General features: G+C 42.0%; 1 protein-coding gene and 1 long non-coding RNA gene across 4 annotated transcripts; one reads left to right on the forward strand and one right to left on the reverse strand.

The window, feature by feature from the left end:
- Nucleotides 1–24,153: 24,153 nt before the first annotated feature.
- On the reverse strand, nt 24,154–35,373 carry LOC132693243 (uncharacterized). 2 transcript variants are annotated; one of them, XR_009616673.2, is made up of 4 exons: nt 35,125–35,373; nt 33,328–34,066; nt 31,555–31,715; nt 24,154–24,373 (listed from the first exon to the last, which is right to left on the reverse strand). It is a non-coding gene; the product is annotated as an uncharacterized LOC132693243 (long non-coding RNA). The 2 variants fall into 2 exon arrangements; XR_009616674.2 differs by lacking the exons at nt 24,154–24,373; nt 31,555–31,715 and adding an exon at nt 33,177–33,244.
- A 117-nt stretch (nt 35,374–35,490) lies between these two features.
- Nucleotides 35,491–204,924, forward strand: TMEM131L (transmembrane 131 like). 2 transcript variants are annotated; one of them, XM_078445675.2, is made up of 35 exons: nt 35,491–35,694; nt 36,396–36,466; nt 44,878–44,921; nt 115,010–115,078; nt 119,824–119,947; nt 120,990–121,106; nt 122,451–122,561; nt 143,003–143,080; nt 143,285–143,438; nt 145,053–145,111; nt 145,424–145,532; nt 147,595–147,688; nt 148,200–148,353; nt 149,065–149,235; nt 150,561–150,630; nt 151,700–151,817; nt 153,155–153,296; nt 155,619–155,728; nt 156,743–156,815; nt 159,577–159,704; nt 161,758–161,900; nt 164,143–164,329; nt 164,540–164,725; nt 165,513–165,662; nt 166,017–166,642; nt 172,880–173,028; nt 181,448–181,572; nt 184,802–184,968; nt 186,146–186,334; nt 190,292–190,370; nt 191,271–191,353; nt 199,272–199,392; nt 200,406–200,497; nt 202,429–202,568; nt 203,768–204,924. In XM_078445675.2, the coding sequence occupies exons 1-35, from the start codon at nt 35,571–35,573 to the stop codon at nt 204,041–204,043; spliced, it is 4,833 nt and encodes a 1,610-aa protein (XP_078301801.2). In that variant the 5' UTR covers nt 35,491–35,570; the 3' UTR covers nt 204,044–204,924. The 2 variants fall into 2 exon arrangements, with proteins under 2 accessions (XP_078301801.2, XP_078301802.2); XM_078445676.2 differs by having other exon boundaries at nt 200,409–200,497.
- The last annotated feature ends 282 nt before the right edge of the window (nt 204,925–205,206 follow it).

Genomic DNA, 205,206 nt, shown 5'->3' on the forward strand with positions numbered 1-205,206 from the left:
AAGAATTGCAACGTCACAATCTCCTGCCCCCAGTGGACTCTGAGCATTGCTTATCAATGCTTTTACTTGCAGTTATAATTGGCCTTATTCCAGGAGGCAGCTGTTACTTTTAGTCAGCCTTTCCAATCAGTCCCTACAAGTATTTCTCACATTTGCCACCCAGGCCCTCTGCTCAGCCTTACGTTCATTCCTCAATTTTCTCTATTAAAAAAAATTTTTTTTTTTTTAAATTTGAGCCCTTCAGGCATAATTTCAACTCTCTAACCATCCTACCTCCAGTTATTTTCACACCCATACTTCCTGTTTAGGCCAACCTCTCTGCTGTTCCCCATGATCCAACTTCTTTCTGGTTGTTCAGAGACCTTCCTTTATGTTTCCTCTTCCCCTCCTCCTTAATCTCTTCCCTCTTTTTCTCCACTGCCTGATCTTTCCTAACACATCTCCCAGTGTTTCATCACATGGTATTACCAGAGGGAATAAAGTACCATTCTGTCTCCTTACATTCTGATACCCTAGGGGTTAGCTAAGGTGTTTAAGCCATTCCTTGAACATGTTTTTCGCATTCATTCAACGTATCTATTCTCCACTCGTTAACTCATTTGAGCACTTATTTTAAAAATCTCTTATTTGCCCGGTATTATACTACATATTGATGCTATAAGGATAAATGAGTTCTATAGTCTTTGCCTCAGAGAATTCTAATCAAGTGAGTGAAGTAAACACATAAACAGGTAATTAGAAAACTGTGAAGAAAGCCAAGGAGAGGAGCGTACGGGGTGTTATGGTAACCCTAAAGAGGAGCACCCACCTCACCAGCCTAAAGCCACACTTTTGGGGTTTAGATCCATACATATAAAGTTGACTCTGGGTTAGTCCACCTCTGGATATCACTGTCCCTTTTCTGGATCCCAATTCTTGGTATTTGTTTAATAAATCCACCCCAGGAAATACCATTATACTTTAATAAGTAAACATAATCATTTTAAATAGTAAGAATACATCTGTGTATGTAAATCTATGTAATTGCTATTCAAAGTTTACAGGTCATATGCTACTTTTTAACATAGGGGAAACAATATATATTTATAATTGCTTGTATATGCACGAAAATATTTGAAAGGATTCATAGGAAATTTATGGTTACTTCTGTGAGAAGTAGAGATTTTTCCTCTGTTCCTTTTTATGAAATTTACTTATGAACTATATACTACTTGTTCAAAAAGTTAAATTGTAATAAGTGTTATGCTAAGTGAAATAAGCCATACAGAGAAAGACAGATACCATATGTTTTCACTCTTATGTGGATCCTGAGGAACTTAACAGAAGTCCATGGGGGAGGGGAAGAAAAAAAAAAAAGAGGTTAGAGAGGGAGGGAGCCAAAGCATAAGAGACGCTTAAAAACTGAGAACAAACTGAGGGTTGATGGGGGGTGGGAGGGAGGGGGAGTGGGTGATGGGTATTGAGGAGGGCACCTTTTGGGATGAGCACTGGGTGTTGTATGGAAACCAATTTGACAATAAATTTCATATATTGAAAAAAAAAGAAAATGATAATGAAAGGAGAAATATTAAATACATTGCAAAGGAAAAAAAAAACTGAGAACAAACTGAGGGTTGATGGGGGTGGGAGGGAGGGGAGGGGAGGTGATGGGTATTGAAGAGGGCACCTGTTGGGATGAGCACTGGGTGTTGTACGGAAACCAATTTGACAATAAATTTCATATTTAAAAAAAAAAGAAATCCTAGAAGTCTCTGCACCGACTGACACCAGCTTTTCTAATCTTATTTTCCACTTCTCTGTAACAGAAAGCAAATTGAGTTCGTTTTGTCTCGATCATCAGTATGCAAACTTGGCTCATCTGAGCCCTTCATCAGGCATGCCCTCTGTCTAAACCCATTGCTTCAAGGTCCAGCATCCTTCAGGAGCCTTCTGAGACTTCCCGCTCACAGTGACCTCTCAAAAGTCTCTTTATAATGAGTTAAAGTATGTCAGTTCCTGTGGCACTGGCCTTCTTTTGCTCTGGAAAGCTACCTAAATGTTCATATTTGGATGTCTGCTTGTAGCCCCTAGATTTCCAGCACACGCCTCCTTACATTATCCACACAGGAAATGCTTCATATTTTTTTAGTCCATTAGTTGGGTCCATTCATTGAGGGGGATAGTTACTGCCTTCATTAAACTAAACTGTTCAATGAAAAACTAATAAGCTGTTAGAAGTATTCCTTAGGTCTTTGGACCACAGTATGGAATAGGGGATTTAGAGTCAGAGAAGCTTGGGTTCAAGTACTGGCTCTAACTGGATGAATTTAGGAAGTTGCTTAATATCCCCAAGACTCTGAGCCCTCTTTCTTAAATGCAGATAAAATAATTGACCTCACAGATACTGAGTTTGTAGAATTACGCAAAATAATGTAGACACAGAAATCAACACTGTGCTGTAGCACAGAGTATGTGCTTAATAGAAGGTAGCTGTATCATCTTGAACATTTGGGACGTTCTTGCTAGGATAAAATAACATAACTCCTCCATTCAAATATAATGACAGAGGTCACTGTCACAGGTGCACTGCCTTCCCAGGCCCAGACTGCATCAGACCTCACTCCATCCTTGAAGTCCTGGCTGTTGCTGCTGGAGAAGCCTGCTTTGCCCTGCATTCCCTCTCAGCCCTCCCCCTCCATGCCACCACCACCTCCCAACCAGCCTGTACATTTAGGGCATCCTCCACTCTTTCCAGGACGAGGGAACATGAGTTACAGGAATCCCAAGTAGGAAGTCAGGAAACAATTTCTTATAAAAAAGCATTGTTATACATGGCAATGAGGGTCTTTAGTGGAACTACTTATGGGCAGATGGGCTTCTTTGGCCATATCTGGAAATCTAAACCACACCATCTAAAATTGTTTCTATGGGAAACTATGTTCCAAGGATCTAACAGCTGACTTAGAAACGGGCTATTGGAATGCAACTTGTTTGGGGACTGTCTGTAGGTCAACATTCCTAACTCCTTGTCAATGAAAAAGGAAATGACATTTATTCTGCTATTACTGAAACACACTGCACATGTTTTTATGATCGTTTCTTGAGGACACCAAGTGTCTTAAGTTATTTGAAATAGCAGCTACGTAAACCCATCAAATTGAATTGATATTCTGGGTCTTCATTGCATTTAAGTCACTAACTCCAGCAACTCAAATATGCGTGTTGGGTGTCTTTTACACATTTTTAGGATTTAATATTTTTAAGGAAGGTAGAAAGAGCCTTTCCCTTTGCAGCACTCCCCTTGTGGTTATATAACTGCTGTGCTGAAGCAAGTGCCCCTCCCCCTTTCCCTCTGGTGGCTTCTCTGCCCAAGTATGGTAACTGTTCCACAGCAGTCCTTCGTACCGAAGTGAGCAAGTCGAACCCTTATTAGGATCCAAGCTTAAAAGTTAAACAGCCCAGGGACTAAGATTAAGAATCTCCTGTGTGTAGAATCTGGTAGATAGTATATGGATCAACTAAACTGAATTTGGGATAAAGTCGTTCAGGGAGGAAGAGATAGGAGCATAAATGATCTGTGTGAGGTTGCTGTTCTGACAAAAAACCAGTTACTTGCCCCGTTTTAAATTCATCTTGTCCTAAGTCCCAATGAAAGCATTTTCTCTCTCTTACGTTTCCATTTTTGTGTAATTACCACTAAGAGCATTAGGTGTGTCTTTTCTTGCCTTTTTCTTCTCTTTCTTCAATCCTTGTGTATGTAACTTTCAGGTACTCTTTGCTGTTATCCCAGGCTTACACTCAGTCCCTGAGTTACTCACCATCTCTTTTATTTTTGTGTCTCTAAGAGGGAGAAGAAAAAAAGCAGAACTAGGCAGAGTGTTAACTCTCTTTCCACCCCTGTAAGCAAGCCAGTTCTCCAGAAGGGTAAGCTATTGGCACTTAATATATCTCAAAAATTGTTATGAAGATACCCAGAGTGTTTGCCTTGTTCTAAGGGGTAGTTGTAACTTTTTGAGAATTGTGAAATTAAGCAAGCTGATTCTTTTTTTCTACAAAATACATCCGTTGAACACCAGAGATCTCCAGTCACTTACGAAATGCCTCCTTTATACCATTCACTAAAATGAACGACAAGGTCCAAGTCCTGAAGATAATTAGTCTTGGTACAGAAATGGAAATAGGTGGAAATAGGTACATACCGGGTGCTATACTAAAGCTTTTCAGAGGGTGCTGGGGAGTCCAGGTGAAACAATAATTGTCCATGCGCATCTCAAAAGTCCTCAAAGAAAAACAGATGGTTGACTGGGACCTGGTCTTAAAGATAAGGTGTTGTGGAGCAAGGCAGATGAACACAGGAAAGGCCAGAGATTCTGTGAGGTGATGCTTATTATCACAAAATGTTATATATATTATAAAATACAGAAAAACAGTCACTTTAAAGGATGAGATAAATAGAAGTCCTAAGATTTTCTTCCCACAGTCCATCAGCCTGTCCAGTGCACTCTGTAGGTGCAGGACCCATTTGGGAAATATCGTCATGACGTGTAGAGGGACCCGCAAGACTGGGAGAGGGGAGATGGGTGTGTTTCTTGTAATAATCTGGGTAAGAAGCGGTAGGGGCTTGGATTAGGGCAAGGAAGGTGAGAAGTGGACAGATTTTGAACATATTTTACAGGTTGAATAGAGAAGACTTGATGACTGGTTGGATGGCATGGAGGGGGCGGTGGGGGTGAGGAACAAGACAATTTTGACAGTGACTCACAGTTTCTGCTTTGAGTAACTTCTCAAATGATAGCGTCAATTTACCCTTCAAATGCAGCCAAATGAAAAACGCTACCATTTAAATTTTGGAGGGAAAAAAGACAGGAAGAACTTTTACAGTCATTTTGGCAGTGTGTGTGCGTGTGCGTGTGCGTGTGTGTTGTTTATTTTTGTGACAGGAACTGCCTCTAGCCTTCATGTTTTGTGTCCTCATCTTTCCTCTAAGGCAGGAAATTCCCATAGAAAGCCAAGGTTTCTAAGGCCTCACTTTTCTCTTGCTTGTTCTCTCAGATACTGAATACCTTCTAAGTTGTCAACATTACAGGAATACCTTTATTACTCGCAATTTGGATTATGATATATATTAAAATTATATATAAAATGCATATAAACTATATGTGTATATATATATATATATATATATATATATATATATATAAATTATGACTCTTTTTCACACTAATCCATTTTATGACCCTTTTCTTAGTACATTTTCGGAACCACTTGAATCTATTTCTCGGCATATAGTACACTGAAAATAAAGCAATTCACAGATTTCCACAAAATAAAAAAGTTTGAGGAGTTATGGTTATTCCAATACGTAGGTGGCGGGCATCATTTGCACATCTCCAGAGAACTAGCTGGGAATCCCCTCATTAAGTAAGCCCTTGGGTTCCATACTTATCTGTAGGCAAATGTCAGCTGCAGCTACCATTAAGTGGCACAGCCACTTACAGTGATTATGAGGATCCAAAAAGATAATGGGTATAGAGTGTTAAGTAAACTGCAAGTTCATAGATGAATATGCATTACTATCTTTAAAGCAAAATTATTTTTAAATGCTCCCGGAGTAGCAACCTATAGAGAAGTTGAAAACACCAATAAATGAAATGTGAGAGGCTGTCATACCCATAGCCCTGCTCCATCATTAAAAGTCTGCTTGATTTTGAGTTTGGAACGAAATTGAGTGATTTTGAGTTAGAATAGGATAGAAGCAGCATGTTTCTCCTAGATGCATACTGAGTAAAAATGGTCTTTTAATACGCTGTTAGATGTTTGTAATTACTTTTGTTTCACTTTCTTAGTTAGAAAAATTAGTAAGCAAGACACAGGTTTGAGCCTGTTCAGTGACCCTAAAGTCTAGGGGGAAATATTATTTACAAACTTAGAAATAAATGTCTTGCTAATTTTCTCCAGAAGAGAGAATTTGCATAACTCTTCAACTAATTTTAGAGACATGCAGCTTTTTACTCTACATATACAAGGTTATATAAAGATCGGACAACTACTTTGGGGAGACAAGGGTTTCATTTAATCAGTCAGATATCTAATAAAAGTCATTTGTAACGATCCCATTCATTGTTTGTGTTCAAAAACTGCTGCCTAGAATGTGACCAAAGGTTATAGTTGGGGTCCTCTTTATCTTTTCAGGTGGGACTTGTGCTCGCTGTTTTGGTGGCAGCCCTGGAAAGCAGAAATCTTGGCTTTTGTTCAAAGGCCTGAGCCCTGGAGAGGCTACTGGGTTCCTGGTAGTAGGTAGACTGTTGGTTTAAAGGCAAGCGGGGGTGGGGATTAGTAGGCATGGTCAAAATATCTCGGTCAAAGACACAAAGGGAAGATTTCCCTGCTATTAGAAAGAAATTCCTCCAGGCTGGGTGGGAGAAGAAAGAGAGGGAACATTGAGGGTCCTAAGAATGAAAGGGATGTACACACTGCTTGTTGGTTGCACCGTTGAGGAGAAGACAAGTCCTGGAGAGGTACGGCTCTGACGTGTGTAGATAGACAAGGATTCCCATGTCCCAAATATGGCACTGAAGCTGCCAGGAGCCCTTGGACCTGGGTGGACATCTTTGCAGCAGGTGACATCTATGAACAGAAGGTCTAGACGCACAAGCCCTTGTTACTGCGTACGACGCCAGGGCTGTGGCATAATCTTGGGAAACAGGAAGGAGAGAGCCTCAAAAAGAGCTGAGGTTAAATCTCTCATCCCGCAGAATGGGGCCTTAAAATGAGAAACAAGTTGATATAGTAAACAAAATACACTGAAGTATATTTCTTACAAAAATGAGTTTGTGGGCTGAGATTTATAACCACTACAAAGGGCAAACTTCTTTTTCTTGGACAAAGTGCAGAAATACACTTCGGTTTAGCATGTCCAGGCAATTGTACTCATTCCGCAATAGTAGGATATGAATGAAAGAGGGTGAGCCACGCCAGCACTCTAAAATGGAAAGATACAGAAAGGACTCTCACTGCCAAGTCAGAGTCCTTTAAACAGGGTCAGCTGACATGGGGCTTAGACATTTACATAGGGTTGGAACTTCTGACAGGTAGCAAAAGGCCTGATGACATTTTAGTTTGCAGAGGAGGCTTACCCAATAAAAACTCATTTCTATTTTTCGAGAAGACACCATCGAGGTGAAATGGGGACTCGTGGCTCTAAGAAACAGTGGGAGGTAAAGCCTTCCCTGTGAAACTCTTTGACTAGCCCGAGAGCGGCAGACAATTTCACATGTGCAGGGCGGGTTATGTCCCTTTCCAGCCCAGACGTCTGGCACAAGCTAGCAAATGGGAGATGCAGAAGGCAGACATGACTCCCTGACCCACTGTCTGCGCTGGAAGAAGCACCAGGAACAGCTGGCCAGGGTTGCAAGTATGAAGGGTGCTCTTGAAAGCAGGGAGGTGTGTTTGTATAGGTGTGGACTGCCAGTGGTCCACTTTGGGGGAAGTGGACCCCAAGACATGAAGACAGACAAAGTATCAGTGACAGGGAGATGGGGACAAGCCCAGGAGAGGTGTCAGGGGATAAATGAAAGGGAAATGACAAGGAAGGGAGAGGAGAAAGCACCACCATGTGGGGATTTCTGATAGGAGGGGAAGTGAAAATTATAGAAACAGAAAGAGGAACTTGGGGACCAGAAGCCTTTATTTCCCAGAACGCTCCCTGACTCCTCTCCCCCTAAAGAAGCAACCATATTAGGGGGAAGATGTACAGGAAATGTCCCTTTACACCTTAGCCCCTGATTCTGTGGCTGGATAAGATACCAGCTCCTTAATAGGGTGCTGCCCAGCTTGGAACAATGGATGTTCCCAGAGTGGAACGTGTCCTGTTTGCATTCAGAGAATGAAGTTCCCATCCAATTTGAATGCTAACACTTAAAAAAAGAAGAAGAAGAAAAGATTACGAACTGTCACTTTTTATGTGGTGCTCATGAGGGATGGAAGAGGGTAGGAAAGTAGGAGGAAAGCAACATCTTCCAAGAAGTTATGTTATCCAAGCATTTAATCAACTCTTGCTCAAGGCCAATTGTAAAAATAAACCGTGCACCTCTGCCTGCAGGAGGTGGCTTGCAAACTGCAGGTGTGATTGAGAAAGTCACCGTCATGTTCCCAGTAGTGATTCAAAAGGCATTTGCTATGAGCGAAACCATCTTTATGAATCTCACACTGTTGTGGGAACCAGACATAGATCACACCATGAGAGAACATCTAGAAAAGAGCCAGCATGCAGGACTGTCACCATATGAGGACCTATCCTTTTTTTTAATGTTTTATATTATATTGTGGTAAAATAATATATAACATCAAAGTTGTCATTTGAGGGGCTCCTGGGTGGCTCACACCATTAAGCGTCCAACTCTTGGTTTTAGCTCAGGTCATCGCTGACAGCATGCAGAGCCTGCTTGGGATTCTCTCCGTCTCTCTCTTCTCTCTGCTCCTCCCCTGCTCTCGCTTGCTCACTGGCTCTCTCTCAAAATAAATAAATAGACTTTTAAAAAATTTATCATTTGGACCATTTTTAAGTGTACATCCTGTGGCACCCACATTGTTGTGCCATCCTGCCCACCACCCATTCCCAGAACTTTTTTTTCATCTTCCCAAACTGAGACTCTGTACATTAGTTATTAAACAATAACTCCCATCCCCTCTCCCGTAGCCTCTGGCAATCTCACCGTTTTACTCTCTGTGTCTATGAATTGGTTATTCTAGGTACTACATGTAAGTACAATCACACAGTGTCCTTTTGTGACTGATTTATTCAATATAGTATAATGTTCATCCATGTCATAGCCTGTGTCAGAATTTCCTTCCTTTATAAACCTCAATGGGACTATACTTTTTAAGTGGGAGGCATGATCACAAAGGATCTCCTTTTTCTAAAGGAAAAAAAAAGCATATGTATCCATATTTCTTTTTTATTTATTTAAAAAAATTTTTTTAACGTTTATTTATTTTTGAAACAGAGAGAGACAGAGCATGAATGGGTGGAGGGTCAGAGAGAGAGAGGGAGACACAGAATCTCAAACAGGCTCCAGGCTCTGCTCGGTCAGCCCAGAGGGGCCCAACGTGGGGCTCGAACTCACAGACCGCGAGATCACGACCTGAGCTGAAGTCGGACGCCCAACCGACTGAGCCACCCAGTCGCCCCCATATTTTAAACCTGCCATCACTGTAAGATATTTTTAGTATTTATTCATTTGCAAAAGGAGGCTGGAGCTAGATTTCAAGGTATCATTGGTCAAGGCCCTCTTAGTTTCTGGGATGGGTTCTTTTTAGTCTCACAGACAAGAGACCAAAGGCAGACATTTTTTTCCATTAGTGGAGGAAACTGAGCACTTAGCTAGTCCTTAGTCTCTTTGAGTTTTATTTTCCCTCAACCTCTGCTTGGCTGTCTATCCTCATAATGAGTTTCTGGGTGGAACATAAATGGGGGCAAAAATAGGAAGAGGCATGCTTCTGCCCTTTCAAGTAGAATGCCTTATATAGGAATGCCATACCTGGATGCAAAATTTGGACACTTTTATCTAGAGTTGAGCTGGGTTCTGGTCTTTAGGTAAGGTGGGTTAAAGAAATTAATGACTTTCCCCTTTCAGCTCCAACCTTAATTTAAAAAGTCTATGCTTTTTACTGAAATAAGATTCTCATTATCAGCTCTAAAGTTACCATAGGGGTAACTTTTGATCTTATTCCCCCAAGGCACAAAGGTCTTTTTCTCTAATTCACTGCAGGGTGTCTGCTCTAATGGCGGATGACAGGGCATGACCAGCCTCACCATGCGTTTTGAAATGACCAGCTAGCCCTGAAAATAATCTCCAAAACAGATCAGGCTCTGAAATTTCTGCTGTGAAATACAGCATCCAGGCAGCACTGGGAATGGTCAACAACTCATTGCCCAGCTAGCCATGCCGAGCGGGAGCCTAAGAAAATACGAACATTTACTTAGAGCAAATACACAGATATGATTCCTGTGATAATCATGCAAGGGAACTACTAAAAGGAAATGGTAGCCACTACAGTTTTTAGACCTTTAAAAATGTTTAAAGATTTTTAGATGTATTTCCTTTTGAGAGAACTCTTTCATGTTTCTTAGACATCATCATGAGTTGCTTTAATCTAATTTTTTTCCCCAGAAGATTGAAACTAGTAAAGATGTTTATTTTCAAGCAGGGCAATCAAGTCAGTGTTTCTTCTACCCTTTCAGGATCGTCAAGGAAAGGAACTGTTTAGCTCCCTGCCATTTCGGTTCATTAGTTAGTTACCCACTGATGCTTCCATGAATAGAGCTGGAAGGAAGATCTTACTTTGGGAGTAGAGGAAAGAGGACCTCGAAGGGGAAGAACTGGCGATGAAGAAGCCCCAATAATTCATATTTCTGGACTCAGTTCTTTGGGACGTTTTTGCCTCATGTAAAGAAACATTGTCCCAGCCAACCAGCTTTACTGGTGTGCTGCTCCCCAGCCTTAACTTGAATTCTACACAGAAGTAGCTGAGAAGGCAGTGACTGTCCATTACATCCTATCTCTCTGCATCTGGATTCAAGTCCCAGGCCTATCTTCTAACAGCGTCCATTTCTCCTTTTAAGAGTCCTTTCCTTTTGCAGGAAAACTAAGGATTTACCTCAGTCTTAGAAAAGCAGGAAAGTTAGTGTATTTGGGGGCTGTGATATATGAATTTTCCTAAAAAGTTACATTATTTAGCAATTGGAAATATGTTGACTCTAGCTTTCTCCCATGGACTTTGTGTGTGTTGTTCAAATATAATAATATAAATATATTACCATTTTGACCATTTTTAGGTGTACAGTTCAGTGGCATTAAGTACACTTTATGTTATTTTAAAAATCCTCCACTGCTCTTCATGCAGAGGCTCCTACCTACTTTTTGTGTCTAAGCCACATCCTACAGACAGTATTTAGGAATCCTTCATTTCTCAACTTCACTTTAACAACATTATAAGAAATTTATCATGCCTTTAAAAGTAGAGATTCTAGGGTGCCTGGGTGGCTCAGTCAATTAAGCATCTGACTCTTGATTTAGGCTCAGGTCATGATCTCATGGTTCATGAGTTTGAACCCCGCATCAGGATCTGTGCTCACAGCGCTGGGCCTGCTTGGGACACTCTCTCTCTCTCTCTCTCTGTCTCTCTCTCTGCTCTTCCCCCGCTCACATTCTCTCTCAGTCTCAAAATAAATAAACAAACTTAAAAAAATTAAAAATAGAGATTCTAAAATGGAGCAACTCAAAGAGTATGTTTCTTTTCTTACTGGTCTATTCCTCTTCTGAACTTTTATCCACTAAAGATAGCATTTAGGTTGATCTTAAGCTTGCTCTCCCTCAGTAAGTGATTTCAATGTCTTTGTCTATTAATAGGTATTTTTGCCCACACGTTAGTCATGGTGGTTCTCACAGTGTTTCTTCTCTGAGCCCCCTCCAAGGTTATTTATATCTCTTTAGTTTTGAAAGTAATGTCTATAAACTCAACTTAAAATAAAACCAAACTCACCGAGGGTTTACCAGAATAGGTTTCTGGATTGGGGTCACTAGTGTGAGAAGGAGTTTCTGTCAAGTTTCACCCTTTCTCTTCCTGTGATTTCTCATTCTCAGTGCCTCTGTCCCTCTGCCACCTCATATTCAGTCTTAAAACTCCATCCAGTCTAAGAAAAACACTTCATTCCTTCATTCCTTACAGTTGAAACATTATGGCAGTAGGGTATAAGAAATGGGAATGTTAAACTACATTTTCCAGAGTGATTGGGTTTAAAATATCCTGAGCTGTTGGTTGATTTCCTTTTTTGTTCAGAAAGTGTTGACCAGACTATTAATGACATCTTAATGGAGGAAATGGCACCCAAACAGGAGCAAGGTCGATGTCAAGCCCATCTTGGTGTTCACTGGTGCTTGTGCCCCCTTCCAGCATGGTTCCATGAATGTGGGTCCAGAGTGGATATTTGTTGGCTGAATAAGTGAATGGAGGATAGATAGGTTTTAGAGAAGTGAAACTTTACCCCCTAGTAAGCTAAGTAACCCAGAAGTGGAAGCAGAGGCAGGTATGGTAAATTAGAGTGAGGGTAACGTTTGATCTAAGGTGAGGATGTGGGCCAAGTGAAGAAGATGACAGCCTGAATGAATTTGAGTTTGATCATATCATCCAGGCTGTGACAACCCCAAATGATTTACAAATGACTTGTAAAGAAGGTATATCATCATAATCCTAAACAGAAATCAATGAAGTAATTAATTGAAAGGAAAGTGAGGAAGGAAGGGAGCTCTTTTGCCTGCTCCTACCTGCATTTTTTGCAGGCCTATCACCCCTCCTGGGCACGATCCTAATTGTTCAGTGTCTTCCAAATACACTATTACATGGGTATAGCCATACCCAGAACAAGGCTGTTTCCTTAAAACTACACTTTGTCCTAAAATTATTCCTTTTAAAAATGCACTTCATGTGAAGTTTCCAATTTCTCAGAATTGGAAAACCTTCAGCTTACCTTGTCATATGCATATTTAAGCCACAGTCACCAAGGACTTAGTAGTCTATACGTGCTTCAAATTACTTGGATAAAATACTATACCCCAAGTCTAAGGGGCTTATAGGCTTCATTCCCCAAGGGAACATTTGTATTTCAAAAGAGGGTCTCATTAACTAAGGGAATCAACTGATGGAATGAATTCGGACCCTTCTGTGCCAATTCCGAGCAACCTTCTCTCCCCACCATCAAGCTGGAAACAGAGGAGTCAACAACTTGGTATCTTATCTGTTGTCATCCACAGGAAGCCAAGATAGCTTCTTTATGGAGAAGAGTCATGATAAAACTGTTGTAGAAAGTTTACTAGAGAAGTGATGTTTATTCTAGATTTATATGAGGGCTCTGAGTGGTGATTTCTACTGCTGCTGGTCCCGGACCTTATCGCCATTTAGATTGAGTTCAATGGAGAAACACAGGTAGGCTCTGAGCTCAGTATCCCTGAGGAGTACCACCTGGTTCTGAAACATGTGCCAGGCATACAGGATACAACAGGTGCAAGGGATATAAGGACCAGTAATGTCAAAAAAAAGGGTGATCAAGTCTACTTGAGAGAAACACCGATGAGAGGGTGACCAACTTTCCATGGGGGAATATAGACAAGAAGGTCACCAACTCAGGGTGCCTGGGTGGCTCAGTCGGTTAAGCATCAAACTTTGGTTCAGATCATGATCTCTGGGTCTGTGGGTTCAAGCCCCACGTTGGGCTCTTTTGCTGACAGCTCGGAGCCTGGAGCCTGCTTCGGATTCTGTGTCTCCCTCTCTGCCACCCCCCCCCCCCCCCACTCACAGTCTGTCTGTCTGTCTGTCTCTCTCAAAATTAAACAAACATTAAGAAAAAAAAAAGAGGTCACCAACTCTATCTGAGAGAGCTGGAGAAGGTTCATGCAGTAAGAGAGACTGGGCCTCATAGCATTTATCATCTTGTGTGATTATAAAATCTACTATTTATCAATCTGGCTTTACCACTCTGCCACTCCTTGAGGGCAGGGGTTTCCTGTTACATATTTAAGAGTAGCTTTGTGCCCTGCTTGGCATAGAGTGACCATTGATATAATTACTTTTGAAAGAACAAACTGAAATATGTAGAAGAAATGTAGAAATGCAAAAGAAAAGGGTTAGGTGTTACATGTGGAGAGAGAACAGCATCGCAAAAATGTGGGATTGGGAAATTCAGTGGGATTTTCAGGAAACACAATTAGTTCATTCCTGGAGCTTGGGGTGACTTGGGGAGAGGAATTGGAGAAGGAATGCCAGGAGTGTGGCCAAGAATCAGAGTGTGGGGAGACCTGTAGTCCCCGCTAAGAATTCAGGATGTATTCTGAAGGCAGCGGGAGCCCATTCAGTGTTTTTAAACAGGGAAATAACTAGGTCAAATCTGTGTTTTAGAGGAATCACCGGCAGCAACATCGAGATGAACTGGAGTAAAGGGAGGCTAGACATACGAACCATTGGCACTTCTGTGACTGGGGAGAGGAGGGATGGACCTTGAAGAAGGCATTCAGAGTAGCAATATTACCATGGAGAAAATGAAAGAGTTGAAGCCAACATCAAGTTCCTGGTTTGGTTTGAGCATTGTGCAAGAAAACAGACAGGTGACCTAAGACAAGAAGCAGGTAGGAGGAAGGAGGGATTATTAACTTCATCTTGAATATCTGGGGTCTGAGGAACCAACACATTTCCAAGGAGAGTCACTCTGTGCAGCCAGTAATATGAAGCAAGGAAGAGAATTGGGGCCAGAGATAGAGTTTGGGGTGTGGTAGGTGGAGCCATTTGATTGGATGAGAAACCCAGAGTGATCACATGGAGAGAGAAGAGAAACGATGAGGCCCATGGGGAAATTGAGCTTTTCTTCCCTCCTTCCCCGCCCCCCCCCCCCCCACTTTTAAAGTTCAGTGCCTTTCTCCCTGTTATAAAAGTATCTGAAAACCAACAACAGGCCCAAGTAAGTGGAAATGACACTAAGTTTTGTTTTGTTTTGTTTTGTTTTGTCTTTTCCAGAAATTCTCTAACTTCTGGCACTGGGAGAGGTGGGCCGGCACTCCCAGCCACAGGACTGCTTCTCTGAGAGTTGACTGCTATGTAGTTTGAGGTAATGCAAGCACTTTTGTGGAGTCAGCTCATTCAGGAGTTTACTGACAGCCCTTGAGATGTCTGCACACGAAACCCGGGTGTAGGAGCCAGCCCAGCACAAGGGGAAAGCTTGAGTCAGAGCATCAAAACAATGGAGCTTTCAAAATGCCTTTCGTTGTTAACTGTCTTGAAATGTCTGAAGGTTCTGTGACGCTGAGCAGTCTAAGCACTTTCTCGTAGTGACCAAAGGAGGGATCCACAGGCACAACACAGGCCTGGGACATGGCGGTGATGAAATCTATGGGAATTCAGGCCGGGTAGCTATTTTTGAGTGAGTTCTTGGTGAAGGAGAGGAGTAAAAGAACTAGAAGTTGAAGAATGTCTGGAGAACAGATGAGTAGTTGCCAGAGGTAAGGGTGAGAGGTGGGTGAAGGTGGTCAAAAGGTACAAACTTCCAGTTATAAGATGAGTAAGTCCTGGAGGTATAACGTATAGCATGGTGACTCTAGTTAACATTGTACCATATATTTGAAAGTTGCCGAGAGAGTAGATCTTAAAAGTTCTTATCACAAGAAAAAAAAATCTGTGACTAAGTGTGGTGATAGATATTAACTAAATGTACTGTTGTGATCATTTCACAGTATCCACATAAGTCATTATGCTGTACACGTGAAACTAAAATGTCATGTCAATTATGTCTCAATAAAACTGGGGGAAAATGAAGGGGGGAAGCACCTGGCTGGCTTAGTCTATAGAGCATGTGGCTCTTGATTTTGGGGTCATGGGTTCGAGCCCCACATTAGGTATAGAGATTACTTAAGGAAATTTTTAAAAAACCTGGAAAAAAAGAAATTGAAGAATGTAAGAACTTGAGGGAAAATAGTTACTGAGGGATTCAACTCAACAGTGATCCCATGAATAATATCATTTGACTAAAATAAGTCATTACAGATAGCACGGTAAAGACAATAGCAGAAGTACTTGGCTTGGGAATATGGTCGGGCTGGGCTTTCTGGAGGATGTGGAGCTAGAAGTGGCCCTTTAGTGACAGGCAAGATTCAAATGGGAAGAAGGAGGCTGGATTATTACAGGGAGGAAGAATGACGTGAGTACAAAAGAACAAGCTTGTGTGTAAACTGAAATGGTAATTAGGCATGGTGGCTATTTTATTTTAATTTTTTTTTTTTCTGTGTATAGTAAATGGTAACAGCCAATACAGGGATCAAGAAGACCCAAGGATGAAGATTTTCACTGATTGAAAGTGAGCTGGAATGGACATCTGCAGGAAGTACTGCACTAGAAGTCTCGGCGGGGTGCTCTGCCTATTTATGGGGGCAAATAAAAGGTTTTCAGAAGATGATCATAGCAAGCGCCTTCCAGTTTTTTCCTGGTAATCACCAAAGAAGTTTTACTGACTGCCATGATTGTATTATACTACCAAGCAATAATAATAATATTAACAATATGTGTTAATATTTCAGTGCCTCTGATACACGGGTCACTGTTCTAAACTGATAAATGAATGATCTCATTTGATCTTTCTACAACACAATGATATAGACACTCTTATTTTCCCCATTTATGGATGAAGATACTGAGGCACAACGAGGTTGAAAAACTTGCCCAGAGCCATGCAGAGCAGAAGAACCAGGATGGAACCCAGATGGGCTGCAGAGCCCGAGTCCTACTGTGTCTGAGAGTATGAAGGGGGCTCCATAATGTCTTCAGACTCTGAATAAATCTTCTTAGTGTGAAGCTGGTATTGCTGCTGTGAAAAGGTCAACACGACAGCTATGCCTGTGTTAGCCTTTCCCTTCTCTGAATCAGCATTTTCTGAGAAATGTAGCCTCTGGAAGTGGGGCTAACATTTCCTCCATTGGAAATAAATCAGAGAAAAAGACCCCTCTCCCTTCCTTACCCTTGCCTCTCTTGACATTATTCAAATATACTTCTTATTGCTCAGAGATATGAATCTACAGAATTCATTAAAAACTCCAGTGCTTTCCCTTGAATCCCAAGAAATTCTGTTCATTGTGTCTTTCTCACCACCTTTCGCTTGGGGCACATGTTGCTCATTTTTCTCCCATACCTGCCACCTGTAAGTCCAGGGTAGTCTTCCTGATGATTGGTTTACTTGGGATATTTGCTTATTCAGTTCTTCCTATTTGGGTGAGGTACCTCTGGGAAAAAGCTATTGGATGACCTACTTTTCAGTTCATTTCATAATTGCTGGGTGTCTACAAATGTACAATGTGACATATGAGGAGCTCACTGTCATCTTACCCCAAGGGAGTCCTGAAAGCCCTTTCTAGACCAGTGGTCCAGCAGTACACACTGCCTCTACCCAGACAAACTCCCTTTCACGGGGAACCATAGTCTTGTGGAGATCAGGATTTCACACCACGTATCTCCTTTACACTGGCCTGAAGGTCAATATCCACCTTATCTTGACATTGAGGGTTGATGACGCTGACTCAAATGTGCACATATATTTAGATGTAGTTGATGGCCTATATTCCCTTTTTTTTTTTTAATTTTTAAATGTTTTTATTTATTTTTCAGACAGAGAGAGACAGAGCATGAGCAGGGGAGGGGCAGAGAGAGAGGGAGACACGGAATCTGAAGCAGGCTCTGGGCTCTGAGCTGTCAGCATAGAGCCCAACACGGGGCTCAAACTCACAGACCGTGAGATCATGGCCTGAGCTGAAGTTGGACGCTTAACCGACTGAGCCACCCAGGTGCCCCTATATTCCTTTTTTTAAATCGAGGTATAATTGACATTTCACGTTATATTGCTTTCAGGTGTACAACATAATGATTTGGTATTTGCATACATTGCAAAATGATCAGCACAGAAAGTCTAGTTGCCATCCATTACCATTCACAGTTATGAAAAATTTTTCCTTGCAATGAAGACTTTTAATATTTATTCTCTTAGCAACTTTCAAAGATGCGATACAGTATTATTAACTATAGTCTTCATGCTGTATACTACATCCCTGTGACTTATTTATTTTATAAGTGGAAGTCTATCTCTTGACCTCCTTCACCCATTTTGTGCTCTTCCTCAGCCCCCGGCAACCAACAATCTGTTCTAGCTATGAGGTGAGGTTTGTTTTGTTATTTAGAATCTAGGTATAAGTGAAATCATACAGTGTTTGTCTTTCTCTGTTTGACTTATTTCACTTAGCATAATGCCGTCAAGGTCCATCCATGTTGTCTCAAATAGTAAGATTTCATTTTTTTTTATGGCTGAATATTATTCCAGTGTGTGTGTGTGTGTGTGTGTGTGTGTGCACGCGCGCGCAAAATCACATCTTCTTTATCCATTCATCCATCAGTGGATGCTCAGGGGGCGTGTGGCTGTCTCAGTCAATGGAGCATGCAATCAACTCTCTGGGCTGTGAGTTCAAGTCCCATCTTAGGTGTAGAAATTACTTAAAAAAATAAAATCTTTTTAAAAAATGGATGCTTAGGCTGTTTCCATATCTTGGCTATTGTCAATAATGCTGCTATGAATATGTGGGTGCAGATATCTTTTCAAATTAGTGTTTTCAATTTCTTGAGATAAATACTGGATCAGAAGTGGAGTTACTGGATTAATTGGTAGTTCTGTTTTTTAATAATTTCCTTAAAAAATTATTTTTTAATTGCACCAAGAATCATAAAATATCTAGGAATAAACCTAACCAAAGATGTAAGAGATCTGTATGCTGAAAGCTATAGAAAGCTTATGAAGGAAATTGAAGAAGATACAAAGAAATGGAAAAACATTCTGTGCCCATGGATTGGAAGAATATATATTGTTAAAATGTCAATACTACCCAAAGCTATCTACACATTCAACACAATCCCAGTCAAAGTTGCACCAGCATTCTTCTCGAAGCTAGGACAAGCAATCCTAAAATTTGTATGGAACCACAAAAGACCCCGAATAGCCAAAGTAATATTGAAGAAGAAGACCAAAGCGGGAGGCATCACAATCCCAGACTTTAGCCTCTACTACAGAGCTGTAATCATCAAGACAGCATGGTATTGGCACAAAAACAGACACATAGACCAATGGAATAGAATAGAGACTCCAGAATCGGACCCACACAAAAGTATGGCCAACTAATCTTTGACAAAGCAGGAAAGAATATCCAATGAAAAAAAGTCTCTTTAACAAATGGTGCTGGGAGAACTGGACAGCAACGTGCAGAAGGTTGAAACTAGACCACTTTCTCACACCATTCACAAAAATAAACTCAAAATGGATGCAGGACCTGAATGTGAGACAGGAAACCATCAAAACCCTAGAGGAGAAAGCAGGAAAAAACCTCTCTGACCTGAGCCACAGCCATTTCTTACTTGAAACATCTCCAAAGGCAAGGGAATTAAAAGCAAAAATGAACTGTTGGGATCTCATCAAGATAAAAAGCTTCTTTACTGCAAAGGAAACAATCAACAAAACTAAAAGGCGACACTTGTTATTTCTTGTCTTTTTGACATTGGCCATTCTGACAGGTGTGAGGTGACCTCTCATTGTGATTTTTGATTTACATTTCTCTGATGTAGGTACTCTTGCTACTAGCTGAGATAAGTCCTGGGCTTGATTTTCCACAAACTGAGGACTTGTTCTAAATCGTACACAGTGTCATACCCAGATAATCATGACGAATTCCTGCACTTTAGAAGTCAAGAGGACTCAGTTGAGAGAGGAAAGTAAATAGAATATTACCTGACCAGGTAGAGTGGTGGTATTAGATACTGAGAAGAGTGGGGACTCCTTCTACGTTCAAATTTTAGCCCTCCACCCACTAACTGTATGACTGCGGGCAACTAAATCTTTCTAAGCCTCAGATTCTCCATCTGTGAATGGTAGTTACTAGTACGTAGCTTGCAGCATCATTATTATGTTTAAATAAAATGCTTAGCACAGTGCCTGGCAAATAGTAAGAGCTAAGTAAATATTGTTTTTAAGTAGGAAAAATACAGATTTGTGGGTTCCTTGGGTATTTCATTTTATTGCCGTTTCAGTTGATGACAACTCTACTTTCTTGGTTGCTCAGGACAAAAAGTTTGGAGTCATTCTTGGCTTCCTTTTTCCCTTTCATCTCCCATATCTAATCTATGTTAGGAAATCTTAATTCTACTGAAAAAATTTTTACTAATGTTTATTTATTTTTAAGAGAGAGAGACAGAATGTGAGTGGGAGAGGCAGAGAGAGAGGGAGACACAGAATCCAAAGCAGGCTCCAGGCTCCGAGCCGTCAGCACAGAGCCCAACACAGGGCTCAAACTCATGAACCGTGAGATTGTGACCTAGCAGAAGTCAGACGCTTAACTGACTGAGCCACCCAGGCGCCTCTGTTAACTCTACTTATAAAACATATCTAGAATCTGACTACTTCTCAGCCCATCCACTGCCAACACCTGTTCCAAGCCACTATAAATTTTAGACTAGATTACCACATTAGCCTCCAACCCGGTTTGTTTCATCCTTACCCTCATGTCAGGTCAGGTCACTGTGCTTAAAAGCCTTTATGACTCCCCATGTTTCTGTGAAGTAAAAGTATAATTCACAGCATTGACGGCAGCCTTGTGAGGTGCTGTCTGATATGCCCGACGCTCACTCTGCTCTTTGCTCTCTGGTCTCTTGCACACTCTCCCTCTCCAGCCACACTGGCCTCTTGCAGGCATTCTCCTGCCACAAGGTCTTGGCTGCACTCTGCCTGGAATGCTCTTCCCCAGATACCTGCAAATTTGACTCCTGCTCAACTTGTTATCTTTTTTTTATGTTTATTTTTGAGAGAGAGAGAGAGAGAGAGAGAGAGAGCGAGAGAGAGAACGGGGGAGGGGCAGAGAGAAGGGGAGACACAGAATCCAAAGCAGGTTCCAGGCTCCGAGCTGTCAGCACACAGCCTGACGTGGGGCTCGAACTCATGAACCATGAGATCATGACCTGAGCCGAAGTTGAATGCTTAACTGACTGAGCCACCCAGGTGCCCCTCAAATTGTTATCTTCTTAAATGAGGCCCACCTTGACCTCCCTATTTCAAATCATGTCTTTCACTACCGCTGCCCATCCCCTCCTCGAGTTATGCAGGAGAAATGTATCCAGCCCTGCTACAAATGGTTCTCAACTACTCTCATCTTACGACTGATTAGAGCAGACCTCCTTCCTTCTGGAGAGTTCCAACATTCTGGCTTTGGACTCAGGTCAATGAATCCAAGTGCTTATAGTCAGTGGCTTTTACAGCAAAATGCTGGCCATGATATATATGTTGTACTCAGATAAGTAGAAATAAACATAGGAGAACATTTCTCAAGAGGGACTTTTAATACATAGATATGTCTTGACATTTGAGAAGAATCCACTTTTATTGTTACATAATTTAAATCTAGTTAAAAAAATTTTTTTTAATGTTTGTTTATTTTTGAGAGAGAGAGAGAGACAGAGCACGAGCGGGGGAGGGGCAGAGAAAGAAGGAGACACAGAATCCGAAGCAGGGTCCAGGCTCCGAGCTTGTCAGCGCAGAGCCCGACGTGGGGCTCGAACCCATGAATCGCAAGATCATGACCTGAGCCGAAGTCGGACACTTAATCGACTGAGCCACCCAGGTGCCCGGAATTTAAATCTAGTTTTATACCCATTGTTCATAATTTGGCTTTTCAGGAAATGAAAACACCTATTATATACTTATATAGATGAATTAGTCTTTCCTATTATAATCTTATGTATTGTCTCTCCCAAGTAGACATAATTTTATCTTTTAAAAATCATATAATAAGGTTAAAGTTCCTTTATTCTGATAATGTACACTCCTACTTCAAACATTATTGTTTCCGTTCCCTAAAGGTTTTGAATGAGCAATATCAAACAAATAGGCCTAGAAGTGAGCAAGAAAATCCTTAATCTCAGAGAAGAAGGGACCAATAAGAAAAGAGTCTCTGGATTTGAGACCATGCACCGCCCGCGCAACTCCTCCATTTTGTTGTTGAAGAACTACAGACCTAAAAAGTGTAAGTGGGTTGCACGATCTCACTCGGTTGACCATAAGCTGATCCTGGAGGCCAGGCCCCTTGAAGGCTAGTGGAGTTATGTCTTCGTTGTCCCAGACCAATTTGAAAACAATTTGGGGTAATTATGCAGCTATCCAGATTTTTTTTTCTTAGCACGAGCTAATACATTGAGGGAAAACCAGGCCAGGCCACCATTACACCAGGACTCTGCCATGTATAATGAGATTTGATTTGAAAATATGCAGCATCCTCTTCTGTGAGGTTTGAGTACTTGCCCTGGCAATTCACCCTCTGGCATTAACTCGCTTGTCACAAAGTATTAACTGCCTGTTCTTATGTGTGCATATGTGGTTGTTTCTTACGATCTAATGAGGAAGAGCAGGGTCAGAGAAGAGTGGGATGGGCTAATGTTCAAGAGTGAAGAGATAACAGAGACCTTGTCAGGTGAAATTACTGGAATGGAATGGTATCACCATAGTAACCAAGTTGGGGCTCTTTGGACATTTTGGGGCTGAGGACTTCTGAGGGGTCCAACTTTCCTGCTTATCCCCAAGATGTTCCCGATGCCAGGTTGCCAGTGACACTTGGTCTCTCTTCTCCCTGCCCCCACTCTCCAGTCCTCAATAATCACAAAAATAAAGTTTTAGCCATGTTTGTTCACTGCACTTATTTTGAATTGTTTTATACACTTATTTTAAATAAGGAATAAATCAATGGTAACTCAGGTCATCAATACAGGATAGCACAGAACTGAAAATATGTTTATTCCTGACATTGCCATGTGTGCTAGGAGTCCATTTGTAGAGTAATTGCAGAGATTTGCAACTGTTTATATAGCATTTGAAATCTTAGCCTTCTACTCCCGTGGGACCATCATAGTCAGACTGTTTATGTCTCTCATCAGTTGAATGAGAGTCACTTTATTATCCTAAATGTGAGCTCCCTTCCATCTTGCCCTATTTCCTGTTAACCAACCTTTACCAAGAGATTGGAAGTGACACGGAGGAGACTGGGGATCTTCAAAATAAGTCTATTGCCACTAAGGTACAGAGATTTTGTAGGCTGTTCTATGTTTTCAGGGGGGAAAAAAAAAGCAAATGTATTCTAAGAATCAAAAATGTTCAGCCAACTTAGTCATGTGTACACCAAATTAAAGGAGAAAGCATAGCATATTTCTATTTTATAATTCACTGTCCCAGGGCCTTAGATATTTGGAATGCAGACTGTGCCCTGTTGGCAGGGATTTGGAATCAATTGACAGTGTGTGATATGATAACACATGTTCTGGATCAGTGGCAGGGGAATGTTTGGAGCTGTAATTCTGTCTCCCCATTAGCAGGAAGCCTTGCTAAACTCACAGCTGGAGAAGCGCCTAAAAAGAACTAGGCTGTGTGTGTGTGTGTGTGTGTGTGTGTGTGTGTGTGTTTATAAAGGCAACACAAAACCCAGCCCCAGCGATAAATGCTAAGTGAAGGCCATCAAAAATGAAAAGGTACTTTCATCGCATGGATAAACTGGTATCTAGTCAAGATGACTACCTTTCTCAGCTAGAAGTGTTGCTCTATACCTTTGTACATCTGGGCTTAATGATACAGGTGATGTTTAACAACAGTAGAGAAAGAAAACAACCCTGGACCCAGTAGTCACAAGAAGAAAAGTAAATGGAAAGTGTTCCTTTTAATGAGGCACGAGGGGAGGTATACAATATGCAGACGATATGAGTTGAAACCTGATATCCCTGAGGCATGAGGTAGAAGCTGACTCTTGGCCCTGGCGGACCAAACATTGAGGAAACATGTAAGTGCGTGTAAGTGCAAGCATTTAGCCAGCACAACTCAGCAGGCTTCACAAAGCCAAATGCTAAGATTAGGCAAGAACGATCAAATGGTGTTCTTTGAAAAGATTTAAGTTATTTATTTACTCACTGAGATCAGCAGAAAGAACAATTTATGTAACGTAACCCTACTTTCATATTTTTATTTTTTTAAAGTCTTTAGTGTTCTGTACCTTTCTATTGCCTTACTACCTAGACACATCGTCTCTCTTGCAATTTTCCTGAATGAATGCATGCATGAATGAGTGATTAAGTGGTCATTTGATTTAAAATATTAAGACTACAAAAATCATGGAGGCAATCATGGCCAATTTTGGTGTTTTTAGACTATTTCACTAATTCACAACATGATCAATTTAATTAGGGCTGGCTTATAGATTACCAAAAATCTGGAAAGAGCCAAAATGGTTAAATGATCAAGATAAAATCATAGCTTCAAATAGAAAAAAGATTATGATTTTACCAACTCTTCTTCAAAATTAGAACTATAAGAATTTATGAAATAATCGATTTAGAATTATAGTTTAAAAACACACTGGCTAATTTTGCAATCTTTTTGTTTGTTTTTTTGTTGTTGTTTTGCTTTGTTTTGTCTTTTAGAGTGAAGCCCTTATCTCCAGGGCAAGTATTTATAAAGCATTTCTCAGTTGGCAAAGCACTTGTGCACATATTTTATCTAATCCTCTCAGCCTCTTACCTTTTTGTTCTGAGATAACATCTGGGCTTCTTCAGAGGTGATCTGAAGTATTTGGTCTTAATAATTGAGCAACATTTTCCCGTAGTCTTGCCTTCATTACATCAACTTCCTCTGACAACTGGAGAGTGTCTTAGCCATTTCCTGCTCAGAACCCTGCTCCCTTTGAGACACTGGCCTGTGTACCAGCTTCTTGTTTCAGGGACCTCTTTAGTTATCTGCTCACTGAAAAAGCAGAGGACAATCCAGTCATTGATCCCCTTTCCCATTGAGGTAACCAACACCGACTGCCCCGTGCCCACCTTCTCTTTGATGACCTGCTCTATGGTCTTCCTGTTAAACCACGTACCAGTTTTTCTCCTCACAACTGAAAATTTAAAATCATTCGATAGAAAAATGCGTAAACAAATTGCTTATGATCATGGCTTCCCATGGGCCTTTTAGTTTGTGTTTAAACTGACAAAGCTCATCCCTGACCCTGGCACTTACACCCCTTCCAAGTGGAGCTGCACTCTTTCATGAACCCCCATTCTGCCCACGTGAGACACTATCTTCTACGCCTTCCTGCTTTCATTGCCTAGAAATCCCTTCTTTTTCAACCTTATGTGTGTGTGCTTTTTTCTTTTTACAGTGTTTAAAAAAACCCATTTATATGCTTTTTATTGTACCGATTCTATCATAAGTATCTTTGCCATTTCCACATTTGTGGATTTCCACATTTGTGGATTTCCACATTTGGGCTGTTTCCATTTTGGAACCATTAAATAACATTGCCGTATCTTACAAAATTATCTTTTATTTAAAATTATTTTCTCAAAATACATTTCAAAGGTTATGGTCATTTTTATGGCTCTTATTCTGTATTTGGGCTGCCTTTAAGAAAAAGTATCAACTCATCCCATCCCTGACAATGTAAAATGTTGGTTTCTTTGAATCTTGCCCAAACTGGGTTTTATAATGATTTGTTTTTTTGTGGGGTGCTTTGTTGTTATTGTTGTTAATTTAATCATTATAAAATGACACTGCACAGTTATCTTAATCTGTGCTTCTAAGTGAGGCTGATCTATTAATATAAAATATGACCAAGGTAATTTTTTATATATAGCAAAAATAATTTCCAAGGGGAGTGGGATTGGTCCTTCCTTCACATCTGTTGGGCTGACTCAAAAGAATTTGCCTACATGTTTGGTAGGGGAAAAACTCTTGATTGCTATTTAGCAAAATAACTGCCACTGCTATAGTGTAGATACTTCTTCCTCCACACACAGATGATTGCCAAAGTCTCTTATCCAATGTAGTAACCTCGGACACTCCAAGTAATTGACCTACAACTTCCAGTTTGATGTGCTGCTTGTGGAGGAAACTGCATATGTGTTCTGTACCTTTCTGTAAGTATGTAAATATATATTGCAGAAGGGCACGGAGCCAGCTAGGACCAGAACCTCTCAGTCTCATGAGTCCTGGACAGTGCTCTCGCACCTCTCACTACTCTCACACCTCTCACTACTTTCCAGATCTCTAGAAGAGCTGCTGGCTGACGTTGGAGGTTTTCTGCACAGCCTTCTGGCTGCAGTTGTGGAAACCACGGCTTGAGGTTCGCGCACCCGCTGTTTGTGATTCTGCCCCTTTGCCTCCTGCCGGTCGGAGTCCTCGGGCTTCATAGCTGCACTCCAGTTGAAGATGTTTCTGCTGTTACCTCCAAGCTATTGCTGGCGGCTGACTTGCCTCAGGTTGTGTCCCGAGCTGTGCCTTCTGTTTGCCTCCCCCTTGGTTTCTCTTTCTGAGCCACAGGGCCTGCTGTCCTATAAGGGCTGCTGTGACCAGCCAGGGGCCTGGGAGGGGTGTGAGTTGCACTACACGAGTGGAGGGCCCCCCCGATCATGTGTCTGCAGCTTCTTTGCTGAGCAAGGTGCACAGGGTACCTCCGTTTAGCATGATGCAGAGTCAGATGTCATGTTTGGTACTCTGTGTGAGTGTATTTTTCAATGATGCAGCAGTGTTCCTTTCAAGTCCTTTAGAGTGTACTTTATTCTCTTCTTCCAACCTTCCAACACACACACACACACACACACACACACTGAATGTAGTCTGTGATGCAGCAAAATGTCATGGTTACTAGCATACAAGTACACATTCTGGAGCCAGACAGCCCCGGTTTGAATTCTGACTCCGCCACTTAGCGCTGTGACCTTGGGAAGTTACTTCACCTCTGCCTGTGTAAGTAAGTGTTTGCTCCTATTATTATTATTTCTCGAAAGGGGAGGGAGATCATACAAAAGTAAACAGATCAGAACTTACTCAAGATGTTCCCTTTTCAATTAGTGGTCAGCTTTACTTTGCAGCTGAAGGAAGAGTAAGAAAGCCCTGTATTGGCTCAGGAGCCTGGAATTTAAACATGTGTCTAAATGGAAGAACTGATGGGGCGCCTGGGTGACTCATTTGGTTAAGTGTCCGACTTCGGCTTAGGTCATGATCTCACAGTTGGTGAGTTCGAGCCCCACATCAGGCTCTGTGCTGACAGCTCAGAGCCTGGAGCCTGCTTCAGATTCTTTGTCTCCCTCGCTCTCTGCCCCTCCCGCACTCAGGCACATGCACTCTCTCTCTCTCTTTCAAAAAAGAATAAATGTAAGAAAAAAAAAATTAAAAATAAATAAATAAATAGACGAACTGAAATGGGGGTATTTTCACAATATGAGGGCTTTTGTTTCACATTGGCCTGGCATGTTTTGTTTCACATTGGCAGAAGCCTTCTATGAGCCATTGCCTGAGATTCTCTCTTGAGTGCCCATCCAGACTCTTAGGCTTTACCTTCTTCCGGTTCTTATTTTGTTTCTCTTAATATAGGAAACAAGAGCAATAACAAAACATTATGTGGCATTTACTATGTGCCAGACACTCTTCTCCAGGCTCACATAGACTCATTTCTCTGCCACAACTTGTGAGGTAGATGATTATCATCTCTGTTTTACAAATGACAGACTAAGGCACAGAGAGGTTAAATAACTTACTCCAGACCCCATAGATAGGACATTAGATTTTACCGACTATATGCTTTGCTAAGTGGTCCCACACTGGCAAATCAGGTGTGTACCTAAGGAAAGAGCAGATCTCCCCTTACTACTTCTTCTCCATAATATCTGGTTCCCTGCTGCTGACTGGGCAACTTTTGATTTGAACTTTAAATGCCAAACTTAACATGATTGTAATCTGAAAGCATGCAAGTTCAGGAAGCTGTGAAGTTGCTGTACTCAGTGGATTTTGAAATAGTAAGAAATGACAACCAAAAAAGTTCAGGCTTCTTGCTTCCAAGCTATCAGGTCGGGACAGAAAATCATATAATGTTAGGCATGGAAAGGGTCTTAAAGATCATATTGTTTAATGGCTTCATTTTACAGGTAAGAAAACAGGTGCAGGGAGGTGAAGTGCTTTGTTCAAGGTCGTGAAGCATATTTTCCAAAATTGCAGTTAGAATGCTCAGGTGAGTGAATCATATAAGTATTGTTGAAAAAGCACTACTATTAAGATTATATCTAGCTGTGGAAAGTGGTATATGGTATTAGTTTGGGGAGCTTCCTCAGCCAACATGGGTTCATATAACTTAATTCATATAATATATCAAGGTTACTTTACCTAGATAGACTCATTTCCATGACTGAGAATGCCATTATTTCTGGAACTATGACACATTCAATGACTAGACGTTGGCTATTCCGTATTGACATCCTTTTAACAATTTGTTAGATTTTTGATGCCATGATGGCCTTCATTTTCAGCGTCTCTAATTTCAGTGCATTTTGCATACATTTCTAATGCTCACCAATGGTACAAAAGTGATCATAACTACCCTCCCAATCACTTGAAGGTATAAAGATAGTATTGCTCTGGTGGTCAAGGACATGGATTCCAGAGACAGACGCCTGGGCTTAGATTTCAGCTCTGTACCTTTACTGATTTGTGGCCTTGGGCAACTAAGTTGTACCTTACCTAACTGTGCCTCAATTTCTCCATCTGTAAAATAGGGATAATAATAATACCCACCTCATTGGGTTGTTGGAAGGATTAAATGACTTAATATATGCAAAGGACTTAGGATAGGGCTTGGCAGGTCATAAGCACTATATGAGGGTTATCTTTCATTATTTCTAAGAAAGGAAGTTGAGTTACAAGGAATCACTTCAGACTGTGAAATACAGCTGAAAAAGTACTTACTATTTCTGCTTCTCAGATTAAGGGGGTGTCCTGGCTTTATAGTTTAAGTCCTTAAAAAATATTTTTCCAAGATCATCAAGAAATTGACTCGACTTACAGAAGTGCAATTCTTGCCAACCTTCTGAAGTCCAGTCATATCTTTTCAAAAACAACAAGGAAGGAAAAAAACTCGGCAAGGAAGAGAAAAATAAATCCTACTCATTGGTCTGCATTTTGACTTCCCAAGTAGAAGATTTTAATAAGTATAAACAATTAAATAAGTTAATGCAGCCACTATTTTAGAAGTTTATACAAATAACTTTCCCAAATACACTATAAGCAAGCAAGTACAAAAGTCAGAAGGATAAGAACTGTATCTCCAAAAGTGTGGAGACTCAAAAGTAAAATGACAGGTTTTACTGGGTTTCATATTGATCTTAATTTATTACCTGGAGGGTGTGTAGGTGGGGTATGTTTTGTATCTATATGTAGCAACAGTAATTTATTTTTAATGACTATAGTTGGGCTTTTGTAGATTGTTCTAACTTCCTACAACAATCTGAAAATAAGAAGTAGAATTAAAACATGAAAAAAGTGGAAGCTTCCAAGTGAGTTCTTGCTCCTTCATCTTTAGAGACACTATGGTACATGGAATTAGAGTCCAATTTTAACTCTGCATTAACAATTTACTTCTCTCAATCTTACTGTTTAACATGTAAAATGGGGACAATAAGACTAATCCTGTTGTGTTTTTAAATAAGACATGCATGTAAAATTGGTGCCCAGTGACTGTTCATTCTACCTTCTTCTTAGACATAAGAAATAATATTTTGATTGGAAAAAGGTCCTCCGTCCAGGAGGACACAAAATAGGCACGGGGTTTGGCCATCCGTCCGTGCCTTTGTGGAATCAGAATAAGACTCTTCTCAGTGTGGGCATCCTCGAGCCAGAGCGTGGCTTGGTGAATCAGAGAGCTGATGTCAGTCCCTATTCCTTGGCTCTTTATACACAACCTTGTGTAGCAGCCCTATGTAAATGATGAGAAGGAGCCAGATGTGGGACAATGAGACAAAGAGCTTCCCACATGGAAGAAACAGCAAGTGTGAAGGCCCTGAGATGGGGGTCAAGTCTGGTAGGCTTGGGGAACACAAAAGCCCCTGGGCTGAAGAACAGTTATCAAGGGGAAGACTGGTAGAAGATGTGGTTAGAAAGGCGAGGAGGAGCCAGATCTCACTTCCTGCAGGACAAGGAAAGGAGTTTGGATTTTATTCTAAGCTTCTAGGAAACCACTGCAGGGTTTTGTACATAATCTGCTTTTTTTTTTTTTTAATTTTTATAACTCCTCAGAGTGATCCTCCATTTGTTAGATGGAATGCTGCCAGATAAATTCTGTTTTTAAAAGATCATTTTGGCTGTTGGAAAACCAGATGTAAGGGGAGAGAGTAGAAGCAGAGAAACCAGTAGAAGGCAATGGTAGGAGTCTATGTGAGGGATGAGGACTCCTACATCAGGGTAGTGGTTCAGAAAGGATAAGTGTGAGGAATGTTCTGGAGGTGGTATGACTTGTTGCTAGATTTAAGGGTATAAAGAAAATATGGATTAAGGGTGACACTTTGGCTTTTGGCTTGAGCAACTGGGTAGATGCTACTGCAACGTACTTGAAGTTAGGAAGACTGGGGATGTGCAGCTTTGGATGGGTAGAAGCAAGTAGGACATGTTAGGTTTGAGATGCTTATTCAACATTCAGGTGGAGATGACAAGTAGGCAGCTGGGAATATGAATGTGGACTTCAGGTTAAGCCTAAAATTCTAACTTGGGACTCATTAGCTTATAGATATTTAAAGACTTGGGGCTGGATGAGTTTATCCAGAAAGAGAGAGTATAAAGAGCATCCAGGACCAAGCCCTACAGTACTCTTACTTTTAGAGGTTGAACAGAGAGGCAAGAGGCTGCAAAGCAGACTGAGGAGGTATGGGAAGATCTCACAGTACTTAGAGCTGTATGTCACACGTGTCACGAGTGCCATCCACATAGACCTAATGTGATGTATCTGGTGATGGCACTGTCCTTTGGAGAATAAACTAGTATGCTAAGTGATAAGCATCATTTCTTGGGGCCATCAAAAAGAAAGGTAGCTTTCTTCCTCAGGCTTGCCTGCTGGCTGCAAATCTCTGGGCATTACGTTTATAGTCCAGGAGGAAAAAGGACACAGAGTAAAAGGACTGTACTAGCTGAGTCTATTCCTTTTCATCATGAAAGCAATAGCTTTCTTTGGAGCCATGTTAGTAGAGGTCTGCTTGTATCTCATTGACCAGAACTAAGCGGAATAACCATGCCAAGTCACAATGTAGACTACTGGGAAGGTAACTACTTTTTTGTTTTGTTTACTTTTTTTGTTTTTCACTCATGTATCATATTTAATATCATTTAATCATATTTAAACCTTTAGCATGACCACATCCAAGGCATCCTGTATAAATCACAGTCTAACCTATCTTTAAAAATTTTGTCTTTAATTTCTTAAAAATTTATTAATTAAAAACTTTATCATTTTTACTTTAATTTATATACAGTGAAATGTATCCTTTTCATTGTACAATCTTATGAGTTTTGAAAAAAAAACGGAGAGAAAGATGACTATTTTTAACTATGAATACTGATGCTTGGTATTTTCATAATGGTAAAGGACCATTGTTTAACACAACAGAGTCGTTTGAGAAAGGAGAGAAACTTTATCCAGTGCACCTAATAGAGGCTTCTTGAGATGAATGGAATAAATGGATAAATGGAATAAAGTTAGCATATGCTGGGTCCCCTTAAGGGGACAATTTGCATCTTAAAGGTACCTGACCAAAACCATTAGGTTTCTGCTTTCAAGAGCCATCCCTCTGGGCATTTCTTCCCAGGGAGGATGAGGCTCTGATCCTAGCAATGATGGTAGTGGTTGTTTCATGAAACCCTTGGTTTTATTGTTGTGATTGGGGTGAAGCCCAAAATAGATAGATAGCAAACAGCTGTTACATGTACATTTTCATTAAACATTCCCATTTCCAGCATGTCTGAGTTATAAAGGATCAGGGATAATGAATAGGTAATTAAAATAATTGAATATCAGTATCAAATTTACCATATTCAAGAAAGGTCTGGCATGTCCCCACAATGTGCATGCAAGGTAATATCATTACTAGCATTTATTAACACGTATACTAGATGCTTACCATATAGTATCTCTTTCAGTCTTTACAACCCACCATGTGACCTGGTGTGTTGAATCTTCTCTAGACTAGAGACAGGTGATTTGGACTTGATGCTTCACTGTCAATTTTATGTAGAATGTGTTGAGATGTAACTCACATTTATAGACTTGCTTGGTTTTCATCTATACTCATTAAGAAAAAAAACAAGAGTGCAGTTAAGTCCAAAGCATGGTCAACATCTTGTATATCTTAAAATGAGTGTAGATTTAGTCAATTTTAGGTGTGTGTGTGGGGGGGGGGGGGAGGGGTTCTTAAGTTTATTTATTTAATGTTTTTGTAATTTCTATACCCAAGATGGGGCTTGAACTCACAACCTCAAGATCAAGAGTTGCATGCTCTTTGGACTGAATTAGCCAGGTGTTCTTAGGTGTGTGTGTATGTGTTTTATTTTTTAATTTTTTTAAGTTTATTTATTTATTTTGAGGGAGACAGAGTGCAAGTGGGGGAGGGGTAGAGAGAGAAGGAGAATCTCAAGCAGGCTTTATGCAGTCAGTGCACAGAGCCCAAAGTGGGGTGTGAATTCACGAAACCATGCAATCATGACCTGAGTGGAAATCAAGAGTCAGGTGCTCAACCGACTGAGCCATCCAGCTACCCGCTAGGTAGATGTGTGTGTGTATGTGCACATGTGTTTAAATTAACTTATATGGATCTAACTTAAAATTGATAAACTCCCCCAATGTTTATAGCAGCACTATCAACAATAGCCAAATTATGGAAAGAGCCCAAATATCCATATATCCATCTACTGATGAATGGATAAATAAGATTTGGTATATATATATATATATATATATATATATATATATATATATATACGTGTGTATATATATATATATATATATATATACACATATATAATGGAATATTACTTGATCAAAAGGAATGAAATCTTGCCATTTTCCACAATGTGGATGGAACTAGAATAATTATGCTAAGTGAAATAAATCAGTCAGAGAAATACAAATATATGATTTCACTCATGTGGAATTTAAGAAATAAAATATATGAACATAGGGAAAGGGAAGGAAAAATAAGATAAAAACAAAGAGGGAGGCAAACCATAAGAGACGTTTAAATACAGAGAACAAACTGAGGGTTGCTCAAGGGGGTGTACGGTGGGGGGATGGGGATAGCGGGGCACTTGTGATGAGCACTGGGTATTATATGTAAGTGGAGGATCACTAAATTCTATTCCTGAAGCCATTATTATACTATATGTCAACTAACTTGGATTTAAATAAAAGAAAAATTTTTTTTTAAGTTTTGGGGATCTAATATTCAACATGGAGACCAGAGTTAATAATATTCTACTGTATATTTGAAATTTGTTAGGAGAGTAGATTTTCACACACACAAAGGTAGCTATGGGAGGTGATAGATGTATTCATGTACTTGATAGTGGTAATCACTTCACAATGTATAATTAAATCATCACATTTTACACTTAAAAAAAATGATAAACTCTAGTAAGGTATCTCCTCAGTGCCTCTTCCATGCTTAGTTTTGTGTTTATAATTTGCATATTGAGTTAATTCATGTTTCCATTAATTTTTTTTTCTTTAGTTAACATTATTTATACACACTTCTCCATAACTTTGCTACTATAACTTGGATATTTCTCATCCTTTCTGGGCTTCAGTTTCTCCTTCTGTAAAATGATGCAGTTGTGCTATTATTTAATAGCCAAATTTTTCCAACTCTAATATACTGTGACAAAAGAATATTTATTACCTGCAGGCAAATAATGGCATCAATGACACAGGAGTCTTCTTTGGAGAAGAAGTTTACTTCAAAACATGGATGCTACTTAATGGGCCATAACTTTCCTGTTGTTCATGAGTCAGCATGAAAAATACCTCCAGAGAAGGCTAAGTAGGTCAGATTTATCTAAGAAGACAGCTGTGTAATCCTGTATCCCTCTCCAACCCCATGGCACTGCAGATACATGCTTCTGGCTTTTTGAACAACAGTCAAATAGCATTACCCACTTTGTAAAGTCCACAAGATCACAACTTGAAAATCAAGCTGGCCTTCAAAAAGTTTCAGTACTTGAACAAAATAGAGCTGTTTTTTTAATAATGGTCCACAGCAATTTTCCTCTTTTAAGTCATTTTCATTGATTGTGTGATACTGGTTATTGTGGGAAAGACTTTTAGTAAAAAAGTAAGAGAGTTTAAAAATTAGCAATAAGAAAAAAAAATAGTAAAAAAGTTTGTACCATGACTTTTTATTAAACTTGTTTCATGAAACCTGTTTCATGTTCATCAATGTTTGCTTGTTTTCCATTCTAAGTCATGAGAGGACTTAAAAATACATATTGTAAATAAATAGGCCAATGACAGAATATTCATTTAAAAACAAACTTTGAAGGTGCAGTTACTGTCTCCTTGGGCTCTGGCAAGTATTTTTTGACAGAAGGCAGCCCCTTAACACAGAGGAGAATCTTCAGAGCTCAAGGGGAAATACAAACCTAGAGAAATAAAACGAAGAAAAAAAAAAACTCATTAGGACGGGACTGGCGATCCTTGCTACAGAAAGGGAGATGCTGGCAGGGAACACAGGAAAAAGACAAGGAACTGAGAAAATACTGGGGGTCTTGAAGTTGGATAAGGCAAAGTGACTTTTTCCTTGGGAGAAAAGGATCCATGATTGATTTAGTTCTTCTTTGGCATCCCTCCTGCTATTTTGACCACTGCTTTTCCATTGTCTAGACTGTAAGGCACCAGAAACAATTAAATAGAGGATCAATGTAAACAGACAGGTGTGCCCCAGTCACTTCTCCTTATTCTACACTGCTCAAATTCTCTGAATTTCACACAAACTACTCTGGAAGCAGCAAACTAGTTAAAAAAACCCTTAAGACTGCCAATACTTCCAGCTTATGCAAAGCGATTCCTGAATAAAACCTTTGTTTGTGGTACCGTTGGCAAAGGCATGATATTAAAACTTAAACGGGATCTCAAATATTAGACGTACTTTTTGGTTATAGGCGTCAAATGGGGCTAGAAAATACATTTTCAGGTATTATGTATATTACCCAGCTAATGTTAGAAACAGGCAACCGACCTCGACCTCAACCATGTTTCCGAAGAGGCTGGCTGAATTTTGCAGTATGAATCCTAAGGGAGTATTTGCAGGGTCTTTGCAGCTATAAATGCCCTAGGAAGAGGCTTCCCCACCTGTCACAACCTGGGCCATCTCCTCGGAGGCTGCCAGGCGCACCACCGCCACGCCTCGCTGAGGTCAGTCTCTCGGGTCTTGGGAGAGCTCTTTTTATTTTAAATTACAGACTTTGCAGCCACCGGATATCCTCGCTGCATAACTGGCAGTAGCCATGTGGCTGCACTAGCGTTTCCTGACAACCACTGCATTATTTCCACTAATATCCTGTCTGAGGCCTCTGGCCCGGCGACTCCTCACTCCCACCCCCGCCCCCCAACACCGCCCTCCTCCCTCGTGGGTAATAACCCGACTGTGCCAGCGTGCCCAAACAAAGAGGAAACCACCCGAAAGTTCCTCAAATCGCACTTGGCGACAGTGGCCTGGTAGTCTCTCCCGACAGCTCTAAGAGACCCCGTCACAGCCGCAGACAGTGCCTGGGGACCGCAGATTTGGGAAGGACGCCGCGGGGCGCTGTGGGGCGGGCCCGCAGCCGTGTGGTCCGCGCCCGGGCGGGGCGCCCAGGGCCGCAGCGTTTGCATTGTCCACGTTCCCCCGCGCCCCGCCGCGTTCCGTCCCTCCCTATCTGTGGCGCACACGCGCGCAGAGCGAGCGGCGCGCCCGGGGCCGGAGCTGCAGCAGCTGCGGCGGCAGCGGCAGCGGCGGCGGCTGCGGCGGGGGCGGGGCGGGGGCGGGGGCGGCGCGGGGCGGGGCGGGGCGGGGCGGCGCGGGGGCGGGCCCGGGGCGAGGCAGCCCCGGCGCCAGCGAGCGAACAGCGAGCGCGGCGAGCACCCGAGAGGAGCGCGAGCACCAGCATGGCGGGGCTCCGACGCCCGCAGCCGGGCTGCTACTGCCGCACCGCCGCGGCCGTGAACCTCCTGCTGGGCGTCTTCCAGGTCCTCCTGCCCTGCTGTCGCCCGGGAGGGGCTCAGGGACAAGGTCAGCCTTGCGCCGCTGTGCTCGCTCTCCTTCTCCACCCCGCCCCCCCCTTCTCTTTCTTTTAGGGAACTGCTGAAATCTATAAGAGGGCGAGGGGAGGAAGGGGAAAGGGGCAGGAGGAGGAAGGAAAGCGGTTGCAATTCTCGGTTGATAACATTTTCTAACCACAGCGTCCCCTCCCGCGCCCCCCGCCCTCAGACAAACGGAAAGCTGGGCAGTCGCGGAGCTTGGGGACAGCGGCGCGGACCGCTAGCCGCACGCGCCCCGGAGCCTTTGTGCGCGGGCCCCGGGCGCCCCGGGCGCAGCCCCCGCTTTGTGTGGCGCGCGCTGGGGCCCCGCCGCGGCCCGGCTTCCTGCAGCTTTGTTCCTCGAGCTTGGCCGCCCAGGACCCATCCTGCAGACGCCAGCCCCAGATGCTGCGGGATGCGGAGCGCCGAGCGGCCCGCCGGGTGGCTATCCCCCTGCGTCCCCCCTACCCCTACCAGCACAAGAACCCCGACCTTGCACGCTCCCTACTCTCTGTCAGAGGGGCCGCCCGCTTGCACCCCGTCCATTGTGTTCTTGTCCTCGGGTGGCCTCCGCTTAGAGAAGGAAAGGGTGACTTGTTTTGGTGAGGCGAGTGCACGGGGGCATGATAGGGAAACAGGAAGCGTTTCTTTTCCGTGCATTAAAATGCGGTGTATTTTTTGGTGTTCGTGCAGCGATTGAGCCCTTGCAGAACGTGGTGGAGCTGTGGCAGGCAGAAGAAGGGGAACTCCTGCTGCCCACTCAGGTGAGGACGACCAGGTGACAGGGCTGGTGTGGGTGTGCGAGGGAGGACAGGCCGTCGGCCCCCCAGCGGCACAGGCGCTCGGGCCACTTTGCAAGGCAAATAAACGGTCGGGCCGAGCCTGAACACCTGGCAGCGGTGGCCTTCCCAGCCTCCTCCCGCGCCATGTGACAGGGCGTGAGTCACGCCCGCCCCAAGTTCAGGAGGTGGGAGCCCAGGCCACCTCAGCAGGGCCGAGGCCAGCCAGCGGCAGCCTTGTGGAGGGGAAGGGCGGGCCCCTCGGCGGGCTGTAGACCTGGGTGCGCGAGGGACGTGTGCCCTGTTCCCTAAGTGAGCTGGAGCTGTGTGTGCCTGAAGACAACAGGAATATTGATTTCACAAGTGTTAGTGAGTGGCACTTGCCATTAGCGTTAAGTAGCTTTGCGATGAAGATGTGCCTTTAAAAGATTGTAGTCTTGGATTTTTTCCAAGGGCCTTTAATTCGTGTTAGATACACCCTCTTAACAACTTGAATTTCAGGTTTTGGGGGTTTCTCCCCCATATGATACAATGATTGCATGTGGAAAAATAATTACTAGCATTTCATTGAGAATATGTGGCATCATACGTAGATACGGTCCTGCAAAGCATTGTGTGAAGGTTTAACTTTAACATTTGAGTGCAGATGTACACATTTTAATATGTTGTTGACTGCTTTACAGCAGCAACAGTAGTGACCCCAAATACTGTTTTTTGGGGGGTGTTGAATTGTAAGGGAATATTCAGCTTGCGTGTGGTAGTTTTTAAGATGTTCATTAATTCCCACATTGGTGACAGCACTTAATTCTATGTTGTCTCTGGTGGCTGTTTGGAAAAACAGGATGTCTAGCTATAAGTTCCCTGAAGAACTGTGCTGTTTTACATTTAAGTTTCTCCCTCCTATGTGAAGCATTAGAGTGCTGGTTTTGAGATATTCAGAATATTCCCCTTTACCAGGGCTAATGAATAACAGCTACAAGGCGGAGAGGTGATTTTTAGAGGAAAATTTTCTTGGACCTTCCCTGAAGGCCTGCAAGCTGAATGAGACCAGTCCTTTGAGAAGAAGCCTTATCGGGATGGGGAGCAAATAGTCTGTCCTTCTCTTAAAAGTCTATTCCCAAATGGATTTTTTTTTCTGATTATAAATAACAGATGTGTATTGTGAGGGTTTGGAAAATACATAAAGATGAAAAGAACTAAATAGAAATTGTTCATGATTCTACTGAAAGATCCACATTTAAAATTTGACGTTTTTACTTTTTAAAAATAGTTATATTTGTGTATCTCAGTGGTGTTCAAAAGCAGCATTAACGACACTGTGGGGTGGAGAATTCTGTGTTGTGGGGGCTATAGGATGTCAAGCAGTGAGAGCATCTCTGTCTTTACCCACTAGATGCCAGTGGCACTTTCTCCTCCCTCTTCCCCCCCAGTTGTGAGAGCTAAAAATGTCCCCAGACATTGCAAAATGTCCCTGGGGAGCAAAATTGCCCGGGTTGAGAAGCACTGGTGTATATCCATATGCATTTGCATTTTTACTCAATTGTAGCCTGTACCCTCTTACTGGTTAGTGTTGGAAGCCAACCCAGACAGAAAGGAAAGTAAATTATAGACTCTGATTTGTTGGAGCATTAGTTGAAGATTTAGTCACTGTGCTCAGAGATGGAAATGTCAAGGCCTGTGATAGGATTAATGATATTATTTATAGCCATGAAAGTTATTTTATAAAAGTCTTAATTTTTGGTTTTGTTTTGTTTATATGGATAATACAGTTTGCTTTGGTAAAAAAAAAAAAGTCACAATTTAGAAGCTGTCTTTCTGGACTACTCAGTATAGAAGCATTTATAACTAAACTATTTTAATCAAAGCTATAATGAAAGTGAAACTGGTGTTCAAAATAATTTTCTAAATACTTCGTTTCTGTCTATATGTGTATCTTTTAGAGACTATTTTACCCTGCACATACCTGGGTGGGGGTGAGGATATATATGCATCTATATTATTTATCTAAACTGCATCTTTGTATGCATATCTCTCTAAACTGCATATATATAATATATACACATATAAACCACAGTGAGTTCTGAAGACAGTTATTTTTAGAGAATTCTCTTCAAAGTATTTTGACTCCCCCCCCCCCCAAAAAAAAAAAGCTCCCTCGTGTGTCACGGAGTCAGCTGAAAAGGGAGTATTTATAGGTGTTTTTTAAGTTTGAGGGTTTCTCCTTAATTAATTTCTAGGTTGGGTTCCTTTCACTCAGAAGACTCCGAGGCAGCTTCAGAAGCTAAGATTTGTCAGTGATAGGTGAAATGGGAGCCCCAGAAGATGTGGCATTACAGAATTGAATATTAACATTTACCACCACTAATTATTTATAGTTATTTATTTTGGAAATGTTTTCTGGTGATTGGGTCATCTTTTTTTTTTTTTTTTCCTTTTTCTAATGGGTCTTTAAGTGATCAAGAACTAGAAGAGTGCATCATTAATAAAAACAAATATAACAATTGAATTGGTATCATCTTCCAAATTCTGTCCAGGGTTCCAGGATTTGACTCCCGGTTCCATCCCTTTTCACCCCTCATCCTCAGTTTCTTCACCTGCAAAATGGGGGTAATAGCAGTGTTGATCTCAGAGGATTTTGCGAGGATTAAAAGTATCTTGAACTTAGTAAGCTCTTCATGTATGTTACCTATTATTTTGTCAGTATCTCAGCTGACTCCTAGATTTGGTCCCTGGAGAGCATGGGACAGCTTTCCTACTTTGAAGGGCTTGAACCGGTGCAGATAACTCAGTCCTGTATGTTCTCTGCAGTTGTATAGATACATAATATTATTCATGTCTTTTTGTTAGATGCTGTTTTATGTGGTAGGATATTTTGGTGTAGGAACATAAAAAGCTCTATCCCTGGTGATGATGAGAAGGAAGAAAAAAATGCGATTTTATTCTTACATTTACAGAATTTTCCCCCTCTTCTGGCTTTACCCCTCCTTCAACACACTGAATCCAAAGTGGTGATGGTTAGGAACCAAAAAATGTTTTCATTAGCTTATTATCAAGAAGAAATTGCGAGTGTGCCAAGATACTGCTTTGTGCACCTTCCTACTTCGCCTTCAAGTAAAAATCCCGCTGATCCCCTTGACCTGCTCTGGCCCTCGGGGCCTTCCGCAATCTGACCTGGTGTGTTGCTCCAGTCAGTCATCTAGGATGCTCCCTACAGCCTGACCCTTGGCAGAGGAGGCCCCACAGGTATCTGTTGAATGGAAGGACGAATGCTATTGCCCTGCTGTTCCCAAAGAGCCAGTCCTTCTAGACTTCTAACTAGGCAGCAGCACTGTCATTTCTCTCCTTTTGAGTTTCTTAGGTGTCTGCAGTTTTTCCTTTGCCTTGGGGGTGTCTTCTTGCCCTAACTGGATTTCCCGTAAGAGGGTTTGGGCTTTTGAGCTTGGTGGGCCCATTGTGGCCCCATGGTTCTGCATACAGAAGGCATTCAGTGGTTAGCCCATGAGTTCTTCCTAGGGGAGGAGAGGCAGTTACCAGTGTGTTGTCCTGTTTATGAGGTTAGTTTCGAAGACGGCAGGTGTAATGCCTTAAGCTTTGATTTCCTATTATTGTGTCGTTGTCGTTGTTTTGTATCAGTTCTAGTAGAAAGAAGGGAATCTAGAATTTGTTCTAATGCATTCAGCCTTTGCTGAGAAGAGAAGTCTCGCTCCTAACCCCCCCCCCCCACCCCCCAGCTAGGTTTGGGACACAGACATTGGTGCTGAGTGAGAACAGCTGTTACCTGATACAGAATCATGTTGGTCTGTTTGTGGGGGGTTGGGGGGGGTGGGCTCAGTGCTTTTCTGGCCTTGTTTGTTCATCTAGCAGACGCTTAGCATGGGCCTGACCCAGTTAGGCCCCTGGGATACAGTGATGAATAAGAAAGAGTCTCTGCCTTTAAAAAACTCATGTCTTACCCCTTTAGTCTGAGGGTATAGATAACGGAAACTAGTAGAAAGTGAAACGGGAAATGGTACATTGAATATCTGAATTCTTTATTATCTCAGGTACTGTGTTATGTAATAGCATCTTGCTCCAGTCAGTGAATCATTGACTGGTATTTAGAAATCTTTTTGTCATAGAGATTTATTTTGGGCTTAATCTACTTCCACTATCAACATAAAAAAAATAATAGCTGACATGGGTTGAATATCACTGGCATTGTTTAAGCACTTTATGAGTTATTAATACTCATGGTAATACATGAAAAACTGTGAAGTGTTATGACTTGATTTTTACAGATGAGGAAATTGAGGCCCAGAGTCATTAAATAATTTGCCCAAGGCTATATGAAAGCAGGAGTGGTGTGATTTGAACCCAGGTGGTGTTCAGGGTTAAAGCCTGTGCTCTGTGTGAGTTTTAGCAGTCTGACCAGGAAAAGTGTTGTGATAAAGTTCCTGTGTCTGAGAGAGATACTTTCATGTTCTGTTTTGAGTTAGAAAAATTTGCTTAATGAAGTCTTTAAAAATAATCAATAGTCATATCCGCTAGTATTTTCTACATTTTTGCTTAAAAATTTTTTTTATTGGGGCACCTGGGTGGCTCAGTCATTTAAGCTTCTGACTTTGGCCTAGGTCATGATCTAACTGTTCTGGAGTTCAAGCCCTCCATCGGGCTCTGTGCTGACAGCTCAGAGCCTCGAGCCTGTTTCAGATTCTGTGTCTCCCTTTCTCTCTCTCTCTGCCCCTCACCCGCTCACACTCTGTCTCTCTCTCTGTCTCACAAAAATAAATAAACATTAAAAACATTTTTTTAAAAAGCATTAAAACTTTTTATTGGGGTATAATTGACATACATTATATTAGTTTCAGGTGTACAACATAACAGTAAGTCTAGTTACCATCTGTCACCATACACAATTATAAAAACATTTTTTTTTGTCTTGTGATAAGAACTTTTTTAAGGTTTACTCTGAATCACTTTCAAATATGCAGTGCAGTATTATTAACTTGCCATCATGCTGTACCTTACATCCCCAGAGACTCACTTATTTTATTACTGGAAGTTTGTACCTTTTGACCTTCTTCACCCGTTTTGCACCCCACCCCCTGCCAGCAATTACCAGTCTATTGTCTGTATCTATGAATTTGGTATTTGTTTTTGTTTTTTAAATTCTGTATTTGAGAATGACCATAAAGTATTTGTCTTTCTCTGTTTGACTTATTTCACTTAGCATAATGCCGTAACAGTCCATCCATGTTGTCACAAGTGGTGCAATTTTGTGTGTGCGTTTTTTTAATGGCTGAATAGTATTTCATTATGTATACATATATATATATATATATATATATATATTTATATGCATGTACACATATATCTGCATACACACACAAACCACCACATCATTATCCATTCATCTATCAATGGATAGATGTTTACATGTCTTGGCTATTGTAAATAATGCTGGTGGGTATAGATACTTTTTCAAATTAGTGTTTCCGTTTTCTTCAGATCAATACCCAGAAGGGCAATTGTTAGATCAATTTTTAATTTTTTGAGGCATTTCCATCCGGTTCTCCACAGTGGCTGCACCAGTTGGCATTCCCACCAACAGAGCAGGAGGGTTCTCTTTTCTCCACATCCTCACCAACAGGTTTTATTTCTTGTCTTTTTGATAATGGCCATTCTAGCAGGTGTAAGGTATATATCCATTAGCATTTAAGAACCAGCTAGACGGTGCTTAGCTCTGCAGACGTTTGTTGAGTGCGTACTGTGGGCCAAGCACTGGTCTATGTGCTGTGGGTGTCACGTTGAACAAAAACTACCGCCCTTGTGGAGCTTCCAGTCTACAGGAGGCATATAGATAGTAAATAAGGAGTAGAATAAATTGTCACTTATTTAGTCTGTTAGGAAGGCATCAGTGCTTTGTGGTGGCAGACTGGAGAAGATTCAGGTGATGGGAACTGGAGTTTTAATTTAAGTCAAGGCAGATCCCTTTGAGAAGGGATATATTTGACATTTGAACCAACCCTTGAAAGCAGTGGGAGATTTAGAATAGCTAGTGCAAGGGCCCTGAGGCACTGCTAAAGGATGGGGTGGGGGAATTACAGGATTTGGTTCCTGCCCTTTGAGAGCCTGGTGGTGTTGGGGAGATAAGGCTGGTAATACCCTGAGATAACATTCAAGTGCTGAAATGTAGGAACTGAGAGGAGAGAGGAAGAACAGTGTGTATTAGAGGGGTCTGTTAAAGCTTAAGGGTGGGAGGGCACTTGGAGAGCTGCATTAGCAAAGGTGTGAATGGGGCCTTGTCTAGACCCTTACATGGGTGACAGTTCAGTGTTTTTAAAGTTGATGCTTTGAATTGGAGCCCAGAGCGCTTGATGAAGTGTGGCTATAGAGATTGAGATGGCTATGGCGAAGTCAATTGACAGTTGCTCAGTTACAGGTTAAGGAGCTTGGAGTACATCTGACTAGCAGTTAGGGAGTCGTGGAAGGCTCTCGAGCAGAGATTAACGCAATGACATTGGATGCTGGGTCCATACCATGCGGGTGGTAAGTCATGATTGATGGTGAAGAAAATTGGTCTTGCAGTGGCACACGGGATGGGTTGGAGACAGCAGTCTGTTTTTTGTTTTTTGTTCTTTTTTTGGTAATGTTTTTATTATTTTGAGAGGGAGGGAGGGAGAGAGAGAGAGAGGGAGAGAATGAGTGGGGAGGGGCAGAGAGAGGGAGACACAGAATCTGAAGCAGGCTCCAGGATCCAAACTGTCAGCACAGAGCCTGACGCAGGGCTCAAACCCATGGACTGTGAGATCATGACCTGAGCTGAAATCGGACGCTTCACTGACTGAGCCACCCAGGTGCCCCTGGAGGCAGCAGTCTTAAACAGAGGAAGAAGCCCTGTGTGTGGTAGTAATGGAGGCCTGGGGTGCTGAAAGTATGGGCTGATTTGCTGGCAGAAGGGATGGAGAAGAAAGGACAGGTCTGTACCCTATTTCAGATGAGTGGGTAGGTCTTTATGCCTGGAGGCGAAGGAAGGAGAGCAGTTTAAGATGACCTTAAGGTTTGCCATGAGTCAAGGAGGATGTTGGTATCCTTGACAGAAAGAGGCGCGTTAGAACAGAAACCACTTGGCAGGGGCCCCTGATGTTGATAAGTAAGTGTTGGTTGTAACTATTTCTGGGGAGACAAAATGCATATGTCCTGGAGGCATTTGCCAGTAGGGCTGAAGCTGTAAATGAATCCATCCTCCAAGTATTGTGGAGTATTTGCCATCTGTTGGCCATGGCTTGGTGCAGTGCTCACCAGAATCTCAGGAGTCTTGCTCTCGGGGAAGATAGGCATTCCCTGAGTATCCACACGTGTGATTGAATGAGGCATGGGGGCTGGCACTGGGGATTTGGGCCCTATGGTTCGAATTGGTGTAGGGAGTCTGGGCCCAGGAGGACTGGCAGTGACAGGGAGGAAGAGGGCAATGAGGCAGTAAGTGCTGAGAGCCAAGGGTTAGAGAGAAGCTGGAGGACCAGGAAGGCTTGGTATTCCTGAAGCCAGCAATGGTGAGCTTCGGGAAAGAATGGTCAAGATAGAGTCCGTCAGGCAGATTACATGTAGTATCTAATCCGATCTGCCCTTGTGTTTTGGTTTCACGTGCCTTTTCTTTTTACCCTCTTGTTATATGACATGTAGTTAGATTTTAGCCTGGTAAGTCTGGGAGAGGATTTTGGAAGTGCTTTTGAGTGTGATGTTTATACTATTTATAAAATTGATCAGCCTTTTTTATGTTGATGTCAAGATACGTCGGATATCCATTTGGGGGATTGCGAGCTAACCGATCCATTTCCTATATTGTTAAACTTTATTTTGTGTGACTTTTGTGTAACTTAAATGTTTTTTTGTTTTAAATGTTTATTTATTTTTGAGAGAGAGAGAGAGAGACAGAGCATGAGCGGGGGAGGGGCAGAGAGAGAGAGGGAGACAGAATCTGAAGCAGGCTCCAGGCTCTGAGCTGTCAGGACAGAGCCTGATGTGGGGCTCGAACTCACAAACTGTGAGATCATGACCTGAGCCGAAGTCAGACGCTTAACCGACTGAGCCACCCAGGTGTCCCTGTGTAACTTAAATGTTAAAAGGCTCTTGGAGAGAAGAGATGTCAAACTAATTTTGAGATTATGTAGGTTGTGGTTTTAAATGAGGATCTTTACATAAAATATCTAAGGGATCACTTGGCTGTTTATGGCTTTTAGTGGTGTCATTACTAGTGTTATTCTTTCAGTAGATACTGAATGCCTGCTGTGTATCAGGCACTGTTTTTAGATATTCGTTACAAGGTTATTACCTGTGTTTAATTTGAAGAACTGTTTCTTTTGGAGATTTTTGTGTTATTTTGAAATAACTGTTAAACCATGTTCTTTTATCAATAGGGTGATTCTGAAGAGGATATGGAGGAACATTCTCAAGAGCAGAGGTAAGAAAAACAACAGGAGCAAATACCTGCATGCTGAATATTGCTGCTCACTTTGGATGCTGTCAAAGTCTTGGTATATGTACAGCTATGTTTATGTGTTTGACATATCTGTAATATACCTTTCTCTTTGGCATTTGGGGTATCTATACTCTCTGATAATTCATATGACTTTGTTTTAAAATAAGGTTGTATAGAAAGCTGTTAGAAATACCCCCCTGCCCCCCCACCCCACACATACTCTCACATGCACTCTCAACTTCACATTTTTCGTGGCATGCTTATGCTGTCCTCTTGCTCACAAATATCTGTTGAGCATCAGGCACAGTGCTGAGTGGTGGGCATAAAACAGTGAACAAAACCTGTGTTGCATATAGCGGTGTAGTCAGACATTACTGTAAATAAAACAAAATATTGCAGTTATAACTACCAAGAATTAGATTGCTATAGTATAATGAAGAAGAAGGGGTGGTCAGGTGAGGCCCCTCTTAGGAGGTTACATTTAAGCTGAAGTCTGGAGGATGTGGAGGAATGGCCGTGCAGCAAACAGAGGGAACGTACCATAGGCAGTGGGAATGGCAGGTGCAAAGGCCCTGAGGTAGGAAGCACTGGCAGCATTCCAGGAACTTGGAGAAGGCCTGGGTGGTTTGTGGGATAGTGAGGTGAGGTAGGACCCTAGAAAACACATTACGGAGGTTGGGTTTTGTTTTTTTAAGGGTGGTATGGTTTGTTGAAGGATTTAAAGCAGGGGCTAGCAAATTGAAAGGTGTAAATTACATTTTTAAGAGAATACTTTGGTCGTGGTACAGTCTCGGTCACTTGTCAAACTGAGATGTCTGGTCCCTTGGAGGTGCATGGAGACTCTAAGTGGTACCTGGGCACAGGGATAACTTCCAGGGAATCAGCTTTTAGATCCCACTGTCCTATAGTCTCCTGAAATTGATCTGAGGTTGTGAGTTATCCTTTTTCACCTCTTCTTTTGTAATCTCTCTTCTCCACTTTACAAAAGAAAGGCATACTTCTTACCCAGCCCCAGTCTTACGAGTACTTCATCTTGGGCAATCAGAGGTGTGGCTTTGAAATGCTGATATTGGTTAGGAGAAGCAGTTAACTCTGATTAGATGACAAATTCTTTTGTAACTCTGGTGGCTTTTGAATCTTTCAACAAAATTTAAGGACATAATCAAATTGGCAGTTGATAGATGATCAAAATTAGTTTTTTTAATGTTTATTTTTGAGAGAGAGAGACAGAAAGAGTATGAGTGGGGGAGGGCAGAGAGAGAAGGAGACACAGAATCTGAAGCAGGCCCCAGGCTCCGAGCTGTCAGCACAGAGCCCAAGGTGGGGCTCGAACCCACAAGCCGCAAGATCATGACCTGAGCCGAAGTCGGACACTTAACCAACTGAGCCCCCCAGGTGCCCCAAAAGTTATTTTTAATCATAGATCACTGTGATTTTTGGATAAACACTGAGGGTGTTTAGAGAATATAGGGACAGTGCTATAACAATGCTCCTTCCATTCACATCTGTTTATGTAAACAAGCTTTTTTAGTGCTTATATTAAATATAATATTTACATGAACCAATGATAGGGGGTAAGACACTCATCCATTTCATTAAAGGATGCATTTTCAGTAAATTTGTTTCTTTATGTTTAATTTCCTATCAAAATTTATAAAATTTGTTGATCAGTTTTGTACTAGTAAAAATTGTAATGGTAATTCAGAAGAAAAAAATATTTAACATTTGAACCCTGTGGTCACAGGAATGTTTTTTAAAAAGCCTATTTCAATGTATACCCATAGTTTTGTTGCACAAGTATTTGAACATAAAGATGTATGTATTAGGTTAAAATCCTTGGAGGGAATATCCAGCTATTCAGGAATGCTTATAGATGTGTTTTTAAAAAATGGGCGATGATAGGGCTCCTGGCTGGCTCAGTTGGTAGAGCGTGCGACTCTTGATCTTGGGGTCATGAGTTTGAGGCCCACGTTGGGTGTAGGGATTACTTAAAAAAATGGATGATGATGGATTTCATTGCAGTGGTATTTAGATTCCGTTGAATATATTTTAAGAAGTGATTGTGAGTTTATTAAAGATGCCATCATTTATAATATACCAGAGATTTACATTCTTTGTGACCATTTAAATTCATTGTATAAAATTAAAAAAAATTTTTTTTCAACGTTTTTTATTTATTTTTGGGACAGAGAGAGACAGAGCATGAACGGGGGAGGGGCAGAGAGAGAGGGAGACACAGAATCGGAAACAGGCTCCAGGCTCCGAGCCATCAGCCCAGAGCCTGATGCGGGGCTCGAACTCACGGACCGCGAGATCGTGACCTGGCTGAAGTCGGACGCTTAACCGACTGCGCCACCCAGGCGCCCCCATTGTATAAAATTTTAAATGGAGGATAAATATATGGGGCAGAGTTCAGAGTTTGTCACAATCCTCTGTTAGAGTGTGTGGAATTAAGAAAAGGTGCAGGATGCTGGCAGTTGTTCAGACGAGGCTGGTGGGAGTGGCAATGAAGGGACGTGGAAAGTTCTGAGATGAATTTTGGGAGTGGAACAGATTCATTGCTCTGTCAGTGGTGGAGAGTGAGGGAAAGAGAAGTATGTCATGGAGGGCTTCTAAAATTTGGCTTGAGCATCTGGAGGGATGGGAAAGGAATTAGGGGGAGGGAAATCAGGAACTCTGGTTGGTTGTCTCATCGGAATGTCAGACTTGGTATGACAAGTCTGGAGATGGCAGGGAGGCAGTTGATGCTGTGAGTCCGGAGCATGGAAGGCCTGGGCAGCATCTCCGGGGGTGGGTGCATCCAGCCTGTTACTCGGGCCTTAGCCTTTGTTCTCCTGTTTTGTAGATTGCTTCGGTTCTCTCCTTTCCTCTCAGTGGGAGCTGGTTTTTTTTCGTCAGTTTTCTGTCAGACCTTAAGGTATTAGTAGATTTTATCCCTGTTGGTCTTTTGACATAGTGTCAGGTTGCTGTGAAGGTGTGTGGGGAGAGAGAATTGTAGCAGTGATTTAGAACAGTGGCTTTCGGGCTTTTTGACAGTGACTCCTGGTAAGAGATGCATTTTACATCAAGATTACCTACCTGCCCATAGGCATATATGTGGATGTATGAATGTGTATGCACATGGTTTATTTATCAAATAGTGCTTGCCTTTACCACCTAGGACATACTCTTTTCTATTTTAAATTTTTTTACTGTGATAAAATATACATTACACTTACCATTTTAACCATTTTTTAAAATTTATTTTTGAGAGACAGAGAAAGAGAGAATGAGCAGGGGAGGGGCAGAGAGAGAGAGAGGGGGGACAGAGGATCCAAAACAGGCTTTGCACTGACAGCAGTGAGCTGGACGTGGGGCTCGAACTTGAAAACCATGAGACCGTGACCTGAGCCAAAGTCGGACGCTCAACCAACCGAGCCATCCAGGCATCCCCCGTTTTAACCATTTTTATTTTTATTAAAAAAAATTTTTTTTTTAACGTTTATTTATTTTTGAGACAGAGAAAGACAGAGCATGAACGGGGGAGGGGCAGAGAGAGAGGGAGACACAGAATCGGAAGCAGGCTCCAGGCTCTGAGCCATCAGCCCAGAGCCCGACGCGGGGCTCGAACTCACGGACCACGAGATCGTGACCCGGGCTGAAGTCGGACACTTAACCGACTAAACCACCCAGGCGCCCCACCGTTTTAACCATTTTTAAATGTCAGTTCTGTGGCATTCAGTACTTTCACATTGTTGTGCAACCAATCACTACCACCCATCCATAGAATTTTTTTAGTCCATCTTATTTCATGGAAAAAAAAAAATGCTGTTTGCCACGACTGGATTGATTAAAAAATTTCTTAATCATGATTCACATTTCGATCAGCCCTGATTTATATATTTTAATCTTCTCGATATAAAATATTCTAGTATTTTGCTGTCATGTTATCCATAGTTGCCTTCCTTTTAACTTGACTTCCAAACTTCCAAGCCTCTTCCTCTTTGTTTCTTCTGGCCTTTTTTTTTTTTTTTTTTTTTGCTTAGAATTTGTTCCTTATGTGTAAAGATAACATCATGACATGGGTTGGATGGTGCTATTAGAAAACTTTCTTTGTGTCCATTTTCTGAAAATGTAGGTTCTCGAGTCCTTGGCAAGAATTCCCTCTGTAAGTGTGATGTCATGTGGTATGTAAATGAGTCACCTAAGTACTTAGTATTCACTTACCTTTACTGCACAGTTGGAGATTTTTTTTTAAGTTTATTTACTTCGAGAGGGAGAGAGCGCAGGAGGGGCAGAGAGATGGGGAGAGAATTCCAAGCAGGCTCTGTGCTGCCAGCGCAAAGCCTGACGTGGGGCTCGATCTCCTGAACTGTGAGATCATGACCTGAGCCGAGATTAAGAGTTGGACGCTTAACTGAGCCAGCCAGGTGCCCCTGGGAATTTTTTTTAATGAAAAATTTAATACCTCCAAAGCTCATATAATGTCTTGCTACAGTTGAAACAGACCTTTGGCTTTAGGATAGATGTAGATTTACAGAAAAGCTGTGAAGATGGCAGAGTATTCCTGTATACCCCTCATGCAGTTTATCCTACAGTTAACATCTTCCATTACTGTGGCACGTTTGTCACAACTAAGAAACCAGCATTGCTACATTACCATGCACTAAACTCCACACTATTTGAACGTCACAAATTTTTCCCTGGTGTCATTTCTCTGTCCAGGATCCCACATTACTTTTAGTTGTCATGTCTCCTTAGGACCTCTTGATTGTGACAGTTTGTCAGACCTCCCTTGTTTTTGAAATCTTAACAGTTTGGAGGAGTACTGCTCAGGTATTTTGTAAAATATCCCTCGGTTTGGGGTTGCCTGATGTTTTTCCTCTTTGTTAGACTGGGGTTATTATGCGTTTTGGGGAGGAAGGCCACAGCTATACATTGGTATTCTCATCACATATTGAGGATATCTGCTATCAGCATGGCTTATCACTTTGATGTTGACCTTAATCACCTGGCTAACTCTTTTCTTTCCATCTTTCCATGCTACACTCTTTGGAGATAAGTCATTAAATGGAATTAAGCTCCACCTGCATAAATTATTTGGACTTCTTCTTTATGGGAAATTTGCTTATTTTCTCTCATTCATTCAGTCATTTATATCAGTATATGGACTTATGGATATTAATTTATACTTTGGGTTGTAATCTAATATTTGATTTGCTCTGCTAGGTTAATGTCCTTTATCCTAAATCTTATTTATGAAGTTATTACTACCTCTTTACACATTTTTCAAACATTTTTGAGATTTTTGTTTTAATTACTACCCCACAAGGCCAATTCTCAATGATATTAAGTTGGACTTGAAGTCAGTAGAGTCAGTACTTACGAATTCTACAACATGAATGCCTCGTCTCTGAGAGCACTCACATAGAGGAGTCTTTCTTGGGACTCAAGAGAGAAGAGAGTTTCAAGAGAGATTTGACCATAAAATAGAATCTCCAGATGTCCCAAGAAAAGTGTAGGTGGCACTGACATCTGTCCCCGGTGAGAATCTAGATAGAGGAGGAGGGCTCTGTGTTTCACTCTCCAGATGGCCCAGGGCAGGGCCCGAAGCAGACCACCATTAATCCTGGGGCGGAGGGTTCTGGAGTAGCCAGCCTGTGATCTCAAACAGAGTTTGGGAAAGCTTTCAGGGAAATTGGCCTCACTGAAGATTTTGTTTGTATTAACTTGACTTAATCTTCTATGAATGCTATGTAATTATATTTGGTTGAATGCCAGAAAAGCAATATTTGAAAGACTTTCTTGCCTCTTGCCTCTGCGTCCCCATTTTTCTCCGGGGTGTTCTCAAATATCAGCAGTAATCAGTTTCTTTGCTGAGAGAGAGAGGTTGCGGTTGGGACTGAAGCAATGAGAGCAAGTGAGACTGGACTTCAGCTCTTGCTGGAATTGAATGCTCTCTGGGAAGGTTGTCTGGCTCTGTACACAGCTCCCATAAGCCCTGTTGGGGTATAATTTGTTAGAATGTGAAAAGTGTGAGCATCGCCGAGGTGAACAGTATAGTACGTCAGCTTCTAAAAATTGTTATATAAAAATCATCAGTACCGACTGGTCAGGTACAGCGTCTGTGGAAGTTGTCATTGTGTTGTGTGTTTTTAATGTGTTTTTATATGATCAGTAACAGCAGCAAAATGTGTTCTCCTGAAGTAGTTTAACATCAGTTAAAGGCAGATCCTTGAAGTCAGAACGTGCAGAAAGTCTTGTTAACCTTTCAGCAACATACTGAAAGATATAATTGCAGACAAAAACGACTTAATCATTAGGGAAACTTCTTTTGGCAGTCAAGGGGATTTCAGAGCCCCCACAGGGAATGGAACTGCTTTTCACTTTTCTTTGTTCTCCTTTAGAAGTTGAAAGCTGTGTTTCCAGCGCAACCTCAAAGTTCCTCACCTGTTGACAGGATCATAGCTTTTTAACCTTTGTGTGCCTCCTCAGGGTTCCCTTGTGGGCCTGCTTCTCTCTCCCTCTGCCGTTTCCCCAGGTGATCTCACCTGTTCTCTTGGGTCTTATGTAGAAAGAACTTGCACTTAGATTGTACCTTCGAGCCAGGGGTCTCACCTGCCCAGTTGCCCACAGAGAGCTCCCTTTAGCTTTCAGGTGCTGCTAACCTAGTGTGTCTGGAACTGAGCTCTTGGGCTCGGGTCCTTCTCAGCCCTTCCCCCGCTGCTGCACCGTGCATTCATTTGCATAAGCCAGAAACCAGGATGGCCCCCCACCCCCCCCGAATCCTTCATACTCCCCACCTAGTAGATGATCATCAGGTATGGCTGCATCTTCTTCAGATGGTCTGCTGCCTCCATTTTATAGCTACCCAGGTTTGTTCTTCGTCTTCCTCCCTGCATAATGTATCCAAGTCATACATCCTTTCCTACCATTCCTCTTGCAAACAACCTTACCTTCATGATGAAGTGCAGAAGACCTGAGCATGGTGTAGAAGGCCTTGGGTGATCTAGGCCCTGCTCACCTCTTCAGCCTTCCTGCCCCTGCTTCTCACTTCCCCTCTTGCACTTGGGCTCATGCTCTCTCTCTTTTCTCTGGCTAACCTGCCCACGTGACCAACTCCACATGGCACACGATGACACTTCTCCTAGCACAGGGCTCATCCCTGTTTTAAAATTGCCTGTCCCAGGATTGTCCTGAGTCTCATTTGACTGATTCCTCAGCACCTAACCTAGTACCTAACTAACACTTGGGTGAAGACCTGCCAAATGAAGGGATGTAAGCTCCTATTTTTAAATTTAAGTCTTTTAGATTGATTGCTTATAATGTTCCACATGTTCTTCATATCCAAGCCCACAAGTTATATTTGCCATTGAAGTCCAAGGACTGGTATTAGTATTAGAGGTTGTGGTTTTTAAATTAGGTTATTGCAGTTGGTGTGTTTTTTAAAAGAGAATGGGTGATTAGCTCTATCTCTGTGTGCCCTGTTGAGACCTTCTACACGGTCATGTGGGCCCTGGGAGGGCTGTGGAATGAATGCATTTAGTGATCATCTTCATGGCCGTAACAGTGTAAAGTGAATTTTCTTTGACTGTAATAGATCTCATAATTTAGATATCCTTAGAATACAAGGTTTTAAACAGGGTTCTTGGCATATATTAAAATTGTTTTCAAGTCACAAAAACCTTGTTTGTTTTTTTTTAGGTTGTGAAACTTTTAGCAAAACTTTTGAAACTTATTTATATAATTATTTAGCTCTCAAGTGGAATTAGAAAAATAGTCTAATAGGATCAGTATCCAAATTCAGATTTTCATTGAAATTATTACTTCCTCTAAAAAAATTATTATTTTCCCTAGATTTATCTTACAGACTCCAGAGTGATCAGGCTTGTGCTAATTTATATCTTTATATCAAAAAAGATATTTGAACCAATTTTAATAATTCCAGGTGTATTTTGAAGAGTTAGTCTAGAATAAAAATAAGCAAAACATTTCATTAATGTTCACATTCCTGAAACAATAAAGTGGAATTGAAGTCTGGAGAGCCTGGGTATGGCCCGTAAACATGGCATATCCAGTGCCGGAAACTTGGTGTTCGTTCGTTACTTTAGGAAGGATTGCTTTAGGACAAGTGCCTTAATTCAACATTCAAAGGCTGACTCTTGGCTGGCCTCATTCCATATGCCACTGGGTGGCTTGTCTGATTATTGCTACCTGTCACAAACATTTAACAGTAACCTAACTCTGTGGAGTCTGTTCAGTCAGGTGTGCATCCTGCAGTAAGAGCTAGGCAGATTCAACAGCCTAGCTGTTGGAATGACAATGTGGTTACTTAAAAGTACATAGAAGATTTATAAGGGGCTTATTTCAGGCCAGAGCGAAGGTACCACCATGAGGAAGAGAGAGACTTGAGTGTTTTGCCATTGGGAACTCAGCTTCTTTCTTCAAGAAAGCTTATAGCGACAGAGTTAGAGATGAGCTGACATTGTGATTGTCTTGGGCTTCTTTTATGTAGTGAGAATTGTGCTTTGGGTTGCTCTTTAACCCATTCATCTTGATGGGGTGATGAAAAATAAAAGTCCTTTTTAGACGGATCCCAATACATTGGCAGCAGTAGTGATTAATTCTACGAAGGCATTCTGGATGTGTTGTGACGCCAAACTTCTTACTGCTTAAGAGGGCGGCAAAGCTTGGGGTTTCAAGGTTCAGAACAGAAATATAATTTCCCAAGGCAGTATTCTCTGTCTAGGAACACAAGTGTTAAGATAATGGGGTCTCCCAGGAGCTTGTTACTCTAATTTCAAATGAATTGTCATCAAATTATTCGTTTGTTGTTACAGTCTTCCACATGTGAAATATGACTCTAGAGTAATAGTGATTCCCACCCCTCCTCCAATAAATGTAACAAAAGAATGTTGCCGCTTTACAAATAATTAACTGCGGAAATCTGGATGGTATTTCACAGATGTTGTGCTCAATAAAGATGTTTTTCAGAACCGTTGTTTTTGAATTGTCTTTGCAACTAATTTATAAATGATATAAGGGAAGTCTTACTTGTTTATTATAGTCTTTCCCCATGTTTTCCCCCAAGTAGTGGGGATATAGTTTTTAAAAATTTGCTATGAACATGAAAATTCTTCGGAAAAAAATTTTAATTTATTGAGAATTTGAAGTTATTTAATTTTTTTTGAAGTTATTTAAAAATTACTCACTGATTGTTCCTTTGTTCCCTCCAAAAATTTTTTAGTAAAATGTTTGTTTCAGGAAGATAGCCATATTTACCTCATGGCATTATTTTCTCTACTACACACATACATATCCCAGTTTGAGAAACATGGTTTTAGCATCATACTTGCTTTTTCCCTCACACCAATTCCTTTTATTTTTAACCAGTTTGTTCATATATTTCAATCAGAAGACGTGGCTCTGGATGGTATGTGGTTGTTGGGCTAAAACTAAACTCATCTATTAATAAACTATAGGGACTATACCAAATTAAAAAGCTTCTGTGCAGCAAAGAAGAACCGTGACCAAAACAAAAAGGCATGGAATGGGAGAAGATATTTGCAAATGATAGATCTAATAAAGGGTTAGTATCCAAAATATATAAAGAACTTATACAACCCACACCTCCAAAATGAATAATCCAATAAAAAATGGGCAGAAGACATGAACAGACATTTTTCCAAAGATACACAGATGACCAACAGACACATGAAAAGATGCTCGACATCACTCATCATCAGGAAAATGGAAAACAAAACCATAATAGGATCCACCTTACACCTGTCCCAATGGTTAAAAAAACATAAGAAACAACAAGTGTTGGTAAGGATGTGGAGAAAAAGGAATCCTCATGCACTGTTGATGGGAATGTAAACTGGTGCAGCCACTGTGGAAAACAATATGAAGGTTCCTCAAAAAATTAAAATGAAATACTATATGATCCAGTAATTCCAGTACTGGATATTTACCCAAGAAAATGGAAAACACTAGTTTGAAAAGATATATACATCCCTATGTTTGTTGCAGTGTTATTTATAATAGCCAGGATATAGAAGCAATCCAAGTGTCCATTGATAAATGAGTAGATAAAGAAGAGGTGATGTATACATACGATGGAATATTATCTAGCCATAAAAAAGAGTGGAATCTTCCCATATGTGACATGGAAGAATCTAGAAGGTATTATACTAAGTGAAAGAAATCAAACAGAGAAAGACAAATACCATGTGATTTCTCTTACACGTGGAATCAAAAAAAACAAATGAACAAATGAGAAAACCAGACTCTTAATTACAGGGAACAAACAGGTGTTTGCCAGAGGGGAGGTGGGTGGGGAGATGGATGAAATAGGTGAGAGGGATTAAGAGGTACAAACTTCGAGTTATAAAATAAGTCATGGAGATGAAAACTATAGCATAGGGAATAAAGTCAATAATATTGTGATAATACTGTATGATGACAGGTGGTGACTGTACTTATGGTGATGAGTACTGAGTAATGTATAGAATTGTCAAGTCACTGTGTTGTACATCTGACACTAATATAACATATGCCAACTATATTTCAGTAATTTTTTAAACTTCAAAAAATATTAATCCCCCATCCCCCCCAAAACTAAACTTCTATAGGAAAGATGAATTGCCACCTGTGAAATATCCAAAGAAACCCACTGCTGCATTTGAGGTCGTTCCTGGAGAACAGCGTCAGTAAAAGCAAAGACATTGTGTGTGCCTCTTACATTAAGCATTGTGAAAATGTACATAGTAAATAATTCATATTGATGTTATGCCTTGTACATTGTTGACTTTTAGGGTTGTACTACTTTGTGGATGTTGGGCTCCTTTAGCTGCCACTAAATTATTGATAATAGGTGAAGTCCAGTTTGAATAACAATCCCTTGTCCCAGTTGATTGCTATGACAGATGTATGTCGTATGAAGTTTTGGTGAGGTAATTCCTCTGGGATCACGATTGGTCTATATCTCTTAAAATCAGGCCGTGCTAATCCAGTCAATCCATTAAAAATTAGACTGAAGTAGTTGCCCTTGTATTATACTTCATAGTTTACAAAGTATTTTTATATGCATCGTCCTTAGGTAATCAGGGATTCCCATTTTGTAGATGAGGAAACAGGTTCAAAAAGGTAAAACAGTTTAAGATTACAGGGCTATGAAGGGGCAGAACAGGCACACAGTCCGAGGTGTCCTCTCTCTAGATCTACTTGTTGTCTACCTTTTATCTAAAGTGATACGGAAAATAGAAAACCATTTTCCCAGTTAGCCTGCTCTGTGTAGAAAGAGACCAAATCTAAGATTGGTATGTGGAAGCAACTGAATTCTTCAGTAAGAATTCTGAATTCTTTGGTATTCTATGGTTCCTAGCAATCCCCTGAAGTAAATGAGCATGGCTTTGTAAGAAAGACCGAGAGTTGGGACTTCAGTGTAGTAACACTTCACTGTGTCCTAGAGAGCTTCTTGCGTTTTCTAAGTGTTGCTCATCCCCTGATACTGGGTTGCATAGCTTTTGATGAAATAACTGGAAAATCTAAATCCAGAATTTTAGGGTTACTTTGTGGAACACATACCACTGTAACGTGTCCTCAGAGGTTGTCTTTAGTTCTTGGATGGACATATTACCCTGTTTGCTTTGCTTTGCGATTAGATATTTTCAGCTTCAAGTAACAGAAAACCCTGACTCAACCAGTTCAAACAATGAAGGACGTGTTATATCACAAGAAGCCCGGAGGCTGGGTGGTTCTGGGCTGGTTTACTCATCAGGTGAGCGTCAGCACCAGGCACCCGGGTCCTTCCAACTCTCTGTTCAGCAGGTTCAGTGTGCTGCCCAGCTCCCTTCAAGGTTGCAGGAGGACTGAGGCTTCGCTGCCTGGTGTCCTCCCACCGGAACAACCAAAGGCAGGTTAAAAGAACCTTCATCCTGTGTCTCTTTCTCAGGAGAGCCCCTCAGCGCACCTCCCCTTATATCTCCCAGGTCAAAAATGGTCCAGAGTCACCTGGAACTACTCCTGGCTTAGGGACCGATGGGACTACCTGGTTTGCTTTGCAGGGGAGTTCACCCAGCTGCCAGGGAGTGGCGCTTACTGACCACTCGGGGGCTGTACCTGTGTGGGAGAAGGGGATGGACAGTGGGAAGGCCAGCAGCAGTGCCTGTTGAGCCCGGCTCAGGGCTTGTTCTGAGTGAGGAAGGACAAGTCTAGGGCAGTGTTTCTCCAAAGAATAGTCCCGGGACCAGCAGAATCAGCACCGCCTGGGAACCTGTTAGACCGGTTCTCAGAGCCCACCCTGGGCCTACTGAATCGGAAGCTCCAGGGGAGGGGACTGTGATCTGTTTTAACAAGCCCTCCAGGTGATTCTGATGCATGTTCAAGTTTGAGAACCATCGGTCCAGGGTAAGGCATCTGAGGAAGAACATGTCAAAATTCACTTTGGTTGAAGATTAAATAATTAACAGCAGAAATGGTCTTGTTGGTAAAACATTGGGTTGGAAGTTGGGAGACAGTTGCTTTTTTTTTTTTTTTTTTTCCCCAGCGCTGCTCACTGTCACTGGCCCAAGAGTTTAGCAAACTTAGGGTATATACATATTCTTTTCAGATGCTATCAAGTTTCAGCCAGTTGCTCTAATTTTTCTACAAGAGTTCTGTCATGGTTTTGGGGCTAAGGGTGGAGTTGCAGGTTGAGCTTTAGTGCCTACCTGTTGGGGGTCTGCCGTGGCCTGGCATGCCTGGTAAACAGGTGGGTTAGGCCACTGCAGGTCAGCTTCCAGGGGAGAACTGAGGAACTTTCTCGGGGATAATTCATTCATTATAAGGGAAGTGAGTCTGGCAGAAAACCTTGGCCCAGTAACAAAAAGTCTCAGTTATTGGATGGGAGAGGCCAGTCACAGTACAGGGTGGTGTGTGTATTCAGATCTGCCTCCTGGCCCAGCTCCCTCTGGGCACGTGGCTGTGTGTGTGAGAGAGTGAGAGTGTGTGAGTCTGTAGTGGGGGGCGGGGGTGTTGGGGCGTGAGGAAGGATATTACTTAAGTAAAAACTGAAAGAAGTGTTCTAAAAATTCTGTGAGAAACTGGGGTGGGCGGAAGCAGAACAGGCACCGCCCACAGGGAAGGGAACTTCCCCATCCTGCCTGGACGCCCCCCACCCCCACCTGGGTCACGGATGCTTGGACAGGAGCAGGATGGTGCTCAGGGTGGGAGCTGGAAAGAAGGAAGAAAGTCGGGACAAGGGCCCAGATAGCTTAGCCTGTCATGTGACACTTTAAGAGAGAGAGAGCTTCCCCAACCAAACCACAGACTGGGGATTCCCTGCAGTTCTTTGATGGTGCAGTGGGAGTATTTGCCAGCTGAGGGGGCAGGATGGAGAAATGCAAGAGGAAGAAACCCAAGTTCAAGTGCAGTGTATTCCCTTTTCCTAGGGCTGCCACAACAAAGTACTCCAAACTGGGTGGCTTAAAACAACAAATTTATTCTCTCTCAGCTCGGGAGGGTAGAAGTCTGAAAGCAAGGTGTCAGAAGGACCACCTTCCCTCTGAAACCTGTTGGAGAATCTTCCTTGCCTCTTTGCTTCTGCTGGCTTGCTGGTAACCTTTGGGGTTCCTTGGCTTGTAGCTATGTCATTCTAGTCTCTGCCTTTGTCATCACACAACATTCTCCCTGTGTCTCTCCGTGTCTTCACGTGGCCGTCTTCTTAGAGGGACACCAGTTGAGTTATACGAGAAGCCCACTCTGTTGTAGCCTGATCTTAACTGTGTCTGCAAGGCCCTTTTTCTAAAGAAGGTCACATTCTTTATGTGGTACATAAAGAAGGTACATAAAGAAGGTACAGTGGGTTAGGGTTTCAGTATATCATTTTCTACCTTTAATGACTCTATGTTATTTACACATGATCATTGGGAACAAGTATTTTCTCTTACGGATTTTTTTTTTTCTTGTGGGAAATGAGTGGGAAGATGGACAAGTATTTCAGTATATACTAAAGCTTAACAGACAGACAAAGCCTTGAAATTGAACCACACTCCTTTGATTAGAATTCAGAAAAATGTAGTTACTAAGACTGTAGCCATGTTCGCAGTGTTGTGTTTGTGGGTGTAAGTGCCTTAAACTTGTTTCCTTACCAGTTAAACTTTGCAGATGAGTACTTGTGGGTTTTCTCACAAGCTGAAGCAGATCCCTGTGAGTCGTTTATTGGTTTGGTGCTGTTTCCTGGAAATGCTCGGGTCAAGATTAGCCCCTTTGTGCTTCCATGTATTTTAATTGCAATTAGCCAGGTGTATAATATTGTTCACTGTAAGGAGTAGCTCTGTTATTGTGAGCTTTTTTAATACTTCGCCCATCAGTCTGCTTTCAGGTGGATGAATGTCACATCCAAATTGCCTGTTAGTTTGACTTTCATGTAACTTAATTAGCAGATTCATGTTTTGGGAAAGCCTGATCTGTGATCTTGAAATTGGTTACGGTTGGTGTAATTCGTGGGTAATTGGGCGCCTTCACGGTGACTCCTCTAGTCCTTAGAGGGCTGGGGTGGTTTGTGGTTGAAATGGGAGAGAGGGAGAAAGAAAGCACTGGCTCCCGATGCCTTAATCTTTTAATCCATTTAACCTGGGTAGTCAGTTCAGGCTTTATTTTAATTTGAAAGTATGCTTAGGTAGTTGGGAAGGGGTTTCATTAACTCACCACATTTAGACCATAATTAAGGGAGGAAGGTTATCCCTAATTGCCTAAATTTCTTAAAGGCCCATTAAAGTTATGTTGCTCCTTATTGGAAACTGAGATTCTAGATTGAAAAAAAAAAAAAATGAGGCCAAATCCAAACCAAACAGGCACGACAAAACCATGTCCCAGTTCAGAGATGTTTCATGGGCATGGTCCTCGTGAGTTCTGAAATGTATTTGTGGCACATGGAAGAGGGTTTATGGACACACAGATACCAGGTAACCTGGTTTCTTGCTGAGTTCAAAATCTGTCACTTGAGTGCACGATATATATGTTTTCTTATTTCTGCTTTTGAATTGGGGATAAATGGGGAAACTGGAGAAGGAGATGCTCCAGGAGACCTGCACACCTGTAATATTGACTAATAAAAGAGAAGGAGGAGTAGACAGGAAGTAAGTAGAACAGGAAACCGGTGAAGAAAGGGAGAATTTAGAGTCTGGATGGCAGGCATTTCTTGTCTACACACCCATCTTTAGGGATTTTGATCAGGTAGATAATCCTATGAAATTAAGTCACCGGCGTTTTGTATTATTTTCTCAATGGTCCATGTCCGTTTTCTGTCACTCTGTAATCATTCAGGTGGTTAGTAAAAATCATTTTTACTCCTGTAAGTCTGTTTAGAGACAACTTGAAGTATTTTTTCCCATTAGTCATTTTATTCCAATTTGTATGGTTTGTGCATTTATTTTTTTAGCATAATACTTTTTAAAAAAGTTTATTTAAGTAGTCTCTACACCTGGCCTGGGGCTCAAACTCAAGACCCTGAGATCAAGAGTAACATGCTGTTCCGACTGAGCCAGCCAGGCGCCCCAACGTAGTACTTTTTTTTAAGGTTTCTTTTGGTTTTCCAAGTAAAGACTTTTAGTATCCAAAGGTATTTAAGCTATTACAATATTAGTTTTCTACATTTATATAACTTTTGGAGTATTTTTCTTGTAATGTCTAGTTTTGGATGTATTTGGCAGCACTCGGCACATGTGATTTCTGCCATAAAATAGAAACCTGATTAAGAGACTTACTGTACTTGCGTACTTATTATAGGAAATAAATCTTTAGTTTTTAATTAAAAAAAATTTTTTTTAGTTTATTTATTTTTTGAGAGAGAGGGAGCAAGGGAGGGAGGGAGAGAGAGAATCTCAAGCAGGTTCTGCACTGTCAGCACAGAGCCCAACGAGGGGCTTGATCTCACGAATCCGGATATCATGACCTGAGCCAAAATCAAGTCAGCCATTTAACCGATTGAGCCACACCCAGGCGCCCCTAGCTTTTAATTTTTATATACATTGAAACCTAAAATTTTCATAGAAATTGAAGCCCTGAAATGTTAAGTCTGTTCTGGCCTTCATGGAGGGGGGCTGAGAGGGACAGGCTGACTTGAGCATTTTACCTCATGCCACTGCACATGGAGTTGCCAGGCTGCCCCTGGAGTCACATCCTTCCCAGAGGGGGGCGTCTTACTCACATTTGTACAAAAGCACCATATGGGAAAGTCCTGAACTGAACTCTTCTTGCTATGGTTTTATTATACTGAGCATGTATTCCTTTTGTAGCCTAAAAACTTCATTTAGAAATTAAAATGCTGATTGTTAAAACCAAGTATGCTTTCACAGACTGGGTTTTCTACGCAGTTGCTAACACACCACACTCTTTAGTTTAAAGCACATGGCTGTGTGTTCTCATTTGCTGCGAATAAGGTCGTAGAACAGATCTCATCTGGAAAACGGGGGTAATGAAACCAAGATTCTGGGTGTAGAAACATTTATTGAACATTGAACATTTCCAGTTATTTTTAGAAGTTCTAGCTTGCTTAATTCGTCGGAACCACCAGAGAGAAAATAGGCTTATCTCTATTTTATCTTGACTCTTGAGAACCATGCCTCTTAAAGCGTCAGTTCTTGCTGCAACTGAGAGGTGTCGGAGCTGAGACCGGAGTCCAGAGATCAAGCCACCAGACTTTGAATTTCTCACATTCACAGGTGTTATGTCAGTTGAAATGATTAGAAAATTCTTACTTGCTTTCATTTCTTCCTTTATTTTCTTTCTATTCTGAGTAGAACAAGAAAAGATAGAATAGTACCATGTAGTTACCTATATTGAAATGTTAATTCATGTAAGCTGGGAAAAGGCAGTATGGAGTTCTGGAAACTTTGACCTAAAAGATGATTAAAACGACTGGCTTTGGGGGTACCTGGGTGGCTCAGTCGGTTAAGCGTCCGACTTCAACTCAGGTCACGATCTCTCGGTCCGTGAGTTCGAGCCCCGCATCGGGCTCTGGGCTGATGGCTCAGAGCCTGGAGCCTGCTTCAGATTCTGTGTCTCCCTCTCTCTCTGCCCCTCCTCCGTTCATGCTCTCTCTCTGTCTCAAAAATAAATAAGTGTTAAAAAAAAAAAAATTTAAAACAACTGGCTTTTATAAAAATAAATAATTTAGCTCAAGGAGGCTGGTGAAAACATCCATGATGATGGTAACTTATAATTAACACGTTGGTTTGATTGTAGAGAATTCTTAATAATTAAATGCCTAGTACTAAAATATTTTTCTCTTGAGTTCACCTGGATTAAAAATAGAGGGAGCTTGTTGAAAATTTGAATTTTTGCTCACTCTTGTCTGAATCATTACATTTTCCAAATTAATGATGCTTCAACTGGAGAGCTCTTCAACAACTATTGTGAATCTATATTACATAATAAATATGCGTAAAACTTTGCCTAAATCATTGTCAGAGTCTCAAGGTTATGCATAAAATATCTCAAACTTACCATAGTGGACCCGGGGAAGATGAATATTCTGCTGTAATTAGTGATTAAAAGGCAATATACTGGTAATAGGAAACTGGCATTGCCTAGTTACTAGAAAGCCCCTGAAGCATACTGGTTAACTACTAGGTTATAAATATGGGCTCTACTCACAAGGAATATATAGTTTTAAGAGAATACATGACTTTGGCGACACATGAAGTAATATGTGTTTATGAGCCAAGTTTTTAGTTGAGCTCTTTTTACTTGCATCTTTTCTGGCTTCATCTGATGTTGGGTTAAGGATGGGGGTAGAGTGGAAAGAACAGAAGAGAAAGTGGGTCAATGGTGGGTAACTGGAAGAGTGGGGGGGGGGGGTGGGCAGCAGGCCGAGGTTAGGAGGAGACAGACACCCGGACAGAAGTAGGGACAGGAAGTTAAAGAAATGGGCCAAGGTCAGGAACCTGAAGTGGTTGTGGGCAGGGCTGTGAAATAAGATGGTGGGACACAGGCGGATATGGTAATGTTTACCTGGGGTAGGGTATTTTTTTCCAGCCTCAAGGTAGTATAGTCAGTGGCTAAATGATGTGCTTGGAGCCAGACCACCATGGTTTGAATCTGACTTCCTACTTATTAGCTGGCCACTTTTGGCAATTTGCCAAAACTCTCTGTGTCTTGGTTTCCCTTCTTTAAAACATGGGTATTATTAACAGTACCTCCTATGGAGTTTGTTATAAGAAGTGTATAAATGCGTGGAAGGTGTTCGGACAGCGCCACACCTGTAGGTGCTTCCACATGACCTGCTGTGAGATTGAGAAGGCTGTCATCCTTTTAGCGGTGGCTGCCACGCAGCATCAGGAAACGCCTATCTGGCCGACACCCTTCCCTGGCTTCCAGGGGAGAATACTTTTTTCAGGTATTGTTGCATTTGAGAATCTGGAACTAGTGGGAATAAGGCCCTGGGCTCGGGGTGTGAACCCTGTCTCTGTAGCTTACTAGCAGTGTGAATTGAGCCTCTGTTCTCTCATCTGCAAAATTGGGACGATAGTAGCACCTACCTCACAAGATTGTGTGAGGATTAATTAAAGAGGTTACATGTAAAAGATACTCTGAAGAGTGGAAAATGCAGTTGGCAGTGCATATCAAAATGTGGGTGTGCTTTAAAGATACTATACTCTTTAAAAAGAGTTTCCTGGGGCACCTGGATGGCTCAGTTGGTTAAGTGTGCAACTTGGGCTCAGGTCATGATCTCGTGGTTCGTGAATTCGAGCCCCACATCAGGCTCTCGTTGTCAGCTCAGAGCCTGCTTTGGATGTTACGGTCCGCACCCACCCCCCACCCCTCCCCTGCTCTCTCTTTCTCTCTCTCAAAAATAAACAAACATTAAAAAAAAAGTTTTCTAAGGAAACAGTAGAATAAGTTCACAAAAATGTACTTAAAACAATGTCCATCTAATTTATATTGGGAAAAAAATTGTAACCAACCCAATTTATATTGGGAGGGAATTAGAAACAACTTATATGTCCAACAGTATATCCATGTACATAATGGTATAGTAAAGTATTTGAGAAAGATGTTTATGATACTGAATTTTTTGATAGAAAAAAATGACAGACAGATGTTAACTAGACTTAATGTGATCATTTTGCAATGTGTACAAATACCAAATCATTGTCTACCTGAAACTAATATAATGTTATATGTCAGTTTTACTTCAATAAGAAAAAAAAGCTTTTAGTGAAAGGTACTAATGTTGACCAGGTCTGTGCCAGGCTCTATGATAGAGTTCCCCAAATATTGCTTTGTTTTGCCCTTAAAACATGCTGCTCAGAGCATGGGAATAGCCGTACGATACTGCACAAACAAGCAGAGTTACTTGGGCATTCTGGGAGAGTGCCCTTGACAGTGTTCACTGTTTTCATTTGGTAGTGAAATGGTATTTGTATTTTCATTTTTTTGTTTATTTTTAATTTTTAAAGTTTATTTTAAAAGAGAGAGAGCGTGAGTGAGCATGGGAGGAGCAGAGAGAGAGAGAGAGAGAGAGAGAGAGAGAGAGAGGGAGAATCCCAGGCAGGCTCTGCACTGTCAGCGCAGAGCCTGATGCAGGGCTCGAACCCATGAACTGTGAGATCATGACGTGAGCCAAAACCAGGAGTCGGATGCTCAACTGACTGAGCCACCCAGGTGCCCCATGTTATTTTTATTTTTGCTTATTAAGCTATAAGGTACATATTAAAAATAAGACATCTTGAATTAGGGACGCTCACAATAAAGAGGGAAACGGATAAAGAAATATCTAACTATAATTCTTGATAAACTCCCAAGTGCTGGGAGCCAGCAAAATCCCCTTTTGCTAAGGTGGTTTTTGTCCACTTGAGGACCGTGCTTAATAAAGTAGTCTCTCCTGAAGAGTGGGAAGTTGTTTTCTTGCCAGTGAGGAGCGATTCTGGGGCGGGGAAAAGGACAAAAGGGAAGAGCGGTTACAGGAGTTTGGGATTGTGGGGCTGGAGTTGTCAGAGGGGCTGTAATGGAGCTGACGGCAGTGGGCTGAATAGGCCATATTCTAGACCCAGCTCTGAGACAGGGGTGCTGGGAGCACAGCGTGAGGGGGGGAATGCTCTGCTGAGTGTTTTTACCCACTAGTTGCTCAATCCTGGGGAGGGGTGAGAGGGTCCTAGGAGACTGAGAAGTAGCCACTTAGTGAGCAAGTACGAAACTGCCTCAGCATGTTAACAGGGTGGCTCTACAGGTGCTTAGGGAGTGGATGTCAGCCCCAGCCGGGAAAGAAGTCGAGACGAATTCCTGGAGTGCCAGCAAGGCCTTTGAATGCCAAGCCAGCTTCACTGCAGGGTGGTGTAACTGAAAATCAGAAAGGCGGCCGGTTGAAGAGAATCCCATTCAGAGTGAGAGTAGCAAAATAGATTAGGCTATAGATTTAATGGATAGAAGTTCTTTTAGAAAGGATTGACTAGTAGCTTGCCCAGGCATTACTTCAGAAGACTGGCCAAAACTACAGTTTCAAAAAACGAAACACAAGATTTTAAATCACTGAACACTTTATTTAGGAAGAATTTTCTGTGGAAGCCTAGTGTATAAAGGATAAATACAGTGGAGATGGGGAGACCTATTGGGCCAAAGGGATATTTACCTTTCAAGAACCCCCCCTCCCCCCCATCCACCAATCTTATTATTTAGCTGGGGCGGCCATGCATGGTAGGGAAGATTAACCCTAACCCCTACACCAGAGACACATTTCCATCTAAGTCAGTCCCCTTTGCATAGATGTGTGTGTAGTACGACCACGACAGTGTCATGGTTGTTCCCTCAATTTTGCCAGTGACTAATTTAGGGTTGGATGTTTATGAAGATGGCTTAACATTTTTTTCATGTTTATTTTATTTTTGAGAGCGAGAATGTGCACACATGCATGCGAGGGGGGGAGGGGCAGAGGGAGAGAGAGAATCCCAAGCAGGCTCCAAGCTGTCAGCACAGAGCCCGACACAGGGCTCGAACTCATGAACCATGAGATCATGACCTGAGCCAGAATCAAGAGTTGGATGCCTAGCCAACTGAGCCACCCGGGTGCCCCTGTGAAGACAGTTTTGAAGGTAATGTTGCTTGAGGACTTTGGGGAAAGTTTTCCTCACCTCAGTACCAGTGAGGACATCATGCTGAGGAGATGGCAAGGTGGGAAGGTTCCACAACTGTGATGACATCATGGAGCTACTGGACCAACCTGCCCTGGAGCCGTCTAGGACTTTGAGTCATGGGAGTCAATGAGAGAACTAGTCTTACTTACCTTGTTCAGAGTCAGGCCTCATGCAGTGTGAAGCTGAAAACATCCTGTTACACCAGTGTTTTAGGCACTCCCATCTGGCCCTTGAGAGAGACCTGTGTCTCTAACCCAGTTTAAAGCTTTTTGCTCCATAGAATCATCTACCTAGAGAATTAATTTTACTAAATTAGGTCTCATATGTTATTCATATTTTCAAAGACTTATTTTTATTAAGTTTATTTATTTTGAGAGAGAGAGAGAGCGAGCATGAACAGGGTAGGGACAGTGAGAGAGAATCTCAAGCAGGCTCTACGCTCTCAACGTGGAGTCTGACACGGGGCTTGATCCTACCAACTGTGAGCTCATGACCTGAGCCAGAACCAAGAGTCGGACACTTAGCTGAGTGAGCCGCCCAGGCTCCCCAAGACATTTTATTTTTATTTTTTAATTTTTTTATTTTTTTAACGTTTATTTATTTTTGAGACAGAGAGAGACAGAGCACGAACGGGGGAGGGTCAGAGAGAGGGAGACACAGAATCTGAAACAGGCTCCAGGCTCTGAGCTGTCAGCACAGAGCCCGACACGGGGCTCGAACTCCCGGACCGCGAGATCATGACCTGAGCCGAAGTCGGCCGCTTAACCGACTGAGCCACCCAGGCGCCCCTCCCCAAGACATTTTATTTTATTTTATTTATTTATTAAAAAAAAATTTTTTTTTAACGTTGTATTTCTTTTTGAGACAGGGAGAGACAGAGCATGAACAGGGGAGGGTCAGAGAGAGGGAGACACAGAATCTGAAACATGCTCCAGGCTCTGAGCTGTCAGCACAGAGCCCGACACGGGGCTCGAACTCCCGGACCGCGAGATCATGACCTGAGCCGAAGTCGGCCGCTTAACTGACTGAGCCACCCAGGCACCCCCCTCCCCAAGGCATTTTAAAGTTTGCATCTCAGGTAGAGTATTTTCCACTTCATAGTCAAATCACCTGTCCGTTGGAGCTGCTTTTTCCTGTTCTGGAAAAGGAAGTTGTTTGTGTGCTGAACACACAGATTTGAAATCAGAATGTGGTGACATGTATACCACACACATACCTCGACCAAATGAACCACACAAATCCCACATACAGTATATTCATAGCAGACACCACACACGTTTCACACATACTCCACACACAACACACACACCATACAGAAAACATACTCACCATGCATAGACAATAAGCACTCCACAAATAAACCAGCTCTTCTTGTCATGGACTATATTCTTTTCTTGCTATTCTTCACTGTCTTATCTGCTTTCATAGATACAGAAATACTTAAATCTTTTTTCTTTTCCTTATGAAACGTTTCAAAAATAATGAAAACTTGAAAGAACTGTGTCATGAACACCCAGGTATACGTCTCCTAGATTCAGCTTCTACTGACATCCTTAGAGCTTTCAATAAATAGCAGGGGCCAGTGTTTAAGCATTTTGAAGTTTTGGCTAAATAAAGAAAAATGTTATGTTGCTTTCTCTTTTTATTTTGTCAGATTTAAGGCACAGCTCCTTTTCAGTCGGCCTGCCATTCTCTGAGTTTATGTAAGTTTGAGGAGGCGGGTGGGAGAAGATGTAGGAGGATGGAAAATGAGCATCTTGCTTTATTCATAGACATTGCTCAGTGAGCCCTGGATGGAGCCAGGGGTTTTGAGGAGTCCTGCACGGGGGGGCCTTCCCCTTCAGCTCTTCATATGCTTTTGCTGTTCCCCAGGAGGACGAAGAGACTGTGAGGGGGCCCTTTCCTGCTGGGAACTTTTCCTAAAAGTCCACTTTGGGTAGAGACACAGATTGCAGCCACGGAGCCAAGAAGGGCCAAGGCCAGCCTTCCCTGCTCTCTCACTCATTTCCGGCTCGCTGTTTAATTTGAAATCCTGGAACATGTGTTTTAGTGAATTGGTTCATAAAAATGTTTTTTGCAGGATTCTGGAATAGAGGCTGCGCATTCTTTAGTACACCATACATGGATAATTGCACTACGTGAGTGTGTGTGTGTGTGTGTGTGTGTGTGTGTGTGTGTGTTTGAGAGAGAGAGAGAGAGAGAGAGAGAAAGAGAAGGAGACTGTGTGTAGTGCACATTTTTGGAGGTGGGTAGGGAGGTAGGGAGTGAAGATAGTTCCTTTAAACCCTCTCTTCACAAGATGCAAAATGTTTTCTCCCTTAGTATTTATGCAGTGTGTGGACAGTGAAGGAGTTGAGATCCTGTGACTCTCTGGGTCCCAAGGCTCTTCTCATTTGTCCCTTCTGGGCAAGGCTGGGCCTCCTATTTTTCTCTTTCAGTCACTTTGGAAACTAGTTATGGCTGGGAATTGAGAAGTTGCCATTTAGAAGTTTATACAACATACGCAAGAGAGAGTCTGTTCCAAACTTTGCAGTTATATCAACTTTGAGCTTTTCCCAACCTTTCATGGAATAAAGCCCACTGGAATTAAGTGAAATCTCACAGTGCTGTGCAGCATAGCTGATTCTGCATTTGTAGTATGTATGTGGTGTGTGAGCCTCCACAGCATGTTGTCTTTTCTTTGAATGCAGTCTGACATAGAGAACTTGGGTTGCCTCTCATTTGATGAAACCTTTATCTGGCTGGTCCTAGACACAGCTTATTTTTTTCTCTTTCTTTTTTAGTATTTAGGGGTGGGTCAAACCGGAACTCCGTGTTTTGTGGTGCCAACCCTGCGCATGAAATCTTAACGAGCACTGGTCCTGGGCAGTCACTTTCCCACAGTTAGTTAGACTCAGATGTCAGGCGCTATAGCTCAGGCACATCCTTGGGAGGTTTGGAAGTTGGCCAGCACTCATCTGCCCGTGGCTGCTGACCCACAGCATCATGCAGCATGGCTAGACAAGGCTGTGGTCCGTCCTCCTCAGGCATGTCTGTCTGGACAGGAATTCAGTGCTGCCACTGAAGGAATAAATCCTTTGATGATGCCCTTCACGCTTGATTGATTATTCAGCTTCAGCTTGAACTCTTCAGGTGATGGGGAGTTCACCCCTCAGAAACGGACTTTCCGTTTGTGAGCCTCTTTCATTGTTAAGCCGATGTTTGTGATTTCATGTTTGCCGTCTTAGGCCCTCCACCAGTTGATTTCCAGTCTGCCTTCCGAAGCAACACAGACCGAGTCTGCTCTCTGTCATCAGGCAGATGGCAGTTGTGGACAGATCTGGACACCGTTAGCAAATCTCATCTCTAGGTTGATTATACCTAAGTGTTATTTTCTTACTTTCTTCAGGCTAAATTATTCCTCACTTTTTTTCAGTTCTAATGTTAATTTCATCCGAACTTTTTTTTTGAGATTTTTTTTTGTTTGTTTGTTTTTGGTTTGGGCTCTGTTTATTTTATTTAACGTTTATTTATTTTTGAGACAGAGAGAGACAGAGCATGAACGGGGGAGGGTCAGAGAGAGGGAGACACAGAATCTGAAAGAGGCTCCAGGCTCTGAGCTGTCCCCACAGAGCCCGACGCGGGGCTCGAACTCACGGACCTCGAGATCATGACCTGAGCCGAAGTCGGCTGCTTAACCGACTGAGCCACCCAGGCGCCCCGGGCTCTGTTTATTTTAATGAGGATTAAGTTTTCATCAGTACTTGTATCAGTCTCTTCCCACCAGGACCATGTTGATTTTATGGCCAGACAAAACCAAGAACAAAACAAACAAAACCCCTTAAGCCTCTCTCTTTCTCTTTCCCTTTTCTTTTTTTCTTTTTCTTCTTTTTACCAGGAACTATTAGGTTCTCTTTCTCAACATATACTTAAGTAGTTAATTGCCTTCTTTAGGAAAAAAACAAACCTTTAAGTACTTACATTTGGTCTTGTTAAGATTCCGTTTTGTTGATTTGGACCTACCTTAGCCTATTGAGACGAATGTGTGCACGTGCTCATTTATTCCTAACTGTGACAATCGATTCCAGAGTGACCACATGACTTAGTGGTCTCTCCCAGGACCTGATTTAATAGGACAGAAATTTAAAAGGTAGAAGAAGCCCATAGTGAATAAGTGTTTGGGAGAGGAGCTATCAGTTGTTAAGAAATTTCAATTTCAAATACTGAAAATGGATGAAGATGGTAACTGATGGAGGAGCCAGAGGAAAGCCTATAACATGAAAGATGAGGGGGCCCTCCAAGCATATTATGAAATGCCAGCATGACAGGGATAAAGAGAAGAGTCTCAAAGATTTAAGGAGGAGGGTGGGTGGGGTTTGCCAGGGAATAGTTCACTGATGAAGACACCACAGCCGGGACTCTGATCCTCTACACTGGATGCCTGACTGGAGACATGGGGCTTAGCACATGCACTTCCCGAGGTTGTGCAAGTATTAAAGTTAATAATGTATGTAGAGTATTTTCTGACACATGGTAGGAACTCCCCTTCTGACCATTCCTGCTATTACGATGATGGTGAAGAAGTGTATCAGGATTAGGATCAGCTTCACGAGACAGAAAACCCAGTGGCATGAACAAGATAGAAGTGGAGTAAACGAGATAGAAGTTTGCCTCTAGACGGCTCATCTGAGAGAGCAGTGAACCGGCCAGAGCTCAGGTGATAGCTCCATGGTCATCAAGGTTCGGCTTCTCTGTCTGCCAGTTCAAAATGACTGCTCAGCCTGCAGGGTCCTGTTCATATCCCCTCTAGGAAGGAGGAAGGAGCTGCCGTGGCATTTGGCCTTCAGCCTCCCTTTAAGGTAACTTCTTGGAAGTAGCCTCAGAATTCCAATATACATCTTGTTTCCAGAACTGAGTCAACATGATTGCATCTCAGTTGCAAGGTCACCTGGGAAAAGGAACCTACTCTGCAGCCACGTGGGTAGTTAAGAATGACTTTTAAGGAGGAAGGGAGAATGGCTATTGATGTTGGCAGCTAGCGTTCCCTTTGTCACAAGAGGCCTTTACTTATCAATACGTTAGATCCTCAACTTTTGGAATACAAGATTTGCTCCAGCTCTTTGGGATTTAACACGAAGATCCATTAACATATTCTACTGTGGTTGACTTGTGAATTATTACGTGTTAAACTGGGCATTCAACCACAGAAGCTTTTAGTATGGCTGACATGCATTTAAACGTGCCCTGCTGAAAATACTCAGCTCAACATTACTTTTGAAAAGATCTGCAGATTAGGGGAAAATTAGAAATTACTAGGACCATCTTGTGAGGCTGGTATTAGTCATACATTATCCTGGTATGGAGACAATTTGTGCAGATTGCTTTGACTGTTAGAGACAGTTATAGCATTTGGTGTTCATAACTTCTTGTTACTTGATCTCTCTGCCCTGGGAGTGCTAACTCTGCTGTCACTCCAGGGAAATCTACATCTTAGATTTTTCACATTATTTCCTTCTGTTTGGAGGATAGCTGTGGGGTCCATGACCTTGTTCCTAGATAACAAAATTTCTAGAAAGCCGGTTATTGCAAGGTCTTATCTTGCCAGATGATCTCTACCCACCCCCCAAGTCTTCCTGACCATGTTTATTTCTATTGACCCAAATACTTGAGATTTATTTTTAGTTAGAACAACTAGGAGATGCCTAAAGGTTAATCTTAAGCCCTATAAACTGTGCATTAAAACAAAGACATAATTTCAGTTTCTCATACTTAACTTGGAGAGTGCTTTCTCACTTAGGAAACTTTTCAAGAACCTTAACACTTAGCAAATGTTCATGTGATGTTTTCCATTGCTATAACTTTCTTGTTTAATTCACTTTTTCCCTTAATCATTTTTAGAATGCAAGGGATTTTTCACATTTCAGGGATCTGGTTATTCCTTCCTGCCCTTGGAGTATATAACATGGCTTTTAAACATAAACCAGGACAGAATTAACCATATTAAATGGGAAAGAATTAAGGTTAAGTGGCACAAATGGGCCATTTGAAGTACAACAAAATGAGTGCATTCTGTGAGTTACTATCATTTTTCAAATTCAGACATTATACAACTACTAGGATATAGCTTTGAAAAATCTGTTAGGATATAGTATTGGATAAACTGAAATGTTAATAGTTAAGAAAAAACCATTGGGTATGTACTAAATTAATGCCTTAATTTGGTTTTGTGGCCAGAGCCAGGACCAGGAGTCAGAGAACTGGGGTCTTGCAGGTTACTAGTGGCATGATTTGGGGCAAGTTATTTGACTTCTGAGTATTTCGCTACAAGAAGCAAAATAAGGCTAATGTCTGCTCTGCCAGCCTTATTGCAAGTAGTAATAAGACACTGGTTATAAAGTGCTTTGAAAATGATTAAAGGTCATGAAATGTAAGGTTACGTTATGAAAGAGTTGTAGCCGAGCCTAGAAACAAATCTTTAATAAGAAAAGAAAACAGAAAACTCACTGCTTTTCAAAATACATTGTTTATAATACACATACAGAGGACTTTGCTTTTAAATGTATGATGAAGGCTAAATGTTTTGTTTCTTTGTTTTATCCTCCTCAAGAGAAAAATTGGCTTATTAAGATGATAATTATTTTGTTGCTTGGTTAGTCTGAGTTGTAATAAAATTTTCTTATAAATGATCATTAATTTATCCCATAGAACTAGCAAAATGTTATGATTCTTTTAACTGGGTTATAAAGATTTGTTTCTAAAAAATCTTTTTTTTTTTTTTACAAATGAATGAAATTTAGGATATATGAAAAACATAATCCTTGACTTTTTGCCTCTTCATCACATTTACCACTGGCAACATGCCATTGTCAAGGATGGATGCATTCACTTGAATCTCAGCTTGTTTTTCCAGAGTGACCAGCCTTGCTGAGTAAGAACAGAGGTTAGGGTTCAGGGGCCATGTGGGAGGAGAGGACAGGGTTGGCTAGGTGCAGACTATAGGGATGTAGAGTAAGTGTCAGGGGACCCTGATGGGAGGATAAAGACAACTTAGGTGTATTCTGTGTTCATAAATACTTGCAAATAAATAATACTAGTCTTTAATGAACTCTAAAACTATAAATTCTGTCTTTAATTACAATGTGAATAAACACGTTTGTGCATCATTTGAATTAGTATTTGAAAGCATATTATGTACTGAAGGGGAGAAGAAAAATGTTGTCCTGTTTCTTAGTACTCAAGTTCTTGATCTGTTTGGGGTCTAAGTTATGAGCCCGGGACCTGCTAATAGTATGAGATAGTACTACAATTGTTTCACCCAGCTAAAATATCTTATACCACTAAAATGAATTGGGTGATAAAATCATAAGAATTCAGACAATTTGGAATGAGAATGGTGAGTGAGTGGCTCATGACATAAGCGGATGAGGACCTGAAAGGAAGGAGAGGCAGCTGGAAGTGAGTAGGGTGTGCTCAGGATGCTAGGAGCGGGGAGGGGGAGCATGGCCAGAGCACTGGTCCTATTTTGCTGTGTCAAACATAAGTTTTCTAGAAAGGTTGTACCAGATTTTGATAGCTTGAATTCTTGCCTGAGGAATTAAACTATTCCATGAAGCAAAAAGGATCAGAGGGAAAGTGTTGGGAGTAGAAGATTTGGTAGCAAAGAAACAACAACTTATGTATAATTGGGCTGTGAAGAAGAGAAACAGAATTGTGCAGTGATACTAATGTTTAAAATCCAAGAAAACTTTCTGAAAGGAAAAGAAGACCTAATCTGTAAATTGGAAGAACCCATCAGATACCTAGGGAAATTAACCCAAAATGAACAACTCGGAGATACAGTCTAGGCAAAGTATTAGACTTAAGAGAAAAGAAAACCACATTCTCAAGGACTGCTTGCGAAAAGATGAAATGATAGACAAGGGCTAAAAATATTTGACCATCATCACATTTCTCAAAATGACTTATTTGTCATAGTGGAGCTGCATTTTCGGAAGATCTTATGGAAAGTGATAACCATGCATTTGTATTCGGCCAAGCTGTCCTTCACGTATGAAGGCCAGAAAAATAGCTTTAAACATACACAAAGTCAGGGAATAATGTACCTTGGAGCCCACACTGCGGAATCTTTTAGAGGGTGAACTTCATTTAAGCAAGAATGATGGGGGAAATGTCAGCAAGGTGACGGAGCCTGAGCGTTTCCTATTTTGTTTGCAGATCTAAGGCTAAAATGGAGGAAGGGGCAGCGATGGGAGAATGAAAACCTTCCCTGTACATGTAATTGGAAGCTCTTAGAGGTTGTTTTCTGTCACAGTGTGTGTTCCTTAGAAGAAGTTGCTGAGACCGAGTTGGTGTACAGGATATTTATGAAGGATTAACACTTGTGGCAGGGAGGGGGCAGAAGCAGGGTTGGGCACAGGGAGAGGAAAAACTTCAGGACAGGTCTGCAAAGCCGAGGCCAGCACCACGGGCAGCTTTGGAGTGTTTATGGCCCATCAGGACTGGTGTTGGGCACAAATGGTTGGGCTTTTGTAGCCTTGTCTTCATCAGTCACTTGATGTGGGCTGCCCTTTGAAGGGCATGTTTTCGGGTTGGTGGCTGTCTGGCTAGCACGTCTCCATGTCTGCTATACTTGCTTTTTCTTTCGTAGGAAGACTATGGTCAAGGTGATACTTTAGAAGACAAATGTCTTCTAATTGGTGATGGTAGCTGCTCCCTTACCAGACCAGTTCTGCAACGTGATTCAGCCTAGATCCTTGGACTGGCTGTAACCTACTACCCTACTGCCATAAATGCTTTTAAAACGTGTAGAATGGATTTTGTGATTGGCAGCTAAGAACCTGACACCTGCTGGGGAGTGGATTGTTGGGGAAAATAGCCTAGAGGCTGGGAAAGCAGCTAAAAGACCACTGCATAGTCCAGTGGGAACTAGAAGAGATTTAGTAGGATGTAAGAATGGATTTAAGAAGAGTATGAAAGAAGGAATAAATCACACTTTAATGATGGTTAGAATAAGGAAATGGTGTGGGGGTGGGGGAGTGGGAATCAGATATCATTCAGCATTACCTCTGGGGAATGGATTTGGGTGTGACATAGGGATGGTTGGGTGTATGCAGATAATAGGTGGTTTGTACCCTACTGTATGTTGTGTTTACTATATGCTTATAATATTTTTGTGATTTAAAAAAAGCTCTAAGATTTGAGCCAGGAAACTTAGAAACATTGTAGTGTTCAGATATCAAATTTTGGTGGGTATATTGTACATGAGTTTGAAAATATTTTTTTCTTTTCTTTTTTTTTTTAATTTAATGTTTCATTTATTTTTGAGAGAGTATGAGCAGGGGAGGGGCAGAAAGAGAGGGAGACACAGAATCCGAAGCAGGCTCTAGGCTCTGAGCTGTGAGCACAGAGCCCGATGTGGGGCTCGAACTCACAAACCGTGAGATCATGACCTGAGCCGAAGTCGGACACTTAACTGACTGAGCCACCCAGGCGCCCCAGAACATATTTTTTTCTAATCTGAGAAGTCACAATAAATCAAATGAAGGAAGGCTATGAAGACTGGAGATGTAAAGATAGAAAATTGTGTACACGTTCCATACGAATCCTCAGTTCAGAATGCGTAACGCACAGTTGCTGAGTTTCTACTGTGTACTAAGCAATGTGCTAGGTTCCTAAATTCCTAGGTTCTCATTTAATGTTTTCTTCTCACATCTGTATTGTAGATAATATAATCCACTAAACAGATTCCCAGTGGAGATCGATTAATCATGTATCTCGTAGGTTTCTTTGAATTGAGGAATGTTATTTTATGTTTGCTTTAGATGGCCTCTTTTAGCATAATCAGACCTATAAATTCAGAGAACATAATGTATAAACTTATCAGATCACTGTGTTGTACGCTTGAAACTAGTGTAACATTGTGTGTCAACTACTCAAAAAAAAAAAAAGAGTAGAAAAAAGATGCCTCTTTTAATAAGTTAAGAAGATGGTGCGTTTTATCTCCATAGAACTCTGATACCTAAAATGCTTTTTAAAGTATTAATAATATATTTTAAAAATTAAAATAGATTAACCTTGGGTTAATCTACAGGTGAGAAATAAACATCACTCCTCCATAATTAAAAACTAATTTTAATATTTAGGTATTAGTTCTTTGGTTCTCAACCCTGGTCACACTTCAGAATCACCTGGGGAGTTTTTTTGTTTTTTGTTTTTGTTTTTTTACTACTGCTGTGACTGGCCCCACCCTAAAATAATTGAATCAGAATATGTGCAGCCAAAGTTGAAACTGCTGCTTTGGGATTGCTTTGTAATAGACTGACGGCTGCTTTTATGATGCCCTTGTTTTGATCTTGCTAACTGGAATATGATCTGTCAGGAAAGGGATGACAGTGTTCATTTTGAATAAGGCTAACTTTTCATTTTAAAACAAAAGCGCATCTGATGATTTGAAAGGATGGGAAAACATACCTTGATATTAAGATTTTGATACCTGACTCAAATTTGTTAAAGACAATATGTATGAAACAGCCCAAATTAGAAATCAAGCTTTGCACTGTTTTTTTTTTTTTAATCTTTATCTTGTGCTTCTTTGTCGTTCCCATCTGCCTTTGAACTTGAGGTCTATCCATGTAGGAGTCTTAGAGCATTGGCCTTCAGATCCAAGAGGATGCATGTCTGGGGGTACTTTGAAGCCGTTTCAAGGGAGACACAGGCACCTATAATTTAAAGAGATTCAATTTCAGATTCTTAGACCTTGAAAGTAATCAGTCCTAAAATTGACCTGCCTCAGAAAATGCTTGTGACCCAGGCAGTCTGCTGGTTCTCCTTTGGAATGACTTATCTTTAAAGGGAAGGTACACCTCACACTTACCCCTAATCATCAAGGTGCCAAGCAGAGGGATAATGAAAATATTGGTGTGACTGCTGAGTAAGGCAATGACCGTAATGGAAAATGATCCTTTTGCAAGTAAGTTTCCCATTGTTTACTGTCCATAAAATTGAGAGAAGGCTTATTGAGTGGTCAGCTAATAAGTTCTTAAATCTTACACCCATGGATGCATATTATTACTCTTTGCTAGAAAAATCTTTTCCCATTTGCATCTACATATTTATGCAAACCCATATTTTCAATGCCTACATCTGTAATAGCTAAATATAATAGATTTCATGTGGAATCTTGTCTCCTTCCAGTAATAATAATCTACAGAGAATGAACTAATGAGAGGAAGAGTCCCATCCATATCATTAAGATACACATACATTTCCAATAAAATATTGCTTATATTGAATAATTATATTATTTTTTGGGTCACTTTTGACCTTACAATAGTAATTGTATTGCACTCAATTTAGAAGAAACTTTTAACACTGAATTTTATGGTTGAATATGTAAATCTCAATTTGCAGAGAGGTAAGATGGGCATGTAGGCATAAAAGTGTATTAAGACATAATACTGTAGGGAAAGTAGAATGGAAAGATGAGATCAAGGAGAAAGGGAAATGGTGCACAATTTCCAACGTTTGAAGATTTTATTCATTTACTTTTTTAAATGGATGTGGTATGTGAAAAATGCTGATGGAACTTAGACTAGAATAGATGTATTTAAAAGTGATACAGTAGTTTTATTTACAACTCAGTATTTACAGTATGCCGGAAATTATATTCTTTGCAACCATTTGAGATTACAGTGTGAAATTTTGAATGTTAACTTTAAAATGGTGAAGAGCCCTGGGTCAGGCCTATTGTGGGGACAAGGGTGATGAGGAAGACAGGGTTATTTATTTTTTTCCTTGGTTAAAATATATGGAAAGATGATATAACTGGATATTTTTAAGCCTCTCAGCAATATTTTAATAAAAAAAGATAGTTGCCAAACTGTAATAGGATGTCCAAAAATGCACTGTTTTCTAAGATCACTTCCTCTTTGAGCCTTTATGCCATTCCTGACATCTCCGTGTCTTCTGCCTTCTTCCTGCATAACAGGAATCTCTGTTAGAGGTGTTATGTAGATATGCAGGCCGTTTGTGTTATCAGTAGATGTTAATAGGTTTTGTTTTTCTAAACAAAATCTTTTTAACATTCTTTTGAAGTATAGTTGACACACAATGTTATATTAGTTTCAGGTGTACAACGTAGTGATTCCACAAGCCCATATGTTACTCTACACAAGTTCACAAGTGTAGCTACCATCACTTAATGGGGTTTTAACTTAACCAGTTTGTTACACGCAGACATGTCTTCATGTTCTGCTAATTTTCTTTTCTTTGTTTTTTTTTTTTTTTTTTTACTGGTGGTTTTAGTTCTCAAAGAGTCTAGAGAGATTGGGAATGCATAAGGAAGTAGTTGAAGCCCTGAGAAAGGGTCTGGATATTCTGTGGTCTAATTATGGCTCTATCGCTAACAAGCTGCTTAAATTTACAGTTACTTTGTAGACAGTCATGTTAAGGGGGAATATCCTTTTCTTGTTGCTTTTGTCAGAGCACATTTGTGAACTTATTAGAGAAAATTGTTAAGACTTGACCACAAAAGCTTATTTCTGTTGGTTCTAGGTCTCTATGCTGGGTGCATAGGAGATCTAGAAGGGTAGATCCACTCTGTCATTTTTGGGTTGATGGTTTTGGAAAGATATAACCAGAAAATAGCAAACGGGTAAACTGAGGATTGCAGTAAGGCAGAAAGTATTATATTTTGTGAGCAGATTAGGTAGTGGGGAAAACAGTATCGATATTCTTGTTTTCTTATATTTGTTCTGAATTCCAATACTAGTGTTTCAGAAACTGTCGTAATGTAAAAATATTAAAAAAATACAACCCTTGTAAAATTGGTCTCCATTCAAACATGTCTTCCTGCTTAGTGCTAGCTTCTATACCACTCATTTCCCATTTGGTCGGTAGCCAGTGTCTTTGTGTTGGCTGTCGAAGAAGAATTGACAAAGGGTGATGTATTTGATGCTTCAAAAGAGGGTGGTTTAAGTGTCAAAACATTAAGAGATGTCCTTATGCAAATTACTATGGCCCTTAAATATTTTTGCAAAAATTCACCTGTGTGTATCTCCCTCTATATCATATCATACTACTATTTGTCAAGAATTATGCTAAAAATTCTCAACTCTTGACTCATTCTTTGTTCCTACTGAGACTTACTTAGGACCTGGTTGGGATTACAACAATATTTGTTAAATATAAAAATGCTTAGTTTTATAAGTTAGTTTTGTTTTTTAGGATGTCAAGTCCCAGATAAGTCTCTCTTTTTTTTTTTTTCCCCATCTCTCTCTTACTCTTGTGGATTTTAAGTGGCTTCCTTTGAGTAGCTGTTTTTTCAGGTACCAATTTTCCCTCACATAAGACACCACCCAGGCTTTGGAAGCTTAATGGTGAATCTGAATCCCTCAGCCTCTGGCCATGGGCATCTTTGGCCAAATAATCTGTACAAGCTTTGATTTCCTTCTCTGTAAAACGAGACTGATGGTACCTTTCTCAGGATGGTGTTGAGGTTTATTAGCAGCAGGCATGAAAGCACTTGGTGTGGGGCCTACACAATAGCAAATGCTATGTGATAGGACCAGAGGATGTCATTAATTATTTGCCATCTTACTCTGGCATCTCGGTTGCCTTGTACTTGGCATTTGTCTCAGCTGAGAGGAGAATTGCTTCTTAAATGATGGGAAACAAATCAAGAATGTGTAGTGAGGTGGGGCACCTGGGTGGCTCCGTTGGTTAAGCGTCCGACTTTGGTTCAGGTCATGATCTCGGTTCAGGTCATGATCTCGGTTCAGGTCATGATCTCGTGGTACATGAGTTCAGGCCCCACGTTGGGCTCTGTGCTGACGGCTCAGAGCTTGGAGCCTGCTTCAGATTCTGTGTCTCCCTCTCTCTCTGCCCCTCCCCCATTCACGCTCTGTCTCTTTCTCTCAGAAATAAATAAACATTAAAAATAATAGTAAATAAAAGAACGGTTACGATGTAAGTAGGAGGGCATGCTTGTGTTTTCAAAGTGAAGATACAGTAGTTTGTTTTTTTTTAAAGTTTATAATCAAAATAGCTAATTTTTGAATGCTTGCTTTATGCTAGATATTCTTTAAAGCCCTCTACAAATGGAACTGTGAGCTAGGTAGTATTAAAATGGGTACCATCACTGTCCCCATTTTATAATAGGAAATCAAAGTGGGTATTTACTCTGGTCCAGCTGGTATGTGTAATGCCTGTTAAAATTTTTTTTCGTAAGAAAATTAAAGCCACCATAAAGTACTGAAATAACTATTGTGGTTTTTTTAAGTTTATTTATTTTGAGAGAGAGCGAGTGCCAGCAGGGGAGGGGGAGAGAGAGAAGGAGAGAGAGAATTAGAAGCAGGCTCTGTGAAATGTCAGCATGGAGCCTGAGGTGGGGCCCCATCTCACGAACAGTGAGATCATGACCTGAGCTAAAATCGAGTCAGCTGCCTAACTGACTGAGCCACTCAGGTGCCCCATTATTGTATTTTTAAAAATAGCTTTATTTAGATGCAATTCACAGTTCATACAGTCCCATGTAGATGCACCTGTTAAGGTGTACCGTTCGGTGGCTTTTGGCATGCTAGCGGTTGTGCAGCCATCACCCCAGTCTAATTTTAGAACATTTTCATCACCCCAAAAAGAAACCTCACGCTCACTACCAGCCACTTCCCATTACCTCCGCTCCAGTCCTTGGCAAGCACTACTCTATTTTCTGTCTGTGTAGATTCGCTTATTCTGAAGATTTCATACGAATGGAATCATACAATGTGCAGTCTTTTGACTGTTTCATTTAGCTTAATGTTTTTGAGGTTCACCCACATTGTAGCATATAGCCTCATTCCTTTGTATTACCAAATAATATGCCTTGTATGGATATACTGATTTTGTCTATGTATTCCTCAGTTGATGTGCATTTGGGATGTTTCCAGTTCGGGGGCTATGATGAATAATGCTGCTATGAACATGGATTGGTGTATGGGTTTTGGTGTGGACATGTGTTTTCAATTCTGTTGGGTATATATCTAAGGGTATAATTGCTGGTTCATATGTGACTCTATGTGTAACATTTTGAGGAACTGTCAAAACTCTTTGCCAAGTGTCTGTGCCATTTTACATTCCCATCAGCAAGGTAGGGAAGGTTCCGATTTCTCCACATCCTCACCAGCATTTAATTACCTGACATTTTGATTATAATCATGCTAGATGTGATGTGAAGTGATATCTTATTGTGGTTTGGATTTGCATTTCTTTTTTTTTAAAGTTTATTTATTTTGAGAGAGAGAAAAAGGGAGAGCACGTGCACATGTGATCAGGGGAGGGGCAGAGAGAGAGAATCCCAGACAGGCTCCGTGCTGTCACTGCAGAGCCGGATGCAGGGCTCGATCTCACAAACCCTGAGATCATGACCTGAGCTGAAATCAAGCGTTGGATGCTTGACTGACTTGGCCGCCCAGGTGCCCCTGGATTTGCATTTCTTCAATGACAAGTTGTATTTGGCATCTTTTCACGTGCTTAGGGGCCATTTGTGTATTTTCTTTGGAGAAATATCTATTCAAACCCTTTGCCCATTTTTAATTGGATTAATTGTATCTTTATTGTTTGGTTTGTACAGTTGACCCTTGAACATCTTCGGTTTGAAATGCATAGGCCCACTTATGCATGGATTTTTGTTTTCAATAAATGCAGTACAGTACTGTAAATGTATTTTCCTTATGATTTTCTTAGTAACATTTTCCTCTCCCGAGTTTACCTTTTTGGTAAGAATACAATACTTATAGCATACAAAATACTACGTTAGTCAACTGTTTATGTTATCAGTAAGGTCAACAGGAGTCTATTAGTAAAGTTTTTGGGGAGTCAAAAATTATATGTAGATTTTCATCTGCATGGGAACAACCCCCACATCGTTCAAGAGTCAGCCATATACTGTAAGGTTTTAATGTATCCTGCCAGAACTTTTTTCCATTAATAGGATGTATTATTTTTACTATATATTTTTAAGTGGGATTGAGACATACAGTTTTGTAATTTTATTTTTTTTCCTTTTTCTAGTTTTATTGAGGAATAATTGACATACACCACTGTAAAAGTTTAAGGTGGACAGAATGATGGTGTGACTTATGAATGTTGTGATTACAGCAGTAGGTTTGGTTAGCATCCATCATCTCCATCATCTCCTATAGATACAATAAAAATAAAACAGAAGAAAATAATTTTTTTTTCTTTGTGATGAGAATAACTTCTAGGATTTACTGTTTTAACAACGTTCGTATATCTTATACTGCAATGTTGACTGTAGCCATCACACTGTGTATTACACAGTAGTTCTTTATCTTATTACTGGAAGTTTGTATCTTTTAAACACCTCCTTCAGATTCCTCCTCCCCGGTAACCACAAATCTGATCTCTTTTTCAATGAGTTTTTTAGATTCTACCTATAAGTGAGATCATACAGTATTTGTCTTTTCTCTGACTTATTTTACATAGCATAATGTAAAATGCTCAGGGTCCACCTATATTGTTGCAAATGGCAGGATTTCCTTGTTTTGTTTTTTTGTTATTGTTGTTGTTATGGCTGAATCACATTCTATTAGTGTATATGTGTGTGTCACAACCTCTTTATCCATTTATCCATCAGTGGACGCTTAGGTTGTTTTCATGTCTTGGCTATTGTAAGTAATGCTACTATGAACTTGGGGGTGGAGATTTTTTTTTGTGTTAGTGTAACTTGATTTTAACCTTCCTATATTGTAACTGTCTCTTTGTGCCGTATTTAATTATATCACTTGTAATGACTGCTTTGTAGTTCATTATATGAACATTCCATAATTTAAAGTCTCATACTTTATATATAGAGTTTATTTGAAAGGAAAAACATCTACATCTTTGAATGCTTGTGCAGTCATTTCTTTAGGATACTTTCCATATTAGAACCGAAATTGCTGGGTCAAAACGTGGGCAGGTTTTAAAGCCTTTGAAAAATATTCCCTAATTGCCCTCTGGACACGCGGTTCCAGTTTATACTCTCTTGCAAGTGTCTTAGGATTGCTGGTTTCCCCACAACCTTCCCAATACTAAGTATCAGTATTTTTGTTAATATTTAATCTGAGGCCCCAGTTGGTATTCTATACTTCTTTAAATTTGTATTCATTTATTAATGAAGTTGGTTGAAGTCTTTGTTTCCCACCATTGTTCCTTGAGCCTGGAGATTTCCTCTATGCTTCTTCCAGATAGCTCTCTGCCTGGGTACCTGATCTAGGAAGGTTTTCCTATCCCTTCCCCCACCTGCACAGACCTGAACACGTTCTCTCATCCTCACTTCCCAAGGCCCTGGGAAGGAGCTGAGGAACGTGTTCACATAGTTCCTTCCTTCCTTCCTTCCTTCCTTCCTTCCTTCCTTCCTTTCTCTTTTTTTATACTTTCTTTTTAATTTTTTTAAGTTAATTTTTTTTGAGAGAGAGAGAGCACTGAGAGCATGAGTGGGGAAGGAGCAGAGAGAGGGAGAGAGAGAATCCCAAGCAAGCTGTCAGTGCAGAGCCCGATGCGGGGCTCAAACCCATCAACCCTGAGATCATGACCTGAGCCAAAACCAAGAGCCCCATGCTCAACTGACTGAGCCACCCAGCTGCCCCTACGTTTTCAAAAGTAAAATATATTATGTATTTTTTCTTCCCTTAGCACTACCCACCCCTGCCAAATAATTTTCAAAACCCCATAAAAGCTGGATCTCCCTGCCTGGGACATGTAACGTGTTCAGAACAAAGTTGGGTTGAATGGCATGCATGAAGTTTAGTGTTTACTAGCTTTTTGAGCATTCGCAGAGGTACTTTTGTTCATCTGAGGCTTGGTTCCTAGTAGACTCATGAAAAATAAGGTAGCAGTGAAAGAAATACTTTCTGAACGTTTTTAACGGTTAAGATTCATTTTATGGGCAGTATTGTTTATGCAATCATGTGTTCCCAAACCTTGTTAACCAGAAGTCAAAAATCTATTTTGGTACGTTCCTGATTTCCTGTGATAACCCAGTCAAATTACTCATTGCCTGTATAACCTCTTTCTTAACTCACTCTGTTTTACATCTCTTAAAGCCTTTAAACTGAGTAGGAATCTTTTAGAACCCTAGTTTTTAGGTCTTGAAAATTTGCCCCGCTTGAGTGATGGGGCTTCAAGGTGACTTAATTTTACTAGTTTTCCATATTTCCTAAACTGACAATGAGTGTGTATGTAATAATGGGGTGAGAAAAACCAATAAACTGTTGAATAAAACATTTCTGACTTGCTGTTAGTGAGACCTGGGGCTTGGAACATGGGGATAAACACACAGGGCTTTCACTTGACTCCAGCTGGGTTCGTGTTTAGAAGTGAGGTCGATCAACAGGTGTGTGAGTTCACACAGGCCCCCTGGCACGTGCTGTGCACTGTGATGGAACACCATAACTTCAAAATGTCTCATTTTCCCCGAGCACCTTTGGTTAGCTCTGTTGGATCCTGCTGAGTATTTCCAAAGACAGCGTTTTGGGTATAATAGAAAACTGTGGTAGCTAGGGGCTGATCCAAAGAGAAAACAGAATCAGAAGAAGCTGAGCCTATTGTCGAAGTCTGTGAAAATAGGAAGCAGACACAATTAGCTGAGAAACTGTTAATAGAATAGAAAAGTTTGAAAACATAAGGAATAAATTAGTTTTTGTCTCAGCATGAGGTCATTCTGGAGAGAAAACATACGTAACAAATGCGATGTTGCAGGGTCAGGGTGTAGACTAGCGAGACTGTAGCATGACGTGTGGAAAGGGGAAATTGGGTAAATTATTGAGAAATTCCTAATAATTAAAATCATATGTGACAGTTTCAAAAAATTATCACAGGCTTTTTGGTATATGTTGGCATATGTTTACTATGAAAATCAGTAGCTTCACGTGGTGCTCAGACTCTGTTCTCAGTATTCCTAGGATATATCAGAGCCAGTTTGCAGCTTTTAGATGGAATCTGTGACTCCAGGGGACATTACTTAGTGACATGCTGATTCGGGCCTCCTCCCTCTTGTCTGCTCCATAGCAGGGTAGGCACCTGGAAATCCTACTTGTTAAGGCCCTTACAGACCCTGAGAAACTTTAACCTGTGGTTTACTTGTTGTAGTTTAAACTTTTGAACACCTTTCTTACATTTCCTGTGATCAGTTTTTAGTCTCTATGTGTAGAACTCTTCTCCCCGCCCTAAACTAACTCTAACGACAAAACACTTCAAGTCGTGCTGAATTCTTTGCATTTAATTATGAGTCCATCTCACTCAAGAATCCCAGCACGCCAGATGCCTCTATCCACCCAACTGAAACCATTGTTCCCTAAACCCACTCAGTCCCTGGGGAAAGGAGAGGACGCTTCGAAGAGTTGGCCTTTCCTAATCTTTCATCGGTGCTTCTCAAACCCTCCTGACAGAGGGGAATGAACTGCCCCAGGGATCTAGGGCCTTCCCGCTGTCCCACCTCAAGTGGGACAAGTATTTAAAGGGTAGTCATCTGTTTTTCACATGGCTGCAAACCACATGCTCTAAACTGTTGCGTTTATTTTAATATAAAAAAAATCTTCCTTTCAAGCCTTACGTACAACTGGCACCAAGAAAGATGGACCGTGTACGTTCAAAGCTTCCAGAAACCCCAAAGCCCCGAAGTTAGCCCAGATGAGGAAGTAGGCCTGGCTGTCCCAGCCCATGAGTTCTCACTGCAGGCTCCCACACACTGAACTTCTGACAAGACCTTCCCCTGAGCAAATGACGGCTATGTGTACCATTCGCTGGGAATTTACCTATCGGGCTTTAACCCCGTCGTTTTGTTTTCACATGCATAAGTGTGTAAACTCCCTGTGATCGAGGAAGGTCAAACTTCCCTATTTGTCCACCACATCTAATCCTGTTTCTGACACATGACAGACTCTCGGGACAGCAGGTTCTTTAGAAACCTTGAGTAAAAGAAAAAAATGTGGATGGAGCCAACGGGCCATCTTCCTGGAGACTCACAGTGCATTTCTGTCTTAGCGCCTGATAAGCCCCTCAGTCCTGACAGGGAGAACAACAATGTATCCTACTGTATAACAGGGCCATTTTTCCTTTGTCCCTGCCAAAGGAAACGGGCCAAATTATATGTGTACTAAATTCACACATCTGCTTTAAAATTACATTCGCCTGCCGTTCCCCTCCAATGTAAACCCAAGTCATAAAGTTTAAAATCGCTCATTCTCCATATTCTAAATGAGTCAGACAGGTACAGATACTCAGACACCTTCCATAGCAATTTAAAGTGTCTGAAGACTTTCATCTTAGCTTCTCTCCCTCTATGGCCTTCGTGTCACCTGAAGTTTGAGTAAAACTTCACAATCTCTGTGGCAAGCAAGAATACAAAGCGAGAGACCTATTGACGTGGATTCGAGTACAAAGTCTTCAACCTCAAAAATAAGTATGTGATGCCACTAAATCATTTTCTGTCACAGCTTCTGTCACTTCAGCAACTTTCACTGAAAGCTTGGCCCCAAGCAAGCAACTCAAAAAGACAATATTTACACATGGCATCAGAATAACTGCTGTCGAAATCCCAGAGAACTTTCCCTACCGATCCTCTAAGCAAAGAACACAAAGTGTCCCCACAGCCACCATACCTCTCTGGCTCACCAGCACAAGTTTCCCTAAGGCTGGCGATCATATCACCCATGTAAGAAATCCTTTACACGTAGAATTTTAGTCACAAAAAACTAACTTCTCCCCGCACTGTGGAACCTTTTGTGGGGCAGCCCGATCTGGTGAAGGCCAGGGCATGAGTGGTGAAAGGACTCACCCAAGACAGAACACAGGCAATAGAAGTTCATTGAATACACTACAAGGGAGCAGTGGGCAGGACAGTGGAGGAGAGACTGTCCGGTGGGTGGGGGGCTATAGTTAAAGTGGGGAGTGAGGAGGTAGGGGAACGCATGGAATTTTCCTTTTTTGGTACCTGTGCCCGGTTGTAAGTTGCCCGTTGGTCGGCTAGGGTCTGTGGCTATTTTGAGTTGGGTGGCTTCATGAGCTTGTTTGCCTCCAGCCTGGTGGTCACTGGGGGCCCTTCTACCTTAATCAGGCTTCTATTGCTCAAGTCTGTGCCTAAAAGTGGCCTCTACACCTTCTTTTTTCAGTTGAGGAGTTTGGATCCAGCATTTAAAATAGTGCCCTGAGGGGCGCCTGGGTGGCTCGGTCGGTTAAGCGGTTAAGCGTCTGACTTCAGCTCAGGTCATGATCTCACAGTCGGTGAGTTGAAGCTCTGCGTTGGGCTCTGCTGACCGCTCAGAGCCTGGAGCCTGCTTCCGATTCTGTGTCTGCCTCTCTCTCTGCCCCTCCCCTGCTTATGCTCTGTCTCTCTCTGTCTCAAAAATAAATAAAAACGTTAAAAAAATTTTTTTAAATAGTGCCCTGAAATTCTAGAGCAGATGTGGACTGTCTACGTGCCGAGGGATATGGGGCCAGGTAGGTGAAGTGATGTGCAGTCCACCCCGGGAAGCCAGTGCTTTGTGTGTGTGACTTTGGAGGGGAAAGGCAGTAGTGGGGAGTCCGCATGGGGGGTAGCACTGCCCGCAGATCGGTGATGCACAAACTTTAGCCACTTTGAACTGTGTTTTCTTGGACCTGTTTCTCTTCATTTGTAGAAAGCGGATGATGCTTCCTCTTCTAGGTGATTGTGAGGCTGGAGTTAACATGAATCGGGTAAATGTGTGATCGGATTCAGCTCGTGGTGGTAGCTGTGTTGAGGATAACAGTGCTAATATTGTTGGGAGGGCAGAGGATGGCTTTTTCTCCAGGGAAAATTCTGAGCCGTCATCTTTCAGGTATGACTCTCTCAATAGACATGTCCATTCTTTTTTTTTTTTTTTAAGAATTGTTTTTTCAACGTTTATTTATTTTTGAGACAGAGAGAGACAGAGCATGAACGGGGGAGGGTCAGAGAGAGGGAGACACAGAATCTGAAACCGGCTCCAGGCTCCGAGCTGTCAGCACAGAGCCCGACGCGGGGCTTGAACTCACGGACCGCGAGATCATGACCTGAGCTGAAGTCGGCCGCTTAACCGACTGAGCCACCCAGGCGCCCCTAGACATGTCCATTCTTGATGTTCCAGTTAGGAATTAGAGAGTCTCCATTATAATTGCTAGATCCATTGTGTATTATTCAAAAAAGAGTATGTGTATTGTTAAATGTAGATGGACCCTGGATAGAATAAATTTCTGAGGACTGTTCTTTTTATTTAAAAAAAAATTTTTTTTCTTAATGTTTTTATTTTTGAGAAAGAGAGAGACAGAGCATGAGCAGGGAAGGGGCAGAGAGAGAGGGAGACACAGAATCGGAAGCAGGCTCCAGGCTCTGAGCCATCAGCACAGAGCCTGATGCGGGGCTCGAACTCACAGACTGTGAGATCATGACCTGAGCCGAAGTCGGATGCTCAACCGACTGAGCCACCCAGGTGCCCCGTGAGGACTGTTCTTTTTAAAACTTATTTGTTTTAATCGTGATTTTATATATATATATATATAATATAAAAATCGCCATTTTAACCATTTTTAAGTGCACAGTTCAGTGACATTAGCATTCATCACATCATTGAGAACAACCATCACTGCCTTCCATCCACCGTGCTCTTTACACATTGCAAAACTGCATCTCTGCTTTTTAAGCAGTAATTCCTCATTCCCCCTCTCCCACCCCCTGACAGCCACTTTCTGTTTTCTGTCATTATAGATACTACTCTGAGCACCTCACGGAAGTGGAGTTATATAGTTACTTGTCCTTTGGGGACTGGCTTATCTCACATAGCATAACGTCCTCAGTGTTTATCCATGTGGTAGCATGTGTTCTCTGTTGTTTTTATTGTTGTCTTTTCTTTTTCTTTTTTAATGCTTATTTATTTGGGGAGAGAGAGAGTGTGGGGGAGGAGGAGGGAGAGACAGGGAGAGGGAGTGTGGAGAAGGGGCAGAGAGTGAAGGAGGGGGAGAGTCCCAAGCAGGCTTCTCGCTGCCAGTGCAGAGCCCAAGGCAGGGCTCAATCCCATGAACTTCGAGATCATGACCTGAGGTGAAACCAAGAGTCAGCGCTTAACCGACTGAGCCACCCAGGTGCCCCGTCCTCATTCTTATTACACAAATACATGTTTAGTTTACGGTCTTTCAACAATAATAGAGAAGAAGAAAAGCATTCCATAATACTCCTACCTGACATAACTCCTGCTACATTTCGCTGTGTGCTTCTGCTAAGGCTGCCTCTTAAAGCAGAATGATTTAGAGTAAAATCCCACATATACTGGGGCCTCTGGTCTCTTTGGATGTGAGGGGAGCTGTCGAATGTAGGTTTTGGAGACAATGAGAAGTGAAGTGAGAGTCTCTGTGGAGCTGTGGAGACAGAGCTGGGGGAGAACGTGGAGCGGTAGAGTGGGAAGCCGCAACCACCTTTTATGAAATGGGACATTCTCATCTTTGAAGCCTGAGCTTGTGGGTTTTGAGTTCCTGTTTGTGCCCTTTAATTTCAACTTTCTAAGTTCATAAGTTTGTAGTAAATAGGTGTCCTGGCTTTCATTATGGGCAGATATTAAGGAGACCTCGGAAGGGCAATCTTTTCCCTTCCAGGATGGGCCCATTGGGAGGAGTGCTGTGAGCTAAGTAAGCACCGGGGGAAGGAAGAGACCCAGGATGGAAGAAAAGGTAAATGCAGTGCTGAGAGCCTGTGCTCTTTGGGTCTCCTGAGACTCAGCCCCCTGGGTAGCTTCCAGGAAGCCCCAGCCCCTGTTCCTTCTGCCAGAACATCCGGTGCTCTGCCTGCCTAATTCTCTAGTCTTTTGTTTGTCTCTACCTGGTGAGGTGGAGTTCTTTAAGAGCACAGTCTCCTGTTGCTTAGCCAAGTGCCCTAGCCCTAGATGGTCTTTAATAAATGTTCCCTGAAATGAATGGAGACTCTGCCCGGAAGGTCGTCGCTCCTGTCTCACTCTGGGCCGTGCTGTCTTGATTCTCACCTCAGTTCCTCTGTCCCCCAGGATCCCGTGTTCTTGCCACAGCCCATCTTCAGCACCAGCTTTGCTTGGAGCCCTGCCTTTGGTGATTTAGACAAGGCAGAGGAAATCCCCATGGCCTCTGCCTCAGGCTTGCGGAGCTCCTGGGTTTCCCCTTAGCCCACTCTGATACTTGGTGGTTAGACTTTGCAGGACTTAAGGATTGAGTAGGTTTTTGTGGCTTCGTCTGCTCACTTAACCATGGTATAATATTTCCATGGTACAGTGTTTTCTTTGGTTTGAAAAAGTACTTAAAGGCCATGTGACTATAGGATTACCTGTATTTTTGCCTTTAGCGTTTGTTCTGCCTTTAGCATTTTATGTCAAAATAAGACCGGAAATACAGTTTCCTGTGAATGTAATTCCCAGATGTTATGTCAGGCATTGGCAAACCATGTTAATTAAAACTACCAGAATTGTGTTGCTTTGTAAGTAGAAGTATTTGTGAACCTTAGGTATTTTCTACATTTGTCTCTATTGCTGTCTGTTCGGTGAAATTCATTCTATAAGATGTGAGGTTATTAGATGGTTTGCCTAAAGTTAGGGAGGGGGGGACAGATGTCTCAGGAATGAAATGGAGAGGGGAGAAAAGCATCTTAAATAAAAAATTAAAATTTGGAAGGAAAACAGCACTGCATTATGTAGGGGGAAGCCAAATCTGATGCACATATATAGGTAACACGTGGGGTGAAGAGAAGGGGGAAGTGTTTGAGGAAGAGGAATTGAGTCTTTAGAAATGCAGAGGCAGACGCTTGCAGAGTTGGTTGGCTGTTGTGCAGGGTGTGCTGAGGAGAGCTGTCAAAAAGAGGTTGTATGCTTCTAACTCACCTCAGGTTTTGTTGTGGAGTTTTCATGTGATCATTGTTTAACCTGTTATTATTGATAGGATTGTGGGAAATGTCTATAGTTAGCTGGTGTTAAAGACAGTTAAAACTTATGTCAGATCAAGGCCACACCCAGAAATGAAGCTATCACCCTCATAGATTATAGGGAACGTTTTGTTTTTTACCCCATGTTCAGGATGATACCCAATCAGGTTCCGATCAGAAGAGATCTTAGGGGTGTTTTGGGTGGCTCAGTCGCTTGAGCATCTAACTTTGGCTCAGGTCATGATCCTGAGGTTCATGGATTTGAGGGCCACATCAGGCTCTCTGCTGTCAGCATGGAGTCTGCTTCGGATCCTTTGTCGCCCCCTTTCTCTGTCCTTTCTCTGCCTGAATACACACACTCTCTCTCAGAAATAAATAAAACATTTAGAAGAGGTCTTAGACATTCAGTAAAGGGAGTCCATTCTAGTTGAATATCAACCCTGGCCTTCCTTCATGACTGAGTTTTCCCATTACATTTCTCATTACAAAATTCATGTTTGTGGTAGCAAGCTTAGGTAATTCAGAAAAACCCAAAAGGGACAGAAATCCTCACCCTATCTGCTTGCTAAGACTTTTACCAGCACCTCTCACTTTAGGTGTGTGGGGCTGCCCTGTCTTTCCCAGATTTCACTTCTGTTTGGCTTTTCCATCTCTCTTGCAGAAAGTCTAATGGGAAGTTTGGTCACTGGCTGTGCCAGAGTGCCCTTCTCACAGCTTTGTACCCCAAGGATTCCCTTCCAGTTCACGTGGTCTGGGGAAAGGCTCTGATACCTGCCTTGGGTCACGTGCAAGTCCTGGTGGCCAGGGAGGCTGGGTCTCTAACCAGAAGGAGCGCATGGCCAAAAGCCATGGCTCTTCTGGATTGGCAGTCCAAGTATTCTCCCATAGTACTTTGTAAATTTTGACCAAAAGGAAAAATGGTTGCTCATCACAATCACAAAGATGTGTAATCTTTAAGGGCCGGCATTGTTTACAGGTAGAATGTGTTATATGGGAGTTCTGCTTTATGTTTGTCTTATTTTAGAGGTAGTTTATATAATAACAGTGTATGCTTTTTTTTTTTTTTTTTTTTTTTCTGTTTTAAGGGATCTTTGTAAAGAAAGTAAGCTTGTGTAGTAGTACATGCATTGGTTAATAGGGGGCCTGGGTTTGTTTCTCAGTTGGCTTCTAACAACATTTCTGACCTTGGGCAAGTGGTCATTGGGTTTTCATTTACTGGCCTAGAGAAGGAGAGATTTAGACCCTGTGGTCTATAAGGTCACATCTAACATCAAATTCCAATGCTATGGCTTGATTTTATCACTTTGTATTATTTAGAGGGTTTGGAGCTGTGTCATAGATTTTTTGCAACATTGTCATTGCTATGATTTATTTGGTGTCTTTGGCCAGGATGTAACCCTTCGATTTTAATGTAGTTCCCATGGGAAGATATGATTGGCTTTATGTTATGGTTTCTAGGAATGTGTTGTGAAATTAAAGCAGGGACTGTCTCTGTGTTAGAAACTTCACTGGACGGCTCTTCTTTCTAAGATGATGCTACTTGGATAGTGACACATACTTGATGATGCTAAGTGTGCTAAAACAACACACTGTCCAAGTATTTGACAGATGTCCTTTTCCTGTCCATGTGTTATTTTTTTTTTTCCTGCATTAGTGGGCCACATTGCATGCATTTCTTTTTATTTTCATTGTTTTGGTACCATATTTTTATAATTTGAGAGGCTTTGATTTTTGGTCCTGTGTATTTTAGAGTGTTAGCCATACCATTAACGTGTGCAGCTGCTTTTCCCCATGGTCTGTTCTGAATTTCCTTGGCCTGCTGGGAGACATCGCCTGCTTGCCTGTGACACACATTCACTCACTGAGTTTATCACATCTCTGTGAAATGGAGAGCAGTGTGGATATGTGTGGAGTTTTAGAACTGCGAGTGAAATATTGTAGCCTCAGCTTACTTCCCAGAGTTTGGCAGTAGATAATATAAAATAGGTTACAGCTTGCCTCTTCAAAGACTGTGTTATTTAGTTGTGAAAATGGAAATTTATTGATAGGGAGAATCTAGTATACGAAAACAGAACCGAGAGTGAGGCTGTATTTGAGCTCCTAGCAATTGGCATTGGTAGATTTGTGTGGGTTGAAAACATAAGTTTTAAATTTAGTGTATCCTTTTCCAGTGACTGGAGAAAAACTATGTAGCATGTTTTAAAATATTGAAAAAAAAGTAACTTGTTTTATTTTTTATTTTTAATTAAAAAAATTTTTTTACTGTTTATTTATTTTTGAGAGATAGAACACGAGCAGGAGAGGGGCAGAGAGAGAGGGAGACACAGAATCCGAAGCACAAAGCCTGATGCGGGACTCGAACTCACAAACTGTGAGATCATAACCTGAGCCAAAGTCGGACACTTAGCCAACCGAGCCACCCAGGAGCCCTAAAAAGGACTAGTTTTAAAATAAGAGTGTCCATCTAGTCTGGTTGCAGTAATGCAGATAAACCATTCACTTATGGAAATTTAGGGGGAAACCTCTAGGTTTGAAAACAACGAGACCGTTAAAAACAAGGTGAGAACGAGTGTCAGCTTAAAAGCAGGTAGAGGAGGAGAAGACTTATTTTAGAACTTAAGGAGGAAATAACTGTCATTTCCGTTTTCTCTTCTGTTCTTCTTACTGTCTTATTAGTGGTCTTGTTTCTTGTAGGTTTGCTTCCTGGACTTGTCTCATAAAATGCTCATATTAATGTTGCTGTATCTCAAGCAGAGCAGTTAACAATGTATGCTTCAGACTTAGAGTTTCCAAGACTAAGGGAAATAGCATAGTGGAAGAGGGATTTGGTTGGGGTTGGAGGAACTGGCCCCTCCGTCAGAGCGTGGCTTAGAGTGTGGCCTAGAGAGAGGGTAGACTTTGAAGCTCAAGAGAAAGGTCAGCCATAGTCCCTTATCTGATGCTATATGTGTGCTAGACCACAGCAGGCTTTGGATTTTTGCTGTCTTTCTGTAGGGCGGTTTTGCATTTGGTCTGGTCTGGGAGGATTGTGTCCTCTGGAAGTAGGATTCTGTGAGGTGAGGAAGAGCCTTCCATTGCTTTTACCCCACTGTCCAGAGGGCTCCAGAGACCATTCATCAGTCATCTGTTTAATCTTTGGTGATTTGCAGGGTAGTTTGTAATTAATTTTATCTTGGTGCTTATGAGAGATGACAGTCTAGCGTCTAGCGCCTGTGAATGTTGTTGACTTTTCATCTAGAGAAGGTGGAAATGTTCTGTTCCATATAAAGTTGGTTATATTTGCAGTAGTAAAAGAAATGATTAATTACCTTGAATTTTCTATTTAAGGAAATTGCATAGACAGCATGCTTCTCAAATGTGGGGGATGGGATGGAATCCTTTTACAAAAGAAATAGAAGTAAAGTTTCCACCTAAAACAGATTAGCAAGCTTTTGTGGGTGTGCCCCTTCCACCTTCAGCATGACTTGAAGAGAAACTTACTCTATGTATATGTTTCCACTTCTTGAAAGTGAATATGTACAGTAAGAAATGTATGTGGACTCCTTATTTAGAAAAAGATGCTGCTTCTTTGGAAGACAGTAGCCCAAAAGATGTGAAGCGCCGATTAAAAGAGAAAACTGAATCCCTCAGGAGGAAAAAAATCTCAATGTAAGCACAAATATGATACCAAGTTAAATCTAGGAGGAAAAGTAGTTTACTCACAGGAGAAAATAAATTAAGAAATTAAAGGTAACTGTATATCTTCTATCATACTGTAGTGTGCTCTCAGGCTTGACTCCTGTGTTAGGAGTGATTTTGTTTGCTTTAAAGATCTCCCTTCACTCCTCACCCTGGCCAGGTAACTGTGGGAGATTTTCTGCACTTGACATATGCACATGTTTTGAAGTCACACAGTGTATTGTATTAAGTAAGATCTGATTGCAAAAATGGACTCTGTGGGCTGTTACACAAGATGTTACCATATGTTCATTTCAGGAGACCTCACACATGCTTTAAGAAAAGAACGAACATTATTTTTTCAAATCTGAGAAGTTTATAGTTAATATTGGTATCAAATATTTTAGTTGTAGCATCTAAAATTCTTTCTGTCTCCACTATTCTTTTCTTAGGTCTCTGCTGCTCCTCTGAGAATACCAACTCCTTGTGGTCAAGGGCTTTTATCCATTCATAGCACCTCATGCTGTGTTGGACATATGGTTTAGAAAATACTGTGTGGGGTCCCTGAGTGGCTCAGTTGGTTAAGCATCAGACTCTTGATTTCAGCTCTGGTCTTAACCTTGTGGTCCTTGAGTTCTAGCTCAGTGTTGTGCTGTCAGTGCAGAGCCTGCTTGGGATTCTCTGTCACCCTCTCTCTCTGCCCTTCCCCTGCTCGCACACTCGTGCTCTCTCTCTTTCTCTCCCAGAAATAAATAAACATTCAAAAAAAAAGGAAAAAAGAAAATACCATGTAAAAAAAATGCTGGTCGAATCTGGGCAGATCTCAATAATGTCATTATTAGAATTTTCCTGGTGAGGGTGGTGTTAGTATGTTTTTTGTTAATACTATCTATTTAGTTCAAGTGGCATTGATTTGGTGAATGACAGGATTTGGTGGGGGGGGGGGCAAAGATCCAGTTTATTGGATGATAAAAATCAGGACCCTGTAAAAGATACTGTCTTATGAGTGGGGTCAAAGAAGAAGAAATTCAAAAGGTATTGGGATACAGTATTGGGATCTGAATTAGCAGTTGTCTCCACAGGAAGGGGACATGGAGAGAAGAAAGGCCAGAAGTGCTGTAGATAAAGGAGGCATGTGAGTGTTAAGGACTGCTTGAATAAGTGACTGTTGGGAGAGTTGAGGTCCTCTGTTCAGGGTAAGGCAGGCATGCTGGACTTCACTCTGGTGACCGCTGTTCGGTGCAGTAGCATCAGAAGCATATCAACTCAGGAAAGTTCGACCTCTGGAGTATCACAAAACGTGAGTGACTTGTCCCTTGATTTGACTTAGTGGATATGTGGCATTGGACCAACAGTGGTGGCAGAGGTAGCTCTCAGGTCCTGCCATCACAGTTGACAGGATGTTCCTGACTCAGTAGTTCCAGGATTGCTTCCCAAAGTGCCCCACCTTCCCAGTGTGACAAAGATTCCAGTACCCTAGGTGGGCCGGTTCCCTGTTGTCCTGGGAGTCCTTTCTGGAGGTCTAGAACAGAGACTGCCTCCTTGAACCTTTCAGCAATCCCAGAAGCATCTAATTCTCTATAGTAAAATCCCTTTCAACTTAAAATAGCTAGTTTGTTTCCTGCAACCTGATTCTCCCTGAAACCAGAGAATTTTATAGGAGAATGAATGAGCTGCATTGGAAACAGAAGTATCTGGAAGAATCCCAGAATGAGCAGCAGAAAGATGAATAAATGGAACTGTGATTCCCAAATACACATGCTACTTCTTTCCTAATGGGTGCAAGGAGAGTGCAGCTGCGTGGGGAGCTGTTCTCACAATGCAGATTTCCAGGCACTATCCCCAGAGATTCTGAATCAGCAGGAAGTGGTGGAGCCCTAAAATCCATATTTTACAAAAACTCCTGTTACCTCTGAGGGTGGGTAAATTGGATACCAGTGGACTCATTTCTTTCTTGACTGTAGGAGATGTGCTCATGATGATCCTTTTTAAAAGAGAGGAAACGTTTAGGAGTTACACATTTTTAAAGAACCCACTGCAGGGGATTAACCTTTTCTTGAATTTAATGGGACTAATTCTGTAACTACTGCCAGAATGCGTAGTATTTCTAGAGTGGAGTGTACAGGATTCCCTTTGTTATTACTAGAGGAAAGAAATGCATTTCTGAAGTGTTACTGAATATTGGGTTATAAATTGAATTGTTTCTAATGAGAGTTAAAAATTTAGCTGAATACTTTATGTACAGTATTTTATTGTATAATTATGGCATTTTACAGTATAATTCCCCCATTTCATTGTATGAAATACTGTTGGTATATTTTCTTATCTCTTTTATAGTTAAAGGAAAACCACAATGGAAGCTATTTCAAATACGGAAATGCCTCCTTAGAAGAGAGGTCAAGGGATTATTTGGAGAACTGGCAAATTCAGAATAATTCAGTAGTATTGGAGTTTATTGAGCTCTGGAGGCCAGGTGGTTTAAGGATCAGGGCTCACATGTCCGTGAAGATTAATATGGGGATGGGGATAGCAGGGGGAGAAAACATGCCTTGGTGTAAATACTTGTTCTGCTCTTACTTGATTTCTTCACCCCCTGCAACCCCTTCCTGCCTCCCCCCTCCCCCGCAGAAAAAAGAAAAGAAAACACACCCGTCCTGATTTCTGCCCTTTTCTCATTCATCTTTCTTGCTGGCTTTTTGAAGGTACATGCTAACAGATGAAGAAGGAAGTCACCATTGTTCTGTGGTCTAATAGTGCCTACTTGATTGAAATTGATTAGCCCTAGATGATTGGAGTCCTTGTAGCAACAGGGGTTATATGTCAAATGGGCCTCCACTGACAGGCAAGGCTGTTTTTCCTCTGCAGCTGCCAGGCTGCTTGAAATTAGGCAGAATGATTTTGCACTTGGATAATGGGCAAGAATTAACTGCAGCTCCCCAAGTGCTGCATGATGATGGGAAATGTGGATGGCGCTAATCAGATGCATCTGCATATGGCATTTTCATTATGTATAAGAGGCATCTGTGTGCACAGAAAGGAAATGAGCTTGTAGGGCTTGTATGGTTACATGTTTGAGAAGATGCGTCGGCAGAAATGGCCTCCTCTTTCCTTTGCTATACTGAATCTTGACAGAATGATTGAATTAGGAGGCTGGCACTGTGTAGTTGCTGTTAGTTCTTTTTTTAAAAACACAGCTTTTTAAAGATAAAATTCATGTACCGTACCATTCACCCATTTAAAGGACACAATTCACCGTTTTTTACTTTATCTGCAAGGTTGTGCAGCCATCACCACAATCTAATTTTAGAACATTTCTGTCCCTCTTAACAGAAGCTATTGGTTCTTTTTTTTTTTTTTTTTTTTAAGAAAATGTAGTTTGCACTTTTTAAGAGACACTTTTCTGCCTTTATTTGGAGGGGATGCAGATTATCTTAGGCCTTCTGTAGAATCATCCTATTTCTCAGAAAGCATGTGTTTTCATAAACAGTCATAAAATATATTTTAATGTTCCAAAGGTTACTTGCTTTTCTGACTTTTGGACCCAGCCTCATGAATTATATTTGAGTTACTGAGTTCATCTCACTACTAGTTGGGGCCTTTTCAGCCTCAAGTGACAGACTCCAATTATTTGGTTAAGCATTAAAAGGAATTTGTTAACTCTTTTTTTTTAATTTTTATTAAAAATTTTTTTTAAAATATTTATTTTTGAGAGGGGAATGGCGAGGGGCAGAGAGAGAGGGAGACACAGAATCTAAGGCAGGCTCCAGGCTGTGAGCACAGAGCCCCACTCAGGGTTCAAACTCACGAACCGTGAGATTATGACCTAAGCTGAAGTCCGACACTTAATTGACTGAGCCACCCAGGTTCCCCAGGAATTTGTTAACTCTTATAATCTGGAAGAAGGAATGTTGTTGGCTTCAAGGAGTAAGTGAATTTGGGGATTCTCCCTTCATCTCTCAGGTCTTTTATCCCCACGGTTGGCCACGTTTGCCCCCATTATAGCTGGAGGACTAGTGTGAGGCTGGGGTACACATCGGCTCCCCACTGGTGCTAAACCAGGGTTGTAGCTGAGGTGGCAGAAGGGAGGCCGAGAGTTTGGTGCCAGGGTTCACCTCAGTTTGCCATGCTTTTTGTGTAGCTGGGGTTTATAAATACTGTAGGTTTTGATTTCTTCATTCTGGGATTACCAACCTACTCATTCAAGCAGTGGAACCAAAACAGCCATCCCAGGAATGTTGTAATAACTAGTGAGGCTGATTCAGATGGTTTATCAGAGATGTGAAACAGGCCCTCACCCCAGATGCTTCCTTCTGAAAGATTCTCCCCAGCCAAGGGTTAACAAAGTGCGTCTCTAGCTTGATCTCTTCCATGTTGTTCAGTGCCTGATCCAATGCCTTATTTTTCTCAATAGTTCAATATCCTCCTTGTTTTTTTAACTTCTTAGTTATCTTGATGTTTTCTTAACAATTATAGCATCTGTAATTTAGTAATTCACTCTAATCTGTATACCTTTGATGTGATTTTTTTTTTTAAGGTGAATAAAAAATACAACTTACCTGACACTGGTTTTTAAGACTGTTCTATACTTTCTTTCTTTCAGAATTAGATTTGGTAAAGGGTTAAATTGAAATTTAGGGAACTTTTTTTTTTAATGATCCTGTGGTTCTGCTGTGTTATGGTAGGCTGACTTTATACTGGATAATTAAAAAGATAATCTGAGGCCTGAATTGTGATTTTATGAATCCATGGCATCAATTGAAAAGTTTTTCTTTAACTTAACAAATCCTATTCAGCAACTGTGCTGTAAATGCTTGGGACACGTTGGCATGCAAGACAAACCAAAATTCCTGTCCTGGAAAACGTGCTGTCAGTTGGGGTATGGGAATGACACGGCAAACCTAAATACAATAAACAACTAGAATGAATGGATGTTTGGGGCACCTGGTGGCTCAGTTGGTTAAGTGTCCGACTCTTGATTTCAGCTCAGGTCATGATCTCATGCTTCGTGGGTTTGAGCCCCACGTGGGGCTCTGTGCTGTCAGCACAAGGCCTGCTTGGGATTCTCCCTTTCTCCTTCTCTCTCTGCCCCTCCCCTGCTTGCATGCACGCTCACTCTCAAAATAAGTAAGTAAACATTAGAAAAAGCTAATGGATGTTTGAAGACAATACATGGTATGGAGGAAATTAAAAACTGGGGACAGGGAAAAAAAAAGATGAGGATGGTGGGTGGGGTGGGGGCTGTCATTAGGATGCGGAGGCTTATTAGAAGGGAGAGATTTTACTCAGATCTGGGGGAAGGGAGTTTGCCCTGAGGCTGTCTGAAAGAACAGCCAGTACAGAGGCCTTTAAGGTGGGAACTAATGCCAAGTGTTCACCGAGCAGACTGAGAGTCCCAGGAGGGGAGGGAACTGAAGGCAGTGAGGTCACCCCGAGGAGCGTGGTGCAGAGTTCTTGCGAGACCTTTGAAATGGGCAGTCATTGCAGGGTTTTGAGCAGAGCACAGTGACGGGATCTGGATTAGATTTAGAAAGGCAGGTGTCCAGCTTGGACTGCAGGGAGAGCAGTTGAGGCCATTAGAGTCAGTAACCAAGATATGTGGGAGATGAGAGTCCTGGGGCCATCAGAGTGGTGGTAAAGGTGGTGGGATTCTGGATTCACTTTGAAAGCAGAGCTCACAAGATTTCCAGCAGATTGATTTGGGGTGTAAGGTGGAGAACAGTCCAGGATGATTCCAAGATTATTGCCTTGAACACCTGAGCTAGATGGCTATGGATAGAGTTGGGATAAGGTCAAGGGTTTTGCTTTAGACTTTTTTTTTTTTTCTTAATGTCTCGTAGACATCCAGTTGACCTGTGGGTGGGCAGCCAGAGGGCTGCGCGGGAGGCCTTAAGTTTGAAGTGATGCTGGAGCCTGAGATTGTACCAGATCAGCAAGTGAGGGTGTATGGCAGGGAGAGCGAAGCCTGGAGCCTGCGGGTCTGTGTCTTAAAGACACGGTGGAGGAAGAAGAGCCCACGGAGACTGAAAAGTTGCCAGTGAGTTAGGCATTGAAACTTTTGTTAGCTTTTTAAATAGCTTATAAATGTGGAAATGTGTTCTTTGAATTGATAAAAAGAAATGATCACAAGTAATATTTAAAAGGAATGTGACTTCCTATTGCTCTTGAGTTTTCTGAAAGCACATAACTGAAAATTTTTAATATTCTCATAGACATTGAGCCACTTAGCAATTTTGGAAAATCAGGAGAAAGAGATGTTACCGACATCCCACCCATCCTAACATTGCTGTTAATATTTTGGTAATTGCCTTTTCATGTTCCTCTGTGTATTTTTTACTTGTACTCATGCAGCACGTGACTGTTTTGTTTCCTTTTATTTACTTGTTGGCGGCATTTTTTTTTTTTTTCATGGCGCTATAATCTTCGAAGCACACTTTTTTTACATCTTTTTTTAAGTGTTTATTGCTGAGAGAGAGAGAGCGCGTGGGAGCCAGCGCGCAAGTTGGGGAGGGGCAGAGAGAGAGGGAGACACAGAATCCGAAGCAGACTCCAGGCTCCCAGCTGTCCACACAGAGCTTGAACTCATGAGCCACGAGATCACGACCTGAGCCAAAGTTGGACGCCTAGCAGACTGGGCCACCCAGGTGCCCTGAAACACAATTTTTACTGGGGGGGGGGGGGGGGGCTCCACTTCTTCTGGAGTTGGCGTTCCTCCACAAAGGGATTGGGTGGTTGCCACCAGCTGGTCTTTACTTCCCTCTCCCTTCTCCGCTGGGCCCCGGAATCTGCGCTGGATTCATCCTGTGCTTTGTCTAGGGATGGAGAACGCTAGAAGGAGAGATGGAGATGTTTGAGGAGAGCTGGGCCACGACCAAGGCTGAGACGGGCTGCCAGGCTGGGGCAGGTCTGACCGGTGGGAGGGTAGCGAGCCTGCAGAGCCAGACAAAGGGAGGGAAAGTCTGTGAAGAGGGGCCTCTCTCCTGGGCTGGGGTGACCTAGGCCGGGCCCTCTTTCTTCTGTGACATCTTCAGCAATAACACTTCAGTGCCTCAGGGGTTTGAAAGCAAAATTACAATTTAAAAGGAAAACCCTTCATGCACTATTTGCATATGAGTGGCGCCTGTATAATTAAGAACAATTAAATTCCCTGGGCTGAATTGAAAGGGAGGCTCCAGCTACTTTCGCTGCTGTTCCAGTGGAGTGCAGCCTGGAACTGTCAGCTCCCTTGAATTAAGTTGGAGGCATTCTGCCCGCCTGCCTGCCTCCCCCCAATAAATTAAATTTTAAAACGGACACTCTTAGCCTGGTCCTGATTTGTTTCTCTGGAGTCTATAGACATCAGAAGATCAGTCTTGGCTATTTTGCTTCTCTGCTGACCTTAGAACTGACACTCCTCTACTCCCTGGGCAAACACTCGGCTGGGTTCTTTGCAAGCTCTTTGCATACAGATTTCATTTACTCCTCACAGAGGACCTGTGGTGTTACCTTAATTTTATAGTAGAGACTGAGATTCTGGTCACAAGAACAGTATGTAGTCTCTTCACTCATCTTTCTCTTGTGGGTTGGTTTCTGATTGGGATCCGGTAACCCGTAGGCCCTGGGAATGAAGCAAACTCCTTTCACTGCTAAAACCTTTTTTGGACTCTTCTGCCAAGACGGAGTAGGAAACAGGATACCGTCTTCCCTGTTCTTCCTTTTCTGGTTTTGCTGGAGCTCTGCATTGTGTCACCCTGTTGAAGGACCTTGAGTAGAGCAGGAAGGTGCTTGCTTTCCTTTGTAGGGTTCCTGTCATCCCCCCCAGGGGAAGGAGGCAGTGCAGGTCAGTAAGTAAGTGTGTTTCGAGCAGGCTTTGAAAACCTGAATAATTTTAATTCCTTGCCTTCACCGCAATGTAAGTGGTGGTGTGCTCCTATTGGCAAGGCCCCTTCTTGGACTTATTCCTAGGAGGTCAGGAACACCTGTGTGTCCCTTCTAGCACCTCTTATTTGTCTGGTGTGGTCACATTGGCATGGAATACCTTCCTACCCTGGGTTCGCTGACGTGTCTCACAGAGGTCCTCTCAGGTCCCTGCGTGGAATTGTCCCTTTGTGTGTGGTTAGGAGGCAGAACCATAGGTTCTCAACTAGAAGGTAGTTTATGTGTGCTCGGTCCTAAAAGCGGTTCATCTACAAGCATTTCTCAGTTTACACCAGCTTGTGATCAAAGCCACCAAAGGCTACTACCACAGTCAGTGGCTTTTCTCAGTGAAAGGCAGCCAGGAGCCATCCTTTCTTAGAATTTTCTTTGTTTTGCCGGCACAGTTGGGTTACATTTATTGCTTAACCATGTAGCCTCCTGATTTTGGGGGAGGCTCTGGTTCTGGACCAAAAGGAAGGCTGATGCCCCTGGAACCTGTGTCCCCCAGGGCCAGCAGAGGCTGGAAGGATGGGGAGGTTACACGGCATTCGTTCTGTTGAGCAGTGGCCCCAGCAGCTTGTGGTGTTAGAAAAGGGTGAGAAGTTGAGGTGCCTGAGTGGCTCAGTTGGTTAAGTGTCCGACTTTGGCTCAGGTTACGATCTCGTGGTTCGTGAGTTCGAGCCCTGCGTCTGGCTCTGTGCTGGCAACTCAGAGCCTGGAGCCTGCTTTGGATTCTCTGTCTCTCTCTCTCTCTGCCCCTCCCACTTATGCCCTCTCTCTCTCAAAAATAAATAAACATTAAAAAATGTAAAAAAAAAAAAAAAGAAAGAAAAGGGTGAGAAGCTGTTTCAGTTAGAATTAAGTTTTCAGGTAACAGTTATAATGGTTTAAAGTGGTTTACAATGGTTACAATATCACTGGTTTAAAACAAGATCACGTGTTCCCTTTCCTGTGAGAGTCTGGGCATACACAGCCCCTGCCTCCAGAAAGTCTTTAGGGAGCCCTGCTCCCCGCAGATCACCACATTGCCTTCCCTGAGGTACTGGGTCTGGTATTCAGGATGCAAGTTGGACTTTTGTGTTCACGGCAGCAGATGGGAGGAAGGAGGGCCAGAGGGTTCCTGGAAGCTGCTGCACGGTGCTTACCTCCTGTTTGCCACTTGGTCCCATTGCCACCCCCAGCTGCAAGGGAGCCCTGGAAACGTGCCTGGCAAAAAATTCTATGAAAGAGAGAGAGAAGGGATGTTAAGAGCAGGAGAACAATTCCTGTCACACAGGGATTTCCCTGGGAAAGAAACCATGAAACCTTTACCATTATTTCTCAAGGGAAGATGGTTTTTGACATAACACATTTTAAAGTTACCACCCCCAAGCTCCCTATCCTTAGGGGGGAAAAAAATAACCCGGCCCCTCTGATTTATATTAAGGAGTAATTGTCTTTCTGGGAACATTCTAGTTTAGTTTCTCTGTTGTCAGTATGACTTGGGTTTCACATGAGAAAAATCCGCTTTTAAGCCATTGTGAGTGTGGGATTATATCTTACAAGAAGTGAGCTTGGCAGTAGGAAGTTATGCTCTGTGGGCAAGTGTGTGGTGTATGCTAGTGTGTTTAGTGGACAGCTGGACAGTCCACTTAAAAGAGCTGCTTCTACATGAAAGAAATATTCAGAGGGAGTGTTCTTTTTTTTCCCCTTTCCTTTTCTTTTCTTTAGTTTTCTCTTTCTTTCTTTCTTTCTTTCTTCCTTCTTTCTTTCTTTTTTCTTTCTTTCTTTCTTTTCTTTCTTTCTCCTTTCTTTCTTTCTTTTTTCTTTCTTTTCTTTCTTCTTTCTCCTTTCTTTCTTCTTTCTTTTTTCTTTCTTTCTTCTTCCTTCCTTCCTTCCTTCTTTCTTTCTTTTTTCTTTCTTTCTTCTTCCTTCCTTCCTTCCTTCCTTCCTTCCTTCCTTCCTTCCTTCCTTCCTTTCTAAGAAGACTTGACCTTGTTGAACAATGACACGTGGCCCAGGTATTCTGAGAAACAGGAATGCCTGGACACACAAGTTACTATTGTGCAAAACTGACAATTGCCGCGCCCTTCCCAGTAGCTGACACTGCAGGCCCTTCACTCGCTCCGGCCAAGAAAGCTGCGAGGCTGACTGTTCAAGGAACAGTGTAGACATTTTTCATTAGATTTTTCCAACAGTATTGCTAAGTCTTTGTAATTGCCTGAAGATTATTTTGATAATATTGTTGACATCGAAATTAAAACAAAAAACAAAAAACAAAAAACTCAGGGGCGCCTGGGTGGCTCAGTTAGTTGAGTGTCTGACTTTGGCTCAGGTCATGATCTCATGGTTCGTGAGTTTGAGCCCCGCTTTGGACTCTGTGCTCACAGCCCAGAGCCTGGAGCCTGCTTGGGATTCTGTGTCTCCCTCTCTCTCTCTGTCCCTGCCCTGCTCTGTCTCTCTCTCTCTGTCTCAAAAATAAATAAACGTTAAAAAATAAATAAATAAAAAACAAAATCAGTTCATAGTGTTTGAATTAAAATGTTGTCCTGGGATTTGAAGTTACATAGGGTTATTCTTTCATTTAGAGTTTCAACCAAGAAACTCCAAGAAGTTACCTTATATATGTCGGTTTTTACCTTACGTGCCTTTCTGTAGTCTGTGTGTCGTCATTTGCGTTTCTCCCCTTGTCTGGAATCCCTCCTCCACTTTTACCTGAAGGTGGCATATCCAGCCTTACAAGCCCTACTCCATGCCACCTCATCCAGAACACTTTTCCTAACCTGCTTCACACTGTTTTTTCCCTCTTACGGACTCTGGTCCACCTCGTACTATATGCAGCACTGTAGGCACATGAAAGTTAGGCAGCCTCTTATTCATCTTTGGAGGTTTGGGTCACACTGCCTTGGCTGTTGTAATATCTTAATGCAGGGACACGGAAGAAGTTAATGGTCAGAGATACAGCATTGCTGCTTTTATAATGTGAATAAGTGTAGCTGTCCAGTTTCTTAAAAGGTTATAGATGAACTTTAAATAATAGTTAGTTCATGTCCAGAGAACTAATATCTAAAGTTATATGGACACTTTGAGAGCTCAGAGTTGGTTTTCTAAAAATAGCCACAGTATTGAATGAACTTGCATTGTCTCCCTGTGATTGAGAAGGAAAAGTCCTTCATCCCTAGTCTGCCTGGCAGTTCCCTTAGTGTTCGTGTGAATTTCTGCCTTTGCTTCCACTTCTGATGTGTAGCATCTGGCCAACTCTATTACTACTTGGAGATATCTACTACTGAATTACTTTTTCGTCCTAACTTGTCCTAGAGCTGAAAGGTAGTACAAAATACATTTTGTATTCTGCAGACTGAAAAATCACATTTAATTATCTTAACATGTAGTAGAATCTAGGAAAATATGTTAAATCTTTATTTTTTTAAATGTTTATTATTTATTTTGAGAGAGAGGAGGGGCGGGGGGAGAGAGAGAGAGAGAGAGAGAGAGAGAGAATGAGAATCCTGAGTAGGCTCCTCACTGTCAGCACAGAGCCCAATGCAGGGCTCAGACCCACGAACTTTGAGACTGTGACCTGAGCGGAGATCAAGAATTGGGAGCTTAACCGATTGAGCCACCAGGCACCCCAATATGTTAAATCTTTAAAACATAGATGAGAAGTCATACATTGCATAAAGGCATAAGTTGGAACAGGAGTTAGGAAATGTGGACTTAATTACCAGCCTTTTTCTTTTTATTTATGTATTTATTTCTCCTTTGCTTTTACAAGTTTTTGCAAATTCAACCACTTAACTAAAGGGGTTCTTTATGGCATATGGACTGTGGTATGATTAAATATGTAAATATAATAATATATTTTAAAATTCTTTGAAATGCAAAGGTAGTGCTCTTTTTGGGTTCCCAGACCCAATGCCAGTGTGTATGGGGGTTCCCACGTACAACACTAAGCAACTCTAGGACACCAGTAAGGTGTCCAAAAATTCAGCTCACTTCTAATACTACCTACTCAGAGATTGCACAGGTTAAAGGGTCAGCCCTAGAAGACCGCCCTCCCCACTGGATCCCCATGTCAGACACCAGTCTGTGCTCTGACAGCTACAGGTGGGTATTTCCAGTGACCTTCTCCTTAGGTTTGATTAATTTGCTAGGGCAGTTATCAGAACTCAAGGAAACACTTATGTTCACCAGTTGATTGAATGATATGGTACAGGATAAGAATCCAGAGCCAGATGAAGAGATACATAAGGCAGAGTCTGGGGAAAGGGCACTGAACTTCCATGCCTACTCCAGACGCGCCACTATTTCTGCATCTCTACATATTTACCAACCTGGAAGCCCTAGGAACCCAGTCCTTTGGGTTTTTGTGGAGGCTTCATTACACAGTAAGTATAGACTAAGTCATAGGCCATTGGCTGAATCAACCTCCAGCCCCGCCTTTCTCCCCTCCCTGAGGAGTTTGCGGGGGGGGGGGGGGGGGGGGGGGTGTGACCGAAAATTCCAAGTCTCTAATCACAAGGTTGGTTCCCCTGCAACCAGCACACCCACTGTGGTTGGGTTCCATAGTCCATTAACATGACAAAAGACACCTTTGTCCCCCTTAACACTTGGGAAATGCCAATGGTTTTGGGACCTGTCAGCCAGGAACTGTGGTCAAAGACCAAATATATATGAGGAATAAATACTGACAAATCAGAATATCGCAAGTGTTAGTGTCACTATAAGGAGGGGACAGATTTGAGTGGTGTCAATGTGCCAGGTCCCAGCAGAGTCCTCAGCATCCATTGCATGTGGAGTTAAGAAAAGTACAGGAGTCAGAATCTCAACAAGTCTCCTGGTTGGGCAGGTAGGCCGCCACTCACCAAGAGGAGAATACAGTAGACCCTGTATCCTCTGAGGATAAATTCTAAGAGCCCCAGTGGACGCCTGAAACTGTGGGTAGCACTGAAGCTCTGTCTATACAGTTGACCCTCAAACAACATGGGGCTAGGGGCACTTACTCCGTGTGCAGAAAGTCCACATATAACTTTTGACTCCCCAGAAATTGAACTACAAAGAGCCTATTGTTGACTGGAAGCCTTATTGATAACGTAAACCATCTGTTAACACATGTTGTATGTTGTATGTGTTATATACTGTATTCTTACCGTAAAGTAAGCTAGGGGAAAAAATGTTAAGAAAATAATAAGAGAGAGTTCATTTACAGTACTGTACCATATTTATTGAAAAAAAGTCTGTGTATAAGTGGGCCTGCACAGTTCAAACCTGTGTTGTTCAAAGGTCAACTGTGCTGTTCCCTCGCCCCCCCCCCATCATACATACCTCTGACAAAGTTTAATTTATAAACTAGGCACAAAGGCAGATTAACAACAACAATAATAAAATAGAACAATTATAACTGTATACTATAATAAAAGTTGTATGAATGTGATCTCTCTCAGAATACCTTACTGTACTGCTCTCACCCTTCTTGTGATGATGTGAGATGATAAAATACCTACCCTAATGAGATGAAGTGAAGTGACGTAGCATGAGGCTAGTAGTGACCTTCTGACTGTGTATCAGAAGAAGGATTATCTGCTTCTGGACCGTGGTCGATGGTGGGTAACTGAGACTACAGAAAACGAAGCTGTGGATAAGGGACTACTGTGCAGTGCTGTGATCCAATGGGAGTCTGAGCAAGATGTTGAACTCCACCATGGATTCCATTTGGATGTGCCTGTGGGCCGTCTGTGGGATGGTGTCTGGTACATTTGGAAACCCCAGTCAGGAGCTCAGCAGAGGGGTCCAGGCCACAGATACACAGTCTTGAGAAATGAATCAGTCAGACCACGGAAACCAGCTCTGGCTGATTTAAGCAGAAAAAAAAAAAAAAAGGAATTTATTGAAAAGATGTTGGGCAGCTCTCAGAATCTCTAGGAAGACTTAAGAACCAGGCTGAGAAAAACAAAGAATGTAAGAGGGGACATAGCAGATAGAACCACAGCTAGAACTGTGCCATGGAAGCAGATGCCGAGGACACTGCTGTCCCTGACACTTAACCATGCTGCCTGACTGCCGTGGTTATTCCCAGAACGATTCTCCATTTTCTTTCCTTCCCTTCCTTGTGGCATCATCTCCTGATGCCCTGCCCGCTTCAGGCAGGTGAAACTGGCCAAGTCTGGGTCATATGCCAGCATTCTAGCTACAGGCAGGTCTAGAAGTATTAGTAATTGGCCCTTTCGGAATCCAGGAGAGGTGACAGTGGGAAGTCTGTGGTTGAAGTAAGGAAACATGGATGCTGGAGAAAGAAGTGACAGATGTCCCTAGAGGAAGTGTCACCCTGTTGGTGATAGCTAAAACTAGGGGGTAGGTGTGCCTGGCCAAAGTGAGACTTTAGGGAGGGCTGAGGAGACAGTAATGTGGGGGAGAAGGGCCTGACAGGGAGGTGAGAAGCAACAGCACAGAGGGCGGAGGAAAACTGGGCAAGATTTCCTAGAAACCAAGGAGGGGCACTTCAGGATAGTAGCCAGTGGGGAGATTGAGTAGCCTCAGCACTTGCCTTCCCAGCTTGCTGTCCCTGATGACCTCAGCAAGAGCATTTGCGGTAGAGTGAGGGAGCAGGACCCCAGAGACGTGGACGGGAGGCGGTGTAGCCAGGGGCTCATTCCCGTTCAGCCACCAGCAGTGGAGTGGGCTTTGGCTGGTTGTGGAAACCCTCAAAGTGTCTGTTTCTTTGGGTGTGGATGTGGGATACTAATAGTACCCACACAGGGTTCCTTGGATTACACAGGATAGCAAAGTGCTGGGCACGGCATCTGGTACACACATCTGGTAAGTGTTTAGTAAGTGTACTTGCTGTCGTTGCTACTTTGACCCACAGCTGAAGGGAAGGAGGGGACTTGAATCAGGTTGGAGTGACTGGAGTATGAGTATCTCCTATATGTAAGTGGAGGAGAAAGAGCAGGAGGGGATGCTGAGAATCCTGGAGAGGGCAGGATGGGTGAGGGCCTGAAACCAGCCCAGGTTCCATCCAGAAAGGGGCTTTCGGGCATTAATCTTTGAGAGAAGGAACACCTCATCCCTGGGTGGTATGAGCTGGGAGAACGTCTTTGCAACTTGAGGGATGGATTGGTGTGTAGGACTTTTGTCCTGGCCTTGGGAAGGCCTGGCCATCAACATGTAGGGCTGGTTTAAAACGCCAAATATCCCCTTATCAGTGAGGGTGCCTTTGACCACTGCTAGGATTGCTCCAAGGACTTTTCTCTTCTGCCAAATGATACCCCCCACCCCCTCACTCATTGGGGATTCATTAGGGAAAAATACTGGTTTCTGCCTCCATCCTTAAGTGATTATCTGTCAGTAGTTACTTTGCCAGGAAGAATGACAGTTCTAACTTCAGTAGATGTGCTTATGTCTATCATATCTGCCACGGTAAACTCTTAGAAATATTTTTTAAGTTAAAAGGAGGAGCCAAAAGTAACTTGTGGTACTAAGATTATGATGTAGAATTTCATAACCCATGTAGTTATAGAACTTACTTCATAAATCACATGGTTCAGGCCATTTCACCAAAGGCCTGCGCCTGGGTTCCCTTGGATCACTGGAGTGGTTAGGGCAGTGCCCATGCTAACCTTGCAGGCCTTGCTCTGGGGTGGCCGGTCTAACTGTGGGCAGGCTTCAGGAAGGGCTGCCTTAGGCTGGGGCTTCTTGTATCTGCGTAGGGCTTGATCCCAGTTTTGCCGTATGACGGAAAGTACTAAATCCCACCGCCCCCGCCCCCCACCCCCCCCAGGTGCCTGGGAATAGCAGCTGCGTCCTGAAAATACCTGGTGTGTGTGTGTGTGTGTGTGTGTGTGTGTGTGTGTGTGTGTGTGTGTGTGTGTGTGTGTGTTTTCTCAGAGTCCAAGGGGATTAACAGTGCACAAATCTCTACCTTTGTGGACTCTGTGGGTCTTTTACAGCAGTCCCAGCCCTGAGCTCTGGTGCGCACTCACATTCTCCTGACTCTAAGGAGAACAGCCCAGTAAGTAGCTCATTAGCGTAACATGTCTTTCCTTGAATACTTCAGAGTCTAGGCTATGGTATTATGGAAAGCCTGTGCTTTCCTTAGCCTTTGTGTCTTCCCTGCTGCTGTTCATTTTGCAAGTGGCCTCCCTTCAGTTTCCATTTGTGGTGACTGTTCCTTGAGGCCCCTGCCCCCTCCCACCCCCACCCTAAGCCTTTCCTGACTTTTTCAGAGCTTTCTGTCCCTCACTTTGAACTTTCTTGATCTATGAGTTTTGTTTGTTGGCATCTGAGCCTTGTCTGGCTTCCTGGATTGTAACCTTGAGGGGAGGGTCTTCCTAGAGCTGGTCACCTGCCCTGGCGCAGCTAGTCCTTACTGAATGGCCATGAGCCGTTGAGGCCTGGTCCACAGTCCTTGGGTCCTGTTGCTCCTTCCAGGGAGGTGGAGCATTGTGTTTGGAATGATGTATTTGGTTAGATAACATTTCTGAGTGGCTTAAACAGTTGGTTATAGTTAATTCATTCCCTGCTGAAGTCACTGGACTGAAATTTTTTAATGGGTGTGTCTGATATCAGCAAATAGATATAATTTTCCTAGGAAGAAGGAGTCGAGGCATCTGAATGCCCTTCTAAGGATCCCGGAGCCATGCAGTCTGGTCCAGCTCCTTCAGTTTGTCGAAGAGAAAACAGAAGCCTGGTGTCACATGGGAGCTCATATCATATCTGGGACCTGAACCAAGCTCTTCTAAAATTTCCAGAGAAATTTTCTTTTCTCTTATACCAGCCACTTTTTTTAAAAAAACTGTTTCTTTGTTTTCTTCTTTCTTTTCTTTTCTTTTTTTTTTTTAATTTTTTTTAACATTTATTTATTTTTGAGACAGAGAGAGACAGAGCATGAACGGGGGAGGGTCAGAGAGAGAGGGAGACACAGAATCTGAAACAGGCTCCAGGCTCCGAGCCATCAGCACAGAGCCCGACACGGGGCCTGAACCCACGAACCGCGAGATCATGACCTGAGCCGAAGTCGGACACTCAACCAACTGAGCCACCCAGGCGCCCCCTGTTTCTTTGTTTTATATACAAAGAAAAAAGTTAGCTGAAGTTTCCAAAAAAGAGAAGATGATAAAAGAAAAAAAGTCAGGTAATCTTAGGTGATGATATTCTTTCCAAATAATATGTAGATTCCTCATCCACATGTCCTGCTGCTGAGTAAAGATTCAGCTCTTTGCGGCCGGTGGGTGTGTTTAGAAGGGCTAAGAGAGTGTCTGGGGTGGGGTCCATATAAACAAGAGCCCCCGCACCTCAGATTACTGTCACCTCTTGTTCTCCTCCTATGCCTCCCTCCTGTAATAGAAGAAAAATGGTTCCTCTTTTATCTTTCTCTTCTAATAAAGGGCTTTTCCTTATAATTACCTTCCTGGGGGGGGGAGGGTACACATTAGAAATATGTGGCATAATTTTCTAATTTGTTTTTACAAGATGTCTGAGTTTATTTTATGCCAGACAAAGGGAATTCCTAAGAGGGAAAGAGGCCAGGTGAATTGTGATGTAAAAGAAGCATCCTCAGTATTAAGGGCACACATGCGAAAAGGTTAATGCTGACTTTGAATGAAAGGAGCAAAGGGAAGGAATTTTGTCTCTTATTGCTGTAGCTCTTAAGGCTTAAGTTACTTTGATGTCATGGATTTGGAAGTGAAAACCTTGGCGTCTTTAAACACAGTATAATTTCTTAGCTACCACTGATATTTGAGAATACGTGTTGGTAGTTGACTAATTTTTGGCAGTTTGTTGCTTTTCCCCCCTAAAGTTTTTTTAAAAACTTGTGCCTTATGTATTTATTTATTTATTTATTTATTTATTTATTTATTTATTTATTTTTGAGGTGGAGGGGAGGGACAGAGAGGAAGAGAGAATCCCATGCAGGTGCCACACTCAGCCCGATGCAGGTGCCACACTCAGCCCAATGCAGGGCTTGATCCCACAACCCTGAGATCAGGACCTGAGCTGAAATAAGAGTCTTGATGCTTAACTGACTGAGCCACCCAGGCCCCCTTCCCCCTAAAGTCTTTAACAAATACTTGAGGACATGTGCATGTGTATGAATACTCTCCAGGGCAGTGTCTACATCTAAAATGGTTTTATCTACGAGTACTAACTTTTTAACCTTAGACAGTGATGTTAAATCCCCTTGTAACTTGCTCTCCTTTCCAAATTGTAAAGTCGAGTGAGCTGAAACTGACCAAAGAGAAAAATGAATCTGTTCTGTGACTTTTAGGAAGAAATATTGACATGGTTTTACTTCTCCATTATGAGATTGAAATAAAGTTTTCTTCGAAGTTAGAGACAGTCTGTCTGTTTCTAGTTTTATTGCTGTAGGTTGGACCTTTCATATCTGATTTTTGTTGGGTGTGTAAAACTTCCTGATTGTGGGATTTAAAAATCTCTGTTATGATATGAGATGGTGCAGGTTTATATTTCATCTGTTCTATTCAGAGGTAATTACTGCTCCCCATTTGGGACTTTTAAATCCCCAGGTCAGCTCTGACTCAGGCTTAATTGGCTTCTCCATCTGTTCTCATTACTTTTCTTGTTAGATGACAGTCTTCCTCTTAGTAACATGATCTAATATTTATTGCACTTAACTATGTGCCAGGCACGAAGCAAAGGCATTATTATCTCATTTTAACCTCGGGATAACTATATGGTAGATACTGTTGTCATCTTCATTTTAAGATAGTAAGGCTAAGACTTTTGAGAAGTTGAGTGGTTGACCCATTCAGGACTGGAGAGCAGTGGCTTTGGGCCTGGCATCCCAAGTTTGTCTGCACGCTAAAGCTCAAACCCTCACTCAACCGCTGGAGTGCCTTGGTTCCTTGGGTAGGTCTGGTGAACTTGGACAGGCCCCGACTCCATACCAGCTTCATATTTCTGGCCTCGACAGATCTGCATGGGAATTCTGGCTCTGACTCTTAATAGCTATGTGATCTCAAGTGAGCTACTTAAATCCTTAAAACCTTGCCTTCGTGCAGAAGTTGGGTGTGAAATCCGATGATAAATCCACTTTTGGTATGCAGGAAGAGACTATCATTAATTGTTTTACTTATTACTTATACAGTACCCTGACTCTTCTAAGATAATTTTTGGCATGTGAAGTTGCCTGTTTTCCTTTTCTTCTGGAATGCTAAAACCTGGCCAGCTCGATCTGGAGCGGGGTGGCTGTGGTACATTTGATGTTGGCACTTCTTTGCATCCATCACCTCCTGGGGCTCTTGAAAACATTTCTGGAGGCAACTGGGTGTGTTAGTGGTCTTTTTGTACATCGTCATGGAGTTAGTCCTGTCCTAGGAGGCCAGTAAACAACATACCTCTTATCTGTTCAAGCTCAACGCAAGTAGAAAGGTGGGAATTGGGCAGGTGGAGACTGAGATGTCACTTTGATTTAGATAAGGACAGAAAAGTGGAGGGAGGAAGGAAAGATTGCAGCCAGGATCCTTCCTATGATATGAGGATTTTGGAAGGGGTTTTCTGGTTTCTGTATTGTTTGCACCTTCAAGAAAAATGGGAGATGAAGGCTTGCTGAAGGTCACAAAGCTTCTTTTTGCCAGCAGCTCTGAAATTCAGATGTCCACTCCTGGACCAATCTTGGGACCACGTTTGGTGCAGTGCTAGTTGGTGGGAGGAGACAGTGGAAAGATTGCATTTTAGAAAGCTTGCTGGAGTCTTTGAAAATAGCTACACTTGTTGCATTTAGGGGCTTCTCCAGTTCAATAGTTTTGGATTGCATGGCTTTTAAAATGTCACAAGCATTGATAGTTTTTTGGTGTATATAATATATCACACATAATACAAGTACATACACACATATTTTGTATTTTCTCTTTAAGTATGTTTATGTATATGTATATATATTTTTTTATGTTATTATGTTATACATACATTTTTATTTTACTCTGTTTTTTGGTATGTTAATTTGGTATGTGTCTTGATTCTAAAGAAAAATCATCATAACTGGTTAATAGCTGTTGAAGATGTGACCTGCCATGTGAGGTTTTATGTGATGATTGTTCTTAAAAATACGGACTTGGGGATGGTTTCAGCCTTCAGGGGCATCCCTGGCTCTCTCTGCTCCCATCCTTTCCCTGTTACAACTTTAGAGGCCAAATCTCCTTCCCTCTTCAACCCCTCATCCCCAGTCATCTTACATGTATGTCTTGATTTGGAGTTTATGAAAATAGTCGTATTATCTGAATTCATCCATAAATGAAACCTAAATTAAATGTATATTAAAAATTAACTGCTTCCTCATTTTTGTTGAATGCTTATAGAATCTGTACTTTTGATATGTTATACTAACCATAATCTAAAAGTATCTTAAATTTTTGCAAGTATAGAATTGTGTTAGACTTCTAATAATTCAATTTTTACATTTAAGATCTAGTTCAGACTCATCAATAGGGGAGTAAAATTATATCTTGTGAGAGCCCTTGGCCTAAGTGTATACTCTTAACTCAGCATTCAAGTTTCAAAATGGCAACAAAAAATAATCTGTCTTGTCTTTTCTTTTTTAGCTTCTCAGACAAACTATTTAGTGGAAAGGGCTTACATTTTCAGCCATCAGTTCTAGATTTTGGAATTCAGTAAGTATCTTTTCTTTGTAATTTTTAATAACTTGTATTATTTGCATTGTTTGCTTTCAGGATATTTTATATATATGTATGTATATATCTATATGTATATATATATGTATGTATATATATGTATGTATATATATATATACTTAAAATATATTAATATATATAAAAAGTTGAATACATTTTAAGTATATTAATAATATAAGGGATGTTGATTCTGGGGCTTGTTAAAAGGAATATTTTTGTGAAAAGGAGAGTGTAAGATTGTTTTAGCTACTTCTTCAGTTATTAATAAATATACCTTATAATATTTTATAGTGATTAGAATTTGATAAGAAGTCAGTATTAACTCCTGGTTTTTCTATAGCAAATCAGGTTATTGTATAATGAAAACACTAAATATTGATGGTTTCTGAGTTCTTTTCTTTTCTTTTTTTTATTTGAAAGAGAGAGAGAGAGAGCATGCACAAGCGCAAATGGGAAGGAGCAGAGAGAAAGAGGGAGAGAGAATGAGAAAGAGGGAGAGAGAGAGAGAGAATCCCAAACAGGCTCCATACTGTCATCACAGAGCCCGATGAGGGGCTCAAACTCACAAACCATGAGATCATGACCTGAGCTGAAGTTGGACGCTTAACCCACTGAGCCACCCAGGCGCCCCTAGATTCTTTTAATTAGATTCATCTGCTTATTTTTACTGCTTGTGATGCTGTGGGATTTACAATTGCATGTACAAACATTAGTTACCACAGTTAAGACTTTGGAAAGACGTTAAGTGGAGAAGAGCACACATGAGCTGAGTGCATTGTGTTAAGAACCGTTAAGATGAAGGGAATGTGATCTGAGTGTTGGTTGTGGGGCTAATCTGGGAACTTGGAGAAATAAAGAGCATGGTGACACTGTGCAGAAGGGACTTAAGGACTCTAGTTGGCTGTGACACTTAACAAGCGTTTGAAGTTTGAAACTTAAAATGTTAAACTCCCCGGATGCAGAATATTGCAGAACTGAATAGATGCAATTTCACGTGAGTGGAGTTTCAGGTATGGAAGTAAAAGAGTGTTTTAGGTGTCAAAGCTCTGCTTATTTCAGCAGCCTGGAACATCAGTTTTACGAAGAGCTTATTTGAGTTACAAGAGAAGTTATGTGAATGAAATAGGCGTGGTGATAGGAGAGCATCTGGGGTGAGTTAGTGGTGGTCTCCTGGTGTGCCCTCCTTTATTCATCTGGATTTCCTTCTTTCCTTCTGATCATCAAAAGATTAGCCCTAAGGTGAAGGAAGAATGAACTTTAAATATAAAAGTTTCTTGTTGAGCTTTTAAAGGAGATTCTGTAAAGGAAGAAGAGAGAAAAGTGTGAGGGGAGCTTGCTGATTTTACAAGATTCGAGGTGTCTGCTTTTTGGTGTTTGAGTTTTTTACACCTTTACTGTTAGGTAAAGAAACGTTCAAAGCTGAATTTATAATAAAACCTCATTGGTTGCAAATTCTGAGAGATCGCTTTTGTGAACAGTCTTTATTGTAAAAAGAAATTTCAGTGCAGGACCTACTTTTAAAAATATATATATTACAGATTGGTAGATGTAATAAGATGGATATAGTAAGTACAATTAGATCAGGATAACAACTCCAGTTCATAGTATGTTGGCTATCTATAATATGTTTACTCTTCGGTAAGATAAAAATCCTGTGATCAATGCACATGAATGTATAGATGTATTAGCAACATATGTTAATTAGCTATATGCATCAGTTTCTGGTCCCCATAACTGGAAGCAGGTTGAAAAACAAATGTTTAAAATCTTTATACATTAAAAAAATTCTTTTTTGAGTTTACTTTGAGAGAGACAGAGCGAGTGGGGGAGGGGCAGAGAGAAAGGGGGAGAGGGAGAATCCCAAGCAGGTTCTGCTGTCAGCGCAGAGCCCGATGTGGGGCTCAAACTCACGAACTGCAAGATCATGACCTGAGCTGAAACCAAGAGTCAGATACTTAATCAAATGAGCCACCCAGGCACCCCCAAAAAGGTTACTACATTTTAGACTTGAATCATCTTTGGATGATACAGTTTTGTGTATGTAGTACTTTATAGTTCTCAAAGTACAATCATGTCTCTTGTCAGTTGAGTTTTATATCAATCCTAGAAGGATAGTGGACTAGTGGAGGTAGGTATTATCTGAGAGAGTGACACACACACATACAGAGAGGCGCGTGCGTGTGTCTGTGTGAGATTTTCAAATATCTCTATATTTGAGCATGGACTACAGATGCTTATGTATTTCTTGCTAAGAAGTAATGTATTTTGCCCAAGGGCATTTTGCTAGAAGTAACAGAATAAATCTTAGAATTGTCTTCTCATTTCTAAGTCAGCACATACCATGCTATTTTTTTTAATAAGCGAGATCTAGGATATGATTAAGGGAATAAATTATTTTTGCTGAAGTTTTAAAAAAGCCTCAATAACAAACTGTAGTCAATTAGAACACTTCTAAAATTAGTCAAGTTTTACCTTACTTTTAACAAATGGTCTAATTTATAGGCATTAGATTCAAACTTCAGCCCAAGTGTCCTCCTTCTGATTTCTTCACTGCCCTTGTTCAGCTTTTGCTATTGTTTATTTTGAAGTTGACCTTGGGCAAACCCCATCCCTTTTTCATAGCTTTGGTTTTCCTCTGGGTTGCAGAACCAGGAGAGTGTTATCCAGCTGCCTTCTGGCAGCTGCCTTCTGCCTACAATCCACTTTGTAGGATTTGTTGTTAAGGGTTAATATCCCACTGGTCCTGAGATTAAAAGTACTAATCATTCCTAAAAGATTTTAATCATTCTTTTGTAGTATTAAATTAAAGAGTACCTTCCAGTTGTCACTAGTGAAGGAAATTCTTATCCTCATAACGCTTTTAAAAATAGAATTAAAAAACATAGAATAAAAATAGCCCAGTGGTAACCAGGTCTGGGTCAGGTCTGGTGAGGTTTCTGGGGGAACACAGTCACTGGGCTCCCTAGAGTTGCAGTTTTGCAGTACGATTTTTTAATGTGTTTTCGTCTGGGAAACACTTGTATTTTTTTGAACTAAAAATCTTATATTCCAGTGATATGAATGGGAGATAAAGCTTTGAGGACAAGTATTAATAGCTTTGCTGATTGAATCGTATTATTTACCTAAAACCTAAAACCATGGAAGTCTTTATTTTTTTAATTTAATGGAAGGAAAAGACAAATGTGAGCCCCATCCTCCCCAAGCAGGACTCCCTGAGGTGACCTTTTGTGCTCATGGTAGTCTAAAATATTTTTAGTTGTATTAGCTACAAACACTAAAAAAATATCAAGGTTTTGATCACACTGATGTATATTTTATTTATCACTGGGTGTAAAGAACCCGTTTTTGAAAATAACACATTGGCTGTATTAAACCTTCAGTTAAGACTTGTGATTAAAAGTAGTGGGGGCGTTGGCGCTTGGCTTGGCTGACTCAGTCTGTAGAGCATGCGACTCTTGATCTTGGGGTCGTGAGTTCAAGCCCCATGTTGGGTGTAGAGATCACTTAAAAATAAAATCTTGAAAAAAAGGAGGAGGAAAGCTGGAAGAAGAATGTGAGAGATTTGGTGGCAGTGATATAATAGTTTGGAAATCCCACTGTTACACGTAAGACAGACAGCACGCACTTAATTTTCCTTAAAACACACAATTCTTAGTATCACAGAAGTCAGAATAAAATCAGAGAAACTCAAGCTTAAGGTAGATGAATTTTTGCTGAACTTAAAATATAGTTTTATTTCTAGGCCATATTTAGGAGAGCGGTATATTTGGGTCTCTGCTACTGAGGGCATTAAAACTGGAGAAATGGCTTCAGTGAAACTTTCACTGGCTCTCTGTTTATGACAGTGTGAGTTAAGTGGAGTGAATTTGGTATTGGGCAGTAGGAATCAGAGGTAAATGATTCCAGGGAACATGGCAGTAGGTTGGCCAGAGAGTGCTCTCTGTTCCCTTGCAGTTCCTTTGCTAGCCTTGTGGATAGAAAGCAGAGGAAAGAAAGAATTAACATGGGCGTCCTTCTCAGGGTGTTTGCTGGAAAGCAGACATTCTTACCTTAGTGCACAAGTGTTTTCGAGCCGTGTGTAAAACTTTTGTGTGTGCCCGTTTGTGGAGGGAGGAGCCAAAGCTTTCATCAGGGTTTTCTACAAGACTCATGATTTGAATGGATAAGAGCAAGTGCTAGAAAGTGCTGCTGAATTTTCATTTTTCTCAGAAGAATGGTCTTTAGCAACAATTAAGTTTTCCTTTCATAAGGCTTGATAAAGTCCCTTTGTGAGTTGAAATCCATTCCCCTGGAAAGCCTCTTTAAACTTATTACTCAGAGAGGAAACCCTAAAAAAACTGGGTTTTTCTGAGTACAGTTTCTTACCTAAACATATTTTCATTTGAATCAGAGCGAGTACCTATTTCCTACTCTGAGTATTTGCAAGCATTTAATGGCCCATGTGTGTTGAATTCTTCTAACACAAAAGTCAGTGAGACGTTACCATTGGTTGGCATTAAATGTGTCTTGTAAAAGACAGGATTCTTTAAAAAGTTTTTGTGGATTGAATGTTTTAGTAATAACAGGATTTAATAATTGTTGCTTTTAACTTTAACGAACATCAACAGCTTTCTGGGATTAAAGTATATATACAATGTGTGTGGGTGGAGGGATGGGTGGATGGATAGCTATATTTAGAACCACATAATACATTGGTTTTTTTTTTCTCCTTGTTCCCCTCCTAGGTTCCTGGGTCACCCTGCAGCAAAGATTCTCTATGCTTATAACCCTAGTAGGGATAGTGAGGTCGTGGTGAATTCAGTGTTTACAGCTGCTAGACATTTTCATGTGCCTCCTGTTCATTGCAGGGTAAGTGTTGATGTACTCTTGGAAACTATGCTGTGGCAGGCTGCCAGATTTTCTTGCTTTCTTTGGCCTGAAGTTTTTACTTTCTGCTCCCTGTCTCCCCCTTTTCTGCTACCCAAACTCTTCCCTTCTGTGTGTTTGCTTTAACATTTATTTTTTCAGTTGTTCATAATTTTGGTGGCTCTTGGTATCTACATGGAAAAAAAACATGGAAAAAAAAGTTTAGAGTCTAAACAAAGTATAATGTTTGTGTATTTAATAGGACTTTTTCATGGTTAAAGAAATATAGTATTACGTGTCTTGAAATGACTGCAAATGCTGAAGCATTTAGTAATTAATACAAGTTTTATAGTCATGGTCTCTTTGCCTGGCACACTGACTAGAATTGGACTCCTTCTAAGTGTAGGAGTAGGAGGCAGTGAATGGCTCCTTATAAAGTTAATTCGCACCGTAACAGAGAGCTCCAGACCCTGGTCTTCTAGTAGTTTAGATTTCAGTGGTCTTTGAAGATCCCAATCACTGGTGGGTTTTATTTATTTGTTTATTTAGTGTACTGATGTCTACCTGATACACTTTTTTTCTTTTAAATATAAGACCAAGGAAATGGTGTAAGAGGAGGTCCACTATTCTGTTTATGATTGTCCAGATAAATGCAGCTCCTGATTTTTATTAGGTATTGCCAGGTTTGTACATCGGTGGCTCCTTCTACTTAAGTAAGGTTAGAACTGTGTTCGATAAAGGCCGTTGAACGCACGTGGGTGCAGAAGAGGAGGGAAAAGGAAGGATGTGAGGGCACAGGGTTCCCAATCCAAAGTGAAAGCACTCGGCAGCTGCCTTGCTATAAGTCTGTGGTATGTCCTTCGATACCTTCTTAGATTGTTGGATTTTGTTCCATTTGGGGGATTCCTAAGGATTCATGATACTTCTGAATCAAGGGTACAGATATGCAGACATCTGTTAACAGAAATTGTCAAAAAGAAAGTCTCTAAAAGACATCTTTTAAAGAGGGCCATTCCCAATGGCTAATTTGGTACCTTTATTTCAGGTAATTCCAGCAATGGGGAAAACGTCCTTCAGAATTATTTTCTTACCTACTGAAGAAGGAAGCATTGAAAGTTCTTTATTTATTAATACCTCCTCGTATGGAGTCCTTCCCTATCATGTAAGTAAGTTTTTCCCTCTTGTCCCATGATTTTGTTGTTGATTTAACAAAGGGGTTTGGATGTTTTGTAAAAGACTTTTGGAAATGTTGCCACCTGACTTATGTTATTAGAATATAAGATCGTTAGTGATGTTAAACTCACCAGCTTTCACCCTTCTTCTGCATCCCATGCCACACACATGGGACTGTCTTCGGCTCAGAGTACAGAGCTGTAACTCTCACCATGAATCTCTGAAGGACATTGGAACAAAACACAGAAGTCTACCGTATTCTATTTCTGTTATAAAATAGAGTGTACTTTCAGAACTCTCTGCCCTCACCTCATGAGCAGTCCAGAGGGAGGAGCTATAAAGGCAGTCTCTACTGATTTTGCCTTCGTCCCTGCTAGGCTCGGGAATATTTCTGATCAGGGGACAAGGATTGCATGTTTGGGGCCAGTTCTCAGGGAGCTTACTATTGATATCAAGGCACCAGAGATGGAGAGTGAAGAATCTTTTTGTCGTTGTTCACAAAAGTAGTTAGGAATCTTTATCTTAAGTGGTATCTGTGACTTATTTAATACGATGTAGCATCAAGCCAAGATCTATCATTTTCGTTATTATTTATTATTGGATTCCATTTAACACTTGTTTCCCTAATGGAAAAGTTGTCTATATCTGAAAAGCTTTGCTACAATGAGGAACATTGAGCTTAAATGTGACAACTTTTGTTACTTTCTTTCGTAGACGGTGATAAATACAGTCTTTAAATTTTTTTTTTAATGTTTATTTATTTTTGAGACAGAGAGAGACAGAGCATGAATGGGGGAGGGGCAGAGAGAGAGGGAGACACAGAATCTGAAGCAGGTTCCAGGCTCTAAGCTGTCAGCACAGAGCCTGACGCGGGGCTTGAACTCACGGACCGTGAGATCATGACCTGAGCCGAAGTCAGACACTTAACCGACTGAGCCACCCAGGTGCCCCAAGGATTAATACAGTCTTTAAACAATTTATTTATTTATTTATTTTTGAGAGAGAGAGAGAGAGAGAGAGAGAGAGCGCGTGCGCGCGCACAAGCAGGGGGGTGGGGTGGAGAGAGAGAGACACAGAGTCTGAAGCAGGCGTCAGGCTCTGAGCTGTCAGCACAGAGCCCAAGGCAGGGCTTGAACTCATGAACTGTGAGATCATGACCTGTGCTGAAGTCGGGCGCTTAACCAACTGAGCCACCTGGGTGCCCCTGGATTAATAATACCGTGTTAAAGGTCAAGGTGGTGAATACAGATTGCCTTTGGAAAGGTATTTTAATATTACGGCAAATATGTTTCAAAACAAATAGAGGAGTAATTAACTTCTTTTTTTTCTGAAGGTATCTGGAATTGGCACTCGAAGAATCTCTACAGAAGGGTCTGCAAAACAGCTACCAAATGCTTATTTTCTGCTCCCACAGGTTCAGAGCATTCAGCTTTCACAAACCCAGGTAATTTTAATGGTGGATTTATTTTGAATTCTAGCAAACGCCAAACTTTGTAGTCTTCTAAAGTTATGTATCTTTTACAGCCCTTTTTATATAGGATTGCTAGAGATGTTAAACTCACCAGCTTTTAGAATTGGGATTTTACTATTTGCCGCTTTTTGAAAAAATCCTGATGTGTCAGTGGAATCCATGTTCTTCTTTTGAAAGGCTGTATAGTCCATAGTGTTGCTTTGTCATAGTTGGCTTTATCTTGTTTTTGATCATTTGAAGTGTTTCCAGTTTTTCGTTATTACTACCATTAGTCCATGTACATGTTTTATAAGTTTTTTTATTTCCTTTTTGGATTACCCGTCTCCTCAGGATATATTTTGTAAAGAGAGTGTCTGTAGTTCAAGACCATGAACCATTTTATAGAGCTTGTTAAATATTGCCAGGTTGCTTTTCAAGAAGACAGACTGCTATGGTCACTAGTAATGATATTTTTTCAGGAATGTCTTACTCTCTTCCCCTCTCCCTACTCCTAGCCTTTCTTGAGTGTGGCTCAGTGGAAAGAAATGTTTTTGATGTTTTAGAATGTATATCCAGATGACCCTTGAGCAGTGCAGAGGCTATGAGTATCAACCCTCAGTGCAGTTCAAATCTGTGTATAACTTTTGGCTCCCCAGAAACTTAACTGCTGGCAGCCTGCTGTTAACTGGAAGCCCTGCAGATAACATAAATAGTTGATTAACACGTATTCTGTGTTGTATGTATTATATACTGTATTCTTACAATAAAGTAAGCTAGGAAAAATGTTACTAAGAAAATCATAAGGAAGAGAAATACATTTACAGTACCGTTCTCTATTTATTGAAGAAATTTGCATATCAGTGGACCTGCACAGTTCAACCCATGGTATTCAAGGGTCAGCTGTAATGATACCTTAATGTTGTTTTAATATGCATTTCATTTATAGTGTATAAGTTTGACCACTTTTCCCCTTTGACTTATTTCCTTGTAACTATGGCTAACTTTTGAAATTGAGAAAATTCCTTTTTTTATACATATGTTTGTTTTTTTGAGAGAGAGAGAGACAGAGCATGAGCAGGGGAAGGGCAGAGAGAGAGGGAGACACAGAATACGAAGCCGGCTCTAGGCTCTGAGCTGTCAGCACAGAGCCCAACGTGGGGCTCAAACTCATGAACCATGAGATAGTGACCTGAGCCGAAGTCAGACGCTTAACCCACTGAGCCACCCAGGCGCTCCAAGAAAAGTCTTGAACCAGTGTATCACCTTACTGACCCTTTCTTTCTGATTAGTGAATAAAGAATATTGCTTAGAACTTTGTGTCAGTCCCAGTAGTGCCTGGGGCTTTCCTTCATTCAGTAGTCTTCCTCTGCTGTGGGCAGGCACTGGTTTAGTATTTCCATCTTCCTGGAGCTTACATTCCAGTGGGAAGACAAATAAAACTAATTTACCTGTAATGTAATGTCTGGGAGATTTGTCATCACTTAGATAATTCTTGGGAATTTTTGATATTATTTTTACTTTGATAAAACTGAATAGCCCTTCCTCCCAGGATTTTAAGGAAGATTTCTTTTAGTTTGTACATTTGGATTTGGTTTAAATCCTAAGACCAATGGGGATGTATTGAACTTTTTTTTTTAAGTTTATTTCTTTTCAGAGAGAGAGAGCAAACAGGGGAAGAGAGAGAGAGAGAGAGAGAGAGAGAGAGAGAGAGAGAGAATATCCCAAGCAGGCAGTGCAGAGCCCGATGTAGGGCTTGAACTCTTGCATGGTGAGATCATGACCTGAGCCGAAAATGAGTCTGACTGTAACCAACTGAGCCACTCAAGTGCCCTTGTATTGAACGGTTTTTAGCATAAAAATGATCTGAACTGACTTGCATTTTTGTAAGGGGTTTAAAGGGCTGGGGTAAGTGTAACTTGCATATGCTGATAGCATGGGTTTTTCCTGCTGAACGTTTTTAGCCTTATCTCAGGGCCGTCCTTCAGCAAAGGGGGTGGCTGAGAATGGCCAGGTTTCTCTGGTTACTGAGACTGGAAGCTTTGAATGCCAGATGCTGTATTAGTGGTGATAAAAGTATTGAAACAGAGACAGGTGTTCAGATATCTTAGTAGGGGTTAATTTAAGGATACAGAGAATTAAGGGAAAGAGGCAATGACCATGCAGGCCTCTCTATGAGGCCTGTGAGAGACCTTGCTATGAGGAGAGCTTGCACGTTATATGCATTGTACCTGGCAGATCTTATCTGCTGACCATGATGCCTGCTGCCTGTTTTCCTGCATCCAGGCTGTCATCATCTCTTTCCCAGGCTACTCCAGTGGCCCCTTAACGGATCTGCCAGCATCTAGTCTGGCCCTTTCAAAAGTCTCTTTTCCTAAAATGCAAGTTGGACCACACTAGTCATCTGCTTAACACCTTTCAGTGTATTCCTGCAGGTCTCAGGACTTAAACCAGGTTCTTAGTGTGGCTCTAAAGCCTTGCATGGTCTGGCTGCTGTTTCTCTACCGTCATGTGGTCTTCCTCTGCTTGCTTCCTCTACTTGCTCACCCTTGCCGTTTTCACTCCTCCACACGTCCTTTGTGCCTGCAGTTTCCTCAGATTCCCCCGCCCCAACTGTCCTCTGGAGTAGCCCCGATTTCATCCTTTCTGTTTCAGCTCAAGCTCCACTTCTTCAGAGAGTCTTGCCATCTCTCCCCATCCTAGTTCAGGTCCCTGGATGGACTGTCGTAGAACTGTGTTCTTCCCACTTAGAACGCTTATCCCCATTACTCAGCCACCCTTTCCTTCCCTCCGTGAAACTGCAGCCCCGTGGAAGCAGAGACTGTCTGCTGTTGCTCTCCACAGGGCCCCCTACACCTAGCCCAGGGCCTCCGGCAGAGGCGCTCAGTGAACACTGGTCAGATGAAGTTCCGGCTGGAGGGACGTCTGTAGCTCTCCCCATGGGAGCAGTTTCAGGGATTCTTTGTTCTGGTTTTTTTTTGCATTTTAATTTATTTTTTAACAGCTTTATTGAGCTATAACTCACATACCACAGACTTGATCCATTTGGCAGTTTTTAGTATATTCAAGAATTGTGCAGCCACCCCCATAGTCTAATTTTAGAACATTTCCACGGCCGCAGTTCCTGGCAACCACCCCTAAGTTTTCTGTCTCTATAGATTTGTCTCTTCTGGATGTTTCATATAAATGAAATGTGTGATCTTTCATGATTGGCTTCTTTCACTTAATGTTTTTAAGCTTCATTCATGTCATAGCGCATATCAGTCTTTTATTCTTTTTTATTACCCTGTACTAGTGAACCATTGTATGGACATACCATACTTTGTTTCATCATTTACCGATTGGCAGGAATTTGATTTGTTTCCACTTTTTGGCTATTATCAAAACTGTTGCAGTGAACATTTTCGTACAAGTTCATGTGGACATATGTTTACTGTTCTCTTGGGTGTGTACATAGGAGTGGACTTTTGTGGTCATATGGTAATTATATGTTTAACATTTTGAGTAACTGTCAAAAAGTGGTTGTATCATTTTACAGTCTCACCAGCAATATATGAGGATTCCAGTTTTTCCACAGCTTTACCAAAACTTGTTTTATGTTTTTTGGTTTTTTAAGAACATCCTAGTGGATGTGAAGTCATAGCTTAGGTGTTTGGTTTGCATTTTCCTGATGACTAATGATGTGGAGCATCTTTTCAATGTGCTTATTGGTCACTTGTATATCTTTTTTGGAGAGATGTCTATTCAGGTCTTTTGCCCACTTTAAAATTGGATTATTTGTTTTGTCCTTGTTGAGATGTAAATGTTCTTTATATATTCTAGATACTAGGCCTTTATCAAGTACATGATTTGCAAATACTTCTCTCATTCTGTGTTGGTTTTTTCATTTTCTTGATGGTGTTGTTTAAAGTACAAAAGTGTTCGGTTTTGATGAACTTCAGTTTTGCCTGTTTTTTCCTTTGTAACTTATCCTTTTAGTGTCCTATCTAAAAAGGTCCACAGTTACCAAGATTTACCTCTTTATTTTCTTCAAAGAGTTTTATAGTTTATCTCTTACATTTAGGTCTATGATGCATTTTGACATTTTAGTGTATAGTGTGAGCTAGGGATCCTAATTCATTCTTCTGTGTGTGGGTATCTAGTAGTCCCGTTTTTAAAAGATGTTCATTTACTTATTTTGAGAGAGAGAGAAAGCAGGGAGAAGCAGAGAGAGAGGGAGAGAGAATCCCAAGCAGGCTTTGCACTGTCAGCACAGAGCCCAGTGCGGAGCTCGATCTCCCAAACCACGAGATCATGACCTGAGCCAAAACTGAGAGTCAGATACTTAACCAACTGAACCACCCAGGCGCCCCTGACTATAATATTTTTGCATTTAAACCTCATACATATATGTGTTTGTGTTGTGTTTAAGTGGCCATAATTGCCAGCTATGCTTTCTCAGAAAGAAATGTCTTCATTTTGCTCTTCTGTTTTTCCTTTTTTCTGTTTTTTGGTCAAGAACCCATCATCTGAGGTGAGTGTTGAGTTCAGCTTCCCTCAAAACGGGATAGAGGGTTTGGGAGGTACTCTGGTTCGGTTGGGAGCTGGAAGGTGGGTCTGCTAGAACGCTAGAGAGTGAGAAGGTTTGGGCAGAAATTAAGATATTGTCAGCTTTGCTTTCACTTGCTTCCTTAGCTCCATCTCATGGGATAAACGAGGGTGCCAATAATCATTGTTATGTTATCTCATTTTTTTTGCACTTTGGGCTCATTTTGGTCCGTTTTACTTGTGTCTTTACCCATTGGTATCTGACTTTTGCATTTTTCCTGCTCAGTTGAATCGGATTGAATGGCTCCCTTTCTTCTGCTGGAAACAAGAGTGTGTGTGTGATTTCTTTTCTATCTAGATTTTTGGTGATGTGTTGTAACAGCCACTAGGTTCGGTGGGGAGGAGGGTATACCTTTCGCCTCTCTGCTGCCCATGTGTGTCTGCTTTTTTCTTTTTCAACCTTTTCATCTGGCCCTTCTTTTTCATTTGTTTGGCCCTTTATGAAGCGAGAGCTTCTAGCAGATGAGAGGTCACTGTTGCAGTGGGTCTGAGTAAAAGTCTGAGGTTCCTCTGCTTTTGTTGTAGTCTTGTCATTATTTGACCCCCGGGTTATTGTCCCAGTCATTCTCCGCTCCATGTGTCACACTGCTGCTCTCATGTCCTCCCGGACAAAGCTGTTCAGTGCTTCCCTGGTCTCTGTACTAGCTGGGCCCCTGTTGGTTTCAGCATAAAGCCCGAGCCCCGGAGCTTGCCATATGAGGCCCTCGACACCTGCTCCAGCCTCCTCTCCAGCCTCAGACGTCCTGCCCTTCTCTTCTCCACTCCGGCCTCCAAAACCGCTCGCTGCTGAAACGGGCCATCCCTTTTTACATACTGCCTTTCCTTCATAGGCTTTCACCCCCTTCTAACCCTCATTGTCCTTCTCGCTCCCTCCTCTGAGACCCGGTTCAGGTATCAGCTCCTCCGCAGCCTCCCCAGGGCCCTGGGCAAGTCTGTGTTCCAGTCCCCCTGGCATGTGGTTCAGACCCCTGCTTGAACGTTTGGTGTCATCCTGTGTCGTCCTCCATGAGGCTCTCTTCCATGGGCCTGTTTCTTTTTCATTTTTATAATCTCAACATCAGCTTAGTGTTTAGTACATTGAGGGCCCCCACAGTTTTTAATAGATAGGTGAGTCAGTGGGCATCTGAGTTGAGATCCCCAAATAGCGTATCTACCTGTTGTAACATGTAGGATTTGCATAACTTCCCCTTTTCACCACATCAGCCACTTTGACCTTCACCAGATTTACTACTAGGGCAGGTGGTAATATCCTTATTTTAGAAACTGTAGGATGGATGTAGAGTTTAAGTTACCTGGTGGAGGCCGAGAGCCGAGCTGGGATGGGCAGTGCCAGCGCGCTCTGCCGAGGGATTTGCGCCACGTATAGTTCAGTGTTGCGATGACTTCCACATCTGTGGACTTAGTAACTCAGGTTCCATGAGAGATAAATGGCAAATAAAATGTGGGGTTTGGCTACATTTTTATAATGGCAGAAGAACAATGGGGACAGCTTACAGGCTCGACAGTAGAAAGAGGATTTGATGAATGTGATTGTATCAACATGGTAGACTGTTAAGTAGTTCTTCCAAGTTATAATTCTGATGCTTTGTCTGACAAGGGAATAGTAGAATATAAGCTAGGTTATACTTGGTGAGTGTAACTATAAAATACGTGGTGGGATAGAATACATAAATACAGTTGTGCTAGGCTTGTGAAAAAGTGAGAGTTTTTACCTTTTAATGTTTTTTTACAGTGCTATTTTGGTTCCAGACTGTTGAGATTTGAGGAGTGTTTCAGCGGTTTATTTGGGCAAAACAATGTTAGAAATTGGAATCATCTCAGGATCTGGCATAGAGGCTCACTATCATGATAGGCTCGTCTCAGAGCTTTACAGGAACTTAGTTATTGGTATTAGAATCATTATAAAATAATGTCTATTGTTAAAAATAAAATGATAAGGCAGTGTGGGAAACCCAGATAAGTTTTGAAGTTAGAGGAAAACACATGACACACAGTCCCACCAAATAAAAGTGTGTGTGTGTGTCCTAACATGATACCTTATTATCACATTATCTAAAAGTGAGATTGTGATTATACCAAAATTATTATGTAATCAGAACATAACATGGGAAACCAGAGAAGCGAAAAATTAGAAATAAGCCCCAAGACTACAGTCACACTCGGCAAAGGTAACTAGGATTAATATTTTGTCATATCCTAGTGGGCACCTGGGTGGCTCAGTTGGTTAAATGTCCAGCTTTGGCTCAGGTCATGATCTCGTGGTTCATGAGTTCGACCCCCACCCTGGGCTTCGTGCTGACAGCTCCCTCCCTCCCCTGCTCACACTCTGTGTATCTCTCTGTCTCAGAAATAAAAACAAACAAAAACATTAAAAAATGTTTTGTCGGGGCGCCTGGGTGGCTCAGTCGGTTGAGTGTCTGACTTCAGCTCAGGTCATGATCTCACGGCCTGTGGGTTCGAGCCCCATGTGGGGCTCTGTGCTGATAGCTTGGAGCCTGGAGCCTACTTTGGATTCTGTGTCTCCCTCTCTCTCTGCTCCTAACCCACTTGCATTCTGTCTCTGTCTGTCTCAAAAATAAATAAATATTTAAAAAAAAAAAAAAAAGTTTTGTCATTTCCTTTCAATGTATTTCCTGAGTGTGCATGTATACAATGAAGGGTTCCCCTTCCCATCACAGCATAATGTTGCTGGATTGAGTAAAGGAGAGATTATTTCTGGGTGTGCTGCGTGATATCTAATGCATTTCAGACCAGGAGTTCCTAACCTTTTGAGACTGGCACAGCCTTCGCTTTTGGAGTGGTGACATCAGGCCCCTGTGCCTGCCTGCCCGGGACAGGTGTCAGGCAAGGGCTGTGGCCCCAGGTCTGTGTGGAGCCTGGTTCCTGCCAGCCTGGGAGAAGGTGCCCTAAGTTGTTTTCCTGCTTCTTTCTTGGCTGCTGAGGTGCTGATCCCTGTCAATTAAGTGTGGCAATCTGGAAGGGAAGCTGTAAAATCAGTATAGGGAGAGGACCAAGGAAAGTTTTTTCAACCACAGTTTGACAGAAAAGAAGGGGGCACATTTCTCACTAACAAATAAGGTCTCGTCTAGGATTTGGAGATTATAACAAATAAGAGTCTCGTCTAGGATTTGGAGATGGAAAACAGAGAATAGGGAAAGGTTCTTTAACCTCTGTAGCTGTCCTATTTTCTTGATGGACTTCCGTCATTAGTTAAATGAAAGAAACAGATTTTCTGAGTGTGACAGCTGAGAATTCCTACAGATCCGTGTGACATCAATAATATATTTAATACCATTTCTTTGCCTGATAAAAGTTTGATTTTTTTTTTTTTACATAAAAATGATAGACTGTCAGACTCTGGAAAGCTATTACTATATGTTAGGTAAATATGTGCCATTACTTAATTTTCCTCTACCTACCTACCTCTGAATATGGCTTTTAAAAGCAAGGAAATTGCTAAAATTTGTACATTTTTCTCTTTTTCATCTCATTCCAATGAGAATGATTCAAGGGGATGGGAGCTTGGGAAGCCGAGACCGGAGGGGTTGGGGGTGGGAGCTGGTGAGTGGAAGGAAGGGAGGAAGCATGGGAAAGTCTAGAGAGAAGAATACCTACGTGTGTGTGGGGGCGGGTGTTTCTCTTCTGTGTCCTGCAGGGCAGGCAGTCCCCTTCCCTCCGTCTTCCCCCGTTGCTTCCTTAAAATCTCTACTGTCTTAGCAGGAGAGAACAGTGTTCTTGATCAGTTTCCTGGTCCCTCCTTTAACTCAGTGATTATTACCTAGTGTCTTTTCTGCCTTCCAGGAGAATTGACTAGCTCTTTACTGAAAATGAGAGATCCCTAGCATCGCAAACACAGTATTTAGAAGCTTTTGTTTTTATGCATTTCCTTTGCTAATATTATAAGCTCCTTGGGTGCAGGAATCCTGTCTTAGCCAACGTTTGTTTTCTTACCACCTGGCAGTCTGGCCACATAACGCACAGTGAATAAATGTTTGATACTTGAATAAATGATCTTAAAAAGAAACTATAACCTCAGTTATTTAAGAAGTTGTAAGATATGAATCTTTTTTTACTTCTTTCAGACATTCATTATACTCTAGAAACTTTATACTCTAGAACTTTCTAGAAAGTTCTAGAAACTTTTTTTGGGGTATATGAAGATGCCCAATAAATAACATATGGTTCTGAACTAATGTATGTATAAGAATCAGGAGTTAGGGAACCAAAATGCCACCTTCATATTGCTGATGAGCCACATTCTCATGTATCATCTGAGGTCAGAGAGCCAGTTACTAATTCCCTGTCCCCTCGGGTAGATTGTGGAGCGGCCCATCAGAAGGGGAGTTTTGAGTCTGAAGGACAGACACCCTTCTCCAGAGTAGAGAGAAAGAAGGCAGCTCCCCTCTGAGCCCCTATCCTTCTCCTCACTGTCTACAGCACAGCATCATGGTCTGTGGCCCACTGACAAGCAACCCTCCCCTACCTATAAGGGGAGAGGAAGACTTGGGGCCAAAGGACAAGTGAAGTTAGGAAAAGAGAATCCTTTCCTTGTAACACTCCTCAGTTTTTTATACCCTTGACTCATTGGGCTTGCCTTTTATTAAGCCTGGGTCCCCCCTTCCCCTGACAAGGAGATCAGCAGGCTTCTGGCAACTGTGTTCCCACTTTCCTTAGCCTGTTCCTCCTCCCACTGGACCCAAACTCCCATTTCTTTGATTATCCTCAGCCTGTTGGGGAGCATTGTTGAGTTTGCCCCTAGAAAGCTCTGAGATAAATTAGAATAATTCATTAATAATCTTTTCCAAAGCCACACTAGAGTCAAGGTTGAGAGTTCATGTCCGCATCTGTTTCCCATTCCAAATTCTTTTCAAGTATGATATCCAATACAGCTTATCAGAGCTTTTGCAGTGGGCTCAAATAACAGAGTAAAGCTACTCCAATAAAAAAAAAATACCAGTCATAAAGGATGCCCCATCATAGAGATGCATGGTAGAGTGAATAAGAAAGTGAATTCTGACCACCTGGGTAAAAATCTTGGTCATGTCTGAGTGACCTTGGTCAAATTACCTAACCTCTTTGTGTCTCAGTTTATCTATAAGATAAATAATAATAGCACTACTTCATAGGATGGCTGTAGCTATTGACTAAATTCATGCATATAAAGTGCTTAGAATTGGTACCTGGCACCTAACTAAAATGTATTCACTAATTAACTGTAAAAATAAAGTTTTGAATATAAACCCTCTCCTATTGTGAAACTCTTGGAAATTTTTTAAATTCAGAGATCCAGTCCTCTGGCAAGATGTGAAAGTTCAAGGCTATAGTCCCATATCAAATTATCTTGGCTTGTGAGTTAACATTAAAAGAATTTGAAGCCCTCCCCAATTTCTTACTCATTTGGTCTTTGCCAGAGAGGTTGTCCATGCCTGTGTGCAGCTGGGGCTCACTCTGGCTAGGATGTGTGCGGCTTCCCTGGAGTTTCACAAGTTACATTAATTTAATATTAAGTCTCTTGGGGCGCCTGACTGGCTCAGTCCATAGTGCATGTGACTCTTGATTTTGGGGTTGTGAGTTCGAGCCCTACATTGGGTGTAGGGATTACTTAAAGATAAAAAATATCTTTAGAAATAATATCGAGTCTCTCTTGAGCCTTGCTTGAGTCTAGAATCCTAAGACACACAGGAATATCAGATTATCAACCATACATCCACTGGGTTTGCAAAACGTGCCTCCCATCCCAGCCCTCAAGGGACTGATTCTAAGCAGAATTGTTCCCAGTACTTCATTTTTGCTGAAAGGAGGGATGGATGATGGAGAGCATCACCTTGGTTTTGGCTTTAGTTTATGCCAGTTGTTTTGATTCTCAGACCTTGCATTTAAACTCCGTGGGGAGAGATTGCTTGTCTGGAGGCTAAGGCGGCAGCCTGTGTATTCCTCTCTCAGGAAGTTGCCCCTGAGGCGCTCTGGTCTCCCCTCAGAGTTGGGACTTGGCACTGGTCGCAGCCAGTCACAGGTGTGTCTTTGTTCTTTCTGCGGGAAGCCCTTGTTTCTGGCACTCCTGTGCTGACTGGCATGGACACCCTATTGAGGGATGGAGTGTCCACGGTGCCCGGGCAGGGGCATTGAGATCTGTGTACACAGTTGTTTCCATTGCCTCTTACTGTGGATTCACTGAGGCTTCTGGGACCTACTTCTTAGAGAAGGCTTTCCCTTTTAGCCCCACCTACATCAAGTGGGGCATTGTTTTCAGGTTCTTGGAGGGGAGCTGCTGTTGACATTTGGGAAGCTCGGGGCCTAGTGGGGACAGCATGTTGGCCGGGAGCCGCTCACCATGGCCTCCAGGTTGTGAGTGTGCCCCTTCTTTCTCTGCACTTGTGGGCTCTGCCTCCAGGATATGCTTTTCCTGTCCCCTCTTGCTCTCAGGAAGGCTCAGTTGAGTTTCTCGCCATTTAACCAGCTTCTTTTATTGCTCTCTTTCTTTCTCTAACAGCTGCAAAGTTGCTACTGTTTTCTGGAATTGGTTTGTTCCTTTTCCTTTTTCTTTCACTTTTTGATCTAGATTTTTTTTTTCTTTAGATGTTTCCCTAGATATTTTCTTGTGAGTTCTCCTAAAGGAAAGAGATAAAATCAGTAAGTTCTGGGTCTGCTGAAAGCATCTGTTGTTCAAACACATCTTCTCTTCCCTGCATTGGATGGTCTTCCATAGGAGATGCTCACCTATCAGACCAACATCTAAATCAGGCCTGGGGTCAGTCTGTCTTGATAGTCTGGCCTGGTTCCTGTTTAATGAGTTTCCTCTTTTTGCTGTGCCTTCTCTAGACTGAGTCCTACTTCCATAAACTTCTCAAAATGTTCCCCCAGGGCATGGGCAGTAACTGTGTCTCCACCTAATATGCTCTGGGCATTCTGCTCTGATATTCCTGCTTGCCCCCAGTGCCCGCCGCCCCCCCCCCCCCCCCCCCCCCGAACCTGTCCAGGACTGTGTAACCCTGGGTATAGCTGTTTCAGTCCTCAGTTGCTCTTACTATGGATTCTGATCCTGGCTTTAGAAGTGCATTTCTCCATACTTCCTATAACCAAATCCTGATTCCTTTGTGGGGAACAATTCCAGTCTGCTAACATCTTGCTTTTATTCTTTCATTATATATATTTTTAAGCTCCAATAAGCACAAAGATCTATTTCCCTTATTTCAGTTACGTACCAGGCTGTCTCCATCTCTCTGTATGTCTCTTGGGCTGTACCCAAGAGAAGGCTGTACCTTCTCGTTTCTCATTCACGTTCTCTCTGGTTGTTCCCTAAGAGGTTAGTCTTCCTTTTAAGGGGAGCCCTCTCTTCCTCTTGCTTCATTAATCTGCCCTTTCTGTTTTATTTTTTGTTCATCTTGCTCTGATGGGAAGACTAAACCATGTTTCCCTAACCTTCTAGCACCTCTTTGATTTCCAGAGTGAACCGGATTGTTCCAAGGACGGACCTTAGTGGTTGCCTTCTTTGTGCATGCAATGATTCTGTCAAATTGCTTCTCTGACTCAACCCAAGATGAGAACATAGCTCCTTAATGAGAATACCCTTGTTGCTTCTTCTTCTTTTTTTTAAAGTTTATTTTTGAGAGAGAGAGAGAATGCCGGAGAGGGGCACAGAGAGGGGGAGACAGGGATTTCCAAGCAGGCTCCGCACTGTCAGTGCACAGCCTGGTGCAGGGCTCGAACCCAGGAACCAGGAGATCATGACCTGAGCTAAAACCAAGAGTCAGACCCTTAACCAACTGAGCACCCAGGCACCCCTCCTTGTTGCTTCTTTATTTATAAAATCTGCCACCCATCTGTATATCTGTCATTTTGGATCTTGAAAATCTAAAACAGCAGTTAGCATTTAAATGATTAATAAATCTAGACCCAGTGAGTTGGGGAGGAACTTTTGAGTCTGTGGACCAGCCCACATGAATTTAAACTAGACTTTTCATAGTTCCAACTCATAGCCATGAAGATAATACATAAAAAGGAACAGAATTCCAAACAACCCGTCTGTACTGCCTGCCTGGAGTTGGACCCAACAGTTTCTTCAAGATCTGGTTATAAAAGCAGATGGTGTTCTAGAAGCTCTATTTTGAGGAGAGAGAGCCCTGACTGGGACATCTTTTCCTTTTCCTTCTCCCTTCTCCCTTCTCCCTTCTCCCTTCTCCCTTTCCCTTTCCCTTTCCTTTCCTAGTGGTAAAGTGTGCACACCATAAGATACCATTTTAATTGTACAATTGACTGGTGTTCAGTAAATTCACGTTTTTGTGCAGCCATTACCACCATCCATGTCCAGAGTGTTTTCATCTTCCAAACTGAAACTCTTACTCACAGTACATAGTAACTCTCTTGTTAACCTCTCCTCTCAGCCCCTGATTACCATTATTATTTCTGCCTCTGTTCTAGGCTCCTTCATGTAAGTGGAATCACAGAATATTTGCCTTTTAGTGTCTGGCTTATTTCACTTTGTTATCACATTTTCAGGGTTCATCCATATTGTCATATGGGTGTCAGAATTTCCTTCCCTTTTAAGACTGAACAGCATTCCATTGCATGGCTATACCATGTTTTATTTATTCATTCATCCATCGATGGATTTTGGGTTGCTTCCACTTTTGACTACTGTATATAATACTGCTATGAATTTGGGTGTACAGATAGCTGTTTGAATCCCTCCTATCACTTTTGGGGATGTACCTAGAAGTAGAATTGGTGGATCGTAGTGTAAATACGTGTTCAATTTTTTGAGGAACGTCCATACTGTTTCCCACTGCAGCACCCTTTCTTTTAGAGCCATGGCTAATCTTTGCCATGGCTATGCCTATTTAAGTAAAAACTGTGCCCACATTGCTCAAGGTCAAGCTCAGCAGCCTGCATCACAAAGGCTGAACTTTTGCCGAGGCTGGGCTCAGCATCAAGGCCTGGGTCAGGCCTTCAGGACCCACTTGCCATTTGCTTAAGGTCCGGCAACATCCAGCCGTATAAAAATAGCTGCTTGCCTTTGGATCAAGTCACCGTATGCTCCATGACCTACCAAGGTGAAAATCCCACAAGGCTCTCCCGAGACTGCCAGCCCAGCTCGTAACAGTTAAAAATCTGCGATCCAAGTGCAAAAGCCAAGGTGTTGCACAATACAGGCCACTGTCACTTGGTCCAACAAAAAGTCTCAATATCTAAGTGTTAACTTGTTCTCCAAATTGCTTTTTGTCTGTCTTTCAGGGTTTCTGGCACATTTCAGGAGGGTGGAAAGCTGTCGGCAATAAATGGCTCTTCTCTCTTTTTGGGGGGTTCTGAACCAAATGTGAAATAAGACAAAAAGAATTTGAAGCGTTTAAGAAAAAACAAAAACAAAAACCTCTTCTCTTAGAAACCAAAGGAGTGTGGAAGAGGAGTTTCCCCTCTTACAGCTTTGATGTGGGGGAAAATGCTTCCCAGGAGCATTTAAGTTATTTATTGTGGAATTTTGCTAATTTAATGCATCAATTGTGAATGAACAAGTAAAAACAATAATATTCCCTGTTGAAGGTTTACTGATGCCCTGTGATTGGCATATGTATCTCGTTTAGGGCTCATAATGTGGCTGTGAATTCATTAACTCCGTTTTGTTGAAGAGGAGACAGAGTCTTAGGCAGGGTAGGGGATGTCCCTAAGGTTTTGTGGCTGGGGTTTCATCTCGAATTTAGTTAAGTGTAAAGCCTTTTCTAAAAAAGATGCGGATAAGAAAAAATGCTCTTCCCTTAAACAGAAAACTAATTTCAACGAGTTCCTAGGTTTTTACAAATATTTTTGCCAGTGGGTCTGGCAACATAGGTGAATTTTGTTTCAGTGGTTAAATATCTGAGGAATAGAAGGGTAGCAGTTATGGGGAGGGTTGAAGCACAATTGCTGTTTAAGGGTAAAAGCAACCATGCAGTGCTGACTAATAACTCAGCTGAGCCTCTCCGTCGTGCAGGAAACACTAAATTAGGAGTTTGGTTATAGAGCATGGGTGTTGTGTGGAAGAGATCCAAGAAAGTGCCTGTTTTATGCAAAATCATTTGCTGCGTAGACTGTATTGGACCTAGCACTGTGTGTGTGGGCCACTGTCTGGCGTGGTCACATGGCATATATAGAATCTGCGTTCCTACTGATACGTGTGTTGGCATGAGAAATTTACCTGTATAAGGACCTTTAAAATTTAGCATTCAAAATTGTGGAAGGGGAGAAAAATGGGACCTAGTATTGGATTTTATCTAATATTTTTCTATTTCATGAGTTATTTTCCTTAAATGAAAGGTTTTTGTGTGTGGTCATTGCTGGGAATGTTACATAATTTCAAGGCTCTTGTTCATTCTGTCTGGATTAATATATTATAAATTCTCATATACTTTTCTTAGGATGTTGGTTTCTTCTTGTTAAAAATAAAAGTCCTCCAGCGTGGACTGGGTGGCTCAGTCGGTTGGGGATCCAACTTTGGCTCAGGTCATGATCTCACCATTTGTGGGTTCGAGCCCTGCATTGGGCTCTGGGCTAACGGCTCAGAGCCTGAACCCTGCTTTGGATTCTTGTCCCTTGCTCTCTGCCCCTCCCCCGCTCACACTCTGTGTGTGTGTGTGTGTGTGTGTGTGTGTGTGTGTGTGTGTGTCTCTCTCAAAAATAAATAAAACATTAAAAAAATTTTTTTTAAGTTCTCTAAAATGACAGGACTTGAAATCTATAATTTTTTTTCCACTTTACCTGTACACAATTCCCCCAAGTCACACTGTGCCCTGGCCTGATGCACAAAGATGAGTTTCTTAGCAGGTAGAGAACTAGGTGATTTTTTTTCTCTCTTAGATTCAGTTAACTAGACTTATAACACAAAAGCATGGGAATATAAGCCATTAAAAAAGGGTTTTTTTTTAAAAAAAATTTTTTTTTTCAACGTTTTTTATTTATTTTTGGGACAGAGAGAGACAGAGCATGAACGGGGGAGGGTCAGAGAGAGAGGGAGACACAGAATCAGAAACAGGCTCCAGGCTCTGAGCCATCAGCCCAGAGCCTGACGCGGGGCTCGAACTCACGGACCGCGAGATCGTGACCTGGCTGAAGTCGGACGCTTAACCAACTGCGCCACCCAGGCGCCCCTGGGTTTTTTTTTTTTAAAACACTGATATTTTCTTTTCCTTTTTTTAAAGTTTATTTATTTATTTTGAGAGACAGAGCAAGAGGGGCAGGGGGAGGGACAGAGAGAGAGGGAGAGAGAGAATCCCAAGCAGGCTCCATGCTGTCAGCGCAGAGCCCGATGCAGGGCTCCTTCTCATGAACCGTTAAACCATGACCTGAGCCAAAACCAAGAGTGAGTCGCTTAACTGAGCCACCCAGGCGCCCCGCCCTGGTGGCTATTTTCTTGAATGTTGCATTATCTCTGGGAATGGTGTTCTAATACTTGTTTCCATGGTGAAGAACTTTTTGGTTTTTAAATTTAGGAGTAGACTTGGTCTGTTCTGATTTACTTAGAAAAAAACTTGACTTGTGTTAAAGGACCTGCTATTTTTTTTCCTGGTTTTCCATTAGCTACTGTTAGGACCTTTGATAAGTCATTTAACCCTTCCAAACCACGTTTTCCCTCATCTTCTGAAAGGGAGTGATACCATATACTTCACGTGGAAAGCACTGAAAAATTGTTTTTAGTTTTTAGCTATAAAATTCATGAACTAATTTGTTAAAGTAATGGGGGGGGGTGTTGAAAAGTAGAGAAGTAAGCTTCTGTTCTCCTTTTATAATCTGCTCTGCACACTCTTGGTTAAAGGGATGTCCCACTGTCATAACAAGTGTGCTCAGTTGGGACCCTTTCAGAGAGAATTCAATCCCAGGGGTGGGTGTGTGTGTGTGTGTGTGTGTGTGTGTGTGTGTGTGTGGTTGCCTCAGGTGGCTCCTGTTTTGGTTATGGTTTATTTTTTAAAGTCAACATTGCAGTAGTTTTGTTCTTTGGTTAAAGACATGAATGTTTAAATTGTTCTTTGAGAAAACCTGGAGCACTTCAGGACAGTGTGGAGGTGCTAGGACGCCCCCTTGTGGGATTCTGAAATATGTTCTGCAACAAATGAAAATAATAAAGTAGTTTATTCTTGTTAGACTTCCAGCTAAGAGAGGAATCTTACTTAAGATGGTAAATTATAAATTCATCCATCTAGAAGCTTACCAAAAATGACAAAATAGTAGGCTTTATATTACATCAAATCACTGTGCAAGTTGGATTGTTAATCGTGTTTAAAAATCATAATTTTGGGGGCGCCTGGGTGGCTTAGTTAAGCATCCGACTTCAGCTCAGGTCATGATCTCATGATTCATGGGTTTGAGCTCCACATCATGCTCTGTGCTGACAGCCTCTGTCTCCCTCTCTCTGTGCCCTTCCCCCTTTCACACACACTCTCTCAAAATAAACAAATAGACGTTAAAAAATTATAATTTTGAACTTGTAACATCTCAACATTTGAAGAAATATTTTAGGGAAGAGGATTGCCTTGTCAGGTTAACACCTATAGTTAAAGTGCTGTAAATTTTCAAAAAACATAACTATTATAAATGCATATGTTGAAAATGTGTTGATATGGGATTTTCTTTAAACTTTTGGTTGTTGAAAGTTTTAGAGCGTAAGTACACATCAAGTGGCAGGAGTTGGTATATTCTTTTATTTTAGAGCCACTGTTTATTATTTTTAGTTTATTTTATGCAAGCTTGCTTTTTTAAAGCATCTGTGGCTGTGTGCCCACTTGTCTTCATTCACTAATTGCATATTGTGTGCGGATTAAGTGGTAGGCATTGAGGTAACAGCATCGGGCAAGGGGCTTACGATCTTCTGAGGAAGACAGACCTTGAGCAAGTTGTTACATTATAATGAGGACTGTTAAGGAAGGTCAGGGAAAAGGTGCTGTGGGTGTGAGTAATGGGCAGTTACCCCAGCTGTGGGGGCAGGGAAAGCCCTTGTGGAGGGGGTGTGTAAGCTGGACCTGAAGGATGAATTAGGTTTAGCTAGGTAGAGGGAGGGTGGATTGGGGATTCGAGTTTACAGCAAAACAACACATTTAGAGGTTGAAGGCAAAACTGAGCAGAAAGTAGACCAGTGAGGCTGGAGCATAAATAAGGAGGTGGATGAAGACTAGGCAGGTACCTGAGTGTTGAAGCCACAGTAAAGGATTTGGTCTTCGAAGGGTTTTAAGCAGCTAGTGGCATCACCTGATTTGCATATTGGTAACTCACTTTTGATGCAGTGTGGAGACTGGAATGGAGAGGACAGAGGTGGACACAGGGAGACTAGCCTACCTGTCTCTCTTCCTCCCTCTCCTTCTCCTTCCCACTAGGGCAAGCATTCCTCAACTTTTTCTGTAAAGGCTCGGAGAGTATATTTTGACTTTCCAGGCCATGTGATCCCCGTTGCAAGTACTCCTCTCTTCAGATGTAGCATGAAAGCAGCCGTACACAATACACAAAGGAATGAGCATGGTCGTGTTCCAATAAAACTTTGTTTATAAACACAGGCAGTGTTGGCCCATGGGCATGGTTTGCTGACCCCCGATCTCCAGGATTATAGGAATGAAGGAAAGTGAATGGATTCAAGGGTTCCTGAGGAGTTGTGATCAGTATTACTTGGTGGTTATGGGTTTGTTTGAGAAGGGTAAGTGAGAAGCTGAAGTTGGTGTGCAGGTTTCTGGCTTAAATAACCGTATGAATAGTGGTTCCAGGACGACGTGCACACCAAGCATGGCTGTCTTGGCGAGCGTGGGCATTCGGGTGGATGTCCAGCCATTGGCTGGACATGGGTGTGTGGAGAGAGAAGTGCAGGCAGCTTTGGTGTGTTACAGAGCTTCCCTAGAGAGAGTGAAGAGGGCAAAAGGAAGAATCCCTAATAACTCTAACATCTTAAGTGGAGAGGGGGAAGAGCCACAAAGGATGATGCAAAGAGGAAGGAGCAAAACCAAGAGAAGCACCAGTGGTTAATGGGGTTAAATTGGCAGAAGCATTAGGCAAAATGGGAAGGGCCTATTGGATTTGGATGTGAGGAGGTCATTTATAACTTTGGTTAAAGCAATTTCAGAGAGTAGTGGCCTTTTTCTTTTTATGTCTATGATATGGTGGGACTTGTTTGCAGAAAGACAAATTCAGTCATCTAATTCTTCCTTAAGATTTTAGGTTCCATTTACAAATGGTATTATTCTGTTGAAGTCTAGCAGATACTAGTAGTTGCTTTTTATTTTTTTAATTAAAAAATTTTGTAAATGTTTATTAGTGAGAGAGAGAGACAGAGCGTGGGCAGGAGAGGGGCAGAGAGAGGGAGATACAGAATCTGAAGCAGGCTCTAGGCTCTGAGCTGTTAGCACAGAGCCTGATGAGGAGCTCGAACTCATGAGCCGTGAGATCATTGACCTGAGCCAAAGTTGGATGCTTAACCAACTGAGCCACCCAGCACCCCAATTAGCAGTTGCTTTTTAGAATAGTCTTTGGTTAATGTTTGGTCCTATTTCAAGCTTGGTTAATCTTCTTTAAATGTTTTTTTTTTTTTAATGTCTATTTGAGAGAGAGAGAGAGAGAGAGAGAGAGAGAGTATGAGCCCCCGGGGTGGGGGGGCAAGAGGAAGGGGAAGTGGGGGAAGGGCAGAGAGAGCTGGGGACAGAGGATCCAAAGTGGGTTCTGTGCTGACAGCAGTGAGCGCGATGAGGGGCTTGAACTCACAAACTATGAGATCATGACCTGGGCTGAAGTTGGAAGCTTAACTGACTGAGCCACCCAGGCACCCCATTTTGATTAAACTCCACTATCTTTACTGCATTTTAAAATGTGTCTTATTCCTTTTTTGGTACTTTAATCGCTGAATGAAAATTGTAGTAGTTAAAAATGTGTTTTTAATATAATGTGCTTAGGTAATTCTTAATAAATCTAATAAATTAAACACAATCATGGTGGTTCTTTCTACTTAATATTAAGTCTTCCTGGAGTGAATAAACGCTTACCCGCAATCAAGTCCGCCAAGGATTTGGGGAATGCCTCCTTGCCTTACTGAGATTTCCTGCCATCGTGACTGTGGCTGCCAGGCCGAGTGCCTTTTTATTTTATAATCACTATGCCAGACACATCAAGCTGAACAAAAGAGGAGTTGTCATAGCTGATGGGTTTTGGATTTACACACTGCACTACCTGACTTCCCTGTGTGCTCACCGTCTGCAGCTCCCCCCTCCCCCCCAAATGACTGTATTTCTGAATCAGAGTGTGCATTTCCTTATCTTAAAAGATATGTCGATTATCATTCCATGTGGCTGTTGAGATCTTTGAACTTGATGAAATTTTGCATTCTTTTCATTTATTTTCATCTCTTCCATGCATAACTCTTTCACATTTTAAAAATGATAATGATAGCCTGTTTCAATTTTAGACATCTCTTAACTGTTGTGCCACAACTTCTAACATTCTATTAATGGAAGGCAGACGGAAGAACAGTTAATTGGCTATTGCTGGGTGAACCTACTTTGAAATAAAAGATTCCTGTGTTGAAACAGAATGTTCAGAAAGTATAAGAAATGCCAAACTACAGTGTTCCTGTGTATATTTAGAACATATTTATCTCCTTATTGCCATAATAGGAATTTTCATGTTTCCCAAGGGAGAGCTTATGATTTCCATTAGAATGTGAGCTTGGTGACAGGCTTTTCTGTCTTATTCATGTTTATTTCCAGCTACTAGGATAGTACCCAGCATTTAGCAGATACTCAAATATTTATTAAGTGAATGAATGTTCTGCATAAATGATAGATTGTTTACTATGAATACAAGATTTAACTCTTTGCCTCTTTTCAAGTTTTTTCTCCCCTTTTTTCTTCTTTTAGGCAGAAACCACTAATACTAGTCTCTTGCAAGTACAACTGGAATGCAGTTTACGTAATAAAGTGTGTCAGCAATTAAAGGTAAAATTAAAAAATTCACTCTTCTCATCCTTCCTTTCTTGCCTTTGGCTTGGAAATCAAAAATAACATGACACATTCTGTTTTCAGAAATACACATGACCTTATCATAAGTGCTTTTCTTTTTATAAAACTTGAAATCACAAAGTTTGGATGATTTTTTTTTTTTGAGTTTTTCTTTTGTTCTTTCCATCCCTCCAATCTCAGAGTTGTTATATGGAATCTGACGATGTTTTACGGCTACAAATGAGCATAATCGTAACCATGGAAAACTCCTCAAAAGAGTTTGAAGAAAACACACAAGATTTGTTAGATCATCTTTCTATAATTTATGTAGCCACAGATAAATCTGAGACCTCAGGTAAGGTGGAATCTTTTAACATTGTTATTCTAGTATATCTTGATTAACCTGCATTACCATTTTTTTGTTTTATTTTATTTTTTTAGTATTTATTTTTGAGAGAGAGAGAGAGAAAGACAGAGTGTGAGCAGGGGTGCGCAGAGAGAGAGGGAGACACAGAATCCTAAGCAGGTTCCAGGCTCTAAGCTGTCAGCACAGAGCCTGACGTAGGGCTTGAACTCACGAACTGCGAGAACATGACCTGAGCCGAAGTCAGATGCTTAACCAACTGAGCCACCCAGGCACCCCTGCATCACCATTCTTAAAGCATTTACTTGTAGGCTGTATCATTGCAATGCAAGACAACGAGGCTTTGCGTTCGTAATTAAGAGATTAACAGTGACTGGTTCTCAATCTGCAACTGCTAATAAGGCTATATTATTTTGGAGTAAATTAAGTGGCAACTGCAAACCACTTTTTAGTTTTCTTGGGATGATTTTTTTTTTTTTTTTTTTTTTTTGCATTCTGAGATAGGAAACAAGTTAAATGGGCAGGCACAACAATCTAATATAAATATTCACAAAGTGTTTGGGAAGTTTTGTGTCTCTTGTCCCAGTGTTACGATCTGCAGAAGCTCAGTTAAAGAAATCATGCCGTGTCGTATTTTTAATAGCTGACTGGGTGCCAATTGTTCCCGGATGCCGGACAAGTTAAGAGAGTGTGAATTGTAGTGTTCATTGTTATGAATTTTGTCTTTGAAAATGTATGTCCTGTGTACCAGGAATTACCTAGTTCATCAGCTTCAGTTTCTAAGAACTTTTGTAGGCAACACATATTAGGTGATTTTTGACATTTACAATGTAGAGTTTGCTGTTATCCATTGGTTAGCAAGGCTGTTCTGGTATATGTGTCTGTATGTATATATATGTATGTGTATGTACATTTATATATGGACACAGACATACACATGTACCACGTGTACATAAACACATACCATATACATATCCAGAGAAAGAATTGGTACCAAAGTGTAATTTTATGGTCAAACATCATCTACTTTCCAGCCCTCAGAATTGGCTGTAATAGTGATGGTTCTTCAGCAGGAGAGCTGTCCTGTCTTCGGCTTCCTAGTTTTTGGTGATTCTCAGAATGGCCAGATAGACATCAATGTAGAGAAGACCCTGTCCCATGGGGAGCACTTCTGTGAGTGAAGGTTGAAAGGAAGGTGATGTTTTGAGATCCCAGGGTTTTGTTTTTCCTCAAATGTGATCATCCCAATAAGGAAATAAGGGCCTGTCCAATCAATAGGAGAACATCGCTTATTTAAAGCTGTCCAGTTGGTTAGTTTCATCCAGAGGAGTAATAGTGTGACCCTATACTCAGAATATCTTCACTGGTAGTTTATTATCCTTTAGAGAGCCCATGTTGGTAGGTCAATCTTTTTGTATAGATCTTTTTCCTTGTGACTTAGAAGAATACCCAACAGAAAATAGTTCCCAGTTTCAATGGTAGTGTTGAAAAACGAGTCACATTTTTTATAGAAATGTGTAATGTAGTACTTTAGCCACTATATTAAGGTATGAGAATGAGATGACTCTTTTGTTTTAATCTCATTGCTCTGATTCTTTTGGACAGATGATTCGGCAGTAAATATGTATATATTACATTCAGGAAACAGCCTTATTTGGATACAGGTAATTGTAAATTACATAAAGTAAAATTTAAACTTACGAATGTATGTTTAATTGCAGAACATGAGGAATTTTCAACAACAGATACAGAAATACTTGTCTCATTTCTCTTTTGCTTTAATTTATACCCGGTTTCCCTTGCTTGAACCCACATTAGGATGAAGGTTGTCAGCACCCCCCTTCCTACTGTCATAGACACATATGCTGAGCAGTTGCTTGTATACCAGTCTGAACGACTTAGTTCTTTTAACAGAGTTGATTCACATTGGATACTCACCCAGCTGAGAATAGTCATGTGGATTTTTATTTTTGTAGGACGTACATCATTTCTCACAGAGAGATGCTCTGTCTTTGCAGTTTGAACCAGTACTCGTACCTACTTCTGCAACCAACTTTACAAAAATTGCCTCTTTCACTTGCAAAGGTACAGATTTTAAAAATACTGGAGATTGTCTTTTTATTTTTGTTATCTGGTTATGATGACAGTTCTTTTCTGTGAAATGACTTGGGTTTCACAAAGATTTTCAGAAAGCAAATTGGCTTGATGATAATACTGTAGCCTTAAGAGTTCTAAGAGATAGAATGATGGAAGAAATGATTGTTGATGCCACTGTTATTCTGCCACATATGGGGGATTTTGCATTTAAAGCTTAACTCACGTGGTGATCTGAAAGAGCAGGATGTAAATGTGTCTGGTGGAGGTGCTGCTTCCACAGAGAACAAGGTTGTGCTGCCCGGGTCGTGTATCTTTGTGCAGAATGCAAGCTAGATCTAGTGAGTACAAACCCAGCTGTAGCTTTAGGTTCTTATTTATGGTTAAAAAGAGTTCTGTAAATAAATGCAAGTTGTTTGAAACATATGAAAGCATGCCCTGCCTCACTTCTGTTTCTTTTTCTTTTTAAAATTTTTTAATGCTTATTTATTTTTGAGAGAAAGAGAACACAAACAGGGGAGGAGCAGAGAGAGGAGACAGAGGATCCGAAGCAGGCTCTGTGCTGACAGCAGATAGCCCGATGTGGGGCTCGAACTCACGAATTGTGAGACCATGACTTGAGCCGAAGTCGGACGCTTAACCGACTAAGACACCCAGGCACCCCTTTTTAATTTTTTTTAAGTTTATTTATTTATTTTAAGAGAGAGAGAACACCAGCAGGGGCAGAGGGAAGGAGAGACAGAATCCCAGGTAGGCTCCTCACCATCTGTGCAGAGCCCAATGTGGGGCTTGAATTCACGAACCGTAAGATCATAACCTGAGCCAAGATCAAGAGTCAGATGCTTAACCCACTGTACCACTCAGGCACCCTGCCTCACTTATGTTTCAAGAAATGTTAATTAAAGCAACAAGTAAGATATAATTTATTACTTGGATCAATAAAGTGTTAATATTCTGTGTTGGTAATGATTAGGGAAAAAACACGTATTTTTGACAAGAGTACTAACCAATGCAGGCTTTTTGGAGGGAAAATTGGCAATCTGTGAAAATTTAAAATGCACATTTATGCTCTTTGACACTACGTCTGGGAACTATCTAGGTACACTCATATACATATTCAGAACTGCTTATAGAAATGTGCATTGTTAGTGACAACATCCGTCTGTCGACAGGGGGCTCGTTCAGTTGTAGTGCATTTACAGGAGGGTATACCCTGCAGCTATTAGGAGGCATATGTGGGCATGTAATGCAAACAGCGCATACACTTGGTGTCCTTTAAAGGGTGTCTGTGTACTTGCATGTCATAGAACACTGGACAGTTGCTCAGGAACCTGCTAGCAGTTGTTTCCTCCAAGATAACTGGGGACTCGGGTGGACTTTTTTTTCACATTTTTTGTTAGTGTTTGAATTTTTGGGGGGGGGGGGTTGGGGCCATATATGCAGCTTAAAAAAAAAGACTTGAGTATTTGTATCAGAGTTAAGAATTTAATGCCAATGCCTTAATATTAGGAGTAGTTCAGGGAAAGCTTAAAAGTGTTGTTTTGATAATCTCCAGTGTTTTGGAATGCATTTCCACTCACCCTGTGAAGCTCCTCCTTGCTATTTCGGTTGTCTTTCTTTTTCCTTTCTTGCTCATGCCTCCACATGCTCCTCTTCACCCCACCCGGCTGAGTATCATTTTTCACTTTTGTCATCTCTGGCAGACCTAAAGACTTTCCTCTTATTTATGGTGAATGCAGATCTTTGTAAAGAGAAGCTATAAAGCGTTGACTCTCTTTTTCTTTTTCTCCCAAAGGAAGAAATGAGAGGTTGGTTTAAAAAGGGAGGGGTGTGTGTGTGTGTGTGGTAGACATCAAGTTCTAGAAAATTGGCAACCAGCCAGCAGAGGAAAAAGATAGGAGTGTTTGAGAAAGTATTTTACCGTTGATATCTGATGCACTATTTTAATGGAGAAACTGAAGTAATTAGAAAGTTATAAATAAAACGTATATCCTGTTTTTATTCAGGCGCAACGAAAGATGCTTCACGTTTATTTCTTTGTATCTCAAAACAGCTACATCCTGTGCCAGTGGAATTAAAGAAGACGTGAAGAAAATAAAAAACACTCCAACACTAAAAGCGTGTCTCTCCTCTCCTTTGATTCAAGGGTAGGGTGAATCCATTTTCCTTTAAATCATGTTTGTTTAAGTGTTTTTCATCTGGAAATAATTTAAAAATGTAACTGCTGAGACGTGTATGATTCTCTCTCTCCGGACTTGCCTTGCGTACATTAACACAGCTAACAAGCAGTGGAAAGGCTGATGGCAGAACGGGAGAGGGGAGAAGAAGGATTCCAGTGATTCCGTTTGTGGACTGGGCTGGGGACCAGGTAGTCAGGTGTGGGAAGGAGGAAGAGGATGCGCGTTGGGGTCCTGGTTTTGTCCTGGCGGCCTGTGTGAGCTGCCTTGGTCCTGGCCTGGTCACTTACCCTCTGGCCTTCAGAGGCTGCGCCTGAGGGCACGAAGGGTGAAGAAGGCAGTCCCGCGGCCTGTTCCTGGCGCTAACGTTTGTGCTCTGACGTTTCATGCTGCTCCTCTTTGGGCACACTCCGAGGCGCGCTGAGTGCTGGTGGGTTGTCTCCCACTCAGGGCTGATAGCATGCACGTCCTGTGTTCGCAGGTATTTTAGAATGGACTCCACTGCGACCCAGTTTCACATAGAGACTCACGAGAACACTTCAGGAGTTTGGTCAATGTGGTACCTCAACCATTTTGACCATAGTGTTGTATTAAATGATGTGTTTGTTTCCAAGGAGACCAAGCACATTTTAAAGGTACATACGGTATTTTTATCCAAGTTTTAGCCTATTTTAAGTTTTGTTTAAGGTCAGATGCAATGAAATTAATATTTATAAAGTTTAATTTTTTCTTCTGAGTTTTAAAGCAAGTATTTTTCTTTTAACGTTCTCAGAATTATTTCTAAGATCTATTTGTTTTTTTAAACTATCGTTCAAGGAACACAGAGGGACCAAGGTATATTCTTAAAGGATATTTGCAGTCACCATTATTAAAAAAATTACAATGTACAATTTATACTCAAAAGATTGTATTTATTAAAAATAAGCCTGCTTAATAAGAGACTTAAAAACTGAGAACAAACTGAGGGTTGATGGGGGTGGGAGGGAGGGGAGGGTAGGTGATGGGCATTGAAGAGGGCATCTTTTGGGATGAGCACTGGGTGTTGTATGGAAACCAATTTGACAATAAATTTCATATATTGAAAAAAAAATAAGCCTGCTTAATGACAAAATAGACTTTTTCAAAATATTGCCCGTGAAAAGTTCAAGATTACTTTTGTGAAATTAAAACAGCATGTGAAACATAAACCTATCATTTATATGAAAATATTTCAATCTTTGAGCTGGAAATAGTTGAGTAAATTCTATTTTTGAAAGTACAAAAGAACTTTAGTATCATACTTTATAATGGTTTTAATCATAATTGGTATTAGAAAAAGTAATTTCTCTTGCTTTTTTTCTTTTTAGATTCTGAATTTCACTGGCCCTTTATTTCTACCTCCAGGCTGTTGGAATATATTTACTTTGAAACTTGCTGTTAAAGACATTGCCATAAATCTATTCACCAATGTATTTTTGACTACAAACACAGGTGCCGTTTTTGCAATACCTCTACAGATTTACTCAGCACCAACCAAGGTATTGTTTACAACACTATGTGTTATAATTTTCATAATAATTACTGTTATTAACTTATGGTGCTTGGGTTTTATTGGCAGAGGTAAGCTCGTGTTCTTTAAGACTATCTCAAGAAATACAACAGATATTACCAGGCCAAGCTTAGATGGTCATTTGTTTAGATATGGAACTCTTTATTTGGAAAGAGTTTCCATTTTTCATAAAGTAACTTGAGGTTCTTGAACAAAATAAGGTATTACAAGTAGATTCATCTCATTTTCATTTATTTCCAAAATTTGTAGAGCGAGGAATATGTGCTTGCTCTAGAAAGCACAGTTGAGCTTTTAGTTCATCCTTGCAATGAATTCAAATATACTAGACGGTTAAATGCTGTAGTTAGACCTCTGGTAAGTGAGGCTTGGTTGCTTGTAGTTCTTGCATTTCTCCCGGGGGCCAAATCTAAAGCCTGAAAGGATTCACAATTAAAATGCTTTCTAAAATCTGGGTAAACCGTATTCAATTTAGATCTTATCTTAAACATGTCTCATTTTTTTCTTAATGTTTATTTATTTCCATTTGGTTACTGTTATTGCTTCTTTTTGATCCAAGCTATTCTGTATAACGCTGGGTTCTGATTTTTCACTATGAGACATTCATGCAACCATCTTTATGATTTTTCTCACTTATTAGCCTTGGTGTTTCATTAGATAGAAATGCCTCATGCTTAGCTATAGGCTTAAAGGTAGGACTTCTAAAATCAAACTACACAAAGTGTAAGGTTAATTCCATTCATCCTTATTTTGAGGAGGGGAGATTTCTTAGAAATTTCCTTTTTCTGATCAAGAGATGCGTATTAAGAAGAGCGCCCTGTGGGAGGGAGTAGGCAGGTTTCATGTATATGTGGAAGTAGCGAGTCTGTGCTTTCCCAACCTGTAGGAAGTGGAACGTCAATTTAAATGTCCTGAGTGGCTTAGGAGTTTCTACAGATTGGTATGCTGTTTTTCAGAGGATTACAGTGTTTTGGTTCTTTTTTAAACCTATCAGGAACGTCCTGAGATTAACCTCTAATTCAGGAGGCAGCTTTGTGTCTTTGGAGCCCATGGATCATCACTGTGGGCATCGATGATTGTGCAAAATCCACTGCTGTGAGCCTTCCTGTGAGAGACCGTTCAGGTCTCTCATTCAGGGGGAAAGGAAGCCAAGAATTCGCTTTCTCATTGTTTGGCTTCTGGTTAAAGAGAAATTCACTGAGGTGGAGGCCAATGTCTGCTTTGCATTTGAGTGCATTAGGATTTTTATGCTTAGTGTTGTGTTTTAAGTTATTCATATATTACTTTTCAATCTAGGAAGGGAGTCTGGGTTTTGAAGTGATAGCACATTGTGGCATGCATTATTTCATGGGAAAATCAAAGACAGGTAAGTATTTTGCCCTTAGGCTTTCTGTAGAACTCTAGAGTGGGGTTGGGTGGGAAATAGTGAGGAAAAATAGAGTTTGTAGCTGCAATAATTAGTCCTGTAAACATAATTGTATCATATTTTATTTTTAAAGAGCATGATCATTCACAGAATGACTTGAAAATCTTAAAAATCCTCCAAAAACACCTGAGGTTACTTGTATAAATAATGTCCCCTTAAGTAGCTTGAACTTTTGTAAGGGATTTTTTTTCAAACACATTATTTGATGGTCACAGCAACTTTGTGTCCAGGAAAAGTTGGAAGATTTTGGTTCTTTTATAAAAGGGCTGACTACAAGTTAGTAAAAATAACCTGGAATTGTGTTTGAAGACTTGGATTATAGGAGCATAAACATCTTCCAGGGGGTGCTTGCTGTTATGTGAGATTGAATGCTATGGTGTTGATATAGAAGCTCTTTCTAGCCCTTGCCCTACATTTTTGATTCATTAAAATATTTAATGTAAGGAGACTGTTGCAGTATGGAGACTTCTTTGAGGAGACACCCATGTTTTCATCCTGGTACACTCTTTAGCACAGACAGGACCGAACAGATAAGTAGAGAGGGCTCAGTGAACAGGAGGCCGTTTTGTAAATATGCACATGCACCTTCCCCAGGCCTGGTCTGTGCCCTTCTTTGGGAGGACCGTTCGTCCATCAGCACTGATCACCGAAAGGCTTAGATGATGACCAGTGCTTACAGGGAAGCAGTTTAGCCTGTTAGACGGAAAGCTGTTAAAAATGTTCCGAGTATAATTTTTACTTGTTTCAGGCTGTATTCATGAGCCATGTGTCTTTTATGTTCTTACCTTTACATGATTCGATTTAGTTTTGTTTTCTACATGTTTGTTTGATTTGATGTACCATTTGCCATTGAGTTAGAGAGATCCTAGGAAAGTCAGAGGGAGGGAGGGGGTGTGTTTATGCATTTGACAGTCCTCTCAGTTTGAGAAGTTTGGCAGCCTGTGGCATTCTTTACTAATTGAGTTGCATTTTCTATAAATCTAAATATTAAATCTGATCTAACTTTTAGAAAATCCTAATTGGGAAGGGAGTCTTTCCCTGGATCGGTCTACCTGGGATGTGGATTTGGAACTTGCCAATAAATTGTATGAAAGATGGAAGAAGTTTAAAAACGGTGACGGCTGCAAGTATGTCTTCACCTTTCCTTGTCTCTTTTATGCGGCACTGGGGAGACACTTCAAGCGAAGTTGTAGGATGTCCAACCTTAGAAAAGTTGAAAGTGGAGTGCAGTGAATACTCAAACGTTCCTCACCTGTTTTCAACCAGTTGTTCACATTTTGCCACTTACGCTTTATTTCTCTCTCGACCTCTATACCTTTGTACACATGAATTATCTTTGTGCTGAGTCATTGGAAGGTAAGCTGAAGATACCATACCTCAACCCTCAGTACTTTATTAGGAAAGAATTTATTTCCCATGGAGAATATCCTCCTACATAGGACTATGCTATGATTCCACACCCAACAAATTTAACGCTGATACAGTTATACAGTATACAGTCTGTATTGAAATTTCTCTGTTTGACTCACTGGTATCCATTATGGCTATCTTTTTCTTTTTCCTTTTTTTAAATCCAGATTCCATTCAAGGATCATGTATTGCAATTGGTTGTCATGTTTTCTTAATTTTCTTTAGACTTGTATCCCCACCTTTCTTCATCTATCATAATGCTGACATTTTCGAGGGGCCTACCCAGTTGTCTTACAGAACCTTTGGCACTGTGGAGTTTTTGGATTGTTTCCTCAGGTTTACATTCATGTCAAACATTTTTGGGAAGAGTGCTAATTACTTGGTTGGTATTGTGTCCTTATCATTGCATCACCTCAGAAGGAACATAAATGGCAGTTTGTCCCATTGTCGGTGTTGCTAAGTTGAATCGTTTGACTGTCCCCATTGTGCGTCTGACAGCTCTCTTTCCACTGTAGATGAATTTTTCCTTTACTAAGTAATTATTAAAAATTAATAAGTAACATGTGCTATGATAATTTGAGATCATATAAATTTCCTGTTCCCAAAGAACATTTCACCCCATCCATTGATAATCCTTGCCTGGATCAGTTGCTAGATTGATGGCTGCAAAATAGTGATGTATCTGATTATTTTGTTCATTCTACATTCTTTTTGAGCATCACTGTGGATTCTTTGTTCACTACCATGATATACCATCAGTATTATTTTTTGATGCTAAATTGTCCCAGATTTGGCTGATGGGGCCCCGTCAGGCTAGATCGTGGGTCCCTTAGATGTTCACCTCATTTTTTGAGCAACTTCCTTGCTTTCTAGTAAAACAGGATGCTCCGGGATCATGTGTACTTTCTCTTCCCCAGACCCAGAATACCCAGAATAAGCCTTTTCTTTTTTCCGAGAGCCCTTGTTCCTTTTAGCAGGAGTGATAATTAGTGATTTCCTTTTTTTATGTGAAAATTATTTTTCAAAATAATTTCTTTCTTTATGAATTACACAGGAGGACTGCTTTAGGCATGACTCGATTTGGTCGCTTGAAGAAATCCAAGGAGTCAGAATCCTTTGTTTCGTATCTTCCTCGTTTAATCACAGAGCCCGGCCTTGTGTTAAACTTCAGCGCAACTGCCCTGAGGAGTAGCGTGGTGAGGATTGTGTATCTCCTTGTCAGTGACCCCCTGGCTCTTGGGGTGTTAAGTTATCAGAGTCTTTCCACCTTGAGAATACTGTGTCAGAACCAAAGTTAATTTAAATTCATTTTAAGTGACATACATATGCCGTTCAGTGCACTTAGCAGGGAGGTGTCAAGAAACAAAGGAGTAAACTTGAAACAGACTGAAAGTGCATGAAACAAACACATTTTCTGAAGTTTGTTTTCAATTCAAAATCCGTCAAGAAAGTATTCAACTACGAATATCAGAGAAAATCTTTTTTATAAGATTTTACCATTTTTAAAATTTTTATTTTTAAATTTATTTTATTTTTTAGAGAGAGAGTGAGAGTCGGGGAGAGGGGCAGTAGGAGAGACAGAAAATGAGACACACAGACAGAGAGAGAGAGAGAGACACTCTTAAGCAGGTCCACATTCAGCACAGAGCCCAACACAGGGCTGAGTCTCACGACCCCGAGATCATGACTTGAGCTGAAAGCAAGAGTTGGACACTCAACCAGTGAGCCACCCAGGCACCCCAGTTTTTTTAAAAGTAATCTCTACGCCCAACTTGGGGCTCAAACTTACAACCCTGAGGGGCGCGTGGGTGGCTCAGTTGGTTAAGGAGCCGATTTTGGCTCAGGTCATGATCTCCTCGTTCATGAGTTCGAGCCCTGCATCGGGCTCTGTGCCTTCAGCTCAGAGGCTGGAGCCTGCTTCGGATTCTGTGTCCCCCTCTCTCTGTCCTTCCCCTGCTCATGCTCTGTCTCTCTTTCTCTCCCCAAAATAAAGAAATGTTTAAAAAAAAAAAAAAAAAAAACAACTTACAACTCCAAGATCAAGAGTCACAGTGCTTTACTGACTGAGCCAACCAGGAGCCCCATCACAGAGAGAATCCTGATTAACACAGGCTTACATAGGAGTTAGCTTGTTTTATAGTGAGAAGCTCAAAAGAGAAGTCCAAAGCTGATGAAGCAGCAGTGTGATGCCATCAAGAGCCTGGACTCTGTCCATTACCCTCTGTCCTTAGTGTGCTGACTTCTCTCGTGTGTGCTTCCCTCCATGAGCTGGGGAGGCAGGGAGCAAAGCAGAGGCACAGAAGCCACACCAGCAGACTTCCATGTGTGTGTGTCATCTCATTGCCAAAGAGCTGCATCACATGTGGTCTGGGTGATGATTTACACTTCATGAGGTGCTCACTGGGTTTCTTCGGGGTGGCATCTGAAGACTGTTTTTAAAACATTTTTGTTTTGTGGGGCGCCTGGGTGGCTCTGTCGCTTGAGTGTGTGACTTCGGCTCAGGTCATGATCTCACAGTTCGTGGGTTTGAGCCCCACGTTGGGCTTTGTGCCGACAGTCTGGAGCCTGCTTGGGATTCTTTCTCACTCCCTCTCTGCCCCTCCCCTGCACACACACACACACACACACTCGCTCTCTCTCTCTCTCTCTCTCTCTCTCTCAAAAATAAACATTAAATTTTTTTTAACTTTGAAATAATTTCAACTTAAACGGTTTAAAAATAGTACCAAGAACTCCTAGTCACCTTTCACAAAGGTGTTTTTGTGTTTGCCACATTTGCTTTATCATTTCTTTTCTCTGTCTTTGCACACACACACACACCACACCCTTTTTTTAAAAATGTTTTTTAATGTTTATTTATTTTTGAGAGAAAAAGAGCATGAACGGGGAGGGGCAGAGAGACAGGGAGGCACAGAATCCGAAGCAGGCTCCAGGCTCTGAGCTGTCAGCACAGAGCCCGATGCGAGTCTCGAGCTTATGGACTGTGAGATCATGACCTGAGCCGAAGTCGGACGCTTAACCAACTGAGCCACCCACGTGCTCCACACCACACACATTTACGAGCTGTTTGAGAGTGTCAGATGCTATGTCCCCCCTTATTTCTACTTCATTGTGGATTTCCTAAGAACAAGAGCATCTTCTCACATGCCAAAGTGTAATTATTAAAATTGGATGTGATATTAATCATAATAATGTTATCGAGTGTGCAGTCTATATTCAGAATTTTCCAGTTATCCCCCTCACATACTTTATGGTAGTTTTTTTTTTTTTTTTCCCAGCTCAGGATCTTGCATTGTATGATCTTTATCATCACCTGTAATCTTTCTCAGCCTTCTCTTGCCTCTCATAGCAGAGATGTTGTTGAAGTAAGCAGGCCATTTATTTTCTAGACTGTCCCTCGATTTGATTTGCATGGTGGTTCCCATGATTCGATTCAGGTTATGAATTCTTGGCGGGATTATCTCAGGAGCAACGCCATGTCTTCCCCGGGGTTTTGATTTTCCTTTCCCCATATCTAGGTGAAGTACTTTGTGGTGAAGAACCCTTCCTCTTGGCCGGTCTCCTTGCAGCTCCTGCCTCTCTCCTTGTATCCTACACCCGAGGCTGTGGTACGCCTGCTGCACAAATGGTAAAGCACCCAGTTGGTGACGACTTTCTGACGGTGTTTGGGAAATGCTGTTAAGACTCAGAATTATTCAGAGTCCTTCACATCTTTCACCCAGAACCTGTATGTGGGTGTACACAGTATTGGCCCCAGTACCTGCACACCCAGCTCCTTGGGACATACAACCTGATGGAAATTGCCGCTTCTCTTGTTGCGTGGTATCTTTGGTGTTCCTGTGACAAGGCTAGCTCCCAGCAGGATATTACTTTCTCTGGTCAGGGAATCTTTACAGCTGTGATTTTTTCCCACGTGTATTCCTCATATTGAGAATCTAAATCACAGTGATCTCTGGGCAACAGAAGAAAGGAGTTCAGTGTTTTAGTACATTTTAATCTCGTGTTAAAAAAGAAAAGATGATAGATTTTTTAGTCCCTGTCTGTTATATTTTATTTTCACAAAGCAGTCACAGTTTCAGTTAGAATGTTTCCCTCTTTGGCTTAGTAGGATCTACTCTTATCCCTGGGTTTCTCAGCTTCAGCACTATTGACATTTTGGACCAGGTGATTTTCTGTTTGGGGGAGGAGGGGCTGTTGTGTGTTTCAGAGGGTGGTTAGCAGTGTCCCTGGCTTCTACCCACTCGGTGCCAGTAGGACCTCCCCAGCTGTGGTAAGCAGCAATGTCTCTGGGCATTGCTATGTGTCTACCGGGAGATAAAATTGTCCTTTCTCGAGAGTCACTTCCTGTCAGGTTCCTTATGTATTGTTTGGAGAGGGAAAAAAAATTGCTTTGTATTTAGAGCTGTTGTCACCATATGCTTCTTTACATTCTGTGCTGCCAAAGTCATTCATTCAATGGTATTTATTGAGCACTTCCAGTATGCCCAGGACAATGCAGGGGGCTGGGATGCAGTGGTGACAGGATGGGATGAACTGTATATGTAAACACATGTGCTCACATAATCTGTATATGTGCACACATGCACTGTTTTCTTTAGTGGCAACCTGAATGTTATTTCAAACATTTTTTTTTCCTTTATAGGTTTGGCACCGATATGCAGATGATTAATTTCACAACTGGTGAATTCCAGCTCACCAAAGCTTGCCCTTACCAGGTAGGATGTCCTCTTTAAATAGAAAAAGAATGCTGACAAACCATACACATAGCATATGGCTGCACCAAGTCATGTTTCAAGTGTTTTTACATAATATATGTGGCTCTCTTATATTCTAGGCATGAAGTATACATAGCAGATTTTCCCAATTAACGAATGCAGCAAGAGCCCATGGTTCATGTTAGCCTGTAAATCATTTTAATTTGATAGTTTAGATTCATGTGAGTGAAGAAATAACAATTGGATCAGGGCTATGTAGAAAACCATAAAACCTGAGACCCCAGAATTTACAATTCTCTTTTAGATTTCCCATCAATTGTTTTTTAAGGTGACATAAGGTAAATATACACCTAAGAACATCTTCTCCTACTAAACAGGCTTCATGTTTTTAGCAAGTCACCCAGTTTCTGTGATGTTCACCTCATCTGTTAAAAAAAAAAAAAAGGTCTTTCTGAAATTCTTAAGCCTCTGGGCTCTCATGAGGTCTTCCACAAATACTCAGGAGGAGGAGTAAACATGTCATGTGGAAAGGATGTTGTTCTGGGACTTGGCAGCCTTGTTTCTTAGTTTCCACTCAGTAGTTCTGTGGCTCTTTGTACAGAGCTGAGAGTTCTCCTTACAAGTATCCTATGTGTGAGATCAAGTCAGACGTGGAGCATTTGTTAAAAAAATACAGCCACACACGTCACCACACATGGGCATACAACTATATTTCTAACACACACGCACACACACACACGCACACACTGAAATGCCTTGGTATTTTCTTCTCTCTCCACACTTATCCCTCCAAAGATGGACTATTGGCTCTAGATTAACTTGAATAGCAGAACGAGGGAGATCAGATAACCTCCAACTAAGAGTTAAAACTCATCAAAGCAAGTTTTTAGATGGATTTTTAACAGAGACTTACAATAGGAAACATATTACAGCAAATGTCCCTTTCTGTTTGTAAGTGGTTTAGGCAGCAGGATGGTCTTGTTTTTGTTAGCACGCCTGCCCTGCTCATTGCCTCTGGTTCTCCTTTCCACTGACCAGGCTCCCAGGGCTGTTAGAGATAAGTTAGTCTAGGATACCAAAAGATCTTTGGCCCCACTGGTGTTGAATCGTATATAATTTGGAATTCCAAAAATAATGCCAATTTTCTTTTACGTCTAAATGTTCTATTCAGATTTGAACAAATGCTGCAGCCTGTTTGGAAGAAGTTTTTCATGTGTGACCAAAGGTTTCCCCCAAGAATATTACACCTTTTGTGATAAGAGACACCATTACTGTTATGAATTTGTTACACTGACAATAATAGTATCGATGCCTTTGAGACACTTAAAGTTTAATTCAAAATTCTTCTTAGAACTCTTTGTTATGTAAAGAATGGCACCCGTATTTATGATGGTTTGCTGTTAGAAATGTAGTTCCTTCGGTTAAGATCAGGGGGAATTAGATGGTCAGGGTTCTGAGTCCAGGCTGTTAACATGGGCTAGCTTTGTGCCCTCAGGAAGATTACTTATCCTCTCTACAGCCTTCTCTCACTCACTCGTAGTAATGTTTGAAGATTCAGTAACATTTATGGAATGCTCAGCATTTTATAGACTTCTTATATTCCAGTGCCTGGCATATAAGAACGATTTAATAAATGATGCAGTTGTTATTACAGATTTTTTAATGTTTGCTTATTTATTTTGAGAGAGAGAGAGAGAGAGAGAGAGAGAGAGAGAGAGAGAGAGAGAGAGTCCCAAGCAGACTCTGTGCTGTCAGCATGGAGCCCTTTGTGGGGCTCGATCCTATGAACTGTGAGATCATGACCTGAGCCAAGATCAAGAGTCAGGTGCTTAACCGACTGAGCCACCGAGGCGCGCCATGTTATTATTACACTTTTAATACTAAAAATCAGTTTTATTCAGTATTCATATTAGATATATGTAAAGCAAGGTTTCTCCCTTCATGAAGCTTATAGTTCTAATGAAAATGAATCAAACACTGTCGCTATTTCTTCTGATAGCGTGGGGAGATACTAGCAACAATTGCAGGATAAAACAAATATAAAAATCAAGACTGCAGAAAAGAGAAATATTACCATGCAGATTATATGATTATAGCGCTAAGAAATTAATAATTTTTTTTTAGTGAGAAGGAGCTAGAAAAAAACAGTGGAAAGAGGAAAAATGATGGAGAACTCAGCCTTGAATACTAGATTTAGAAAACAAGATTTTAGCCTTGAATACTAGATTTAGAACACAAGATTAATCAGAGAAAGTTAGAGACCCTGGGAAAAATAAAGGAGCTTGTGAATAAACACAGCTCTTTCTCCTGAGTGAAGAGACGCAATATAATACAGATGGTCTCTGTATGAACCTAAGGTCAGTATTAAAGATAGGGTTGTCGAGCAGCAGTTGGGTGTTGGGTCAGATCCCCGCAGCATTCAAACAGAAGCTGTTTGGTGTGCTAAGTGACGTTTTGCAGTCAGAGCATCTTGGCAGAGATGTCTCTTGTAGCCGCAGCTTCCATCCGGGCCGGGAAGCAAATCCCCCTCTCCAGCATCCCTGGCAGGCTGTCCTGCAGCCTCTGCCTGCTCTTCTCAGCTGTGGTTCGGGAACTGTTTATCAGTGTGAACTCTCAGAGTGAGCAAGTTCAGCGCGTCGATTAGGGTAGTCCATTCTGGACGTTAAAAGAAGAGCAATCATGTTTATACCCTAAAATGCACGTAATGAAGATGGAAGCTTGCTTCACAGGAATCATTTCACTGCATTTATTAAATCTGCAGGGCATGCCTTCTGAGGAATCTGAGTTTGGCATCCTCCACTTACATTTGCAGCCTCTGGAGATGAAAAGGGTTGGTGTAGTTTTCACGCCAGCTGACTACGGAAAAGTTACCTCACTCATACTAATCCGGTGGGTGTGTCCCTGTCATGGAGCCTATTTCTTTCTCTCTGACTCGTCTGTCCAAGTCTCTTTCTCTCAAGAATACATAATCTCTTTATTTTTTATTTATAAGTATTTGTTTATTTCTGAGAGGGAAATATAAAATCTGAAGCAGGCCCCATCACCACAGAGCCCGACGTGAGGCTCGAACTCACGAACTGTGAGATCATGACCTGAGCTGAAGTCGGGCGCTTAACTGACTGAGCCACCCAGGTGCCTCAAGAATATGTAATCTCTTTAGCTAAGAGCTGACATTCACCTCATGGTCAGGCCTTCAGGGATGGGGCTGTGTTGCACAGGAGGGAGAGGAGAGGCTATGTGAGGCTTCACACTTACTCTGTGCCTCAGTTTCCCACCTTGTAAAGTAGGAGCTGTGTGCCCTTCTCTCTAAGAGCCGCAGTATATTTTGCTCAGCATCTCATCTGTTGGTGTCATTGAGGGCAGGACACATGTACAAATGCAGACACACACACACGTATGTGCTAGGAACACATGTTCCCAGCTCAGAAAAATAATTGAAACACTGCTGTGTATGTTTTCACTCGCAGTGTTGGGATTTATATCACTCTCATACCTGTCTTGCTTCTGGAACTCTCTGTAGCCCCAAAGGACAATGGACTAAGGACTGTTGAGCCCATTGCCTTTTTTCCCCTCCTTTTAAATGACAGATGTTGCTAAATTTAAGCAGCTAAATGTTTCTCACTATTAAATTTTTTTCATCTTTAATTAGTGTTTATTGAGAGTTTGCTTTCAAAAATTTACAGTAAATACAGATCTATGTTGAAGCTCTCTGCATTGGTGAGAAGTCTAACACTAATTTTCAATAAATGGCCTTTTAGTTACTTTGTAGAGTTTTTCTAGTATCAGATGAGCTAGCGAAGACTTTCTTATTCTGGACTTCCTTTAATATATTACACGAGTTTGTTCTTCTGCAAGTGAACGCTCTGAAGAAGAAAATGTACTTGTTTGTTCTATTAAGCATTTTAACTAAGACTCCTGCTGCCCTGTTGACAGCGTCTTTCATTTAAAACTCCTTCTCCGTTGAAGAACTAAGGTTCCGGGAAGTGCAGAGATAGCATTTACCTCATCCCAGGTTCAACTATCCCACCTCGAAAAGAAAGTCTAAATTATTTGTAGTAGTTAATTTACTTTTGATATTTCTATATTGATACATAGTATTTTTCTGTAAATAATATCAGTCATCCAACCTAACTTTTAAAGGCTTTTAAATGGTTAAAGATTCTTAATCCTTCAGATAAAAGTGTAAAGCTCTTGTTGTATTTTGCCTAATTAGGAATGTTTTCTCAGCTTCTATAGTATTTACATTAATGATGACTGGCTTTCACTCCAGTCTACACCTTTTAAACATCTACTCCATTTAACTTTTTTTGTCCTGGGAGTCATGACTTCAGTTAATGAAAAGGCAGAAGCTAGTCTGAATTTTTACTTGACTACTAAGGATTTGAGTAGATCTATGTTATTTGGTGGGGTGACATTATAAATCTTTGGTTCAAAAGAAACAGTAGGATTTTATTTCTAGAATTATCCCTAAGGCAGAATCTCTAATAGTCACAATTACTATGAAACTCCTTAATTCACCCTGCAAGTAGTTTGTATCAATTAGGCTAAATTTGTTAATATTTCTCTGAGACCCCAACTTTATCTTTTCAGTTTTTGTTTTTGTTTTTTTTTGCTCTTGCAGGTTTCATCACCACCCAGGTGGCTGATTATTAGAAAAACATGGCTTCAGATTCTCGGGCTGAGGCAGGAGGGTGATCAGGAACATTCTGGGCATTCACTGGTTCTTGCTGTAGTCAGCTTGCCTGGGCTCTTCTGAGCCCATTGGCAGCTTCCGTTGCCCGTCAATAGCCTCTAAATTCCAGGAGATGCCACACTATTTAAATTGATTTTCTCTTTGAAAACCTTACAGCTGTTCTTGCTAACTAGGAATGTTTAAGTCCAAGTGCACTGTATCTTGTGACTGTGTTGTAATGCCTTTGTATTTGTATGTGCTGCCCCATAGGAATAACTTGACTGTTATCGACATGATTGGCGTGGAAGGGTTTGGAGCGAGAGAGTTACTGAAAGTGGGCGGAAGGCTTCCTGGTTCGGGAGGTTCTCTCAGGTTCAAGGTGCCTGAGTCCACGCTGATGGATTGCCGGCGACGTGAGTTCGTGCGTGTGGCACTCAGATGGGGCAGCCTTGGTGCTAAAGCCAAGAGCAAAAGGATTCTATAGGAAGATTCTTTATAAATTTATAGCAAATTCATTGCATTGATGCAAATAATTGAATCAGGCAAATGTTTAGTATATATAGGCCTTTACTTTATAAAAATAGCCTTAGATATTTAACCCATCTTACTTAATACATATATAAAAAGTGTAATTGCTGAATTATCAGTATAGTGTCAAATACTTAAGATAAATAGTAAGAGGCTACATCATCATAAAAAGATCACACCATGGGGCGCCTGGGTGGCTCAGTCGGTTGAGCGTCCGACTTCAACTCAGGTCATGATCTTGCAGTTCGTGGGTTTGAGCCTCGTGTCGGGCTCTGTGCTGACGGCTCGGAGCCTGGAGCCTGCTTCGGATTCTGTGTCTCCCTCTCTCTCTCTGCCCCTTCCCCGCTCATGCTCTGTCTCTCTCTGTCTCTCAAAAATGAATAAACGTTAAAAAAAAAAAAAAGATCACCCCAAAATGCTGAAAGGAGACAAGACTAAAGATTTCTAAGCAGTAGAACTCTATGCAGTAATGGAAATGCTCAGTGTCTGTGTCATCCAGTACAGCAGACACTAGCCTCATGTGGTTACTGAGCACTTAAAAATATAGGTAGTGTGACTGAGAAAATAAGTTTTTAAATTTTTTTTAATGTTTATTCTTGAGAGACAGAGCATGAGTGGGGGAGGGGCAGAGAGAGAGGGAGACATAGAATCCGAAGCCAGTCTCCAGGCTCAGGTGTCAGCACAGAGCCCAACGCGGGGCTCGAACTCACAGACCGCGAGATCATGACCTGAGCCAAAGTCGGATGCTTAGCCGCCCACACACCCCAAAAATCACTTTTTAAATTTACTTAATTTTAATTTAATTTAAAGTAGCCACGTATGTCTAGTGGCTACTGTATTAGACATAGAAGATTTAGAAATTTACATAAATGTTCCATTAGATATTTCCAAACTGTGCATGTATTTAAGTTAAATACTTCTAAATTATTTATATTAGGTTCAAGAACTTTCTCAGGAACTAAAACAAAAATCAAACAATAGATGTAAAATGTTTTTCATAAATTCTGTTTTGTTTGCTATATAATTTTGAATTTCTGGAACACACTGAAAGCATTTTAGTAACACTGTGCTTCCTGTGGAGAAATCTGATTAGTGAAAACTATTGGATAATTTTGTAGCACTGTTTAATGTCTCATTAGAATTTTTTTAATAAAACTATGCTAAATGAGCATTGAGTTTGAAACGATTTATTAACCATTTGCATTCAGCATTCATCACAATTCATTTTTTCTTTCATTCATTCAGTAATTTAGAGTTGACCTTGAAAGATAGAATTAAGGAGTATTATAAAAACTATAGAACCAGATAAGATATTAGTCCCTTTATGGAAAAGATTGTGGGTTGTAAATTTATGGGAGTAATTTAAAATTGTGGTAATTCTTTCTTTTTTAAACTCCCTATATAAAATGTGCTCTCATTTTTTTTGCAGGGACTTGGTGACTTACTTCCTCTGAATGTAGTGGGTGTTTGAGTCATGTTTCTAGAGGCACACACACTTGCTCTTAACTGGTCCCTGTTCAATGTGAAGATACTGGGAGCAAAGTGTACATAGTGCCTAGGGATATCCAAACTATTTGGCTTCTGAAAAGAATAAACTTCTAACCTTAACCTTTTTAAAAAAAAACAACATTTAAGTTTGAGAGAGAGTGCGTGAGCATGTGCAGGGGAGGGGCAGAGAGAGAGAGAGAGAGAGAGGGAGAGAGAGAATCCCAAGTGGGCTCCACACTGTCAGCCCAGAGCCTGACGTGGGGCTTAATCTCATGAACCTGTGAGGTCATGACCTGAGCCAAAATCAGGAGTTGGACACTTAACTGACTGAGCCACCCAGGCATCCCTAACCTTAACCTTTACTAAGTAAAAGAACAAAGAAGAGATTTTGATTACTGTTGGTACCTAGGAAGGTCATTTAACTTAAAAATCTTGATTAGTTAAATGTTTTTATTGTATCCTGATAGTATAAGAAAATCTGTAACTGTTCTAGAAATTAGATAGAAGTCATACTTTGAGCTTATATTGAATTTTTTTTCACATTTTAATAATACACGTCATGGTTTTTTGATTCAATAAATTATGCTAAGTAAATTTTGCAGTTCGTATACACTAAATATTATTTTCTGTCCTCACTAGAACTGAAAGACAGCAAGCAAATTTTATCTATTACAAAGAACTTTAAAGTTGAGAATATTGGACCACTTCCTATAACTGTGACATCTCTGAAAATTAATGGGTATAATTGCCAAGGTTATGGATTTGAAGTGCTAGATTGTCATCAATTTTCCCTGGCCCCAAACACATCCCGAGATATCAGCATTGTGTAAGCATTGAGTTTTAACCTCATTTAAGTTTTGTGGCGCATTTAATAATGTGGGCGTGGAGGGATCTTTTTCCATTGGTAAGACATGTTAAGTTGTTTTTATATAAATACTTACGGTAGGTAAGAAATTTGGCTGCTATTGTGATTACTTTGTTTTGTGCCTGGAATTAAAAGAATCAAAGTTCATAAAGATGAATCTTTTGTTACCAGGTTTACTCCCGACTTTACCTCTTCCTGGGTCATTCGTGAGCTGACTCTTGTGACTGCAGCAGACCTAGAATTTCACTTCACTCTCAATGTGACCCTCCCTCATCACCTGTTGCCTCTGTGTGCCGACGTGGTTCCAGGACCCAGCTGGGAGGAGTCGTTTTGGAGGCTCACAGTCTTCTTTGTCAGGTATGCTCCCGCCTTTGGGCGAGTTGCAAGAAACTGTCTATTGCCTGGGTGTAAGAGCTTATGAATAGTCAAATAGCATATTCAAAGCATCTGAATTGAGTGAAATTTGTATTTCTTTGTGAACCCTGATACACATGAAGTAGACAAAGTAGTAACTGATAAACTTTAAAATAATAGTAAATGAATTGTAAGAGATTCATGGGACCTAGAAGTATCATAGACCATTATGCTCCATATGTTTTCACTGGCCGTCACAGGGGAAGATACGACTTTGACTCCTATTGGCCCAGTGCAGTGGCAATTTGAGATTGGAAGACTAGAACGACCCTTTTAGATTTTATCATGAAAGTGCTTTTAAATTTTTTTTTAATGTGTATTTATTTTTGAGAGAGACAGAGACAAAATGCGAGTGGGTTGGGGCAGAGAGAGAGAGGGAGACACAGAATCCAAAACAGGCTCCAGGCTCTGAGCTGTCAGCACAGAGCCTGACGCAGGGCTCAAACTCACGAGCTGCGAGATCATGACCTGAGCCGAAGTCAGACGCTCAAGTGACTGAGCCACCCAGGCGCCCACAAGTGCTTTTAAAAATGGAATTGGAATGTCAAACTTACAAGTATGCACATTTTTAGAAACTTGGGGTTTTTTTTTAATCTTTAAGGTAATATCAGAAAGTACCACATCTTTAGACATTTTGCATCAACCATCCACTGCTCTTCTGTAAGAGAGCTGGTCTTTTTAATGCCAGTCAGAACCATGCAGTAATGAACCCCATTGCTTTCTTCCTCAGTTTGTCCCTGTTGGGTGTGATTTTAATAGCCTTCCAACAAGCACAGTACATTCTTATGGAATTCATGAAAACAAGACAGAGGCAAAATGCTAGCTCATCTTCGCAGCAAAACAATAGTTCGATGGATGTAATTAGCTCCCATTCTCACAAGTAAGAATTTCTGTGTGTGTGTGTGTGGGGGGGGGGGGGGGGGAAGGGGCTCTCACCTTTGATATTACTCCGTTCTGATTTTATTTTAAGGTGATATAAATATTATTCTGAGTCCAGGTTTAGATTCATAAAATTTTCTTTAAGTCATTGAGGCTGTAACAGTCCTTTTACAATAAGATAGACTTCATATAAGGACTTAGTTTGTAAAACTCAGGGGGGTTTGGAAGAAGGAAAGATAGAATTCCCCAGTACACACAGTACCGATGGCCACTTCTTTCTCACGGCTTTAGAAACAGAGGGGTAGGGTTTGATTCCACTTGGCTGGATGTTAAATGTTTTTCTTCCTCCATTCAGGAGCAATTGTAAGAACTTTCTTGATACCTATGGCCCCTCTGATAAAGGCAGAGGGAAGAGCTGTCTTCCAGTAAACACTCCACAAAGCAGGATCCAGAATGCGGCAAGGAGGAGCCCCGGTACCTACGGTCATTCTCAGAAGAAGCACAAGTGCTCAGTCTATTACAGCAAACACAGACCTAGCCCACCTGTTGCCAGCAGTGCCAACACTGCTGCTGAGGAGAGACAGACTCCAGCCCTGGGCAGCCCCCTGTCTGCCCCTAGAGAGGACGTGTGCACTGATGTTATGGGTGAGAACTGGATAAACCTCAAATATGCAAGTGGCATAAATGTCAACCTGCAAAAGAATTTAACCCTTCCCAAAAACTTACTGAATAAAGAAGAAAACACACTGAAAAACACAGTTATGGTCAATCATCCTTCTTCAGAATGTCATATGAAGGAGGAAATACAGACATGTATGTTTCCTAAGGAAACGGATATTAAAACTTCAGAAAACATAGGTGAGCTCAAGGAGAGAGAGCTCTGTTCTCTGAAGACCTCTAAGAAACTACCTGAAAATCACTTGTCAAGAAGTGCACCTCAGTACCAGTCAGACTTGCCAGAGATTTCCGGGAAGAATAATGGTAATCTTTTCATCCTCCTGGATGACTTTTCTCTCTGGTTTGTCTTCGGTCTGTTTTTTTAACAGAATTTGTTCTCACCTGTGACTTTAGGTTTAATCATGGATGCTGAATTCTTAGTTCTTGCACAGAGTTAAAGCAAAGGTGTAAATGTTGAAGTACGGTTTGCAAAATGAAAAGCTTAGGAGGAGGCACCACGTTTTTAGAATGTCATGGCTAAGAAGTGTACTTTTAGTACATGTGTTTAGAGGGTTGGGAATGTCATTTTATTGGGAGGATATGGACACCACTTTCTAATTATTTTATATCTTGGATTTTCAGACTACTTGTGAAAATTAATCTGCTCATAAAATGTTTCTGACTGAACAAAACTTACCAACTTTTTATATTTAACAGCTGCTACCGTCTCATGTTCCCTGGCCCTGATTCTTGTCTAATTGTGTCCCTTGGTTAAAAAAGACAGATGTTCTCTTATAGCAAAGGCAGTTAGTGGAAGCATAGGCAGGACTGGACTCAGAAAACTACCTATATGTAACATTGTCGTGAAGCTTTAACTGACTCCTTTGGCTTTTGGCATAAGAGCCCGTGCTTATTTTTCTTAGCCGTTCTGATCATCTTAATATGCACGTTTCTGTACCTGGTAAAAGTCAGATTTTGGACACTTTTTAATCTGGAAAAATCAGTCACCTTTGATCTTATTAAAACATCTAATGTGTTTCACTCCCTGTTACTGTAGAGGGGGTAGAGAAATATTATGGATTGGTCAGTTTCTGATGAGTCTTATGCATGTAGTTAAAAACCCGAAGTGAATTTTATGTGTTCCATAAAAGGACGTCTCTAACTTCAAAGCTGGAGTCCTCTGAGCGAGTGGAGCAAGGTCAGGCAACTGCACATGTATTCCTGGTGCGTCTTGTTCCAACCAGTTTGTACCGTTCCCCTGGTATCCATGCACGTGTTTGAGGTGGAATCATGTCTGCAGGGTTGACACCGTCCCCTGTGTTCTGTCCACCCGGCGTGTGAACACGCACTCCGGATGAAGCATTCAACCAGATCCTCAAATGATAGCATAGCATACCTGGTCTGAGGATGTTTTGTGGTAGGGCAGGGGGCTGCCTGTTGTTCCATTTCCATGGGGCCCAGGCTGCAAAACATTTGTGAAAGAGTGAGATTAGGGGTGAATCCTACCAGGGTTTTCCTTGTTTGGTATCATTTAGGCCTGAGCACAGGATCTAACATAGGCTGACTTTACGTAAGCCTAAAACCATAGTTGTTTGAGGTGCTTCTGTGGCCCATTGCGTCCATTAGGCATCTGCATAAATGTGCCTGCAGAGTGCAGTGGCCATGGCCTTGTGGATAGATAGATGGGAAGGACCTTTTGCTGCACTGCAGTACTCTGAAGTGGGTTAAAATGTGGAGACGTGGGCCCAAAGTGCAGCGCTAGAGTGGGTCAGAGGATTCACATTTGTGCTTCAGGTCCCTCCTGTCCAATACTTGATGTTTAATGCCCATAGTGGAGCATAGATGGCCATGTAGTAATACTTCAGCAAGTGTGAGTGAACTTCGTATTGGAGGTCCAGAAACAAAGGACTTGCTTATATCATCATAGATGTCATTCCTGCCCAGAATCTTTCCCTCCTATGCAGATTGCTAATCTGTGTTTTAAATGGAAACAAGTGTCTCGCAATAAGAAGTCTTTAAAAACTGCTCTTTGGTTAGATCAGTAGTATGTTAAGTGGTATCAGGGTGATTGTTGATCAGATCAAGTAAGGACTGATGAAAGAACTTTGGCTTTCCACCATGTTCCGACCAGCAAACTTAGAGGTGCTAATTCACAGTGCTGGATTTCTCTCCGGAATTAGTATGTCAGCAGGAGATTCCTCGCAGGGAAAGCCATTCATTGACATGTGTTTTGTTCTGTTTTCTGTTCACAGCACTATTCTAGGAAAATATCAAAGAGGTTAAAAAAAATAGGTTGCCTGCCATCCATTTACAATTTAGACATTTTAAAGGATTGACAATTTTAAAAATAAGAAAGGACTGAGAATTCTAGAGGAAGATATTTGTAGTTTGAAGATAGGATTTGCAGTTTTTTTTAGTAATATCAAGGGCTTGGAGTGCTTTTATCAGATTTTAAAGGAAAGCATTGTAATAAGCTGGCAGATGGTGAACAGGCATATAATTGGCAGGGAGTCCATAACGTGTGAAGAATGCTCAAGGATGAGAAAACCATTTGTATATGAGAACTCTCCAAATTTTCACTTCCAACTTTGAGCGTTGGTTCTTTTTTTGCTTTGAAAAGTGTTTTACTTTGTGAAAAACGTGTTTCCATCACAAAATCATTCTAGAATCTGAAGAAAACGGCTTCTGTGTTAATAGTTGAACTTAGCCCGCCGGCTGGTTGGGAATCCCAGGTCCCTCCACCTCGTTTCCTGTGTGGCCCACTAGAATGGGGAATCTCTGTTTGCTCAGGGGAAAGCAGCTAGTGTGTTTGCCATATCCTAGCTCCTTCTCCTAAAGTACACAAATGTTCCATAGAGGCAAATTCAGTGACAAGATTACTTTTGGAAAAAGGGGAAGGGGGCAGGCGGTCTGTCTCCTAAGAGTGCCTGAAGTGATTTTATTAACCTGACAGACCTCCTTGAGGCATGTGAGGAACTTTGCCTTCTCCTATTCTGAGGCTTTTTAATTTTTCCTGAGGGTGACATATTGTGTGAGAAAAAAAATATTCCAAGGTGAATATTAATGGCTCTGGCACTACATGCTCAGTTTTGTTGTTGAAAAACACAGAATTTATTTTCTGAATAAAAGAAATGTGTCTCATCCCCTTCCTGTTCTTTCTGCGGCCTTCTTCTGAGAGGCCTTGTAGCAAGTCATAAATTAAAATTCCCCATAGAAAGGAAGTCTGTTGACAGATGCTTCAGAGCTCTGTTTTCACACACAGTTTTCTTGGCATCCACCTGTCAAACCACAGCTCAATTTTTCAAACATTTGTTATGTATTCCAGAGTCTTTTGAGCTTCTGACAAGAGTAGAGCTCTGTGTGTAACGTAAATGATCTTTTAAATATGTCTCTTTTCAAATGTGTATTATTTTTAAATTGTGTGATCACAATTCTAGATCTGTATTTGACCGTACAATTAAAAAATAATGATCTCTGGAATTAAGGCTAAAGACACACAGCTGGCCTCAGCACTATGAAAGAGGAATAGTCAGCCAATTATTTTATTGCTTTCTTTCTTTTAATTTTTATTTCTGAGAGAAAGCGCGCGCGCGTGCACGAGAGAGAGAGAGAGAGAGAGAGAGAGAGAGAGAAAGCAAGCAGGGGAGGGGCAGAGAGAGGGGGAGACACAGAATCTGAAGCAGGGCTCCAGACTCTGAGCTGTCAGCACAGAGCCCGATGCGGGGCTTGAACCCACAGGCTATGAGATCATGACCTGAGCTGAAGTTGGAGGCTTAACCAAGTGAGCCACCCAGGCGCCCTTTTATTGCTTTCTGCTTATAACAATGTAAAGGATAATAAACTTTTAAATTGAATAATACCCTAAGCCTTGGAATTAACAATACATGGAAGATGTCACTGAATAGACACTCCAAATTTCTGAAATACGCATATTTGAAAAATTCAAATAGTCTCATTTTACTTATAGATACTAATACCTTGAAGATTAGCTTTTACTCAAAATATAACACTTGATTAGATTTGATACCATAAAAGTTTAAGCAGGATTCTAGTTGTGTTCACTTGTTCCCTGTTTTATTTGTTTTTTATCTTTGTGGCTCAAACACTGACTCTCTGAGATGGGTATAAGAAAGTTGTATAACACTGTAAGTAAGTAATCGTGCCTAATAAGATGACTTGGATGGCTCCATTTAGTAAATGAATTTCTAAATTCTTAGATATTGTCATGTTAGAGTTTCTCAAAGACTCAATGAAGAACTTGTTATTAGAATTGCTTTTATTAAAAAAAAAATTAAAAAAAAAAGTGGAGGGGCGCCTGGGTGGCTCAGTCGGTTAAGTGTCTGACTTCGGCTCAGGTCGTGATCTCGCGGTCCGTGAGTTCGAGCCCCGCATCAGGCTCTGTGCTTGACAGCTCAGAGCCTGGAGCCTGTTTCAGATTCTGTGTCTCCCTCTCTCTGACCCTCCCCCGTTCATGCTCTGTCTCTGTCTGTCTCAAAAATAAATAAAACGTTAAAAAAAAAAAATTAAAAAAAAAAAAGTATTGCTTTTACTGTTGGTCCTGATTCCCAGCCCCACAGAAGGTGTTACTAAGTGCTTTAGCACTTTTGGGGAGAGTTCAGTGTTGGATATTAACTTTGGATCCTTCCTGAGAAAGTTTGACAACTAATACTTTTAGTGCTGTTCTTGGCCGGAAGAACACGTAAGGAAATCCATTTTCTCACGAATTAAGACTCTAGGAAAGTTAGCGGCACATTTTTGGGGAGAATGTATGTGTTCTCTTTTATATGTATGGTTTCCAGAATCCGAAGGGATGTCCTTATTTATGATTTCTTTTTCTGTTTTGGATCCTGCCTCCTTTGTTCTTGGCTCTTTCCTTTACCACTTCATCATGGTGGATATTTTCCTCTGTAGTTGTCTGAACACCCAACTTGTGTCTTAGGGCAATTAATGCTTCCCAGCGTTTTTATAGTTCTGTGATACTTACACCATTTTCCATTAACAAAATAAAAGCATGCTTCCCTTGTAAGTGTTATTTGTAGGATGTATATATCTTGCTTTGAGTGAGTTCAGCTTCAGAATTTCAGAATCAGAGGGGATTGAACTGCTCATTTCATTTTGCGGGCACAGACTTTCCCTGAACCAGGTCCCAAAGCAGGGCCAGACTGGAGCCCCTGCAGAAGTGAGGTCAGGCTTGCATCACCAAACTGCAGCCTGCTTCTTGTGAAATAGCTGCCGGGCCATCTAAACTTTCTCAGATTGCAAAGGTATGGTAAGGGAAGTCTCAGTTCAAGAAAAAAAGAGAAGGTATTGAAATGCTTTGTTTCATATCAGAACACTGAGGCCAGTTTTTGTGGGGTTGACGTTGCTTTGACTTTATTTTGAAGTAAGGAATGGAAGAAGAAATACACTTAGGCATGAAATCACTTGAAAGAAAAGTAGGAAAATCATGTTTTCACATGAGGTTTCTACCAGCACCAGCTTTTTTGCCCTGTGATTCATCTGCTCATTTACAGGGTACAGGCCCTGGTTGCTGGGCACAGGTGCGCCCCGACTGGGAGGAGAACCTGCCCTGAAACGGGTCATGCAGTTTTGGTGGGGGATCCTTTCCATTTATGGGTCTTCTGATTTCATCTTTGTAGCAGTCGGGGCAGGCGGAGAAAGTGGTATTTTCATTTTATAACTAAGGAAACTGAAGAAACTCAGGCAACTTAAGAGATTTGCTTTGAAAACTAATTAGGGACTGGGTCATGACTGGAAGCCAAGGCCTTTACCCCTCTCTCCCCTCACCAACTTCAAAAAAATTGGGGTAAAATAGGCATAACATAAGATTTACCATTTTAATTATAAAGCTCTGTGGCATTAAGTACCTTCACATTGTTGTGCAACCATCACCACCATCCGTTTCCAGAACCTTTTCACTGTCATGAAAAGAAACTCTATACCCATTAAGCAGTGAGTACCTCTGCCCTCTCCCACCAGCCCATCTCTATGAATTTGATGACTCCAGGTTCCTCAGACAAGAAGAATCATATAGTATTTCTCTGTGGGGGACTGGCTTATTTCTTTTAGCCTCAGGTCTTCAGAGTTCATCCACGTTGTGGCATGTGTCAGAATTTCCTTCCTTTGCTTTTCCCTCTCCATCATTTTTGAGTATACACCTCAATAGTGTTAAGTATAATATTGCCCACGGTGTTGGGCAATGATTCATTCCTCTTAAGGCTGAATGCTATTCCACTGTAGGTATACCACATTTTGTTTGTCTGTCCATCTGTCTAGGGACACTTGGGTTGTTTCTGCCTATTGGCTGTTAGGTATAATGCTGCTGTAAATAATGGTGTACCGCCTCAGGCTTTTCCCTCAATCTCTTTTAAAAACTTTTTGTAGACCTCGTAACGTAAGCACGGTTTTAGTGGTCAACACATTTCTAGAGCATCGTGAATGTCGGGAACAATCTTTAAGTCTAAATCTCATTAAATTAGATTGGTGTGGGAAAGAGATTTAACTATGGGAATGTGAATGGAAATAATTAGCTAGAGATTAAATCATTTTTATGTATTCAAGGGAATAACCAGCAAGTGCCTGTCAAGAATGAAGTAGACAGCTGTGAAACTTTGAAAAAGGTTGACACAAAGTCTTCCTCAGAAAAGAAGATCCACAAAGCATCTAAAGAAGACATATGTTTTGAGAAACAGGACATACCTTCAGTCGAGGTCTGTATTCCTTTTTCTCTTGCCTATTAGGACAAAACCCATTTTTAGGGCTTAGAGAGCAAATATCTGTCTAGTGACTATCCACGTATATTTCATACTTTTCAGTGAGGGGTCTAGTTATGCATTTGAATCTGTACTTGTAAGTGGTGAGTTTGAGGTGTCTGGAAAGTTTTATTTATCTTCTAATTCCATAGGAGACGCTAAGATAATTTCTAGTAACATCAGATAGCTTTTATCTTTTATTCTCTGGGGAAGCTGTTCTTAAGCAGATGGGTTAACTCCTGGTAAAGACGGTGGAGTAGAACCAGTCCCTTTTCTCCAGTTGTTACCCAACATCCATTTTAGGGTCTGCTCTTGCTGAGTTGGAAGCATAGGCCAAAATCCACAGGAAAGGGATGCCTATCTAGCTCAAGCAAGTGGGCGCTTGTGCAACAGATTCCCAGAAAAGAGAACATAGTTGCACACTGTCCTGGCAAACCCTCTCCCTTCTCTCTAGTGTAGCCTACCAAAGAGCATCTAGAGAGCAGAACCCAGCCCCATATCTCATAGGCAAAAGCAAACAGGTGAAGGAGAAAGGTAGAAAAGGTATTTAGGAGAATTTACCTACTTTATTTCAGAACAGAGCTATCTGTGTATTAGTAAAAGCCCGGTGGGAAAAACGTAGCATTCTAACTATGCAGATATACACTGTATACCACCCCCACCCCCAACACACACAGTAAAAGCGAATGAAAGGAGTAGAACACAGAAGACAGGTAAAGATCCTAATGTAGAAGAAAACATATCCAGAGACCTGAAGAAAACTCTTCATACTTCTCACTATAGAAAATGAACTCCATAAAATGAGAGCTTTTATAAAGGCAAATCAATACACCAGGATGAGGTTAAAAGAGACATTATAAAGCTAAGAAATGAAGACCCAAATGACGTTACACAGACAGTAGCCAAAACTTGAATTATTTGACCCCGAGAAAGGCTTTAAGATAATCACAGCGAGTGTGAGGGAAAAAATTGAAGAGCTGGAAGCAGTTAGAGAAAAGATGATGATAGATATGGGACAAAGAAAGACAAAACCAGTCCAACAGAAGAATAATGAGTGTTTAAGTAAATGACCCAGGAAATAGATCTGAAACATATTTATTCAGAGATGAAATCGAAGAAAATTTTCCTGATACAAGGGAAGAATGGAATTTATAGAATAAAAGGGCACACTGGGTGCACCAGGAAAAACTGACACATAGCAATGGACACAGGCACAGCCTGGCTATAGTTATTGAACTTAAAGCCTAAAGAACAGTGCAAGGAGGTGAGGAAGATGGAGAAACACCAGCTCAGGCTTGCCTCACTTGGTAGAAAAGTCTCATGCCAAGGCACAGGGAGCCATATCTTGGAGAGAATGAGAATGTGAGCAAGAACACTCTAGCCAAGTTGACACTTAAGTGCGAAGACAGCAGCATCCTTAAACACAGGTGAGTTCATCATGAGTCTTTCTTAAAAAATGAAGTTAATGAAATTTAACTAAGCTAGAAGTGAAAATAAGGACCCAGGACTACTGAAGCTGTGTTAAAGGTCTGTTGTTGGGATTTCTGTCCATTTTCCACCCGCAATTAAAACTAAACAGTTAGCAATTATAATTGCAGAACAGATTGCATATTTTAAAACGAAAAGGTAACAATCTGCAAAAATGAGAGATGGTATTGAATGGTAGGTGATGGTGAGTTTTAATGTTATTTTTCTTGGTGGAGAGTCCATACTGTATAAAACTGAACATAGCACTTAATAGGGTGAAAACTTAATGAAAATGTCCTTCACTATCTTTCTTAACGTTAAACAATTAATAAAGAAGAAATGATTATTTGAACATTGGCAGTTCCCTGGGTTCTACTTCAGTTACTTTTGTTAAATTCAAATAAAACTGAGCTTTAAATTTTTATTTAAAAATAATACATCGTTCCAATATTATGAATCATTCCCGTCACTTGTCTTGCCATCCTAATGTGTATGTAGGTTCATAGAGAGATAGTAAAAAATAAGGTTTGCCAAATAATCAGTGGCAGACTCTGGTTATTTCTGGGTGGTGGGATTTGGGGTGATTCTTTTTTCCTTCTCTATATTCTTCTATTTTTGCTTAAACTTCATAACCAACATGGGTTTTTCATTTAAATAACTTGAAAATGATACAAAATAAAGATATCCTAGACATTCCAAACTGGGAGTTTGCAGCATTTAAAGAAGGACAAGATATTTCTAAGTAGTCAAGTGGTGGAAGGGATTTCAGATAGAAACGTGGACAGGCAAAGAAGGGAAGGTGGGCAGCGGCACCCCTGAACCCCACAGCATAACTGGGAGCTGTAGTAGATCATCTTTGAGAAGAAGCTCAATCAGGAGTGGGAAGTAATGGGAGGGAAGAGTGGGAGACCTTCCAGATGGGAAAGGCCTTTGCATACCAATTGAAAATTTAGACTTTATCCCCTAGACCTCAGCCAGAAGCACAAATAGTGAACTGGGTGAGCACAGCAATCAAAGTGATGATGCCTATAGAGAATTGGACAGTAGTGGGTTGCTTGCTAATAAATTTCAGAGTCAGATTTTTAAAAGCACATCTGTCCAAACAAAGTTCTTTCGGCTGAAGGGTTTGGCCAGAGGATTTGGCTGAAGGGTGGCCAGTTTGGGGGGGACCCTGCTGCAAACGATGGAAGGTTTCTGAACTGACATGTGGATGGGTGGTGGAAAACAGCCTATAGGCTGTGAGTTTCTTGAAGGTCATAATTGAGTATTTTTCAGTTCAGTTTCATAAAGACGGGCAGAATGGCTGTTACAAAGATTATAAAGTGTAGTTGTTTAGTAAATGCTTGAATGAATGTGTGGGTAATGCATTTTTGGAGGGTCAGTCTGAATGTTTTGGAGGCTGGGTTATAGAGAGCAGAGATGGGCACCAGCTGTCTTCTCATAAGGAGGCTGTTACTCTGCTGGGAGGTGTGATGTAAGGCTGTGTTTGGGCACAAGCAAGGGTGAAGGGTAGGAAGAGTAGGTAAGAGTTTAGAAGAAAAACTAATAGGACTTCCCTGCACCTAATTGCACAAAGGAGAGGAGCTGTCTGCTCTTATACAATCACTTGCAAAAGTAACTCCAGGGTTTTAAGTCTGGCTAACTAGAAGATGGGGAATTCTGACTTATGAGTTCATTTTTATGTTTATCAAAGCAATGTTGCAAATGAAGAGCATGGACTTTGCAGCCAGACTTGTTGGGTTTGAATCCAGGTGGTCACTTACTTGCTCTATAACATTGGGCAAGTTACTTAACATCGCAGTTTCCATATCTGACAAATGAGGATGATAATAGCCTGCCTACCTCCCAGCATTGTGAGGCATAGATGAGTTCATGTGGTAAGTGCTTAGAGTAGCGCACTTACAAAGCACTGACAAGGGGTAAGTAGAAAGGAAATGACCGTGTTCGTTAGTGACAGCCGGAGATACGGATCCAGGGCTTGAATGGGAGCTGTGCCTGTGGAGGTTAGAACTGAAAGAGGACACTGAGTTCTCCGAGGTGTGTATGTACAGAGGGAAGAGCAGGGGCCTGAGTGTGAACCTCGGGTGGTGGTGTAGCTGTGGACGGCTTGAGGGTGCAGGTATAGCAGATGTACTGGAAGCGAGGCCGGAAGACTAAGACGGGCTGTGCTTTCAGGAGCAGAAATAAAGTCATTGAATTTGAGGTAGGAGGGAATGGGTGAGGGTAAGGGTTGAACCTTAACATCCTCCTGATAAGGGCTTTGGAGACTTCCATGTTGCCCTGTAGTGAGATCGAAACCAACACTGAGATATGATCACTCAGTGGCTGCACAGCCTGCGAGCTGGGACTCACACCAGGTCCCTCCATCTGAGGGCCACAAGGAGGAGGTGGCCCCGAGGAACTGTGCTTCAGTGGTGGTGCTGCTGGCATCCATCTGTCATGGGTGGGTGCCATTCCCCCACTTCAGACTCAGCCTCTGGCCCCCATGACAGACCCAGACCTCTGTGCTTGGGCCTCTTCTTTTTTCTCGTTATCCCTGGAGCTCAGACTTCGCTCGTGCACAGTCCCAGGGGTCATGTAAGCTCCTCCTTCCTTTTCTGGCCTGGGAGCCTGTGTAAGACAGACATCTGCACCTAAAGATGATGGCAATCCCCTCAACAGGAAGGATGCCACCAGCTGGAGGATCTGAGGGACCATAGTCCCTCATTTGTTTTGCTGTCTCCAAGACTCACTCCCTGTTTTGCAGAGCATCTCTTTAAAACCTTGCAAGTGTGTGCTTTCCATTTCATTGTTCGTTTGGAGAAGTCGTTCTCAATAAACACATTCCCAAGGGCAGCACTCAATGTTTGTTTTTCTTATACATTCTTAGGGCCTAACTTTGCAGCTTAGAAAATTGTATAAATCTGTCTATAGTACATGGGGAACATTCCTGTAGATTTATTGGCAAAGAAGGTTGAAGCCCAGATTTAAGAGCTACAAACTAAATTTTAACCGTAGCCCTGCTGTTTATTTTTTCAAGCAGATTTTTTTCCCCTTAGAAAAGGAATTTATGATTGTTACAAAAGCATAAGGAAGGGGCAGCGGGGAGAAAAGTCTATCCAAAATGAACCACTTTGTACATTTTTATATATTCTATTTCTTTTTTATACAACTTTTTAAAAACCTCAGCATCATCATTATGTAGATGTAGGTTTGCTAATCATGCTAATAATTCTGAATTTTCTCACGTTCAAAACAAAGGGAACTTTCAGTGGTTACATAACATTCTGTCATTTAACTATGCCCCTAATCCTAAACCATTCCCCTGTGACTGGACATTAATTTACAGCTTGTTATTTTCGTAAATAGCGCTATGATGAGCTACGTTGTTCTTAAGTCTTCCCTGTATACCTGCTGTGTCCTTGTTAGAGATTTCTAGAAGTAGGATTAGAGAGTATCCTCATGTGTGCCCCAGATTGCGTTCCAGAAAGGTGGATTCATGTTCACATGGATGGTGTAGGAAATGCTGGCTTCCTCTGCCCCCAGCAGCCCCATGTGTCATGCAAAATCTTGATCAGCGAGGTAGGGAAACGACTGTGTTTTCTTTCACTTTGCATCTCTCACCAGGGAAAAAGCAGCACTTTCCTATTCCGAAAAACAAGTAAAAACTCATCCATCCAAAATCCTACCGCTGAAATCTTTTTCATTTTTTAAAATAAGTTAGAAGTGAATGTCTCGCCCAGTTCCACTTGTGCTGCTCAGAGGCAGACTATGTTAACGGCACTCTGCCTCCCCAGCCCTCTCCTGGTGTTTGCAGGCAGAAACATGCAGTGTAAATACACTCGTGGTTTTTAAAACCAAAATGGAAAGATGAGATCCAAACTGGTCTATAATTTGGCTTTCCTAAAAACATACTTCATTATTAAGTATTTTGGGTGAAGTCTTCATGGTTTTTAGCCTTTTATATTTCTTTTGCAAATTTCTATTTCATGTCCTTTGCCTGTTTTTCTGTCGCATGTGTTTTTCTTATTTTCTTTAAGAACATACAGCACGGTATTGACTCTGCCTATCAAATAGTGTATCCGATTTTTTTCTTAATCGGCCCTTTCCCTCTTTTATTTGCTTTTACTTATATACAGCAGCTTGAAGAATGTATTGTGAAATCTGTGGTTTTTCTTTGATTTTTTTCATTTGCTTTTACTAAATGTTTTTGCTTTTAGGAAATCTTTTTATTTCATTGTAATCAATGAAATTGTCCCTTCTACCAGGGCTATCAGAGAACTTCACTAGTTCAAATAATTCAATAATGTGATAATAGCCAGGTCTTCTATAGAATTCTTACTATGTATCAGGTAATGTAACACAACAGCCTTTTGAGGAAGATTCAGGAAACTGAGGCAGAGAGAAGCTAAGTAACTTGCTCAAGATCACAGTTGCAGGCATGGAGTGAGATTCAAATTGGGCTGTTTGGCCTCACAGTTGTGGTCTTACTTGCAACTCTGCACGGACTCGTTCCCTGGTTGGTCCTGCCTCCCTCTATGTGTGACACCCTCTACCAGAAAGCAAAGAGCCAGATTGTGCCTTTAGTCTGCCTCTCATTTCTCCACAAGTCTGTTGCTCTGGGTCTCTGGTTTTCTCTCCCGGCCCCCTCCCCCCGCCATCTGCTACTGCCAGTGCTGGCCTGTTCTCCAAGCCTGACTGGAGCCCTTCCTCTTCACTTCCCATTGTTCCTCACTCCCTCTCCCCCGCCCCCCAGCCCCCGCCACACACACACACACACACACACACACACACACACACACACACAGCAAGTCCATTCATTAGTTTTTCATTCCTCAGTATGTCCTCAGTCTTTTCCCTCTCTTGTCCACACCCTGTTTCTGTTCCTGTCTGTGTTTGCTCATGCACTCTGCTTCTCTGTCATTCCACTCACCGGAGTCCAGCGTGCCCCGCACTCTCGTTAATCACTCTTGCCTATATTCAGAGACAGTAACGATGCCTCTGACCACCCAGTCTCATGTCTCTGTAGTCCTTCTTGTTTGCACAGGATGACAAATCTAACCAGATTGAGTGCAGAAAGGCAGCCAAGTGTCAGAGTGACTACTGACCAGCTCACTCTTTCTCTGACCCCACTTAGAGACAGATCCTTTCTTTGTATGTGACTCTGGAGGGACAGAAAGGCTCAAGTACTTGCTGTGTTGAAAAGTCTTTCTTGGCCCTTAAGTGGAGAGGGGAGGGGAGAGGAAAACTTTCCTCCCCAAAGTTAGAAATATACAGGGAATAGTACGTGAATAAATATGGCATGTATTTACTGTTTAACTTTGGATAATGTCTGATCATATGTTATTAATGTGTTTAGCGTCTAACTTAAGCAGTTAGCATAAAATCCTATAAGATAGGGCTATGTGTGTTTAACGTGTCATGTTTTTCAGATTCCTTCAGAATGAGAAAAAAGTTAATACATACTTATTGGGAGAGAAACTAAAGGAGTATTAAGAAGAACCCCCAAATCCCATAATCCTACCACATGTACAGTTGCAGTTTCATTTTATTTCTAGTATTTATTGTAGTAAGCCTCTTGCCGTAATATGTACATGAGGCTTTTGATACCCCAGATATGTAACATGTAGGCATTTGAAACCTTCTGCTTTTCCTCTTCCAAGTCATGTGTATTAGTCAGGTGTATGCTAGAATGCCATGGATTCCTACTCTGATTTCTGGACCAAACTTCTCAAAAAGGAAGGTAAAATGAGGCAGTCTTTATTCTGTATGAAAGGTGAATCCTAAGGGTCAGTAGGAAGAGGACTCTCTGAGCTGGGGGATTTGCCTCTGTGATGTCCGGGAACAATGCATTTTTCAAGCCCTAGTGAGCTCTGTACCTTCTCCCACCTGCTGACAGTGCCTCTGCTGTAAAGAGGCAGAGTTTGGGGCACATGGGTGGCTCAGTCAGTTGAGCATCCGACTTCGGCTCAGGTCATGATCTCATGGTTCGTGAGTTCAAGCCCTGCTTTGGGCTCTGTGCCGACAACTGGGAGCCTGGAGCCTGCTTTGGATTCTGTGTCTCCCTCTCTCTCTCTGCCCCTCCTCTGCTTGTGCGCTCTCTCTCTCTCTCTGTTTCTCTCTCTCTCTCAAATAAATAAACATTAAAAAAAAAACCTTTAAAGAGGCAGAGTGGTAGAAGGAAGAGAAATAGAGTTATTAGAGGACTTCTAAGGCAGGAGCTACTTCAAAATGTTAAGGGGCAGGGGAATCCCCCTTCTCTTGGCTTAACAGACTATGCCTAACATTTAAAAGAGGAAAAGGCCCAAATTAAAAAATATATATATATATGTATACACACACACACACACACACACACACACACGTATGTGTATATGTGTATATACACATACGTACATAATGTATAGATATATAAAAATACGAATTTCATGCTAAATTAAGTTTTTCAGAACCACATTTAAAACATCAAGCATATTCTTGCCTTATTTACAAAAGCTTAAACTAGTTTGGCACACTCAGTGGAGATTTGGCTGTCCTCCTAAAGTTTTTCTGTAAACAAATAAAAACAGAAATACACAAATTACTCCTAAGTTGAGTTTTTACGTGACTTTTCTTCAGTAGTAATTCATGCGAATTGCACATACCAAATTAACAGGTGAATGCTGGAGAATTTATTGGTGCCGATTAACAGCAAGCTGACCCTAAATTGCTAACAGATGTTTTTCCTTTTTAGCCTGTTTGGAATTTTATAGGCAATGATTGTTTTTTCTTTTTGCAGAGATTGAGGAAGGTAGAGAAGGAAGGGAAATGAAAACAAACTAGAGATTGAGAAATGTATGTCTCTGTTTTCACCCATGTTGGAACATTCTGAATTCATATGAAGTTGGTCTTCAGTTTAAACCTTTACTTAAGGTTTCTTTTTTCTCTTTAGCAAGAAGATCCTTATAGGAGGAAGAAGCTTCAGGAGAAGAAAGAAGGCAATTTACAAAACTTGAGTTGGAATAAAAATCGAACATGTAGAAAAAACAAGAAAAGAGGTACTGCTCAGGTCTTGAGGTGTGTAATTTTTACGATCGCTTTAAAATTTTCATCTGTTTTTTAATCTATAATTTTATTCTTAGCTATTATCTTTTAATCTTATTTTTGTTGTATTGGATACAGAGAATAGATATCAATGTTTGTATTTTGAGATAAATGTTATTAAAATTAATACATATCCTGGTTATGTTTTCATTTCTTTTCCTAGAATAATACCTTAAAGTGAACATAGTTTTCATGTTTTTACTTTATAAAATGCTCAAAGCTCTGGGAGGTTTTAAAGAAAAAGTGTGGCATCCTCTGTGCCCGGCCCTTCATTCTGTCTGTGCAATGCGGTTGCAAGAGTGTTTGTGGGTCAGGTGACAAGAGAAGACAGCTGGGAGCTCTCAGGCCTCCTACCCCTGCATTGCTCTCACCTGCGAGGGGTCCTGCATTCCCCTGCCCCTTAACAAGAGAACAGTCATGACTCAGGGAACCTGAGGCTCAGTCCTGCAGAAGCTGGGTTCTCTTATAGCGTCAGTAAGTGAGGTGCCCAGACATTTTGTGTTTTGCCTACAGCCCCAGAATTGGTAAGGGGCAGGGTCTGAATTGGAACCCAAGCAGTGTGATATTCTTCTTTGGAAACCTTGCTTCTGTAGCTCACCTAATATCCCTGAGCTTTCATTTTCTTACCAGTAAAATGAAGGCACTGGATAGTGTTTGTGGGAATCCCACATTCTGGCTTTTCAGAAATATCTTTCTAAATCTGATATTATGTGAATTTCTCAGCTTGAGGTTGGTTGGTTTGTTTTTTCAAGGGGTCACTAGTATGTATGTACATTCTGACTTCAAATCTACCTGGTGGTATAGTTTCTGAATTTTGACTTCTTGGTTTAGACATCTAAACACCCAACATATGCACAAGCCCAGAGCCTCTAGTAGAGACACTTTCTCCTGCCTTTTCCTCCCTAAGTCCATGGATGGAGCCTTTCAGGTGTCCCTTGCACTGACAATACCCCCTTCTCAGGACCCCAGTTTTATTTAGGAATAGTTCCAGCTCCCTGACTCTTGTATATAACTGTCTTTGAGAGGAATTGAAACCTACCCCCTGGGCTTTAAAACCTTTTTCCTCCTGAGTACATCCTCACCACTCTGGCTTTTTCTTCTTCTGAGTTCAGGCATCTGGGAATTTCTTTCTTATGAGCTCAGCTAGGTATTTAAATGTGTTTCTGCCAGATTGTTCTCTAGTGGCTCCAAATCTTCCTGGGGAAGGGGCTCCACCATGCTGCAGTTCTGCTTGTTGTTGGAAGGGGACTCTGGCAGCACAGCCCACACTGAGGCAAGGACCCTGGCATGGGAGGGTGGGGGGCACATATGGTGCTGCTTGCAGTGTCTGTCGCTGGGTCGCTTAGGTGGTTGCTGTCCGGAGCCTGTGATTCAGCATTGCAGCACCCCCCCCCCCCCCCCCCCCCCAACCAGCCTTCTCGTTTACACTCTGCTGGGGAAAGGTCAGGCAGCTCCAATGTCCCTGGCTCACTCAGAGCAAACAGCAAAGTGCAAATAGGAAAAAAGCATAGACTCACTGCTAGTTTGTTGTTAATACTAAATACTAATTGTTGATTAGCAATTACCATTTTATTTAGGCTAAATTATTTAAAAGCTGCAGCGTGGTATCTTGTGGAAAGGAAAGTTATATATATATATTTTTTAATGTTTTATTTACTTATCTTGAGGCGGGGTAGGGGCAGGGAGAGAGAGAGAGAAAATGAATCCCAAGCAAGCTCTGTGCTGTCAGCTCAGAGCCTGACAAGGGGCTCCATCTTATGCACCATGAGATCATGACCTGAGCCAAATCAAAAGTTGGATTCTTAACCAACTGAGCCACCCTGTCGCCCCCCACCTTTTATTCTTTTTACGTGTATTTTCATAAAAAGTTGATTGACTTAGGTCACTCTAAAGTATTATATTTTCCTGATGTGAAAATACAGGAAGATACAAAATTCGAGTGGAATTTCACCAATTAAGCATTATGATATATTTCTACAAGGATATTTCTGACATGCTAAAGAAACAAAATTTAAATTTTTTTTTTTTAACGTTTATTTATTTTTGAGACAGAGAGAGACAGAGCATGAGTGGGGGAGGGACAGAGAGAGAGGGAGACACAGAATCTGAAACGGGCTCCAAGCTCTGAGCTGTCAGCACAGAGCCCGATGCGGGGCTCGACCTCACGGACCATGAGATCATGACCTGAGCCGAAGTCGGACACTTAACCCGACTGAGCCACCCAGGCGCCCCAAGAAACAAAATTTTAAAATAGAACTTTCCAGTAGCTTGTAACTAATCAGAATGTTTTGAGAACATGATGCTTAAGAAGTAGCCAGGGGGCCCTCACCCATTTTGATTACTCTCAAAATAAATGGGTAAACTTACAAAAAGAGAAGTGGGTACTTGTTGGATTGTCTGTTTCCTTGGCTCTTGCTTCTTCTGTTATAGTCTTTACTTTGAGCGGTCAGAAACCAATGAAATCATGTGCTGTAGCTCACATATTTTGTCTTCTTAACTGCCATCCTACAAACCTGAAGTGAGGTACTGCAGTTAGGTGATGTGAATAGCCATCTGTGGACTCCTGTGGCGTCCTCTACCCATTTCTATTTTGCCATTTACAAAACCATTACAGTTCTTTCCCCAGTTCACGGTCTAGTAGAGAGATGTTATCATTGGACTGTGAGCTCCCTGGGGAAAGAACTTTATGCTTTGTAAGCGCAACTTTCCTAACAATACATGGCACATGGTAGTCACTCAATAAATGTTTGCTAAATGAATGGATGAGAAGAGATATAAATGAACGCTCAGTACCTTCCCCCAGACACCAGGCAGCAGGTTCATCTATTAAGAATCATACCTGTCACTAAAGCCAAGGAGGATGAGCCAAGAGTCCTGGGTTCTGGACCTGGACCTGCCACTTATGAGGTGACGGAGGGACTCCATCACTTATTTAACTTTATGGAGTTTTATTCCTCTCAGTGTGAAGTATAGAGTAGATTAAATGAGCTCCAGATTGATTGTAGTTCTAAAACAGCAAAAATCTTTTGTCTTTTTGATACCACTCCCTTACTCAGTGTCTTCTCCCCCAAAACACAAAGAGCGGAGGTCTTGGGTTGTCCCAGGTTCATTTTCACCTCTGGTAAGTCTCATGGAAAGCAAGGATGGTTGGATGATAACATGTGGATGTGATTTGTTTGTTTGTTTTTTGTGGTTCTTCTAGACCTTCTGAACAGAGTGAATTAAAACTTGTGTGCAATGCATTTGAAAGGCCTGAGCTGAGCAGTAACGTCGATGTCAGAAACTGGTGTATACAGGAAAACCCGGGGGAAATTTGTAAGACAGATGCTGGCATTGGGAGCAGTTTACCTGCTGCACAGGAAGAGGCAGGTGTGTGACTATGTTGAGCTATGAGCAGTGCTTCTGTTGGGATTTTTGGTTCCTCCAGGAAGTAGCCACTGTAAAGAAGTGACACCTTGATGAGGTTATCGCTTCAGAGGCAACTTAGGTTATTGACGCCTGAATGGAAAGCTGTCAGGATGACACTGTAAACCTGAGATTCTTTTGAACCTGGGCAGGCCTCGAGTGTTGTCCCCTCCTCCCTAAAATCTGGCCATTCTCAACTGTCCTCCTGCGCAGTGCTGAAGGAACGGTGGTTGCTCCCTCTGGGGACAGCCGGGTGAGAACTGTGTTCTTCTCACACACCCAAGCCAGGCAGTTCCTGCACAGCCAGGCTGCTGTCCCTCCCAAGAACTTCCCGGCAGCGCCTCTGGGAGTGAGAGGTAGAGGGCACCCAAAGCTAGGTCCGAGCTAGACTAAGGGGTAGCAGGAGGCTCCAGGGCCACTGAAGTTGACTGCACGTGTGGGGGACGGTGTGGGGGAGTTGTAGTCCTTTCTGCCAACACCGTGTTCCCAGACACACGTCCATGTCCTCCATGCACATGGCTGGCAGATTTCGGGAGTTTCTTTCTCTGTCCTCTCATTCATTCCCTTGACACATGTGTTGCCTTTTGGTCTTCTTGGGGGTTCATTCCACTCATGCATAAATAGTACTTTGAAGCTCTTTTTTTTTTTTTTTTTAACATTTTAAGTAATTTCTACACCCAACATGGGGCTTGAACTTACAACCCTGAGACCAAGAATTGCATGCTGTACTGACTGAGCCAGCCAGTGCCCCAGTACATTGAAGCTCTTAGGAGGTATCTTCATAAAAGAGAGGGAGAAATTACCTATAAATTTCCAGTCTGATCAAGTAGCTCAGTTTTCTTCACAGTTTATTTCCAGAACCACTTTTAGATCAAGGGTATGCTTGGTATTGACAGTCTGAGCCCCAGCCAGGTGTAATCACCCATCCCGCAGGCAGAGTAGACACAGCTCATCCCTCACTGTTTCTTAAAGTCCTGTTATTGGTTGTAGTTAACTTCTTTCTTCTTGCTAGATGTGCAGAGGTAGCAGACCCTGACCGTGAACCTGGCCTTCTTCATAACTTCACTTATCTCCTTAGTAGACATGGCATCAAGTTGAAAATTGTTCGAATGAGGTATGACTTCTCCCTTCCTTCCTGCAGAGGGTTACTACCAGAAGACTGGCAAGAAGTGTGTGGAGAAGTCTTGCTCGGATTCCAGCTCTGACTGCGGCAGCTCCTCGGGCGGCGTTCGGGCCAGCCGTGGCAGCTGGGGCAGCTGGAGCAGCAGCAGCAGCAGCTCTGATGGGGACAAGAAGCCCGCGGTGGGCCGTCAGCACTTCCTGCCAGGCGGTGAGTCCTGGGAGTACACCCAGCCCTGGGAACGGCCCTCCCTCCTGCCCTGCCTCCCGCCTTCCCGCCTGTCCTCCCTCCCTCCCACCTGCCCTCCATCCTGTCCTCTCTCCCACCTGCCCTCCCTCCCTCCTGCTCTCCCTGCCACCTGCCCTCCCTCTTGTCCTCCCTCCCACCTACCCTCCGTCCTGCCCCTGCCTCCTGCCCTCCGTCCTGCCCCTGCCTCTCGCCCTCCCTCCTGTCTTCCCTCCCACCTGCCCTCCCTCCTGCCTCTGCCTCCCGCCTCCCCCCTGCCCTCCCTCCCATCTGTCCTCCCTCCTGGCCTGCTGCCTAGCCCAGTATGAGACCTGGATCTGTTTTCCAGGGCCTGGAGTACATGCGGGACTGCAGATTGGAGTGTTTACTTAGCTCTGGATTTCATTCACTCTTTTGTTCTTTCCTCCTTCCTTTCCCTCTCCCTAAATCATCATCATCATCATCACCATCATCACCATCATTTAATGTCTAACTTTGACACAGTTCAAAGAACTTTTGCATTCCTTTTTTCACTTGCAAGTTTTTATTATGGTAAAATATATATAACACAGAATTTACCATTTTTTAATTTTTTTTAACGTTTATTTATTTTGAGAGACACAGAGTGTGAGAGGGGGTGGGGCAGAGAGAGAGGGAGACATAGAATCCAAGCAGACTCCAGGCTCCAAGCTGTCAGCACAGAGCCTGACATGGGGCTCAAACTCACGAACCGCAAGATCATGACCTGAGCTGAAGCCGGCCACTTAACTGACTGAGCCACCCAGGCGCCCCCAGAACTTACCATTTTTAAATGTACCATTCAGTGGTGTTAAGTACACTCATATTGTGTAACCATCACCACCATCAAATTTTTCCATCACCCCAGACAGACTCTGCACCTTTATCTATCTATCTATCTATCTATCTATCTATCTATCTAAGAGAGGGGGAGGGGGGAATCCCACGAAGGGCAGGCGGGGGGGGGGGGGAGAGAGAGAGAGAGAAGTGGGTCTCACCTGAAGCAGGGCTCGTGCTCACCCAGAGCTAGGCTTGAGCTAACCTGACACAGGGCTCGAACTCACAAACTGTGACATCATGACCTGAGCTGAAGTCAGATGCTTGACTGAGCCGCCCAGGTGCCCCACATCTCTGTACCTTTAAACAACAGCTGTCCATTCCTCACTTCCTGCAGCCCCTGGAAGCCTCACCTCTACTTCCTGTCCCCATGAATTTGACTACTCTGGTGTCTAAGTGGAATCACACGGTGGTCGTCCTTTTGTGTCTGGCTTATTTCCCTTGGCATAATGTCTTCAAGGGTCACCCATCCTTCTTTTTTAAGGCCAAATCATACTCTGTTGCATGCACATATCTCATTTTGATGGGCACTCGGGTTGTTTCGACGTTTTGGCTATTGTGAATAATGCTGTGAACATTGTGGCCTTCTCTTATTTTTGAGAAATTTGAGGATTTGGGAAAGGTCAGAGAATTAACTACTCTTACTTTCGCTATCTTTACCCTTGGGTTTGTTTTTGTTTTTAATAGTGCTTTATAGTCTTTTCCACTTTGGCCTCCCCGAGTCACTGCCCACTGTCATGAACTTGGCACATGTTCTTTTAGTCCATATTTTATCTTACATTTATATATCCATCAACAAAGTATAGAATTATTGTTTTTAACTTACATAAGGGAAATCATACTTCAGTATATCATTCTGCATTTTGCTTCTTTCACTTAATGTTATTTTAAAGCTCTGTGTCTATATAAAGATGGAATTCATTCCTTTTCACTGTTATTTTCAGCTTAGTCTTTGTGTAAGGGTGAGATTGAGAAACTCACATTTGTGAGGCCTTTGTTCACCCATCACACTCACACTGCTCCCAAGTAACCCTGAGGGGCCAGGGCTGGTGTCCCCGTGCCAGTCTGAGATTTGAGGTCCCGGGCACAGAGAGGTTGGCAGCCTCTTCCACACCCCAGTTTGCTTGAACCCTGTCTCCTCCCCCCAAGACAGGCTGCTTCAAGCCATGGACCATTCCCTTCAGCAGCCTCCGGGCTGTCCTCTCTTCTCTGTCTCCCACCGGCAGTGAGACATATAAAAGAAGGTCTTGTCTGAGAGACCAGGGCCCTAGTAACCATAAAAACCTACAGAAAGCACCCACGCGTATTTTCAAGCTGCATTTCTCAGCCTTTCTTTCATTATCCTCTCCCTCCCCAGGAGCCTTTTGAGACACTGTTTTCTTAATGACCCCCCATAAAATTTTAATATCACTGATAGGCAGTGTTTATTACTGTGCAGTGTGCTTTAGGGATAAAGAGATAAGATCTTCTCAACCCCCAAGAAACTCAGCAGTCCTGCCCCCCTCTAGGAGACACTGTCGCCCACATGGAGACACACAGGCTCAGATGAAGGCAGGCAGGTACACGCGCTTTGATAGCGGGATATGTTTGGCCTGAGGAAGCTTGAGTTCCACAGCCTACACCAAGCCCAGCTCCATCCACCACTGAAGACAAAGTTTGCCTGATGATGCAAACATAAGATTCTGAAAAATCGGTCCTTACTAACAAAAAATAGAAATGCAGTTTTGCTCGGGGGAAAGGCTGAGAGAGCAAGATGACAAAAATTATTCATAGTGTTTCTGTACAGTGGCTTAATATGTAGTTTACAAGTTGTTTGAGGGTTACGTACTGTCAGAAAAATGTCCCCAGCATAATTGTGGTGTAAAAGACCATAAGGACAACATATATGTGAAGCATGACCCCAATTTTATATGTATGCGTACACATAAAAGAGATTGTAAGGAAATATATCTAAATGTTGAATGGCAGTATAATTGCAGGTGACTTCTGTTTTTCTTCTTCCTTCCTTCCTTCCTCTTCCTTCCTTCTTTCTTTCGTTTATTCATTTTTGAGACAGAGAGAGACAGAGCATGAATGGGGGAAGGTCAGAGAGAGAGGGAGACACAGAATCCGAAACAGGCTCCAGGCTCCGAGCTGTCAGCACAGAGCCTGATGCGGGGCTCAAACTCACGGACCGCAAGATCATGACCTGAGCCAAAGTCGGACGCCCAACCGACTGAGCCACCCAGGCACCCCCTGTTTTTCTTCTTTAAACTTACGTTTATTTTCATAGATTTCTTACAGTAAATATGTATTACTTTTATAAATTGCAGGGATCTATTTATATAGCAAGATTTCTTTTATCAGAAAAACCCCTATGAGAAAGTTACATGATATTAATGATTTCAGCTTTTTGCCAAAATTAAAACACCATTAATCCAAAATTCATAAATTTAAGTGTTGAATTTCAGTAACTTTTCAATGAAGATAAATATAATAGAGATTTTTTTTAATGTTTATTTTTTGAGACAGAGAGTGCAAGTGAGTGAGGGGCAGAGAGAGAGGGGGATAGAGGATCTGAAGTAGACTCTGTGCTAACAGCAGAGAGTCCGATGTGGGGCTTGAACTCACGAACTATGAGATCATGACCCGAGCCGAAGTCGGATGCTTAACCGATTGAGCCACCCAGGCACCCCTATAGTAGAGATTTTTTAAAAATAAAATCACTGAGGGGTGCCTGGGTGGCTCACTCGGTTAAGCATCTGACTTCGGCTCAGGTCATAATCTCACGGTTCATGGGTTCGACCCCGACATCAGGCTTTGTGCTGACAGCTCAGACGGAGCCTAGAGCTTGCTTCCGATTCTGTCTCCGTCTGTCTCTGCCCCTCCCCCACTCACACTCTGTCTCTGTCTCTCTCTCTCTCTCAAAAATAAATAAATGTTGGGAAAAATTTAAAAGAATAAAATAAAATTACTGAATGTGAAAATCATTTTAAAGTGAGAACTTGCTCATTAAGGGTTGGAGATATTAGCCATCTGCTCTTTAATACATAATACAGTTGAATTACATGTGTAAAACATAATGATAATGTTTTTGTTTTTATGCAGGAGACAATGTTTCCCAAAATGACTTTCCTTCAGAAACTCCCATCTCCTTGAATCTTTCTCATAACATCTGCAATCCCACGTGAGTTTTTAATTTCCTAGCTTTGACGGTGTGTTGTAGGTACTGCTTTTCCTGTCACTGCTTCTTCCTTGTACTTGGTTCTGCGGGTGAAAATAGGAAAACTTTTTAAGGATGTGGGAAAATACAGCCCAATTTTGCTCATCATTCAGGAGGCAGGATCCTCCCGAGGAAACACATTTCATGATCTCTGGGGTGCCCAGTGACGTAGCCACATTGGAACACATCTCGTTCCTGAAAGCAGACAGAGAAACTGCAGTAGTTGTAGGGATTGGAGTCATCAACGCTTTGCTACAACTTGAAATAAAACTGGACGCCCATGACTTAGGGAAGTTTGCAAGACCCCAGCAGCTACCCCCATGATAACAATTCTGCTGTGTGATGCTTGCCACCGCATGGGACAAAATCAACAAGTGGCTTTTATTGAGTGGGAGAAGAGGAGGGTACGCAGCCGGCAGAGGTTTTCAGAGTGGGCATGTGATCACCTTTCCTTAGGCGCTGGTCACATAGTGAGAGGACAGGAGGCTGTCATTAAAACTAAATTGATGGGGTTGTAAAGAAGGAAACTCAGCATAGGAGACAAAGCTGTCTGTGAACTGTTTTGCTAGAGGTAGGAAGTAAATTAGGGATTAATTCTTGCTGCCGGCTGGTGGTGGGCTGATGGTGAATCTGCAGTTCACCTTAGCTACCTTAGTTAAACTTGTTTTGTTGTTTATTTAAGAAAGGCTCTGCTGGGTCTTGGGAATTTACTATTCCTCAGCCCTTTTCTGGCCGTGTACCATTGTGTGTCTAGTATTTTATGTTTCTTGTGGGAAGAATGTCTGTAAAAACTCAGTGAACAAATTTGGTATGTCCTTGTACAGAAGAAATGAGTAGATCCTCATTCTCTCACTTTCTCCACAGAAACGTGAATAATGTCCCACGGTATGCAGAACCTCCCTGTCCCAGCCTTCCTGCCGGGCCTGCAGGTGTCGAAGAAGATAAAGGTGAGGCGCATACGCTTGGAGCAGACAGCAGCCAGGTGCTCCACACTGCAGGTCGGGGAGCTTGCCAAGACAGGCAGGTCGGGTGGGGCCGGGGCTTCGCCCAGCGCCCTCTTGTTCAAGCCATGTCACTGGGCTTTCGTGCGTTGGGAATGTACCTGCCCTCTGGACTGGCTTCATTGAGGTCTCTGACTTGGGCTGCCCCCTCGTTTAGAGCCAGGGTACAGGTGCCCTGTGGCCCGAGTATAGCACGGGGTGCTTTGCAGGGGACTACTGCTATGTGTGGTCCACCTTTGCCTGTCTGAGGTAACAGAGAAATAGAGAAAGCAAAGGTAAGCTCTGGTTGGACAGCATGCCATGGGTCAAGTCCAGGCACCTGAGCCTGCTTCCACCTTTCCCACTCTCTCCCTGTCCTCCCTGCCTCCCCATGTCTTAGAAGTCCTTTAACCTGGCCTCGCAGCCTCAGTGACCAGCCTCGCTCCCTGTACGCGACCTGAGACCAGGAGCTGAGCTCCTGCAGGCTACCCCCAGGTGGGGAAGACAGCGTCCCAGGGGTGTGGAAATGATGTGAGTGGGAGGGAAAACCAAACCCCGCTCCCTCCTGGGGTCTCTGTAGGACGTTAACTCCAGTCTCCCTCATTTTTCTTCTCCAGTTCTCTTTGTTACCTCTCTTGGCTCTTGTCTTGTGTCTCCTGTTTTCTTCTAGTGCCTGCTTCCCACGTGATTAGGGTCAGGAACCGTGGCAGGATAAACCTGATGTTCACTCCCGTGGCATCATTTAGCTTTAACGCATGTGCTTGCTTTTGCTCATATAAATGAGACTAGATTTGAAAACTCCTCTATGCATTGGAGCCAACTCTGAAAGCATAGGCTTCTGTGCTGTTCTTTGGATACATTTTGGACTTGCTGTTGTTGCATTGTCATTAGAAATAAATTATTTGTGAGTTGGATCCAATTACTAATCCAATAAAATAAGTGTTTTCAATTAAAAAAAACTCTTGAATTCAGTAATGTTGCTGAAGCAAGACTTGGACAAAATTTAGGTGGTACTACCTTTTTTCTTTAAGGTAGTAGACAAGATAAGATTTAGTTGATGGGGAAAAATAAAAACTGTCAAACAGATATGCCTTAAAATGGTATTCTGTCTGTATCTGTCTGTATGTGTTGTCAGGTGGAGACTTACATGTTGTCTAGAGTCTTAATCTGTTTTTTTGCATGTGTGTATGTTTCAAGTGCCTTTTACCTTGTTCTTGGTGTTAATAATCTGCAATTACTTTTGTTTATTTATTTTATTTTAGAGGGAGAGAATGGGGAAGGTACAGAGGAGAGAGAGAGAGAGAGAGAGAGAGAGAGAGAGAACCTTAAGCAGGCTCCATGCTCTGTGTGGAACATGATGCGAGGCTTGATCCCATAACCCTGGGATCATGACTTGAGCCGAAATCAAGAGTCAGATGCTTAACCAACTGAGCCACTCAGGCACCCCTGCAATTAGTTTTGAATCACCTGTTATAGTCCTTGGTTGGATCCTCAAGTCACTAGAGAATTAGATCTTGCTCAGAGTGACTGTCTGCAGAGCACTGGCCCCATCTCCTTCTGCCGTCCCTGCCCTTCCTCACACAGCTGCTTTTTGCCCAGCCCCAGTTCCCCCATCCTCGTTACAGTCTCTCTGTTGCTACCTCCTTTCACTGCAAACACCTTGCAAAACCACATTCAGGGTTCTGCCAGGTTCTGCGGCTTCTCTGCCGGCTGCAGTGCCAGTGAGCGAGGCTGGAGAACAGTGGGCAGAAGCACACACAGCAGCCACTGCTCTGTACGTCCACAGCCCTCGCTTCACGTGACCCCATGGCTGCGACTCTCTGGGCCCTTATCTGTTCCCTCCTCTGTGCTCATACTTCCAGTGCTTTCTGCCTCGTCCTCCTAGCTGATATTGCTTGGTGTTTCCCTGGGAAGGAAAGAGACAGTTGGAGGCCTTCGGAAGGCTCCCACTGCCCCGTCCATGCACCACCAGTCACAACATCTTCTGCTCCTTCCTGTTTCAACCTGTTGAATTATCAGTGCGGTGCTCCTCCCCAAGGCTCTTGTTTCAGTGCATTGCCCATCCCTCTGCCATCAGCTGGTTTTCTCTGGGGGTCATTCCATCAGCTGTGATACTTCCCACCTTTAAAAAACCAACAGCCCAAATCCTCTCTCTCAACCCCCTTCTCTAGCTACGTCGTGCCTCTCTTTGGGGGAACTTCTTAGAAGAGTAGTCTGTGCTTGCTATCAGATTCCTTTCCTCCTCTTCTCTGAAACTGGCTGTGCTCCACCACTCCCCCAAGACACTGTCTGCAGGGGCCCTAGCGGTTTCCATGCTGTGAAGTCCCACACTTCTCAGTCTTCCCATCTCCATGGTGACCTATTGCAGACTTTAGACGTTCTGCTCTGGCCCTTAAGTTTTAGGGTTTCCGATTCAGTACCCCCGGCCTGTCATGCCACCTTGTGCTGTCTCTGTGCACAGTCCTGTGGTGGTCTCATCCATCTGCAAACCTAAGTGCTCCCTCCACCCTGATGACTCCCACATTTGCACCTTTAGCCTGGGCCTCTCTCCTGAATGCCACTGTCTTATAGCCAACTGCCGTTTGACATCTGTACTTGGGGATGCAGCGGGTATCCCAGTGCTTGGCCTCCCTCACTCCTGCTCACCTTACAGCCTTCCCATTTGGTCTTTCTTGTTGCTCAGGCCAGAAATCTTGACTTGTTTTTCTTGTCGCCCACCCATGATCTGTTGTCTTCTGTTCGTCTTCTGCCTTCCAACCAGGATCTGACTGCTTCTCCTCACCTCCACCATAATCACCCTGGTCCAGGCCATCATTGTTTCTCTCTTGGGCTGTCACGATAACTTCCTGACAGATCTCCCTGCATCTGCTCTCACCTTGCCATCTAATTTCTTTTTAATTTTCTCTTTTTAAATTGAGGTTTAATTGACTTATACAGTGTACAATGTAATGATTTGATATGTGTGTATATTGCAAAATGATCACAGTAAGTCTGGTTAACAACCATCAGTGCCTTACCATCTGTTTTTAACACAGCAGCCTTAGTGACCATGTTAACATAAGTCATAGCCTTTCTCTGTCCAGAACTGGGGAGGATCTGAGAAGGTTACCCAACTTACAAGTTAACCAATTAGTGTACCACATTTTTATAGATACTGGCAGAAGACAGGAGACTTCTGGGTCAGGCACAGAGGACGTTTAGCACAATGAATGGCATGTACATGGATGTATTTATGGCAGGTCCTGGCCTGCAGTCCCATGGGTGATGCAGGTGGGCCCGGGTGGCCACCTGCATGGGCTCTGGGTGCAGGACAGGAACCCTGAGCTTAGGGAACCCAAGTGTTTTATAATAGTCAGGAAACACTGTATTTATTTTGTTGAATGTTAAAGAAGCTTGCCCCTTGGGGCGCCTGGGTGGCTCAGTCGGTTGAGCAACCGACTTCGGCTCAGGTCATGATCTTACGGTTTGTGAGTTCGAGCCCTGCATCGGGCTCTATGCTGACAGCTCAGAGCCTGGAGCCTGTTTCAGATTCTGTGTCTCCCTCTCTCTCTGCCCCTCCCCCACTCGTGCTCTGTCTCTGTCTGTCTCAGAAATAAATAAAAACATTAAAAAAAAATTAAAAAAAAAAAAAAGAAGCTTGCCCCTTGCTCCGAAGAGAGAGAGACCTTATCTCTCTCCTGAGGCTTTGCTTAGTAAACATCCTTGGAAAGGTAGGTCAGAACATAGGCAGCTAGCTTCCTGCTTGCAGGAAGTACAGAAAAGACACCCATAGAAAATTGTCTCACAACAATATACACACCCCTTGTTGCTGCGTAGCCTTGGCTTCTGGTCCGTTTTCTCATGCATACATCACTCCTTAAGTGGTTCTCGATTACTCTGACAGAAGGTGGGGCCGCATCTTTTAATTTGACTATGATGATATAGCCTGCAACTTGACCTACAGGAAAATGTCTGGGTGAGTCTGTCCCCCACACCCTGGCCAGTGAGTTAGCGCTGACCTGAACGCCTTCCAGAGCCAAGCTGGTGTTGTGGTGTCTTTGACCATTTCAGCTAATGTTAGGAAACAAATCTCATACCATCTTTGCTGATTGGATGGCTCCCTCGTAGTGATTACTGCCTACAGGATGTGCATAAACAGCAAGTTATCCTTCAGGGACATCTCCCTGAATAACCAAGAGCATCCTCATCTCTGAGAGATCTCCACAGTCATAGGAAAGCTACGTGATCTACTGGTGACTGGCACGAGAAGTACCGTTCTGGGGGTACACACATTGCCCTGGGAAGAAGGTGTCATTTACAGTTGCTACCCCTGCCCCGCCCCCGCTTCCCCCACTTGTCCCCCTGCCCTGGCAATAGGACCTGATCATTCAGGGAATACAGGTTGGCAGTGTCTCAAGTGTGGCCTGACTGGCCAGTAAACCTTTGGGTTCCCAATTCAGTTTTGAATAATTGAGTCTAGTCTTTCTTTGTGGAGGTTCTGCCTACGTGCAGATAGCCCAGGCTGTCCCATTGATGGATGCCACCAGCTGATGGCATCTGTCCATCCATCCATACCACAAATGACTGAGCGCTGATAATGGCAGTGAAGGCAGGAGACAGCCAGAGATGCTCAAGTGCTTTGCACGGAGGGGGCAGGAGCCAGTCCATCCCCTGGAAACGTCAAGGGAGAAGATGACCAGTTGAGGTCAGAACTGTGTGATGTAATTTGGCGGACTCGGCAGTCACATTTAAGGCCCTAACAACAGTTTGGAAGAGCCGTACCAGGACATTTTCCTCCCTGAGAAAGACTCCAAGGGCAATTCTGAAAAAGAGGGATCATGAATGTCCTCCTGTTCTCTGCACCTCCTGAGACCTAAGGCACTCCCTCCCCGGGTGCTGAGGTTTTCCTCCTCCATCACCATAGAATCCTTGTCTCTCATCACAAGAGCTGTAACTGTAACAGTGACTTTTTTTTTTTTTTTTTTTTTTTACAACAAAACCGTACTTGTACCACCTTTTGTCCATAAGGGTCAAGGCATTATTTTAAATGTTTATTTATTGCGAGAGAGAGCGGGAGAGAGGGGAAGAGGGAGAGAGACAGAATCCCAAGCAAGCTGCTCATTATCAGCACAGAGCCCAATGTGGGGCTTGAACCCATGAGCTATGGGATCATGACCCGAGCCAAAGGTGGATCCTTAACTGACTGAGCCATGCAGGTGCCCTGGGTCAAGGCATTTTTTATGAAACTTACAGGGATCCATATGTTCCCCCACTTGGGCCTGTATGGGCCGTGTAGGGGACTCTGAGCAGTGTACCCATCCACGTGATTGGTATCCTTATGGTCCAGGATCCCCTCAGTCTAACAAGAGAATCCAGGTGACTGGACCAGAAATAAGTGTGAACCCACTCAGCCCCCTATTGGCTGGACTGACACCAGAGTGTCTACCCCCCAGCTCAGCCTAGGGTTGCTATTAGGGCAAAAAACGAGTGTCACATGTCTAGAAGTGATCGGGGCAGAATTGTGGATGTTCAGAACAGATCTCTGTATCCCACTTGCCCCACACCCCTTTAGTCCTGTTTCATACCCAGGAAGCAGCCAAGGGCCAGTGATCCCTTTCTGGGCACAGGTCCAGTCAGTACTAAACTGCCTTACATAAGTATGTAGACCAGGGGAGGTGAGGAATTAGGGTCAGAAACCTGTTTGGGTTGAACTGGAGGAGGCTGTTCCAAGCCCAGCCATCCCAGGTGTCTGTCGGTAGGGAGTATAGAAGGACCACCAAATGCCTTTGACTCTCAACCCACTGCTGAGTGGCTTTGGTCGGGATAGCTGTCCTGATCAGGTTACTTTCAGGGGCTGCAGTGATGTGGCTGTGCCGGCTGGTTGATGAACAGCAGCACTGTAACCAGAAACGTGTCAGCAGTGGGGAGGCAGCAGTAATGGCCTGGAGACGGGGCTCAGGGTCCAGCGTGGTCCATGTGCCAGGAGTGGGTGACAGCAATGCTCAGTATGATGTGGCCCACCCCAGCTCGAGGCAGCTGTGATGAGTCTGGCTGGCAGTGGTAGTCCTGCATCCTAAACAAGTGGTTTCTTCCCTCTGTGCATTTGTGATGCTGGAAGTGCTCCCACATCCGATATGACAGGCAGCAGTCCTGGTCGTCTGGGTGTGCAGCTTGATTCCAGGCTGCCTTCCTCAGGATACCCTACCCGAGTGGCTCAGATGATTTAATTGGAAGCCAACATTTGTTTCTCCATTTCACATCCCTAAAGCAAAGTGTCTTTTAATCTGCCAGTTAGTAGCTTTCCAAGTGACAGACCAGTAGCTAGGCTATTAGCAATAGCTTGTGTCAGTAAAAGCACAACTCAGTTCATCAAGAGAAGAGCTGGCTTTGAGAGTTCCACCCTGGGTCTGTGCCTGACCAGAGGGGCCATATTCATTTTCAGTACTGCAGAGTGGATGCTGGGGCGGACAGCTGCTAGAGCCCAGTGGGCACTATCCGGTTTCAGCTTAGTCTGACCATCAGTGAGCCACACCCAGGCATTTAGGGGAACCTCAGTGAGTTGTAGGCCCCACTGAGCCAGCAGCGTTGCTTCAGGTAGTAGAGTGGGAGGTACAATTTCCCTAGAGGGACAGCCTCCATTTCCTCCACATAAAGCTGAGGGAGGGCTGAGGCCAAGCCAGCTACATGAACATCACCATGTTTGCATCAATTCCCCTGGGTCCTACATGGATATCTGTGTGCATACTGGGTTATGTTACAGGAAGGAACCCTGAGCTTAGGGAACCCATATGTTTTATAATGGGCAGTAAGCATACCTGCCTTTTGCTCCAGAGGGAGGCTGTATATAGGTTGCACGGCTTTTGGTTACCAAACATCCTTGAGAAGATAGTCCAGAATAAAGGCATTCAGGGCCTCCACCTGCAAGATGTACAGAAATGTGAGAAACTGGTAGAGACTTGTCTCCTGGTAGTCACTAAGCTCAGAACCTTCTAACAGCTCCCCATACCATCCAAAGTAAATGCCCCCATCCTTAAATTGGGGAGCCCACAAACTCTGCACTCTCTGGCTCTCAGTCATCTCTGTGACCTCATCCCCCACTACTCTCCTTGCTGGCCACACCGGTATCCTTGCTGTTCTGAACTCACCAGGAGCCTTTACAGAAAGTGCTATTCCCCCTGCCTGGAGCCTCCCCCATCCCCCCTGGTTTCTTACCTTATTCACATCTTCCACCCATCAGATATTCCCTTAGTGAGGCCTTTTATTACCCTGTTTAAAATTGCTGTTGGGGCCCCTTGGGTGGCTCAGTCGGTTAAGCATTTGACTCTTGATTTTGGCTCAGGTCATGATCTCATGGTTTGTGGGGTTGAACCCTGCTTTAGGCTCTGTGTTGATAGCACAGAGCCTGCTTGAGATTCTCTCTCTCTGTCCTTCCCCACTTGTGCTCTCTCTCAAAATCAAGTAAACATTTAAAAATAAATAAAATTGCTGTTTATCTGCATAGCACTTAGACCACCTGCCATATTCTCCTTCTTCCTTTTTCGTTTGTCTCTGTCCACTTGAATGTAAACTTGTCCACTGCTGTGTCCTTGACATCGAAAATGGGGCCTTACAGAGAGCAGGCCCTCAAATACTTGTGAATTATTACAGTGATCTTGTAATCCAGGTCAGGAGACAGTCCTATACCGTCCGAAGTGAAGGTTAAAGCACATGCCATCTTTCTACTTCATATCTTAAAAGTATATCCTGAAAGGGGTTGGGGAAAATAGAAGTGATCAGCATGTGTGGGTGATATTCAGGGAGTGTTTTCTTGAAGGAGAGAAGGGAAGTTGAGCTGGTCCTGCAAGGAGGGTGGGATGAAGGCCAAGGGGGAAGAAGGTAGACTGAGAGGCCTTGTTCTCTTCCTTAGGTCTTTACCCACCTGGAGACCTATGGCCCACGCAGCCCATGTGTGTGACAAACAGCTACAACTGTGCCGTGGAGAACAGCATGCCTGGCGTGATGCAGGGCCCCGCCCCCGTGCATAATAGGTACAGCTCTCTCCTCTGGTCCTTGCCTTGCTTAGCCTAAGGGCTTGCCTTTAGGCAGGCCTTACACAACTGGGGGCCTGGCTTCTTCCCCAGTGCACCTTAGCTGGGTGTTTCCTGCCTTTTGGAGTCGCATTGTGATGTCTCAGAAAATAACAAAGCACGGATTGAGAGAAACATGAAAGGAAATAAAAATAACAAAGCTGTTGGTCACATAATTACCTTCCTTTTTAAGTTGGAAAGACGGATCTATTAAGAGAGGCAAGTCTGAAAAAACAATCACTCAGAATTTCTACCACCTAGCAGAGAAAAGACTTCCATTTTTCCATCGTGTTCATCATGAACATGTTTAAAGTGTTAAGAAAGCTCAAATAATTTGAGAATTGAAAAGTAGTTACATTATAGCAGTTTTTTAATTTTGCTGTTGGATATTAATGGCATTCAATTATGAAAACTTGAGAAAATGTTGCTATCTGTGTTTAATCACAGAATCTGTTTGAAGTTTTCTTTTTTGGTTCAGCTTGTTACAGTGGTATTTACTTCCTTCTATCTATAATGAGAATCCAGTTTGTAACAGTGATTGAAGTATCTATCATGATCATAGTCTCTATGGTTGTGATTTACGTAAGGTGAGTGCTGGCCTTGCTTTGAGCAAAGGTGGATATTTTATAACACAACCGTCAGGTGTTTGCTGAGACCCTCAGGGTAGCACGGTCACTCTTCCAGAGTGCTCATAAAGCCATGGCCTTGGATCCTGCCTCTGGTTAGACTTCACAAACCTGGTTATAAAGGAAGTGTGCTCCTAGTTCCGACCGTCCAACCTGCAAGGCTGTGTCATTGATGATGAGCATTCAGTTAGTAAGTCTTTGATCCTGTGACTTGAGAAAGTACAACTTTTATCTTGCAAAATTGAGGAATTAGCAGTGATTAGGATGCTGGGCAATAAAATCGGTTTCCTTTCTTTACTTGATCTTTTGACATCCTATTTCTGAGACTACACCTCTTGTTTTTTGTAGCAGTTTCATTGATTGGAGTGCGACTTGTGAAGGCCAGTTCCCCAGTGTGTACTGTCCGTTGGAACTGAATGATTATAATGCCTTTCCGGAAGGTAAAAGCTATTCAAACAATCCCAGTGCCATTCTTTTACTCTCAGAAAGTCAAAGCAGAAAGTCTGTCTAAGGTTGAAGTCTAAGGTCTAAGTCTGTCTAAGGCACTAATTGCAGAAGAGTACCTTTTTGAAAACAACTGATATAGTTGGTGTAGAACGTTCTTTAGTTTCAGGTGTACAACATCATGATTCCATATTTGTAAATATTGGGAAGTGATCGCCACAGTAAGTCTGGTTACCATCTGTCACTGTACATTGTTACAAAGGTTTTCTCTTGTGATGAAAACCTTCAGGGTCTCTCCTGGCGACTTGCAAATACACAGTACAGTGTTGTCTGCTATCCTCACCATGCCAGCACATTGTCTCTCCAGGGCTGGTTCATCTTCTAACTGGGAGTTTGTGCCTCTTAAGCACCTTCACCCATTTCACATACACCCCACTCCCCACCAGCCCCGACCCCTGCCTCTGACAACCACCAGTCTGTTCTCTGCGTCCGTGAGCTTGGTTTTTTTATTGTTGTTATTTGTTTGTTTGTTAAGAATGTGCCCTTAACAGTGAGCAGCCGTGGAGAACGACCTTACAGGAAGCTGCTGAGTGGCTTCATGTGGGTTCAGTTGTGCATGCCTCCCATGTATAGTTTTATATGGCCTCGAAAAGCCCTTTCAACCTGGATGTCTGGGGGCTTCTACAGATAACTCTAAACTAGTTAGCCCTTCCCATTTGGTAGAACTGGGTCATTTGGATCTATGTGGACCTAAGATTGTAGATGATCCATTGGGAGGCTGAGGCTTTAGATGTTTGCTGAACTTTTGAGGCAGGCAAGCCCCTTGTGAAATGTGAGCATTTATGGGCTTGTTCCTCAGCAAGTCCTGACTCTTCTGCCCCTGGGTGGTGCTGCAGAAGGAAGGAACAGAGCTAGGAGGGGAAATTCTGGGAAATTACAGATGCTTGGGCTCAAGCATCGGTAATAGTAAACAATAAGAGCTATGCAAAAAGATAAACTGCAGAGTGTTCTGATTCTACGTTACAGCCTGATCATGATTTCTCATGCCTTTTCAGGGAAGGTGTTAAGCAGTATATTAGATGTACTTCCCCCATTGTAATGTATGCGTTGCTCCATGCTAACCACTGGGGGGTGCTGTGGTAACTTTCTTCCTGTGCTGGTGGGGCTTGTGTTCATGACAGCAGCACCCTGTGAGCCGGTCGGTCGTGCTTTCTTCTGTTTCAGTTACCTGCGGCCAGCCACCATCCAGAAGCAGATGATCCTCCCCCTGACCCCTGACGTATTGTCAGAAGGTCGACACTAGCCTAACACTATGTCACAATGTCTGTCCTTTACCTCACCTCATCTCCCTACATGGGCATTTTATGATCTCCTATCATCACAAGAAGGGTGACTATGGTACCGTAAGATCTTTTGAGAGGGAAGGAGAAAAAGAAAGCACATTCACATAACTTTTGTTATAATTTTTCTATTTTATTGGTTATTGTCATTAATTTCTTACTGTACCTAGTTAGTACATTAAACTTTACCATAACTGTTTATGTATAGAAAAAAACACATATAGGTTTCGGAAGCATGAGGTTAGCATGACAGGTAATAAAGGAAAATGTTGAGGACTAGTAAGACTCTCGACATGATTCCAATCTGCGGTAGTGTTTATTAGAAAGATTCCCATCACATTGTCAAATACAGAACATCAAGTCCAGAGGAAGACCTTCCTCACTGAGGGCTTCCCAGGTAGTGTATCTGATAAATAGTTTTAACCCTGAGAATGACAGTGGCCCTCCTGGTCCACATGGGGTGAGTATTTATACCTGTCTTTGACTTGTCAATATAGTAAGGCCTTGAAAGTTTTTGGCCCAAGAGTAAGAATGCAGATCTTGCCATAAAAATGTTTACCTGTGTTGTTGTCTCCCATTCTTTGTAGAAAACATGAATTACCCCAATGGCTTCCCTTGTCCTGCCGAAATTCAGACAGATGTTATGGATCACAACTCTCAGTCTACCTGGAGTCCCCCGCCCAATATGCCGACTGCCTGGGGACATGCCAGTCTCCTCAATTCTCCGGTTAGTGCTGTGACCCTGGGGCATTTGCACGTTCCTTCTGGTGTTGCTTTAATCCTTGTCTCCCTTAATTTCAGAGTTAGGTTCAGATCAGCCAAAGCCTGGCTTGGTTCCTGTAGATCACAGAAGTCAGGGTGATGGTCTGTAGATAAAATTGAATTGGGGCCAGGAAGCCCTCCGTGACTGGGTCCTGAGGGCTTCCTGCCTGTCAGCACCCTTCTGAGCCTAAAAGTCCCACACCTTCTTCCTTTCACATCCATTCAAGACACTAATTTTTCTTTTTTAACATTTATTTATTTTTTAGAGTGAGACAGAGCACAAGTGGGAGAGGGACAGAGAGAGGGGGAGTATACAGAATCTGAAGCAGGCTTCAGGCTCTGAGCTGTCAGCACAGAGCCCGACGTGAGGCTTGAACTCACGGACCCCTAGATCATGACCTGAGCCAAGTCAGACGTTTAACTGACTGAGCCACCCAGATGCCCCTCAAGACAGTTCTTATAGATTGAGGGCATTTGACCTGTGTGGGTCCTTCCTTGGGTTGAAAATAAGTTTATTCCAGTTAGATGAGGATTTCACATCACTCCATTTGAGAAAAATGGAGTCGAAGCAACCCAGATGGTTGAGAATATTAATAACTTACAAGTATCTTGGATTGCTACCACTGTGGTGTCCACTGGTAAGCATTCGACCTTGATGTTGCCTTTCTAAGGCTTGTGTTTTTAAATTTTTGTAATGTTTATTTATTTTTGAGAGAGAGAGAGAGAGAGAGAGAGAGACAGTGCAAGTGGGGGAGGGGCAGAGAGAGAGGCAGACACAGAATCCAAAGCAGGCTCCAGGCTCCGAGCTGTCAGCACAGAGCCCGACACAGGGCTTGAACCCATGGACCACGAGATCATGACCTGAGCCAAAGTCAGACACTTAACTGACTGAGCCACCCAGGTGCCCCAAACCTTCTATTTTTAAAAAAAAACATTTCTTGGGGCACCGGGTGGCCTAGATGCCTAGCCTCGGTTAAGCGTCTGACCTCAGCTCAGGTCATGATCTCGCAGTTCATGAGTTCGAGCCCTGCATTGACTCTCTGCCATCAGCACAGAGCTCGCTTGGCATCCTGTCTCCCCCTCTCTCCGCTCCTCTGTCTCTCTCAAACATAAATATTTTTAAAAAATAAAAACATTTTTTTTCTCTCCTCATGTACACTTCAGCCCTACCTCACAAGCACCCGAAGCTTGTCTCCAATGTCTGGACTTTTTGGTTCCATCTGGGCCCCGCAGAGTGATGTATATGAAAGTTGCTGCCCCATCAGTCCCACCACGGAACATTCGACTCACATGGAAAACCAGGCTGTCATGTGCAAGGAGTACTACCCGGGGTTTAACCCGTTTCGTGCCTATATGAACCTGGACATATGGACTACCACGGCAGATAGGAGCGCAAGCTTCCCACTATCTAGAGACTCCAGCTACTGTGGGAATGTGTGAAAAGGATTTGATTTCTAAACAATGTGAATAAAGAGGCTTGTGTTTTGATTACTAGCGTAAACTGGTTGCTGAGATAGATTATGACATTGGTGGATATTTTGGCACTTTTATATGAAAATAAATTTTTTTAATGAAACCCAGGTGCTCTGTTTTTTTAAACCCATTGCAAATCCCTGCTAGAGACGTTAGCATCCATATGGCATAAGTTCATAATTTCAGAAGTGTGTCTGACATGCCCAGTGTTTGAAATTAGAATAAGAGAGACTTCCAAGAAGGTAAGAGTTGGGAAAGAAAGGGCTGCTATGTTTCTCCACAGCTTCGGAACCCCCCCTTCCCCACTCCCAGGGAACTTGGGAGATGACCTTTATCCGGTGGCCTTCCCAGAGATTCTCACGGGGCTGACCCGTGGCTCAGGCCATCTGGATTTTGTTTCAGGTTCCCCATTGACGATACTGTGCAGCCAGTGTGGAGAAGGGCTGGTTGGGAAGCCCCGCTGAGCAGCGTGCTCACTGGCCTGGACAGACCCTGCTTGGGGTGCGGGGTGGCTCTTCCCGGTCCTGGCGGTCATGGCCGCTGGGTGGAGCCGAGAGCCTAGCGCTGTTCTGCCCGTTCAGTGTAGCAGGAGCGTTCCCTCCCCTCCGTCATGCCAGTCTGGGGGCAACAAAAGCAGCAGGGACATTCCGGCCAGTGGTTTCCCTCTGAGTGAGCAGGCTTAGTGCAAATACAAAAACTTGGGAGTTAAGTGGCCGATGCGTGTTTGCCAGACCGGTTCGTATCTGCCTGTCAGTGATTTTAGAAATCCATAAGATGGTGGAATTATCTATGTATGTGTGTCAACCTGGAAAACATTCTTAACTTTGAATAAAAGTGTCTTATTTTTACATTGCGTTTTGTCTTTATTGGAAATTCAGTGGGAGAGAGTTTTGAGAGGTGTGCTGGCAATGTTTGTTTTCAGTTTCCCTTTGTTGCGGTCGTCGGGAGCCTGGGACAAGGAGGACCAGTGTACTGTAAACCAGGCACTGCCTTTCTGTAGGGGACGCCTCCAGGCATGCACAGCTGCTAGAAACTACTCAGGTTGCCAAGTTAGAATCCCGATTTGGGTAAAGCAGATCTCCCACCTGCAGTGTTGAATAACGTTAACATAATTTAGGGTCTAGGTATAT

This window comes from Panthera onca, chromosome B1 (assembly GCF_046562875.1).
Source record: "Panthera onca isolate mPanOnc1 chromosome B1, mPanOnc1 haplotype 2, whole genome shotgun sequence".
In the NCBI taxonomy this organism is placed as follows: domain Eukaryota; kingdom Metazoa; phylum Chordata; class Mammalia; order Carnivora; family Felidae; genus Panthera; species Panthera onca.

Bases quoted from the DNA above. Each gene is read 5' to 3' on its own strand.
- TMEM131L (XM_078445675.2), top strand. From the start codon at position 35,571: ATGGCGGGGCTCCGACGCCCGCAGCCGGGCTGCTACTGCCGCACCGCC. The intron at 148,354-149,064 runs GTACATACGGTA...TTTTCTTTTTAG, and splicing joins AGACCAAGCACATTTTAAAG to ATTCTGAATTTCACTGGCCC. The intron at 156,816-159,576 runs GTAGGATGTCCT...TTAAATCTGCAG, and splicing joins CCAAAGCTTGCCCTTACCAG to GGCATGCCTTCTGAGGAATC.